The following is a 288,358-nucleotide window of genomic DNA, read 5'->3' as shown; positions in this document are numbered from 1 at the left end:
AATTGAAATAAATCAAATACCGTGACATTTGCTCTGTGTTTTGTTCCGCTTTAAGGGGGATTTTGGAGCCGAAGCGGGAGACATCGTCAGTGGTGGTAACGCCCTCTCGACTGGCCCACCTCCGCTATTAGGGGTAAAGAAGTGATTGACTTCTATTTGCATCACTGGGAATAACGTAGCTCGTAAATACTCTGTTGACAGCGGCGGAGGGACTGAGCTAAATTGAGTACAGTAGTACAAACCGTTAAACCCGTCTGAGCGCGGGCCGGGCAGCGCGTTTATGACGTAAAATACCGGACTAGTGACGTCAAATCCCGATGTGCGTCCGGGCCTCCACGTCCTCATCCAGGTCATTTATAAATATCACGAAGAGCTGGGACCCAGAACAGATTGATGAGGCACACCACTGGTCACGGACCTCCATGCAGAATATGACACGTTTGCAACCACTCTTTGCCTTCTGTGGGAAAGCTAGTTCTGAATCCACAAAACAATATCCTCTTGGATTCCATGCCTCCTTACTTTCTCAATAAGACTTGCATGGGGTACCTTATCTGATGCCTTGCTGAAATCCATTTACACTATATCTACTTCTCTACCTTCATCAATGTGTTTAGTCACATCCTCAAAAAAAAAAATCAATCAGGCCCTAAGGCACGACCTGCCTTTCACAAAACCATGCTGACTATTCCTAATCATATTATGCCTTTCCAAATGTTCTAAGTCCTACTTCTCAGGATCGGTTCCATCAACTTACCAACTACTGGAGTAAGACTCACTGGTTTGTAATTTCCTGGGCTATCTAATATTCAATGACAGGACCGGCTGGAGGGGCCGAGTGGCCTGCTCCTGTTCCTGTTATCTGTGTGTTTAAAGAAGAGGAATAACGGGCCCCTTCTTCGGCCTGCAGGATTTCCCAGCGGGTGTTGTAACCATCGGTGTTTGAGGCCAATTGTTCCCAAACGGTCATCAATTTAGCTGAGAGGGCAAATTCAACATATCCAAGTCTGTTATCGACAAATAATGTAGAATTATGTATCGTTAATGACACAAAACCGATATTTTAATATTGTTGCTGACAGAGAATTTTATAATTGATGTTCCATGTGTTATCTGAATGCACGTGTCTGTGATGCTGCTGCAAGTCAGTGTTTCTCTGTACCTGTACCTTCCCGTACTTGTGCACTTGGCAATAAATTCAACAGGACCTGAGAAAACGTGGATACATAGAAACATAGAAAAGCATACAGCACAATACAGGCCCTTCGGCCCGCAAAGCTGTGCCAATCATGTTCCTATCTTAGAAGTACCTAGACTTTACACATAGCCCTCTATTTTCCTCAGCTCCATGCAGCCATCCAGGAGTCTCTTAAAGGACCCTATCGTTTCCGCCTCCACCACCGCCGCCGGCAGCCCATTCCACACATCTCAGTGAGATCTGAGTAGTGATGATCATCTTGGGACCTCGGTAGTTTGAAAAAAATGCAAGACCCTTTGGATTGTCGATGAGCACGGGGATCTTGGAGCCCCAGTTCATTGTTCCCTGGAAGTGACTACACATATTGACTTTATTATTTACTACGCATGCTTAATTTTATTATTCGAGGCATTGAGTTCAGAAGTCAGGAAGTTGTGTTGCAAATTTATAAAATTCTAGTTAGACCACATCTGGAGTATATCATACAGTTCTGGTCGACCCATTCTGGGAAGCATTTTGAGGCTTTGGAGAGGGTGCAGAAGAGGTTTACCAGGATATTGCCTGGATTAGATGACATGTTCCTATCTCTCAACATTAGCAGAGATAGGAACAGACAAGTTAGAAAAGCGTTTAAGTGGAGTACGGGGAGTATGGGTATAGCATGAGGTGGAGGATAAATCCTGGCTGAGGGATTGGAGCAGGGGGCAGGGTTTCAGATTTCTGGATCATTGGGACCTCTTTTGGGGCAGCTGTGACCTGTACAAAAAGAATGGGTTGCACTTTAATTCCAGTGGTCCAATATCCTGGAGGGGAGGTTTGCTAAGGATACTGAGGAGAGTTTAAACTAGAATTGTTGGGGGGGGGGGCGAGACCGAACTGAAGAGACTGGGGAAGAGGCGGTTGGCTCACAAATGGAGAAAGCTTGGAGACAGTGTGTGAGGGAGGATAGGCAGGTGATAGAGAAGGGACGTGCTCAGACCGATGTTTTGAGATGTATCTATTTTAACGCAAGGAGAATTGTGAACAAAACGGATGAGCTTAGCGCGTGGATCAGTACTTGGAAATATGACGTGGTGACCATTACAGAGACTTGGATGGCTCAGGGACAGGAATGGTTACTTCAAGTGCCGGGTTTTAGATGTTTCAGAAAGGACAGGGAAGGAGGCAAAAGAGGTGGGGACGTGGGACTGTTGATTGGAGATAGTGTCACGGCTGCAGAAAAGGTGGAGAAGTTGGTAAAAGAGGGATTGTCTACGGAGTCTCTGTTGGTGGAGGTTAGGAACAGGAAGAGGTCAATAACTTGACTGGGTGTTTTTAATAAACCGCCCAATAGTAACAGGGATATCGAGGAGCAGATAGGGAAGCAGATCTTGGAAACGTGTAATAATAACAGAGTTGTCGTGATGGGAGAGTATAATTTTCCAAATACCCATTGGCATCTCCCTAGAGCAAGGGGTTTAGATGGGGTAGAGTTTGTTAGGTGTATCCAGGAAGGTTTCGTGACACAATATGTAGAAAAGCCTACAAGAGGAGAGACTGTACTTGATTTGGTATTGGGAAATGAACCTGGTCAGGTGTCAGATCTCTCAGTGGGACAGCATTTTGGAGATAGTGATCATAATTCTATCTCCTTTACAATAGCATTGGAGAGAGATAGGAACAGACAAGTTATAAAGGCGTTTAATTGGAGTAAGGAGAATTGTGAGGCTATCAGGCAGGAAATTGGAAGCTTAAATTGGGAACAGATGTTCTCAGGGAAAAGTGCTGAAGAAATGTGGCAAATGTTCAGGGGATACAGTAGTTGTGTGGAATTCTGCACAGGTACGCTCCAATGAGACAGGGAAGTTATGTTAGGGTACAGGAACCGTGGTGTACAAAGGCTGTAATAAATCTAGTCAAGAAGAAAAGAAAAGCTGACAAAAGGTTCAGAGACCTATGTACTGTTAGGGATCTAGAAGATTATAAGGCTAACAGGAAGGAGCTTAAGAAGGAAATTAGAGAGCCAGAAGGGGCCATGAGAAGGCCTTGGTGGGCAGGATTAAAGAAAACTGAAAGGCATTCTACAAGTATGTGAAGAGCAAGAGGACAAGACATGAAAGAATAGGACCTATCAACTGTGACAGTGGGAAAGTATGTATGGAACCGGAAGAAATAGCAAAGGTACTTTATGAATACCTTCAGTATTCACTATGGAAAAGGATCTTTGTGATTGTAGTGATGACTTGCAGCAGACTGAAAAACTTGAGCATGTAGATATTAAGAAGGAAGATGTGTTGGAGCTTTTGGTAAGCATCAATAGACAATAGGTGCAGGAGTAGGCCATTCGGCCCTTCGAGCCAGCACCGCTATTCATTGTGATCATGGCTGATCATCCACAATCAGTACCCAGCCCCTGCCTTCTTGCCAAATCCCTTGACTCCACTATCATTAACAGCTCCATCTAACTCTTTCTTGAAAGCATCCAGAGAATTGGCCTCCACTGCTTTCTGAGGCAGAGCATTCCACAGATCCACAGATCTCTGGGTGAAAAAAAAGTTTTCCTCAACTCCGTTCTAAATTGTCTACTCCTTATTCTCAAACTGTGCCATTTGGTTCTGGACTCCCGCAACATCGGGAACATGCTTCCTGCCTCCAGCGTGTCCAAATCCCTTAATAATCTTACATGTTTCAATCAGATCCCCTCTTATCCTTCTACATTCCAGTGTATACAAGCCCAGTCGATCCAATCTTTCAACATATGAAAGTCCCGCCATCCAGGGAATTACACTTGATAACCTACGCTGCAGTCCCTCAGTAACAAGAATGTCCTTCCACAAATTCGGAGACCGAAACTGTACACAGTACTCCAGGTGTGGTCTCACCAGGGCGCTGTACAACAACAAGAGGATCTCTTCGCTCCTACACAACTCCCCTCGTTATGAAGGCCAAGATGCCATTAGCTTTTTTCACAGTAAGCTGTATCTGCATGCTTACTTTCAGTGACTGATGAACAAGGACACTTAGATCTCGTTATGCTTCCCCTTTTTCTAACTTGACACCATTCAGATAGTAATCTGCCTTCCTGTTCTTGCCACCAAAGTGGATAACCTCACATTTATCCATATTAAACTGCATCTGCCTTACATCTGCCCACTCACTTAACCTATCATAACCTCCCCCTCACATTCCACACTGCCACCCAGATTTGTGTTACTTGCAAATTTGCTAATGTTACTTTTAATCCCTTCATCTAAATCATTAATATATATTGTAAATAGCTGCGGTCCCAGCACCAAGACTTGCAGTACCCCACTAGTCACCGCCTGCCATTCTGAAAGGGACCTGTTAATCCCTACTCTTTGTTTCCTGTTAGCCAACCAATTTTCTATCCATGTCAGTAGTCTACACCCAAAACCATGTGATCTAATTTTGCCCACTAATCCCCTATGTGGGACCTTATCAAAGGCTTTCTGAAAGTCCAGGTACTTTACGTCCACTGGCTCTCCCGTGTCCATTTTCACAGTTACATCGTCAGAAAATTCCAGAAGATTAGTGAAGCATAATTTCCCCTTCATAAATCCCTGCCGACTCGGATCGATCCTGTTACCGCTATCCAAATGTGCATAATGCAATGAGATTACACATAAATATGGAAAAGGAGAGCTCTGGACCACGGGGTGAGATTATAAATTGGAAAAAGGTCAATTTGATGGTATCGGAAAGCATCTGACAAGTGTGGATTGGGACAGGCTGTTTTCTGGCAAAGGAGTACTTGGTAAGTGGGAGGTCTTCAGAAGTGAAATTCTGAGGGTGTCAAGTTTGTATGTGCCTGCCAAAATAAAAGTTGAAAGGTAACTGGTGCAGGGAACATTGGTTTTCAAGAGATATTGAGGCCCCGGATATTTTGTTCCTCTAAATGTGTCACAGTTGGGAACAGACCCAAATGCAAGACACAGACGTTGAAGTACAAGGAACAGCACTTGACTAGAGTAGGGACGTGACAGGATACAGGCAAGGAGCAGGGACAAGAATGCAGACTTGGGTTTGGACCCCGAGCCAGAGACTGTACAAGGACCCAGAACCTGGGTCGTGCCTCGGGCTCGGGCCCCAGAACCAGGCATGGACATGACATGACTGCAGGACTGGACGCTGGGGTCTTGAAACCTGAGGCTTGAAGACAGGCTTGGGGACTTGAGGCTTGAGGCTTGGATACAGGCTTGGGGACTTGAGGCTTGAGGCTTGGAGACAGGCTTGATGTCTTGAGGCTTGAACCTGGAGACAGGCTTAGGGTCTTGTGGCTTGAGGCTGGAGTCTTGGTCTTGAGGCTTGAGGCTGGGGTCTTGCTCTTGAGGCTAGGGTACTTCGAGGCTTGGGTATCAACTCCGAGCCAGAGACCGAGCAAGGACCCAGAACCTGGGATTTGACTCAGGCTCGGACTCCAGAACTAGGCGAAGACAAGACGAGGCTACAGGACTGGACATGGCTTGGGTGAGGAACTCCTGGGTAGGGCGAGACACAAGGACAGGTAAAGGCACATGGACAGGACTCGGATAGGACTGGACTAGGCACGCACTGGACGAGGACATTCAGGAGCATGGAGCCTTGGACTAAAAGAGATGGGAGCATGGAGCCTTGGACTAGGGGAGACGAGAGCATGGAACACAGAGCCGGGATCCCTCCTTGGGAACAGGACGAAGGGCTGGGACTCATACACATAACACTGAACACTGAAACAGATTTCCACACAAATTGGCAGCAAATAGCCGGACCCACCTAGCGAAGGCGAGGACACAGAGACAGTTGTCAACACTAAGTAGCGGCAAACGACCGGACCTACCTAGCGAAGGCGTGGACACAGAGAAACATTTCCACACAACGAAATAAAGTGCCTTATCTTGACTTAACAAGGCTCTGGTCTTGTTCCGGCGGTAATACTTAAGCGATACAGGCGGGGTCTCCAGGCTTGGTGAGCAGGCAGAGAGTCAGGCGAGTTATCCAAGCAGAGAGTCAGGTGAGGTATCCAGGCAGAGAGTCAGGCGAGGAGGGAAAGTCAAGGAGGGGAACAGAACAGTCCAGCAGGGAATTCCTGTTTTGCAGAGGTATTTATGTCTCACTCCCAAAATGAGAATCATGTGCCCACAGCAGGAACTGGGGAAAACCGGAAACCCCGGAACAAGGAACCATAGACCAGACCATGAACCGGAACACGGACTTTATGGACTGGACTATGAGAAAATGCCTCAGTCTGTTGGGTGCAACCAAGACACATTAATGACTACAATATCATAATTCTAAGCTTGAGCTCATCCGACATTTTTAGTTGTCTTCCATTGGTTCCGAAAAGCTTCCAAATGTTTTTTGCTCTTTTATTTGTCCTCTCTTTAGCTTTTATGTTGGCTTTGGCTTCTCATTTTAGCCACAGCTATGTCCTCCTGCCTTTCCAAATCTTCCACCCCTTTGGGATGTATCTATCACTCACTTCCCGCATTGTTCCCAGAAACTCCAGCCATTGCTGCTCCATTGTATTCGTACAAGTTTCCCCTTCCAATCAAGTTTTGGGCAGCTTCTCTGCAATAGAAATATGGAGAAGATCATTACAGAAATATGCCCACTCTGGAAGATCAAAATGGTAATCTATACGAGGAGGCAAGAGAGATGGGAGAGATTTTAAATATTACTTTTGCACCTGTATTTACTCAGGAGACGGTTACAGAGTCTATAGAAGTGAGGCAAAGCAGCATCAACTTCATGGACCCTGTACAGATTACAGAGGTGGAGGTGTTTGCTGTCTTAAGGCAAATTAGCGTGGATAAATCCCCAGAGCCTGACAAGTTGTTCCCTGGGACCCTGCAGAAGACAAGTGCAGAAATTTATGGAGACCAAGCACAGATATTTAAATCAAACTTAGTGACAGGCGAGGGACTGGAGGATTGGAGGATAGCCAATGTTGTTCCGTTGTTCAAGAAACGTTCTAAAAATAAACTACGAAATAGTACATCGGTGAGCTTGACATCAGTAGTTGGAAAGTTATTGGAACATATGAGCAGGAACCGGATATGTAAGTATTTGGATAGATGTGGACTGATTAAGGATAGGCAACATGTCTTTGTGCATGGTAGGTCATGTCTAACCAACTTTATAGAGGTTATCGAGGAAATTATCAGGAAAGTGGATGAAGGCAAGGCAGTTGATGTTTTCTACATGGACTTTAGCAAGGCACTTGGCAAAGTCTCATATGGAAGGTGGGTCAAGAAGGTTCAGTCATTCAGCATTCAAGATGAAATATTAAATTGGGTGAGACACTGAATTTGTGAGAAGCTAGAGTGTGGTTGCAGATGGTTGCCTCTCTGACTGGAGGCCTGTGACTAGTGATGTGACATAGGGATCAGTGCTGTATCTGTTGTTGTTTGTCATCTATGTCAGTAATCTGGTTGATAACATGGTTAACTGGATCAGCAAATTTGTGGGTGAAACCAAGAATGGGGGTTTAGCGTACTGCGAGAAGACTATCTTAACTTGCAGTGCGAACTGGACCAGCTGGAAAAATGGCTTGAGAAATGGAAAATGGAATTTAATGCTTACTAGTGCGAGTTGTTGAACTTTGGTAGGACCTACTAGTGTAGGTCTTACACAGTGATTGGTAGGGCACTGAGGAGTGTTGTTGAAGGAAGAGATCTGGGAATACAGACCTGACGAAGGGTCTCGGCCTGAAACGTCGACTCTATCTCTTCCTAGAGATGCTCCCTGGCCTGCTGCGTTACCCAGTAACTTTGATGTGTGTTGCTTGAATTTCCAGCATCTGCAAAATTCCTCATGTTTACGTCTGGGAATACAGGTCTATATTTCACTCAAAGTGGTATCACAGGTAGATAGAGATGGGAAGAAAGATTTTGGCACATTGGCCTTCATAAACCAAAGTACTAAGTACAGGAGATGGATTTATGTTGATATTGTACAAAACACTGGTGAGGCCTAATTTGTAGTATTGGGTGCAGTTTTGGTCACCAACAAACAGGAAGATGTAAAAGCAGTTGAAAGAGTTCAGAGAAAATTCACAAGGATTTTGCTTTGGTGTGGATATGGAGTGATGCACCCCAGTACAAGCCAACAACACAAAATATCAAACAATGCACAATGTGCGAGTAAATGATTGGACTCTATAGTTATTTCTTAGTGGTGGGTTAGTAGAAACAGATAAAATAAAGGCACCAAATCTGTACATTTATCAGTTTTGTGCCCAAAAGATTTTAATACGGTGGAGCTCACACCACCGGTTCCATCCACAATGACCATCCGAGCCTCCGGCCACCATCTGAAACGCCGAACCCCGATAGCCGCCGTCCTGGGATGCCAGCCGCTGTGCATACATCCGTCCTCTTTGCTCGCCTCCCGAAAAGACCGCGAACTAGCTCAGCTCACACATAGAAGATAATATAACAAACACTCTATTGGTTAGTATCCCCCTTATCTGCAGTTATAACGCAAGCATTTCAGTTGCAGTGACCCATTACATCACTAGGTAACATTACAAAGAAGCTATTTCATCACAACGCTACAGAGACGCCATTTTGTCAGCCTTAATTGTTAACATTACAGTTAATAACCCTACATAAGTATTTAGATAGATGTGGACTGATTAAGTTGGCAGCATGGGCTTGTGCATGGTAGTCATGTCTAATCAAACATCGAGTCTCACGAGGATGTTATCAGGAAAGTGGAAGAAGGCAAGTCAGCGGATGTTGTCTACAAGGACTTCAGCAAGGCACTTGACAAAGTCTCATATGGGAGGTCAAGAAGGTTCAGTCACTCAGCATTCAAAATGAGATAGTAAATTGGATGAGTCAGAGGTTTTGGGAGAAGTCGATGCTTGCCTCTCTGACTGGAGACCTGTGACTAGTGGTGTACCACAGGGATCGGTGCTGGATCTGTTGCTGTTTGTCATCTATGTCAGATATCTGGATGATAACATGGTTAACTAGATCAGCACACTTGTGGATGACACCAAGATTGGGGGTGTAGTGGGCAGTGAGGATGACTATCATGGCTTGCAGTGTGATCTGGACCAGCTGGTAAAATGGCCTGAGAAATGGAAGATGGAATTTAAAGCAGACAAGTTCGAGGTTTTGCACATTGCTAGGACCTACCAGTGTAAGTCTAACTCAGTGACTGATAGGGCATGGAGGAGTGTTGTTGAAGAAAGAGATCTGGTAATACATGTCTATAATTCACTCAAAGTAGTGTCACAGTTCGATAGGGACGGCCAGAAAGATTTTGGCACATTGGCCTTCATAAACCAGAGTACTGAGTAAAGGAGATGGATGTTATGTTGACGTTGTACAAGACATTGTTGAGGCCTAATTTGGAGTATTGTGTGCAGTTTTGGTCACGAACCTACAGGAAAGATGTAAAAGAGGTTGAAAGAGTTCAGAAAGAAATTTGCAAGGATTTTGCCAGGTCTGGACTTGAGTTATAAGGAGAGATTGAACTGGACTTTATTCCTCAGACGTAAAAGATTGAGGGGAGATTTGATAGAGGTGTACCAAAATTATGAGGGTTATAGATGAGGTAAATGCAAGCTGGCTTTTACCACAGAGATTGGATGGGACTACAAACAGAGACTATGGGTTAAGAATGAAATGTGAAACGTTGAGGGGAACGTGAGGGGAAGCTTCATCACACAGACGGTCGTGCGAGTGTGGAATGAGCAGCCAGATCAAGTGGTGCATGCGAGCTCGATTTCAATGTTAAGGGTATGTATAGGTACCTGGATGGTAGGGGTCTGGGAGTGGACAGTTTAAATAGTTCAGCACAAACTAGACAGGACAAATTCTGTGACAAGAACCTGAAATAATAGAAATATTCATTCTATTTCCTTTTAACAGCTATGCGGACCAACCATTCATCTCAGCAGGAAATCTTTACATGGCTTTAATATGTGGCATTTTAAATGAACAGTATATAAAAGAAAATCGCAGCTGTAGATTAACAAAGGGTATTTGTGTGAGACTGTGTCAGTTACCGTGGGGCCAGACACCCATGCATCTTAGTGGGGACAGGGAATAATACCAATGGAGAGAGTCAAACTGAGCCAGGTCACAGATTGGAGACGGCAGAAACATAGAAAAGTATCCTACAGCACAAACAGGCCCCTCGGCCCATAAAGCTGAGCCGAACATGTTCTTACCTGAGAAATTACCTGGGGTTACCCATAGCCGTCTAATTTTCTGAGCTCCATATACCTGCCCAGGAGTCTCTTAAAATATCCGATAGCATACACCTCCACCAATATCACCGGTAGCCCATTCCACGCACTCACCACTCTGCGTTAAAAAAAAACTTACCCCTGATACCTCCTCTGCACCCATTCTCACAGAGACAGGAACAGCATCAGAGAAGTTGATGTCCATTCCAGATACCAGCACTATGTCCAGTTAGAAGATAATTTTTCTCTCCAACTTGGGTTGACCCTCGCTGTAACAGTGCGATGTCAGATCACACTTTGGCGATTAAAGTGATCGCATCTGAAATGTTATCCTTCACCCATTGACGGACTTTGTAATTTTTTTTCCAGGTTAAAAACGACAAGCAATTTGTCTACGGGAATCTCGAACACAACACACCAGTTTTGCTGTGTCTGCCCAGATATTTAAAAAGTGGAACGTTGTATTCATGCATTCGTCCTTCCTGCTCAGACTGTGAGGAGGGATTTATTTGTCGATCCTTCTTGTTTAGACTGGGAAGGGACACGCTCGGTCATCTGACCTACTGGCATACTCGTCATTTTACACAGGGTTCATCTGCTCCGACTGTGGGGACAGATTCACTTGGTCATCTCAACTGAAGGTACATCAGCGAGTTCACACTGGGACAAGGCCATTCACCTGTTCTGTGTGTGGGAAGGGATTCACTTGGTCATCCCACTTATGGACACACCAGTAAGGAGAGTCCAGTCACTCTGCTCAATTTGTGGGGCAGCTCATCTGACCTAATGGCACATCAGCGAGTTCACACTGGGGAGAGGCCACTCACCTGCTCAGACTGTGGGAAGAGATTCACTTACTCTTCCAGCCTACAGAGACACCAGTCACTTCACAATGGAATGTGGCCATTCGCCTGCTCAGGCTGTGGGAAGGGATTCACTCGATCATCTCAAATGAAGGAACATCAGAGAGTTCACACTGGGGAGAGACAGTTCACCTGCTCACACTGTGGGAAGGGATTCACTTCGTTCTTTCAGCTGAAAGCACATCAGAGACTTCACACTGGGGAGAGGGTATTCATCTGTTTGTTGTGTGGGAAGGGATTCACTCAGTTATCTAACCTAAAAGCACACAAGTCAGTTCACACCAGGGAGAGGCCTTTCACCTGTTCAGACTATGGGAAGAGATTCACTCGATCATCTCAACTGAAGGTACTTCAGAGAGTTCACACCAAGGGGAAGTTATTCACCTGCTCAGACTGTGGGAAGAGATTCACTCGATCATCTCAACTGAAGGTACATCAGAGAGTTCACACCAAGAAGTCGTTCACCTGCTCAGACTGTGGGAAGGAATTCACTCAGTCATCCCACCTACTGAAACACCAGTCAGTTCATGCTGGGGAGAAGCTGTTCACTTGTTCAGTCTGTGGGAAGAGATTCACTCACTCTTCCAGCCTACAGAGACACCAGTCAGTTCACACTGGAAAGAGGCCGTTCACCTGTTCAGACTGTGGGAAGGGATTCACTGGGTCCTTTCAGCTGAAGGCACATCAGAGAATTCACACTGGGGAGAGACCATTCATCTGTTTGTTGTGTGGGAAGGGATTCACTCGGTTATCTAACCTAAAAGCACACATGTCAGTTCACACAGGGGAGAGGCCATTTACCTGCTCAGACTGTGGGAAGGGATTCACTCGATCATCTCATCTGAAGGAACATCAGAGAATTCACACTGGGGAGAAGCCGTTCACCTGCTCAGAATGTGGGAAGGGATTTACTCAATCATCATACCTGCAGAGACACAAGCTAGTTCACAGTGGGGAGAGGCTGTTCATCTGTTCCGACTGTGGCAAAGGATTCAATCGATTATACCACTTACAGATGCACCAGCGAATTCACACAGGGGAGAGGCCGTTCAGCTGCTCAGTCTGTGGGAAGGAATTCCATCGATCATCCGACCTTCGGAGACACCAGCGAATTCACACTGGGGAGAGGCCATTCAACTGCTCAGTCTGTGGGAAAGGATTCACTTTGTCATCTCACCTACTGACACACCAGTCAGTTCACACTGGTGAGAGGCCGTTCACCTGCTCAGTCTGTGGGAAGAGATTCACTCAGTCATCCAACCTACTGAGACACCAGAGAGTTCACACTGGGGAGAAGTCATTCACTTGCTCAGACTGTGGAAAAGGTTTCATTCGGTCATCCGAACTGCTGGCACACCAGCGAGTTCACACTGGGAAGAAGCCGTTCACCTGCTCAGCCTGTGGGAAGGGATTCACTCGGTCATCCACCCTACTGGCACACCAGTCAGTTCATACTGGGGGAGGCCGATCATCTGCTCAAACCGTGGGAAGAGATTCTCAGTCAAATCAACTGAATGTGCATCAGCGAGTTGACAATGGGGGGAGGCCGTTCACCTGCTGAGAATGTGGGAAGGGATTCACTCGGACAACTAACCTACCGGGTTCACACTGGGGAGAAAATTTAAATAAGCTGCATGCTGGATATTTGTCCATCACCGTTGCTGAACGCAATTTTGAGAGTGACTGTCAGTGCTGAACTCTGCAATTATTGCTGCTGCTCACCACACCCAGTCCTGCACCCTGGTCACTGGGCATGGGAGGAGTTTCTTCTGCTGCATATTCACCTTTAATGGGACTGGAGTTTAATATTATGGATCTGAGACAAATAAATCAGTTCTATTTTAAACCATCTCAGATACTTAGTGAATTTATAACACACTTAGTGTATAGTCGACAGTCAACTCAGGCCGCCTGGACCCTGCCAGTGATTCTGTTCTACGACAGTCCTTTTAAAGCCTCCCCTGTTGTTCATCTCTCGCTCTCCCTGTGGTGATGGGTTCCAAACAGTCACTACTCTGTGGGTGAAGAGGTATCCCTCGAATTTACTGCAGACAGAAGAAGACGAGCTGACCACAGTTCTGTCTGACATGTTCTTTGCTCCTCAAATCTCTGAGCTGAGGAAGAATGACATTGGTAGTTAAACTCTTTATTCAGGGTTCATTTCCACATTATTGATCATTTCCCCTGCTTCTAAATGGCTGTAAGAAAACATCACTATCCTCTGAAGACTGAAAGCAGAATGGGAAACCATTAGTTGGATGTTCAACGGAGCTGGGTCAGAAACCACAGGCGGGTCCTCACAGGGCAGAGTTTGGGGCTCTGGACGGTGGTCAGGGTAAAAACGTATGATGAGGAGAAGGGAATCAGCGGCAGGGCGTGACAACGGATGACAGAGTAGCAACATTCGGTTGCTGATTCACAGAGAAAAGAATTCGGTTGCCTGACAGATGAGAAACAAACAATGCCTGTTGTGTTGGGAATAGGTATATCTGTTGAGGGAGCTGTTCCTGCTTGTTTATCCTGTAATATTATATCCGGATGGTTATTATGGATTGTCCTATTAGTAGTAATGTATTTTTATATAGGCATCCATTAGTCTCATGTGACTATGGATGTGCGCCTTGGAAAGTTTCCAGGACGCAGACATGGGCAAGGTTGTATGGTAGACCAGCGGTTGCCCATGGTGCAAGTCTCCTGTCTCCACGCCACCGATGTTGTTCAAAGGAGGGGCATTAGGACCCATACAGCTTGGCACCAGTGTTGTCGCAGAGCAATATGTGTTTAAGTGCCTTGCTCAAGGTCACATACGCTGCCTCAGCCAAGGATCGAGCTAGCGACCTTCAAATCACTAGACGAACGCCTTAACCATTTGGTGACGTGCCAACATATTTTTCTAATTTTTCTAATGTATTGATTATCATATAATTTGTAAGATCTTGACTAAAACTGGATCAGGCTTAAATTTATGCTGTCTTTATGAAGTTACGGTGGTCATTCATGAGTTGGTATTTTAAAACAAGATTTTGGTGTATGATATTTGCCAATTGAGTAATCCTCTTTCAAGTATCACTAGATTTGGGAATGTTTATGGTGAACTAGAAATTTGCAAATGCCACTCCATTCTTTAAGAGAGGAGAGCAGCATAAGAAAGGAAATTATAGGACAGTTAGTCTGACCTCAGTAGGTGGGAAGATGTTGGAGTCCATTAACGATGAGGTTTCAGGGTACTTGGAGTGCATGATAAAGTACGGCCAAAGTTGGCATGGTTTTCCTCAGGAGAAATCTTGCCTGACAAATCTATTGGAATTCTTTGATGAAATAACAGGCGGAATAGACAAAGGAGAGGCAGTGGATGCTGTTCGTTTGGACTTTCAGATGGTTATTAACAAGGCGCTCAAGAGCACAGCTCATGGTATTTTATGTCTCTGTGCCTGTTCCCGCTGGAGAGTAGAATGATGTGGGGGGGGGGGATGTGGTGGGGAGGGGAATTTCCGAAAACTGAAAACCAGAGACAGAGTGGATGTGGAGAGGATGTTTCCCACAGTGCAGAGCCCAGGACCGGAGGCACACCATCAGACTACAGGGAAATCAATTTAGAAGAGAGATGAGGAGGAAATCTTATGATACTATGTTTATTCAACACGTCCGTGTCTGATCTATGCTTTAGTGCCCAGCCCCTCTATCTCCACGTCAAATGTATCCATCCATCCGCCTTCACGCCCTCGGGGCAGCGAACCTAAAAACAAATGTACACTCAGTTAGACAGATAGATAAACACTTCACTGATCCTAAATTAATTTACATGGAAGATTTAGAATTCCAGAAATTTCCATACGACTCTACAGTATTTAAAATAAGTTGCCTTTTACAATCCGTGTCCGTTTCTCTCTCACTGATCGACGGAGATATCAAAGAGCCCGTCCCTTACCCTCGTTTATCTTCCCGCCAAAATCCCTGGTTTCTATCCCAGTTTACCTCCCCATATATTGTCCCTCCCCTATTCCCTCCAATCTCTCTCCTCGGTCATTCTCTCCCACGCCTCTTTCTTCCCCCTCACTCGCTCCCGTTTATTTCTCACCTAAGTCCATCTCATTTCCCGCCATTTTTTCCTCTCAAGCAACAAACATAAAAGTTGCTGATGAACGCAGCAGGTCAGGCAGCATCCACAGGAAGAGGCACAGTCGACGCTTCGGGCCGAGACCCTTCGTCAGGACCCTTTTCTCCTCTCACTGGTTGTCGCCCCCGTCTCGCTCCCCTCTGTTTCAGGCCTCCGCTGCTTACCTCCCATCTCTCCGCAGTCTGTCTCGCTAAAACTCCAACAGCCTCTTCTTGCTCTCTCTAACTCAGTTTCTCTCTCCCTCTCTTTCACTACCACCACTCAGCCTGTTCTCTCTGTCTCTTTCTCCCTCCCCTCTCCTTCCTCCCTCTCCCTCCCTCCTCCTGCCCTCTCCCACTTCTCCTTCTCTCCTGATCCATCTTCCTCTACCTCTGTCTCTTTCTCTCCCTTCTCTGCTTCATCCGACTCCAAATGCCAGTAAGATCAGATGTCCAAACAAAACAAGGCTACTTATCTTGCGGATGTCATCATCGCACATTGAAAGGGACGGGGTGCTGTCCTGGAATGAACACGGACGGAGATTCAGTGTCGGCGTGGGGGGTGTGGTTTCTAGACAGAAACAGGAGAAGGGAAGTGAGAGTGAGAGAAAGTTGGAGTGACTGGATTAAGAGAGGGAGGTGAGGTAGTGGGAAGGGATGTATTAGGATAAGAGTGGAGAGGAGGAGAGGAGGAAAGGGAGAGAAAGAGGAGGAAGAAATAGAGTGGAAATTGATGTCATGGTCCGGTCCACGAAGTCCACATTCCCATTCACAGTCTGGTCCGTCGATTCCTTATTCCGGGTTTTCCTGTTTTCCCTTGTTCCATTGGGTGCCTTAATTGAGGTAACTGATTCTCGTTTTGGAGTGGCACATGAATACCTCTCAAACCAAGGATTCCCTACTGGACTCTTCCCTTCCCCTTCTGCATGAAGCCTCGCCTGATCCCCGTCAAGTTCAGCCGCCGGAGTGAGACAGGAACCTCACCACGCCAAGATAAGGAACTATCTACCATTGAGTTTGGAACTATCTCTTTGTGTCCCCGTGTTTAGTGTCCGTGTCAAAGATTAGTCCCGGTCCTAGGTCCTGTTCCCAAGGAAGGGTCCTGACTCTATGTAATGCCCCGGACCTAAGTCCTTTTCCCAAGGAGGGGTCTTTGTTCTGTGTTCTTGTGTTCCAAGTTCCAGGCACCGCCTTCCAGTCCTGTCCAAGTCAAGGCTTCGTGTTCTCACCCAGCCCGGTGCTGGAGATTCCTCGTCTGTGCTGGATAGTCCCCATCCGAATCCTCGACAGTTTACCTCAGCAGTCATCCCGGCCCTGCGTTCTAGAAAGGGTCCTGGCCCTGCGCCCCAAGGAGGAGTCCCTGATCCGTACCCTAGATCCTAACCAAGCCGAGTCCAAGAGCCGAGCCAAGCCTAGTCCAAGAACGTCGTCCTGTCCAAGTCAAGGCTTTGTGTTCTCGTCCTGTGCAGGAGTTCCACGTTCAGTCCTGTAACCATGTCTGATCCTCGCCTAGATCTGGGTTGCAATCCCGAGTCAAGCCGCAAATTCCGGGTCACTGTCCAGTCTTTTGCTCGGAATCCTAGCCCAGGCTCTTAGTTCCAAGTTCATTGTCCAGTTCCCGCTTTCCTAGTCTTAGTCCTAGCCCAGTCTCGGTGTCCTTGTCTCATCCAGGGCCTGTGTCCATGTCCAGTGACGTATCTTCCTGACTCCCCTTGCTTTCTTGATAAACCTTGTCCTGTTCTTAGTACTTCAGTGTCTGTGTCTTGCATTTGGGTCCGTTCCCAATGCCTCCATTATGAGAGTTGAGGAGCGAGGAGGGTGAAGAGTGGGGAGAAATGGAGTGACAGATAAAGTGAGTCCACTATGGAGAGAGGAGGGAGCAAGATGTTGAGGAAGTTGCACACACTCACAGTGTTGAGGGAGGTCCATTCCCTCTGTCCCACTCACAGTAACTCTTCTAAGGATGTATTTGCATCAACGAAAACAGGATTCAACACGTTGTGACCGTATACTATTCCGAGCTGAAAAGAATGTTCAACCCAGAAAGATGAAGAAATTATCACAATAGAACAGTTATTCTCTCTAGGGGCGGTTACTTAGTCTTAGGTTCTCAGTCATACTTTATTAATCCCGGGGGAAATTGGTTTTCGTTATAATTGCTCCATAAATAATAAATAGTAATAGAACCATAAATAGTTAAATAGTAATATGTAAATTATGCCAGTAAATTATGAAATAAGTCCAGGACCAGCCTATTGGCTCAGGATGTCTGACCCTCCAAGGGAGGAGTTGTAAAGTTTGATGGCCACAGGCAGGTATGACTTCCTATGACGCTCTGTGCTGCATCTCAGAGGAATGAGTCTCTGGCTGAATGTACTCCTGTGCCCACCCAGTACATTATGTAGTGGATGGGAGACATTGTCCAAGATGGTATGCAACTTAGACAGCATCCTCTTTTGAGACACCACCGTGAGAGAGTCCAGTTCCATCCCCACACCATCACTGGCCTTACGAGTCCTAAAATGGCCTTAGGAGCAAATGACACTCACCAGGGGGCGGTCAGGATTCTTGGTGGGGCGGTAACTTGAGGCACCAGACCTGACCGACCGTTAGTAGAGCAGGCACTTCCAGAAAAGGGTGTGGCACTGAAACACAGGAAGAACCATAGCTCTGCAGGCTTTGTGCATTCGTCATCACATCGCGTCTGACACTCGGCAATCTCGTCTGACCATACCAACGTAACAGACGTTGCTGGGGATGCATAAATGAGCAACCAGGGTGCTCGGCATTTCAGCCTGACTCGCGGCTCTAAAAGGGCTAAAATAGGTTGGGAAACTCTGCTGTAGAAGAAAGAGTTAACCACTGGATCAGCATAATTGTCCATGGATGGGATCCCCAGGATCTGAACAGAGAGGTGTCAACATAAAGCGTCTGACGCCAGGCTAAAGGTTCGAAATCTCTTCCTAGATACTGAGAGGTTCTTTGTGTTAATACAGGACCAGGTGGTTGACACAAAAATAACAGAAATGCACATTAAAAGAGTAACAAATTCAATACGAAGTGTTATGCCTCTCTCAGGCTCTAAAGCAGAATATGCAATTTGAATGCTTACACAGGCGCCATCAAGTGGAAATAATCATTCACCAAAATCTTGCTTTAAGATACAATCATGAAAGATACTACAGATTACTATAAATACAAATCTGATCCAGTTTTAGAGTCGGAGTCAAACAATTATATTACGACCGATCGGTTACTAGAGATAGGACGATACAAGATTCACGTCCGGATATATTATCACAGGATAAACATGCAAATTACATTTACTGACTAGATATGGGCATTCCGACACACACAACACGCAGAAGCCAAAAAGTGAAAAACACCTGAAATATACTGACGTGGAAGAGGAAAATAAAAGTCTGCGATACATGAACAGGGTATACATTGTCCCAATTGTAATATATACGGCTGCTATCATCCCAAAGTGACTACACGATAACATTAAACAATTAAACCTGCAGGGCAATAATGAAGATCACTGCAATAGTCCAAAAAAATTCGTCGTAGTTCAGAAATCAGTTCTTTGCCCATGTCTGTTCCTCAAGTTTTACCGGTTCTACCTGAGAAAAAAGAAAGTAATATTAAACATGCGATTGTACTGCGCTGAATACAGGAGAGATTCATCGTGCAGTTTGCTCGGAAGGAAATTTTTGATAAATCAGAAAGCGAAGTGACATTTGTCCTTGAAGCAGAGTAGGAATTTTGGTGTTCCATGGAATATTGCACAATCCAGGAGTTCTCTAGTGCTAAACATTTCTCCATTACAGGTTTATCGAATACCAAGGATAAGTGCGTGGTTTACTGTGAACTCGTATAGACTGTTGACTCTCTTTTTCATTTCATTCTGATGCAAAAGATTAAAATAACAAATAAGATGCAATTTTGCTGATTAGGACTTGAATGTCCGCGGATCCTCTCCCGCTTTATCATTACCGAAAGGGTTGTGGCAGTGACAGGGGCTGGAATATGATGGGAAATAAACAGAAAATATAGGGCGAGTTTAATAATTGACAGGAGGTGGATGTCGCGGGCTGAAGGTGTGAATGTGTGTTTGCCTGTGCTGTGTTTCTCTCGGGCTCTAAACCAGTTTTATTCTCCCCGCTACCATGTTCTCCGATTACCGTCTGTCTGCAGTGTCCGGATGGAAATCACTAAAACCACCTCTGAGAAGAGGTTATATATTTTGTTTGTTAATTAGTTGAGTAATTGCCGTGAGCGGATATTTCGCTGCGCGGACGAACTGCTCTCTGAACTTGCTCTGAGTTACCCCATAAATAAACGTGTTTGTGCAGCAAATTAATATCATCAGCGTGTATCCGGTGTGTTGAAAAATGTATGCCGAATCGTTCTAATAATTCGGATCCAATCCAGAAATGGCGTCATAAAGGAATTCGGCAACACTCACCGACCACAGGAGGTTGAAGCTGCCGGAGATGGTGAGAAGTAAGATCACAGACCTCCTCCTGCTCTCCATCTCCGGGTCACTGCGGTTCTCCGCCTTGCTCTGACCCCTCAGCCCCTTACGGACACGACTAGTCACTAAAATGTGTCTGACCGTTAGGACATTGAGCAGTCGTATTAACACGAACGGGAGTAACGGCGTTAGAACGGTAGTAAAAATGTCATATCCCACCCACCCGGGATCCGTCCAGTGTCCCGGCTTTGGAATGCAATCTCAGGGTATATTGTCAACCACTTTCACAAGTTGCAATATGAAGAAGTAAGGCACATTATTTAAACAGAACACAACGCCGGTTGTTGTCAGAACCACAGACGCAGTTTTCCCGGTACAATACTTTGTTTTCCATTTCTGACAACAAATGGCGACAAACCGATCAAACGTAAAGCTGACGGTGAACCAGACAGAACAGTCTGTGACTGCTTCTCCCAGGGCAGAGATCACACTGCACACGACGGTGATGTTCAGGAAAGCCCCAGGGAAGTAATAATAACTGACCCGCCACAATATCACCGCAAACACGATGGTCAGTAGATCCGCCGTTCCCACGGCCACCAGGTAGCGAGTGGTGCGGATGGAGAGGCCGCACTTTCCCCGGGACAGGATCACCATCGACACTAAATTCACTGGGGGGGGGGGGGGGGAGGAGAGTAGAAAGATTGAATGAATTATTCTCTCACCGCTCTGTGGGTCTCTGTGCCAAGATCAGCTGTAAAGGCCGAACAATTAAACTTTGCGGGCGCTCATTACTGGAGGTTTAAAACGTGTAAATCGGGTTTCGCAGACGCCTCAAAGGCGCGCAAGCTGGGAGAAAGGTTGCATGCTCGGTACTGCACGAGGAGCGGGATTTGGGAAGGAGGCATTGTCAACTGATAGCAAAGGGCAATTTTCGGCCGATGTGTAAAGTTTGAATACCTCGGCAACTTTCACCGCGATAGTGATTCCCGCGATCCCATCACCTATCTTCTGTCTCTCTTCGCATGTCGCCCAGCCCCGCTGCCTCGGACTTTGTCCATTTCCTATGTTCAAATTTCGAAGCAGGTTACTTCCCCTGTTCGCAAGCATTCATCTCCTCCTCGACTTCCCGTTCTGACACCTCCTTATTTTCCCGAAATTATGTTCATGAATTCCCTGATGCTCACCCATTTATCTGTATATTCATTGGTCAGCTTCTCGTTCAATAATTGACTGACACCCGACAGCCAGCCATCTGCCAAATTACAAACAGGACACGCCTTTGTTTTCTTCCGCAGCAGTATCTCGTTGGAAGTTACGATGCCATTCTTCTCATTTATGCTCCGCTGCTTATACGTGGGAGGGGGTAGTTGAGGGTGGGGCTTTGGGGTTCTAACATTTAATTGTCATTCATTCTTTGGGGTACTCCTCCGTTTCCGTGGATATTTGCGAAGAATTTTAGGATGTATATTGTATAAGTTAAATGTACGTGTTGCAACCTATTGAAACTATGGCAGAGGAGAAATCCGCGGAGAGAGAAATAAGTCCGAATGTCGGTGGAATAAGAATTAAAGTGTAATAAAGCAGGGAGCTCGGCATCAATCAAATATTCGCAAATATTCGATAGTCCGAACACCAAATTTCCGTCGTTGTTTCCCTTACCTCTTCTCTATCCATCTATCTATCACTCTGTAATATCGTGGAGTCATCGTTGTAAACGCTCACATCATTGTGAATAATTTAGCTATGCAGCTAAATCGCTGCGTCAATTACAGACATTGAATTGAAACGAAGAAAGTCAACATCCTACGCCAACGCGCTTAAATTTACATCTCCACTAAATCTATTCACTTCTCATCAGATGCATCTGGCATGGAGAAATGGTATCACCACTGAACGCATGTGCGTCGCTAATAATAATTTAAATCTTCTGTGAGAAGCAACTCTTTCTCCTCCGCTTCAAGGAGATATTGAGAGATTCTGGCGCTGATACAGTATCTGAAATATTCTACTTTCCGTAACTTCCTGATAAAACCCCAGTGCATCGATTCCAATGCAATCACATCCTCTACTGGTGGGGTACTGAAAAAATAAATTGAAGTTCTTTAGTCTGACCAATATTATATACAATTTCATCTTTATTTCTGCCGTCAGTGAAGGCAGGAATTCGGACTGTACTGAACACCATATTATCAGTCTACTATCCTACCTTAATTGAATTTTCAACTTGCATTACTTTGTCCGTCTCTACTTTATCACTCTCGAGAAAATGTCACTCTATGTGAATTCCTTAGCCCTACACATCCATGAACTGTACTCAACACGACATTAATATTGACCCCTATCTGCCCTTCGAGGACGATCTGAAAAAAGGATGAATTTCTTTCCACAACTGACAATCAGTCGGCTTATTTCTACAACGAATGTCTAGAGGCAGCGAACGGCTCCTCCTGTGTTCCATTCAGTTCAGAACATTGAATGCATTAGTACATCGGGCAGCACAACGGGAGAAACAGAACAAACAATGTTGTGTCCTATTTGCAGTGAAAGTGTAGATCAAATTGTCAAGTAAGTAAGTACAACTCTCTATCTCATTGTCAACAACGCTGACACTCTGCAAAACAACTGTCATTGTTGATACAAATATAACAAATGCAGATGCTCCTTCGGTTTAAGCATTTGCACCAATTTGAGTGTCATGTGTACGGTGATTGAATTACTTTGCTTCATACTGGTGAGAACTTGATAGGAGCTGGTTTAATGTGCGAGGGATTGCAACGACATGATACATTCTGTCATAGGCTTCAGGACTTCAGCAGGTCACAGCCATCTATGAAATGAATAAACAGCCGACGTTTCGGGCAGCGATTCCTCACGTGAACGGGGATGGTGCCAGAGTAAAAAGGGTGGGTAAAGGGAATGCGGATAAGCTAGAATCTGATAGGTGCGTAGGTCGGGGGAGGGGGTGTGAAATAACTAACCAGGGAGGTGATAATTGTAAAAGGCAAAGGGCTGGAGAAAAATAACGCTGATGGGACAGGACAGTGGATCATGGAAGAAAGGGAAGGAGGTCGGGGACGAAGAAGAGGGGGTAGGTAGGTGACTGGAAGAGTGAGAGCCCAGAATGGTGAATTGAAGGTGAGGGAATGGAGAGGCATAAAGTCCGGAAGATAGAGATATCCACATTAATGCCACAATATCAGAGCTTACCTAGGCGGACTATAAGGTGCTAGTCCTCCAGTCTGAGACTGGTCTCATCGTAGGGCAAGAGGAGGCCACTGATCGGGAATTGGAAAAGGGAATTACAATGCATGGCCACTGGGAAATAAAGCTTTCTCTTGATGGAACTGAGGTGCTCGACAAAGCGTTAATCGATTTGAAGGTGTCATGGTCCGGCCCGTGAAGTCCACATTCCGATTCACGGTCCGGTCCATGGACTCAGGGCTCCGGGTCTTCCAGCTGTCCCTCATTTGATTGAGTTAAGTATGGGCATCTGATTCCCATCTTGGGGCTTTGAATATAAGTAGCCTTGGGGTTGAGTGTGGGCTGCTGGTTTGTTTTGTCATGATCCCCTAGGAGCAACCTGTTGCTGGAAGGCTAGAGCAACCAATTGCCATCTTTAGGCCGCGTTGGGGAGCCATCACCTCATGGAGCCTTGCTGTCGGTAGTTGGAGCTGTCTTTGCGGTATGGATTCGGCTGTTTCCCGGGCCAGCTGAGGTTGCTGGCCGAACTGAGACTCGAAGCTACCCCGGAGCAGAGATGGAACTGTCTGTCGTTCTTTGGTGTTGTCTCTTCTTGTCCTCCCCTCCGTGGGGTAAGTCAGGCCGTTTTGCCGTTGCCCTGCGGGGGGATCTGTCTTGTCTTGTCCTTGCCTCTGTGGGGTAAGTCAGGCCGTTCTGTTGTTGCCCTGCGGAGGGTCCTGTCTTGTCTTGTCTTGTCCTCGCCTCCGTGGGATAAGTCAGGCCGTTTTGCCGTTGCCCTGCGGGGGGATCTGTCTTGTCTTGTCCTTGCCTCTGTGGGGTAAGTCAGGCCGTTCTGTTGTTGCCCTGCGGAGGGTCCTGTCTTGTCTTGTCCTCGCCTCCGTGGGGTAAGTCAGACCGTTTTCCCGTTGCCCTGCCGGAGGTATCTGTCATGTCTTGTCCTCTCCTCTTTTGGGTAAGTCCGGACGTTCTGCCGTTACCTGACGGTGGGACCTGTCGCACGTTGGAGCGGGGATGAAGCTGAGTCCCGGCTTGTCTTAGCATAAGTCCCGGCTCTATGTCTATGTTCTGTCCTGTCTCATGTTAGTGTCATGTTAAAGATGAGTCCCGGCCTATCGAAGAATAAATCCCGGCTCTATGTTAATGTTCGGTTCCCAGTCTGTCTCTGAGCTGCAAGAACCCAAACCTCGACGATTCCGCAGCCAAGCTCCAAGAACCGAAGCCTCCATGATCCCGCCGCCAAGCTCCAAGAACCCAAGCCTCGAGGATCCCGCAGCCAAGATCCAAGAACCCAAGCCTCGAGGATCCCAAGCCAAGCTCAAGATCCAAGACCCCAGCCTGCAGCCAGGCTAAGACCTAAGACCCCAGCCTGAAGTGATTCTCAAGACCCGAGACCCCAGCCTGAAGCCATGTCATGTGCTTACCTGGTTCTGGGGTCCGAGCCCAAGTTCAGGGTCCTTGTCGAGTCACGGCCTTGGAGTCCAAGCCTTGTCTTGTCTCCAAGCTCAGGCCTCTGGACCCCAGCCACGTCCTGTCCTGAGGCCATGTCATGTCCTTGCCTGGTTCTGGGGTCCGAGCCCGAGGCAAGACCCAGGTTCTGGGTCCTTGTCCAGTCTCGGGCTCGGAGTCGTAGCCTTGTCTCCTAGTCCATGGTTCCTAGTCCTGGTCCCGCTTTCCCTAGCCCAGGTCAGCGTTCTTGTCCCTGCTCCTGGTCTGAATCCTGTCACGTCCCTACTCTAGTCAGATCCTGTTCCTTGTACTTCAGTGTCTGTGTGTTGCATTTGGGTCTGTTCCCAGCACCCCATTGTGACAGAAGAAGTGTCTTGGCCAGAAACGTCGACAGTTTACTCATTTCCATAGATGCGCCCTGATCTGCAGAGTTCCAGCAACATTGCTTTTGTCTTGCAACTAATGTGATCAACGTTTCAAATTTTTCATCTTATTACAGTAATGTTCAAACAATATTTTTGAATACTTTTATTGCAAGATCTATAACGGAGACGATCCCCTCAGTGAAATGTAGCTTTGGAGCTTTGGAAATAGTCTGTGGACTCTTTCAGTTACCGACAGCTTTGTGAAGCCGGTATATCAGTGAGTGCGGTGCAGACATGGTGGCAAACTCGGTGTTCATTCAGGAGTTCTCAGTAACAGTACAGAATGGGAATCACATGATCAGCAATAACTATCATGAAACCGAGAGTTGAGCATTCACTATTTTTAGAGTCGATATTTCCTCATCTTTGAGATTTGCAATTTTGTGTTAAGCGGACCATACCTTATCACAATTGGGATTTGAATGTCATGACGTTTAATTTTACCCCAGCTGTTGAAAGACACGTCAGCCTTGTGTAGTATTGAGTATTCAGTATGCTGAAGCGAGTATAAATGAATAACCTTGGAGATTCCTCAGCTCAGAGTTTCTTCAGCGAGATCGCGGGTAGCTGGAAGACAGGCTGAATCTCACACAGCATGCTTGAAACATTTTACCCTGTGAGGAAGATATATTTCATGAGCATTGGTGTTGTCGCTGTTCCTGGTCAGAACATGAACAGACTAACATTTGCGGTTCTATGTGTGCGGTCTTTGGACTCGTTCAGTTGCCGACAGCGTTGTGATGTCGCTGTATCAGTGAGTGCGGTGCAGACATTGTGGTAAAACCCTGTGTTCATTCAGAAGTTCCCTTGCAGATTAATCCGCGACCTCGGCTAAAAATAAATCAGTAGTTGAAACAGACGTACAGTGGAAGATCGGAGAAATTGATTTATTTTGAGGATTAATGGCAGGAGGTTTTGATTTAACAATGTAAAGCCGCTATCGTCGTTAATCCTTGATGATCGGTCGTCTCCTGTACGTGGTGTTATTCCGTATCGATAGAGCAACATGCTTTACATTTAAATTGAAATTTATGTCAAACAATAGAAAATCAGACGCTGAAAACCGAGCAACACACACAAAATGCTGGAAGAACTCAGCAGGACAGATAGAACATATATAAGAGTCAAGGTTTCAGGCCGAAGCGTCGACTGTACTTATCTCCATAGACGCGGCCGGGCCTGCTGAATTCCTCTAGCATTTTGTGCGCCTTGATAGGTATGGCGCCGTGGTTTAAGAAATGTCTGCATTTGGATAGACTGGGGCAAGCCGATCGCCGGTGGTTTGAAGGGAGAGTATCACTTAAGAGTTAGACTCTGCACCGTCAGCCTATTTCTTCCCTGCGTCACAGGGAGCGTCGAGACAGTGACTAACAGTATTTTTGCTGTTCTCCCAGTGAATTTAGTGGCGATTGTGATCCTGTACTGGGGCAAATGCGGCCCCTCTGCCTGCTCAACTCGCTACCTGGTGGCTACGGCAGTGGCGGATCTACTGACCATCGTGTTTGCGGTGATATTGCGGCGGGTCGGTTATTATTACTTCCCCGGGACTTTCCTGGACATCACCCCCGTGTGCAGTGTGATCGCTGTCCTGGGCGAGGCAGCAACAGACTGTTCTGTCTGGTTCACCGTCACTTTTACATTTGATCGGTTTGTCGCCATTTGTTGCCAGAAGTGGAAAATAAAATATTGCGCCGGGAAAACTGCGGCTGTAGTTCTAACAACAACTGGCGTTCTGCTCTGTTTTATTAACATGCCATACTTATTCATATACCATCCACTGAAAGTGGTTGACAATATACCCTGGGACTGTGTTCGAAAACCAGGTACTTATACCGATCCCGGGTGGGTGGGATACGATCGGCTTTCTACCGTTCTAACGCCATCACTCCCGTTCGTGTTAATACTCCTGTTCAACGCTCTGACAGTCAGACACATTTTAGTGACTAGTCGCGTCCGTAAGGGGCTGAGGGGTCAGAGCAAGGCGGAGAACCGCAGTGACCCGGAGATGGAGAGCAGGAGGAGGTCTGTGATCTTACTTCTCACCATCTCCGGAAGCTTCATCATCCTGTGGTCGGTGAGTGTTGCCCAACTCCTTTATAACACCATTGCTGGACTGGATCAAAATACTTACAATGATTCAGAATACATCTTTCAACACACCGGAGACATGCTGATGATATTAAGTTGCTGCACAAACACGTTTATTTTGGGGGTAACTCAGTCTAAGTTCAGACAGCAGTTCATCAGCGCAGCGAAATATCCGCTCACGTCAATTATTCAGCTAATTAATAAACAAAATACCTAAGCTCTTCTCTGAGTTGTTTACAGTGTTTTCCATCTTGACACTACAGATCTGGAAACTTCGAAGAACATGGCAGCGGCGAGAATCAAACTGGTTTAGTGCCGGAGGGAGATACGGCACGGGACCGGACACTTCGGCAACCACAGCCCGCGACCTCCTGCTGCTACCAATTATTAAACTCACCCTACCTTTCGTTTTTATTTTTTGTCACTATATTCCCGCTCGCGTCACGTGAGCTTCCCTTTCCACGATGATAGAGTGGGTCAGCATCTGAGGACATTCAAGTCAAAATCGGCAGAAATGCATCTCATTCCTTGCATAAGAATGAAATGCAAAAAAAAAAGAACGTCAGTAGCCTACACGATCCTTCATGTCCTTTGCTTTAGATAAACACGTTATGGAAAAATGTGAACAGTACGTTGTATCTCTCAAATAATAACCACTCGTTTATGTAATCGGAATATATTTACAGAAGAGCAGAAAGGTCACCTTAAGGGTATGAGCGTTGTTGTGTATTTAATATTTTCGGAATCTTTGAGTGAACTTGGTTTTATAGTGTTTGATTACGCATTCTATAAGACCATCAGACCATTAGATATAGGAGCAGAAGTAGGCCATTCGGTCCGTCGAGTCTGCTCCACCATTCATTCCTGTTGAGTAAAATGAATGATTCCGTGTTATATTGGCTGATTGTTAGGAGGCTGCGATTATGAAAAAAGTGATCCTTTTCTGGTTAGCTGCTAGTCACTACTGGTGTTCTGCAGGGTTGGTGTTTGGAACCGCTTCTTTTTATGCTCTATATGCAGAACTTTGCTGATGGAAAAGATGTTTTTTATTCCTTTGTTTGTTTTTTGTAAGGTTTGCAGACGATACCGAGATAGGTGGAGGGGCAGGTAGTATTGAGGAAACAGGCAGGGTGCAGAAGGACTTAGAAAGATTAGGAGAATAGGCAAGGGAGAGGCAAATGACGTACGCTATTAAAAAATACATAGTTATGCACTTTGGTAGTAGAAATAAAAGTGCAGATTTTTTTTTGAACAGGAGAAAATCCAAAAATCTGAAATGCAAAGGGACTTGGTGATCCTTGTGCAGAACACCCTAAATGTTAACGTGCAGGTAGAGTCGCTGGTGGGGAAGGCAAATGCAATGTTAACATTCAAAGATTCAAGATTCAAAAAAAAACGTAATTGTCATTCTAACCGCACATCAGCTCTGCAGGGCAGAATGAGACAGCGTTTCTCAGGGGCAGTGCAATCATAAGGAACTGAGCGAAATACATGTTAGTAAGGAAGTGGTGTTAGGTAAATTGAAGGGATTGAAGGCAGATAAATCCCCAGGGCCAGATGGTCTGCATCCCAGGGTGCTTAAGGAAGTAGCCCAAGAAATAGTGGATGCATTAGTGATAATTTTTCAAAACTCGTTAGATTCTGGACTAGTTCCTGAGGATTGGAGGGTGGCTAATGTAACTCCACTTTTTAAAAAAAGGAGGGAGAGAGAAACCGGGGAATTATAGACCGGTTAGCCTAACGTCGGTGGTGGGGAAACTGCTGGAGTCAGTTATCAAGGATGTGATAACAGCACAGATGGAAAGCGGTGAAATGATCGGACAAAGTCAGCATGGATTTGTGAAAGGAAAATCATGTCTGACGAATCTCATAGAATTTTTTGAGGATGTAACTAGTAGAGTGGATAGGGGAGAACCAGTGGATGTGGTATATTTGGATTTTCAGAAGGCTTTTGACAAGGTCCCACACAGGAGATTAGTGTGCAAACTTAAAGCACACGGTATTGGGGGTAAGGTATTGGTGTGGGTGGAGAGTTGGTTAGCAGACAGGAAGCAAAGAGTGGGAATAAACGGGACCTTTTCAGAATGGCAGGCGGTGACTAGTGGGGTACCGCAAGGCTCAGTGCTGGGACCCCAGTTGTTTACAATATATATTAATGACTTGGATGAGGGAATTAAATGCAGCATCTCCAAGTTTGCGGATGACACGAAGCTGGGTGGCAGTGTTAGCTGTGAGGAGGATGCTAAGAGGATGCAGGTTGACTTGGATAGGTTGGGTGAGTGGGCAAATTCATGGCAGATGCAATTTAATGTGGATAAATGTGAAGTTATCCACTTTGGTGGCAAAAATAGGAAAACAGGTTATTATCTGAATGGTGGCCGATTGGGAAAAGGGGAGGTGCAACGAGACCTGGGTGTCATTATACACCAGTCATTGAAAGTGGGCATGCAGGTACAGCAGGCGGTGAAAAAGGCGAATGGTATGCTGCCATTTATAGCGAGAGGATTCGAGTACAGGAGCAGGGAGGTACTACTGCAGTTGTACAAGGCCTTGGTGAGACCACACCTGGAGTATTGTGTGCAGTTTTGGTCCCCTAATCTGAGGAAAGACATCCTTGCCATAGAGGGAGTACAGAGAAGGTTCACCAGATTGATTCCTGGGATGGCAGGACTTTCATATGAAGAAAGACTGGATGAACTGGGCTTGTACTCGTTGGAATTTAGAAGATTGAGGGGGGATCTGATTGAAACGTATAAGATCCTAAAGGGATTGGACAGGCTAGATGCAGGAAGATTGTTTCCGATGTTGGGGAAGTCCAGAACGAGGGGTCACAGTTTGAGGATAGAGGGGAAGCCTTTTAGGACCGAGATTAGGAAAAACTTCTTCACACAGAGAGTGGTGAATCTGTGGAATTCTCTGCCACTGGAAACAGTTGAGGCCAGTTCATTGGCTATATTTAAGAGGGAGTTAGATATGGCCCTTGTGGCTACGGGGGTCAGGGGGTATGGAGGGAAGGGTGGGGCGGTGTTCTGAGTTGGATGATCAGCCATGATCATAATAAATGGCGGTGCAGGCTCGAAGGGCCGAATGGCCTACTCCTGCACCTATTTTCTATGTTTTCTATAACAAATGCAACACTAAATAATAAACATAACAATAAATAGTAAAACACAACAGCCACATATCAGTTATAAGTGTCCAGTGCACGTTAAAAGTGTTCAAAGTAGAGTCAGGTAGAGCAGCTATTTAGCAGTCTGACTGTCTGTGGGAGGAAGCTGTTTAGTAGCCTTGTGGTTTTAGTTTTGATGCTCCTGTAACGTTTGCCTGATGGCAGAAGAACAAACAGTTCATGGAGAGGGTGTGAGGGGTCTTTAATGATGTATCGTGTCTTCTGGAGGCATCGACTCTGAAAGAGGTCTTGGACAGAAGGTAGGGAGACCCCAATAACCTTCTCTGCACCCCTAACCACCCTCTGCAAGGCTCTTTTGTCGACAGCAGTGCAGCTGGAGTACCAGGTTGTGATGCAAAAGGTCAGCACACTCTCAACCACGCCTCTGTAGAATGTAGTTAAGATGTTAGTGGGGAGTGATGCTTGTTTAAGCTTCCTCAGAAACTGCAATCTCTGCTGGGCCCGTTTCACAATCCCAGTGGTGTTTCTGGACCAGGTGAGATTGTCCGAGATCTGCACCCCAAGGAACTTGATGTTTTCCAGTCTCTCCACTGTAGAGCCGCTGATGCTGAGGGGTGTGTGCTCAGACTGAGACCGTCTGAAATCGACGATTATCTCCTTGGTTTTGGTGACATTAAGCATCAAGTTGTTATCCCTACACCAGCTCTCTAGGTGTTTGACCTCCTCCGTGTACATAGATTCATCATTTTTTCTGATGAACCTCACCACTGTGGTATTATCTGCAAATTTAATGATCAGGTTCTCCTTGTATCTGACTGCACAGTCATGTGTTAGCAGTGTAAATAGCAATGGGCTAAGCACACAGCCTTGTGGGGATCCAGTGCTCAGTGTCATGGAGTCAGAGATGTTCCTGCCAACACGGACTGACTGTGGTCTTCCTGTCAAGAAATCGAGAATCCAGCGACACATGGCAGTGCATTTCAAAAGGACAAGAATATAAAAATAGTGATGTGGTGCTGAGGTTTTATTGCCTTATCTTGAGTATTGTGAGCAGTTTCGGGATCCTTATCTAAGAAAATGCGCGATGGCATTGTAGTAGGTTCAGCGGAGGTTAACCAGGCTGAATCCAGGAATAAAATGGATATCATACGAACAATGTTTAATAGCTCTGCGTTTGTACTCGCTCGCATTAAGAAAGATGAGGGGGTATCTCACTGAAGCCTTTTCGATGTTGAAAGGCCTAGACAGAGTAGATGGAACCTAAGGCAAGACGGCAGAACCTCAGGATAGAGGACCGTCCAGTTAAAGCCGAGATGCAGATACGTTTCTGCTGAACTTGTGGAATTTGTTATCACGGGCAGGTGTAGAGGCCAGGTCGTTGGGTGCATTTAAGGCAGAGCTTGTTAGGTTCTTGATTGGACACGATATCAAAGGATATGGGGAGAAGCCGAGGAGTGGGGCTGAGTTGGGAAAGAAAGGATAATCCTTGAGTGAATGACCGAGCAGACTCGAAGGGCCAATGGGCCTAACTCTGCTCCACTCCTATGTCTTATGGTTATGGTCTCTGAATCAGATACAGTATGTCTAACATTGAGGAACACGTGTGGAGGCAGATTAAGGGAAGGTGTACAATTACAGGGTTGTCATCAGAGTCCTTAACTTACTTCATATGAAGGGAAACCTCCTTAGTGCAAGTAGTTTATTTCAGGCAGAATTTGTTACGGCAGAATATGACTATATAGAGGAGGAGTTGGACTCCACTGGTGCAGGTGACTGAATATTCAATGAGTGAACAGTTAGGGAAGAGTGAACTCAACTCCTTCAGTATAACGTTAGATACGGATAAGGATGGACATTGCAGGGGAGCTTAAAGAGGAACAGGGCAAATTACCAGAAGCAGGCAGCAGTAACTCGGGAGAATCAACTGTGGAGGGTGTGAAAGGACCAACAGCGCAGCCTACAGCACAGTTATGTTCCAGTCTGATGGAAGGACAAGAATAACAAGAGAACCGCGAAAATCAAAAAGTCATGAATCCAGTGAAAGAGTAAAAGAAAAATATATGTAAAGTTTAGGAAGGTAGATTCAGACGGAGCTCTGGATGAGTAAAAAGAAGCCAAAGAAGAACTTAAAAAGGGAATTAGGAAAGTCAGGAATGTCTATGAAAAGTCCCTGGCCAGTAGAATTAAAGAGAATTCCAAGGCCTTCTGTAAATAAACAGGATCAAGAAAATAACTAGGTAGAGTGTGGGATACTCAAGGATAAAGGGCCGAACATTTGTTTGGATGCAAAGGATACCGGTGAGGTCCTGAGTGACTACCGTACATCAGCATTTGCCAAGGGGAAGGACGTGGAGAATGGGGAGATGAGTGCCGAATGTGTTAATTTACAAGGGCATTTCTAAGTAAAGGAAGAGGTAATGGTGGGTCTCTTAAAGGTTATTGAGGTGGATAGGCCCACAGAGCCTGATGTGGTATATTCTGCGTTACTGAGAGAGGCAAGGGAAGAGATGGCTGGGACTTTGACCAATAATCTTGCGTCCTCCCTATCCACAGGTAAGGTCATGGGGGACTGGTGAGCAGCCAATGTTGATCCGTTATCCAAGAAGAAAACCAGGGGTAATCTTGGAGACTATTAATTGATGACTCTCATATCAGTGACAGGGAAGTTCAACAGAGAAACATAGAAAACCTACAGCACAATACAGGCCTTTCGGCCCACAGTGTTATGCCGAACATGTCCTTACTTTAGAAATCACTGCCATTACCCAAAACCCTCTATTGTTCTAAGCTCCATGTACCTATCCAGGAGTCTCTTAAAAACCCTATCGTATCCGCCTCCACCACCATTGGCGGCAGCCCATTCCATGCACTCACCGCTCTTTGCCTAAGAAAAAAGAATTACACCAAGTCATCTCCTCTGTACCTATGTCCAAGCTCCTTAAAACTATGCCCTCTCGAGCTAGCCATTTCAACCCTGGGAGAAAGCCTCTGGCTATCCACACGATCAAGGCCTCTCATCATCTTGTACACCTGTATCAGCTTATCTCTCATCCTCCATCGCTCCAAGGAGAAAAAGTCAAGTTCTCTCCATCTATTCTCATATTCCCCAACCTAGGCAAAGTTCTTGTAAATCTCCTCTACAGCCTTTCTCTAGTTTCCACGTCTTTCTTGCAGTAGGGTGACCACAACTGATCACAGTAAATGGGCTTGAGCAGGGTCCTATATAGCTGTAACATTAAATCCCTGCTCCTGAACGCAATCCCACTGTTGATGAAGGCCAAAGCACTGTATGCCTTCTTAACCACATAGTCATTCTGTGCAGCAGCTTTGAGTGTCCTATGGACTCGGACCCCAAGATCCCTCTGATCCTCCACACTACCAAGAGTCTTACCATTAATACTATATTCCGTCGTCATATTTGATCTACCAAATTGAATCACCTCTCACTTATTTGGGTTGAACTCCATCTGCCACTTCTCAGCCCAGTCTTGCATCCTATCTATGTCCCGTTGTAACTTCTGACAGTCCTCTCCACTATCCTCAACACACCCAACCTTTGTGTCATCAGCAAACTTACTAAACCATACTTCTACTTCCTCATCCAGGTCGTTTATAAAAATCACGAAGAGTAAGAGTCCCAGAACAGATCCCAGATGCATACCACTGGTCAACGAACTCCATGCAGAATATGACCTGTCGAGAACCACTCCTTGCCTTCTGTGGGCAAGCCAATCCTGGATCCACAAAGCAAGGTCCCCTTGGATCGCTATAAGCCTTGCATCGTGTACCTTATCAAATGCCTTGCAGAAATCCATATACACTACATCTACTGCTCTACCTTCATCAATGTGTCTGTGTGTTTAGTTTCATCCTCAAAAAATTCAGTCGGGCTCATAAGGCTCGACCTTCCTTTGACAAAGCCATGCTGACTGTTTCTAATCGTATTATGCATCTCCAAATGTTCATAAACCCTGCCTCTCAGGATTTTCTCCATCAACTTACGAACCACTGAAGTAAGACTCGCTGATATATAATTTCCAGGGCTATCTCTACTCCTTTTCTTGCATAAGGAAACAACATCTGGTACCCTCCAATCATCCGGAACCTCTCCCATCCCCATTGATGATGCAAATATCATTCCAGAGGCTCAGAAATCTCCTCCGTTGCCTCCCATAGTAACCTGGGGTGTATCCCGTCCGTCCACGTGACTTATCTATCTTGATGTTTTCCAAAAGCTCCAGCACATCCTCTTTCTTAATGTCTATATGCTCAAGCTTTTCAGTCCGCTGTAAGTCACTCAAACAATTGCTAAGGTCCTTTTCCGAAGTGAATACTGAAGCAAAGGATTCATTAAGTGAACACACACAGATCCGTAAAACAGCACAATCTCAAAGACAATATTGAACTGGTAGAAACTCTGGAAATACTGCTGTGACAAGTGTACGTATGCAAACACCATAGCGCTCCCAGGTTCTGTCCTTAATTCATGATGAGCTCCCGATTCTGTTCCTAGCGAATCGGAGCGCCTGAATTTTTTGGGTCCAAACGGATCATTGCACCCTGAGCAAAGTGCAGTTGATAACCCGCTCGTAAACCTGGACTTCGCCTTAATCAGCAGGCAACTCCACACCCTGCTCCCCGGCGCTTGCATTGAACCACACAAATACCAATTCAATCAAATAGTGCCTAAAGCCTTGCTGATCTTTATTGTTCAGTGTGTCCTACCTGTTAGAGCGGCTACGGATTCTGTTACCACCCCGAACAATGTGACACTGCTCCATGGGCTTTGCAGGCAAGTAAACACTCTCTCTGGTTAAAAATCAGCTCTTGGTGACAATCATTAACTAAATACACAGATTTATCAGCGCGTCTCTCCGTGGTAAGCCACACGTGTCGTGCTTTGTAAACAGAACAGTTGGGACAGGTTACCTCTGTTCATTCTGTGCCAGTGTAAACGAAAATTCTACCATTAACCCTGGGAGCTGCACTTCAGAACAATCACTGTGATTTACCGCTAGTTGCATGATCAAGACGTCGGTTCAGTTACACGTGCCATTACACTTGTCAGAATAGACAATGTTGGTCTGCCCGGTGATTGATTGGGAATCTGCCCAGCAATAGACTGGCTGTCTATGCAGTGATCGACAGACAGTCCGCTCAATGTCTGTCAGAGGTACTTCCTATGAATGACAGATAATCCGCACGGTGATTGACAGGCTGCCCGCCCAGTGATTGACAGGGAATCTGCCCAGTGATTGACAGGGAATGTGAACAACGATTCACAGAGATTCCGCTCAATGATAGACACGATGGCTGCACAGTCATTAAATGAAGACTTGCATAGTGACTGCTAGCAAGTAACACACACAATGCAAACGGACCCCCCCCCCCCCCCCGCGGATCAGGAAATATCTTTACAGGCTGACAAAAGTGATATGTTGGCGATAGTTTTTCAGGGACTTCATCAAGCCTGCCAAGGTAACCTCACCACAGTGACAGGGACGGCATCAATCTGGTTAGCAGCTCCGGTGCCTGCCTAACGCTCACCCGAATTCGACTGTATACCAGTACTAGCCTGATAGAGGGAAACTCCCTAGACTGATAAAACTCACTGCATTTCACCACTGGATGCTCTGCGTCAGGTGAACAGGACAGAGACACCACCGATACGTCTGTGCACAACAGTCATAAGGGTATTCCACCGCCTTTGTCTTTAAAAGACTAAACTGCCCTGTCTTTGCAGATTAAGGTCTAGCCATCAAGCTGTAGTGCTGCGTCCAAAATAGCGGAGGTGAGCCAAGTTATCATGAAGTACACAGCGGTCTCTGATGTCCGTCCAAAACGACCATCTTGTTCTATAGTCTTCAGATATATTTTCTAGAGACCGTACACCCGAAAGCAGAAGATTGAGAGTGGGTCCAGGCCTCTGAGCTTCAATCATATCCGCAGACCAGGTCCGCACCCGCGCTTCCAGTTGTTTACAGCGAATCTGCAGTCGCAACAATGTCTGCAGTGTGGGATTCGCCGATATCGCTATGTTTTATTATCGATAGATTATTTTAAAGTTATACAATGATGTCCTTGCAGCACCTGATTACCTTGTGATCTCTGTCTCGGAACTAAACGTCAGAACATCTTCAAGAGGGTCAGACCCTGATGGCTTACCTGTTTGGGTATTTGAAAGCAGTGCCAACCAACGGGCGGAAGTGCTCAGGGACATTTTCCATCTCTCACTGCTGTAGTCGGAGGCTCTCAGCTGCTTCAATCGAGCGACATCATGCCAATGTCCAAGAAGAGCATGGTGAGCTGCCTTAACAACTGTCATTCAGTTCAACTCAGATACTATGATGGAATGCTTTGAGAAGTCGGTCATGGCGAAAATCAACTCCTGCCTGAGCAAGGACATGGTCCCGCTGTGATCTGCCTACTGCCCTGACAGGTCGGCAGAGGATGCAGTCTTAATGGCTATTCTCTCTCCCTAGAATCACATGGACAAGATCAATACCTACATCATGTTGTTTTTTTATTAATTTCTTTTTATGAACGTTGGATATAATCATACCATCGAGTCAAATAACAAAGTCCAAAACCTGGCTTTCTGTACCTCGCTCAGCAAATGAATCCTTGAGTTACTCACCGGGAGACCACAGACAGTCCGGATCGGAAATAACAAATTCTTTTCGCTGACGATCAACACTGGTGCAGCTCAGGGATGCATCCATAGTCCACGGATCTACTCTCTCTACACCCATGAGCACCAAATATACATTTGCCGATGACACAAATATACTTGACAGATTTTCAGGTGGTGACGAGCAGGTCAGCGAGATAGGTTTAGCTGGCTGAATGATATCGTGACCTTGCGGGCAACGTCAGTAAGACCCAGGGATTCGTAGTGGACTTCACGAAGAAGAAGTCGAGGAAACGTACATCAGTACTTATCTAGGGGTCAGCAATGGAATGGGTGAGCAGTTTCAAGTTCCCGGGTATCAACACCTCTGAAGATCTCTCCTGGCCCCAACATATTCGTGCAATTACAAAGAAGTTTGTGGAAACTTGGTAAGTCACTAAAGACACTCGCTGTTTTCTACAGATGTCCGGTGGAGAGCAATCTAACTGGTTGCATCCACATCTGCTACGGAGGCGAAACTCTACAGGATCGGAACGGTTGCAGACACAGCCACATCGATCATGGGCACTGGCCTTCCCGGCATCGATGGCACTTTCAGAAGGCGATGTCTCCAAAAGCAGATGTCGAGCATTAAGGAACCCTACCTTTCACTCATTGCTCCCATTAGAAGGAGGGACAGGAGGCTGAAGACAAACACACAACTTTTCAGGAACATATTCTTCCCCTCCTCCATCAAATTTCCGAATGAACATTGAACCTACGAATACTATCTTTTTTTTTTGTTTTCTTTTTGCTTTCTTTTTGTACGATGTAGTTAGTTTTATATACATTTCCTACTGTAAGTTATGGTTTATTTTTCAATACTATGCATTGCAATGTACTGCTGCCGCAAGGTCACACATTTAACGACATACGCCAGTGATATTGAACTGGATTCTGATTCTGTCAGGCACGTTCGTGTCTATCACCCTGTGACCGCACCACCGCCAACCCCCATACAGTTCAGCAAGTGCGTCTCCCCCACCACAACTCCACAGAGGTTCGGTTCCCACGCCTGATTGAGAAATATTTCACACCATATGGAAATATCAATATTTTTCCAATAATGTAGCATTATTCATTTTCTGCTCAATTATTTAAAACTTCATTATAAACAAATGTGAAGGCAAATAATAACTAAATTCAATTGTCAGTACCAATGGAAATCCTTAGAGCACAGAAAAGTACACCACACGAAAATACCTTTCGTCCTACCCTGTCTGTGCTGAACGATGCCAATCCAAGTATTTCATGTGAACATACGAATATAGATATAGGAACACGCAGCAGCATCTATTCAATCAGGACATGGTTGATTTGACCATTACCTCCATTCCCCATTCCCCCACCTCACCATCACCGGCGCCATAGCTCTTCACTCCATATCAAATCAAGAATTCGCAAGCTCCGACATAGCCAGAACTCCACTGGCCTTTGAGGAAGAGAGTTCCAGTTCGAGTTCCGTCTATTGTCATTCAACTGTTCTCATGTATACTAGCAACGGAATCAACACTCCTCCAGAGCAATACAGTCCCAAAAACTCACACACATATCCCATCAAGTAATATTACAACAGATAAGTTAACAGATATTAATATATGCAATGCAAGTTAAAAAGAGAAAAGTATAACACTACTGGCGATTCATATGTGACGAGAACTGCGTGGTGATAGGTGTTTCAATAATTCTACTGTCTGGGGAAGAAGCTGTTGCCTATCCTAACAATCTTGCCTTAATGACACAGTTTCTCCTTCCTGATGGTAGGAGGCCAAGGAATTTGTGGGATAGATGGGAAGGATCATTGTGAATGCTGATGGACCCGCGGACGCAGCGCTCCTGATAAATATCTCTGATGGGTAGAAGAGAGAATCCGATGATTCTCCCAGCAGTCAGCACGATCTTTTGCAGGGACTTGTGGCCAGAAGCCTTTCAATTCCCGTACCAGAAGGCGACGCAGCTGGTCAGGGCGCTCTCGATGTTGCTGTTTTGAACCCTCTACAGTTTCAGCACATCTTTTCTAAGATGAGGGGCCCAACATCGCTCACAACCCTCCAAGTGAGGCCTCGGCAGTGCTTTATAAAGTTTTAACAGAGCATCCTTGTTTTTCTTTTTATTCTACTCATCTAACATTGCACTTGCTTCCTCACCACACACTCAACCTGCAAATCAACATGTAAGAAATTCTGCACAAAGACTCCCAAGGTCCTTTGCACCTCAGATTTTTACCATTCTTCTAATCTGTCTATGTCCCTCTGTAGCCTCTCCTTTCCACCTATGTTCATATTGTCTGCAAAATTAGTTACAAAGCCATCCAAATCATTGACAAAACTCTAAAAGGAATCAGCATCAACACAGACCCTTGTGGAACACCACTAGTCGCCGGCAACCAACCAGAAAAGGCTCCTTTTATTCCCACTCTCATGCCAATGCATGCTAGAATGTTTCCTATAATGCTCGGAGCTTGTTAAGCAGCCTCTGTGGCCTTCTGAAAATCCAAGTACATAACATCATCCGATTCTCCTTTGTCTCTCCTGCCGACTATGTATTTAAAGAATTCCAACAGATTTGTCAGGTAAGATTTTCCTTTGAGGAAACCATGCTGAATACGGCCTATTTTATCACGTGTCTTAAGTACCCTGAGAACTCATTCTTGATAATCGACTCCGACATCTTCCCGACCACTGAGGTCAAATTAACTGGACGGTAGTTTTCTTTCTTCTACCTCTCTCCCTTGTTGAAGAGTAGAGTGACATTTGCAGTTTCCCAGTCTTCTGAAACCATTCCAGAATCTAGTGATCCTTCAAAGATTATTACGAATGCCTCATGATCTCTTCAGCCAACCTTTTTAGAACGCTGGGTTGTCCACGTTACTAACCTACCTTCAGACCTTTCTGTTTCCCAAGAAATGTCATTTCACATTTCATGGCCCCAGAAACTTGGAACTTCCACAATACTGCCAGTGGCTTCCACAGTGAAGACTGATTGAAAATACTTAATGAGTTTGTCCGCTATTTGGATGATGTCCACTTTCGCCTCTCTTTTACGCTTTCTGCATTTGAAGAAACTTTTGGTATCATCTTTAATATTATTGTCTAGGCTTAGTTACTTATTCCATCTTCACCTTCTTAATGACTTTATTGACATGAACAGACTGTGGCCTTTGCATTATGAAGCCCGGGGTATAGTTACGGTGAATGAACGAGAACAGTTTACCCACCAGCTTCTGTGAGATAAAAGCCAAGGTGGAGATGATGAGCAGTGTCCTGGCGTATGTGTTACTAATTCCTGGTGGGACGTGAAGGAGTGGAGGTGCAGAAGCATCAACACCATCGATTTGAGTGATAGGTGACCTAGAAATGTTTCAATAAAGATCGGATTGAATGCCATCCATAATGGGCAGCTAAAAGCAATTCATTTCTTTTTTTCAGAGGTCAGCATCTCTGGACTGCAGTCATTGAGACGTCTTTCCATCGACCTTTTTGGAACCGCAATGATGGTGGCCGCCTAGAAGCCCGAGGGGACAGTGAACTGTTCCAGAGAGATGATGAAGATAGCTCTTAGAACCTGCCAACCGGGCTGCACAGTCCCACAGAATCCTTCCACGTAAGTTATCAGGATCCGCAGCTATACATGGGTTGACCTTGGCTTGGGGGTCTTCCTCACATCAGCTGCGGCCAGACAGAGTGTCTGTTCCTTGTGGGTTTTGGGGTGGGGAGGGGTGAGTCATCGTTCCCGACATGTCGTTCCGTGTATCAAACTGAGCATAAAAGACCTGAGAACTGTCTTATTCCGCCAATATGACGGCAGAATCCCAATCTCTCACCGTCAGCCATGATTTGTCTTCACGTTGATATGTTTAATAACGGTGACTTCGTCAATGCCCTTCAGAGATCTGGCATATTCATCGATGTTAATGTGACGGTCGTAGGTAGCCGCCTCTCTGAACGTGATCCAGCCCGTGTTTTCAAAACAGCTCCACAATGCTGAGGTTTCTCCCTCTGGTCAGGTCTGTATCTCCCTCTGAACTCGTTTGACTAGTTTTGTCAGTGGCTGATATGCAGGAATCTCCACAACAGCTAAGATGTCAGAGAGGCAGACTCAGTGCAGAGACCCTCCTCATCTCCAACCTAAATCTTCTCCCCGAATCTTGAGGCAATGTCCCCTAGTTCAAGGGTCCCCACCCTTTTTCGCACTGCGGACCGGTTTCATATTGACAATATTCTTGTGGACCGGCCGACCGGTGGGGCGGGGGGGTCGGGGGTGGTAGGGTTGCCAACGGACTAGAGCAGCAGTGCAGTCAAATACGCTGGGTTTACCCCGAGAAAGACTACAATTACCATGAAGCCGTGCGTGGGCACCAGTGTGCATGCGTGTACGATTTCCACCCCCCCCCCATCGTTTTTGGCGATTTTCTTCGGAGGAGGGGGGTGGGGGGTGTTAATCACTACCAGAATATTGGTGATAAGTGGCTAATGCACTCAATTTCCTTTCTAAAAGGGTTTATCTAACGAATTTAATATTAAGCACACAGCGCTTATTTTCCTCGCATGAAAATAGTGATAAGTCAATTATCAGGGGAGCTTGAAGTAAGTGTTGAATGAACTTCCGGTAGAAGTGATAGAGGCAGGTTCGATACTATCATTTAAAGAAAAATTGGATAGGTATATGGACAGGAAAGGAATGGAGGGTTATGGGCTGAGTGCAGGTCGGTGGGACTAGGTGAGAGTAGCGTTTGGCACGGACTAGAAGGGGTGAGATCGCCTGTTTCCGTGCTGTAATTGTTATATGGTTATATAAGTCAATAGCATCATAACATTTTAAGTAACGTTTGGATATTAAACACACAGCACATATTTTCCCCGTATGAACATATAAAATCATTGCAACACACCAATATCACTGAATCAGTGGGAGCCCTGGGCTTGTTTTCCTGCAACAAGACGGTCCTATCGAGGGGTGACGGGAGACAGCGATACTCGAAGGAGGTTCCTTATGTCCAGTCTGTTCCGCAATTTAGTTTTTGTTGCATTCATTGCAGAGATTTGATGGAAATGGAAGCAACGTTTTCAGTGCTTCCGTGACTATCTCAGGATTTTTAGCCTTGACTTTGATCCAGAATGCCGGCAGAGATGTTATATCAAGCATACTTTTCAGCCCGTCGTCATTTGCAAGCTGGAGGAGTTGATCTCCTTCCCGCGCTGACATGGATGACGCGCTGTTAATGACCTCGCGTGCGTAATGGCTCCACAGTGGGCGTGACGGGGAACGAGGAAAGGTGCAGCTGACTCATATCGCCAAATCATATCGTTTCCTCGCGGCCCGGTGGCTGGGGACGGCTGCCCCAGTTCTATCTCACCTACCAATGGAAACAAATTTCCTACTTCTATCTTATGTCAGAGAGACAGACTCAGTGCCAGAGACCCGGCCACTGTGACTTTTCTCTATTAGGTCACCGCCTCACAACAGTATCCAAAGTGGTGAGGAGGCTGGCCACAGGGATACTCTGCACTGGCTCCCGAAACCCCTTTTTCTCTTCCTGGTTGTCACCCAGTTTCCCGTGCCCTGTACCTTGGGTGTAACTACCTCTCTATTTGTCTAATCCGCCACCCCTCAGCGTCTCGAATGATCCGGAGTTCACCCAGTTCCAGCCCCAACTCGTTTAACACGGCTTGTAAGAAGCTGCAGCCTCTCGCAGTTGTAGTTGTCAGGGACACTGGAGGTCCCGCTGCCTATCCACATCCCTGAAGAGGAGCATTCAACGATCCTGCCTGGAATCTCTGCTGTCCTAACTGAGCAGATGTAGTTTACCAGGAGATGTTACTTTATTTCTTTTTCTTTCTCTGACTGAAGTCTCTCTTGCTGAAGCCTCGAAGAGCCTCAAGATCACCACTCTCACTCCGTCCACTTAGACTATGGCCACTGCGACAATACACAGTTACTGAATTGATTGTACACACTACTATAGAGTTTTATCAGGTAGCAACGTAGCTTCCTGGCTTTTTCACTCAGTGCCTTGACTAATAAAGGCAACCATGCCATTTGCCTTCTTAAACACCCTTTCAATCTCTGCAGCCACAGTCAGGGAGCTGTGGACTTGGATTCCAATATCCCTCTGTTCATCAACACCATTCAGGGTCTTGCATTTAACAGTGTACTGCCTTTTTACATTTGACCCAGTGAGGTGCCAAGGAGAGGGTCTGATTCCAGGAATGAAAGGGTTATCATACGATGAACGTTTGATGGTTTTGGGTTTGTACTCGCTGCAATTCAGAAGGCTGAGGAGGATCTCACTAAAACCATTCAAATGCTGAAAGGCCTGGACAGAGTAGATGTGGAAAGGACGTTTCCCATGGTGGGAGAGACTAGGATAAAAGTGCACAGACTCAGGATAGAGGGCTGCCCTTTCAAAACAGGGATGCGGATAAATTTCTTCAGCCAAAGGGTGGTGCATTTGTGGAATTTCTTCCACGTGCAGCTGTGGAGGCCATGTCACTGGTGTATTTAAGGCAGAGATTGATAGGTTCTTGCTTGGACATGACAACAAACGTTATGGGGAAAATGCTGGGAACTGGGGGTGAGGAGGAGATAAAAAGGGTTAGCCATAATTGAACGGTGGAGCAGACTCAACCGGCCTCGTGGCCTAATTCTGCTCCGAAGTCTTATAGTCATATGGTCTTATGATCATCACTGCTCAAATCTCATTGTTTTCTCTCAGGTCCTGTTGAATTTATTGCCAAGTGCACAAATATGGGAAGGTACAGGTACAGAGAAACACTGACTTGTAGAAGCGTTATTGGCAAGTACATTCAGATAACACACGGAAAATCAATTATACAAAACTCTGCCAGTAACAATACAGAAATATACATTTTGTGTCATTATCAAGGTATAAATTTTGTGTCACGATCAATATATAACTGTACATTTTGTGTCATTAACAAGGTATAAATATAAATTTTGTGTCATGACCAATATATAATTATACATTTTATATTATTGAGAACATATAAATATTCATTTTGAATCAATAACAGACTCGGAAATGTTGAATTTGGTCCCTCAACCAAATTGTTGACACAGTTTGGGAACAACTGGGCTCCAACAACTGGTCCCTACAACACCGACTGGATCAGCCTGCAGGCCCAACAAGGGTCTGATTATTCCATTTCTTTAAACACACAGACAACAGGAACAGGAGCAGGCCACAGGAGATGGGATGGTGTGGTGGGAGGTTATCTCAATGACTGACCCTGTGTGTGTGTGTGATGTGACGCTGTGGAGGGATCTTCACTATGCCTGACACAAGAAATTTGTAATCGGATAGCCCAAAGTGAGACTTTCTCAAGGTCTGACCATGGAGATGTATCGTGGGATGGTGTGGAGGGAATTCACTGTCTCTCACCCTGTGACTATGTGATGTAACGGTGTGGAGGGAGCATCACTCTGTGTCTGACACAGGACTTTTGTCATGGTATGGCCCGGTGTAAGCTTTTCCCAATGTCTGACCCTGGGAGTGTATCATGGAATGACGTGGAGGGAATTCTCTGTGTCTGATCCTGTAAGTGTGATGATACTATGTGGAAGGAGATTCATTTTGTGCCTAATCCAGGGATTCTGAGCTGGGATGGTGTGGAGGGAGCATCACTCTGTGTCTGATCCAGGGAGTGTTAACTAATATGTTGTGGTGGGAGATTCACTCAATGTCTGAGCATGTGAGTGGTGATGTAACAATGTGGAGGGAGCTTCACTCTGCGTCTGACACAGGGATATTGTAATTCAACGTCCTGGAGTGAGACTGATGGGACGATACAGACGGAGCTTCACTCTGTCCGACACCCCATGCTGTTTGCTTCTGTTCCATTCTCTTGTTCGCGACCTTTGTGGACGCAGGTCAGATATGACACAGTATATGACCTTCCTATCTCTTTTGTCGTTTTTGTCTGTGAGAGTAAGAGAGCATGGGGGTCAGAATAGTGCTCATATCTGGGGGTGCGAGGAAGCGGTAATCAGCCTGGATGGGGATGAGGAGTGAAGAGATCCTGGGGACCAGACACTATCAGACTGACATCCCTCAGCCTGGAGCTGAGAAGCTGCTGTACCAGTGTGAGGAGCTCAGACCCATTATTGCAGTTCACTGGGTGTGTGGGGGCAGCAGTATCCTCAGGTCACTGTTTCTCCTCGAATGAGACTCGAGTCTGACTCCAAGACAGGAAGTTACAGCGGTTTATTGATTTCATCAGGACAAATGTAAATTAAACAATGTGTGAGCTGCTGACGTGCAGGAATAAATAAGCTGTTCCCGACTCACTGACAGTCACACTGACCCGGGTGACAGATTGAATAATCAGCTACGTTTCTCACTGTCACTCTGCATCGGGGAACTGATGATTATAAAATCACACTTCAGGGCCGTGTCCGGGATCGCTGCAGATCCAGGGTCACTGCCGAGGTATTGGTCAATTTAACATCATTATATTGGCCAGACTGCCGAATGCACCGTCCTCAGCAAAGGGAGCAAAAGGATTCTGTCAAACATGAGGAAATCTGCAGATGCTGGAATTTCAAGCAACACACATCAAAGTTGCTGCTGAACGCAGCAGGCCAGGCAGCATCTCTAGGAAGAGGTACAGTCGACGTTTCAGGCCGAGACCCTTCGTCAGGACTAACTGAAGGAAGAGTGAGTAAGAGATTTGAAAGTTGGAGGGGGAGGGGGAGATCCGAAATGATAGGAGAAGACAGGAGGAGCAGGGATGGAGCCAAGAGCTGGACAGGTGATTGGCAAAGGGGATATGAGAGGATCATGGGACAGGAGGTCCGGGAAGAAAGAAAAGGGGGGAAGGGAACCTAGAGGATGGGCAAGGGGTATAGTCAGAAGGACAGAGAGAGAAAAAGGAGAGAGAGAAAAAGAATGTATGTATATAAATAAATAAATAAATAAATAAATAACTAGATAAATAACAGATGGGGTACGAGGGGGAGGTGGGGCCTTAGCAGAAGTTAGAGAAGTCGATGTTCATGCCATCAGGTTGGAGGCTACCCAGACGGAATATAAGGTGTTGTTCCTCCAACCTGAGTGTGGTTTCTCTTTACAGTAGAGGAGGCCGTGGATTGACATATCAGAATGGGAATGGGATGTGGAATTAAAATGTGTGGCCACTGGGAGATCCTGCTTTCTCTGGCGGACAGAGCGTAGGTGTTCAGCAAAACGATCTCCCAGTCTGCGTCGGGTGTCGCCAATATATAGAAGGCCACATCCGGAGCACCGGACGCAGTATATCACCCCAGCCGACTCACAGGTGAAGAAGTGTTGCCTCACCTGGAAGGACTGTCTGGGGCCCTGAATGGTGGTAAGGGAGGAAGTGTAAGGGCATGTGTAGCACTTGTTCCGCTTACAAGGATAAGTGCCGAGGGGGATTGGTGGGGACGAATGGACAAGGGAGTCGCATAGGGAGCGATCCCTGCGGAAAGCTGGGGGCAGGGAAAGGTGTGCTTAGTGGTGGGATCTCATTGGAGGTTTTGGAAGTTATGGAGAGTTATAAGTTGGACCCGGAGGCTGGTGGGGTGGTAGGTGAGGGCCAGGTTAACTCTAACTGGTGGGGTGGTGGGAGGATGGAGTGAGAGCAGATGTACGTGAAATGGGGGAGATGTGTTTGAGAGCAGAGTTGATAGTGGAGGAAGGGAAGCCTTTTCCTTTAAAAAAGGAGGACATCTCCCTCCTCCTGGAATGAAAAGCCTCATCCTGAGAGCAGATGTGGCGGAGACGGAGGAATTGCGAGAAGGGGATGGCATTTTTGCAAGAGATGGTGAGAAGAGGAATAGTCCAGATAGCTGTGAGAGTCAGTAGGCTTATAGTAGACATCAGTGGACAAGCTGGCTCCAGAGACAGAGACAGAAAGATCTAGAAAGGAGAGGGATGTGTCGGAAATGGACCAGGTAAACTTGAGGGCAGGATGAAAGTTGGAGGCAAAGTTAATAAAGTCAACGAGTTCTGCATGCGTGCAGGAAGCAGCGCCAATGCAGTCATCAATGTAGCGAAGGAAAAGTGGGGGACAGATACCAGAATAGGTTTGAAACATAAATTGTTCCACAAAGCCAACAAAAAGGCAGGCATAGCTAGGACCCATACGGGTGCCGATAGCTACACCTCTAGTTTGGAGGAAGTGGGAGGTGCCAAAGGAGAAATTATTAAGAGTAAGGACTAATTCTGCTAGATGGAGCAATGTGGTGGTAGAGGGGAACTGGTTAGGTCTGTCCCGGGATAATCCCACCCCGGGACACTGGTGTCCCAGACTGAAACCCGCCATCCTCAGGATCTTCCTGTCTGAGTTATTCCCCGGGGTTTCACGTGGGGGAATCTCGAACCTGCACATCTGGCGGAAGCTGCATCAGCGGACAACAGGTGGAAATAAGACACTGCAGGATCGCTTCCGGTGTCACAGAGCACGAGGCTGGTGTCAGTTCCATTAGACCCGTTGGGAATTACATCAGGCGCGTGGCCATTAAAGGGGAGGGCAGGGAATCGGCCAAAATATCCCCATCCCGCGGGCGGGGAGGTTCACACATTCAGATGTTCACAGGATCACTGTCAGTCCGGGTCTGGGTTCTTGCAGAGATCTCAGCTCCTTCTTCCCGGTCTCACTGAACTGATTCTTCACAAGCCTGAAACAGATCGAAGAATAAAGATGAAATAAACAGATTACACAACAGTGTCAGAAACAGGGGACTGGGGTTAATGTTTCAACAACAATCACAGACAAATATCACTAGAAAACCCGAGGATCCGCTGATATTTTATCACATTGAACATTAACACAAACACTCACTGAATCCGCTTCAGACTCGGTTGGTTCAGTATGAGGCAGCGGAGATCGGGGACAGATCGGTCTGTCAGCAAGTTCCATCCCAGCCTCAACTCCGTCAGCGACAGGTTTGTTCTGAGAGTAGAGACGAGATCCTCAGCACCAGAATCTGTGAGACTGACACTGTCCAACCTGGAGATAAGAGAGAGTGAGGGCGAAGGACACAGAGAGACAGGAGACGGTACAAATCCCCAGTGTTTATCAGTAACACACTTACTGATCACATTTATGTTCAATGTCAGACACCCAGTGACTGTAAACACAAACTCCCACAGTCTGGTACTTGCCACAGTTTCTGTATTTTACACTCCGAGTTCCTCAGAGCCGCAGACAAAAGTTTCACTCCTGAATCTCCCAGTTCATTATCACTCAGGTTCAGCTCCGTCAGTGATGGGTTTGTACTGATAGAGAAGACGAGATCCTCGGCACCAGAATCTGTGAGACCGACTCTCTCCAGCCTGGAAATGAGAGAGAGTGAGGGTGAAGGACACAGAGAGACAGGATTCAGTACAAATCCCCAGTGTTTGTCAGTAACACAATTACTGATCATATTAACGTTCAGTGTCAGACACCCAGTGACTGTAAACACAATCTCCCACAGTCTGGTACTTACCGCAGTTTCTCTATTTTACACACCGGGTTCCTCAGAGCCGCAGAGACCAGTTTCACTCCTGAATCTCTCAGGTCATTCTCCCCAAGTCTAAACACAAACAGACAAATTGATGAACAAAGTAATTCAACCAGAGAGTCTGAGGGAATTTCTCTCACATGGATATTTCAGGAAACATTAAGCTCTTCAGTAAGTCACTGATCGGAGTTCCCATCAGTGTCAATGTCCCTCACTGCCCAGCTCCAGGATGTTCACTGAATGTCAGTAATTTAGTCTGTTGGTGTGACCCTGTAAACTCCACATATTCTGTCTCATTCCCTGATGGTTAGAAAAGTGTTCCTGACTTGAGAGCATCGGAAGGGGCAGGGCCACAGTGAGGAAGATTTATTTATGGGAGATAGTGGACAAGACCCCACCTGAGGAAAGGGATAGGAAGAATGGGGAAGAGAGATCACACAGGAGGACGGGGGATGAGGGAGAGGTCCCAAAGGAGGATACCAATGGGAAAAGATAATCCAATAAGATGAACCCTCCCGTCCTTGGGAATTACTGACCGATCCTCTGGTCATTTGTCCCAATTCTTCACAATCTGATTTACTACAGTTTCACCCAAATTCTTTTACGTTGAAACAACACAATGGAACGGTTTCAGAGTTCAGAGTGAGAGATAAATAAAGTTACCTCAACTCCTGGCACTTGTGCAGCCCAGGTCCCAGCCGCTGAATTCCTTCACATTGAATGTGGCAGTTGTTCAGTTCAAGTTGTTTTATTGTGTCACAGAGTCCGATGGCATGAGACAGAACCGCGCAGTCAATCGGGGTCAGTGTCATTCCATCGAATGAAAGTGTTTCCACAGATCCCAGTGCGGCCTGAGCCAGCCCACGATTCTGAGACTCAAACAGGTAGTGCAATGTGTTCAGGAGGCTCCTTTTACCGGCTTCACTCCACGTGTTTCCACTCTGGCGTTTAACCTCCTCCTTCACCCAGTCAATCACCCGGCAGGTTGTTTGATGAGGAAATGGACCCAGAAACTCCACAAGGCCCCGAGCTGTCATTGGGGAGGAGAGGCCAGCAACAAAACGGAGAAATATCTCAAATCGCCCATCTGTCGTGTTGTGGGCTTTAGTGAGGAATTTGAGGATATTCCCAGGATGTGGATTCAGGAATTGTGCGACTGCAGCTACAAACTCTTGGATGGTGAGGTGTGGGAATGTGTACACCACACACCGGGCAGAATCCTCTCTCTCCAAAAGCTCCATCAGGAACCCGGACAGGAACTGGGAAGGCTGCAGACTGTAGTTGATCAAATCGCCATCTGTAAACACAACCTTCCTCTCGGACACTCCTCTGTAGGCCATCTCACCAACCCTGAGTAACACATCACGGGGGTTCTCAATCTCACGGCCATGGTTTTTCAGGATGTTGTAAATATAGTAGGAATAGAGTTGGGTTATGGTCTTGGGAACTCGCTGCGGGTCCCTGACTCTTTGTGTGAAGAAGGGGCCCAGTGCCAGAGCGAGGATCCAGCAGTAGGAGGGGTTGTAGCTCATGGTGTACAGGATCTCGTTCTCCTCCACGTGTTTGAAAACAGCTACTGCCACCGTCTGATCTTCAAAATGCCTGATGAAATATTCCTTCCGTTCCTCACCAACAAATCCCAGGATTTCAGCCCAGACACTGATCTCAGCCTTTTCCAGTAAATGTAACGCAGTGGGGCGGGTGGTCACCAGCACCGAACACCCTGGGAGCAGCTTGTGCTGGATTAAACTGTACACAATGTCGGACACCTTGCACTTGAATTCAGGATCTGAGCACTGGTGCTTGGGTTCTGTATCTCTCCGACCGTCAGCAAAATTGATTCTGTGCTTGAATTCATCCAAACCATCGAATATAAACAGCAATCCCTCTGGGTTCTTCCAGACCTCTCTCAGGAAATTCCCAAAGTAAGGATATTCATCCACAATCAGTTTCCTCAGATTTATTCTACAATTAATGGTGTTTAAATCTCGGAATTTGAAACTGAAGACAAACTGGAATTGTTGGTATATTGTCCCTGTGGCCCAGTCATAAACAATCTTTTGTACCATTGTTGTTTTCCCGATCCCCGCGACTCCGGCCACTGCCGCCGAACTCCCAGATTTGGATTTACTCCGGGAAAAGCTGCTCTGGAATAACTGATCAGTCCGGATTTTTTCCAGCTCTCCGCGGAGATGTTTCTCTCTCCACTCCTCGTGGTCTCTGCCTCTTGCCAGCAGCTCATGTTCCACCAGTGTCCGATCTCGAACAGTAGAAATGACCGTGAGCTCAGCGTATCGATCAACCAGCTGGAAAACCTTCACCTTCTCCGTCATCAGGATAGTGTTCACTCTCAGTGTCTCAGTTTGTGCCCGCAGAGTCTCCTTGTGTTTCTGTTGAACATCTTCCATGGGAACAAAGAACATTGTCAAAGTGTTAAATGGCTCATCTGACAAAGAATTTTATAAATTCAACATTCAGTGCTTGAGATTACATGAAGTAATTGAATGCTTCCATGGATATTGGGATAGAAAGTAAAACTCTGTTCACGGACACTGGAACTTACAGCGATGGATATCCCAGAAAATGCCCAACCCTCATATTCTGGTACTACTGACTTGTGAAGCTGAGCATCCCCCTGATATCCTATTGCACTTCTATTACAACAACATTTCACTACATTTAAAGCGTTGTTTGTAACATTAACAGACGATGTTAATGTTGATCTGGTGTGGAAATATGGAGAGCAGGACACTGTGCGTTTTGGCAAATCTGTACACTGGGGAGTCACAGGTGTCCACTGCTCTTGTATCTAAACAGGAGCAGAATATGCGGGAAATACTCAAGTCGGGCAGCATCTGTGGAGAGAATGACAGTGAGGTTTCGGATCGACAGCTCATCGGAAAGACAAGAAAGAAAATTGTTTGCTTTCGATTTCAAAGATGGAGGAGCGGTGGACAGATGGAGTCTCTGTGAATGGAAGAGACAACAAATGTGTCAGTGATGTACGTCGTGTTTCTGGGAGAGGGCGGTGAAGTCTTGGCAACTGCTACTGATCAGTCTGGCAGTGGGGTGTGTGGAACTGTCTTATGAGGTCTCCGCCTGTCAGGGTCGACCATGGATGTTACCTCCCAGCTGACTCGATACGGGAGCCAGGACACTGCGATATGGAGAGCCAGCTGTTGCCCATGTAGCGTTCTCCCCTCTTCCATGCATCTGATGAAGACAAAGGAACGGCAGAGACTGATACAGCTTGGGACCAGAAGCATCGCAGGAGTAGCCAGTTTGCGCTGATCACAACATAAGTCTGCCTTAGGAGCTCCAGCTCTAGGTTTTTGCCTGTGGGTTTACTCCCATGAGGGATAGAGTTGCAAGGCAGTGGAGGATTGAGATCAGAGTTTTCCTTCCCCTGGATGAGATGCCAATCGTGTCTGACGAAACCCAGCTGCCCGAAGCGACTAGTTGTAAGGCCCAGTAACCCGCCTTTGCCCTGTCTGCTCTCGGATGAAATGCTTCCACCGGGCTTAGTAGCTAAGCCACACATGAAGGCCAGGAGCTGGACTTGGTTGACAGAGGGTATTTGATTCGGACGCTATTGGGAGAATTTAATAGGTCATGGGGGCTTATCCCCATCACCACCCCACGGTATAACAATCTGAAGCAATCAAGGGTCACTGCATAATTGACAACAATAAATCGGTAAATTGATTTATTATTGTCAAATGTACCAAGGTACAATGGTAACTTTTCTGCATGCGATCCAAATAGATCATTTCATCACATCAGTGCATAGAGGTTGCACAAGGCAAAACAGAACAGGATAGTTCAGGGAAACAGTATTGCAGTTGCCGAGGAAATGCAGTGCAGGCAGACAATAAGGCCAAAGGATCTTCAGGGAAGGGTTCAAGAGCCTAATCCGGAAGTGTATCGAGGGTGTTGTTCCCCAGATATCAGTCACGGTCCACCCAAACCAGAAACCCTGGATTAACAGTTCCGTGCGAACAGCACTTAACACGCGGCAGACAGCTTACATTGCCGGTAATTAGAAGGAGCTCAAGAAATGCAGCAAAATCATCAAAATGCAGCAGGGAGCCCTTGGAGTGAGCTGTACTTTGGCATTGCTCCATACCCTTTACTTTTTTACATGTAACCACTTCAACTATTCCCACACTAGACGATTTATGTCACATTTATGTCATTGAACTGTGACTTTCACTTACTGAAAATGAATACCAGAGCACGAGAAGTTAAAGAAGGGAAAGGTCCCGGCAGGAACGGGAAGAAAAATGGTGATCCTGGAACATCGAAGGAAGTTCCGATAACTACGGAAGTAATGAAGAAACTTCCAGATGAAACAGCTAATCAAAGACTCACCGTAATTGAAGGAGTGTTGAAGTTGATGCAGGAAGATTCCAGATTACTCAGACGTGAAATCGATCAACAACAAGTTAGAATCTCGGAACTAGATGAAGATGGCTGCAAAAGGGATCGAAAAATTGAAGCTCTTGAAAAATGGTTAACTTCGGTAACTCAGCAGCTGGAACGTTATCAAGCTAAGACTATTGATCTTGAAAATTGCTCCCGACGACAGAGTTTGCGAATAATCGGTTTTCCTGAAGATTTTGAGTCGGGAGATCCTACCAAAGATTTTTCTAAGTTGCTAATGGAAGTGTTCGGTTCCGATATATTGGAGGAGCCCCCACTACTAGATCGCGTGCATCGTACTTTTCATTTTAATCCGGAGAATTTGGCCAGACCGAGACCAATCATCATTCGGTTTCAATATGTTCATGACAAGGAATGAATTATTCGAGCTGCTCGAAAGAAAGGTATGATCCAATTTCAAGAATTCAAGTTCAGGATTGTCGATTACAGCCAAGATGTACTGAAAAAACGGATGGCTTTTAAACCACAGATGGCAGAACTTTATCGTCGGGTCTATAAAATAGCGCTACTGTTTCCAGCCCGTTTGAGAGTGGTTATGCTAGAGAACTCGCACCGCCTGTTTAAAAATCCGATGGAAGCCCAAAGTTTTCTCAACAATCTGCCGCCCTCTGCGGAGGATTAATTAATGTATCATTTTTTTTCTCTCTCGTCTTTGATTTGTATAGTTCGAGGGTTTTCCCCCTTGATCTTGCAGTGTAGGTACACTTTATACTGTTAAATGATATTATGCTTTTCTGTTAGTAATCTTGTATATCTTACTCTATAATTTTTTGAAAGTTATTTAATTACAATTTTAATGCTTGTTTTCTTTCTGAAATGTTACTGGAGTATTATATTTTAAGATGGTGGATTGTTTTCTTCTTCTTCCCAGAATTCTTTCTGTTTCTAACGTCACTTCCAATCATTTATATATGAAAAATTAATATAGTAATATGATCTGACATTTGATGTTCTTTGAAATATGGGTAAGAAGGAACTATTCGATGCTTCTAATCGCTGTAAGCTTTTTCTTACCGTTATGGCTATTTTTTTTTAACTTTTTTTGAATATGGGTGGTATTTCTTTTGATAAACATATTTCTCTTGGGTTGCCTTCTGGAAAGATGGGGTTAGGATTAGCTTTAGATTTAGCACTGGCCACTGTCTGGCTTTTTTCTGAGTTTTTGTGGGAGGAGGGTGGTATTCCTGTTTTTATTTTTAATTCATTTTTGCTTTTTAAACAGGCTGACCTGAAACTACTAAAATGTCCAAAACGCCGTAACTTCCGGTTCCTCTTTGGACCTTTTTCCCTCTTCCGGGGTCATGAGTCTGTACTCTGGTCAACCCTTTACATACCTTGTGCTCGAGCTCGTTACGATGGATAAGATTATTAATTTGGTTTCTTGGAACACAAGTGGTTTAAACCACCCGATTAAACGGAAGAAAATGTTTTAAGTATTCCATAGGATGAATGCTCATATTATTTTTGTACAAGAAACTCATGTCCGGAAAGAGGATAATCAGCGTTTTTTCAGATTCTGGAAGGACCAACAGTATTAATCGAATTCACAGGCTAAAGTAAAAGGCATTTCTATTTTTATAGATCCGTCAATTTCATTTCTGCACTATGAGACGATTTCAGATCCGAATGGCAGATTTTTGTTAATTACTGGTTTGTTATTTAACAAAACAGTTGTTATGCTTAATGTTTATGCCCCAAATGTTGACTTTCCTGATTTTTTAAGAATCTCTTCACATCTCTTCCTAATTTAAATGACAATATGCTGATTATGGGTGGAGATTTCAATTGTTGTTTAAATCCTTTGATGGATAGATCCAAGTCCAATCAAGTACTTCCGAACAAATCGGCTACCCTTATTAACTCTTTTATGACCGACTCTGGTATCTCAGAAATTTGGAGATTCTTACATCCAAATGAGAAAGAGTTCTCATATTTTTTCACATGTATATCAGCATTATTCAAGAATTGACTATTTTTTTTAAAATCGACTCTCGACTAATTCCTCGTTACTGGTTGCGAATATGATTCTATTGCTGTTTCTGACCATGCACCGTTGAAATTATTTATTAACTTAAGGGATACATTTACTAATTCTAGATAATTGCGATTTAATACCACTTTACTTCAAGACTCGGATTTTGTCAAGTTTATTGAGGAACAGATTATTTTTTTCTTTACAATGAATTCTACGGAGGATATTTCCAGTGGGACATTATGGGATACTTTTAAAGCATATATTTGTGGACAAATCATTTCATATACTGCTGGATTAAAAAGGTGAACTAATAATGAAATACTTAAACTGGTTGACAAGATTAAAGAAATTGACAAGAAATATTCTATAGCCCCTAATCAGGAACTTTATAAACAGAGAGCTGAACTTCAAATGGAACATAATCTCTTATCATCATCTTTAATTAAAAGTCAATTAATCAAAACTAAGAGTCAATTCTATATACATGGTGATAAAACTGGGAAACTATTGGCTAATCAATTGAAATCAGTCTCGGTTAAATGACAGATTCTTAAGATTTATAAACAAGATGGCACTTTGACAATTGACCATGACTAGATTAATAAATCCTTTCAAGAATTTTATACCTCCTTATATCAATCAGAATTTCCTGATGACTCTACTATAATGCATGGATTTTTTAAGAAATTGAATATTCCAAAATTATCATCTAATGAACGGTCAAAACTAGATGTACCTATTACAGTAGAGGAAATAAAGAACACTATTTTTTTGATGAACTCAGGTAAAGCACCTGACCCAGATGGATATACAGTAGAATTTTAAAAAAATTTCTCTACTATACTGACTCCTTGTCTATGTAGAGTTTTTAGGGATGCATTATCTATAGGTAAATTACCACAATCTTTTTATCGAGCTTCTATTTCCCTAATTCTTAAAAAAGATAAGGATCCTACTGAATGTGCATCTTATAGGCCTATATCCTTGCTGAATGTGGATTCTAAGATTTTTTCCTAAAATATTGGCAATGAGATTGGAGAATGTATTACCTCAAATTATTTCTGCTGATCAGACTGCATTTATTTAAAATCCTTACTCTTCTTTTAATATTAGGAGATTAATGAATATTGTTTATACGCCTTCACCCAGAATTCCAGAATGTGTTATCTGATTGGATGCTGAGAAAGCTTTTGACAGAGTTGAATGGAGATATTTATTTAACACCCTTGAGAATTTTAATATTAGTTCTATATTTATATCTTGAATTAAACTGATATATTTCACCCCTTTGGCTTCAGTATTTACTAATAATCAAAGATTCACTCTTTTTCATCTATTCCATGGTACTAGGCAGGGTTGCCCTCTTAGTCCACTACTATTTGATATCGCTTTGGAACCGCTAGCTATTGCTATTCGTGACTCCCCTAATATATTTGGCATTACCCGTGGAAATGAGACTCATAAATTATCACTATATGCAGATGATCTACCGTAATATATTTCTAACCCAGGAAAATCTATTCCGGCAGTATTAACTTTACTTGCTCAGTTTAGTAGTTTTTCTGGTTAGAAACTGAACCTGGGTGAGAGTGAACTTTTCCATTAAACATGCAGGTTCCCATTTACAGAAATTCTCCATTTAGAGTGACTACTGACTATTTTACTTATCCAGGAGTTAAAATTACTAAGAGACATAAGGATCTATTCCATTTCAACCTTTCACCGTTAATTAATCAGGTTAAACAACTGATCACTAAGTGGTCCCCATTGTCTCTATCATTGATTGGCTGAATCAATGCTATTAAAATGATTATTTTACCTAAGTTTTTATATTTATTTCAAACGATACCAATTTTTATTCCTAAATCCTTTTTTGATACTATTGATTCTAAAATTTCCTCTTACATATGGCAAAACAAAAGTCCCAGATTACGTAAAAAATACTTCCAGAAATCCAAGAAAGAGGGTGGTTTGGCATTGTCCAACCTAAGATTTTATTATTGGGCAATTAATATTCGATATTTAATATTTTGGACGCAAGATTGGAATACAACTCCAAGCCCACATTGGGTAAACCTTGAAGGCCACTCTGTACAAGGGTTCTCTTTAGCTTCCATTTTAGGAACTTCACTTCCTTTTCTACCATCTAAATTGAATAAACAAATGTTTAACCCTATAATTAAACATACATTGAGAATATGGTTTCAATTTCATAAATTTTTTGGCCTGAATGAATTTATGTTATCAAGTCCTATTGTATCTAATTTCTTTTTTCAACCCTCAGTTTTGGACCAAGCCTTTTTGATATGGAAAACGAAAGGTATAATATGCTTTTGTGACTTATTTCTGGATAGCTGTTTTATATCTTTTGAGCAGTTATCTAAGAAATTTGATTTGCTTAGATTCCATTTTCTTAGATACTTACAAATAAGAAATGTTTTAAATACTACGTTGCCTACCTTTCCGACTTCAAATCCTACTGATATTATTGATAAAATTTTAGGTTTAAATCCTTTTCAGAAGGGATTAGTAGCTATTATCTATGATATAGTTATGAAATTACAGCCAGGTATATCTGATAAAATTAAAAATGAATGGGAAAGATAACTTCAACTTTGTCTACCTATAGAGAAAACGGATAAAATTTTTCAATTAGTTAGCACTTCTTCTATACATAATACATAAACATACATTAACACAATTTAAAGTAGTACATAGAGCCCATATGTCCAAAGATAAATTAGCCCATTTTCATTCCCATATAAACCCTACTTGTGATAGATGTCACTCTGAGATGGCTTCTTTAATTCATATGTTTTGGTCCTGTCGTCTTTTGGAAAAATATTGGAAAGATATTTTTGATATTATTTCTACAGTTCTATGTTTTGATTTAAAACCCCATCCTATTACGGCAATTTTTGGATTGCCAATGTTAGAACATAGATGTTTGTCTTCTTCAGCCTGTCGGGTGATAGCATTTGTTACGTTAATGGCCAGATGGTCTATTTTGTTGAACTGGAAGGAAACCAATGCTCCTACTACATTCCAATGGTTCACTCAAACTATATTAAGTTTAAATTTAGAAAAAATTAGAAGTGATATTTTTGATCCTTCGGTTAAATTTGAAGAAACTTGGAAACCTTATATGCAACATTTTCATATGATGTAATTTGACCTTTCCGAATTTTTTTTTATTAACTTAAATTATATGAATAGAGGAGCGGAGTTGATGATATTACTGAACGTGTCTGATTTAAGATACAGGTGTCCCCCGCTTTTCGAACGTTTGCTTTACGAAACCTCACTGTTACGAAAGACCTACATTAGTACCCTATTTTTGCTTTCAGAAGGTGTTTTCACTGTTACGAAAAAAAATTCAGCGCGCCAAAAAAATCAGTGCGCGATAAAAGGCAGCGCGCCCCGAGCAGCTGCTCTCCCCTGGATTCTCGCCGGCATTGCTTAAACACGAGCCTGTGAGCAGCTGTTTGCAAGATGAGTTCTATGGTATCGGAAAAGCCTGAAAGAACTCGTAAGGGTGTTACACTTACGGTAAAACTAGACATAATTAAGCGTTTTGATCGTGGTGAATGAAATAAGGACAACGTGAGTTTGGCTTGTGGAAGTTGACAAAGATGATGTTGAAGACGTTTTGGCATCCCATCACCAAGAACTGACAAATGAAGAGCTGATACAATTGGAAGAAAAAAGGATAACAGTTGAAACCGAATGAGTAATGATAAAGTACGACTTTAATTTTGAAAGGGTACGTCGGTTTAGGGGATATTTGCAGGATGGTTTGAGTCCTTATTAAAGAACTGTGTGATAGAAAAATACGCAAGGCTCAGCAGTCAAGCAAGCCTCCACATCAGCCACAGCAGACGACGAACCTTGATCTTCGACATCGAGGCAGGCAGTCATAGGAGAAGATGTGCTGCCTGCTCTAATGGAAACAGGCAACGAGATGACACCCCAGTGTCCCACCACCCCAACCCCCAGGCCACCGACAGATACCGACTCATGGAAAATGCAACGGTAGCCGGGAGGCACACAGCACATCTTTAAGAAAAAAGCCGAAATAAACATGCTAATTAATTAGGTGCCAACGACACGTAATTGTCGGCCCAGATCAGAGACGACGCAATCGGAAATCGGCACTGATCTGGGCCGACAATTACGGATGGCACCTAATTAATTAGCAAGTTTGTTTTGGCTTTTTTCTTAAAGATATGCTGTGTACCTCCTGGCTACCGCTGGACCCCTGCGTTCTTCGCGGCAATGTATCGCTCAGCGGCCTGGAGGGTGGGGGGGGGGGGCCACTGCACCACCCAAACTCCAACGACTCAGTCTAACACCATCATCAGTCTGCTCGGCGCTGAACCAATTCTGGTAAGTGATACTACACTGTACATACATTATTTCTACTTTATATAGGCTGTGTATTTATCATATCATTCCTGCTTTTACTATATGTTACTATTATTTTAGGTTTTATGTGTTATATGGCATGATTTGGTAGGTTATTTTTGGGTCTGCGAACGCTCACAAAATTTTCCCATATAAATAAACGGTAATTGCTTCTTCGCTTTACAACATTTCGGCTTGTGAACCATTTCATAGGAACGCTCTACCTTCGGATGGTGGGGCAAACCTGTACTGGTCTAGCTCTGTTCCTTTTTGTTTTTTTTCTTTTCCTTTTGGGTTTTTTTTCTTTGTTTTTTTTCTTTTTTTTCTTTATGACTAATTTCATTATGAGTTTGGAAGTCTATTATACCTATGTTACTTAAATCCTTTTTGTATATGCTTATTAAGATTATTCCAATCTCTTTGTATCAACTTTGTTGCTGTGTTTATAATTTTGAAAATTAATAAAAAGATTTAAAAAGAAAAGAAAATCATCGAGGCAGCGAAACGACAATACAGGCACAACTCTCCAGCAAGAACACACGCCGGAAGGTCTGTACACCACTGCAGACTTAAAAGCTAAGCGCAGTGGTGTTGCCAACATTGCTGCATCTCTCCCAGAGCAGCTAAATCTTTTTTACGCTCGGTTTGATATCGCCAACACTGAACCTCCGAGGAGAGCCTCCAAAGCGACCTGCACCTTGGTTATCTCTGAGGCTGAAGTTCACAGGTGTTTCCAATGAGTGGACAGTTGCAAGACTGCGGGACCAGACGGCATCCCGGGGCAGGTACTCAGGATGTGCACGGCAGAACTGGCAGGTGTGTTTACAGATATTTTTTATCTCTCCCTCTCCCAGTGTAGAATGTCCTCCTGCTTCAAATCATCCCCCATTGTCCCTACCTAAAAGACCAAGGTAACATGTCTACTGACGTCCGGTGGCACTCACCTCAATAATAAGCAAATGCTTTGAGAGCCCGGTCAAGGACTACATCTGAAGCTTGCTACTACCCACACTGGACCCTCCACAATTCATCTACCGACACAACCGATCAAAAGATGATGCAATAACCACAGCTCTACACACCGTCCTTACACATCTGGAGAAGAATGATGCTTATGTCCTTGAACCTCAGTTCAGCATTCAACACCATCATTCCCTCCAGGCTTGACAAGAAGCTCAGAGTCCTTACCTTGTGCAGCTGGATCGTGAACTTCCCGTCAGATTGCCGGCAGGTGGTAAGAGTGGGCTCCCTCACCTCTGCTGCTCTGACCCTAAACACAGATGCCCCTCAGGGCTGTGTCCTAATCCCCCTCCTTTACTGTCTGTATACCCATGACTGTGCTGCCACCCACAGCTGCAATCTTTTGGTGACACTACATTGATTAGTCTAAACTCAAATAATAACAAGGCAGCCTATAGAGAAGTCATCACCCTGACCTGGTTGTGGACGACAGGAGGAATGGAGACAGGCTGACCCCTATTGACATCAATGGATCTGGGGTTGAGAGAGTGAACAGATTTAAGTTCCTCAGCACACACATCACCGAGAATCTCACGTGGTCTGTACTTACCGACTGTGTGGTGAAAAAGGCACAACAGAACCCCTTTCACCTCAGATGATTGAGGAAGTTCGGGAGGGGTCTCCAAATCCTAAGGACTTTCTGCAGGGGCACAATTGAGAGTATTCTGACTGTCTGCATCACTGCCTGGTATGGGAACTGTACTTCCCTCAATTGTAGGACCCTGCAGAGAGTGGTGTGGACCGCCCAGTGGATTTGAAGTTGTGAACTTCCCAGTATTCAGGTCATTTACAGAGACAGGAGTGTAAAAAGGGCCCAAAGGATCATTGGGGACACAAGTCACTCCAACCACAAACTGTTCCAGGTGCAACCAGCCGGGAAGCGGTACCGCAGCATAAAAGTCAGGACCAACAGGCTCCATGACAGCTTCTTCCACCAGGCCATCAGACTGATTAATTCTCTTTCTACAATTGTATACATATATACACGCTCACCACACACACCATACTGTAATTGTGCAGACAATTTTCCCAATATTTGTCAGTGATATTAAAACCTGATTCTGAGAACTTTTATCTGACTGTTCTGTAATTTTTTTTTAGATCTCTTATTCTTCTTCCTCATAGTGTCCTAGTTTGGGTTAATCTAAGTGCACTCGAGTGCACATGGTATTTTCTAAAAATTGCTATTTAAGTTCTTATTTTTTTTTCCCCATATTTTCCAGATCTGTTTCAGACCAGGATATTATACCAAAAGACTTTATCAATATGGGCATAGGGAGTGTTTAGTACCTTTGTTATAGTTTTACTGTTCAGCTCTGTTTGGCAGATTTTCTTGAGCCTTGAAGTAAATTGTGTTGAAAGATTTTCTTTTATCACACGATGATCTCTTTTCTTTGCTTGTAGATATCCTAAATATATGTTTCACATTCATCCTTCGGTTGTATTGCATCCTGATGCTCTGTTTTATATTCTACTGGTTCTATTGCATATTCCTTTATGTTATTTTTCTGTACTTTTCAAGTCTACAGTTCATGTTTTTTTCTTGGGAAGTTAGTGCCATTATTTGAATTGATTGTTTTAGCTTTACTGATGCAAGAGTAACTAATTTCAAATCATTCCTGTATAGCTGTGACAAGGTATAATTAGTTTTTTTTGTTCTGATTTGATACCCGATTGTTGTCCACTTCACTAAATTACAGTGGGTTTAAAGCCAGACTCTGGAAAATGGCTCCATTTATTTTGATAATGGTGTTTGCTCCTTTGTGGTTGTTAATGGGGAGATTATTGTACGTCACTGTCTCATTAGATGTTGCAGAGATTGCATGCATCTTGTATGTATTAGGAACTTCTCTTAACCTTGCAAGAGATAGAATGAAATGGTTTTTGATAGGCAATATAACATTGAAAGATTTCTGCTTTCCCCAGGGCTTGCTATAGAATTACGTAATCTATTATCAGTTGTTCCTTAAATCCGTTCATACCCTAACGGTATCTTTCCACTCTTCTGTCAGCATATTGTGGTTATCTAAGTGAGTGGTCATTAGCTATGAGATGCACGATGCTACAATTTTATATATAAGGTTGCAGAGTGGTGGTGGGGGAAGGGGAGACGGGAGTCGACTCCAGCCCTGAACTCCAGGCCGGGTCTTTATGTGCTGCTGTTGTGACTCCCGTCTCCCCTTCTCCCACCACCACTCCGCAGCCCCGTCTTCCTCAGATCCCACCGTCAACTCCTGGGCCCTCGGAGGCTCCATCTTCCTCTCACCCCAACCCTCCCCTCTCCATTGACACCCCCAGCCTCCCCCCTCCCCCCTCTGATCCCAGCTCTCATCCGTGCCGGGTCTTTACCATCCCCTCCGACCTTCAACTGTCGGAGGCAGAACGCTCTGTTCTCAGTAAGGGCCTCACCTTTGTCCCCCTTCGCCCACACCTCAGCGAGTTCCGTGTTCGCCACGATGCGGAACTTTTCTTCCGCCGTCTCCGTCTCCGAGCCTACTTCTTCAGCAAGACTCTTCCACTCCCACCGATGACCCCTTCTCCCGTCTTCAAACCTCCTCCTCTTCATGGACACCCCGCTCTGGTCTTCTGCCTGCTCTGGATCTCTTTATTGCTAACTGCCGATGGGACATCAACCGTCTCGACTTCACCGCACCTTGTCCCCATTCCAACCTCACTCCTTCCGAACGCTCTGCTGTCCACTCCCTCCGCACTAATCCTAACCTTATTATTAAACCCGCCGATAAGGGGGGTGCTGTTGTAGTCTGGCGTACTGACCTCTACCTTGCCGAGGCACAGCGACAACTCGCAGATACCTCCTCTTATTTACCCCTCAATCGTGACCCCACTAAAGAGCACCAGGCCATTGTCTCCCACACCATCACCAACTTTATCAGCTCAGGGGATCTCCCACCCACTGCTACCAACCTTATAGTTCCCACACCCCGCACTTCCCGTTTCTACCTCCTACCCAAGATCCACAAACCTGCCTGTCCTGGCCGACCTATTGTCTCAGCTTGCTCCTGCCCCACCGAACTCATTTCTGCATACCTCGACACTGTTTTATCACCCCTTGTTCAATCCCTTCCGATCTATGTTCGTGACACTTCTCACGCTCTTAAACCTTTCGATGATTTTAAGTTCCCTGGCCCCCACCACTTCATTTTCACCATGGATGTCCAGTCTCTATATACTTCCATCCCCCATCAGGCAGGTCTCAATGCTCTCCGCTTCTTCTTGGATTCCAGACCTAATCAGTTCCCCTCTACCACCACTCTGCTCCGTCTAGCGGAATTAGTCCTTACTCTTAATAATTTCTCCTTTGGCTCCTCCCACTTCCTCCAAACTAAAGGTGTAGCTATCGGCACTCGTATGGGTCCTAGCTATGCCTGCCTTTTTGTTGGGTTTGTGGAACAATCTATGTTCCGTGACTATTCTGGTATCTGTCCTCCACTTTTCCTTCGCTACATCGACGACTGCATTGGCGCTGCTTCCTGCACGCATGCTGAGCTCGTTGACTTCATTAACTTTGCCTCCAACTTTCACCCTGCCCTCAAGTTTACCTGGTCCATTTCCGACACCTCCCTCCCCTTTCTAGATCTCTCTGTCTCTACCTCTGGAGACAGCTTATCCACTGATGTCTGCTATAAGCCTACTGACTCTCACAGCTATCTGGACTATTCCTCTTCTCACCCTGTCTCTTGCAAAAATGCCATCCCCTTTTCGCAATTCCTCCGTCTCCGCTGCATCTCCTGTCAGGATGAGGCTTTTCATTCTGAGACCAGGGAGATGTCCTCCTTTTTTAAAGAAAGGGGCTTCCCTTCCTCCACCATCAACTCTGCTCTCAAACGCATCTCCCCTATTTCACGCACATCTGCTCTCACTCCATCCTTCTGCCACCCCACTAGGAATAGGGTTCCCCTGGTCCTCACCTACCACCCCACCAGCCTCTGGGCCCAACATATTATTCTCCGTAACTTCCGCCACCTCCAACGGGATCCCACCACTAAGCACATCTTTCCCTCCCCGCCCTCTCTGCTTTCCGCAGGGATCACTCCCTACGCAACTCCCTTGTCCATTCGTCCCCCCCATCCCTCCCCACTGATCTCCCTACTGGCACTTATCCTTCTAAGTGGAACAAGTGCTACACATGCCCTTACACTTCCTCCCTCTCTACCATTCAGGGCCCCAGACAGTCCTTCCAGGTGAGGCGACACTTCACCTGTGAGTCGGCTGGGGTGATATACTGCGTCCGGTGCTCCCGATGTGGCCTTCTATATATTGGCGAGACCCGACACAGACTAGGAGACCGCTTTGCTGAACACCTACGCTCTGTTCGCCAGAGAAAGCAGGATCTCCCAGTGGCCACACATTTTAATTCTACATCCCATTCCCATTCTGACATGTCTATCCACGGCCTCCTCTACTGTAAAGATGAAGCCACACTCAGGTTGGAGGAACAACACCTTATATTCCGTCTGGGTAGCCTCCAACCTGATGGCATGAACATTGATTTCTCAAACTTCTGCTAATGCCCCACCTCCCCCTCGTACCCCATCCATTATTTATTTATATACACACATTCTTTCTCTCACTCTCCTTTTTCTCCCTCTGTCCCTCTGAATATACCCCTTGCCCATCCTCTGGGTTTTCCCCCCTCCCCCTTTTCCTTCTCCCTGGGCCTCCTGTCCCATGATTCTCTCATATCCCTTTTGCCAATCACCTGTCCAGCTCTTCGCTCCATCCCTCCCGCTCCTGTCTTCTCCTATCATTTTGGATCTCCCCCTGCCCCTCCCACTTCCAAATCTCTTACTAACTTTTCCTTCAGTTCATCCTGACGAAGGGTCTCGGCTCGAAACATCGACTGTACCTCTTCCTAGAGATGCTGCCTGGCCTGCTGCGTTCGCCAGCAACTTTGATGTGTGTTTCTTGCTAACTTGATTGAGTTCTTCCAGGTGTGATAGATGAAATTACACATTGATATTGTCTACTTGGATATTAGTCAGGTGTTGACAACGTCCCACATGGGAGGCTTATACAGAAAATTAACATGCTTGGGAACTGTGGTGAATTGTCCTGGCTGGCGGGGACTCACACTGGGAGAAATTTCTTCCACTGGCGGGTGGTGAATCTGTGAAATTATTGTCATAGACAGCTGATGAAGACAAGTCATTGGGTATATTTAAAATGTTCCTGATTAGGAAAATGGTCAACGTTTACTGGGAGAAGGCTGCATAATGGGGTTGAGAGGAATTGTGGAGCAAATTCACTGAGTCGAATGGTTTAATTCTGTTCCTAAGTCTTAGGGTGCATCAGGAGTATTGTATTCACTTCTGATTGTCCAGCTCTAGCAATGATTGGAGAGGGTGCAGAACAGTTTCATCAAGACGTTGCCTGGATTCGGTGGCATGTGAGACAAGTGAAGTTTGATAGACTTAGTTTCTTTACTCTGGGGTTAGAATAGAGATCTGACAGAGGTGTACAAGTTTGAGAGATAAGAGTTTGGGTAGATGGCCTGTATTTTGTTTTTTTTCCCACATATGACTGGTGTCTAATACCAGAGGGCATTTGGTTAAGGTGAGATGGGGTAAATTTACAGCACTTGTGGGTAGCTTTTCACAGAGTGGTGCGTGCCTGGAATTCACTGCCTGGGTCGTGTCGGAGGCAACTATGATATATATTGTCCTGGATATAAATGAATGTCCAAGAAATGGAAGGATATGGTCAATAATACAGGAGAGGATAACAATTTTTTTTTTCCCCAGATATATAAAGAGTAAGGAAAATGGAAAGTGTTGATATCGGACCACTGAAAAATGATGTCTATGCAGTAATGGGTGAAACGGAAATGCCAGGCAATCTCTATGGAAGTCACTAGCGGAATTACAAAATGAAAAGAGCATCCGTGAACAGAATTGAATGGACTGCAAGTACGAAGGAGGTGCTTCAGGATCTGAAAGGTCTGAAGATAGAAAAGTCACCTGGACTGAATGATACAGTGTATCAGGAGCCTGCCTGGGGTGTGTGGGGATTCCCAGAGCAGCAGGGCCTGGAGTGAAGGCTTCAGCAAAATCAACAGCTGGATTAGTGGGAAAAGTTTATTCTCTGAATTGTAACCTAAATCCATAGACCAGCAAGTGATTTATGGTAAATGTTCATTACCAGGTTCTGCCAAGTCAGTGTAACATTTGAGATGTGGTTTGAACTTAGCATTTCATCACTCACCTATCAGATGAGTGGGTAACTCAGATAAGCCTTGGGCGATGTTCATGTATTCCCATGGACCAGGACCTGTTTAAATCAAAAATACGTCAATGAAAACAGAGCTAAAGTAATTTAAACTGTTTATTTCAATATGGCTTTGTGTTCACTGCGTGTTTTTTAACGTACCGAGCTCCTGTATTTCCTTCAATATTCTGTCCAACTTTGGTAACTCAGTCCTCCACGTCACAAAGGATTCCCACATCGCCCTCCGGGCCCTGGAGCCTTTGCCCATCACCAAACGGAGGAAGAGTGTGGAACTCTCTGTCCGGTTTCCCTTCTCTGTCAGTTCAGTGACTTTCTATAAAAGGAAACAATGAATTTATTGTGGAGCAGACAGACAGACATGGAGAATGTGGAGGAAAATATCTGTTCATGGCCCCAGTAGCTTCAGAACTGATGCAGTCACTGGGCTGCTGCCTCATCCTCCCTGTGTTCAGTCATTAACAGAGAAACAGTAACTGAAGGAAATTTTAAATGAATAGTGTGAAAGAATAAAGATTTACTGACACCCTGCAGTCGATGCAACGTGCTTAATTTCCTCAATCCGTCAATGTGCAACATTACATCAAAAAGATGTAACAAAAAGAATGGAAAGATTGAGATTGAGAGAGTGAAAAATGGATGGTGGGCATCACTGAATCGTGACTGAAAGAAGATCCTAGTTGGGTGTTTACATCCAAGGATAAATATTTAATCGAAAGGATAGGCAGGTAGGTGAAGGATTGCATTGACTCTGTTGTCATAAAAGGAAAAGTACTTAGAAAGAGGTAATATCGGATTGGATGATGTAGATGTTAAGAAAACGCATAGGTAAAATGAACCTGATGGAAATTATGTACAGGCCTCTTAACAGTAGCTAGGATGTGGGCTACTAATTCCAATGGGAGAGAGAAGAGGCATGTAAAAAGGTCAATGTTAAAACAGTCATGGGGAATCTCAATATGCAGGTAGATTTTGGAAAATCAGGTCAGTGCTGAATCCCAAGTGAAGGAATGTATAGAATGCCTATGAGATGGCTTTTTGAGAGAAGGTTATGGTTGAGCCCACTATAGGAAAGGTGGATCTGGATTCTGTGTTGTGTATTAAACCAGATTTGATTAGGGAACTTAAGATAAATAAACCCTTAAGAGGCAGTGATCATAAAATAATAGAACTCACGCTACGGTTTGAAAGGGAGAAGGGAAAGTTAGATGTGTCAATGTTACAATGGAATAAAGGAATTACAGAGGCATGAGAGATGAGCTGGGCAAAAATAAACTTGAAAATGGCACTAGCAAGGACAATGGCAGAGTAGGAATGGCTGCAGTTTCTGGAGAAATTTGGAAGGCACCGGATAGATAATCCCAAAGATGAAAAATTATTCCAAAGGATGGTGGACAGTGTCTGACGAGGAAGTCATTGCAGCACAAAAGCAAAGGAGAGGGCATAGAGTATAGCAAAATATCATGGAAAGCTGGAGGACTGGGAAGCTTTTACTAACCAACAGAAGGCAACTAAAAAAACCACAAGTAGAGAAGATATGAAATATGAAGGTAATCTAGCTAATAATGTAAAAGAGCTCACCAAAAGGTTCGCCTGATATATATGCTCTTTTAGGACAACCTATTGATTTTTGAGGTCATGAGATAACAGCTTTGTGCGTGGTAGTTCATGTCTAACCAATCTTAAAGCTTTTCCAGGAAGATACCAGGGAACTTGATGAATGGATGGAAGTGGGTGTTGTCTACATGAACCTCAGCACGGCATTTGACAAGGCACCACAAAGGAGGCTGGGCAAGAAAGTTCAGCTGCTCAGCAGTCAAGGTAAACTGGTAAATTGGAAAATTGGATTGGACAATGGCTTTCTGGAAGACGACAGAGAGTGGTTATAGACCATTACATCTCTGACTGGGAGTTTATAACTCGTGGGGTGCCACAGGGATCGGTGCTGGGTCCATTGTTGATTGTCATCTATATCGATGATCTGGATGAAAATGTGGTTATCTCGATCAGCAAATTTGCGGATGACGTCAAGAGTGAGGACGTGTAGCGGACAGTGAGGAAGACTACCAAAGGTTGCAGTGGTGTCTAAAGCAGCTGAGAAATGCGCTGAAAAATGGCAGATGCAATTTAATGCAGGCAAGTGCAACGTGTTGCACTTTGGAAGGGTCAATCTTATACAGTGACCGATAGGGCACTGAGGAGTGTGGTAGAACAAAGTGATCTGGGAATACAGATCCATAATCCATTAAAAGTGGCAGCAAAGGTAGACAGATCAGAAAGAAAGTATTTGTCACACAAGCCATAAATGAAAATATTGAGTACAGGAGGTGAGTTATGATGTTGAACGTGTATAAGACGTTGGTGAGGCTTAATTTTGAGTACTGTGTGCAGTTCCAGTCACCTACTAATAGTACAGATGTAAAGAAGGTTGAAAAAATACAGAGAAAATTTACAAGGATTTTTCCAGCACTGGAAGATCTGAGTTAGAAGAAAGAATTGAACAGGTTAGGTCTTCATGCCTTCAAACAGGGAAGACTGAGGGGATTTGATAGAGATATACAAATTACGAGAGGGAAAGATAGGGTAAATGCAGGCAGGCATTTTGCACTGAGGTTCAGGGGTACAACAACAAGAGGTCAGTAAAGGATGCAAGGTGAAAAGTTCAAGGGCACGTGAGGGGAAACTTCACTCAGAGGGTGGTGAGTGTGTGGAACAAGCAAGTGGTACAAGCGGTTAACAGAAGTCTGGATAGATACATGAATGATAAGGGTATAGAGCACCATGACCCAGTGCAGGTCAATGGGAATAGACGTTTTAAATAATCCGGCATGGAATAGATGGGCCAGAGGGCCTGTTTCTGTGCTGTACTTTTCTATGACTCTGACAAGTCAGCTACTCATTGTTCAGGAACTCAGATGGAGACCAGACCAGCTGTGGTTGGCAGGTTTCCCTCCTGCAAGTACCGCAGTGAAGCCAGATAGCCCAATTTTAATATTCATCCTGGATTAGTGAGCTGAGGTGAATTTGACCGACGATCCCGATAAGATGTGAAATTAGTTTTAGGCTGAATGTCTGTTCAACAGCCCAGATATGCGGCCACTGCTCGTATATCACACTGATAAATACAGCAGGCGTGAGAGGAAAAGGTGACACTGAACCTATCGTTCCCAGTGCTCCCCACCTTAACAGCTGAAACCAGATCTGCGAGAGACAAGCTTGAGCTAAAAGTCTCCACTGTCATGTACAACTCCTAGAACGTGCAGCAGATTAATATTGATCACTATTCCCTCTGATACCAGCAGTTTGGTGACAATACACTAAATACACTCACCTCATTTTCTTCTCTACTGAAGTGTCCCTCCTTTGTCAACATCCAACCGAGTCTTTCAACCTTTTCTTCAATCGCTTGTTCCAGTCTGTCCCTGTAGAACTTTGTCAGCTGGTACAGTCGATATTCACCCCCCTGCGCCAGGAGGTCAGAGATCGTAAACGCTGGCGCTGTGAATATAAAAAGAGAATGTAGACACAAACTCAAATATCGCTTGTCTCCACCGCTCTCACCCAACTTAAACCAATCATGTCTTGAACCTCAGTATTCACCTGCCTTCAGCTGGAAACAGAGATTTTATCCTAATCTCTGACACTGGCCTTAAAACCGACCCAACACCGCTCTGGGCATTATGTTACCAGAAGGACCACATTTACGAGAAACCTGTCTCTCCCACCATCCCACCCACTCACCTATTTCAGTTTAAGATGGGCAATAAATGTTCGGACTGTCAATAATTGTCACTTCCCAGAGATACTCCCTACATCCTGGTGAATACATTTCCCGTCATTCACCTCCTGGAAATATTCCCTTATCTGGAACACTGCATTTCCTCCAATACACAGCCTGGAAAACAGAGCAGGTAGTACATGCCTAGTAGTGGGTTAACAGGTGCCTCAGTAAGCCAGTTGTACCACACCCATACAGTTCCCCTCTCTAGTAACCCTCCAACAAGGCCTCACATTTACCCGCCTCCCTGCCGCATTCTGTGAACACATCATGCTCATATTTCACTCACCTGCTCCTGGTTGGGGACTTGACAATTCCGTGTTTAATGAGTCTCCGAGCTGACAGACAGTCGCCTCACTTGTACCGGTTCCAGGGTCCCGATCAGTGTTCCTGACGTCACTGTCTCTGGGCTGACAGACAGTCGCCTCACTTGTACCGGTTCCAGGGTCCGGATCGGTGTCTCTGACGTCACTGTCTCTGGGCTGACTTTGCTCTCCCTCCTCTGCGGCCGGACCACATTCTATTGGGACATTGCTCTCAATCTGACCCTGCTTTGGTACCTTGCTCCCCGTGTCCCGATCATCTTTCCTTGGTGAGCTGCCTGGTAAAAACCTCTTGAGTACTTTCCGTACATGATTTAATTTCCCACCTGAAATATGTGATGAATTGCAGGTTATACTAGAGTGATTTAGAACTGAGAAGAACTGATTGACAATGGGTGTCTGCAATGGAGCCGAGACTCTGGCTGACCTGATTTGGACTGGGACTGTGCTGGTGAATGTGAACCACACTTCTTGCTAGCTGACCCTCCCGATAAGCTGCTGACCAGACACATCCACTCCCAGAAAACAAACGGGGTAGACACAGTAATACTGATCTCCAATACACAGTAGTTGAACGCACTGATGACCAGGACATCTTAGTGGAACCAGGAGATATCACTGCAATTATCTTCCACAAGCTAAAATCTCCTAGGGCCACTTACTGTCCAGACATCTGTGTCACACACAGACCAGCAACGGGATTACACATGGTCCGATCTGCTGGATCACACTTTCTCCAATCGCCTTGTCACATGATGTCCAGTCCCCTTGGTCACTGACTGACCATTGGCTTAAGATGCACATTGTCAGGTCTCCTGGGTCACAGACTGACCATTACCTTGAGATCTATGCTGTCCAATGCCCTGGTTCCCTTTCTATCCCCTGCAGGATGATCGTCATGTAACAATTTTGCAGGTCATTGGCAAAGTCTCCCTTAGAGAGCTCTGTGTGTAGTATCAGTTGCTAATCTATAGGATGGAAATGATTATGCTGGAAAGAGTGTAGTGGAGAATGACCAGTATGGTACTGGACTAGGGTGTTGGGTTTTCTGTTATGTGGATCGGCTGGGACAGTTTGCCCTGGAGCACAGGAGCTTGAAGGGTGACTTCACTCAATTACATAAAATAATCAAGGGTGCAGATACAGTTGATGGTCACAGTCTATTTCCCAGGGTAGGGGAGTCTCGGACTCGAGGGAAGAGATTTGAAAGGGACCAAAGGGGCATTTCTGTATGTGCAGGGTGATGGGTATAAATTACGTGCAGCCAGATGAGCCTGCTAACACTAATAAAATTACATTTTTAAGAAGATGTTGCTGGAAAAAGGATAGAAGTCAACTCCGAGGATAATTTGAGGAAAAACTGCATGAAATGGGGCAAGCTCGAACATTTAGATCAGCATGAATTAGTTGGGCCAAAGGACCCGTTTCCAGGCTATAATCTCTGTTTTATTCCAGCTGGAATCACAGAATTGAGCACAATCACAATGCCTACGGGAGACAAAGACAGTTGGTTATTGGTTATACTGGGTTTCCCATCAGAGATCCTGGGAATTTAAATCCAGGTAGCAGATCATCTCCATAGGGAAATATTCAGAAATCATGTTCGCTATTTGTCCACAGCCCAGGCATTCATTGGGGTATTAAAAATCTGAAGCAGACCACATGTTTATCGACAGTGAGCTGAGCATCTGAAGCTCAGCTTTTCCCAACACCGACAATGTTCTCGGCTCAGCTACAGAAAACAGATTTTGGAAACTCCCCTCCTCACCATTGCGCAGCAGACAAGGAAACCAGGGGATTGATACCTGTTCTTCCAAAATCTGAAATGTTGTGTTATCACACAATCTCTCATATCCTGGAAATGCTCCAATCATCAGGCATTGAGCTTTTAGAATAAAAGCTGGAGATGTCTTACACATCAGGGCCTGTCTGGATGTGAAACAGACCCTGATCCTGGACATTTACATAACCCACAAGACTGCTGTGACATTCCTGTCTGTGTTTCACTCACAACCAGCTGATTCAGGACCTCCTGGTCCTTTCACTTAACTTAAGCTTTGCAAGGTGAGTGGAATGAGTGATTTGACCATTATCGGTGTCAGGTCCCTGCACTGGAACTGTTAGATTATCAATTACTCAAGGCCGCTTTACCAGTGGGATCAATGACCCTGACGAAACTTCTCTGTGCCCTGTTAGCACCTGTGTAAGTTTCTTCATCTGATCTACTGTGGACAAACACAACAGAAGTTTAATTATAAATATCCCAGTGAACATACCTGTAGCCATTCTGATTCTGACTAACAATTGTTGATTGTCGTCTTCTTGCTTACATTTTGGTCCCGGTGCAGAAAAGCTCCGCCTGCTGGTGATGCCCTGAATTACACACAACAAGCAGACAGTGAGTCAGGGAGAGTAAAATTACCTTGCAAATGTGACAGTATCGCCATCTGCTGTATCAGAGCAACATTCCAAACATTCCTCGTTGCCATCAACTTAAACACTATGTCTGTATGTCTATCCAGTGATACCTAACACATCCTACTGATAGAGACACAGAGCAATACAGCAGATACAGACGCTCAGTCCGACAAGAAAATGCTGACGATATTGCCCACAGAGATGGTCCTAATTTCCTGTGTTCCATTTCCTTCTTGGCATTTTCATTCCATCTACACATCACAACTGCTTCTGGAATTATACAATTGTGCCTGCCTCGTCCACTTCCTCTGGCAGTTGTATCAACATCATCACCAACCTCTGCATGAAACCATTGCTGATTGTGTCGGTTTTGCAATCTATTTACTACTCCTCTGCACATTTAGATCCCCTATAAGCTATGATAATCTTCATCATTAGCACCATCTACTAATTTTGTGTCATCTGCAAGCTTACTAGTCAAGTCTTGTGCATTCGCATCCAGATCATTGCTATCAAATAGGAAGAAACCTTCAGCCACCACTCTTCGCTTGCTGCTTTCAAGGTAATGTTTGAATCCATCTAACTTTCTCTCTCTGTACCGCATGGGGCCTTATCTTCCAGACCAAGCTGTCATGTGGCATCTTGTCAAAGGCTTTACTGTAGTCCAATGTACAACATCCACTCACCCACCCTCATTGACAACCATCTTCAAACATCTTAAAAATGTATTGTTGAACACAACTTTCCATGCACAATGCCATGGTCACTCCTGATCAGACTCAGCAGATCCAAATGTTGGTAGATATTCTGTGTGTGACTGGTCCACATTGTGGAAAATTTTCTCTGTCATCTCCCCTTCCATTCTCTCTACTCATCAACAAATAGCCAAAGTGGCAACCTATAGTAAGATATTGTTTCTCCAAATGCTCAAAATTTCCTTTCCAAGCGTTTTCCGATGACTGATGTAACACTCACTGGATTTTCCCTTTTCCCTTTATAGAATGATGGAACAAAAGATGCCATCCTCCAATCCTGTGTTACTGCTTCTCTGGCCGGAGAGGACACAAAGATCATTGTCAATACCTCTGAAAACTCCTTACTTCCTGTCGTAATGTGCTGTACATTGGGAGCTTCATCAACACCTCTTTCTTAACATTGCTGTGCTCCTATGCTAACGTCACAATCACAGTCTATCTCATTGGTAACTTTGAAGCAAAGCATTCATTAAGCACCTCACCTATCACCTCATTCCATCTTTGCTCATGAGCAGTCCTACCCTCAATCCTTCTGTACTTCACCCATGTGGTGAAACGCCATGGGGCCTTCCTTAATCCTACTCACCAAGAATGTCAAGTCCCCTTTGAACTCTCAATCCCTTCTTAATCTCCTTGCTGGCTACATTATAATTCTCCAGAGCCTTGCTTGAATGTTGCTTCCTAAAACTGAATAATACTTCATTTTTCCTAAAGGTCCGCATCTCTTGTGAACCATGGTTCGTTTATATGAACATTCTTTCCCTGTCTGTGGGACGAATCTATCCAGAACCCCATATCAGTGTTCCAGAAACAACTTCCCAGTTCCATTGTGCAATGCCCTGACAAAATGTTTTTTCCAGTTTATCCTCCCAAGTTGCTATGACTACCATTGTAATTATCCATCATTAAATACTGTCCCATATCATCTGCTACCATCCTTGTCCATGATCATTATAAAAGTTGGGGTGTTGTGGTCACCCATCTGACCAGCATCATTGCCTAGTACTAAACACAGTATGGCATCTTCTCCAGTTGGCCCATCCACAGACTATGACAGGAATCATTCCTGGACACACAACACAATCTGCCCCATTGACACACTTTGAAATGACAATTCTGTTGGAATACTTTATCCTGCTTGGTTATTTCTTCAAAGGAGAATTGGTTGATATTGTGCACCCGGATTTTCAGAAGGTGTTTGACAAGGTGCCACACATGAGGCTCCTTAACAAGCTATGAGCCCATGGTGTTGCAGGAAAGATCCAAATATGGATAAGGCAGTGGCTGATTGGCAGGAGGAAAAAAAGGAGATACGGGCAGCCTTCACTGACTGACCCCCGGTTGCTAGTGGTGCTGGGACCGATTTGTATATGCCAATGATTTGGATGATGGAAATGAAGGCTTTGAATGAAGAAAGGCCTTGATCGAGTGGATGTGGAAAGGATGTTTCCTATATTGGAAGAGTTTATAGACTGGCCTCAGAAGAGGGGCATCCTCTTAGAAAGGAGATGAGGGGTTTTTTTTTGGCCGGAGAGTGGTGAATCTGAGGAATTCTTTGCCACAGGCAGCCGTGGATATTTAAGGCAGAGGTTGCTAGATCCTTGACTGGTCAGGGCATGAAGGGATACAGGGAGAAGGAAGGAGACTGGGACTGAGAAAATTGGAACAGCCATGATAAAATTGAAGAGCAGATGTGTTGGGCCCAATGCTGCTCCAATAACTTATGGATTTAGGTGGGGCGCCAGAGTGATGTCACATGTGGGTGAGAGCTGTTTAATGGATGTTTTAAATTTCAGCAGGACAACGAAGGAAACAACGGGTTTCATCACTGAATCCAATGTTTTGTGATTTAAAGTCCCCTGCCAGGTGCCCTGCTCTACCATGTTGTCCGTAGAGTGGGCAGTGTGACCTATCTCTCGAGCTGGGTCACAAAGCCCCAATGTTTCTGAGGAGGACTTTCCAGAGTGATCTGGTCTGGGGTGGTTCAGTCAGTGCAGTGTCTCGTTGTTTAGTATTTTCAGAAACAACAGTTTTACTAATATACACCGGAATTGCCAGCAGGGTAAAGACATGTTCATATCAGTTAACTGAAGACCTCTCGTCCCTGTGGTCCTTGTCTCCCGGCAATCTAAACACCCCAACAGTGTAGGTACCCCTTCATCTAAAAATGAGTGAATCATTCAGTTAGCTGATCCCTGAGAGGAATTATATTTGTTGGTGGTTAAAGTTGGTCCAGATTTGGCTGGATGGAGTTAATGCAGAGTTCGGGGGTGTCACAGTGAAAGAACCGAACAGCCAGATCCTCTACGTTGTCCCTCCAACCTCCGGCCACTGGTGGCGCCGTGGGGACCTCCTGCAAATCACAGCACAGGGCCAACCCCAGCTGTTGCTGGCGGATCTCCTGGTTGGGCAGCGATGAGGAAGGGAATGATCTCGGGTTTGTGTAAATCGAGGGGCGGATGCAGTGGGAAAGGGCCAGGACGGAGCCAGCCAGCTGGACAGTCTGGGCCGGGGATGTAGGATCAGTTCGTTCTGGCTCCCCAAGCTGTAAGAGTGGATTTGTTTATGTGTATGGGTGTGGGATAAATGGTGGGAAAGTTGTGGGGCTACTGGCAAGGTGGAGGGAGGTTGGGGATGTGGGTTATCGGACACAGTGTGACCCGGGAGGATGGGTCCTTGGCCAGATTAAGTTGTAAACAAGGGAGGATCTGGTCCATTGTGTCAGGCAGCTTTCTGGAAGCAACAAATCTCCCTTTATATCACTGTCTAATCTTGCTGCTAACATTGTGTTTGTCACAGAGCCCAGAGTCTGGGAACAGCAAGATGGTAGGAAGCAGATGGTGATGATGGGAGGCTGTTTATTGGAGTCAAGGCCCGTGCCTCGTGGAGTTCCCCAGGGTTACACCCATTGCTACTTGTCATCTATGTCAATAATCTGGTTGATAATGTACAGGGTATGGATCGTGAGTGTGCAACAAGTAATTTCAAACAATTACTTCTTTTTGAAAGATGGTAAATATAAACAGCCCTCTTTCCCTCTCCACACTCAGAACCGACCAAAAGCTACTTCAGAAGATGCAAGTTCTTCAAATGAGCAAACACTGAGGGAACGTGTGTGAGTTTAAAGAGCTGGGATACTGACAGTACATTACCAGACCTGGAGTGATTGCAACTGGGTCTGACAGATGCATAACTTGTATTTCTGGGCACATTCAGTCTCACCACAACTATTCCCTGCCTTACTCTGTACAGTTATGTAATGTCTAAAGGACCAGTGTTTGAGTAAATGAGACTCACCAAACTTTCTCCTGATGAATCACTGGATTCTCCGAGTCAGATGGGTTCTCTCCAGTTGATGCTCTCAATCCTCAGGCTGGTTCACTTGTTGCTGTTCCCTCGTCTTCAGTCGTGGTTTGCTTCCAGTTGGGGTTTTTCTTCCAATAAATCTCTCAACGCAGGTCTAACTTTAACATGAAAGATAATGAAGTACGTTAACAATACAAAGGAGAACAAATATTTCTGCTCACTGAAATCTAAACATTGAAGACAAATATAATGATCTCAGTGAACAAATCTGTAATTGTCCCTGACACCTCACAAAACCTGATAAGGAATAGGAAGGAGTCATCATTCAGTCATGGTAAGACATGAGATGTAGGAACAGAATAAGGTGATTCGATCCATCGAGTCTGCTCCACCACTCAACCATGGCGGAGATTTATTCCAACACCGTATTCTTGCCTTCCTCCTGTAACCCTGAAGCTACTTAGCAATCACAAATATATTAATCTCTGTCATAAATATACCCAACTAACAGTCTCAACCAACCTCTGTGGCAACAAATTCCACAGATCAGCCATCTTTTGGCTGAAGAAATTTTTCTCATCTCAGTTTTAAAGGGAAGCATCTTTATTCTGAGTGTGTTGTCAGATCACAGACTCTCCGTCGAATGGAAACATCTTCTCCATGTCCACTGTATCCAGGCTTTTCAGCATTCAGTAGGTTTACTTAACCACCTCCCCTTTCACCACCCCGCCTGACCTCCATTGAGCACAGCCCCATAACCATCAAATGCTCCTCATTCATAAAGCCGATCATTCCTGAGATTATTCATGTGAATCTTGTTAGCAACAACTACACTGAACACATTCCCAAGTATAACAGACAATCAGGAAATGTAAACCATTCCAGTGTGAATGTAATAAAAATAAACTGGAATCACCAGAATCACTCAACAGGTAAGGAACTGCTGTGGGCAGAGCAACAAATTTAACGATTCAGGTTCACAATCTTTTGTCAGAATGGATTCACAATTTCCCATTTTTAGTGCAGATCTCCAGCAACTTGAATTTCTGTTTGATTTCCACTGCCTGACAGACAGGTGACAGCAAGGAGGAATTTCCAAACACAGTTCAAACACTGAACCCCCAGGTCTATTTTGACTGGTGCTGTGACGCCAAACCAAGTTATCAGATGATTGAAGCTAATGAGAGAGATAAGGGAGACAATGAAGAAACGTTCAAAATGTTAATGAGAGAGGAGAGAGACATTAACAGAAAAGAGACACAATTCAGAATATTGACAGACCGGTTGCTATGAACCTGAACTGTTTGAAGTTTGATGGACAGGCGATACCTCTGCAGGGGTATAAAAAGAACAGGTTCGCTAAGGCACAGGACACACCACGAGATCATGAGATAACGAGACCCTGGAAGAGCGGTGTGCCCCCATAAGTTGGTGGGAGATTTGGAGGTCTGATCGCGGGAACCGACCATAGACTCACAGGGTGTAAATGTACGATCGGTGGGAGCCTGGTGTGAATGTCCGCACTTGCCTGGGTGCCGGGATCACCACGGAAGAACGGTCGTATCCGGAACGGAGCGGTCACAGTCGGTGACCACAGCGGGATAGAAGACATAAAAGGGTCTGCTCGAAACCAACTGCGAAGAACATCAAAGGTCTGCCTGAATCAAATTTGCATCCCCCCCCTTCTCTCTCTCTCTCCAACGGCACAACAGCGATTACTGCGAACTGCACTAAGCTCAACTGAACTCTGCGCCACTTAAGACTGATCATTTTACCCCTAGACTGCGATAGAGCTTGGTTTGATTCCTATTACCCTAATTCTGTGTACATGTGTGTATTATCATTGCTAACCTGTTGCATTTATGTCCTTACGATTAGAGTACTGTGTTACTTATTTCTTTAAAACTTTATTAGTTCCTAGTAACCCAGACTCCAATGAGTGGTCCAATTCTGCTGGTTTGGCAACCCAGTTACAGGGTACGTAACGGTACAAACACAGAACAGCCCATTTAATCACAGCCTCTCCTCGTGAGGGATGGAATACAAACTCATTCTCTCCTCAGATTAACAGCCATTGCTTCCAAAGGAACTCCAGAGACAAACATCTGATCCCAGGCCAGGAATATTCACTCAACACCTCATAAACCCTGGCAGCTTGATCCCCAGGTCCATTTTACTTTGATCTAAAACTGTGATATCCCAGGACCCAACCTCACAGAGTCACACAGCTGAATCTGCCACTTACCCACCCTGAGAGTCTCACACATCGTTCCCGCATCTCACACTGGGTGGTGCAATCCGGGATTTCCCCACAACCAATGTCCAGCTGCTCGAAATTTCTGCTTCATTGCAGCAGGATGAACATCCAGCCCCACCTGTAGAAGCACTAACCAAAGTCAAAGCCAAAACACCAACAGTTCCATATCACAGGATTATTGTCCAAGCACCAACTCTCCCAGTGCTGTTTGCTGCCAGTAAAAATGCTGCAGTGTGTCAGCCAGTCACAATTCAATAACTAGCATCTCCACACCAATACACAACAGAACTGGTAACTGATGACCCTCTGGCATTCCAGCTAACAAAAACTGATTCTGGAAATAACTCAGCGAGGCCAAAGGTGTAAATGAACACTTCACAATGAAGACAAGGTTAGAAGAAAGATTGCTGATATATAATACTGAGGTGGTAGGATACAGGGTGGACTGAGGTTAACCCAGATGGCTGATGTATATTGCTGAACCAGGGGAGGTGGGGTTAGGAGACTGGACAGAGGTTGAACAAGATGGGCAGGGATGAGCAGATGGAATCAGGTGGGAGAAGGGATCAAGGACAATCACTGATGGTCCTCCAGCAATACACAGATACTGAATGAATAGTACACACTACTGTATAAAAGATAGCAAAATAACAAAGTTAGAACAAACAACAAGAACTTAGTCATATATACTTTGACCCTCACCAAATTTTTATCAACACACCATAGAAAATTTCCCATCCGGACACTTATCATTTTTGCATGGTAACTACTCTGCCCGTGTCTGTGAGGAACTGCACAGACCTTTGGATACAGATCTTGTCTTGTGCATACTGCACCAACCACCGTCGCTGGGCCCTTAACGTGCAGGAGCAATGTGTGGTTAAGTGCCTTGCTCACGGACACAACACTCTGCTTGGACTGAGGCTCGAACTCACGACCTTCAGATTGCTAGTTCAACAGGTTAACCACTTGGCCGTGTGCACATCACAGAAACCATTCTCCCCTCTAGAGTTCCCAGTCTGTCAGTGAAATCAAAGATCCCCACAATTTGGGATGTTCTCCTTTTTCACCCACCCCAAACAGGTAGAAGACACGACAGCCATGAAGCTCAATGACAAATGCGAGGAGCCTCAGGAAGCGAGGCGAGTTGGGGGAAGTTAATGGGACTCAGTGGCCAACATCAGATTTTACAACACAACATGGAGAAATATCATCACCCATCCGGGGATTCGGAGCACACACCACGTGATATTGCGTCACAAAGCGGAAGGCGGGCAGAACTGCGGCACACAGCCTCACGTGACCTGTTGGCGGGACTTCCATTCAATTCTGCGGAAATAGACAGCCTGGGATCCTGGTTTGGATCGTTCAATGCAGATTAAGTGAAGTCTGCACATTTCTGACGAGCCCATCTAACTGGAAAATAAATGAGTAATTGGCCCTCAGTTTGGGGCTCATGGCCAACATCGGATCTCCCCGCTCAGGATCGGTCTCAATACTCACCGTTGGGAAAGTGATATCTTCGGCCCGCAGACAGTGATCCCGACCCAAGAGGCGAGGAGCCTTTGCCGATCGCGTAGACGATTCGTTTCAGCACTGAGCAGAAAAAAAACCGACCACCCGGACACAGTGAGCATGCGCGAAGTGATTGTTGCATCATCCAGAGGGCGGGGCCTCGGCTGCCCATCTGCGGTTAAACAGGTGGGACAAACGGGATCACGTGACTGGTGGGTGTCTCCCACCCCAGGCAGAGACTCCAGCTACCCACCACTCCGCAGAAAGAAACAAACTTGCCGCTCACATCTCCTCTCACCTTAAATGTATTAGACATTTCAACCCCCAGGAAAAATATATCTTCTGTCCACTCTGTCTCTACCTCTCATCATCTTACAAACGTCTATCCAGTCTCACACCAGCCTGCGCCGCTCTGGAGAAAATAACCCCCGGTTTGTGAAACCTCTCGTTATAACTCATGCCCTCTAAAACAGGCAGTATCCTGGTAAACCTCTTCTGCGCCCTCTCCAAAGCCCCGACATCCTTCCGAGAATGGGGGCGACAAGAACTGTACGAGACACTCCAGATGTGGTCTAACTAGTTTTATAAAGCTGTGTTACGAACTGTAACGTTTTAGAAACGATCCAGCAGCAACAGAGTTCACACTGGAATCTGGTTTTGATGTTAAAACCACTATCTTTATTAGTATCTACTAAAAATATAGTAACAACGAAATAAAGAAAAGTTAACAGTATTGTGTAAATATTGCTCCCAAACTATCGAGCCCGAGGGAGCAAAGTTTAGAGTCTTGAGAAGGTAAAGTAGGAAAATTCAGTAATCCATGGAATAAATGATGGGAGAGAGATATTTGTAATCCAGGGTGAAACGTAGAGAAAAGGCCGTTACATCAAAATAACCGTCGTCGAAGTTCTTATCCGTTGAATCCGTCCACATACGAGTTATCAGCGAAAGTGACCTGTCACAGGAATACCGTCTTCCAGGGGTTACCACACAAGCGGTCCCCCAAGATATTCCAAAATCCACTCCTATGGATTATACGAAGTGATAGCCACACACATTCGTTGTGGTTCCCTGTACCGATGATCAAGAGCATAGGAGATTTCCGAGCCTCAGCTGCGACAAACTGAAGCTATCAGCTTTTCCAGTCTCTCTCTCTGTTTAGACTGGCCGACTGCCTGTCTGCAGATCGCTCTCTCTCTTATGGTTAAATCCACAGTTAGCGGCGTCAGCCTGTGACTGACGTCATAGTCCCGCCTCCTCACTCCGGCGCTCTTAAAGACACAGTCACAGTCCGACCGCAGGCTCGCAACAGCCGCAACACAACTTCCCGACTTTTCAACTCAGTGCTTCAACTAATAAAGACAACCACGCCATTTGCCTTCTTAACCACCCGATCAATCTGTGCAGTCTCTTTCAGGGAGGGATGAACCTGGAGTCTAAGATCCCTCTGATCATCAACACCGTTCAGGGTTTTGCATTTAACAGTGTACCGTCTCATACATTCGACCTACCGAGCTGCCAAGATGATCATCACTAATCAAATCTCACTGAGATTTCTCAGGTCCCGTTGAATTTATTGCCAAGTTCACAAGTACGGGAAGGTACAGGTACAGAGAAACACTGACTTGTGGCAGCATCACAGGCGAGTACATTCAGATAACACACGGAACACAAATTATACGATCTCTGTCAGTAACAATCTATAAATATGTTTTATGTCATTAACAATGTATAAAATACATTGTGTCGTGATCAATATTAAAATGTGCATTTCGTGTCAATAACAGACTTGGAAATGTTGAATTTTGGTCCCTGTCTCCATTCCTCCTGCAGTCCACAACCAGCTCCTTTGTTTTTGTCACCATGAGGGAGAAGTTGTTTTCTTAACGCCACCGTGTCGGGGTGATGACTTCTTCTCTGTAGGCTGCCTCGTTATTATTTGAGATTAGGCCAATCAATGTCGTGTGGTCAGCGAATTTAATTAGCAGATTGGAGCTGTGGGTGACGACACAAGTCATGGGTGCACAGAGAGTAAAGTAGGGGGCCAAGGAGACAACCCTGTGGGGTATGTGTGCTGAGAGTCAGAGAGACAGAGGTGAGGGAGCCCACTCTTACCACCTGCCGGCGATCTGACATGAAGTCCAGGATCCAGCTACACAAGGCAGGGTGAAGGCCGAGGTCTCTGAGCTTCTTGTCGATACTTCACGCCTTCGTATGGCTACTGCTCTGCCCATGACTGCAAGGAACTGCAGAGAACTTTGGAGAGCAGAGAACATCAGAGAAACAGGCCTCCCCTCCATGGACTCTTCCTGCACTTCCCCTGCATCGGAAAAGCAGGTCGTGTACTCAAAGATCCTCACAACCTGGACATTCTTGCTGCAAACCCACTCCCCTATCGGGGAAGAGATACAAAAGCCTTAAAGCGCGTACCACCAGGCTCAAGGACGGCTTCCTGTCTGCGGTTATAAGCCAAATGAATGATAAAATGGACTCGACCCTACAATGTAAATCAACGTGACCCTGTACCATATGTCTATCTGCACTGCACTTTCTCTGCAGTCATAATGCTTTGTTACAGTTATTGTTTTGTCGCTATTCAGGTCACTGTACTGTTGCAATGTATAGATCTGGTGACTGAAGGCAGATGCAGGTTCATGAGGGACTGTTACTGTCAGATTCTGCAGTTCTTGCAGTTGCTCATCGCACCCAGGACTGACCCCTGGTCACTGAGCATTGGAGGAGTCTGTTCTGCTGATGTTAGCCTTAAACTAGACTGGTGTTTAATATTGTGGATCTGTGAAAGATAAATCAGTTCTGTATCAAATCCCGTGTCTCAGGTACATACTGTCTTTACTACACTCACAATGTACACTAGAGAGGCCACTCGGCCCATCTGGTCCTCGCCCATATTTCCGTTCCATATCAGTATATCAAAATCTATCCCTGCTGCTCCGCTGTCACTGTCCCTGTGATGACAGGTTGCAACTCCGTGGGATAGGAGATTTCCCTTGAATTTCATAGAATCATAGAAATCTACAGCACATTACAGACCCTTTGGCCCACAATGTTGTGACAACCATGTAACTTACTCTTGAAACTGCCTAGAATTACCCTACCTATTTTCCTAATCTCCATGTATCTATCTAAGAGTCTCTTAAAAGACCCGATTGCATCCGCCTCTATCACCGTTGCTGGCAGTGCATTCCACACACACACCACTCTTTGTGTAAAAACTTAGCTCTGACATCTCCTCTGTACCGACTACCAAGGAGCTTCAATCTATGCACCCTCGTGTTAGGCATTTCAGCCCTGGGAAAAAGCCTCTCCACACGACCAATGCCTCTCATCATCCTGTACACCTGCATGAATTTCCTGCAGGCGAGGACCGCCCCGTCTGCAAATGAAGCAGCAGTAATTTTGTGCTGCTCTTAGTTTTCTTTCTCTTCGCCTAGTTTAAACTTTGAATTTAAAATTTTTATTTGCTGATTCTTGAGGGGGAAACAATATGTCTATGTCTACAAAAAGTGGGAAGAATTTACCTGAACCTAGTGATAAAGGTAATGGGAAAGGAAAGGTGCAAAAGCAAAGATCTGATGAAATGCCATCGTGGGCTGAAGATATCGTTCGGACACTGAATTCAATTAAGAATCAGAATGGATGATTTAAAGATCCACTGGAAAAGAATAGTAATGAAATGAAGTCATTTCTGGGAAAACATAAAGACCTGGAAACTCAAGTTATTACACATGAAGAGGAATTGAAGATAACTAAGCAGAAGTTGCCTGAAGCTACAACTCATTTGCAAAGATAACAAAATAAGATTATAGACCTGGAAACTAGGGCTCGCCGAAAGAATATACGAACTGTTGGGCTGCAGGAAGGAGCTGAAGATGGAGATTTAACTGCTTACTTTGGTAAGCTTTTCCACACTTTATTTCCTACCATTCTATCAAAGCCGCCTGCTATAGAAAGGGCACACAAGGCATTTACTTCGAAATTGAAGGATTCTCATAAACCAAGATCTGTTCTGGTTTGCTTTCATCACTTTAAAATTAAAGATCAAATAATGCGACAAGCAAGAAAACAGAGAGTTTTTAGATTTATGGAAACTGATCTCCGCTTTTACGAAGATTACCCAAGAGAGATAATGGAGCAAAGATCAAAATCTCACCTGGAAGGATGTTTGGACAACGGAGAGAGTTCGGCCGTCCGGCCCTTTCACTGTGACCCCCGAACTCCACATCAAATCCGTCCAAACGAATCTGGGTGAACTTTAATGACCAATAAATATAATTCCTCTCTTTGATCAGCTGTCTGAATGATTCCCTGACTCTGAGAGGAAGGGGTATCTATGATCCACATTGTCAGGGTGTTGAGTTTACCAGGAGACAGAGACTGCAGGGACGGGAGGTTTTCTGGTTACTAATACACTGTGTGTGGACCCCGCTGGCAATTCTGGTGTTGTGACCCGAATCGAGACAAACACCACGCTGCCCACTCCACCAACAACACGGCACAGCCGGGCACATAACAGGGACTTTACATCTCACAACACTGGATTCAGTGATGAAACCCGTGATTAATGTTGTTGTCCCACTGAAATCATAAGAAATGTCCATTCAGGTGTTTTTAAATACCAGCGCTCCACCACCCGCCTGACGTCACACATGGTTCCCCTCGCGCGTATCGACGTCACACACGCGCTGCTGCGCTCGTGCTGAGGCAGTTTAACGGCTGAGCTACCGACCACGAGACCCCTCCACCCCTCACCTCCGCTGCGCTGTAGTGATTGGCCCGAAGCGATGTCAATCACTGATTACGCCCAATAGCGGAGGCGGACCAGCCGAGAGGGCGTTACCCCGCTGACATCTCTTCTCAAAGAGGAACAAACCCCAAAGTAAATGTCCGCTTTCTGATTTATTTCCATTTCCCTCCGAGGGAAGTTGGGGCGTTTGTGAAGCGTCTCCTGCGGCCGGAGTCTGATGTATCGCTGAGAGGTAGGAGGAGACCGCTCGGCCCGTCGGTTTGATGCCGGTTCCCCGGGGAGGGAGAGGATGAAGACGGTGAGAGAGGGGGCGGACAGGATGTTTGTCCCGGTGGGGACAGGAGGGGCTCATCTGTGGAAATGTCTGAGCCCACGGTGGTGGCGATTCACCACATTGGGGGGCAAACACCGGCAGACTGTTGCCCTGCAAGCGGGGACAGGACTGGAGTTGGGAGGGTGGGTGAGGAGAAGAGATTTCGGATAGTGGGGGTAAGATCTCGAAAGATGATTGCTAATGCCTCCACATCCCTTCAGCCACTTCTTTCAGATCTCTGGTGTGTTCACCATCTGGTCCAGGTGATCTATTTACCTTCAGACCATCTCTGTTTCCCAAGAAACTTCTCCCGAGTAACGTAACTTTACACATTCTGACCACTGACATCTGGGACTTTCATATTCCTGCCAGTGTCTCCGACAGATAAGAGTGATGTACAATACTTATTCAGTTCATCAGTTCACCTTGCACCCCCACCCCATTAATACCTCTCCAGCATCATTTCCCAGTGGTTTGATATCCACTTCCACCTCTCTTGTCCACTGTATGTACCTGAAGAAAAATTTGGTATCCTCTTTAATACTACTGGCTAGCTCACCTATGTATTCCATCTTTTCCTTAATTATTTTAGTTGCATTCTGTTGGTTTTTAAAAGCTTCCCAATCCTCTAACTTCCCAGTAATTTTTGCTCCATGCCCTCTCTTTGGTTTTTATGTTGTTTTTTGGTTTCTCATATCAGTCACAGTTTTGTTACCTTACCTTCAGAATATTACTTCCTCTCTGTGATGTGTCTATCCTGTGCTTTCCGAATTGCTTCCAGAAATTCCAGCCATTGCTGCTCTGTTTCATCCCTGCCCGTATTCTTCTCAAACCAGTTTGACCAATTCTGCTGTCATGCCTCTCTAATTCTCTTTATTCCACACCTGACTTTAGCTTCTCCTTCTCTAATGTCAGGGTGAATTTGATCATATTAAGATCACTTGCCCCTAAGGGTTCTTTGAACTTAAGAGACCTAATTAATTCTGGTTCATTACAACACCCAATCCAGAATAGCTGATCCCCAAGTGGGCTCAATCACGAGCTGCTCTAAAAAAGCATCTTGTAGGCATTCTAGGAATTCCTCCTCTTGAGATCAGCACTATCCTAACTTTCCTAATCACCTGCATGACAATCCCCCATGACTATTGTAACATTGCCCTTTTGGCACACATTTTCTATCTCCCATTGTAACTTGTGGACCACATACTCACTACTGTTTGGGAGTCTCTATACAATTCCCATCAGGGATTTTTTTTACATTTGCTGTTCCTTAATTCTACCCACAGGTTCTACACCTTCCAACCCTATGCCACCTCTTTCTAATGATGTTATTTAATATTTTACAAACAGACCCACACAACCCCAATACCAGCTTGTTCTTTCAAGAAACGTATCTGGGAAACAAGTGGATCTGCAGATGCTAGAAATCTAGAGAACTACACACAAAGTGCTGGAGGAGCTCAGCATGTCAGGCAGCATCTATGGATGGGAATCATCATTTCGGGCCAAGACCCTTCATCTGGAATCTTGATACCCACATATCTGGAATATCAACAAGGAAAATAGAAAGTAGTGCAAAATAGGGAAAACCTTTGACAAAATTTAGTTCAAAGCTTAAAAAAACCTGCCAACCAGAGCTCAATTGTTAACAAATACAACAAAGGCAATAAATACTTTCATCAAAACCGACATTAACTTTTTTTAATATAAAAATACCTTGGTCCCATTTCAATCAGTAAAATTTACAAAGATAAATAACAACTTTAGAAAAGACTATTTACACTCAAACCCATTTAGATTACCACTACCTTGGACAGAAGGAGGAAGAGAAATAACACACATGAAAAAAAACACAACAGTCAGATAAAACTTCTATGTATATATTTTCATCAAAAATGAAGAGGATTCAGCACTCCATGTGTGTTTCTGCAATCATGATAAGAAGTACAGGCCAGAAAACTTCAATGAGAGGCCAACTCAGAGAAATGAATCATCACTATGGAAGAAAACATTAACCAGTGGAATGAGTATGACCCTTCATGGGAGAGATCCCAATGATCTGAGCAGACGAGATGGTGACAAGGAAGCATCGAGCACCTGACTGAGAGTTGGAGACCTCTTCCCAGAAACAGAGGGGTTCCTTGCAGAAATACAGGACAAGGTGTTTAAACAAAGGAAAAAAAAAATCAAAAATACATACAATACAAACAAACAAGGCAATAAATCCAGCAAATGCCGAGAAACCAGACACAATCCAACACATTCCAGGATCCAGCAGTTTGAATCAATCTGATTACTTATGAAGGCACAATGAAATGGCAAATATCAGTCACCAAAATCTTGCTTTAAAATACAAACTCATGAATGACCACCATAACTTCATTAAGGCACCATAAATTCAAACCTGATCCAGTTCGGGACAGAATCTCACATTTCATATGATAATCAATAAATTATTACAGACAGGACAATCTCAAATAACCATCTGGATATAATATCACAGGATAAACAAGCAGGAACAACTCCCTCAATAGATAAAACTATTCCCAACACACACATGTTCCTCGAAGTGGAGCACCTCACCACGGGCATTGCTTGTGTCATCAGTCAGACAACCGAATTATATTCCCTGTCAATCAGCTTCCAAATGTTGCTACTCTGTCATTCGTTGCCACGCCCCGCTGCTGATTCCCTTCTCCTCATCATACATTCTTACCCCGACCATCGTCCAGAGCCCCAAACTCTGCCCTGTGCAGACCCGCCTCTGGTTTCCGACTCTGCTCCGTTGAACATCCAACTGATAGTTTCCCATTCTGCTTTCAGTCTTTAGAGGACAGTGGTGTTTTCTAACAACCCTATACAAGCAGGGAAAGTGACCCACAATGTGGAAATGAGCCCTGAATAAGGAGGTTAACTACCAATGTCATTCTTCCTCAGCCCAGAGATTAGAGGGGCAAAGAACATCTCAGACAGAACTGCAGTCAGCTCGACGACTTCAGTCTGCAGAGAATTCAAGCAAAACCTCTTCACCCACAGAGTGGTGACTGTTTGGAACCCATCACCACAGGGAGAGTGAGAGATGAACAACAGGGCAGGATTTCAAAGGACTGTTGTGGAACTGAATCACTGGCAGGGTCCAGCTGGCCTGAGTTGACTCTCTACTGTACACTAGGTGTGTTATAAATTCACTAAGTACTGGAGACAGAGTTTAAAATAGAACTGATTTATTTGTCTCAGATCCAGAATATTAAACTCCAGCCCCATTAAAGGTGAATATGCAGCAGAAGAAACTCCTCCCGTGCCCAGTGACCAGGGTGCAGAACTGGGTGTGGTGAGCACCAGCAATAATTGCAGAGTTCAGCACCGACAGTCACTCTCGAAATTGCATTCAGCAACGGGGATGGACAAATATCCAGCAAGCAGCTTAATCAAACTTTCTCCCCAGTGTGAACACGGTAGTGTGTCACAAGTGTAACACGCTGTCAGGTTTCACTGCTAATGTAACGGCCTCTGTGCAGTGTTTCACTGCTGAGGTAATGGTTTCTCTGTAGCAGCAATGTTTAGGTTATGACTGGAGATAACAGGGTTTTGGAGTGCGGGGTCATCCAGTGAGAGAAATGTTCTTTCTTGTGAGTCTGGAAGAGGGATTTTCGTGTTCTTTTGTTGGGGAGAAATGAGAAGATGCGAATGGAGAGAGTGGGCCCTTTTTTTTTTGTTTACTTCACTAACCATATAGAACCATAGAACACTACCACACAGAATGCCCTTCTTGGCTCTGCTGAACCATTTTTCTGCCTAGTCCCACTAACCTGCACCCGGACCAATTTACCACATTATCATCCAGATCATTGATATAGATGACAAATAACAATGGACCCAGCACTGATCCCTGTGGCACACCACTAGTCACAGGCCACCACTCAGAGAAGCAATCCTCTACTACCACACTCTGGCTTCTTCCATTGAGCCAATGTTTAATCTAATTTACCACCTGTCCATGTATACCTAGCGACTGAATTTTCCTAACTAACCTCCCATGTGGGACCTCGTCAAAGGCCTTACTGAAGTCCATGTAGACAATATCCACTGCCTTCCCTTCATCCACTTTCCTGGTAACCTCCTCGAAAAACAGATTGGTTAAACATGACCTACCATGCACAAAGCCATGTTGACTCTCCATATTATGTCCCTGTGTATCCAAATACTTGTAGATCCTATCTTTTAGTACTCCTTCCAATAACTTACCTACTACCGACGTCAAACTTACCGGCCTATAACTTTCCAGATTACTTTTAGATCCTTTTTTAAACAACGGAACAACATGAGCCATCCTCCAATCCTCCAGCACCTCACCCGTAGATACCGACATTTTAAATATATCTGGCAGGGCCCCTGTAATTTCAACACTAGTCTCCTTCAAGATCCGAGGGAATACCCTGTCAGGTTCTGGGGATTTATCCACTCTAATTTGCCTCAAGATAGCAAGCACCCCCTCCTTTTCAATCTGTACAGTTTCCATGATCTCACTACCTGGTTCCCTTAATTCCATAGACTTCATGCCAGTTTCCTTAGTAAATACAGACGCAAAAAACCCATTTAAGATCTCCCCCATTTCTTTTGGCTTCACACATAGCCGACCACTCTGATCTTCAAGAGGACCAATTTTATCCCTTACAATCCTTTCACTCTTAATATACCTGTAAAAGCTCTTTGGATTATCCTTCACCTTGACTGCCAAAACAACCTCATGTCTTCTTTTAGCCCTCCTGATTTCTTTCTTAAGATTTTTTTCGCACTTTTTATACCCCTCTAGCACCTTATTTGCTCCCTGTTTCCTATACATGTCATACAACTCTCTCTTCTTCTTTATCAGAGCTCCAATATCCCTTGAGAACCAAGGTTCCTTATTCCTATTCACTTTGCCTTTAATCCTGACAGGATCATACAAACTCTGCACTCTCAAAACTTTCTCCTTTGAAAGCTTCCCACTTACCAATCACACCCTTGCCAGAGAACAAACTGTCCCAATCCATGCTTTTTGGATCCTTTCTCATTTCTTCAAATTTCGCCTTTTTCCAGTTTAGAATCTCAAACCGAGTACCAGATCTATCGTTATTCATGATCAAGTTGAAACTACTGGCGTTACGATCACTGGAACCAAGGTGCTCCCCTACACACACTTCCGTCGCCAGTCCTAACTCATTTCCGAATGGGAGATCTAATATTGCATCCTCTCTAGTTGGTACCTCCATATATTGATTTAGAAAACTTTCCAGAACACATATTACAAGCTCTAACCTGTCTAGACCTTTAACAGTATGGGAGACCCAATCAGTATGTGGAAAATTAAAATCCCCTACTATCACTAATTTTTGCTTCCTGCAGTTGTCTATCTCTCTGCAGATATGCTCCTCCAATTCTCGTTGACTATTGGGTGGTCTATAATACAACCCCATTTATGTGGCCATACCTTTCTTGTTTCCCAGCTCCACCCATATGGCCTCAATAGACAAGCCCTCTAATCTGTCCTGCCTGAGCACTGCTGTAACATTTTCCTGACTAGCAATGCTACCACCTGCACCCCCCACCACCTTTCATTCCTCTGCCTCTATCACGTCTGAAACATCGGAACCCTGGAACATTAAGCTGCCAGTCCTATCCCTCTTGCAGCCAAGTTTCACTACTTGCTATAATGTCGTCATTCCATGTGTCAATCCATGCCCTCAGCTCGTCTGCCTTCCCCACAATACTCCTTGCATTGAAATAGACACACCTCAGAAGATTGTTTCCACCATTCACAACCCTTCTAATTGTGGCTTTGCATGAGCTTTTAACATCATTTATTTTCACCCCCGCTCCACTATCTGCTCTGGCACTCTGGTTCCCATCCCCCTGCAAATCGAGCTTAAACCCTCCCCAATAGCACTAACAAACCTCCCCGCAAGGATACCGGTCCCCTTGTAGTTCAGGTGTAACCCGTCTCTCTTGTACAGGTCCCACCTGCCCCAGAAGAGATCCCAATGATCCTGCAATCTGAAACCCTGCCCCCTACACCAGTTCCTCAGCCACTTGTTCCTCCTCCAGAGCATCCTATTCCTACCCTCACTGGCACCTGGCACAGGTAGCAATCCTGAGATTACCACCCTTGAGGTCCTGCTTTTCAACTTCCTACCAAGCTCTCTATACTCACTCTCCAGGACCTCCTCACTCTTTCTTGCTATGTCATTGGTACCGATGTGCATCACGACATCTGGCTGATCACCCTCCCACTTCAGAATGTCATGCAATCAATCAGAGACATCCTTGACCCTGGCACCTGGGAGGCAACAAACCATCCTGGATTCTCTGTCACGACCACAGAACCTTCTATCTGCACCTCTAACTATCGAGTCCCCTATCACTATCGCTCTCCTCTTTTTCCACCCTCCCTTCTGCACTGCAGAGCCAGACTCAGTGCTAGACATCCGGCTACTGCAGCTAGTCCCAAGTAAGTCATTTCCCCCCCAGCCCAACAGTATCCTTGTTTACTTGTTGTTCAGGGGAATGGCCACAAGGGAACCCTGCTCTGTAGACAAGCCCTCTAATCTGTCCTGCCTGAGCACTGCTGTAATATTTTCCCTAACAAGCAATGCTACTCTCCCACCTTTCATTCCTCTGCCTCGATCACATCTGAAACATTGGAACCCTGGAATATTAAGCTGCCAGTCCTGCCCCTCCTGTAGCCAAGTTTCACTAATTGCTATAACATCGTAATTCCATGTGTCAATCCACGTCCTCAACTCATCCGCCTTCCCCGCAATACTCCTAGCATTGAAATATATACACCTCAGAAGATTTTTACCACCACTCACAACCTTTCTATCAGCGGATTTGATTGAACTCTTAACATAATTTATTTTCACCCCAGCCACACTGTCAGCTCCGGCACTCTGGTTCCCATCCCCCTGCAAATCTAGTTTAAAGCCTCCCCAATAGTACTAACAAACCTCCCTGAAACGATATTGGTCCCCTTGTAGTTCAGGTATAACCCATCTCTCTTGTACAGGTCCCACCTGCCCCAGAAGAGATCCCAATGATCCTGAAATCTGAAACCCTGCCCCCTACACCAGTTCCTCAGCCTCAGTCAAAGTAAGAATTATAAAGCTCAATCGTTTAATCATATATTGTGTACTGTTTATTATTTCCGGGTACTGATTTGTAACAGGGGACACATCACGCAGCATCCACCCAAACGAGATTTCTTAAGTTTGGCCGGGCAGGGGGGCTATCACCCCCTATATTAATCTGCTAGCTGAAGCGAGAGTTACATAAGGTTAGATGACTGAGTGAATCGCTTCCCACATTCACAGCAGGTGAACGGCCTCTCCCCAGTGTGAACTCAGTGATGCACATTTGGTTGATTTGGCTGAGAGATTCTCTTCCCAATGTCTGAACAGGTGAATGGCCTCTCCCCAGTGTGAAGTCGCTGGTGTCTCAGTAGGTGGAATGACCGAGTGAATCCCTTCCCACATTCTGAGCAGGTGAACGGCCTCTCCCCAGTGTGAACTGACTGGTGTCCCTTCAGTTGAGATGACTGAGTGAATCCCTTCCCACACACTGAGCAGGTGAACGGCCTCTCCCCAGTGTGAACTGACTTGTGTACAAGTAGGTGGGATGACCGACTGAATCCCTTCCCACAGTCTGAGCAGGTGAACGGCCTCTCCCCAGTGTGAACTTGCTGATGTCCCTTCAGATGAAATGAGTAAGTGAATCCCTTCCCACAGTCCAAGCAGGTGAACGGCAGCTCCCCTGTGTGAACTCGCTGGTGTGCCTTTAGGTTGGATGACCAAGTGAACCCCTTCCCACACACTGAGCAGGTGAATGGCCTCTCCCCAGTGTGAACTCTCTGATGTACCTTCAGTTTAGATGACTGAGTGAATCCCTTCCCACAGTCTGAGCATTTGAACGGCCTCTCCCCAGTATGAACTGACGTGTGTACCAGTAGGTCGGATGACCGAGTGAATCCCTTCCCACAGTCTGAGCAGGTGAACGGCTTCTCACCGGTGTGAAATCGCTGATGTCCCTTCAGTTCAGATGACGAAGTGAATCCCTTCCCACAGTCCGAGCAGGTGAACGGCCGCTCCCCAGTGTGAAATCGCTGATGTATCTTCAGTTGAGATGACGAACTGAATCCCTTCCCACAGTCTGAGCAAGTGAATGGCCTCTCTCCAGTGTGAACTCTCTGATGTAGCTTCAGTTTAGATGAGCAAGTAAATCCCTTCCCACAGTCCGGGCAGGTGAACGGCCGCTCCCCGGTGTGAACTGACTGGTGTCTCAGTAGGGCGGATGACCGAGTGAATCCCTTCCCACAGTCTGAGCAGGTGAACAGCTGCTCTCCAGTGTGAACTCGCTGGTGAGCCATTAGGTCAGATGACCTAGTGAATCCTTCCCCACAAATTCAGCAGATTACCAACATCTGCCCAGTGTGAACTGACTGGTGTGTCCACAGGTGGGAAGACCGACTAAATCCCTTCTCACACACAGAACAAGTGAAGGGCCTCGTCCCAGTGTGAACTTGCTGATGTACCTTCAGTTGAGATGACCGACTGAATCCATTCCCACAGTCTGAGCAGATGAATGGCCTCTCCCCTGTGTAAAATGACAGGCGTGCCAGTCAGTCAGATGATCGAGTGAACCCCTCCCCACAGTCTGAGCAGGAAGGATGATAGAGTGAATCCCTTGCTCCTCTTCTTAAGTATCTGGACAGAGACAGCAAAACTGGCGTGTTGTGCTCAAGATTGCTGTAGACAAATTCCTTGTCGTGTTTAACCTGTAAAAATATTTACAAAATCCATCAATGGATGTACGACAACGTTTCAGAAGAGATGAATTGAGTTGTCAAGGTGTGATCTGGCATCACACTGTTACTGTGAAGTTCAACCCAAGCTGGAGAGAGAAATCATCTTCTCACTGGGCACAGTGCTGGTATCTGTAATGACCATCAAATTCTCTGATGCTCTTCCTATCTCTGTAAGAATGGGGAATTTCTGCCATCTCCAATCTGTGACCTGCTCAGTCTGACTCTCTCCATTGGTATTATTCCCTCTTCCCACTGAGCTGCATGGGTGCCTGGCCCCACAGTAACTGAAACACTCTCACACAAATACCTGGCAGTGCATTCCACGCACCCACCACTCGCTGTGTAAAAAACTTACCCCTGACATCCCCTCGGTATCTATTTCCAAATACCTTAAAACTCTGCCCCCTTGTGTTAGCCATTTCAGCCCTGGCAGAAAACCTCTGGCTATCCACACAATCAATGCCCCTCATCATCCTATACCCCTAAAAAAGGCTCTAAACATAAACAAGGAAATTATATATTGAAGATTTGTTCGAAGTATACAAAATTATAAGGGTATAGATAGGGTAAATGCAAGCAGCTCTTTCCACTGAGGTTGGGTGGGATGACAACTGGAGGCCATGGGTGAAAATTTAACGGGAACATTTGGAAAATCTCTTTACTGAAATGGTCGTGAGCGTGTTTTTTTGGCATTGAATAGATGGGCCAAATAGCCTGTTTCAGAACTGAACTTCTCCATGTTTCCATGACGGAGAAGCTGGCCAAACTTGTTTGGAAAGGAAAAGGTCGGAGTGACAACTGAGCAGCAATGGCTGGAGTTTCTGGGAGCAATTCAGGAGCTAAGTGATCGATACATTCCAAAGAAATGGAAGCATTGGGAAGGCAGGAGGACACAACCGTGGCTGAAATGAGAAGCCAAAGCCAACATGAAAGCCAAAGAGAGGGCAAACAAAAGAGCAAACACTAACAGGGAATGGAGTTGCACAGTGTGAACTTGCTGATGTACCTTCAGTTGAGATTACTGACTGAATCCATTCCCACTGTCTGAGCAGGTGAATGGGTTCCTCCCTGTGTAAAATGACGAGCATGCCAGTCAGTCAGATGATCGAGTGAATCCCTTGCTCCACTTCTTAAATATCTGGACAGAGACAGCAAAACTAGCGTGTTGTGTTCAAGATTCCCGTAGACAAATTCCCTGTCATTTTTAACCTGTAAAAAGATTTACAAAATCCATCAATGGGTGCAGGACAACATTTCAGATGAGATCACTTGAGCTGTCAAGGTGTGATCTGGCATCACGCTGTTACAGTGAAGTTCAACCCAAGTTAGAGCAAGAAATCATCTTCTAACTGCGCACAGTGATGGTATCTGGAATGACCATCAAATTCTCTCATGTTCTTCCTGTCTCTATGAGAATGGGTTCAGAGGAGATGTGAGGGGTAAGTTTTATTACGCAGAGAGTGCTGAGTGTGTGGAATGGGCTGCTGGCAACGGTGGCAGAGGTGGATACAATAGGGCCTTTTAAGAGACCCCTGGACAGGTATATGGAGCTCAGAAAATTAGAGGTAATTTCTCAGGTATGGACATATTCGGCACAGCTTTGTGGGCCAGAGAGCCCGTGTTGTGGGGTAGTGTTTTTTTCTATGTTTCTACCATCCCCAATCTGTGACCTGGCTCAGTTTGACTCTCTCCATTGGTATTATTCCCTCTTCCCACTGAGCTGCATGGGTGCCTGGCCCCACAGTAACTGAAACACTCCCACACGAATAGCCTTTGTTAACGTGCAGCTGGAATTTTCTTTTATGTATTATTAACTTTTCTTTTATGTATTATTAACTGCCACAGTTTTAACACCATATAAACAATTCCTGCTGAGATGAATGGTTGGTCCGCACAGCTAGTAAAAGGAATTAAAGTAAGTTTTTGTAGTATTTCAGGTTCTTGTCACAGTCATAGAATAATACAATACAGAAACAGGCCCTTTGGCCCATCTGGTTGGTGCCGAGCTACTTAAACTTTCTACTGCCATACCCCTACCATCCAGGTACCTGTACAAACCTCTGAAATGTTCAACTTGAGCTTGCAGGCACCGGGCGTGCTGGCTGCTCATTCCACACCTGGATGACGGTCTGTGTGAAGACGTTTCTCCTCATGTTCCCCTACCCTTTCACCTTTCACCCTTGACCCATGGCCTCTGGTTGTAGCCCACCCAATCCCAGGGGAGAAAGCCAGCTTGCATTTACCCTATCTATGCACCTCTGTCACAATCAAATCTCCCCTCAATCTTCCACATTCCAAGCAATAAAGTCCTGATCTGTTCAATCTTTCCCAATAACCCAAGTCCTCCAGACCTGGCAACATCCTTGTGAATTTTTTCTGAACTCTTTCAACCTCTTTTACATCTTTCCTGTAGGTAGGTGACCACAACTGCACACAAGACTCCAAATTAGGCCTCACCAATGTCTTCTACAAGTCAACATAACATCCATAAGACCGAAAGGAGCTGCAGAAGATCGTGAACACGGCGCAGCGCATCACACAAACCAATCTTCCGTCCTTGGACTCACTTTACACCGCACACTGTCGGAGCAGTGCTGCCAGGATAATCAAGGACACGACCCACCCAGCCAACACACTTTTCGTCCCTCTTCCCTCCAGGAGAAGGTTCAGGAGCTTGAAGACTCGTACGGCCAGATTTGGGAACAGTTTCTTTCCAACTGTGTTTAACCAACACCCCCGACTCCCCACTCTCGCACAAGCCAAACTTACCAATAGAATATTAGACCTCTGCTAGTTTAAATTCCTGAACTAACAAATCCCTTGTCACCGCTTTGACTTTCCTCTGCCAGGTAATTTCCCGACCCCGAGCAGTTTCTAAAGTGGTCTACCTGTTGTTGTGCGGGATAGCATCAAGAGTACTCTGCGATGGCTATTTAACCTCATTCCCCTTCCTGACTCTCACCCAGTTTCCTGTGTCCTGCACCTTGGGTGTAACTCACCTCTCTTCATGTCATATCTATCACCCCCTCCAACTCCTGGATGATCCAGAATTCATCCATCTCAAGTTCCATCTCCTTAAAGTGCAGGGTTACAAGCTGCAGCTGGATGCACATCTTGTAGGTCAGTGGTCCCGAGCCACCGGGCCATGGACCGGTACCGGGCCGCGAGGCAACGATATGATTTGGCGATATGAGTCAGCTGAACGCTTCCTCATTCTCTATCATGCCCACTGCTCTGCTGAACTTGAACGCATGAGAGGTCAAACCGCACACGTCATCCATGTCAGCACGGGAAGAAGATCGACTCCTCGAGCTTGCAAATGACGGTGGGCTGAAAAGTACGTTTGACATAACATCTCTGCCGGCATTCCGGATCAAAGTCAAGGCTGAATATCTTGGGATAGCCACGAAAGCACGAAAAACGTTGATTCCATTTCCAACATATCTCTGCAAAGCGGGGTTTTCTGCAATGAATGCAATTTAAACTAAATTGTGGAATAGACTGGACATAAGGAACCCCCTTCGAATATCGCTGTCTCCCATCACCCCTCGATGGCACCGTCTTGTTGCAGGGAAACAAGCCCAGGGCTCCCATTGATTCAGCGATATTGGTGTGTTGCAATGATTTTATATGTTCATACGGGGAAAATATGTGCTGTGTGTTTAATATCCAAACGTTACTTAAAATGTTATGATGACTTACAAGTGACTTATAATTGACTTATCACTATATAACAGTAATATAAAGTAAAAGCTGGAATGATACGATAAATACCCAGCCTATGTAAAGTAGAAATAATGTATGTACAGTGTAGTTTCACTGAACAGAATCGCCAAAAACAATTTGTAGAAAAAAAATCGGTACGTACACGCATGCACACACAAGTGCCCGTGCAAGGCTTCATGGTCATTGTAGTCTTTCTCAGAGTAAACACAACTTATTTGACTGCTATCCTTGTCCCTTGGTAACTCCACCCCACCCCACCCCCAGTCGGCCGGTCCACAAGAGTATTGTCAATAATAAACCAGTCTGCGGTGCAAAAAAGGTTGGGAACCCCTGTTGCAGGTGAGGGCATCAGGGACACTGGAGGTCTCCCCACCTTCCCACCAATGTCCCTTCTAATTGGTAATGACCAGTGTGCACAAAAATCTTGTACTGTGCATTTTTTCCACCCAGTGACAAAATGTGCACAGTGAATTTTATATAGAGAGGTATTCATTCTTACAGCTAGCAAATCACTGGCACTAAGAACTTTGATCTCCTTTGGGTTCGATTGGGTTCATCTGCACTCTCACACAACCTATCTCGTAGGCCTGTTAACGGGTAATGAAGGATTTTCTCACAAGAGCCTTTGCACACTGTCCAAGTGCACCCAGTGCTCCTGAACCCCAATCCTCCCAGTGCTCAGATACGGCGGCTGCTCGGGTAAAAGAGATCCACACAGGGAATACTGAGGATTATTCCGAGACAGGGAGGGAAGAATCCAATAAAACCCCAGAGTTAATGGCTCCACAAAGACAATTGCCCACCCAAATGCTGCCCAATCCACGAGCAGGAGGAGGGACAGCCCTCAGTGATTCCTCTGTATGCACCCTGGAAGCCTTAAGAAATGATAATGATCATGAATCAGGCCCCAGATAGAAAAGAAAAACCAGCACAGTTTGTTCAGTATGTCTGCAGTACTCTACAAATGTATAAAGTGACACCGCAAGATTTATTCTGTCTCTGCTGCACGATTCTCTGAGCTGAGGAGGGGGAAATGAAAGGCAGAATTGAGATACCAAACCTATCAGGAGTTACCAGTGGGAAACCATAATGAGAATGAACAGACAGACCGGATTATTCAAGCCTTGGAAACGGCTCTCTGGCAACCTGTAAACATCACTAAAGTACTTGAATGCAAACCTAAGCCTGGGGAATCGGGACCAGACTATTGGGAGCGATTTGTGGCCTGCTACGGCACTTTCACAGGAGACCAGGCCTTTAATGATGGGAATCCGTCTGCCCAGTTTGATGTCTTACTGCTCCAATGCTTACCAACTAAGTTAGCCAACATGATTAAAACAAATAATATGGATTGGCCTGACAGTGAACAAAATCGAATGCGACGAGCTTTGACATACTATTGCGAGCCGACTTTCGAATCCTGATCAACCCCGAAGGGCACTAATATTAAAGGTGAATATGTTCAGCAGGGTGAAGGACGCAAGCAAGCTATATCTGGGGATCAGAAATGGGAACAAAAACCTACCAAGGGACAGGTGGGGACAACAATCCATATAGAAATTGACAAGCAAGGATGCTTCCTACCATGAGTACCACCCCTCGGGAAGAGCCCAATGTAATATTGCAAGTTGCTGGAATTCCAATTCTGTTTATGATTGATATGGGGGCAACCACAACCACTCTCAACCAGGTATCGGAAAATAGTATTGGAAAAGGGATTCCAGCTATCAGATTCTACAATCACTCTGTCTGGGTTTGAAGGCACAGAACGTACGTATTCACGTACCCAGCCACTGAAGGTGGAATTCCAGGGGGACCCAGTGTGTGGTTTCATTTACAGTCACCACCAGTCTGAGGTGTAATCTAGCAGGGAGAGACTTGCTCTAACCATTGTAAGTCAAGATTCTCTGCACAGACAAGGATAGCACTCTGGGACCTCTCCGAGGGAAGAACCTGGAGTTCCTTGCCTACACCCTGACAAAACAAGTCCCCAGCACCAAGGGAGACTGGCAAGACTCTGCCGCGGGCCAACTCCGATACTGGAAGGAGTCTGAGGTGAAGACGGGACATCTGGTAAGGCACACTTTTAATATTGACTGAACCCAAGATGTTGTACCCCATCTCTGGGCAATTTCAGGCCATGAAGTCGGCCACACCAACTGCTCCCTATCCGGATCACCGTGAGAGAAGGACAGACTCTCCCACCCATTTCGCAACATCCCCTCAATCCCGAGGCAATATTTTATGAGGATGGAAGCTCTTTGTGAATCCAGCACGATATTCTGGCTATGCGATAGTGACGGACAGTGAAATAGTTGAGCAAGCCTCTTTTGAGGCAGCTGTCTCCACCCAGAAGGCTGAGCTGCTTGCTCCGACTCGTGCCTATATCCTAGCAACAGACAAAAGTGCGAACGTTTACACAGATTCCCGTTATGCATTTGGAGTTGTACATAAATAATCTTCCGGAAATTGTACATGACTACGGGCCAACTAACCAAAATTCTCCAAGCATTACATTCGCAGGTATGGCAGGCTTACAAGGAAGAGAACTACCCCACAGAGAGGAGTGACTATCCCACCACAGAACTTGGGAATTTTGTCCTGATCAAGAACTGGGATCGAGGGAAACTCGGACCTCGGTGGAGAGGACCACATCAGGAGTTACTGACCACTCCCACAGCTGTGAAACTGAAGGGGCAATCTCGGTGGATACATCGAACAGACAACAAACGTGTTACTGAAGGAACTGAGTAGAAGGACTCTCTTGGACTAAAGGAAAATGTATTGGTTGATAGTGGTGTTCGTGTTTACATCTTTGAGAGGGCTCACCCCAGAATCCGGGGGCCCCCATGTTAACACCTTTCTGTCACACCTATGCCAAACAGGTAGAAGTAGGGGCCTGCTGGGTTTGTGGTGAAATTCCCCAGCATGGTAAAACTATGATTCCAATGTCAGTAATCCCGCTCAACCAGACTGAGGAACTCTCAGACTGGGCTTTCTCAAATATCACCCGGGGAAGTGAGGTGAGGAACTGTGGTTCAGTCAGAGATGACTGTGGCTGTCAGTGTCTTGAGGGATGGTATCTCGGGCCCCCACCAAACAGAACTTCCTATACTGGGAAACATGCATCCTGGCCATACTTGCAGGTGCCCAACAGCGGAGAGGAATAACTGAGACTGAGCGATTTTGGATGATCGCTTTTCTCTCCTATGGAGTAGCCAGGAATTCATGAGAGAGAATCAATTTGGCTACAGCACTTGAGGAGCTGGCCACAATACTGCAGGGGCCCTGACAGAAACACAGGCCCAAGTAACAGAAATATCCACTGAAATGACTGCAATCTGGCAAACAGTCGTACAGAATCGTATGGCTTTAGGTTTTATCCTGGCTGAGAAAGGGGGAACCTGTGCTATTATTTACACAGAATGCTGCACCTATATCCCTCATGAATCTACTAACATTACATCCCTCTCCGAGCACACTGCCAAGGAGATTGACAGCATCAAGGAAGTAGGGCAGGATTTACACGGGTTCACCGAAGGGTCGAAATGGTGGTCTTCGAAGGTCTGTTCGGTAATATGTGGGGCGAGATATTGCATTATGGCCGAATAGTTGTACATATGATTGTTATAATTACTGATGTCTGCTGTTTTTACCCACTGATAAGTCAATGCTGTACTCGGTTACTTTCTCTGTAAAAAAAATACTGCTTTGTTGATGATGTAATGATGAAAAGGAGGGAATGATAAAGTATGTAAAAGGGTTAACACTTCGTTAAACAATAGCAGCTTGTTTTCTGAAAGAAACTGCTGATGATCAACAGATGTGCTGAGCCATGCTGAGCCATATTTCTTCTTGAGGGTAGCTAGCTGGGGTTTCAGGATGCTTATCTCCCTGTGCACTCATGTGTAGATATAGGACAGCTTCAGTCTGTTCTGTGTGTGTAAGCCATTATGACTATTTTGTAATTTGTCTTTAGGGGCTGTCATGTAGTAAATAACTTTGGCTCCAGCCTGTCTTGTGTGGGGGGTATCTGGACAGATATACCTGTGGTGTAAGGGGAATTGTTAGTCAGTTACTGGATAGGGCAGGTACAGTCATAGACTGTTCCTGTTTGAGCGACGAACTGAGTAAGCCCCAGGTGCTTGGAAAAATGAGTTTGTACTTATACAGTCTCTGAGTGACTTTATCCGGATTCAACTTCCACAGAATGTGAGTGGTTTTAAAGGGCTGGGCTGCTGGAAACACATTACCAGACCTGGAGTGATTGTAACTGGGTCTGACAGAGGCATAACTGGTACTTCTGGGCACATTCAGTCTCACTCCAACTATTTCCTACCTTCCTTTGTACAGGTATGTAATGCCTAAAGGACCAGTGTTTGAGTAAATGAGACTCACCAAACTTTCTCCTGATGAATCACTGGATCCTCCAAATCAGATGGGTTCTCTCCAGTTAATGCTCAAAATCCTCGGGCTGGTTCAGATGTTGTTGTTCCCTCATTTGAGTCGTGGTTTGCTTCCAGTTGGGGTTTTCTTCCAATGAATCTCTCACCGCAGGTCTAACTGTAACACGAAAGGTAATGAAGCACATTAACAATAAAAAGGAGAACCAAACATTTCTGCTTAATGTTACTAAGAACAAAACTCAGAAAGCTAAACATTGAAGGCAGGTATAATGATCTCAGTGAACAATCTTTTATTGTCCCTCACACGTCACAAAACGATATGGCATAAGACATGGTGAGACATAAGAGACAGGAACAGAATTAGGTGATTCAATCCATCTTGTCTGCCCCACCACTCAACCATGGCTGAGTTTTATTCCAACCCCATATTCCTGCCTTCCTCCTGTAACCCTGAAGCTACTTAGCAATCATGAATATATTAATCTCTGTTATAAAATTACTCAAATGGCAGCCTCAACCAACCTCTGCGGCAACAAATTCCACAGATCAGATATCTTTAGGCCAAAAAATTTTCCTCATCTCAGTTTTAAAGGGAAACATTTTTATTCTGAGACTGTGCTGTCAGATCAGACTCTCTGTCTAATGGGGACATCCTCTCCATATCCACTGTGTCCAGGCTTTTCAGCATTCGGTAGGTTTACTTAACCATACATCCCTCCTCCAGCTGCTCGAAATTTCTGCTTCATTGCAGAAGGACGACCATCCATCCCCATCTGTAGAAGCACTAACCAAAGTCAAAGCCAAAACACCAACAGTTCCATATGCCTGGAATGTAGATCACAGGATTATAGCCGAAGCACCAACTCTCCCAGTACTCTTTGCTGCCAGTAAAATGCTGCAGTGTGTCAGCCAGTCACAGTTCAATAACTAGCATCTCCACACCAATGCACAACAGAACTGGTACCTGATGACCCTCTGGCATTCCAGCTAACAAAACCGATTCTGGAAATAACTCAGCAAGGCCAAATGTGCAAAAGAACACTTCACAATGAAGACAAAGGGTAAAAGAAAGATTGCTGATATATAACATTGAGGTGGTGGGATACAGGGTGGACCGAGGTTGACCCAGATGGTTGATGCATACCACTGAAGCGGGCGGCAGGAGACTAAACAGAGGTTGAACAAGATGGGCAGGGATGAGCACAAGGAACCAGGTGGGAGAAGGGATCAAGGACGATCACTGATACACAGATACTGAATTAATCGCACATAATAAAAGCTCATAAAATGACATAGTTAGAACAAACAATAAGAATTTTGGCATATGCCCTTTGACCCTCACCAAATTTTTATCAACACACCATAGAAAGTTTCCCACCCGGACTCTTCACACTTTGTATGGTAACTACTCTGCCTGTGACTGCGAGGAACAGCAGAGAACTTTGGATACAGATCAGCACATCACAGAAACCATTCTCTCCCCCTAGACTTCCCAGTCCCTCGGTAAAGTAGGCAGTGAAATCAAAGATCCCCAAAACCTGGGACGTTCTCCTTTCTCACACACTCTAGTCGGGGAGAAGACACAAGATCCATAAAGCTTCAGGACAAATGCGAGGAGCCTCAGGAAATGAGGCGAGTTGGGGGAAGTTAACAGGACTCGGTGGCCAACATCAGATTTCCCCAACGCAACATGGAGGAAGCATCACCACCCATCCGGTGACTGAAGGACACACCATATGAATTTGCGTCACAAAGCGGAGGGTGGGGCAGATCTGCGGCACACAGCCTCACTGAAGCTGTTGGCGGGAATTCTGCGGAAATAGGCAGCCTGGGCTCCTGGTTTGGATCGTTCAATGCAGATTAAGTGAAGTCGACACATTTTTTGAAGAGCCCAGATAACTGGGTACTAAATGAGTAATTGGCTTTCGGTTCAGGGCTCACCGCCAACATCAGATCTCCCCGCTCGGGATCGGTCTCAATACACACCGATGGGAAAGTGATATCTTTGGCCCACAGACAGTGATCCCAACCCCTGGCACCCCGACCCAGGAGGCAAAGACACTTTCCCAATCCTGCAGATGATCCAGTCCAGTCCAGCACTGAGCGGAAAGGAAAACACGGCTCACCCGGAGACTGTGAGCATGCACAACGGGCTTGTTACATCTGTGGTTAAATGCGACGGGCAAATGGGATCACGTGACTGGTGGGGGTCTCCCATCAACCCAAGCAGAGCATTCCAGCTACTCACTACTCTGTGGAAAGAAACAAACTTGCCGCTCACATCTCCTCTCACCTTAAATGTGTTAGACATTTCAACCTCCAGGAAAAATATATTGTCTGTCCACTCTATCTATTCCTCTCGTAATCTTATAAACGTTCATCCAGTCTCAGCCCAGCCTGCGCCGCTCTGGAGAAAACAACACAAGTTTGTCCAACCTCTCGTTATAGCTGATGCCCTCTAATCTAGACAATATCCTGGTAAACCTCTTTTACACCCTCTACTATTATTCTGATATTTCACATTCTTAAAATAAAGTACTGATCCTAACTGACCGAAGACAGGGAATGTTTTCTTGGAATAAATGTCAGGAATTGTGTAAAACTGAGTATTTGGCTATGGTGTATGTAAACTTCTGACGTCAACAGCAGCCATTAATATAAAAAAGAAAATTTGCTAGCATATCAAACAGAAAAAATGGCAAATTTTCTGTTCTCATTGATGAATCAAAAAGCCTGAGCATTAAGACCGCACAAATAGTTAATTTGAAACGTGATAAGGAAGGGGATCCCCATTTTATGTTTTTAGATCTAATTGAACTGCCTGATCAGAAAGCTGCAACTATTGTTAAGCATCTTCTGAATTGTCTCAAGAACCATGGGTTTGATGACTCTTACTTGAAACAGAACCTTGTAGCATTTGCTAGTGATCAGGTGAACATAATGCCTGCTGTCAAATCTGGTGTTGCTACAATTCTCAAGGAACATAACCCTGATGTGACAAATTGGCGTAGTCTTAATAACATATTAGAACTTGCAGTAGGTGATTCAGTGAGAGAAGTTCATAGAATAAATCATTTTCAATCATTTATCAACAAATTCTACTCTGTTTACAGCAGATCACCTCTAAATCAAAAGGAACTGTCTGAATGTGCCTCTCAACTAGAACAACAAATTTGCGAAATAGGCCGTGTTCTGGGCACCAGGTGTGTGGCTAGCTCATTTCGAACAGTTTCAGCAGTGTGACAAAATTATGAAGCACTGTGTTTTCACTTTGAAAAAGCAATGAAGAATGAAACAGGATCTGTGAGTGAGAGAAAAACCTATGAAGGTCTGTTGAAAAGATTCTTCAGAACAGTTTCTATTGGACTGAGCTCTAACGTATGACACGTTGCATGAACTTGGTTTACTGTCAGAGTGTTTACAGAAACACACTACTACGACTGTTTATGCAGACAAACTGACCCAATGGATCAGAAGATCACTGCATGGACTGAAAGACCAACCTGGTACAAAAACTCTAGAAGCTCAAGAGGCAGTTGAAAAGGGGAAGTTTGGAGAAATTACCTTAACAAGCAACAACAAAATTGTCTCCATTAATTATCGACAGTTTCCTACTCGTCTTATAAACAATCTGCAGCACCTTATGTTCACGGCAACATCCTTGAAAGGTTCTCAAACTTCCAAACCTCAAAGTATGTATTAATTCCCTGTTAAATGAAATGTGTGTCCTTGATAAAAGATAACTGGCCAGCTGAAATACCGCTTAATTTTTTTTTCAAGCTAAGTTGTATTTTATCATCATTTCGACCATAAACTGCTGGTACAGTACACAGTAAAAACGAGACAATGTTTCTCCAGGACCCTGGTGCTACATAAAACAACACAAAACTACACTAGACTATGTGAGACTGCACAAGGCTACCCTAGACTACATAAAAACAACATTAAAAAACTGCACTAGACTACAGCCCTGCACAGGACAACATAAAGTGTGCAAAAACAGTGCAGGGCAGTACAATAATTTATAAACAAGACAATAGGCACAGTAGCGGACAAATAACAATATAATAATAAATGATGTGAATGTCAGTCTAGACTCTGGGTATTGAGGAGTCTGATGGCTTGGGGGAAGAAGCTGTTACGCAGTCTTGTCGTGTGAGCCCGGATGCTTCGGTACCTTCTGCCTGATGGAGAATGATGGAGAAGCTGCAATATCATCTCTCTGTAAGAGGTTTAAGCTTTCTTCTTCCTCTGTAATAAATGCCTTCAGAGATTATGTGGAGGATCGTGGACGCCGCATCCCCCAAGATTTACGCCCATTACTGAGCTGTTCACAAGTTATTCCTATTAGTACTGCTGAGTATGAGAGAGGATTCAGTCACATCAACTTGATAATAACAACAACACACTCAAGGACTCTCATAGATCATGTATCAGCACTTATGTTTGTTAAACGACACAGACCTCCTCTAGTTCAGTGGAATCTGAGCCGTATGTCACAACATGGCTGCAGTACCACAGATCAGCAGATGATACCAGGACAAGAGTTGCTTCAGACCCCCGAATACATATTACGCCTGACCCTTTAAGGAAATTATTTTGAAACTTCTCATTGGTGGCATTTGGTAAGTAGGTAATTACTTTTAAATTGGTAAAACACATGATTGGTGTCTTTTTCTTCACTTGCTTGATAATTATATTTTATGATAATTAGTGAGTGCAACTGAGTAATACTTTGTCATATTATTAAGTATTATATGTTTTATTGTACCAGTTATACACTGAAATGTACTGATAGGCTATACTATTGTTAATGTTTTAACTATCACTATATTTCTGTGGAGCTCTAGAATTGATATATTTCTTTCATCTCGGTTTACCATTATACCAGCGCCAAAGAAGAAGAATGGTGGGCTGCCTTGAGGACTATTGCCCGGTAGCACTTACATCGACAGTGATGAAATGCTTTGGGAGGTTGGTTATGACTGAAATAAACTCCCGCCTCAGCAAGGACCTGAACCCACTGCAATTTGCCTGTCGTCACAATAGGTCAACGGCAGATGCAATCCCCACGGCTCTTCACACGGTTTTAGACCACCTGGACAACACAAGCATCTACGTCAGGCTGCTGTTCATCGACTACAGCTCTGCATTTAATACCATCATTCCCACAATCCTAATTGAGAAGTTGCAGAACCTGGGCCTCTGTAATTGTATTCTCATCTTCCTAACCAGAAGAACACAGTCTGTGCAGATTGGTAATAACATATCCTCTTCGCTGACGATCAACACTGGCGCACCTCAGGGGTGTGTGCTTAGCCCACTGCTCTGCTCCCTGTATGCACATGACTGTGTGGCTAGACACAGCTCAAATACCATTGAGAAATTTACTGACAATACAACCATTGTTGGTCGATTCTCAGGTGGTGATGAGGAGGCGTACAGGAGTGAGATATGCCAGCTAGTGGAATGGTGCCACAGCAACAACCTGGCACTCAATGTCAGTAAGACGAAAGCGCTGATTGTGGACTTCAGGAAGAGTAAGATGAGGGAACACGTACCAATCATCATAAGAGTGATCATAAGTGGAGAGAGTGAGTAGCTTTAAATTACTGGGCATCAAGATCCCTGAGGATCTAGCCTGGTCCCAGCATATTGACGTAGTCATAAAGAAGGTAAGACAGCAGCTATACTTTATTAGGAGTTTGAAGCAATTTGACATGACAGCAAACAAGCTCAAAATCCTCTATGGCTGCACTGTGGGGAGCATTTGGACAGGCTGCATCACTGTCTGGTATGGAGGGGCTACTGCACAGGACCGTGAGAAGCTGCAGAAGGTTGTAAATCCAGTCAGCTCCATCTTGGGTACTAACCTACAAAGTGTCCAGGGCATCTTTAGGAAACAGTGTCTCATAAAGGCAGCATCCATTATAAAGGACCTTCAGCACCCAGGGTATGCCCTTTTCTCACTGTTACCATCAGGTAGGAGACACAGAAGCCTGAAGGCACACACTCAGCAATTCAGGAACAGCTTCTTCCCCTCTGCCATCCGACTCCTGAATGGACTTTGAAAGCTTTGGACACTACCTCACTTTTTAATATACATCATTTCTGTTTTTACACATTTTTAACAATCTATTCATTATGCATAATGATTTACTTTTTTATTTCTTATGTTTTAATTTATTTATTATCTATGCCAGAATATGTATTTATGTATTGCATTGAACTGCTGTTGCTGAGTCAAACAAATTTCATGTCAATTGCCTGTGATAATAAACCTGATTTTGACATAACAATATAGAGAGAGAGAGAGAGAGATAGATAGATAGATAGATAGAGAGATAGAGATTGATTGATTGATTGAGATTGATTGATTTTGTCAGCTCCAGCACCTAAAACAATTAGCACTGCACCCCTGCTGAAAGGACATCCCACTTTCTAACAACCGCCCCCTTTCAGGCCTAGGGTCCCACATCTTTCCGACCACTCACCCCACACCCACAGTCCACCCGTAACCTCTACCCACACACAGACAGATCCCCTTCACCCCAAACCCCTTCCCAGCCTGGGAACCACAACTGACTGATCCCACAGCCCGGGCTCGGGCGCAAAGCTAAAACCGGGGCTGCGGGACCGGAGAGCCCGGAGTCTGCAGCCGTCCGGCAGAACTCGGTCCCGGCCCTTTCCAACTGCAGCAAACCCCCAATTTACACAAACTCCATTACTCACCTCCTCGGTAGCAGAACCGCCGGCGACAACTGTGCTGGGCACCGGGCCGACGTTCAGCAGGATATTCGCCGCAGCACCACCCGTGGACGGAGGTCAATGCAGCGCCGCCGGTGGACGGAGGTCCACGCAGCGCCACCGGTGGCCGGAGGTCCGTGCAGCGCCATCAGTGGCCGGAGGTCCGTGCAGCGCCTCCAGTGGCCGGAGGTCCATGCAGCGCCACCAGTGGCCGGAGGCGGGAGGGACAACGGAGAGGTAAATCACAAACACGACAAAGTCTGCTGAGGCTGGAAATCCAGAGCAACACCAACAAAATGCTGGCGGAACTCAGCAGGCCGGGCAGCAACTATCGAAAAGAGTTAACAGTCGACGTTTCCAGTTGAACTGAGGACTGAGATGGAATGAAGGAAATATCTGAATAAAATCGGGGCGGGCGAGGAAATGCCGAGCTGGAAGGTGATAGGTGAAACCAGGTTGGTGGGAAAGCTCAAGAGCAGAAGAAAATAGAATCTGATAGGAGAGGAGAGTGGAGAATAGGAGAAAGGGATGGAGCAGTGGACCCAGAGAGAAGTGTTCAGCAGGTGAGAGGACGTGAAAAGTCAGAGAGGAAGAGAGGGAGTGGGAGGGAGAGGTGAGTGGGAGATTTGTTCGGCGGAAGGAGAAATCGATATTCATGCCATCAGGTTGGAGGGTACCCAGACGGAATATGAGGCGCTGATCCTGGACCCTGAGGGTGGCCTCATCTTGGCAGAAGAGGAGGCGATGGGTTGACACGTCGCAACGGGAATGGGAATCGGAGTGAAAATGTTTGGACACCGGGAAATCCCGCTCGGAGCAGATAGTTCAAAGGTTAATTAATTATCAAAGCAGATATCCATAAACAACTCTGACTTTTTTTTCTTCTCCAGTGAGCCACGGAACAAAGAACATGAAAGTCGTTCAGAGAGAAACATCAAACTCCCACCCAACCCCCGCATAAAAAGGAACGGCATCCCGATCATCAACCCCCAAAACCCACCCCTCCCGCAAAAGGGAAAAATAACATCGATCCCCCCAAAAAAACAACCCGACCCCGCACAACTGCGGAGGAGCCGGTGTCACCGGTGTAGAGGAGACGCATCGGGAGCAGCGGACACAACGGGCGACCCCGGGAGATTCACAGGTGAAGGGTCGCCTCACCTGGAAGGATGTTTGGACAACGGGGAGAGTTCGGCCGTCCGGCCCTTTCACTGTGACCCCCGAACTCCACATCAAATCCGTCCAAACGAATCTGGGTGAACTTTAATGACCAATAAATATAATTCCTCTCTTTGATCAGCTGTCTGAATGATTCCCGGACTCTGAGAGGAAGGGGTATCTATGATCCACATTGTCAGGGTGTTGAGTTTACCAGGAGACAGAGACTGCAGGGACGGGAGGTTTTCTGGTCACTAATACACTGTGTGTGGACCCCGCTGGCAATTCTGGTGTTGTGACCCGAATCGAGACAAACACCACGCTGCCCACTCCACCAACAACACGGCACAGCCGGACACATAACAGGAACTTTACATCTCACAACACTGGATTCAGTGATGAAACCCGTGATTAATGTTGTTGTCCAGCTGAAATGTTAAGAAATGTCCATTCAGGTGTTTTTAAATACGAGCGCTCTCCCACAGGTGACGTCACACAGGCGCGCCCACGCGCCTGACGTCACACATGGGCATCCCACTCCGGGATCTGCCCTCACGTGCGCTGTGTCTCACGTCACCCACGCGCTGCTGTGCTCGAGCTTTATCGGTTTAACGGCTGGGCTACTAATCACGTGACCATCCCCTCCCCCCACCGCTGTCAACGGAGGAGTCAGGCACTGCGCTATTCCCATTGGTGCGAAGGGATGTCAATCATTGGTTACAACCAATCGCGGAGGCGGACCGACAGAGAGGGCGTTACCCCCGCTGATTCCGTTGCCCGCTAAACAGGCAAACTCCTCATCAGAGCGGAACAAATCCCAAAGTGAATGTCCGCTTTCTGATTTATTTCCATTTCTCTCCGAGGGAAGTTGGGGCGTTTGTGAAGCGTCTCCTGCGGCCAGAGTCTGATGTGTCGCTGAGAGGTAGGAGGAGACCGCTCGGCCCGTCGGTTTGATGCCGGTTCCCCGGGGAGGGAGAGGATGAAGACGGTGAGAGAGGGGGCGGACAGGATGTTTGTCCCGGTGGGGACAGGAGGGGCTCATCTGTGGAAATGTCTGAGCCCACGGTGGTGGCGATTCACCACATTGGGGGCAAACACCGGCAGACTGTTGCCCTGCAAGCGGGGACAGGACTGGAGTTGGGAGGGTGGGTGAGGAGAGGAGATTTCGGATAGTGGGGGTAAGATCTCGAAAGATCATTGCTAATGCCTCCACATCCCTTCAGCCACCTCTTTCAGATCTCTGGGGTGAACACCATCTGGTCCAGGTGATCTATTTACCTTCAGACCATCTCTGTTTCCCAAGAAACTTCTCCTGAGTAACGTAACTTTACACATTCTGACCACTGACATCTGGGACTTTCATATTCCTGCCAGTGTCTCCGACAGATAAGAGTGATGTACAATACTTATTCAGTTCATCTGCCATCACCTTGCACCCCCACCCCATTACTACCTCTCCAGCATCATTTCCCAGTGGTTTCCACCTCTCTTTTACACCATATGTACCTGAAGAAAAAATTGGCATCCTCTTTAATATTACTGGCTCGCTCACCTATGTATTTCATCTTTTCCTTCTTAATTACTTCAGTTGCATTCTGTTGGTTTTTAAAAGCTTCCCAATCCTCTAACTTCCCAGTAATTTTTGCTCCATGCTCTCTCTTTGGTTTTTATGTTGTTTTTTGGTTTTCTCTTATCAGCCACGGTTTTGTCACCTTACCTTTGGAATACTACTTCCTCTCTGTGATGTGTCTATCCTGTGCTTTCCGAATTGCTTCCAGAAATTCCAACCATTGCTGCTCTGTTTCATCCCTGCCCGTATTCTTCTCAAACCAGTTTGACCAATTCTGCTGTCATGCCTCTCTAGTTCACTTTATTTCACATCGGACTTTACCTTCTCCTTCTCTAATGTCAGGGTGAATTTGATCGTATTAAGATCACTTGCCCCTAAGGGTTCTTTAAACTTAAGAGACCTAATTAATTCGGGTTCATTACAACACCCAATCCAGAATAGCTGATCCCCAAGCGGGCTCAACCATGAACTGCTCTAAAAAAGCATCTTGTAGGCATTCTAGGAATTCCTCCTCTTGAGACCAACACCATCCTAATTTTCCTAATCACCTGCATGACAATCCCCCATGACTATTGTAACATTGCCCTTTTGGCTCGCACTTTCTATCTCCCATTGTAATTTGTGGCCCACATACTTACTACTGTTTGGAGGTCTCTGTACAATTCCCATCAGGGATTTTATTTTTACATTTGCTGTTCCTTAATTCTACCCACAGATTCTACACCTTCCAACCCTATGCCAGCTCTTTCTAATGATGTTATTTAATATTTTACAAACAGACCCACACAACCCCAATACCAGCTTGTTCTTTCAAGAAGCATGAAAGTATCTGGGAAACAAGAGGACCTGCAGATGCTAGAAATCTAGAGAACCACACACAAAGTGCTGGAGGAGCTCAGCATGTCAGGCAGCATCTATGGATGGGAATCATCATTTCAGGCCAAGACCCTTCATCGGGACTCTTGATACCCACGTATCTGGAATATCAACAAGGAAAATAGAAAGTAGTGCAAAATAGGGAAAACCTTTGACAAAATTTAGTTCAAAGCTTAAAAAAACCTGCCAACCAGAGCTCAATTGTTAACAAATACAACAAAGGCAATAAATACTTTCATCAAAACCAACATTGACTTTTTTAAATATAAAAATACCTTGGTCCCATTTCAATCAGTAAAATTTACAAAGATAAATAACAACCTTAGAAAAGCCTATTTACACTCAAACCCATTTAGATTAACACTACCTTGGACAGAAGGAGGAAGAGAAATAACACACATGAAAAAAAACACAACAGTCAGATAAAACTTCTATGTATATATTTTCATCAAAAATGAACAGGATTCAGCACTCCAGGTGTGTATATGCAATCGTGATAAGAAATACAGACCGGAAAACTTAAATGAGAGACCAGCTCAGAAAAATGAATCATCACTATGGAAGAAAAGATTAACCAGTGGAATGAGTATGACCCTCCATGGGAGACATCCCAACGATCTGAGCAGACGGGATGGTGACAAGGAAGCATCGAGCACCTGACTGAGAGTTGGAGACCTCTTCCCAGAAACAGAGGGAGTCCTTCCAGAAATACAGGACAAGCTGGTTAACAAAAGGGGGAAAAAAAATCAAAAATACAGGAAATACAAACAAACAAGGCAGCAAGTGTAGAAAATGCCAAGAGAAACGAGACACAATCCAACACATTCCAGGATCCTGCAGCAGTTTAACTCAATCTGATTAATTACAAAGGTACAATCAAGTGGTAAATACCATTCACCAAAATCTTGCTGTAAAATACAAACTCATGAATGCCCTTCATCACTTCATAAAGGCACCATAAATTCAAGCCTGATCCAGTTTTAGAGTCCAAATCTTACAAATTATATGATAATCAATACATTATTACAGATAAGACAACCCATAATAACCATCCGGATATAATATTACAGGATAAACAAGCAGGAACAACTTCCTCAATAGATAAAACCATTCCCAACACACACATGTTCCTCGACCAGTGGAGCACCTCACCACAGGCATTGTTTGTGTCACCAGTCAGACAAACAAATTATTTTCTCTGTCAATCAGCTTCCAAGTGTTGTTGCTCTGTCATTCGTTGCCACACCCCGCTGCTGATTCCCTTCTCCTCATCATACGTTCTTACCCCGACCATCGTCCAGAGCCCCAAACTCTGCCCTGTGCAGACCCGCCTCTGGTTTCTGACCCTGTTCTGTTGAGCATCCAACTGATGGTTTCCCATTCTGATTTCAGTCTTTAGAGGACAGTGGTATTTCCTTACAACCCTTCAGAAGCAGAGAAAATGACCCATAATGTGGGAATGAACCCTGAATAAAGAGGTTAACTCCTAATGACATTCTTCCTCAGCCCAGAGATTTGAGGGGCAAAGAACATCTCAGACAGAACTGCAGTCAGCTCGACTTGTTCAGTCTGCAGAAAATTCAAGCAAAACTTCTTCACCCACAGAGTGGTGACTGTTTGGAACCCATCCCACAGGGAGAGCGAGAGATGAACAACAGGGGTGGATTTAAAAGGACTGTCGTGGAACAGAATCACTGGCAGGGTCCAGCCGGCCTGAGTTGACTCCCTACTGTACACTAGGTGTGTCATAAATTCACTAAGTACCAGAGACAGAGTTTAAAATAGAACTGATTTATATGTCTCAGATCCAGAATATTAAACTCCAGTCCCATTAAAGTTGAATATGCAGCAGAAGAAAGTCCCCCCGTACCCAGTGACCAGGGTGCAGAACTGGGTGTGGTGACCAGCAGCAATAATTACAGAGTTCAGCACCAACAGTCACCCTCGAAATTGCATTCAGCAATGGTGATGGACAAATATCCAGCATGTAGCAGATTGAAACTTTCTCCCCAGTGTGAACCCGGCAGTGTGTCACAAGTGTAATATGCTGAATAAGCTGTAAGTTTCACTGCTAATGTAATGGACTCTCTGTAATGTTTCACTGCTGAGGTAATGGTTTCTCTGTAGCAGCAATGTTTAGGTTATGACTACAGATAACAGGATTTTGGAATGCGGGGTTATCCAGTGAGAGAAATGTTGTTCTTTCATGTGAGTCTGGAAGAGAGATTTTCCCAGTCTTTTGCCGGGGAGAAATGAGAAGACACGAATGGAGAGAGTGGGCCCTTTTTCTTTTTTTGGTTTTCTTTCCTGACCCTATAGTCAAAGTAAGAATTATAAAGCTCAATCGTATAATCACATACTCTGTACTGTTTTTGTTATTTCGGGGTACTGATTTGTAACAGGGGACACATCACGCAGCATTCAACCAAATGAGATTTCTTAAGTTTTCCCAGGCTGGGGGGCTATCACCCCCTATATTAAGCTGCTAGCCAAAACGGGATTTACACAAGGATAGATGACTGAGTGAATCCCTTCCCGCATTCACAGCAGGTGAACGGCCTCTCCCCAGTGTGAACTCAATGATGCACATTTGGTTGATTTGGCTGAGAGAATCTCTTATCAAAGTCTGAGCAGGTGAAAGGCCTCTCCCCAGTGTGAACTCTCTGATGTACCTTCACTTTAGATGACGATGTGAATCCCTTCTCACAGTCTGAGCATAAAAATGCCTCTCCCCAGTGTGAACTCGCTGGTGTACCTTCAGTTTAGATGACGAAGTGAATCCCTTCCCACAGTCTGAGCAGGCGAATGGCCACTCTCTAGTGTGAACTGACTGGTGTCTCAGTAGATCAGTTGACAAAGTGAATCTCTTCCCACACACTGAGCAGGTGAATGGCCTCTCGCCAGTGTGAAGTCGCTGATGTACCTTCAGTGGAGATGACGAAGCAAATCCCTTCCCACAGTCTGAGCAGGTGAATGGCCTCTCTCCAGTATGAACTCGCTGATGTTCCTTCAGATGAGATGACAGAGTGAATCCCTTCCCACAGTCTGAGCAGGCGAATGGCCTCTCGCCAGTGTGAAGTCGCTGATGTACCTTCAGTTGAGATGACCAAGTGAATCCCTTCCCACAATCCGAGCAGGAGAACGGCCACTCTCCAGTGTGAATTCGCTGGTGTACTATTAGGTAAGATGACCGAGTGAATCCCTTCCCACAGTCTGAGCAGGTGAATGGCCTCTCTCTGGTGTGAACTGACTGGTGTTTTAGTAGATCAGATGACATAGTGAATCTCTTCCCGCGGTCTGAGCAGGTGAATGGCCGCTCCCCGGTGTGAACTCGCTGATGTACTTTCAGGTGAGATGAGCAAGTGAATCCCTTCCCACAGTCCGAGCAGGTGAATGGCCTCTCCCCGGTGTGAACTCGCTGGTGAGCCATTAGGTCAGATGACTGAGTGAATCCCTTCCCACAGGCTGAGCAGGTGAATGGCCTCTCTCCAGTGTGACCTCGCTGATGTACCTTCAGTTGAGATGACGAAGTGAATCCCTTCCCACAGTCTGAGCAGGTGAACGGCCTCTCGCCAGTGTGAAGTCGCTGATGTACCTTCAGTTGAGATGACCAAGTGAATCCCTTCCCACAATCTGAGCAGGAGAACGGCCACTCTCCAGTGTGAATTCGCTGGTGTACCATTAGGTAAGATGACCGAGAGAATCCCTTCCCACAGTCTGAGCAGGTGAACGGCCGCTCCCCGGTGTGAATTCGCTGGTGAGCCATTAGGTCAGATGACCAAGTGAATCCTACCCCACAAATTCAGCAGATGACCAGCCTCTGGTGTCCACGGGTGGGAAGACTGACTGAATCCCTTCTCACACACAGAATAGACGAATGGCCTTTCCCAGTGTGAACTTGCTGATGTACCTTCAGTTGAAATGACCGACTGAATCCATTCCCACTGTCTGAGCAGGAAGGATGATCGAGTGAATCCCTTGCTCCACTTCTTAAATATCTGGACAGAGACAGCAAAACTGGCGTGTTGTGTTCGAGATTCCCGCAGACAAATTCCTTGTCATTTTTAACCTGTAAAAAGATTTACAAAATCCATCAATGGGTGTAGGACAACATTTCAGATGAGATCACTTGATTTGTCAAGGTGTGATCTGCCATCACACTGTTACAGTGAAGTTCAACCCAAGTTGGAGAGAGAAATCATCTTCTAACTGGGCACTGTGCTGGTATCTGGAATGACCATCAAATTCTGATGCTCTTCCTGTCTGTATAAGAATGGGGCACTTCTGCCAATCTGTGACCTGGCTCAGTTTGACTCTCTCCATTGGTATTATTCCCTGTTCCCATTGAGCTGCATGGGTGCCTGGCCCCACAGTAACTGAAACACTCTCACACAAATAGCTGGCAGTGCATTCCACGCACCCAGCACTCTCTGTGTAAAAAACTTACCCCTGACTTCCCCTCAGTATCTATTTCCAAGCTCCTTAAAACTCTGCCCCCTTGTGTTAGCCACTTCAGCCCTGGGAAGAAACCTCTGGCTATCCACACGATCAATACCCCTCATCATCTTATACACCTAAAAATGGCTTTAAACATAAACAAGGAAATTATACATTGCATTGAGGATTTGTGAGAAGTATACAAAATTATAAGGGTATAGATAGGGTAAATGCAAGCAGCTTTTTCCACTGAGGTTGGGTGGGATGACAACCAGAGGTCATGGATAAGTGGGGAAGTGAAAATTTAACGGGAACATTTGGAAAAGCTCTTTACTGATGTTTTTAAGAAGATCCAACACTCCCTCTTCCTTAAACTCCACATTGTCCAGCACACAGGCCTGTTCTAACTTGACCTCACCCTGATCAAGATCCTTTTCAATTGTAAATACTGAAGCAAAGTATTCATTTAGGACCTCCCCAACCTCCCCCACCTCCAGGCACATGTTGTCTTCTTCATCCTTGAGCAGCCCCACCTTCATTCTTGCCATCCTTCTGTTCTTCACATTCGCATAGAACGCCTTGGGGTTCTCCTTAATCCTACATGCCAAGGCCTTCTCATCATGCCCCCTTCGAGCTCTCCTAAGTCCTTAAGCTCCTTCCTGGCTACCCTATATTTCTCATAAGCCCCTCCTGCTTCCTGCTTCTTATATCTAACATATGCTTCCTTCTTCCTCTTGACGAGTTGCCTCACGTGTTTCGTCAGCCACGATTCCCTTTTCCTACCATTTTTTCCTTGTCTCAGAGGGACAAAACCTATCCTGAACCCAGCACAAGTGGTCCCTAAATTTCCTCCACATTACTTCTGTGCTTTCACCCTTGAACATCTGTTTCCAATTTACTCTCACTAGTTCCTGCCTCATCCCTTCATAGTTAGCCCTTCCCCAGTTAAGCACTTGCCCATTTTGTCTGTTTTTATCCTTTTCCATAGCTATGCTGAAGCTAAGGGAGTTGTGGTCACTCTCACCAAAATGCTCCCCCACCAAGAGGTCTACCACCTGAACAGGTTCATTACCCAGAACTAGATCCAGTATGGCCTCTCCTCTCATCAGCCAGTCCACGTACTGTGTCAGGAATCCTTCTTGAATGCACCTGACAAATTCAGCCCCACCTCTCCCCCTTGCAGTCAAGAGGTGCCAGTCAATACGAGGAAAGTTGAAATCACCCATAACTACAAATGTGCACCATTCTAAACTCTGTCTGCTTATCTGCTCCTCGGTGTCCTGAGGGCTATTTGGGGGCCATAGACTACTCCCAGCACAGTGATTGATCCCTTCCTATTTCTGACTTCCACCCACGCCGACTCAGTGGACACTCCCTCTGCAGCATCCTCCCTTTCTATAGCTGTGATACTATCCCTGACCAGTAATGCTACTCCCCCCCTTTTCTACCTCCCATCCTATTCCTTATAAAACACCTGCATCAGCCAATCCTGCCCTTCCTCCAGCCAAGTTTCAGTAACGGCCACAACGTCATCGTTCCATGTACTGATCCATGCTCCAAGTTCATCCCCTTTATTCCTAACACGCCTACTGTTGAAATAGACACACTTCAACCCCTTTAACTGGCTACATTTATGTTTTGTCCCCTGCCTGTCCTTCCTCACCAACTCATGCCATAGCATCAAATCCCCTATCACTACTGCTCTCTTCTTTTCACTCCTTCCTTTCTGAGGTAAGGGTCCGGTCTCAGTGCCAGAGACGCGACCACTACAACTTGTCCCTGGCAGGTCATCCCCATCAACAGTACCCAAACTTGGAGAAGTTCAGTACAGAAACAGGGGCCCACCTAGTCAATGGTGAAAAAACATTCAGGCTGTCTAATGTAACTACCTGCACTGGGACCTCCTTCCTGCCTTTTCTGGCATTCTGACTCCAATCCCCCCTGCAACCTGAGCTTAACCTCCCCACCCACCCCAGCACACACCAGCACCAGCAAGCCTTACCACTAGGATATTAGACCTCTGCTAGTTTTAATTCCCTAACTAACAAATCCCCTATCAACCCTTTGACATTCCTCTGCTAGGTAATCCTCCATAACTGTGTCTAAATTGGTCTACCTGTTGTTGTGTGGGATGGCCACAGGAGTACTCTGCAATGGCTATTTAACCTCATTCCCCTACCTGACTGTCACCCAGTTTCTTATGTCCTGCATTTTGGTTTAAATCACCTCTCTTCGTGACATATCTATCACCCATCCAACTCCTGGGTGATATGGAATTTATCTGCTCCTCGATGTCCCAAGGGCTATTTGGGGGCCTATAGACTACTCCCAGCACAGTGATTGATCCCTTCCTATTCCTGACTTCCAGCCACACCGACTCAGTGGACACTCCCTCTGCAGTGTCCTCCCTTTCTACAGCCGTGATACTATCCCTGACCAGTAATGCTATTTTCTACCTCCCATCCTATTCCTTATAAAACACCAGATCCAATGCCTGAAAGTGCAGGGTTTTTTTTATGTTTCAAAATATACTATATTCAAAAATAAATATATACAATAAACTATTCAATAACTTCCCATCCTTTACATACGTTTCCATTATAGTCTGTACATATCCATATTTATGGCCACCCACGTGGCACTCCAGTTCTTCACCTTACCACATCACTGTTGAGGGGTATACTCCCCGCCACCCGGCCCCTCCCACTCCCACGGGAGAAGAACTCTATACTGTGGTCCTTCCCCACCGGGCCCTTGCGGTGGCTGCACCGAGTTTCAGTGCGTCCCTCAGCACGTACTCCTGCAGCCGAGAGTGTGCCAGTCGGCAGCATTCTCCCACGGACATCTCCATGTGCTGGTAGATCATCAAGTTTCGGGCCGACCAAAGAGCGTCTTTCACCGAGTTGATGATCTGCCAGCAGCACCGGATGTTGGTCTCCGTGTGCGTCCCCGGGAACAGCCCGTAGATCAGAGAGTCCTCTGTTACGCAGCTGCTGGGGATGAAACGTGACACTAGCCCGTCCATCCTCCTCCACACCCTCTCTGCGAACTGTCACAGACTCCTCCTCACTGCAGTCCTCCCGTGGGCAGTGCGGTGCGGAGACGACGTTCCGGGCATATAGGAGGGCTCTGACTGGGAGGGTCCCTCTCACCGCCAGCCAGGCGAGGTCTTGGTGCCTGTTGGTGAGATCTGGCGATGAGGCATTTTGCCAGATGAACTGGACGGTCTGCTTAGGGAACCACACCACTGTGTCCATCACGTCCTTCTCCTGCAGTGCCTGCAGGACATTACGTGCCGACCACTGCCTGATGGCCCCGTGGTCAAAGGCGTTCTCCTGGAAGAACTTTGCTACGTAGGACAGGTATGCCAGCAACGACCAGCTGACTGGGGCATTGCGCGGGAGGGGGGCCAGACCCATCCTTCATAGCCAGGGCAACAGGTAGAGCCTGGGCACATAGTGGTACTTGGTGCCCACATACCTGGGTTCTACACACAACCTGATGCAGCCACATACGAAGCTGGCCATTAGGGTGAGGGCGACATTGGGGACGTTCTTGCCCCCATTGTCCAGGGACTTGTGCATGACAGTCCGTCTCACCTGCTCCATCTTGGATCCCCAGACGAATCTGAAGACAGCTCATGTGATTTCCGAGCTGTTGGAGCGGGGGACAGGCCACACCTGCGCCCAGTGCAGCAGCCCTGAGAGCACCTCACACCTGATGACCCGGTTCTTGCCCGTTATTGACAGGGGGCACCCTCCCCACTGTCCCAGTTTCTGTTTCACCTTGGCAGTCCGCTCCTGCCAGTTCTTGTTGCACGCCTCAGCCCCTCCGAACCAGATCCCCAACCCCTTCACGTGGTCGGACCTGATGGTGAAGGGGACGCTGGATCGGTTGGGCCAGTTGCCGAAGAGCATGGCTTTGCTCTTCGTGCAGTTGACCCTGGCCCCCGACGCTAGCTCGAACTGTTCGCAGGTGCCAATCAACCTGTGAACTGACCTCGGATCAGAGCAGAAGACGGTGACATCGTCCATGCACAGGGAGGTTCTCACTTGGGTCCCTCCACTGCCTCGCAGCGTCACCCCTCTTATGCCCCCATCCCTTCTGATGGCTTCCGCAAAGGGTTCTATGCAGCAGACAAACAAGACAGGGGAAAGGGGACAGCCCTGCCTGACTCCCGACCTGATGGGGAAGCTGTTTGTTTCCCACCCATTGACCTGGACTGCACTACGGATGTCTGTGCAGAGCAGTCTAATCCAATTCCGGATTCCCTCCCCAAATCCCATTTTGGAAAGCACGTCCGCCATGTATGTGTGTGATATCCTGTTGAAGGCTTTCTCCTGGTCCAAGTTGACCAGGCAGGTGTCCACCCCCCTGTCCTGCACGTAGGCGATGGTGTCCCTCAGCAGTGCGAGGCTGTCTGAGATCTTCCTGCCCAGTACAGCACAGGTTTGGTCCGGGTGAATCACCTGTCCTAGAGCAGACTCGACCCTGTTGGCAATAGCCTTGGACAGGATCTTGTAGCCCACATTCAGGAGAGAGATGGGTCTCCAATTTCTAATGTCCTCCCTTTCCCCGTTCTGCTTGCAGATGAGGGTGATGATGCCCTTCCTCATGGACTCAGACATACTGCCGGCCAGAAGCATAGCGTTGTACACTTCCAGCAGGTCTGGGCCCATCCAGTTCCACAGAGCCGAGTACAACTCAGCCGGTAAGCCGTCGCTTCCGGGAGTCTTACCCGACCCGAAGGAACGGATGGAGCCTGTCAGCTCGTCCAGGGTCAGTGGCCGATCCAGACTCTCCTGCTTGCCGTCGTCTAAGACCTGCGTGATAGACGACAGGAAGTTACGGGAGGCTGTGGATTCTGTGGGGTGGGTATGTCGAAGCTGCAGCTGGATGCACATCTTGCAGGTGAGGGCATCAGGGACACTGGAGGTCTCCCCACCTTCCCACCAATGTCCTCTCTAATTTGTAATGACCAGTGTGCCAAAAAATCTTGTGCTGTGCAATTTTTACCCAGTGACAACAACATGTGCACACTGAACTTTAAATAGAGAGGGATTTATTTTAACAGCTAGCAAATCACTATTAATAAGAACTTTGATATCCTCTGGGTTTCATCAAGTTAATCTGCATTCTCACACAATCTGTGTTGCAGACCTGTAGAGGGTTATGAAGGATTTTCTCACTCCAGCTTTTGCACACTGTCCATATCTGATTTGCTTGCTAAATGACACTTTAAAAAGTCAGATTTCCAAATATCACTCCACTTCTTCCCACTTGTAAATTCTCCAGCAACTTTTGCATCGTCACAATACACACAGGTAACACCAGTTTCTGTATTGTACATAAATATTTCCCCTGAACCCTCCCCCAGGTGACTGACGGCCAATGAATATGAAGGGAAGGGCAGTGGTCTGTCTCATTGCAGTCTGGCACTTGTTGCCCAGGACAAAAGTGTTTGATATCATTATGTACCCAGAGGGAATGGGTCAAAACATGTCCCCACGGGTAGAAAGGTCCAGAACAAGAGGGAGTAGAACAAGCAACACACACAAAATGCTGGAGGAACTCAGCAGGCCAGACAGCATTATGGAAAAGAGTACTAATGCTGAGTTCCTCCAGCATTTTGTGTGTGTTGCTTGGATTTTCAACATCTGCAGGTTATCTCTTGTTTGTGATTGGAGGTAGAAACATAGAAAATAGGTGCAGGAGTAGGCCATTCGGCCCTTCGAGCCTGCACCGCCATTCAGTATGATCATGGCTGATCATCCAACTCAGAACCCCTCCCCAGCCTTCCCTCCATACCCCCTGACCCCCGTAGCCACAAGGGCCATATCTAACTCCCTCTTAAATACAGCCAATGAACTGGCCTCAACTGTTTCCTGTGGCAGAGAATTTCACAGAACAAAGGTGATTTTCTCAGCTGGTGATGTAAAAGATTTTGTTCCCTTTCTCCGAGTTCCCAATCCTTGCATTTAGATAGCTGGAGCTCAGCTCTGTCTGAGAGATCCATCGGTTCCCATTCCCTCATCAGCCGGAAGCTCCCCTGGGTCCGTGCACGGATCGTGGGGCTGAGAGAGAGGGAAGAGAGCAGGACTGTCCCGGGATTACGGGTCACGGTGTCCGGAGCTCACAGCAATTGTCCCGAATTCGGTGTTGAAAATTCCTACCCGCAGCCGGGGAATATCTCTTACCTGGAGCTGATTTCGCGAGAGGCCTTTTATGTACTGCGCGCATGCGCGATATTCGGGAACAGCCGCAACCCTGACGCCTGCGCATTCGATCGGTGCTTCAGCGAACATTGCTGCGCAGAGCTTTCCGGGTAATCACGGAGCCATTAAAAGTTTCTGCAAGCACCGGTTCCATGTCCATACCTCAGGTTTTCTTTTGTGTAGAAAACTCAGCAGCTCCCATAAACGATGCACTTAATATCAGCAAACTTTCCGCGTGTCTAATGCCAAAGTAGAACTATCATGTTTGCTGTTGTGTGCTGGGGCAGTAGGGTGAGCGTAGCAGACACCAACAGAATCAACAAACTCATCCGAAAGGCCAGTGATGTTGTGGGGATGGAACTGGACTCTCTCACGGTGGTGTCTGAAAAGAGGATGCTGTCTGAGTTGCATGCCATCTTGGACAATGTCTCCCATCCACTACATAATGTACTGGGTCGGCACAGGAGTAGATTCAGCCAGAGACTCATTCCACCGAGATGCAGCACAGAGTGTCATAGGAAGTTATTCCTGCCTGTGGCCATCAAACTTTACAACTCCTCCCTTGGAGGGTCAGACACCCTGAGCCAATAGGCTGGTCCTGGACTAATTTCATAATTTACTGGCATAATTTACATATTACTATCTAACTATTTATGGTTCTATTACTATTTATTATTTATGGTGCAACTGTAAGGAAAACCAGTTTCCCCCAGGATCAATAAAGTATGACTATGAACCTTGTTACAATTGTAGATATATAGCACAAGAGATTCTGCAGTTTCTGGAAATGTAGACACATGCACACAAAATGCTGGAAGAACTCTGCAGTTCAAGCAGCAAATAAGCAGAGGAGTACACCGTCTAGGCATGCTGGAGGGGCTCGGCCTAAACATTGTCTATTTATTCCTCTCCACAATTGCAGCCTGATCTGTTGATTTCCTCCAGTATTTTGCAGAAATTACGCACTTTTTTTTTCAATCAAACAGTTACAGAATGTTTCTGATCTTTCATTTTAGCCACATCCTGCTGGTCTGATTCCTTTTCCTCCTCCTCCTTGTAAACTCTAGTTCCCATCCCTTTCTGGAGCCCCAAAGCCCCGATTCAAGCTGGTAACTCTTTGGTTTCTGACTCTACAGCATTGAAGATTCACTTGCTCGTCTGCTGTCAGACTTTAGAGACGCATTGCAGCTGTCTGAGGCACAGTCCTTTGAATGAGTGAAAATGACACAAAACGTTGAAAAGGGCAGGAAAGAAGGAGCTTAACCACCTTAGACCAGAGCCCTGAAGAATGTTAAAACCACAGTGAACTCATCGCTTTATTCAACCTGGAGAGATGCCTGCAAGAAATTCTTTCTTTTCAAATCTTTTTATTGTTATATTATGCAAAAGAAATAACATGAGCACATTGAAGTAACAACACTTACAATGCCTCAAAAAAGACATTATCTTATAGATTGAAAAAAATTGTGATAAACAAAAAAAACCTTCTAAGCAGAAGAATTGAGAAAAAATAAGAACCCATTAGGTGTACAACCCCGGAGTCATGTGTCATACAAAAAGCTCCAAAAAATAAACATCAAACCACCAGCAAGAAAAGAAAATATACTAAAAAATTTACAATTAGATCGTGGAAAAAAATCTATCAATTAGCTCAAATGATAATAACAAGCAAACGAGCCCCACCTTTTCTCAAAATCAAATAAAGGTTCAAAGGTTCGACTTCTAATTTTCTCCAAACTAAGACATAGCATCACTTGAGAGAACCATTGTGACAAAGTGGGAGCTGATGTATCCTTCCACTTCAACAAAATGACCCTCCAAGCTATCAATGTAACAAATGCAATAACATGATGGTCAGACATAGAGATATCACGGATATTTTGAGGAATTATTCCAGAAAGCACAGTTAATTTATTAGGCTGTAGATTGATTTTAAGTGCTTTAGAAGTTGTTGAAAAAAACGATTTCCAGAACTGTTCCAACATAGAACAAGACCAAAACATATGTGCCAGTGTAGCTATCTCAGTTTTACATCTATTTCAATGACTATCAACATTAGAAAATATTTTAGAAAGTCTCTCCTTCGTCAAATGATAACGATGTACAATTTTAAATTGAATCAATGAATGGCTAGCACAAATTGAAGAAGTGTTAACCAACTTCAAAATCCGCATCCAATCCTCCGTCGTAAAAGCCAAATTGAGTTTCTTTTCCCAATCCTGTTTAATATTAGATAAAGGACGCTTATCCCATTGTAATAATAAATTATAGAACTCTTGATCGAAGGATTCATACTCATAATAGTACCTAACAGGTCAGCCTCCAATATTTAAGGAAAATTACTTAAATATTTTTGTAAAAAATGTCTAACTTGAAGGTATTGCAGAAAGTGTGAGTATAAAAGAGTATATTTATCAATTAATTGTTCAAAAGACATCAATATATCTTCTTTAAATCCAAAAAAGAATTAATACCTTTATTTTCCCAAAGTAAAAAAAAAATGGATCACTCAAAGAAGGCTTAAAAAAGTAATTTCGATAAATTAAATTACAAAGTTTATTTTTTTTTTAAGATTAAAAAAATTGCAGAACTGGAGCCAGATTCATAAAGGATACTTAATCACAGGATATAGTTTTAAATGAACAACTTTAGCTAATTGCATAGGTAAAGCAGCTCCCAATAACGAGGTTAAATAAAACTGTTTTACAACTTTCATTTCCAGGTCTACCTCTTATCAACCCAATATAACCAAAAAGACATGTATCGCACATTAACAGCCCAATAATACATTCTTAGATTAGGCAAAGCAAGACCTCCATCCTTTTTCAATTTCTGTAAGTGACACTTACTAATTCTTGTTCTTTTATTATTCCAAATAAAAGATAAAATAATAAAGTTAATCTGATCAAAAAACTTCCTAGTCAAAAAAAGGAATATTCTGAAATAAATATAAAATTTTTTGTAAAATCTTCATTTTAACTATATGAATATGACAAACAAGTGAAAATGTAAGTGGACTCCATCTACTAAATAAATACTTCATAGAATCTACTAAAGGAACAAAATTGGCTTTATAAAGATCCTTATATTTTTTAATAATTATAATACCTAAATATCTAAAAGAATCTGTGATTTTAAACGGAGTATTATCATACATAGAGACAGAATCATTTAAAGGAAACAATTCACTTTTACTAAAATTTATTTTATATCCTCAAAAACCTCCAAATTCATTAAATAATTTTAGCAAGGCAGGAATAGATTCATTAGGATTAGATATATAAACCTGTAAAGCATCAACGTAAAGAGAGACCTTATGCATGGTCTCATTCACAAAAAAATCCATGGATATTTTTAGCCTCACGAAGAGCAATAGCAAGGGGTTCTAATATTAAATTAAACAACAAAGGACTTAATGAACAGTCCTGCCTTGTCCCCCGTGAAAGCTGAAAAAAAGGAGACCTACAATTGTTAGTGACAACAATAGCAATAGGGGCTTTATATATCATATAATCTAATTATTAAAATTAGCACCAAAACTAAATTTCTCTAAAACATTGAATAAATATATCCATTCGACTCGGTCGAACGCTTTTTCAGCATCCAAAAATACAACGCACTGTGGAGTTTTAAAAGAGGATGAATATATAATGTTAATTAGTCTCCGAACATTTGAAAAAGAATAGCGATCCTTTATAAAGCCTATTTGATCTTTAAAAATAATTTTACTCAAAATATTCTCCAACCGATTGGCCATTGTCTTTGACAGAATCTTAGCGTCGACACTTAGTAACGAAATAGGTCTATATGAAGCACAGTCAGTGGGATCTTTATCTTTTTGAAGAATTAAAGAAATAGAAGCCTCATAAAAAGTAGAGGGTAAGTCACCTTTCACAAAAGAATCCTTAAACATTTCCAACATATAGGGAGAAAGCAACTTTCCCAATGTTTTATAAAGTTCTACAGGATAGCCATCAAGTCCTGGGGACTTACCAGACTGCATTGAAAAAATAGCTTTATGAATTCCGGCTTCAGTGATTTGAGCATCAAGAATTTTTTGATCCTCAGCCGAGAATTTAGGAAAAAACAATCTTTCGTAAAAAAAACATTCATTTCAGAGGTATCTACCGGACATTGACATTTATAAAGTTCAGCATAAAAATCTTGAAAAATCTTATTAATTTCTTCATATTTCTGAGCCAAGGTACCATCTTTCCTACGAATTTTCATGATTTGCCTTTTGGCTGCAGCCATTTTTAATTGAGATGCAAGCAGTTTATTATTTTTATCTCCAAACATATCAAATTGGCTCTTTAACTTAAGCAAATATCCTTCAATGGGATGAGTTAATAACAGGTTATATTGTGATTGAAGTTCCAACCTTTGTTTAAATAAATCAGTATTGGGGGAAATTGCTTAGATATTATTTAAATCTTTAATTTGTTTTGAAATTCTATCTAATTCTGTTTTCATCTGTTTTTTTTATGTTTAGCTGAATAAGAAATGATCTGACCACGTAAAAATGCTTTAAATGTATCCCATATAATTAATTTAGACATACCCCCATATCATTAAAAAGAAAAAAAAATATTTTATCTGGGTTTCAATGAAACTGACAAAGTCGGAGTTTTGCAATAATGTCTGAGACGTGCGCCAGGGTGGGCGGGCAAGAGTGACATCATCAAATTCAAAAGACAAACTCAGAGGCGCATGATCAGATATAGCAATAGCGTCATATTCGCAAGTTTTAACACTCGGCAAGAAGATATTGTTTATTTTTTATAAACAATTGAGAAGAAAGAATATTTTCTGTTATCGGAATGGAGATACCTCCGCAATGCAATCAACCCAAAATCAATCAAAAAGAAATTAATAAATGAAGCGGATAGATTTGGAAGTTGCTGATGTTTTAGCTCTTATCAATCATAGGATTTAAGCAGCAGTTAAAATCTCCACCCATTATTAGCATATATTCATTTGAATCAGGCAGTAAAGCTAATACCTTTTTAAAAAAAGGATCATCTAAGTTAAGACCATACAAATTAACCAAAACAACTTTTCTGTTACAGATCGTTCCTTTAACAATTAAAAATCTACCATTAGAATCTGATTCAACATCCTCTTGAATAAATACATTAGGTTTAATGAAAATAGACACGCCTTTTGTTTTTCTCTGAGAAGTAGAGTGGAATTGCAAACCATTCCACCATCCAAAAAATCTATTTTGAAATCCCGCCCTGATATGTGTCTCTTGAGCAAAAATTTTATCAGGTTGGAATCGGTTAGTAATTTTAACTGTCTTTTTTCGTTTAATAGGATGATTCCAACCACGTACATTCCAACTTAATATATTAATCCGTTTAAATACCATGCTATAATTTTATTCTACTTTGTACATGCGCAGAGCACACACCAATAATGGATGATCAAAAATGGCGGTGATGAAAAATACAACCACATAAAAAACACGCATGCTCTGGAACCGCCCAATGGGAAAAAACTACTAACTCTAAACCCACCCACTCACACCCAGAAGCCCGAAAAAGGCAAGCGATCTGCATTACCGTTCAAAGCTACTGACCACTCTGTCTGTGTTTTCTTTCCCTCCCCCCAGTTAGTAAAAAAGTAGAGTGACTTTGTAAAAAAAACAATAAAGTCTCAGCAAAGAAAGGTTTTTACATTCCATCAACTAATAAACAAGAAAGAACCAAAATAATGTTATCTCTTAGCGAGAAAAAACAGCACCATCTTTAAGTTTAATATTAATTCCCTAAAAAAGCTTTCAATTCAATTGTAAAATGTTATAATAAAGCAGAAGGAAAATTAATAGTGTATTTTACCCAGCTGAATTTTTAAAAAAAGACTGATTAATAATATCATAAGTAATTAAACCCTCCCAAATATATATAAAGCCTTATTAGTAGGAAATAAAACTACCGATTAGCTGATTAAAAAAAGAAACAAACCAAATATTACATTAAAGGAAAAAATCCCCTTATCTTCTTCTCACAGTCAAATGCTCAGATGATCATTTAGACAGTCATACTTGAGCCGTAAATCTTCTTTCCAAAGGAAAACCAACAATATGCAATAATGAACAACTCTCCTTGTCTTCTTTAATTTGTCTCGCAACAAAATATACAAATGAACTTCATAAATCTTCTTTCCAAAATGCGAATAATATACAGATAGCCAAACAGCTTTTCAGATAGTTCATTCAGCAGCGGCGTCAGTAACTGCGGCGGGTATAGCCTGAACAAAGTCCCGTGCAGCTTTTGGATTAAAAAAAGTACGAGGAGGAGAATTAGCAGGAAAAACTTTAATTCTTGTCTGATACCTCAGAGAGGGAAAGAGTTTTTTTTATCATATGTCTGCTTCATTACCAGTGCAAATTTTGATCTTTGCTCCATTATCTCTCTTGGGTAATCTTCGTAAAAGCGGAGATCAGTTTCCATAAATCTAAAAACTCTCTGTTTTCTTGCCTATCGCATTATTTGATCTTTAATTTTAAAGTGATGAAAGCAAACCAGAACAGATCTTGGTTTATGAGAATCCTTCAATTTCGAAGTAAATGCCTTGTGTGCCCTTTCTATAGCAGGCGGCTTTGTTAGAATGGTAGGAAATAAAGTGTGGAAAAGCTTACCAAAGTAAGTCGTAAATCTCCATCTTCAGCTCCTTCCTGCAGCCCAACAGTTCGTATATTCTTTCGGCGAGCCCTAGTTTCCAGGTCTATAATCTTATTTTGATATCTTTCCAAACGAGTTGTAGCTTCAGGCAACTTTTGCTTAGTTATCTTCAATTCCTCTTCATGTGTAATAACTTGAGTTTCCAGGTCTTTAAGATTTCCCAGAAATGGCTTCATTTCATTACTATTCTTTTCCAGCTGGTCTTTAAATGATCCATTCTGATTCTTAATTGAATTCAGTGTCCGAACGATATCTTCAGCCCACGATGGCATTTCATCAGATCTTTGCTTTTGCACCTTTCCTTTCCCATTACCTTTATCACTAGGTTCAGGTAAATTCTTCCCACTTCTTGTAGACATAGACATATTGTTTCCCCCTCAAGAATCAGCAAATAAAAAATTTTAAATTCAAAGTTTAAACTAGGGAGAGAGAAAGAAAACTAAGAGCAGCACAAAATTACTGCTGCTCCATTTGCAGACAGGGGCGGTCATCACCTGCAGGAAATTCATGCAGGTGTACAGGATGATGAGAAGCATTGCTCGTGTGGAGAGGCTTTTCCCCAGGGCTGAAACGCCTAACACGAGGGTGCATAGGTTGAAGCTCCTTGGTAGTCGGTACAGAGGAGATGTCAGAGCTAAGTTTTTACACAAAGAGTGGTGTGTGTGTGGAAAGCACAGCCAGCGATGGTGGTAGAGGTGGATACAATAGGGTCTTTTAAGAGACTCTTAGATAGATACATGGAGGTTAGGAAAATAGAGGGTTATGCGGTAGGGTAATTCTAGAGTCTTTTAAGAGGCTCTTAGATAGGTACATAGAGATTAGGAAAATAGAGGGTTATGCGGTAGGGTAATTCTAGACAGTTTCTAGAGCAAGTTACATGGTCGTCACAACACTGTGGGCCGAAGGGCCTGTAACGTGCTGTAGATTTCTGTGATTCTATGAAATTCAAGGGAAATCTCCTGTCCCACGGAGTGGTGACTAGCTGCAACCTGTCATCACAGGAAGAGTGAGAGGGGAGCGGCAGGGATAGATTTTGATATACTGATATGGAACAGAAATATGGGCAGGGACCAGATGGGCCGAGTGGCCTCTCTAGTGTACATTGTGAATGTGGTAAAGACAGTAAGTACCTGAGACACGGGATTTGATACAGAACTGATTTATCTTTCACAGATCTACAATATTAAACGCCAGTGTAGTTTAAGGCTAACATCAGCAGAACAGACTCCTCCAATGCTCAGTGACCAGGGTCCAGTCCTGGGTGCGATGAGCAGCCGCAAGAACTGCAGAATCTGACAGTAACAGTCCCTCATGAACCTGCAGCTGCCTTCAGTCACCAGATCTATACGTTGCAACAGTACAGTGACCTGATATGCGACAAAACAATAACTGTAACAAAGCATTATGGCTGCAGAGAAAGTGCAGTGCAGATAGACATATGGTGTAGGGTCACGTCGAGTAACATTGTACGGTCGAGTCCATTTTATCATTCATTCGGCTTATAACCGCAGACAGGAGGCCGTCCTTAAGCCTGGTGATACGCGCTTTAAGGCTTTTGTATCCCTTCCCCGATGGGGGAGCGGGTTTGCAGCAAGAATGTCCGGGTTGTGAGGATCTTTGTGTACACGACCTGCTTTTCCGATGCAGGGGAAGTGCAGGAAGAGTCCATGGAGGGGAGGCCTGTTTCTCTGATGTTCTCTGCTCTCCAAAGTTCTCTGCAGTTCCTTGCAGTCATGGGCAGAGCAGTAGCCATACGAAGGCGTGAAGTATCGACAAGAAGCTCAGAGACCTCGGTCTTCACCCTGCCTCGTGTAGCTGGATCCTGGACTTCCTGTCAGATCACCGGCAGGTGGTAAGAGTGGGCTCCCTCACCTCTGTCTCTCTGACCCCCAGCACTCATACCCCACAGGGTTGTCTCCTTGGCTCCCTCCTTTACTCTCTGTGCACCCATGACTTGTGTCCCCACCCACAGCTCCAATCTGCTAATTACATTTGCTGATGACACTACACTGATTGGCCTAATCTCAAATAATAACGAGGCAGCCTACAGAGAAGAAATCATCACCCCGACTCAGTGGTGTCAAGAAAACAACCTCTCCCTCGTGGTGACAAAAACAAAGGAGCTGGTTGTGGACTGGAGATAGGGACCAAAATTCAACATTTCGAAGTCTGTTATTGACACAAAATGCACATTTTAATATTGATTGTAACACATTGTATTTTATATATTGTTAATAACATTAAACATATTTATAGATTGTTCCTGGCAGACAACCGTATAATTTGTGTTCCGTGTGTTATCTGAATGTACTTGCCTGCGATGCTGCCACAAGTCAGTGTTTCTCTGTACCTGTACCTTCCCGTACTTGTGCACTTGGCAATAAATTCAACAGGACCTGAGAAATCTCAGTGAGATTTGATTAGTGATGATCATCTTGGCAGCTCGGTAGGTCGAATGTATGAGACGGTACACTGTTAAATGCAAAACCCTGAACAGTGTTGATGATCAGAGGGATCTTAGACTCCAATTTCAATGCTCCCTGAAAGAGACTGCACAGATTGATCGGGTGGTTATGAAGGCAAATGGCGTGGTTGTCTTTATTAGTTGAAGCACTGAGTTGAAAAGTCGGGAAGTTGTGTTGCGGATGTTGCGAGCCTGCGGTCGGACTGTGACTGTGTCTTTAAGAGCGCCGGAGTGAGGAGGCGGGACTATGACGTCAGTCACAGGCTGACGGCGCTAACTGTGGATTTAACCATGAGCGAGTGAGTGAGTGAGAGAGAGAGAGAGAGAGAGAGAGAGAGATAGATAGAGATAGAGAGAGAGAGAGAGAGAGAGAGAGAGAGAGAGAGAGAGAGAGAGAGAGAGAGACAGAGACAGAGACAGACACTGGAAAAGCTGATAGCTTCAGTTTGTCACAGCTGAGGCTTGGAACTCTCCTATGCCCACAAGAGTGGGTTGATCATCGGTAAACGGAACCACAACGAATGTGTGTGGCTGTCACTTCATAATATCCATTGGAGTGGATTTTAGAATATCTTGAGGGACCGCTTGTGTTAACCCGTGCCTGGGTATGTTGTGTGGTAACCGCTGGAAAACGGTATTCCTGTGACAGGTCACTTTCGCTGATAACTTGTATATGTACGGATTCAACGGATAAGAACTTCGACGACGGTTATTTTGATGTAATGGTCTTTTCTCTACGTTTCACCCTGGATTACAAATATCTCTCTCCCATCATTTATTCCGTGGATTACTGAACTTTCCTACTTTACCGTCTCAAGACTCAAAGGTTTGTTCCCTCAGGCTCGATAGTTTGGGAGTTATATTTACACATATATACACATAACACTGTTAACTTTCATTTATTTCGTTAAGTTACTACATTATAAGTAGATACTAGTAAGGATAGTGGTTTTAAGATCAAAACCAGACTCCAGTGTGAACTCTATTGCTGCTGGTTCATTGCTAAAACGTTACAGTTCGTAACACAGCTCTATAAAAGTAGTTAGACCACATCTGTAGTGTTTCATACAGTTCTGGTCATCCCCATTCTCGGAAGGATGTCGGGGCTTTGGAGAAGGCGCGGAAGAGGTTTGCCAGGATACTGCCTGGATTAGAGAGCATAAACTATAACGGGAGGTTGGACAAACTTGGGTTGTTTTTTCCAGAGCGGCGCAGGCTGGGGTGAGACTTGATGGACGTTTATAAGATTACGAGAGGACTGGTAGAGTTGACAGATGATATATTTTCTCGGGGGTTAAAGTGTCGAATACATTTAAGGATTTAAGGTGAGTAGTTGGTAGCTGGAGTCCCGGTCTGGGGTGGTAGACCGAACAAGTCACATGATCCCGTTTACACCCCCCCCCCGTTTAACCGCAGATGGGCAACATCTGCGCGACTGTTTCCGAGGCCTCGCCCTCCAGATGATATAATACTCACTTCGCGCAAGCTCACAGTGGCCGGGTGGGCTTCCTTTCCGTTCAGTGGTGAAGCCGCTCATTGGCGGGTTCTGGAGAGGGATCCTCGCCTCCTGGGTCGGAATCACTGTCCGCGGGCCGAACATATCACTTTCCCATCGGTGAGTATTGAGACCGATCCCGAGCGGGGAGATCTGATGTTGTCCGTTAGCCCCGAACTGAGCACCAATTAGTACGCATGCAGCCTGGTACAGCCGCTCTGAAGTATTCTTTTTCTTTCTTCTTCTTACTTTTTAATTTACGTTATTTTTGTATTTTTTTCTCACGGTAACATGTCGAAGCTGCACCCTCTCTAACATGCTGGTAGAGAGAGTTTTATTTGGGTTTTCTTTAGCGCTGGAAATGGTTACATCCCGACACGCGGGACAGAAGCAAAGTCGCATTGTGTATTCCACGGACCAGCAAACCCCGGCCGGCTGAGCGAACAGAGCGGCGGTCACCCCTGCTGAAATCCGGAGGAAAACACACAGAGGATGCAGAGGGGGATCACAAAGCCGAGGAAAGAGGACCGGGTCGAGACAACAGAGACTTTTGGAGTCGAGGATTTCGGTGGGTAATACCGTTCCGGTTGACTGGAAGTGCACTGAGAGCGGTAAGCGTGAAGGAGTTGGGTGTTTACTGTTGTGGCTAACAACGGATGGTGCAATCCGGGGCATAGTACGATTGAGGAACGTGTTTGCAGACTGGATATTGGACTTTTTACTGTTGAACTTCGGCCACATTCCACCGTGATACAGCACTTGGCGGCACGGGAGGTCGTTCCTGCCTGGGGCCATCGAACATGCAGCTCCTCCCGTAGAGGGTCAGACACCCTGAGCCAAATAGACTGGTCCTGGACTTATTTTCCATCTGGCATAGTTTGCATTTTGTTGTTTGATTGTTAGGTTTTATGTATTGCTATATTTACGCTCTATTCTTGGTTGGTGCGGCTGTAACGAAACCAAATTTCCCTCGGGATTAATAAAGTATATCTATCTATCAATTACTCACTTAGTACCCAGTTATCTGGGCTTGTCAATAATGTGTCGACTTCACTGAATCTGCATTGAACGATCCAAACCAGGAGCCCAGGCTGTCTATTTCTGAAGAATTGAAATGGAACTCCCGCCAACAGATCACGTGAGGTTGTTTACGGCAGCTCTGCCCCGCCCTCTGCATTGTGACGCAAGATCACGTGGTGTGTGGTTGGTGGTGATGCTTCCTCCATGTTTTGGGGAATCAGAAGTTGGCCACTGAGTCCCGTTAACTTCCTCCAACTTGCCTCGCTTCCTGAGGCTCCTCGCATTTGTCCTCTGAGTTTATGGCTGTTGTGTTTTCTCCCTGATTTGGGTGAATGAAAAAGCAGAACATCCCAGGTTGTGGGGATCTTTGATTTCACTGCCTGCTTTACCAAGGGTCTGGGAAGTCTTGGGGGGGGGGGGTGCGGGGAATGGTTTCTGTGATGTGCGGATCTGTGTCCAATAGACAATAGGTGCAGGAGTAGGCCATTCAGCCTTTCGAGCCAGCACCGCCATTCACTGTGATCATGGCTGATCATCCACAATCAGTATCCAGTTCCTGCCTTATCCCCACAACCTTTGATTCCAGTATCTTTAAGAGCTCAATCCATCTCTTTCTTGAAAGCATCCAGAGACTTGGCCTCCACAGCCTTCTGGAGCAGAGCATTCCATATATCCACCACTCTCTGGGTGAAAATGTTTTTCCTCAACTCTGTTCTAAATGGCCTACCCCTTATCCAAATTTCTCTGCCATTTCTCGCAGTCACGGGCAGAGTAGTTACCATGCAAAGCGTGAAGTGTCTGGATGGGAAACTTTCTGTGTTGTGTTGATAAAAATTTGGTGAGGGTCAAAGGGCATATGCCAAAGTTCTTGTCGTTTGTTCTAACTTAGTTATTTTAGGATATTTTACGCAGTGGTATGTGCTATTCATTCAGTATCTCTGTATTGCTGGAGGACCATCAGTGATTGTCCTTGATCCCTTCTCCCAGCTGGTTCCATCTGCTCATCTCTGCCCATCTTGTTCACCCTCTGTCCAGTCTCCAAACCCCCCACCCCCCACTCCTGCTTCAATGGTGTATATCAACAACCTGGGTCAACCTCAGTCCATCCTGTATCCCACCACCTCAATGTTATATATCACCAATCTTTCTTCTAATCTTTCTGTTCATTGTGAAGTGTTCTTTTGCACCTTCGGCCTCACTGAGTTATTTCCAGAATTGTTTTTTTGTTAGCTGGAATGCCAGAGAGTCATCAGGTACCGGTTCTGTTGTGCATCGGTGTGGGAGTGCTAGTTTTTGAATTGTGACTGGCTGACACACTGCAGCATTTTATTGGCAGCAAAGAGTACTGGGAGAGTTGGTGCTTGGACTATAATCCTGTGATCAGCTTTCCAGGGATATGGAACTGTTGGTGTTTTGGTTTTGACTTTGGTTAGTACTCCTGCAGATGGGGCTGGATGGTCGTCCTTCTGCAATGAAGCAGAAGTTTCGAGCAGCTGGACATTGGTTGTGGGGAAATCCCGGATTGCACTACCCAGTGTGAGATGTGGGAACGATGTGTGAGTATGTCAGGATCAGTGAGTGGCAGGTTCAGCTGTGTGACTCTGTGAGTGGGGTCCTGGGATATCACAGTTTTTGACCCGGGTAAATTGGACCTGGGGATCGAGATGGCCAGGTTTATGAGGTGTTGAGCGAGTATTTCTGGTCTGGGATCAGATGTTTGTTTCTGGAGTTCCTTTGGAAGCAATGACTGCTAATCTGAGTAAAGGATGAGTAACTTCATTGTTACAGGAGGGAGGCAGGAATATGGTGTTGGAATGACACTACTCAACCATGGTTGAGTGTCGGGGCAGACCAGATGGATCGAATCACCTAATTCTGTTCCTGTATCTTATGTCTTACCATGACAGAATGATGGCTCGTTCTTATCCCACAGCGTTTTGTGACGTGTGAGAGACAATAAAAGATTGCTCACTGAGATCATTATATTTACTTTCAATGTTTAAATTTCAGCGAGTTTTGTTCTTAGAAACATGAAGCAGAAATGTTTGGTTCTCAATTTTATTGTTAATGTGCTTCATTATCTTTCATGTTAAAGTCAGATCTGCAGTGAGAGATTTATTGGAAGAAAAACCCCAACTGGAAGCAAACCGCTTGTGAAGACGAGGAAACAGCAACAAGTGAACCAGCTCGAGGATTGAGAGCATCAACTGGAGAGAACCCATCTGACTCGGAGATTCCAGTGATTCAGTCAGGAGAAAGTTTGGTGAGTCTCATTTACTCAAACACTGGTCCTTTAGACATTACATAACCGTACAAAGGAAGATAGGAAACAGTTGGAGTGAGACTGAATGTGCCCAGAAGAAGTTATGCCTCTGTCAGACCCTGTTACAATCATTCCAGGTCTGATAATGTGTTTCCAGCAGCCCAGCCCAGCCCTTTAAAACCACTCCAATTCTGTGGAAGTTGAATCCTGATAAAGTCACTCAAAGACCGTATAAGTACAAACTCTTTATTCCAAGTACCCAGGGCTTACTCAGTTAGTCACTCAAACAGCAACAGTCTATGACTGTCCTGCCCTATCCATTAACTGACTAACAATTCCCCTTACACCACAGGTATATCCGTCCAGATACCCCCCACATGAGACAGGCTGGAGCCAAAGTTATTTACTACATGACAGCCCCTAAAGACAAATTACAAAATAGTCATAATGGCTTACACACACAGAACAGACTGAAGCTGTCCTATCTCTATGCATGAGTGCAGAAGGAGATAAGCATCCTGAAACCACAGCTAGCGACCCTCAGGAAGAAATATGGCTCAGCATGGCTCAGCACATCTGTTGATCATCAGCAGTTTCTTTCTTAACAAAGTGTTAACCCTTTTACATACTTTATCACTCCCTCCATTTGATCATTACATGATAAACAAAATAGTAATTCTTTACAGAGAACACAACTGAGTACAGCACAGACTTATCAGTGGGTAAAAGCAGTGTACATCAGTAACTATAACAATGATATGTACAACTATTAGGCCATAATGCAATATCATGCCCCACATATTACCGAACAGGCCTTCAAAGACCACCATTTCGACCCTTCGGTGAACCCGTGTAAATCCTGCCCTACTCTCTTGGTGCTGTCAGTTTCCTTGGCAGTGTGCTCGGAGAGGGATGTAATTTTAGACTTTTCAGGGATATAGGTGCAGCATTCTGTTTCAATAATAGCACAGGTTCTGTGAATATAATGTAATTTAATATACTGTGAATGTAATGCTTGGAGAATTTTGGCCAGTTGGCCCGTAGTTATGTACAATTCCAAATGCATAATGGGAGTCTGTGTGAACGTTTGAACATTAGTCTGTTGCTGGGATACAGGCACGAGTCAGAGTCAGAGCAATGAGCTCAGCCTTCTGGGCAGAGGCAGCTGCTTCAAAAGAGGCCTGCACAACCATCTCACCGTCCGTCACTATCACATTGTGCTCTTCCAGAGGGGTGGTACTCACGGTTGGAAGCATCCTTGCTTGTCAATTTCTAAATGGGTTGTTGTCCCCACCTGTCCCTTGGTAGGTTTTTGTTCCCATTTCTGATCTCCAGATAAAGACCACTCGCGTCCTGCTTCCCACTGAACGTAATCACCCTTAATATTAGTTCCCTTCGGGGTTGATCGGGTTCGGAAGCCGGGTCCCAATAATATGTCAAAGCTCGTTGCATTCGATTTTGGTCATTGTCAGGCCAATCCATATTATTGGTTTTAATCATGTTGGCTGACTTAGTTGGTAAGCATTGGAGCAGTAAGGCGTTAAACTGGGCGGACGGATTCCCACATTAAAAGCTTGGTCTCCTGTGAAAGTGCCTTAGCAGGCCACAAATCGCTCCCAATAGTCTGGTCCCGATTCCCCAGGCTGAGGTTCCCATTCTTGTACTTTAGTGATGTTTACGAGTTGCTGGAGAGCCCTTTCCAAAGCTTGAATAATCTGGTCTGTCTGTTCATTCTCATTATGGTTTCCTGCCTGAAACTCCTGATAGGTTTGGTATCTCAATTCTGCCTTCCATTTCCACCCCTCATCAGCTGACAGAATCATGCAGCAGAGACCGAATAAATCTTGCGGGGTCGCATTAAACACCTGTAGAGTACTGCGGACATACTGAGCAAACTGTGCTGGTCTTTCTTTCCTATGTGGGGCCTGATTCATGATCATTATCATTTCTTAAAGCTTCCAGGGTGCGTACACAGGAATCACTGAATCACTCCTGCTCGTGGATTGGGCAGCATTTGGGTGGGAAATTGTCTTTGTGGAGCCATTAACTCTGGGGTTTTATTGGATTCTTCCCTCCCTGTCTTGGAATAATCCTTTGTATTCCCTTTCTGGATCTCAGGCTATAGAGACCTCCCCTCCCCTGTCGCCGCTGTCTTACCCGAGTGGCCACTGTATCTGAGTACCCCGAGGATTGGGGTTCAGGGGCACTGGGTGCACTTGGCCCCTGGTAAGGTGGGGGTGTATGATGGGTGCCCACTCCTCATCACGGTCACTGTCCTCAAATCGGGTCGGAATGCCAGACATGGGTCCGGGATCCCTTGTTTCCCTGTCAGTTCGAACTTTAGACTGACGTTCCTGCCCTTCTCTCCTATGTAGGCCAGCCTTGGTTTGCTTACGTTGTTTTTCCTGCTCTCGTTTTCAGCGCCCATCCACCATTCACACTCCGGTTTTAGCGTCTCCCAACCTTTGGCGTTCCTTCTGCAGTACATATCTCTATCCTTTTCTCACATGCATTATTCCTCCAACTTGCTAATAATAAACTGTTCCTCTTTACATCTGCCTTTTCCTTCCATTCCCTTTTCAACAATTTCCACTTCTTTCCACAGTTCTTTTTCCATATCAAATTTACTGCTTGTTCTCGTGAGGTAATATCCCACCACAGTCTGCTTGGCAGTACCTATACTGGGATCCTATTTGTGACGCCAAATGTTGAAGTTAAATCTGAGTAAAACTTGAGAGACCAGCTTCTTATCGTCACCACAGTTTATTGTGCATTCTCCTGCAGGAGTTTGAGACCCAGTTGTCAAAGGGAAGGCACGTAAGCACTGCCACCATCTGACAAGAGGAATGAGTTAGTCAGGTTACAGCCATGTATTTATACATAGTAAGCCCCATACATTACTGTTGGTAGATGTTATTTGAACTGGTACAGCCACCATGTCTGTTGGTGCAAAACTTAACTAATTAGATAAGAGAGTTCATTAAATCAAGGTTTTAGTTACAGATGGATGTACCATCCAGTCCTTATCCGTTGTTCCCTTTGCAAGGCTCTGACTTAGTTACAGACAGATGTTCATTCCTGTCCTTATCAGTGAGCCCTCCTCCCTTTACTCAAACGAGGGTACAATGTATAATGTTATCAACTAATGAGAGTACAATGTATAATGTTATCATCTCTCAGTCTGTCTCTCTGCAAGCTGCAGAGAACTGGTAATGAGCCTGTCTTAGCTAACTGCTGATGACAGAGTTTACTTCAGTTCAACATTCCTGTTCAGTCCCAATTATTCTTTTAGCCAGAGGTTACCTAGGTTCAAAATGATTTTTTAGTATATCCTCAATTCCCCAGGAGGATTCAGGGAAAATATTTATGTCCAATACAGAAACTAGTGTTACCTGTGTGTATTGTGGTGATACAAAAGTTGCTGGAGAATTCGCAAGTGGGAAGAAGTGGAATGATATTTGGAAATCTGACTTTTTTAAAGTGTAATTTAGCAAGAAAACCACAGATGGACAATGTGCAAAAGCTCTGGTGAGAAAATCCTTCATTACAGGTTACAAGCCTGCTACATAGGATGTGTGAGAGTGCAGATGAACTCGATGGAACCCAGACGAGATCAAAGTTCCTATCGACAGTGATTTGCTAGCTGTTAAAATGAATGTCTCTCTATATAAAATTCACTGTGCACATGTCACTGGTTAAAAAAAATGCATAGTACAAGATTTATGTGCACACTGGTCATTACAAATTAAAGGGGACATTGCTGAGAAGGTGGGGAGACCTCCAGTGTCCCTGATGCCCTCACCTACAAGATGTGCATCTGAGAGGAGGCGAGAGCGGACCATGGGAGAAAAGGATGGAAAGGAGGAATCATAGGGAGATGATCGGCAGTGGGCAAGAGAGGAAGTAAGAGGGGAGACAGAACCGAGAGGGCAGGGTGTGGGTGGAAGTAAAAGTGGAGGTAGAAGTTAAAGATATCGATGTTCATGCCGTCAGCTTGGAAGCTACACAGATGTATTATGAGGTGCTGCTCCTCCAACCTGGGAATGCTATCATCGCGTCAGTCCAACAATGATCTGGCATGTTGGAATGGGAAGGGAGAGTGGACTAACCACCGGGAAATACGTTTTATTGTGGACGGAATGAATGTGCTTGACAAGGAGGTTTTCCACTGAGGTACAGAAGGCTGCACTGGGAGTGCTGGATACAGTAGATGAACCTGGCAGACCCACAGGCGAAGTGTTCCTCACCTGGACAGACTGTTGGTGATCCTGAATGGTGCTGAAGGAAGAGGTAACTAGGAACGTGTAGCACTTCCCTCGCTTTGCAAGCATACATTCCAGGAAATAGATTAGTGGGGGGAGACGAATGGACAAGGAAGGCAGAGAGTTGTGGCGGGGTGTAGGAAAAGATGTGTTTGATGATTGAAGATAAGAAAAATTGTGGAGGTGACTGGAATATGGAGTGAAGGCGGATTTTCAGGAAATAGAGCAATTGGGTGTGAGATCGGCATCAATGGTGGTGGAAGGGAAACTGTATTCTTTGAAGAAGGAGGACATCTCTGACGACCTGGAAAGGAAAACCTCATCCTGTCAACAAATGTGGCGGAGACGAAGGAACTGAGGAAAAGAAATAGCTTTTTTACAGGTGTCAAGGTGGAAGGAGGTTTAGTCAAGATATCCGTGCAAATCGGTAGGTTTATAAACAAAAAACGTGAGGGTGTTTTATGAGCCCTGCCATCCGCCGCGGGCAGTGTCTTTCTCGGGTCAGCTGTCGCCTGAATGCACCCGGGTGGATGGTGGAGGGTTTTGCAGAGATGGTGAGTGCTGTAGAGGTCGGGGGGTTTACAGAAATGGGGTGCGGTAACTAACTTCCCACTATTGCTTGGTCTGTTATATGCCTTCTTTTTGGCTCTTATGTTAGCTTTGCCTTCTCTTTGGCCACAATTGTATCATTTTGTCTTTAGAATACTTCTTCCTCTTTGGTACATATGGTTTATCCTGTGCCTTCCGGATTGCTTCCAGAAATTCCAGCCATTCTGTCATCATCCCTGCCAGTGTTCTTTTCTAAAAAAAAAAAGGACAATTCTTCTCTCTGTAATTCTCTTTATTCTACGGTTATTCTGACACATCTCACTTTAGCTTCTCCTTCTCACATTTCAGGATGAATTCCCATATTTTAGGATCACTTGCCCCTGTGGTTCTTCACCTTAAGTGTGCTAATTAATTCTCGTTCATTGCACAACACCCATTTGAGAATAGCTGATCCCCAGCTGGGCTCAACCAGGAGCTGCTCTAAAAAGCCATCTTGTGGGCATTCTAGGAAACCCCCTCTTGGGATCCTGCGCCGACCTGATTTTCCCAATATATCTGCATGACTATCCCCATGACTCTTATAACGTTGCTTTTTTGGCATGCACTTTCTTTCTCCCGTTCTAAGTTGCAGACAATATACTTACTACTGTTTGGGGGTCTCCAAAAAAATCAAGATCTTTTCACTCTTGCTGTTCCTTAGTTCTATCCACGTTGACTCAACACATTCCAACACCATGTCAACTTTCTGATGATTTGATTTAACTTTTTTACCAACAGAGCCACAGCACCCTCTCTGCCTACCTGCATGTCCTTTTTGGAAACATACAAGAATATGGGACACAAGAGATACTGCAGATGCTGGAAGTCTTAAGCCATACTCACAATGTGCTGGAGGAGCTCAGCAGGTCAGGCAGCATCTATCGATGGGAATCACCGTTTTGGCCCAGGTATCTGTAATATAAACAGGCAAAGAAAACAGAAAATAGCGTGAAAACGAAAAAAAGACAAAATTAACTTCAGGGCTTAATAAGATTTCCCAAGCTGATCTCCATGGCATAGCAAATATAACAAAGGCAATATACACCATTGTTATACCCATTATTAGCGTTTTCTTTCAGCAAAATATCTTGGTCCCATTCCAATCTGGAAACTTCACAAATAAAAATAAGAACTTAAATGACAAATTTAGAAAAGACTATTCACACTGTTACGTACCCCGTAACTGGGTTGCCAAACCAGCAGAAATGGATCACTCAGTTGGAGTCTGGATTACTAGAACTAAGAAAGTTTTATTAAAGAAACAAGCAACACAGTAACCGAAAGGATAATAAATGCAACAGTTCAGCAATGATAAACACACATGTGCACAGAATTAAGATAACAGGATCAATCAAGCTCTATCGTTGTCTAGGGGTAAATGACCGATTTCAAAGTGACACAAAGTTCAGTTCAATTTAGTTCAGTTCGCAGTAATCGTTGCCATGGCGATGGACAACGTGGGGGGAAGGAGAGAGAGAAAACGAGAATGACTGATCATTCAGAAACGGCTTCCACTCACAGACCGGCGATATTGCACACAAGCAGCTTTCGGGCGGGTCCTTTGTGATGTCACCTGAGGTCACCGACTGTGACCCCTCCTGCAGATGCTGTCGATCCTCTGTAGTGAACCCGGCACCCAAGCGAGGGCGGACACACACCGGGTTCCCGCTGATCGTACCTTTCCACCCTGTGCGTTTAAGGCTGATCCCCCGATCAGCCATCCAAGAGCTTCCCACTGACTTAGAAACATAGAAACATAGAAAATAGGTGCAGGAGTAGGCCATTCGGCCCTTCGAGCCTGCACCGCCATTTATTATGATCATGGCTGATCATCCGACTCAGAACCCCGCCCCACCCTTCCCTCCATACCCCCTGACCCCCGTAGCCACAAGGGCCATATCTAACTCCCTCTTAAATATAGCCAATGAACTGGCCTCAGCTGTTTCCTGTGGCAGAGAATTCCACAGATTCACCACTCTCTGTGTGAAGAAGTTTTTCCTAATCTCAGTCCTAAAAGGCTTCCCCTCTATCGTCAAACTGTGACCCCTCGTTCTGGACTTCCCCAACATCGGGAACAATCTTCCTGCATCTAGCCTGTCCAATCCCTTTAGGATCTTATATGTTTCAATCAGATCCCCCCCTCAATCTTCTAAATTCCAATGAGTACAAGCCCAGTTCATCCATTCTTTCTTCATATGAAAGTCCTGCCATCCCAGGAATCAATCTGGTGAACCTTCTCTGTACTCCCTCTATGGCAAGGATGTCTTTCCTCAGATTAGGGGACCAAAACTGCACACAATACTCCAGGTGTGGTCTCACCAAGGCCTTGTACAACTGCAGTAGTAACTCCCTGCTCCTGTACTCAAATCCTCTCGCTATAAATGCCAGCATACCATTCGCCTTTTTCACCGCCTGCTGTACCTGCATGCCCACTTTCAATGACTGGTGTATAATGACACCCAGGTCACATTGCACCTCCCCTTTTCCTAATCGGCCACCATTCAGATAATAATCTGTTTTCCTATTTTTGCCACCAAGGTGGATAACTTCACATTTATCCACATTAAATTGCATCTGCCATGAATTTGCCCACTCACCCAACCTATCCAAGTCACCCTGCATCCTCCTAGCATCCTCCTCACAGCTAACACTGCCACCCAGCTTCGTGTCATCTGCAAACTTGGAGATGCTGCATTTAATTCCCTCATCCAAGTCATTAATATATATTGTAAACAACTGGGGTCCCAGCACTGAGCCTTGCGGTACCCCACTAGTCACCGCCTGCCATTCTGAAAAGGTCCCGTTTATTCCCACTCTTTGCTTCCTGTCTGCTAACCAACTCTCCACCCACATCTATACCTTACCCCCAATACAGTGTGCTTTAAGTTTGCACACTAATCTCCTGTGTGGGACCTTGTCAAAAGCCTTCTGAAAATCCAAATATACCACATCCACTGGTTCTCCCCTATCCACTCTACTAGTTACATTCTCAAAAAATTCTATGAGATTCATCAGACATGATTTTCCTTTCACAAATCCATGCTGACTTTGTCCGATCATTTCACCACTTTCCAAATGTGCTGTTATCACATCCTTGATAACTGACTCCAGCAGTTTCCCCACCACCGACGTTAGGCTAACCGGTCTATAATTCCCCGGTTTCTCTCTCCCTCCTTTTTTAAAAAGTGGAGTTACATTAGCCACTCTCCAATCCTCAGGAACTAGTCCAGAATCTAACGAGTTTTGAAAAATTATCACTAATGCATCCACTATTTCTTGGGCTACTTCCTTAAGCACCCTGGGATGCAGACCATCTGGCCCTGGGGATTTATCTGCCTTCAATCCCTTCAATTTACCTAACACCACTTCCCTACTAAAATGTATTTCGCTCAGTTCCTCCATCTCACTGGACCCTCTGTCCCCTACTATTTCTGGATGATTATTTATGTCCTCCTTAGTGAAGACAGAACCAAAGTAATTATTCAATTGGTCTGCCATGTCCTTGCTCCCCATAATCAATTCACCTGTTTCTGTCTGCAGGGGATCTACATTTGTCTTTACCAGTCTTTTCCTTTTTACATTTCTATAAAAGCTTTTACAGTCCGTTTTTATGTTGCCTGCCAGTTTTCTCTCATAATCTTTTTTTCCCCTTTCTAATTAAGCCCTTTGTCCTCCTCTGCTGAACTCTGAATTTCTCCCAGTCCTCAGGTGAGCCACTTTCTCTGGCTAATTTGTATGCTGCTTCTTTGGAATTGATACTATCCCTAATTTCTCTTGTCAGCCACGGGTGCACTACCTTCCTTGATTTATTCTTTTGCCAAACAAGGATGAACATTTGTTGCAGTTCATCCATGCAACCTTTAAATGCTTGCCATTGCATATCCACCGTCAATCCTTTAAATGTCATTTGCCAGTCTATCTTAGCTAATTCACGTCTCATACCTTCAAAGTTACCCCTCTTTAAGTTCAGAACCTTTGTTTCTGAATTAACTATGTCACTCTCCATCTTAATGAAGAATTCCACCATATTATGGTCACTCTTACCCAAGGGGCCTCTCATGACAAGATTGCTAATTAACCCTTCCTCATTGCTCAAAACCCAGTCCAGAATAGCCTGCTCTCTAGTCGGTTCCTCGACATGTTGGTTCAAAAAACCATCCCACATACATTCCAAGAAATCCTCTTCCTCAGCACCTTTACCAATTTGGTTCACCCAATCTACATGTAGATTGAAGTCACCCATTATAACTGCTGTGAGAGGCGCACCGCTTCCAGGGTCTCCTTACTTCAAGTGTTGTGTGTGTCCTGCCTTAGCGAACCTGTCCCTTTTTATCCCCCTGCTGGGGTATCGCCTGTCCATCACTTCAAACAGTTCAGGGTTCAAAGGGAGAGCCGCTCCAGACAGCTCTCTCTCCCGTCCCTTCATTAACATCTCCAGATGCTGCTTCATTGTTCCTTATCTCTCCTTCCCCTGAGGACAGGTGGCAGACCAACTGCTGATGCCATTGATGCTAGCCCAGGCCAGCAAACATCTTAATTTATGTGTATTCTTGTCACAACACTCAAACACATTTAGATTAATACCACTGAGATCATAGTCATAGTCATAGTCATACTTTATTGATCCCGAGGGAAATTGATTTTCGTTACAGTTGCCCAACCAAGAATAGAGTATAAATATAGCAATATAAAACCGTAAATAATTAAATAGTAATATTTAAATTATGCCAGGAAATAAGTCCAGGACCAGCCTATTGGCTTAGGAAGTCTGACACTCCAAGGGAGGAGTTGTAAAGTTTGATGAACACAGGCAGGAATGACTTCCTATGGAGCTCTGTGCTGCATCTCGGTGGAATGAGTCTCTGGCTGAATGTACTCCTGTGACCACCCAGTACATTATGTAGTGGATGGGAGACATTGACCAAGATGAAGTGCAACTTGCACAGCATCCTCCTTTCAGACACCACCGTGAGGGAGTCCAGTTCCATCCCCACAACTTCACTGGCCTTACGAATGAGTTTGTTGATTCTGTTGGTGTCTGCTACCGTCAGCCTGCTGCCCCAGCTCACAACAGCAACCATGATAGCACTGGCCACCACAGACTCATAGAACATCCTCAGCATCGTCCGACAGATATTAAAGGACCTCAATCTCCTCAGGAAATAGAGACGGCTCTGACCCTTCTTGTAGACAGCCTCAGTGTTCTTTGACCAGTCCAGTTTATTATCAATTCATATCCCCAGGTATTTGTAATCTTCCACCACGTCCACACTGACCCCCTGGATGGAAACAGGGGTCACCAGTACCTTAGCTCTCCTCAGGGCTACCACCAGCTCCTTAGTGTTCTTCACATTAAGCTGCAGATAATTCTGCTCACACCATGTGACAAAGCTTTCTACCATAGCCCTGTACTCAGTCTCATCTCCCTTGCTGTTGCATCCAACTATGGCAGAGTCATCAGAAAACTTCTGAAGGTGGCAAGACTCTGTACAGTAGTAGATCAGAAGGACGAAGAGTTATAACAGACATTTAAAAAAATCAACCAACTACCTGATAATATTTCTAAAGTATATATATTTTCATACAAAATAAAAAGGATTCAGCACTCCATGCAGGTATATGCAATTCTGAGAAGAAATACAGACCAGAAAACTTAAATGAGAGGCCAACTCAGAAAAATGAATCATCACTATGGAAGAGCACGTTAACCGGTGGAACGAGTATGACCATCCATGGGAAAATCCCAATGATCTGAGCAGACTAGATGGTGACAGGGAAACATTGAGAGCCTGACTCAGAGTTGGAGACCTCTTCCCAGAAACAGGGTTTCCTTGGGGAAATACAGAACAAGATGGTTAACATTTTAAAATATAAAAAATTTCTTCAGCTGTTCATCGATTTTCGATGATGACAGCCGTATGGGCAAGGTTGTATGGTAGACCGGCAGTTGCCCATGCTGCAAGTCTCCCCTCTGCATGCCACCGATGTTGTCCAAGGGAAGGGCACTAGGACCCATACAGCTTGGCACCAGTGTCGTCACAGAGCAATGTGTGATTAAGTGACTTGCTCAAAGACACAACACGCTGCCCAGATGAGGTTCAAACCAGCAACCTTCAGATCACTAGACCGACGCCTTAACCACTTGGCCACGTGCCATACATATATCAAAAATACATAAGAGACAAACAGACCAGGCAATAAATGCAGAAAATGCCAAGAGAAACCAGACACAATCCAAGACATTCCAGGATCCTGCAGCAGCTTAACTCAATCTGATTACTTACAAAGGTACAATCAAGTGGCAAACATCATTCAGCAAAGTCTTGCTTTAAAATACAAACTCAAGAATGACCACCTTAACTTCATTAAGGTACCATAAATTCAAGCCTGGTCCAGCTTTAGAGTCAAAATCTTACAAATTTTATGATAATAAATACATTGTTACATATAGGACAATCCATAATAACCATCCGGATATAATATTACAGGATAAACAAGCAGGAACAACTCCCTCAATAGATATAACCATCCCAACTCACACATGTTCCTCGAACAAAGGAGCACCTCACAACAGGCATTGCTTGTGTCATCAGTCAGACAACCGAATTGTTTTCTCTGTCAATCAGCTTCCAAATGTTGCTACGCTCTCATTCGTTGCCACCCCCCGCTGCTGATTCCCTTCTCCTCATCATACGTTCTTACCCCGACCATCGTCTAGAGCCCCAAACTCTGCCCTGTACAGACCCGCCTCTGGTTTCTGACCCTGCTCCACTGAACATCCAACTAATGGTTTCCCATTCTGCTTTCAGACTTTAGAGGACAGTGGTGTTTTCTAACAACCCTTTAGAAGCAGGGAAAATGACCCATGATGTGGAAATGAGCCGTGATTAAGGAGGTTAACTACCAATGTTATTCTTCCTCAGCAGAGAGATTAGAGGGACGAACAACATCTCAGACAGAACTGCAGTCAGATCGACTTCTTCAGACTGCAGAAAATTCAAGGGAAACCTCTTCACCCACAGAGTGGTGACTGTTTGGAGCCCATCACCACAGGAAGAGTGAGAGGGGAACAACTAGGGAGGATTTAAAAGGACCGTTGTGGAACAGAATCACTGGCAGGGTCCAGCCGTCCTGAATTGACTCCCTATTGTACACTAGGTGTGTTATAAATTCACTAGTACCAAAGACAGTGTTTGAAATAGAACTGATTTGTTTGTCTGAGATCCAGAATATTAGACTCTAGTCTCATTAAAGGTGAATATGCGCAGAAGAAACTCCTCCCATGCCCAGTGACCAGGGTGCAGAACTGGGTGTGGGGAGCAGCAGCAATAATTGCAGAGTTCAGCACCGACAGTCACTCTCGAAATTGCATTCAGCAACGGTGATGGACAAATATCCAGCATGCAGCTTATTGAAACTTTCTCCCCAGTGTGAACCCGGTAGTGTGTCACAAGTGTAACACGCTGTAGGGTTTCACTGCTAAAGTAACGGCCTCTCAGCAATGTTTCACTGCTGAGGTAATGGTTTCTCTGTAGCAGCAATGCTTAGGTTATGACTGGAGATAACAGGGTTTTGGAGTGCGGTCTTTTGCCAGGGGTAGATAAAAAAGATGCGAACAGAGAGAATGGACCCGTTTGCTTTTTTTTTGTTTTATTTTCTTTAATAACCCTATAGTCAAAGTAAGAATTATAAGGCTCAATCGTTTAATCACATATTGTGTACTGTTTGTTATTTCGGGGTACTGATTTGTAACAGGGGACACATCGCACAGCATACACCCAAACGAGATTTCTTAAGTTTGGCTGGGCTGGGGGGCAATTACCCCCTATATTAACCTGCTAGCCAACCGATAGATAACTGAATGAATCCCTTCCCACATTCACAGCAGGTGAACGGCCTCTCCTCATTGTGAACTTAATGATGCACATTTGGTTGATTTGGTTGAGAGAATCTCTTCCCAATGTCTGAGCAGGTGATCGGCCTCTCTCCAGTGTGAATTCTCTGGTGTCTCAGTAGATGAGATGACTGAGTGAATGCTTTCCCGCAGACTGAGCAGGTGAAAGGCTTTTCACCAGTGTGAACTCGATGATGTAGCTTCAGATTAAATGACCTAATGAATCCCTTCCCACAGAATGAGCAGGCGAACGGCCTCTCCCCTGTGTGAACTCGCTGATGTACCGTCAGTTGAGATGACTGAGTGAATCCCTTACCACAGTCTGGGCAGGTGAATGGCCTCTCTCCAGTGTGAACTCGTTGATGCAGCTTCAGATTAAATGACCTAATAAATCCCTTCCTACAGACTGAGCAGGTGAACGGCCTCTCCCCTGTGTGAACTCGCTGATGTACCTTCAGTTGAGATGATGAAGTGAATCCCTTCCCACAGTCGGAGCAGGTGAAAGGCTTTTCTCCAGTGTGAACTCGTTGATGTACCTTCAGTTGAGATGACCAAGTGAATCCTTTCGCACAGTCTGAGCAGATGAACGGCCTCTCCCCAGTGTGAACTGACTGGTGTGCTTGTAGGCCAGATAACTGTGCAAATCCCTTCCCACAGTCTGGGCAGGAGAATGGCCTCTCTCCAGTGTGAACTCGCTGATGTACCTTCAGTTGAGATGACAGAATGAATCCCTTCCCACAGTCTGAGCAGGTGAATGGCCTCTCCCCTGTGTGAACTCGCTGATGTACCTTCAGTTGAGATGACCGAGTGAATCCCTTCCCACAGTCTGAGCAGGTGAACGGCCTGTCCCCAGTGTGAACTGACTGGTGTCTCAGTAACTGAGATGACAAAGTGAATCCCTTCCCACAGTCTGAGCAGGTGAACGGCCTGTCCCCAGTGTGAACTGACTGGTGTGCTTGTAGGCTAGCTAACTGTGTGAATCCCTTCCCACACAATGAGCAGGAGAATGGCCTCTCTCCAGTGTGAATTCGCTGATGTAACTTCAGTTTGGTTGAGCAAGTGAATCCCTTCCCACAGTCTGAGCAGGTGAATGGCCTCTCTCCGGTGTGAACTGACTGGTGTCTCAGTAACTGAGATGACTGAGTGAATCCCTTCCCACAGTCTGAGCAGGTGAATGGCCTCTCTCCGGTGTGAACTGACTGGTGTCTCAGTAACTGAGGTGACGAAGTGAATCCCTTCCCACAGTCTGAGCAGGTGAATGCCCTCTGTCCAGTGTGAACTCGCTGGTGAGCCATTAGGTCAGATGACCAAGTGAATCCTTCACCACAAATTCAGCAGACAACCAGCCTCTACCCACCGTGAACTGACTGGTGTGTCCACAGGTGGGAAGACTGACTGAATCCCTTCTCACACACAGAACAGGTGAATGGCCTTGTCCCAGAGTGAACTTGCTGATTGAATCTATTCCCAATGTCTGAACAGATGAATGAGTCCCCCGCTGTGTCAAATGACAGGCATGCCAGTCGGTCAGATGATTGAGTAATCCCTCCGCACAGTCTGAGCAGGAAGGATGATCGAGTGAATCCCTTGCTCCACTTCTTAAATATCTGGACAGAAACAGCAAAACTGGTGTGTTTTGTTCGAGGTTCCCGTAGATAAATTCCTTGTCATTTTTAACCTGTAAAAAGATTTACAAAATCCATCAATGGTTGTAGGACAATATTTCAGATGCGATCACTTGAGTTGCCAAGGTCTGATCTGGCATCACATTGTTACAGTGAAGTTTAACCCAAGTTGGAGAGAGATATCATCTTCTAACTGGGCACAGTGCTGGTTTCTGGAATGGCCATCAAACTCTCTGATGCTCTTCCTGTCTCTATGAGAATGGAGCATTTCTGCCATCTTCAATCTGTGACCTGGCTCAGTTTGACTCTCTCCATTGGTATTATTCCCTGTTCCCACTGAGCTGCATGGGTGCCTGGCCCCACAGTAACTGAAACACTCTCACACGAACAGCCAGCAGTGAATTCCACACACCCACCAATCTCTGTCTAAAAAAGTTACCCCTGACATCCCCTCAGTATCTATTTCCAAGCACCTAAAAATTATGACCCTCGTGTTAGCCATTTCAGCCCTGTGAAAAAAAAAAACTTCTGGCTATCCTCACGATCAATGCCCCTCAACATCTTATACACCAAAAAAAGGCTCTAAACATAAATGAGGAAATTATACATAGCTTTGAGGATTTGTTAGAAGTATACAAAATTATGCGGGTATAGATAGGGTAAATGCAAGCAGCTTTTTCCACTGCGGTTGGGTGGGATGACAACCCGATTCATGGGTAAGTGGGGAAGTTGAAAATTTAACGGGAACATTTGGAAAAGCTCTTTACTGAAATGGTCATGAGAGCGTGGAATGAAATGCCAGCACAAGTGGTGAATGTGAGCTCAGTTGAAAAATTTAAAAGAAGGTTGGATGGGATCCTGGATGGTGGGGGTACGGAGGGCAATGGTCCCGGTGCAGGTCGTTGCATTAAACAGCTTAAATGCTTTTTCGGCATTGACTAGATGGGCCAAATGGCCTGTTTCCATACTGATCTTCTCCATGTTTCTATGACAGAGAAGCTAGCCAAACTTGTTTGGAAGAGATACGGTAGGAGTGACAATGGAGCAGCAACGGCTGGTGTTTCTGGGAGCAATTCAGAAGCTGAGTGATTGATACATCCCAAAGAAGTGGAAGCATTGGATAGGCAGGAGGACACAACCGTGGCTGAAATGAGAAGCCAAATCCAATATAAAAGCCAAAGAGAGGGAAAATAATGAGCAAAAACTATTGGGAAGCTGTTAGAAACCAACAGAAGACGACTAAAACAAAGTCAGTTGAGCTCAGGGGGTGGAATTATGATATTGTAGTCATTAATGAGTCTTGGTAGCACTCAAAATTCTAGGTATTTAGAGGAACAAAGTACCCAGGTCCTCAATATTTCTGGAAAACCAAGGTTCCCTGCACCAGTTACCTTTCCACTTTTATTTTGACAGGCACATACAAACTCTACGCCCTCGAAACTTCACTTCTGAAGGCCTCCCACTTACCAAGTACTCCTTTGCCAGAAAACAGCCTGTCCCAAACCACATTTGTCAGATCCTTTCTAATACCATCAAAATTGACCTTTCTCCAATTTAGAATCTCAACCCGTGGTCCAGACCTCTCTTTTTCCAAATTTACTTTGAATTTCATGGCATTATGATCACTAATTTCTGTCACCAGACCTGGATCATTTCCTAACAGATTATTGGACACTTTTACGTCAGGACTTCTACGTACTGTTTAAGGGCACATTTGACAAACTCTACCCCATCTAGTCCTTTTACAGTATGGAGTCCCAGTCAATATATGGAAAGTCAAAATCAGTTACTGAATCAGGCTTTGCTTCTTGGCATGGTCTGCAATCTCTCTACAAATTTGTTCCTCTAAATCTCTCAGACTGTTGGGTGCAACCAAGTCCCAATAATGGCTACAATATCATAATTCCATGCCCTGGGCTCATCTGGCTTTCCTACGATGCTTCTTGCATTGTGATATACTCAGCTCAGCACATTCATCGCACCATGCTCAGCCATTCGATTGCTGACTCTGTCTGAGGTCTGAACAACATCTGACTGGTGTCAAGAAACCAACCCCTCCCTCATTGTCACAAAAACAAAGGAGCTGATTGTGGACGACAGGAGGAATGGAGACAGTCTAACCCCTATTGGCATCAAGGAATCTGAGGTTGAGAGGGTGAACAGCTTTAAGTTCCTCGGCATAAACATCACCAAGGATCTCACATGGTCTGTGCATACCGTCTGTGCTGTGAAAGGAGCACAGCAGCACCTCTTTCACCTCAGATGGTTGAAGAAGTTTGGTATGGGGTCCCAAATCCTAAGAACTTCCTACAGGGACACAATTGAGAGCATCCTGACTGACTGCATTACTGCCTGGTATGGAAACTGTACTTCCCATAATCACAGGAACCTGCAGAGAGTGGTGCAGACAGCCCAGCGCATCTGCAGATATGAACATCCCACTATTCAGGACATTTTCAGAGACAGGTATGTAAATACGTGCCGGAGGGATCATTGGAGACCTGAATCACCACAACCACAAACTGTTCCTACTGCTACCATCCGGGAAACGGTACCACAGCAAAAGGACAAACAGGCTCCGGGACATCATCTTCCACCAGGACATCAGACTGTTTAATTGATTTCTATGTTATATTCACTGCTCTTTGTACAAACTATCTATTATAAATTACTGTAAGTTCCACATTGCTCATTTAGATGGAGTCGTAACGTGAAGATTTCTACTCCTCGTGTATATGAAGGATGTCTGTAATAAAGTCAATTCAATTCACCCTGTCCATTATCTGTTCTGTCATTATGGCTCCCATTCCCCAAAGAACTTATTTTAACCACATCACCACCCCTCCCCCCACACTAGCGCCAGCAAACCTTACCACTGGGATATTAGTCTCCTCTTGTTCTGTTCCGCTAACTAACAAATCCCATTTCACCCCTTTGACTTTCCTCTGTCAGTAATCCCCTCCAACAGTTTCTAAAGTGTTTCACCTGATGTTTTGCGGGATAGCAACAAGAGTACTCTGCGATGGCTGTTTAAACTCATTCCCCTTCCTGACTCTCACCTAGTTTCCTGTGTCCTGCACCTTGGGTGTAATTCACCTCTCTTCATGTCATATCTATCACCCCCTCCAACTCCTGGATGATCCGGAATTCATCCATTTCAAGTTCTAACTCCTTAAAGTGCAGGGTTACAAGCTGCAGCTGGATGCATATCTTGTAGGTGAGGGCATCAGGGACACTGGAGCCTCCCCACATTCCCACCAATGTCCCCTTTAATTTGTAATGACCAGTGTGGACATATATCTTGTACTGTGTATTTTTTACGCCGTGACATAATGTGCACAGTGAATTTTATATAGGGTGGTATTCATTTTAACAGCTGGCAAATAACTGTCGAAAAGAACTTTGATCTCCTCTGGGTTCGATGGAGTTAATCTGCACTCTCACACAAACTATGTAGCAGGCCTGTAACGGGTAATGAATGATCTTCTCACCAGAGCTTTTGCACACTGTCCGTATGAAGTTTGCCTGCTAAGTTAAGCTTCAAATAGTCAGATTTCCAAATATCACTCCACTTCTTCCCACTTGTAGATTCTCCAGAAACTTTTGCATCGCCACAATACACACAGGTAACAGCAGTTTCTATATTGGACATAAATATTTCCCCTGAATCCTCCAGAGGAATTGAGGATATATATAAAAAAATCATTTTGAATCTATGTAACCTCTGGGTAAAAGAATATTAGGGACTGAATTGGAATGTTTGAACTGAAGTAAACTCTGTCTTCAGTGGTTAGCTAAGACAGGCTCATTACCAGTTCTCTGCGGCTTGCAGAGAGACAGACTGAGAGCTGATAACATTATACATTGTACTCTCATTAGATGATAGCATTATGTATTTTACGCTCGTTTGAGTAAAGGGAGGAGGACTCGCCGATAAAAACAGGAATGAACATTTGTCTGTAAGTAAATCAGGGCCTTGCAAAGGGAATGACTGATACAGACTGGACAGTACATCTATCTGTAATTAAAACCTTGATTTAGCGAACGCTCTTATCTAGTTAATTAAGTTTTGCACCAACAGACTTTGTGGGCGTACCAGTTTAAATAACATCTTCGAATAGTAATGTATGGGGCTACTATGTATAAATACATGGCTGTAACCTGACTAAGTCATTCCACTTGTCAGTTGGTGACAGAGCTTACGTGCCTTCCCTTTGACAACTGGGTCTCAAACTCCTGCAGGAGAACGTGCAATAAACTGTGGTGATGATCTGGTCTCCCGAGTTTTATTCAGATTCAACTTTAACATTTGGAGTCAAGAACAGGATCCCAATATCAGGAGTGCCAAGCAGACTGTGGTGGGATATTACCTCCTGAGATCAATCAGGAAATTTGATATGGAAAAAGAACTGTGAAAAGAAGTGGAAATTGTTGAAAAGGGAATGGAAGGAAAAGGCAGATGTAAAGTGGAGCAGTATATTATTAGCAAGTTGGAGGAATAATGCATGTGACAAAGGGATCGAGGTATGTACTGCAGAAGGAACGCCAAAGGCTGGGAGGCGCTAAAAGCGGAGTGTAAATGGGTGGATGGGCACCGGAAACGAGAGCAGGAAAAACAATGTAAGCAAACCAAGGCTGGTCATGATAGGAGAGAAGGGCAGGAACGTCAGTCTAAAGTTCGAACTGATAGGGAAACAAGGGATCCCGAACCCATGTCTGGCATACTGACCCTGTTTGAGGGCAGTCACTGTGATGAGGAGTGGGCACCCATCATACACCCCCACCTTACCAGGGGCCAAGTGCACCCAGTGCCCGTGAACCCCAATCCTCGGGGTACTCAGATACAGTGGCCGCTCGGGTAGACAGCGGCGACAGGGGAGGGGAGGTCTCTATACCCTGAGATCCAGAAAGGGAATACCGAGGATTATTCCGAGTCAGGGAGGGAAGAATCCAATAAAACCACAGAGTTAATGGCTCCACAAAGACTATTGCCCACCCGAATGCTGCCCAATCCACGAGCAGGAGGAGGGACCTCAGTGATTCCTGTGTACGCACCCTGGAAGCCTCAGGAAATGATAATGATCATGAATCAGGCCCCAGATACAACAGAAAAACCAGCACTCTAACAGTGGAGACTGGACTCACTTGGTTGAAGGCCCCACTAGTCCTATTCCACATGAGGGTTACCCCACCGGGGAAAACAGGGTTGTCACCAGCTGAAATCTTTCATGGACGGCCCATGAGGACACTCTGAGGACCAAGACCTTGTGTACCCTTGTTCCCGGAAAGTCTACCAGCAGAATTGGATATACATACACTAGGGGAAGAGATGGGGAAATATATATGCCAACTAACCAAAATACTCCAAGCATTACATTCACAGCTACGACAGGCTTACAAGGAAAAGAACTACCCCGCAGAGAGGGGTGACTATCCCACCATAGAATCTGAGAATTTTGTCCTGATCAAGAACTGGGATCGAGGGAAACTCGGACCTCGGTGGAGCGGACCATATCAGGTGTTACTGACCACTCCCACGGCTGTGAAACTGAAGGGGGAATCTCGGTGAATACATCAAACAGACAACAAACGTGTTACTGAAGGAACATTGTGGATGGACTCTCTCGAAATAAAGGAAAATGTATTGGTGTACGTGTTTATGTCTTTGAGACGGCTCACCCCAGCATCCGGGGGCCCCCATGTTAACACCTTTCTGTCTCTCTGTCACACCTATGCCAAACAGATAGAACTGGGGGCCTGCTGGGTTTGTACCGAAATTCCCCAGCATGGTAAAACTATGATTCCAATGTCAGTAATCCCACTCAACCAGAGTGAGGAACTCTCAGCCTGGGCTTTCTCAAATATCACCCAGGGAAGTGAGGTGACGAACTGTGGTCCAGTCAGAGATGACTGTGGATGTCAGTGTTTTGAGGGATGGTATCTCAGGTCCCAACCAAACGGAACTTCCTGTACTGGGAATCATGCATCCTGGCCATACTTGCAGGTGCCCAGCAGCGGAGAAGCTGAGACTGAGCGATTTTGGATGATCACTTTTCTCTCCTATGGAGTAGACAGGAATTTACGAGAGATAATCAATTTGGCTACAGCACTTGAGGAGCTGGCCACAATACTGCAGGGGCCCTGACAGAAACATAGGCCCAAGTAACAGAAATATCCACTGCAATGATTGCAATCCGGCAAACATTCCTACAGAATTGTATGGCTTTAGATCTTATCCTGGCTGATAAAGGGGGAACCTGTGCTATTATTGACACAGAATGCTGCACCTATATCCCTGATGACTCTACTAACATTACATCCCTCTCCGAGCACACTGTCAAGGAGATTGACAGTATCAAGAGAGTAGGGCAGGATTTACACGGGTTCACCAAAGGGTCAAAATGGTGGTCTTCGAAGGCCTGTTCGGTAATATGTGGGGCATGATATTGCATTATGGCCGAATAGTTGTTGATATCATTGTTAACATTACGTTTGTACGCTGTTTTTACCCACTGATAAGTCAATGCTGTACTCGGTTGCTTTTTCTGTAAATAAATTACTGCTTTGTTGATCATGTAATGATCAAAAGGAGGGAATGATAAAGTATGTAAAAGAGTTAACACTTCATTAAACAATAGCAGCCTGTTCTTCTGAAAGAAACTGCTGAGGATCAATAGATGTGCTGAGCCATGCTGAGCCATATTTCTTCTTGAGGGTCGCTAGCTAGGGTTTCAGGATGCTTATCTCCATGTGCACTCCTGAGTAGAGATAGGACAGCTTCAGTCTGTTCTCTGTGTTTAAGCCATGATGAATATTTTGTAATTTGTCTTTAGGGTCTGTCATGTAGTAAATTACTTTGGCTCCAGCCTGTCTTGTTGTGGCGGGGTGTGGGGGGTGTTATCTGGACAGATATATCTGAGGTGTAAGGGGAATTGTTCGTCATTTAGTGGATTGGGCGGGAACAATCATAGACTGTTCCTGTTTGAGTGACTAACTGAGTAAGTCTTGGGTGCTTCGAATAAAGAATTTGTACTTATACGGTCTCTGAGTGACATTATCTGGATTCGACTTCCACAGAATGGGAATGGTTTTAAAAGGCTGTGCTGCTGGAAGCACATTACCAGACCTGGAGTGATTGCATCTGGATCTGCCAGAGGCATAGCTGGTTCTTCTGGGGACATTCTTACCTTCCTTTGTACAGGTATGTAATGTCTAAAGGACCAGTGTTTGAGTAAATGAGACTCACCAAACTTTCTCCTGTCTGAATCACTGGAATTTCCAAGTCAGATGGGTTCTCGCTAGTTGAGGCTCTCAATCCTCGGGCTGGTTCACTTGTTGCTGTTCTCTCGTCTTCAGTTGTGCTTTGCTTCCAGTTGGGGTTTTTCTTCCAATAAATCTCTCACCGCAGGTCTAACTTTAACATGAAAGATAATTAAGCACATTAACAATAGAAAGGAGAACCAAACATTTCTGCTTAATGTTGCTAAGAACAAAACTCACTGAAATTTAAATGTTGAAGGCAAGTATAATTATCTCAGTGAGCAATCTTTTATTGTCCCTCACACGTCACAAAACGATATGGGATAAGAAGGAGCCATCATTCAGACATGGTAAGACATAAGATGCAGGAACAGAATTAGGTGTTTCGATCCATCTGGTCTGCCCCACCACTCAACCATGGCTGAGTTTTATTCCAACACCATATTCCTGCCTTCCTCCTGTAACCCTAAAGCTACTTAGCAATCATGAATATATTAATCTCTGTCACAAATATACCCAAATGGCAACAAATTCCACAGATCAGACATCTTTTAGCCAAAAATTTTCTTATCTCAGTTTTAAAGGGAAGCATCTTTATTCTGAGACTGTGCTGTCAGATCACAGGCTCTCCGTCTAATGGAAACATCCTCTCCATGTCCACTGTGTCCAGGCTTTTCAGTTTTCAGTAGGTTTTCTTAATCATACATCCCTCCACCACCCCACCGTCCCTCCGAATTCCATCGAGCACAGGTCCAGAACCATCAAATGCTCCTCATACATAATGCCGATCATTCCTGAGATTATCCTTGTAAACCTTGTTAGCAACAGTTCCAGGAATAACAAATTGGTACCAAGATAATTTATAGGGAAAATTTGTGCTTTCTTTACTGTTCGACTATCACAGAACAAGCTATTTCCATTTCCAGGTTAAATGAGGTCCATTTCAGGAAATATAAACCATTGCAGGGTGAATGTAATAAAAAGAAGCTGGAATTTCCAGAAACTCTCAGCAGGTAAGGAACAGCTGTGGGGAAAGGAATAAACTTTACAATTCAGGTTAATAACGTTTTGCCATAATGACTTTTTACGTACCCCGTAATGAGTTTAAGGAGCCAGCAGGAATGGAACACAGTTGGAGACTGGTTCTGCTGTGAAAACACTCTAATTTTTATTAGTAACTACGCAATATAGTGATTTAAAAACGAGATAAAGCCAACAGGTTAGCACAGTTTCTGCATATATACAGGTGTGTAAATATAAAACCCAAACTTCTTCAAACTTAGGTGGTAAAAGGTACAGTCTTACGATGGAAGGTAAGACAGTTCAGTTCAATGCTCAGGTTAATTAATGAGAGATATTTGTGACCCAAAAGGCGAATGTTGTGAGAAGGCAATTACATCGACATTCCACAGATCCCACAATAACAATACAAGATAACAACAGCAGAGTAGGTTTTATCTCCGAAGTTGTTCCACCCCACACACGAAGTATCACCGACAGTGATCTTCAACGAATATCCTTTCAACACAAGTGGTACCACACCAGAATTCAGCTATGGGTCATCCCAAAGTGGTGGTCACAGGATACTCAAACAGAATCCACGTATGGATTATCACCAGTAGTAGCTTATCACAAAGGGAACTCTGTTCTAGGGAACCACCACCCAGGCAAGGGTTGACACACCGGTAGATTCCACAAGGTTACCCACAACGTGATAGCCACTTATCCATTTCCGTAAATTACGAAATACCTCCAACAGTGATTTTCCACAGGGGTGCCTTTCTTCAGTGAACTACCACAGCTAGACAAGGGTAACACACACGTGGCAGGTTTCCCCTCACCAGAGAACCCACTCCTGTGGATTAACTACGTGACAGTCACACCTTCACATTCGAATTGAACTCAGACTCACCCCTTACGAGCTACTTGGAGAGAGAGTCCAAACAGTGACGTCTTTGTCACTCGGTTTCTTCTGTTTCAAACGTTCCTCTCCTCTCTATTCTGCAAACTTCCATTTGCAGCACTTGTGAGAGTCAATTATCAATACTCCAGATCGATTTCAACTCACCCCTTTGGGCTACTGAAAGTTTAAACCAGGACCTCACTCACTGATGTCTTTCATTGACCGAATCCAACTTGACTCTGAGCATCTGTCTCTCCGTGTCTGTAAGTGCCCTTGAAAAAAACAAACACGCTGCAGAGAAACCATAACATGAGCTGCTCTCCATAGCAACCGAGCAATTCTGCAGACAGTAGAAATCCAAAAGTGTCCCAAAAGTCAGACCATTTCTCTCGGCATCTTAAAGTGACAGTCCACCTCCTAGGAGTACATAACAGACCTCAAACATGTTCACTTTTTCGTGCAGATCTCCATAAGCTTGAGATTCTGCTTGATTTCTACGGAGTGACAGGCATGCGACAGTGAAGGGGGTGGATTTCCAAACACAGTTTGAACGCCAAACTAAAGGGTCTATAGAACAGCCTATTTACTCATAGCCTCTCCCTGTGAGGATGGATTAGCAGCTCATCCTCTCCTCAGATTAGCAGTCATTGCTTCCAAAGGAACTCCAGAAACAAACATCTGATCCCAGACCAGAAATACTCGCTCAACACCTCATGAGCCCAAGCAGCTCGATCCCTGGGTCCATTTGACCTGGATCAAAAACAGTGATATCCCAGGACCCAAGCTCACAGAGTCACGCAGCTGAATCTGCCACTCACCGACCCTGAGAGTCTCACACATTGTCCCCACGTCTCACACTGGGTAGTGCAATCGGGCCTCTAGTGGGGCAGGAGACATGTTGGTATAACTTTGGCAGCGCCTTTCTGAGGTTGGCCTGGTTAAAGTCGCCGGCTGTAATGAGCAAGGCCTCCGGATACCTGGACTCAAGTTCACTGATGTTGGCATACAGTATGTTCAGAGCACACTCCACGTCCGCCTGGGGGAAACGTAGACCACTGTCAGTATGACCGAAGTGAATTCCCGTGGCAGATAGTAGGGACGACACTTCACCGACAGGTGTTCCAGGTCCGGGCTTCAGGAGCTTGTCAGTGCCACTGTGTCCGAGCACCACACAGTGTTGATCAGTAGGCAGACACCACCTCCCCTCGTCTTGCCCAAAGACGCCGCGTGGTCCATCTGATGGATCGAAAATCCCTCCGGTCGGATGGCACAGTCGGGGGTGGCAGGGGAGAGCCAGGTGTCGGTGAAACAGAATACACAGCAGTTCTGCATCTCCCTGCAGTAGGTGAGTCTCCCTTTAAGATCATCCACCTTGTCCTTTCCTGTAATACCATGGCGCCTTAACTTGGTAAGCAGCCTCATGTGTGGCACCTTGTCAAAGGCCCTCTGAATGTCTAACTATAGACGTCCATGTCCCCTTTAGTATCGAATGTTGAATTTCCACAAGAAGTTCCAACAGGTTCCTCAGACAGGATTTTCCCTTTAGGAAACCATGCCGACTTTGTCCTGTCTTGTACTCAACTGTGTGTCCAAATACTTCACAACCTCTTCGTTGACAATTGACTCCAAAACCTTGGCGATCACTATTGTCAGGCTAATTGATCTATAATTTCTTTTCTGCTGCCTTCCTGCTTTCTTAAAGAGCAGAGAGACATTTGCAATTTTCAGTCCTCTGCCTGATTAATTTTTGAAAGATCATTACTAATGCCTACACAATCTTGAGCGCTACTTGCTTCAGAACCTTAGCGTGACTCTGACATTAATTGCTATGAAGTGCATCGAGCGATTGGTTTTGGCACAGATCAACCACAGCCTACCAGTCAACCACGACGCTTTGCAATTCGCCTAATGGAGCAGCAGGTCAACGGCAGATGCCATCTCTCCGGCTCTACATTCCTCTTTAGAATAAAGACGCGTATGTAAGGCGCCTTATCATTGACCACAGCTCTGCCTTTAATCCAATCATTCCAAATTATCTGATTCCTAAGCTCCGGAACCAGGGCCTTAGCACTCAGATCTGCAGCTGGATGTTCAACTTCTTCACAGACAGAACCCAGGCGGTAAATCTCGGGCACAAGCTCTCCTCTACAATCACTCCGAGCACCGGTGCCCCACAAGGCTGTGTACTCAGACCCCTGCTGTACTCACTGTACACCCATGATTATGTCGCCAGGTTTCCATCGAACTCAATATATAAGTTTGCTGCTCAGAAAACAATTATAGGCCGTATCTCGGGTAATGATGAGTTTGAGTACAGAGAGGAAATAAAGAATCTGGTGGCATGGTGCGAAGACAATAACCTATCCCTCAACGTCAGAAAGACGAAGGAATTGGTTGTTGACTTCAGAAAGAGCAGTGGACAACACGACCCCATTTACATCGGTGGTGCGCAAGTGGAACAGGTCAAAAGCTTTAAGTTCCTTGGGGTCAGTATCACAAGTGACCTGACTTGGTCCAACCAAGCAGAGTCCACTGGCAAGAAGTCCCACCAGCGCCATTACTTCCTGAAACAAAAACTAAAGAAATTTGGCCTGTCCCCTAAAATCTTCACTATTTTTTTTGATGACCGCAGAAAGTATTCTTCTAGGGTGCATCACAACCTGGTATGGAAGTTGTCCTGTCCAAGACCGAAAGAAGCTGCAGAAGATCGTGAACACAGCGCAGCACATCACTCAAACCAAACTTCCGTCCGTGGACTCACTTTACACCGCGCGTTGTCGGAGCAGTGCTGCCAGGATAATCAAGGACACGACCCACCCAGTCAACACACTTTTCGTCCCTCTTCCCTCCGGGAGAAGGCTCAGGAGCTTGAAGACTCGTCCGGCCCGATTTGGGAACAGCTTCTTTTCAACTGTGATAAGACTGCTGAACGGTTCCTGACCCGGATCCGGGCCGGACGCTCCAAATATCCGGACCTGCCTCTTGTTTGGTTGTTTGTTTTTTTTTTTTTTTTTTTTTTTTGCACTACCTTACTTTCCATTTTCTATTTTCTATTTATGGTTTATAATTTAAATTTTTAATATTTACTATCGATTTGTACTCCAGGGAGCGGGAAGCGCAGAATCAAATGTCGCTGTGATGATTGTATGTTCCGGTATCATTAGTTTGGCGACAAAACGTATAAAGTATAAAGTATCTGATCCGGCTGACATATGCACCCTCAGGTCTTTGAGCTTTTACTGCACACTCTCCTTGTTATAGTCTCTGCACTCACGTCTGTCCCCTCACAGCCTTTAACATCCGGCTTTCCACAGTGAAGTCTTGGGCAAAATATTCACTTGGTTCATCTGCCATCTCCGTGCCCCTCGTTATTTTTTCTCTTTCCTCATTTCCAGTTCTGCAGCATCACACTGATACGTCACTCTCCCCATTGCCCAGGTGTGTGACATTTTTGCCTTTTAAATAAAGGGTTTCAGTTCAAGACTCAGGAAGCAATGCTGCAGCGTTATAAAACATTGGTCAGGTTACATCTGTAATATTGCATTTAGTTTCGGTCGCCCCGTTATAGGAAGGATGCCGAATCTTTGGGAAGGAGGAGTTGCACAATTTTGTATTGTTCTTCGCAGAGTGCCAGAAGAGAAATGGAGACAGAAATGTTTATACCATTCGTAAATAGAGTAGGAAGCTGGTATCATTCTCACAGCATCATAATACCGAATACCAGGAGGCATGCAGTTCGGTGAGAGGGGAAAACGTTCAAAGCACACGTCGTTAAAAGAAAGCAAACAAAGAGTTGTGGGTGTCTGTAATGCATTTCTGGGGTGGTGCTGGAGGTAGGTGAAACAGTGGCGTTCATGAGGCTCTTAGACCGGCAAAGAAACACACAGGGAACGAAGGGATATAGACAACATGCAGGTGGATGGATTAGTTTGTGGGGATGTGGGATCTGGTTCAGTCTCTCCACCTGTACGACACAGTGATACAGAATGCAATTAAGATAACGAACGTGGGTGGTTCAGTGTAACAGTGGAATGTGTAATTGGCTTATGCTCAGTGTGAAACTGAATGCCTTCTGTCCGAGACAGTGGAACTGATGAGCTGTCGGTATCCCTGTGTGTGTGTGTGTGTGTGTGTGTGTGTGTCCCTGTGTGTGTGTGCGTGTGTCTGTGTGTGTGTGTGTGTGTGTGTGTGTGTATGTATGGGTGTGTGTGTGTGTGTGTGTGTGTGTGTGTGTCTGTGTGTGTGTGTCTGTGTATGTATGGGTGTGTGTGTGTGTGTGTGTGTGTGTGTGTGTGTGTGTGTGTGTGTGTGTGTGTGTATGTGTGTGTGGGGGAGGTAGGGGCAGGAGGGAATTGAAGCACAATAGGACAGTTGAAAATGGGAAACCGAAGGGACAGAAGCACGGTGTCGGTGAAATCTGTTTGCTGATGAACAATTAGCCAACAAAAGCATGAACGCTGTAAATTGGCTGCTCCGAGAGAAAACTCAGACATCGACATTATTTCCACCAAATGAGTCACAGCTGACGTAACACCCAAGAATTTTGATATATTTCTCTTCAAACTGCCCAATATTTACATCAGAGTCAATGGTGTTGATTTAAAGTGTTTGTTCAAGTAATTTTAACTAATGAAATTAGTCAGAGGTATCTCTGGAGACTGATCCTTTGTATAAATCAGGAACGTCTTGAATACATCAGCGCAGAGTTTCTGCCGGAGCTGTGAATTCAGGAGCGACAGGTCAGGTTCTCAGTGAAATGGGGTATCCAGTCATCTTGAGAATAGGGGAAGTTTACTATCCTTTTATTTCAGCCGTTGGAATTCCCGGTAAGCCGCCGTTTCAGCCTCTGTAGGTGGGAACTGAAGTTGGATTCCAATGTTGTGATTGTTTCTGTCGCTGGATTCCACTGCTACATGTCTTTTCCCAGTCTTCCACATTTCAGGAATGTAATGAACACCGGGAATGTGTATTTAGGGGTCCAGATCTAAAAACAAACCGATGCTGGAATTCAGCGATACTGGAATTCATGGATCAGACAGAGTTCTCTCAGCTGCTTCGGTTCAACAGTGTGATGTTCGGGTTTCTCTGCTTTTGGTCCGGTAGTGGCTGCACTGAAATCACAAATATTGTGTTTACACTGCATCCGGTGTTTATGCGATTGATTGTCTGCATTTGTGTGTCAGCGGTCGTGTGAGGTGCAACAATCAAAGCTTCGACTGGTAGTAACACTTCTGTAAATGTGAGGAGTTCCACGTTGTAGCTTGAAACTTGTGGATTTTTAATAAATGTGTGCGCTGTGACTGACTGTGAAGCAGTTGATGGACAACTCAGCGAAGTCGTTGCTAAGCCAACTATCATAACCGAACCGCCGTGTGGCTTCATTGTTATCAATGCTCTAAAATGTATTATATATTATCTACATCTCACACCGATACCGTTATCTAAAAGCGACACGGAGTTGGCTACTGGACGATGAATTCCTCTCCCCTGCTTCCCTGTGAAGGTTTCAATGGGAGGTGTCCTATCTCTCTCTCACGTTGTGTCAGATTGCGTTGTAATTGTGGTAATAGTCAATATGCTGTTGTAAAGTCACTGAGGTGGCAAATACTGGATTAAGAAAGAGACTGGGAAACACTTTAAACACTAAACCCTAATCTGCTTGAATGGAAAGAGAAATTTTAAGCGGTTTTTCAGGGTCCCCTCTGAGAACATTTATGAGAAGATACAATTTAACAGTTTATCCCACATATTCTGTTTTGTCTGGTTGCGTGTTTCCGTATTTCCCGTTTCTTTTTTTCTGTACCGTCCTTCGGTTGTCCTGACAGGGAGAGCCATGGAAGTTGATGATTGTCTCACGGAAGTATCCCGCAGTCAGGGTGCGGATTATTCAGTTTATGACACGAAACGCGGAGGCGCCGTTAGAAAATGTTCCATCCAGTACGGACTCTGAGGAGGTAATAACCCAGTTTTCACTTTCCGCTGCCACTTCACATTTCGGTCATCAGTAATGAATCCGTATACAAATTATACTGATTTTATTTTACAGTGTAAAATCCTTCTCTCTCTCGTCCAGATCTGCGCCCTCTTTGGACCCTTCCACGACTAAGCGCAACAATATCACGGAGTTATTAGAGCATCCCCTCACACTGCTGCATTGGCCTCGGTCAGTGTTTTTTCAACTTGCTGTTCCCTGTCTCTCTTCCAGCGAACCTGCTGGCCATTGTGATTGTGTCCCGGGGAAAGTGCGGTCTGTCCAAATGTGTCAATCGTTACCTGATGGGAATGGCCGCGGCCGATCTCTTGATGGTTATCTCAAATCCACTGCTGACCTGGACTGCTTGGATTTATTTTCGCCGATCATTCCTTTTCATCACTCCTGTGTGCAGATTCGGTGCATGGTTAATTTTTTCGAGCACCGCGGCCTCTGTTTGGCTGACTGTTGTTTTCACCGTCGATCGATTTGTGGCTATTTGCTGTGAGAAGCTGAAAACAAAATATTGCACCGAGAGAACGGCGGCGGTGGTTATCGGGACAGTGAGTGCGCTGGCCTGTTTGGAGTGTGGTCCCCTGGGGCTTTGTACACGATCCTTTGGTAGTAATTGATGGTGTTCCCTGGTATTGTGTTTATACATCGAACTACAAAAGTTCTCCCTCATGGGCGGCATTTTCAATGTTTCACCGCATTTTAACCCCTTGTGTCCCATTCTTTCTGATTTTGCTGCTCAATATTCGAACTGTTAGGAAGATTCTAGCAGCCAGCCGTTCCCGCCGGGGCTTCCGGGGACGAAGGAATGGAGAGAATGACAAGGACCGGGAGATGGAGAACCGACGCAAATCCATCGTTTTGCTCTTCAGCATAACCGTTAGTTTCATACTGTGCTGGGTAACACGGCAGGCATTTTATATCTATCAACGGATTTCAATGAGTTTTGTTTATTATTCTGTAACAGATCCCCACTACCTCACTGAAGAAATATCGGGAATGCTGCAGATTCTCGGTTCCTGCACCAACACTTTTATTTACGCCCTGACCCAGAGCAAATTCGGAGAAGAAATTAAGAATATATTGAAATACCCATTGAATCGGATTTTGAAACTCATTAAAAGTTAGAAATGATTACTGTAAATTATTGCCATCAAGCTGCCTTCATGATCCCTACTCTGTAAACCCACTTGTGTATAAATGGAAACTATGTGATGAACAGAGTTATAGAACTAAACCGAGAGAATATCTGCAGATGCTGGAAATAGAAAACAACACACACTATCAGAATTTACTCTTTTCTATATTTGCTGTCTGGTCTGCTGAGTTCCATCACATTTTATGTGCGATACCTCAGAGTAATAAACCAGTTGTTTACAGTTGTTTCCGACGGCATCACTGGCATCAGCGACCGAGCGAATTCCACTTTGCAACTTAGCTCACGCCCGGATGTGGGGTGCTGTAATTGTACTGGGTCACGGAGGAACATAAGGAACCTACCAGCAAGTTTGATTGTAAATAGTGAGAAGATATTACTAGAGTCAGGAGGATTAACGGGAATCCAAAGGCATTTTATGTATATACTGTAAACAACATTGTGAACACTGTGAACACACTGCTATTAAATTGAAGCTTGTGGTGAATTTGTCACCCCTCCTTCCCGGTTCTGACAAAAAAAAAATCTGATCTTGGAGGATAATACCCGCCATATTGACTGGGACTTTTAGTGTAGACGCTCAGAGGAGAAGAATTTGCTCGCCGTTATCCTGGAAAGACTTAGCGATATTTACCCTCTATACTACGTCAGTTTGTGTAGATTTAGCATGTCAACTGTAATTAGGCCAACTTCTAGACCAGTATAGTGGAGATTACCCTGTCTGGTTGCTTTATTGTCTGGTATGAAACACCAAGTTCCTTGAATAGAATAAACAATGGAAAGTTGTGGATGCAGCCAGTCCATCAGATGTGTATCCCCCCCACCGCTGAAAACATCGACAAGGAGTGAAATCACCGGAAAGCAGCATTCATCACCAGGGACGCCCGTCACCCAGGTGATGCTCACTTCTCCATGCTGCTGTCCGGAAGGAGTGACAGGAGCGTCAGGTCCCATAGCAACAGGTCCAGCAATACTTCTACTCGTAAATGATCAGGCTCCTCCAGTAGAGGGGATAATTTAACTTACCCCAACAATGAACTCACATGAGAGGACTCCGCAAATCATGTTCTTGATATGTCCTCAATTAATAATTAATTAAAAGTAATATTTTAGTGCGCTTAGTCCATTGATGGATTAACTTCTTTGCCTCCTCCACAACTGGTGTCCAGTCTGCAATCAAAAGTGTAATCGGTGGCAGCTCAGTAAGAATCTGGTCCCAGAAATATCGGCTGTATTAGTGTATTAGTGCGTTGGAACTTGAGGTTTCCCTTCATTACTCTGCTTCCTGCTGGATGAGGCAAATTTGTCCTCCTATATCCAATTCTGAACTCATGCTCCCAATTACAATATTGTAACTTTAGAAAGGACACTCTTTCTACCCCTTGGTATAACTCGTTTTTTTTTTCTTTGTGGCTATAATCTGCCTGTTCCCCCAAAGCGCATTGTAAGAAGAACTCATTAGTTAGAGGCAGAATAGACAATGACTCATGATATTTTCCCGCAATGCAAACTCTTCTCAAATTGTAGGCTCAATTATTTCCATGTCAGGGAAAATGAAATAACATACCGACATAAAATATTCCTTTACTATCATCACACGTAGCCAGTAATCTATTGGTTAGTGCACGACTTCTAATATTACACAAGACTTCTTTACCCCACACCCTTGTTTCTTAATCTGATGCCCACACTGGCACTTGGTGTGCATCAAGTTGTAATAACATTGTGCCAGTCATGGCGTCCAACCATCTGGTATATGCAGCAGAGATCTCAGTTTTATTGTGTTCCCTCAGATATAGTTAATGCTGTCAATAATCAAATTCGTGGAATTTACAATGGGCTTCACGAATTTAATTGAATTCATAGATGAGTTCCGACCAATTGTGTTAGTCTGTATCTGATTCCGATATTTTTTTCTTCTGCAGAGGACTGTATCTGGTTTCCTAACTCTGCTATTTCTAATGTGTTGAACATTGCAAACCTTGATAAGTAACATGCTTTCAATATTTCCACATTTCTTTCTCTTTATTCGCTTTTTGACCGACACGAACTCCTCCCTCCTTAGTTATCTCCAAAAAAAATTATAATTATATAACCGTCCGGTTCCATACAAGTACCATTCGACTTCCCATTTCTGGCATCTTCTCTCCCCAAGCAAAAGAACTGGAACCTTCACTCGGACACAGAAGAAAGACAAGAAAAGCACATCTCCCCTAATTGGCCAGCGCACATTCCAAAGCCCCGTAATCTCTAGTTATAACCCAAACACTGCGCACAGAGAAACCATTACATTAGCAGAGAAACCTCTCCAGGATCGTTACACTCTACTCCCACCTCCCACCAAATTTAGTTATGTCCTCATGACTTTCAGATAATTTGCCAACCCTTCCTGCAACAAAGTCCAACTCAGGTGTAAAAGCCAGTGGCATAGCTACCCAAAGTGGTAGGGGCCTTACGGTGTTCTTGTGGTGCTACATAGGCCAGCTTACCCGGTAGTCTCCTAATTCTCTGACACCTCCGTTCCCGCTCACCTAGCTCTTCAGCTTCCGACACTACTGGGTATGCTTCAGGTCTACCTGCCAGGGCTTCCCCGGCCTATCATACGTGCCCACCTACAACTCAGACTCCTATGTCCCTTAGTTAAGCCCCGCTTCAACCCAGGCTGTCCACAGATAGCCCCCCAATTCCACCTGATTCAGCGCGAGAAGGGAGAGGAGACGAGACCCTTGCTCGGTCAATGGGGATTAGCAAAAAGCAGCATATATTATACGTCCAAGTCCACATCCTCCGAATCAGAATCCTTCTCAGGTCTGGGGACCAGCTTAACCTCTCTTGCTGCTGGCCCTGTAGTCTCCGCGCGTCTCCGCAGAGTCCTCTTACCGGGTGTAGGCTCCAGGTCCGGCTCTGGGTCAGCTTGCACCCCTTGGCCCAGATACAGAAGGTGCTTCCGATGGAGAATAGTGACAGGCCCATTTCCAGCCCTTAGTTTCACACGGAAAACTGATGCGTTTGACATCTGACTCTCCACCGCGTGACCTCGCCGTCTGAACATAACTCCTCTCATTTCCTTGGCTCTGCTTGGCGGTGACGACTGCAGCTCACTCCGAAGCCCGCTTCTCATATCAGGAACATAGTTCCGATACGTCTTCGCTTTACGTCCCGAGCATGTCCAGCAAGGTCGGATTAAACCTCCCTGGCTGGGGATCATCCTCTGGATGATAGGGAGTGGTCCTCGACATCTCGGCTGTAAGCATATTCAGTAACACTTGGGTGAATTTGCTCTCGAAATCTCGTCCCTGATCACGATGTATCCACCTGTGGAGATCATAGTAAATGAACTACTTCTCCCATAACACTTCGGTTACCTCGGACGCACTCTGGTCCTTGGTATGGAAAACCTGTGCATATCTAGTGTAGTGGGCCGTGATGACTAAGACATTCGCCGTGTTGCAGGTATCGGGTTCTATAGACCGGAGGTCCATACACACCAGGACCAAGGGTGCCACACTCGGCAAATGGGACAAGGGAGCTGTCCGCGTAGACAGCGCCTTCCGCCATACGCATCGAATGCCAGACTTGCAGTATTTCTCAGCCTCCGGCACCATTCGTGGCCAGTAAAACGGATCATCATGAACGCTTTCGGGGTTCTTTTGAAGACCCGGACTTGGAATTACACTCTGACTACGTGTTTTTTTTTTTTGTTTTTTTTTTGGGCGGGAATAGGACCCGCTCTCGGGGTTTCACAGCGGGCAGTTGTTCCGCACGCCAAGGGCTCCGCTTCAGAGATCGGCTCGCCTTTGAAGTCGTAGGTTCTCGGGGGTCTGGAGATGGGGGTTTGCAAGGTCGGTGTCACTTCAGGAGCTCCGAGGGTGTCGGGGGATTCGGAAGATCTACGGCGGTGCGCCGGAGACCGGATATCTTTGGGCAGAGAGCTCGAAATAAGTGACGGAACAGATTTTTAACATCGTAAGCCAGTGAGTTGTCTGTTATGTCTCCCTTCTCAACGTGAAACGTAACACATCTTTCTGCCTTATTAGGGAGCGAGAGAACCTGTGGATTGCCGAATGCCGGGTGAACAATGTAGACTTTGGGGCACCGCAAGTCTTTGTCTTTACTGTTGGCTTGCTGACGCTTTTGGGTGGTGGGCGCCGATATTGTTTTTCCTGGTAGGGGAGGGGCCATTGTTGCTTGCTGCCGCTTACGCGCGGGAGGGAGGGGAGCTGAAGAGCTTTGGGGTTCTAATATTTAACCGTCGTTCATTCCTTGGGTACTTTTCGTGGGTGGTTGAGAAGAAAAACGATGTATATTGTATACATTTCTCTGACATTAAATGTACCTTTGGGCCTTTGAACCTTTGAACCTTAGAAGTGACTTCAACGCAGTCCTCCGATACTTCTCTGGCAGAACCATTTGGGAACGCCGAGGTCGATTCGGAGGTGCCGTGATTTGGTCTAGGTTCTGGTTTCCGCAACTGCAACCGGGGCCATTCTCGTAGCAATGGGGGCACCGAGACGTGTTTCATCTTCTCCTCCTGAGCCATATTGCATTTCCCGACCGCTGACCAAATGCCTGGTCATCTCTCCGAGCAGCTGCCACTTGCCCAGAACTGAATTCCGGCAAATAATTTGCCTTCAGAACGTCAGGTTACAGCAAGCTGGTGGAATCGCGTCATCTCAAGTTCCCAATTGATATACCGCTTGATCCTTCTCCGGATTTCCTTTTGACTGCACTGTGAGGGCAAACTGACAGATGGCTTGACCCTCGGGGCAGGACCGCTCTACCACTCTTCGTCCCTATTCGGCCCCTAATGCACACGTCGGGACAGAGCATCCGCGCAATGTTCCTACTTTCCTGCCGGTTCTACAGGGCGAAATCATCTGTAGACAACTCCGCCAAACACCGATGGCTTGTGGCATCCAATTTCGCCGAGATCAGGATATAAGTTATGGGTTGTTATCCGTCCGACTGAATGACCACACTGAGCTGCAAGCAATTTAGCTGCCTCTCTAGCCGAACGATGTAAGCAGAAAGCTTCGCCCCCTTCTCCTGACGCATGTTCTGAAATCCCGCCATGATCTCCATTGGACTTCCTGACGTGCCAAAAGCATTTTTCAGTGCTCCCTTGTAATCAGACGTATTTACTAGCGGGTACCGGGACCTGACGGCTCTCACAACGTCAGCAGCCCGCCCACTCAAACTCTCAACCAGTCTCTGTCGTTTTACTTCCTCAGACCAGTGTCACTCATGTAACAATGGAGGGCTCTGCTCCGCCCAAGTCCCACACTCCTCTTCCCCTTTATGGGCGGGCTTTATTCCAGAGAACAGGGCCAGCCTACCACAGCTGGGATTTTGGACCTCGGTATTCTTCCATTTATTCGCCAGAGAGGTGAGGGCGGATACTAACTCAGAATTCTCACTCTTGCCTGCGAGACGGGGACCAAGTGAAAATTACAAATCCCAGCACTCCTTCCCTCACTCGTCAAAAACGACAGAACCCTGCCTTTGAAGTCTCCGTCTCCAGTTACCGGAAACTCGACGTGATTCAGCCCGCTCGGCTGCAGTTACGTCAGCGCTAGTCTGCAGTAAAACGGGGGATGCGCCCACTATTTTATCAACCTCCGCACCGCAATTGTAACTTTGCCAACAACTTTAACAATACTTAACGGGTGAATTAACAATTCATCCGGAGTACGACTATCTACACCACTCAACAAGAACGCTGGTAAATCCCGTGGATGAACACCACCGCTCCACCCCGGCATTCATGTACTAGCACAGACTCAAAGCACACAAGCCACTGGTTCAATACTTAGGGCAATCACACAGCATCCAACGAAATCAATCCCGAGCGATACCCCACAATAGTAATCCCCACGTTCAGCCAGTTGTGTTTATCTCGGCGGAGACAGCCTCCGGCCCGGCCAAACTTGAGAAATCTTGTTCGGATGAATGCTGCCTGATGTGTTCCCGGGTTATAATTCATTACCATGAAATAACAAACAGTACACAATATGTAATTTAATGATTGAACTATATAGTTCTTAAATTGACCATAGGGTTAATAAAGAAAATAAGAAGAAAATTCGCCCATTCTGGTGACTATGAGCACGTTGGAGCTCACTGTTTTCCCGTCTGCTCGTTGTCCATCGATTTCCTCCGGGCGCCGTCGACTCCCGACCTCATCCCAGGTCCACTCCGCCCTGTAGTCTACTCCCGCTCCGTTATGGCATCTTCTCTGTCCATCTTCTGCCAAGCAACAACCTGCAGGTCCCTCGCTGTCGGGCACACAAGGAGGAAAACCACTCCCCTCATTGTCCGCCGCACATTGCAAAGCCCCCGTTATCTCGAGTCATAACTCAAACACACTGCAGCCACAGAGAAACCATTGCATTGGCAGTGAAACTTTTCCCCAGGGCGTTACACCAAAAAACAAGGAAAAATAAAGGTGTGAGTTCGTGTTCATGCGTTCAATGTCCTTTTGGAAATCGGATGGCAGAGGGGAATGTCAACGTTCAGCGACCGAAACGGAAGTCAGCATAGAAGGTCCACTCCTTTCTTAATGCTAACAACCCTTACACCAATACTTTCTCGGGGTATGGGACCAGCTTGCACCTGCAACTTCACTTTCCCACACGAACATTTTCTCTCCTAGAATTGGAATGGCACTTTTATACTTTCTCAGAACATTCCCACATTTCAGAGTAACGGTACTCTCTCTTGCTCCACCATGACATGTTACCCATTTATTGCAAACATTGTGGGGGAGATAAGTATGCCTTCTGATAATTTGTCCTATTTCCTTACATGGGTTCAATGTGCAAAAATCCATTTATGTAACCAATCTGCATTATGATCAGCTAACTCTACCGAACTGCTCGGAAATGATTACTTCTATTAAGTTTATTTACTTCTATTACATTTTCCCTGTTATTTGTAAAACGAACACTCCTTCTGAAGATGTTGATCAGCTTCATGCAAACAAAGAGTTAAAGTTGCGTGTCGCTTCATTGAACATAATTAGCGCCGGATCCCCGGAGCCTGTTGCCGTCCCCGGAGTGTTTCTCTCTGCTATTCATAAGCTTCCCCTTCAGCCATTTCTCCCACTGCTAGCGAAAGCAGCCATCCAGTCATCGACCGCAATCAGCAGATTCGCAGAGATGGTGGACTCTGTGAAAACGAGATTGACTGGTTCCATCATTGATCAGTCTCTGGAAACCGCAGTGTGGAATATAACAGTAATTAGGAGTAATGTCTTCTGGCCGGTTCAATTTATTTTCGCAGATTATGAGTGGTTGACCTTAGATCTTCGAATCACGAACGCACTAAAGACCATACAAGTGGTTTACTACCCCGCCCTGGCTATTATTGCTCTTCCACGTGAGTCTCTCTGCAGAACTTAATTACGAAAGTGTCTTCAATTGTATTTAATCGATTTTGATGTGTACCTTTAACTCAAATTTCATGCTGTTGCCGCACACACAAGGAATTAATTCGTTAGCGCTTTTATATCAGCATTTGTGAATGCACTGTCAAAGCGCTGACGTTCACAGTGTATCTGGTAATTCTGGAAATGCAATAGTTCCTTCTCCATTCAGACTGATAGTTCATGTTTTCCCGCTCTTGGAAATATTTGCTGCCGTAAAATGTTGCTTCAACATCTTGTGTTTCCATACAAGTTCAATCTGAATTCTAACCCACAATATTCCCTTGGACAGCCGGTCTGATTGTCATATATACGCCCGGGCCTCTGCCTACCAGCCACTGGCTCTGGGCTTGCAAATCCTTGTCCGTATCAGCCATATTATCGATGAGAACATTCCGCCACACCGCGCCTCTCAGAACCATCTGCATATTCATACAATCTCAGACCTCCTGAGATACGCTGTCCCTTCCTCATGTCATTCCAGCAGCATCCGCCAATTGCAGCTTCATGTTCATTGCAGCACAAAAGTGTGAACACACATCTGAATCTTCACACGTTCCCTTTCACTGTCCTGTCTCCTCCTACGTGAAGATCATATTTTTTCTTAATTCCATTTCGAACTGTTATTCTGAGGCAGACGTAAAACCTTGCTATAATGAAATGCAAAGCGAGAAAACTCATACCCTGTCTTCTCCACATAAAGTCAACCTATTGTGAATATTTCTGGCTCTAGCTATTTTCTCGGTCCAAATACTAACTGCATTCAATTGGGCAATGTCATCGCAGGTAGGGATTATTAATGAGATTCAAGTTAAATTATGTTCAAGAAAAAACAAATGAAATCACAATATCAACGATCGCTCCGTTGAACTAATCTCCATACCACCGGCCATCCTCCTCCCCACAATGTCTGTATATGATTCCGTCCTCTAATTGGGATGATATGATACTATTAATAAAACGCCAATGCCATTATAATTTCATTTTATTTAATTTCCGATGGGGCATATCAGTGTGAACTCAGTTACTTAGTTGTTGTTCAAATTACCTAAAAACAGAAATCTGAAAACTGGAATGGTAACCAAAAGGCTATGAAGCAGTTGTTTGGAGATAAAACAGGGCCATCGCTCTAGATTATTCAGCTTTCAACCAGAAAGAATAAAATGCGCAGCAAACAAACAGAGCAGCAGGAGTAGTGAAAGGGAATCAAGAGGTAGGATAAAAAAAACTTGAAAGGAATAAACTCTCAGTGTGAGCGAGTGTGATGTAGAGTGGCTGACATAAGTCTGACTGGTGCCATGGTGTTGAGCTAGAGGTAGCTGGGGTAAATTTATTCACATATTTTCAACTGTCACTAGCATTCCGTTCAAGTCCAGCTACACCATGGTGTTGAGCTAGTGGTAGCTGGGGTAAATCTATTCACATATTTCCAAATGTCACTAGCATTCCGTTCAAGTCCAGCTACACCATGGTGTTGAGCTAGAGGTAGATGGGGTAAATCTATTCACATATTTTCAACTGTCACTAGCATTCCGTTCAAGTCCAGCTACACCATGGCTAATGGGACACATCGAGCCCTTAATTCCTCAGGCAGCCAAGGAAATTCAACATTCGCCAGTTACTTTCGCCAATTTCCAGAGACCCATCACAGAAAGAGTCCTGGTTGCATAATACAGGGCTTGGTATGGGAATAGTTTTCTGAAAATTGGAAGGAATTGTAGAATTATGAACGCAATTCATTCCATCGGAAAACAAACTAATTTCTTGTCCATTGATCTTCCCTGCAATTTCTTCAGCCTTGGAAATGCAACGAGCACAAGCAAAGACTTCGCCCCACCTAGCCTACCCTTATCATCGTCTCATACATCTAACTGCAATGCTATATTCTACATTCAATCTCATTCAATTGAATCACATTCAGTTAAGGACTGGGATAAACAACCATGAGGGAATAAACTCAATGTTCAACATCAATGTATTTAAAATGCAGTGAAAGCACTGGATGGTTGTGCACGTGCATACGTACTCCATGTGTACAAACCGTTTGAGAAGTTAGAGTATCATGCACTCCATTAACTGGAAGCAAACTCTCAGTAATAATCTGTCCAGTTAACAAGCGATTCGTGTCCTCAGCATGCGACGTATTAAAATCAGATCTCAAACTTAACATGTCCCAGAGTACCGATTATTTTCTCCAAACTTCAGGTCAGTTGCTTCGAAGAAATTGTTGGGTCGTCGGAAAATTGGCTAAATAGGGCAGCTCTGAATCAATCACCTGTTCTACGAATTGAACTCAGCTGCACGGAAACATTTCCTGACAGCAAGTCAACAGCAACATTCCCAACAGCAAGTCAGAACTTGGATTGTATTGGACAATGGTAAACATTCAGGGGCGGGAGTCCGCCCTTTATCTAAACCCAGTCAATGTCAGGAAAGCTCAGGTAGTGGAATTTGATTTTCTGCACTTTTATTGTTCGATAGGGAATTCACATCTTTCCCCCCAAAACGTATGACATTGTCAAATCATCAGCGGCCATTATCCATGGTTTTCAAACGGATTTGTTGGGTGATGTTCTTTTCCAAATATTGCGGTTCATCTTTCACTAGTTTACCTTACTCGTTGATAGTAATAATTGATTTTCTGTACCAATACATTCTTATAATTTTCTAGGAATGTATTCTTATAGAATTTTCTAGCAATGTATTCTTATATGATTTTCTAGGAATATATTCCTATATAATTCTTCTAGGAATATATTATTTTCTCTGCTAAAATAATTTCCTAATATGCCTGCCCAGATAAGAATGGTATAAATTATATGTAAACAATCCTGATAGTATTCCCTGCTTGATTCCTGTCCTCGCAGTGAATCTGGTGACGATATCAATCCTGTCCCAGGGACAGTGAGGGCTCTCCCGGGTTGTCACTCGCTATCTGGTTGCCATGACTTGGCGGATGTGCTCGTCGTTTTCTTGGACCTGGTATTGAATAGGATTCCGAATATTTTCGTCCCATGGGAAGTCCTCTTCTGGTCAATGGATACGCCGGTTTGTAATATCCACGCCGTCCTGATTTACGCCGCCATCCATTCTTCAGTCTGGTTTACCTTCACTTTCACCTTTGATCGATTTGTAGTCATTTGCTGCCGGAAGCCGAAAACAAAATATTGCACTGGAAAAAAAAAACTGCAGCTGTTGTTCTGGGCACAGTGATTGCGATCAGCTGCTTAAGGAACATTTACCGGAATTTTCAGCTCGCACGGACATATTCAGCAATAATTGCTCCATTTATATGTTCAAAAAGTGTGTTGTATGTGTCCTTATCTATCTCGAGGCCAATCGACCTCCTCCATTATCTTATCACCCCGGTAGTTCCCTTTGTGCTGGTTCTTTTGACGAATGGTTTAGCCGCCAGACACGACTTTGTCAACAGCAGATCCCGTAGGAGACTCCGGAGTTCCAGCAACGGGCAGAGCGCCAGAGACCCGGAGATGGAAAGCCGGAGAAAGTCCCTAGCTTTACTCCTGGTCATCTCGGGTAATTTCGCTCTGCTGTGGGCACCGTTCACTGTGTATTCTGCGTGGAATCTGCTGTGCTTTTCCAACTCTTCGACGCTTCCACCCGATTGCCTGCGGGAGCTGGGCGTCATGCTGCAGCTTCTGAGCTTCTCCACAAACACGGCTCTTTACGCCCTGACACAGACCAGGTTCAGGGAGCCGCTGAAAGAGAAGATGAAATCCCTGCTCGCTCGCACTGTCCGTCTCTGGGCCTGACCCCAGGTATTATCAATGCTTCACTGTAACCCTCTGCTTTTGATGGCATCTGGCGCCTTACTTGTTCGACTCATTCCTCACCGGCTGTACAATTACGCATAATGCATAAATCTATCTTAATGATGTTCCAAGCAGTCATGGTCTCCTGTAGTCTGCGGACGATCTATCACACTCTTCCATAAAAGGGCGTCATGCAGTTCCTATTGCAGATCAGTGCGGTCATTGTGCACACGTTGTTTCCCACTGCCCGCCGGGATTTTTTCTCTGGAAACACTGGGAATACAGAGACAAAGGGACAGAAGCCCGAAAGCACATGCTACCAGTCTCAAAGACTGTTCAATCCAGCCCGTCTACGATTATTGAGTGCTTCCTTGACGCTTAATATGGATTCTTCACTTTGCAGTCTATTTTGTTGAGATTCTCCACCTTACTGTTTACTTGTTCTGCAGGTTACATGCAATTAAATGTTATACTGCATGTTTATTGTTTTATCTTGATATACAGTATTGAGGCCAAATTTGGTGATAAATTAATGATGAATATCGCTTTTCATGACTCACATAGCAAACCGCTTGGCGGCCCTGTGATAAAATTTGAAAGATTGGATGTTTTAAAGTGACAGCGTGACAGTTTAAGATGTGGTCCCCCGGATTAACATGTCGGGACGAGGATGGGATTCGAGCCCACTCGTGCAGAGCACAATGGATTAGCTGTCCATCGCCCTAACCTCTCGGCCACCTCGTCTGCTCTTCTCTCTCTTCTGTTCCGAACTTCTGATTTTTTTTTTCTTTTTTTGTTCATAACATTTAAAACTTCTGTTTTAGGTCCACCCATGTGTGTTCAGATTCTATGCCGAATTACTTTGCTCGCCGTGCTTACCAGAATTCACCGAGGTGGATAAGGACAGTTTAGACAAATATATGCCAACCACAGGAAACATGGGAATAAGTATTTATGCACTTTGGACCTTATGGACGTGCTGTGGCATAACTACCGAATCCGTGCTCTGTAACTCGGAGAAACTATGAATGTGTTGAGTTGTAAAATGAGATAAATTTATGTTCAATTAAATAATATTTCAATAGTTTTGTTATCATATTGCTTGATTTCAGTAAACAGATGTTATGAGGATTTGCCATCTGGTTCGAGAATGACGATTTTCCGTATTTTGGGCAAATGCAATAACCCAATAGCTACCACATTATGACGCGCTGACGGCACGCCCGGCTGTGCGCAGACGCAGATCCAAACAACCTAACGCTTAGCCGACACTAACACATGGTTGCTCGGTTCTGGAATACCAGACCAACGGCTGAAATACCTAAAAAGAGATCGAAATCACTCTATCAGTAATGTACTGCATTGAATGTGGTGGACATTTTTCACTGATTCCAATCCCAGAATATAACGCCGGGGCAAAGTATAGTGGCATGTGCCTTTGAGAATTCCTTTCTGTGTGACACAATCTGAATATTGAACAGCCCAAAGCAGGAATGCCTGGGGAGATATTGACAACAATAGTCGAATGTTCACCTGGCATGAAATTACCGCTTACGAGTACTTTTAGCTCGGTCAGGAAGTCATTTTACAGGTGGAAACTTCTTGCAGCATTCAGCATATTCCCTTTGGCCTTTCTCACAAAATACGGCCGTGTGGCCTAATGGATAAGGCGTCTGACTTCGGTGCTTGACATGGTGGAAGTCATCAGAAGATTGCAGGTTCGAGTCCTGCCACGGTCGTTTTGAAAAACTGGCGGATTCGGTTCACTCCCTGCAGCCAATTGGTTGTCTCAATTCCGCGTGGGGATTAACCGGAGTACTGCACCATCGGTGAAAACGTAATGTCTCGTCTTCGCAACATATAATATTATGTGGTGTTTCTGCAGACACTTTCATAAACAATTGGTTGGAGTTTCTCAGACGTTCAGAGGAGCTGCTGGGAAGGTGAAGTTTACTTCCCATTGAGCTCCGTCTCCGAGCACACCTTATCCGTGAGAATTCACCACCCAGCACTGACGGTACATTCTCCTGTCTCAAACACTCCTCCTCTTCTTGGACTCAGCGCGCTGGTTCTCTGCCTGCTCTGGGATATCTTCATCACTAATTGCCAACTAGACATCAACCGCCTCAGCATCAGGAATCCTCACTTCTCCTTGTACCTTACCCCTCTGAATACACTGCCCTCCCAAATCTCAACCCCCATCCCCAAATTTACCTTCGATCACGCAGACAAAGTGCTGTTGTTGTAGAGTGGCGGACTGACCTCTACCTTGCTGAGACAAGGCGAGAACTCTCAGACACGTCTTCATCCCTACACCTTGAATAATCCCGACTACGGACGATCACAGAACTGTCTCCGACAGTATCACTGACGTTATCAACTCTGGAGAACCTCCATTCACTGTAGAAAACTCATGGTTCTATTGCCCTGAACTGCTAGCTCTACCTCCGATTTGATTCACAAGTCTGATTGTCCAGGTAGGTTCATTGTCTCAGCCTAATCCTGCCCCACTGATCCTGCGTTCTCATAGCTCCAGTCCATCCTATGCCCCATACTCAGTCCCTTCCCACCTGCATTCGCAAACCTTCCCGAGCTCTTGATCGACTCACTAGATTTCAGTTCCCTGGCTATGACCGTCTCATTTTCTCTATGGATGTCCAGTCTCTCTGTTAAAAGGGCCTTAATACTCTCCACATTTCTCAGGGAAAGAACCAAGCAGTTCCCCTCTATCATCACCATCCTCTGCCTGGCAGAGCCGGTCCTCACATCAGCAGTTTCTCCTTCGGCTGCTTCCACTTACTCCAGATTCAATGGGTAGCCATGGACACCCGCATGAGTCCAGATATGTCTCCCTTTTCGTTGGCTATGTAAAACAGTCCATGTACCTGTCATGGTCCGGTCCGTGAAATCCGCATTCCCGTTCACAGTCCGGTTCATCGATCCTTATTCCGGGTTTTTCTGTTTTCCCTTGTTCCATTGACTGCCTTAATTGAGGCACCTGATTCTCGTTTTGGGCTGGCACATAAATACCTCTGGAAACCAAAGATTGGCTGCTGGGTTGTTCCCTTCCCCTCCCCATCTGAAACTCTCACAGTTACCTCGGCGGTTTCCTCGGCAGTTATCCCGGCACTGCGTCCAAGAAAAGGTCCCGGCCTTGCGCACTGGAAAAGTCCCTGCCCTGCGTCCTAGAAGGGTCTCGGCCCTGCGCTCCAAGGAGGGTCCCGGCTTCGTCCGTAAGAGCCTAATCAAGCCGAGTCCAAGAACCGAGCCAAACCTACTCCAAGAGCCAGGTCCTGGGCTGGAGCTTCTCGTCCTGTGCCGGATTTCCTCGTCCTGCGCTGCAGCTCCTCGCCCAGCCCAGGAGTCGCCGCCATTCCAGGAAAGCCTACCATTCCATCGCCAGACCACATTTCGGGCATTCTGAAAGTCTGTTTCTCTTTCTCCTACCTCCATCCAGGCGGAGGGATGTTTACAAAACGCGATGGCCATTTGCGTAGGTTACGGCGTCGATTTGACGTAGAGTATAAATCAGCCTTTAGGACGGAGGCGCCAGATATGTCGGCAACAATGATGTGGTCACGGGATCGTAGGGCCAACTACTGAATTGCTTCGAGGCGATAGACAAAAATAAAGAAAATGACCCAGGGCTCATAAGAGAAACTGAATGTCACAATCTTTATAAAGACACGGAGAACGAGCGTTTACCACAGAGTCATTCAGAGTCTAGAGTGTTTCTTAACCAGAAGCACTGGGTGAACAAAGGATCTGCAAAATGCTGAGCGGTGGATTCGTGGCAATGTTGATCACATTTACTCATTATTATTATTTATCTATAGGTTTTGTTTTATATTGACCCGCATCTGGGCCGTACCCTCCAAATATCCGGACCTGCCTCTCGGATTTTTTGCACTACCTTACTTTCCATGTTTCTATTTTTCTATTTATGATATATAATTTAATTTTTTTAAATATTTACTATCGATTTGTAATCCAGGGAGCGGGAAGTGCAGAATCAAACATCGCTGTGATGATTGTACGCTCTAGTATCAATTGTTTGACGACAATAAAGTATAAAGTATTTTGCTCATTTGATAGTTGTCCATTGCTGTGTGCTGCGTTTTATCAGCTTCCCTGATGGTCCAGTGGTTAGGATTCGGCGCTCTCACCGCCGCGGCCCGGGTTCGATTCCCGGTCAGGGAATTAAAATATTGTCTGCTGTAATTTAATGTGCTAATTTTAAATTATGGTGTGGATTAGTTTGCTTCCACTACAACCCCATTCCTGTCTATGCTTAATCTGCACTGGGCTGACTCAGCACCATAAAACCACAAAAAAAATATAGGAGTAGAATTAGGGCGTTTGTCACATCGGGTTTGCTTCGACATTTCATCTCAGCCCCATTCTCCTGCTTTTGTATCATTTCATGCCCTGATCAATCAAACGAGGAAATCTATCGATCTCTGATAATTATACAAAAAAAGACTTGGACTCCACGGGGGCCTGTGGCAATGAATTCGACAGATTCACCGCTCTATGGCTAAAGAACTCACTCCTCATCTCTGTTCTAAAAGGACGCTCCTCTATCTCGAGGCTGCGTCCTTTGGTCTTATTTTCTCCTACCATAGGAAACATCCTCTCAGCATCCGCTCTATCAAGGCCTTTCACCATTCGATAGGTTTCAATGAGGTCACCGCGCAACCTACTGAATTCCAGCGAATGCAGGCCCGGCGCCAGCAAACGCTCTTCATATCACTAGCCAATCCATCCTAGCATCATTTCTCTGAATCTCCTTTGAACCTTCCCCAGCTTCAGCAATACTTTCTCAGGTAAGGGAACGAAAACTGCTTACAATACTCCAAGCGAGGCCTCACCAGTTCTTTGTAAAGTATCTGAATCACATCCTTGCTTTATATTCTAGTCCTCTTGAAATGAAAGCAAACATCGCATGTGCCTTCATCACCACAGATTCAACCTACAAATTAACCTTTGGGACATTATGGGCAGTTGTGTACGTCGCAATGAGAGGCCTGTACAAGGACTCCCAAGTCTCTTAGCGCCTCAGTTTTATTGCATGCATTTTCCCTCCTTTGCGAAAGTGTGCACTTTCATGTCTTATATGAAAGTGTATGACCATATATCTCCCTGCACTGCATCCCATCTGCTACTTCTTTGTCCATTCTCCGAACCTAAGTTCTTCTGTAGCCTCTCTACCTCCGAAAAAGACCTCCTGCTCGTTTCGCTGTGAAGAATCTGTACATGGGTGATTGGAGTGTTTCGACTATTCCAGGTTCCAGGTGCCTATACTGTAGCTGTTGGAATGTTTCATTAATTTCATCTGCTTTACCGGTGAGATCAAAGACCGTTTCATAACAATACTCTGTGCCCATTTAGCCCTCGTGTAAGCTACTTCATCTAATCTATTCGCCATCTGTCTACCTGTGCACCAGCAGGACACGTTTAATTAGAAAGAGGACAGTCAACATACCAGTGTCTACTCTGATTCTGACTATTGGTGGTTGATCAAAGTCTTTTTGTTTACACATTCGTCCCGGCGGTGAACGCATCACGGGATGACATTGTTCCGCATTGCCCGTAAGAAGTGAAAAGTGAGTCAGAGACAGTGTGATTGCTCAGCAATGTGACTGTATCTCCATCGCCTGATCACAGCGGTAGTCGGTTTAGTAACCAAGCATTCGTCTTTGCCATTGCCTTCCATATCATGTCTGTCCAGTGATATCTGACATAACCCACTGATACGAGTCGTGAAGAATTTATGAATTGATACAGGCTCTTCGACTCAAAGAACCATTCCGACCACCTTCCCACCAGAGTAAGTACCAGTTTCCAGCGTGCAGGCCATATTCCTCCAAGGCCCGCCCTTTCGTGAAACTATTCGACCTGCCTGATCTACTTCCTCTGGCAGCTCATTCCACATATTCACTGAACTCTTCGTGAAAACGTTGCTGCCCATGTTCCTTCCGAATATTCCAATTTCAAATAAGACTGTTAACATTCATTTTATCTCTGGTTTAAATCTCATTCTCCTCGTCTTGGAATGAGAAAATGACAAGCTTGGACAAACTCATTATATAACACAGTTCTTCTTGTCCTGAAAACGTCATTATATAACTTACTGCACTGTTTCCAGTTTAACGGCGATTATATTTTCTATAATAGAGCGTCCGGAACTGTACATGACACTCTATTCACAACCTCAACAACGACCTATCATAAGGTCTTACTTTTCGTTCCTTCCTGTTGCTCTGAATGAGGCAGGGCAGAATGAGAAAAGGGTTTTCACTAGACTTCCCAAATCAGCGAGCAGTGAGCTTGTGCCTCTGGGTCCCTCGTGTTAACTGTACTCCGTAATGCCCTGTCATTTAGAGCGCAATTGCTTTGCAAGTTTTATTTCCAAAATGCACGACATTATACTTACCTGTATTGGAATCTACTTACCACACATCCGCCACTTCTATAATTGAACCAGGTACGCTTGTACTCAACAGTTATCTCCCCCAGTATCAACAGCACTGCCTAATTTTGTCGCATGCAGAAACTTCCTGATCACGACGAGATTTTGCATCAACATTGCCAACATAACTAACGATTAACGAACAACAGCGACCACTCTGTCATACCACACATCCTCACTTGCACCCTTCAGTTCATTCGCAACTCTTACCCCATTCTTAGCTCCCCTGAGGGAGAGAGAGAGAGAGAGAGAGAGAGAGAGAGAGAGAATGTGTGTGTGTGTGTGTGTGTGTGTGTGTGTGTGTGTGTGTGTGTGTGTGTGTGCGTGCGTGTGTGTGAGTTTGTGTATGTTACAGAGGCGGATAGAGAAAGAGCGAGACATGGAAGTGAAGCAGGGGAGAGAGTCACATCGTGGACAGGGCAAGACAGATAAACGGGGGAGTTTGAAAGGCAGTGGAAGAGAGAGAGTTACACTGCAATTTACCAATTTCGTGTTCACTTTGGGCCATCGTTTTCCTCATAGTGTTTTCTTGACCATCAGAGTATTTCACTCCAGCGAGAAAACAAAAGGGCTCTTTCGGTCCCTTCATTTAAAGTCGGAAGCTGGAGGGCTCTTAAGTATTGTCACTGTTCAGACGGAGGAGGGAAATAGTTCATGCGTTTACACCTGAGCGTCCAACAGAGAGAGCAAGAGAGGGCGCTACGTTATACTTATTGATGCTACTTCTCCCAGTTACTTCAATCATAAATAAAGACAATTAGCATTAAATTGGTGCCATTAACTCTTATAATTCCAAAGTTACTGCGGATTTGGATGCAGGATTTCTGCTCAGTGCAATAAATCGTCCACAGTGTTGCTGAAGGAAGTACGTTGGTGAACGAAGGGAGGCGTTTTATGTCCATACAGCTGTAGAACCCACTGATATGAATCGCTCTATTTCTACTCGAAATCTATTGTTATATATTCGGTTGCAAAGTAACAATATCGTCGCTAAGTAGACTCCACAAGAAAGGGTTGTTTAAGCTGCCTCACGGAGATTGATCAGAGTCGGAGTAGAATTGAACTCTGGACACTGAGTAGAAATGCAAGAGTATTGAAGAGTGTTAAAATCTGCCGCCTGGATTTGGCAGAGAATGTAGCTTTCAGACAGCAGCCAGGGAGTTATTGACAGGCAGTTGGAGTTCTGGTCCCTCGTGCCTGTAGAGGGCTCGAACCTGCGTGGGGAATCCCCATTGGATTTCAAGTCCAACGCCTTAACCACTCGGCCATCGCAGCTCCATCTATGTTAATCACCCACCGTAGCACTACAAGAGAAGTGATTTATTGTCAGTGATGGAAATGATAAATCATCATTCCAATACAAATAGTATGATTGGACAATGTGGGAATTTGTTTCAGGACAGGTAGGTCAGAACGTGAGTGTAGAGGGATAACACTGGCGTCAGTATCGTCAATGAAGGAGATTTCCACTGCTGGGGATAAAGGTCAGGATTAGAATCAGGGTTAAAATGACGGATATATGTCCTTTCTTTGTTTTCTGGCAGCTATACCGTGTAACACAGGTAGAATAATACTATAAGATCATAGGTCCTTATGACAAAGAAACAGGAACAGGTCATTCGTCCCACCGAGTCTGTTCCGCCATTGTAGCAGAGCTGATTTATGATCCCCCTCAACACCAGTCTACCGGGCATGGACATTGACGTCCTTAATAATCAAGAAATTATCAACTTCTGCTTCAAATACACCAAATGACTTGGCTTCCATAGCTGTCTGTGACAACTAATCCCTCAGATGCACCACCTTTGGATAAAGATATCCCTGTTCTAAACTATCATCGTTCTATTCTGAGGCCCTGCTCTCTAATCCTAGACTGCCCCACTATAAGAAAACGCCCTCCGTACTTCTACTCTAAGTAGACATTTCAATATTCCATAGATTTCAATGAGATGCCCCTGCAGTGAGCACAGAGAAAGAGCTATCAAACTCTCCTCGTTTGAACACGATAACCCCTGTGTTCCCGGTGTCATCCTCGTGAACCTCCTCTGGACCCTCCGACCAATGTCTTATATCTGTCAACATTGCATTGTTGCTTTTATATTCCACTCTTGAACTGGATCTTAAAATTGCTTGTTAAAATTCCTTTAACTCTGACTCAGCCTAGAGGTAGGCATGCGGGGAATACTGCAGCCTAGAGGTAGGCATGCAGGGAATCTGCTTTCTGAAAATTAGCCTCATTTAGAGACGTTTGTTATCCTTTCTTCCAAGGTGCATTACCGTACTACACGATTATCTATTTGACAGAACTTCGCCCGTTCTCCTCAACAGTGCCTTGAATCTTTTGAATCTTGGAACAGGTTGAAGTGCGGCTACGTGGCATTTAATTGACTTTCTTTTGTTTACCTCCCTTCTTTCACAGTGAAGTGACAATTGCAATTTTCCAGTCATCAGGAACAATTGCAGAATGTAATGATACTTGAAGGGGTACTACTAATGCCTCTAGAATCTCTTCAGCTACCTCTTTCAGGACGCTGGGGTGTAGACCGTCTGGTCCAGTTGACATCTATCTTCAGACCTATTCGCTTCACGAGTACCTTCTCCGTTATTTTAACATCTACTCTCACTTATGCTCTCTCACGCACGTTTATTGGTGCCATTGTGCTGTTGTCGTCCACAGTGCAAACCGACACAAAATATTCACTCAGTGATTCCGTCTTTTATTTTTCGCCCATGACCACTTCTCCCGCGCCATTTGCAGCTTTCTGATATCCTCCCTCGCCTCCCTTTTATTCATATGTCTGAAAAATTGGTATTTTCATCTCTACTATTTTCCATTTCATCTTTCCTCTCATCAATTTTAATAGTCTTCTTTTGGTTTATGAAAGCGTCTCAAACCTCCAGCTTCCAACTAATGCTTGCTATATTATAAGCCCTCACTTTTGTCTTTATGCTGTCTTTACTTTCTATTTTCGGCCACGGTTGCCTCATCCTCCCTTTCGAATATTTATTCTTATTTGTGATGCACCTATCCTGCGCGTTCCCATTTGCCCCCAGGAACCCTGGCCTCTGTGGATCTGCCGTCATCCCTGCTAGTGCCTGTCTCCAATCCTCTTGGCCAGCTCCAGACTTTGGTCGCTGTTCTTTGCTGCGAGTGACGACGTCGAGGACTGTTATCGTCCCTGATTTTATTTCTGCGACTGACGGGCTCAAGGACTGTTACGAAACGTCGACAGTACTTCTTCCTATGGATGCTGCCTGGCCTGCTGCGTTCCGCCAGCATTTTCTGTGTGTTTCTGTTTTGATCCCTGATTTTTTTTCTGCGAGTAACTTGGTCGCGGACTGTTACTGTTGTTGTTTTCCTGTCCTCGACGGGGTCCAGGATTGTTATCGTCCCTGATTGATTTTGTCTGTGAGTGACGTGGTCGGGGCTGTTGTTGTCGGTATGTATTTTTTGGCTGCAGTGGAGGAGGCATTTTGGGGTTTGCGAGATTTAACACAATTATCCTTAGCTTGCAAGACGCAGAAAATTCTGGAGGAACTCAGGAAGAAAAGAGTAAACATTCCACTTTTCGGACTGAGACCTTTCATCATGACTGGAAAGAAAGATGAGAAATCAGATAAAGAAGGGGGGATGGGAGGTGATGCAGAAGTACACTGAAGTAGCTGATAATTGATAATTAGCTTGCATCTGTTTATCAAGATCCCCCTCCCCCCCCAAAGATCTCAAAAGATTTAGTCTTTTTTTACGGATGTATTATCAAATATTCTCTCCCCACGAATTGCATCAGTGGAAGGCATGAGCGCCAGTGCAAACTTTCTTAAATACCGCTAATATATTTGCCTCTGCCACCGTCCTTACCATAAAATACCACACTTTTACTGTTTTTAAACACGTACCAAAGGTAAACTCTATACTTCTCTTTCATGACCTTGAAATTATGCCCCTTGTTTTAGCCATTTCTACACTGGGGATAAAAAACATATCTGCCTGCCCACTCGATGTAGGTCTCCTGTAATCGTGCATCTCTTTTTCAATTCACCTCTCATCACGCTTCTCTCCAAAGAGAAAGGCGCGATCCTGCTCAACCTATCCTCATCAGACTTGCTTTCGGAAATTCAATGTAGAAAGCAAATTCATTGTTAAAGTACATATGTCTCACCAGTTACTACCCTGAGATTCTGTTTCTTGCGGGCATACGCAGTAAATATAAAGAAACTGAATGGAATTACGGAACAAATGCACATAAGGAAGACGGAGAGGCTGCAATTTTCACAAGACAACAAAGACATCAAATAGCGCAAATAAAAAAAAAAGAGAAAGAAGAAAAATGAATTAAGAAACAAGAACATGAGGTTTGGCTTCATTGAATGTGAGTTCATGCTTGGGATCAGTGAAATTATCACCTCTTATACAAGAGCCGATTATTTAGGGGGCATAGCCGTTCCTGAACTTTGTGCCATGGACCTGAGGCTCCTGTAACTTCTGCTTGATGGCATCATCGAGAAGCGAGCATCACCTGGATGATGGGGTGTTGATGCTCTTCACCCTTGATGATGAGCGCCGTCTTCCTGTGACAGCGCTCCTTGTTGATGTGCTCAATGGCGGGGAATGTCTTACCAGTCAGGGACTGGCTGCATCCACAACTTTTCATTGGAAATTCCATGCAATGACATTTGTGCTTCTGTAGCAGACCATGATGCAACCAGTGAGTATATTCTCCACTGCACGTCTTCATACGCGTTTCAAAGTTGTTTTTTTAGATGACAGGCTATCTCTGCACAAATCTACGTAGTATAGGCTGCAAATACTGGAAAATCTCTCCAGGATGCCAGCAAATTCTGCTCCTCGAAGCATCCACAGTTGGAGAATCCCAGACAATGTGTCTCTAAGCTGTAAACAACCGTTTTGTAACTCTTAAGCAACACACAGAAAACGCTGGGAGAACTCAACAAGCCAACCATAAACCGTGGAAAAATGTTTCGGGCAGAGTCATTTCAATAGGATTCTGATATTGTCTGTGTGTTATTTTCCGTTTTGAGGATCTCCAGAATGTTGCGCGTTGCTTTTGTGACTGTGGTCATCACGTTGTTTCCATTCACCCACAAGTTGGGATCAGAAAACTGGGTGTACACAATAAGAGCATACAGGTAGCTGAATTGTAATACGTGATAACATTTATTTCTCACGTTTCATGGGTTTCACAATCCGATTCAGTGGATATTTCACGGCATTTTGGAGTTCCTCTCGGAATTCTTTCTGAGTCAGGGCTTAAATACAGGTGTTGGTGCATTCCCGCTGTTTTTATTGTGATGTAACGGGGATCCGTGCCAGAATAATCAAAACTCATTGAAATCCGTTTATAGATGTAAAATCCCACCTGCGTTACCCACAACAGTATGAAACTACCGGATATGCTGAAGAGCAAAACGATGGATTTGCGTCGGTTCTCCATCTCCCGGTCCTTGTCATTCTCTCCACTCTTTTGTCCCCGGAACCCCCGGCGGGCTCGACTGGCCACTAGAATCTTCCTAACAGTTCGAATATTGAGCAGCAAAATCAGAAAAAATGGGACACAAGGGGTTAAAATGCGGTGAAACATTGAAAATGCCGCCCATGACGGAGAACTTTTGAAGCTGGATGTATAAACACAATACCAGGGAACACCATCAATTACTGCCAAAGGATCGTGTACAAATCCCCAGGGGACACACTCCAAACAGGCGAGCACACTCACGGTCCCGATAACCACAGCCGCCGTTCTTTCGGTGCAATATTTTGTTTTCAGCTTCTCACAGCAAATGGCCACAAACCGATCGACGGTGAAAGCGATAGTCAGCCAGACTGAGGTCGCAGTGCTCGCAAAAGCCAACCATTGACCGAGTCTGCACACAGCAGTGATGAACCGGAATGATCGCGGAAAATAACACCGAGCAATCGACCTCAGCAGCGGCTCGGAAATGACGACCAGGAGATCGGCCGCGGCCATTCCCACCAGGGAGCGAGTGACACATTTGGAGAGACCGCACTTTCCCCGGGACAGGATCACAATCGCCACCAGGTTCGCTGGAAGACAGAGAGGGAACAGGAATTTGAGAAATTCCTGAGCAAAAACCATTGCAAAGGTTTGACGAGGTCCTGTAATATTTCCACTACATTGTTGCATTTAGCTGGGGAAAGGTTGAGACGGCGTGCACACGCAGCGTAGAAAACTGAGTTCGCACGGTAAACTAAAGTCAATATGATCTGAATCCCTATTCTTTACTGATTACCAGAACATAAAGTGAGAGCGGAAAGCTCTAACTGGGTAAACCCTCCTCGGAATCAATAGTGAATGGAATATTTTCTACCGATGCCTTCGCCGTCTCATCTAGTTGTAATGAATAAATCTGGACAGTGATGGAGGGATTCTTCCATTAGACAATCATAAACTTCCATGGTTCTCCCTGTCAGCCACAGGATGCCGACGGACGGAACTGAAACATGGAATACTGTAAACTCCCATCGAGGCAAAACAGAATATATGGAAAACCAGTTAAAGTGTTTCTTCTCAGAATTGTTGGCGACAGAAATAATAACAACATTGGAATTGAAGTTCAGTTCTGTCCAACGGCAGCTGCCTCTGTGGCTTACCGGGAATTCTAAAGACTGAAATTAAAGGTCAGTAAACTTCATCTATTCGGAAGATGCCAGTATTCACCATTTCAGTGAGAACCTGTGACGTATGTTACTCCCGAATTCACAACTCTGGCAGAAACTCTGAGCTGATACATTCTTAACAGCCCTGATTTATACTTTGGATCGATCTCCAGAGATACGAATATACCCCTGACTAACTTGAACAAACACTTTAATTCAACACCATTGTCTGTGATGTAAGTATTCGGCCGATTCAAGACAAACATTTCAAAATTCCTGAGCATTACCTCAGCAATGACTCGTCTGGTGAAATCATGCCTAAATTCTAATGACAAAGACTGAGCTTTGTCACGGAGTAGCTGCATTTACAGATTTCACGTTTTTTTTGGCGAACGATCAAACTCAAACTTCTACTCTGCGGTTTCCCATTTAGAACTTCAATTTCCTATTGCTCCAACATCCCCCCTCCACACACACACACACACACACACACACACACAGACACACACAGACACACACACACACACACACACACACACACACACACACACACACACACAGACAGATATATCCACGCAAATGCACATAGATACACACATACACACACACACACAGACACAAAGACTGTTTGTCACAGACCGGCCACACTTACTGAACTCCTCCAGCATTTTGTGATGCTACTGATGTAATAGTCTACTGTGAGCGTCTGAAATCAGACAGAAGCCAAACGAAAATTGAAGGAATAATGTCTCATCTGCAAAGGAATGGGCAGACCGCTTAAATAATACAAACAGTCCTCTCAATTGCGAGATGAACAGATGCAGCATGGCTGAAAGTGAATGAGAAGCGTCAGATACAATTTTATGTGTGTGTGTGTGAGTGTGTGTGTGTGTGTGTGTGTGTGAGTGAGTGAGAGAGAGTGAGAGAGAGAGAGAGAGAGAGAGAGGGAGAGAGAGAGAGAGAGAGAGAGAGAGTCAGGCAGAGAGACAGACAGACAGATTGGTACTGGCACTGGTTTCACACAACCGTCTGACATTTACCTCTCCCCCACTGACCCAGCTTCCTCCTCCTACACACAGATAAAGATTTTCTTCAACTCCGATATTCCCTCCTGTGAGAACCAAGGGACAAAGTAGCCACTTCTCTCACACACAGGGTGTGATACAGAGCACAATGATACCGACAGGTCACCATTTCCGCAGACTCAGACAGCAGAGACGTTCAGTCCCATGCTGAGCCCAAGACCCAGACATACAGTTCCAATGACCTTTGTCACGCACCAGCCACGTTTACAGATTTCAGGTTTTTGTTGGCTAATTATACTTTATACTTTATACTTGATACTTTATTGTCGCCAAACAATCGACACTAGAACGTACAATCATCAAAGCGATATTTGATTCTGCGCTTCCCGCTCACTGGATTACAAATATTAAATATCAAAAATAGTAAAATTTAGTAAATATTAAAAATTTAAATTATAAATCACAAATAGAAAATAGAAAAATGGAAGTAAGGTAGTGCCAAAAAACCGAGAGGCAGGTCCGGATATTTGGATGATATACAGAGATCACCAACACCGTCCGACCGACACCCAACATCTGCCCTGCGGTTTCCCATGATGCACTGTCCTTCATTGCTTAACTCCTTCACGGCCACACACACACACACACACACACACACACACACACACACACACACACACACACACATACACACACACACACACACACACGCACCCACACACACACACACACACACACACACACACACACACACACACACAGCACGGAAACACAGCTACGGACAGAAATACATCGGACAGAACAAGGACGTGTTAGCAACGATATAAACCTGTTGCTGGTGTACAGACACTAAAAATGTGCAGACACTGGAATTGCAAGGCGACACACAAAATGTGCTGAAAATCTCTTCTGAGATCCTGCAGCAGTTTCTGATGTTGCTGATGTCATAGAATGTGATGAACATCCCAAATCTGCCAGAGTTCAAACGAAAATAGAGATGAAATGCTTCAGTATGCAATGGAATGGACAGACGAAGGGTCTCGGCCTGAAACGCCGACTGTACCTCTTCCTAGAGATGCTGCCTGGCCTGCTACGTTCACCAGCAACTATGATGTGTGTTGTTAAATGATAAAACAATCTCCTCTAACTTGGAATATAAATAAATACAGGACGGCTGGAAGTAAATGACAACGTTACATCTGTGTGTGTGTGTGTGTGTGTGTGTGTGTTGTGTTATGTGTTTGACAGAGAGAACAAGCGAGAGATAGAGGGACAGAGACAGCGAGCGGCAGAGAGACAGCGAGGGGAGAGATAGAGATAGAGATAGATAGAAAAAGAGAGATTGATACTAGCACTGGCTACACCGGCCCTTTCACACGGCCGTCTGACGTTTACCTGTCCTTCACTGACCCTGTTTCCTCTCCTACCCACAGGGAAAGGCTTCATTCAAATCCGATATTCACTCCTGTCGAGGGACAAGGTACAGAACACACAAGGTGCGTTACAGAGCACCAGGAGACCAGCCGCTCTTTAGTTCCACCTTCTCAGACAGCAGAGACATTCAGTCCCACACTAAGCCCTGGATGCAGATACATATTTCCAATACAATTGTTACACTGAACCACAGTCAATCTTCCCATTGTATTCTGTACACAGGGTCCTACAGGCAGACACACAGACCCAGACACAACATCATCCACCCACGGGGCTGCATGGACAGCAACAACGGCATTGACAGAGTCAGCGTGGGTTCGGAAATGGATAAACAGATGGAAAATTGGGAACTGATGAAGGTGGTGTAGGTGGAATGCAAAAAAAAAAATAATTCTGATAAGCACATTAGATTGCGGGTAATCTACCTTTATGGACTCAAAATAAATCAGCAGGTTAAGGGCAGAGAGACAGAATAAATGGGCCGTTTTCGATGTCGGAAGGCATAACCAGTGGGGTTACAGAGGGAATGGATCGAGACCCCAGCAGTTCTCCCTACTTTTCTTCGGCAGTTTGAACGGGGCACGACTGCGCAAGCGCATGAAGGTCGGCCTCTGCGAACAGCCGGAGAGTTTAAAAAGCGAGCAGATTAACGGAGCGGGCGTCGCAGGAGTGGGCGACGGTGTAGTAGGAGACAGAGTAGGAAGGTTTTGGTTCAAGAGACTTCGGCGAGCAGAGGCTGAGAACGAGCTTGCTCCCAATGAGGTAAGGCCGGGTAAGTTCCTTTAATTACTCTAATTAGCACAGGAGTAGGTAATGGAAGCAGTATTTAGGGCAGTCGAGTCCTCTGTTTGCAGAATGTGGGAAGTCAGTGCGAACACAATTGTCCCTGATGACTACACCTGTAAAAAGTGTATCCAGCTGCAGCTCCTGACAGACCGAATAAGGGAACTGGAGCTGGAGCTGAATGAACTTCGGATCATGCGTGAGGCAGAGGCAGACATAGACAGGAGTTACAGGGAGTGATCACCCCTAAAAGTCAGGAGGCAGGTAGCTGGGTGACTGTCAGGAGAGGGAAGGGGAATAGACAGAAAGAGCAGAACACGTCTGTTTCTGTTCGCATCAATAATAAGTATACCATTTTGGATACTGTTGGTGGGGACGACCTACCAGGGACAAGTTGCAGTGGTCGCGTCTCTGGTAGCGAGACTGGACCCTCAGCTCAGAAGGGAAGGAGGGAAAAGAGGAGAACAGTTGTGATAGGGGATTCGATAGTTGGGGGACAGATAGGAGTTTCTGTGGGAGAGGGCTAGAATCTCGGATGGTCTGTTGTCTCCCTGGTGCCAGGGTCCGCGATATCTCGGATCGAGTTCTCGGTATTCTCAGGAGGGAGGGTGTGCAGCCAGATGTCGCGGTCCATGTAGGGACCAATGACGTGTCTTGGAAGAAGGAGGGGGTCCTGCAAAGAGAGTTTAGGGAGTTAGGTGCAAAGTTGAAGGACGGGACATCCAGGGTTGCAATCTCAGAATTGCTACCCGTGCCACCTGCTAGTCATGGTAGAAATAAGATGGTAATGCAGCTAGATATGTGACCTCGGAGTTGGTGCAGGAGGGAGAGCTTCATGTTTCTGGACAATTGGGCCTTGTTCCAGGGAAGGTAGGACCTGTTCCAACGGGACGCGTTGCACCTGAACTGGAGGGGCACCACCATCCCTGCGGGAAGTTTTGCTAGTCACTGCTCCGGGGAGGTTTAAACTAGATTTGCAGGGGGACGGGAACTAGAGCTTTAGAGCAGATAGTGAGGTGGAGGTGGATAAGGGTCATGCGAGAACTGCAAGTACAGTGCATGGAGTAAAGCCAGCTCTAACGTATAAATAACACACATAAGAGTTGCTGGTGAACGCAGCAGGCTAGGCAGCATCTCTAGGAAGAGGTACAGTCGACGTTTCAGGCCGAGACCCTTCGTCAGGACTAACTGAAGGAAGAGTGAGTAAGGGATTTGAAAGTTGGAGGGGGAGGGGGAGATCCAAAGTGATAGGAGAAGACAGGAGGGGGAGGGATGGAGCCAAGAGCTGGACAGGTGATAGGCAAAAGGGATATGAGAGGATCATGGGACAGGAGGTCCGGGAAGAAAGACGGGGGTGGGGACCCAAAGGATGGGCAAGGGGTATATTCAGAGGGACAGAGGGAGAAAAAAGAGAGTGAGAGAAAGAATGTGTGTATAAAAAGAAATAACAGATGGGGAACGAGGGGGAGGCCATCCCTGATTCCCATTTTGTGGCTTGGAATATACCTAGCCTTGGAGCTGAGGGTGGGCTGCTGGTTTGTCTTGTCAAGATCCCCTGGGAGCAACCTGCTGGTGGAAGGCTGAAGCGAACGGCCACTTACCATCTTTAGGCCGCGTTGGGGAACCATCGCCTCATGGAGCCATACTGTCGGTAGTCGGAGCTGTCTTTTCGGTATGCATTTTGCCGCTTCCCGGGCCAGCTGAGAGGCCGTCAGCCGCTCCGAGCTCGGTAGGGATCCGGCTGTTTCCGTAACCAGCCGAGGTCGCTGGCCGTAACTGCGACTCGGAGCAACCTCGATGCAGAGATAGAACTGTCTGTCGTTCTTCGGTGTTTATCTCTTGTTGTCCTCGCCTCCGTGGGGTAAGTCATGCTGCTCTGCCGTTGCACTGCGGAGGGATCTGTATTGCCTTGTCCTCGCCTCCGTGTGGAAATCCAGGCCGTTCTGCCGTTACCCGACAGATGGACCTGTCTCACCTTGCTGTGGAGATAAAGCTGAGTCCATGCTTGTCTAAGGATGAGCCGCGGTTCTACGTCTATGTACTGTTCAGTCTCATGTTAGTGTCGTGTTAAAGATGAGTCCCGGCTTTTCGAAGCATTATTCCCGACTGTATTTGATGTACAGTTCCCAGTCTGTCTCTGAGCTCCAGCCTCCGAAGATTCAAGCCTCAAGACCCCAGTCTGTCTCAAACTCAAGCCTCAAGTCCCCAGCCTGTCTCCAAACTCAAGCCTCAAAACCCCAGCCTGTCTCCAAGCTCAAGCCTCAAGACCCCAGCTTGTCTCCAAACTCAAGCCTCAAGACCCCAGTCTGTCTCCAACTCAAGCCTCAAGACCCCAGCCTGTCTCCAAACTCAAGCCTCAAGACCCCAGCCTGTCTCCCAGCTCAAGCCTCAAGACCCCAGTCTGTCTCAAACTCAAGCCTCAAGACCCCAGTCTGTCTCCAAACTCAAGCCTCAAGACCCCAGTCTGTCTCCAACTCAAGCCTCAAGACCCCAGCCTGCCTCCAAACTCAAGCCTCAAGACCCCAGCCTGTCTCCCAGCTCAAGCCTCAAGACCCCAGTCTATCTCAAACTCAAGCCTCAAGACCCCAGTCTGTCTCCAACTCAATCCTCAAGACCCCAGTCTGTCTCCAAACTCAAGCCTCAAGACCCCAGTCTGTCTCCCAGCTCAAGCCTCAAGACCCCAGTCTGTCTCCAAACTCAAGCCTCAAGACCCCAGTCTGTCTCAAACTCAAGCCTCAAGACCCCAGTCTGTCTCCAAGCTTAAACCTCAGGACCCCAGTCTGCCTCCAAACTCAAGCCTCAAGTCCCCAGTCTGTCTCAAACTCAAGCCTCAAGACCCCAGTCTGTCTCCCAGCTCAAGCCTCAAGACCCCAGTCTGTCTCAAACTCAAGGCTCAAGACCCCAGTCTGTCTCCCAGCTCAAGCCTCAAGACCCCAGCCTGTCTCCCAGCTCAAGCCTCAAGACCCCAGCCTGTCTCCCAGCTCAATACACAAGACCCCAGTCTGTCTCCAAGCTCAAACCTCAAGACCCCAGTCTGTCTCAAACTCAAGCCTCAAGACCCCAGACTGTCTCCAAACTCAAGCCTCAAGACCCCAGTCTGTCTCCAAGCTCAGGCCTCAAGACCCCAGTCTGTCTCCAAGCTGAAGCCTCAAGACCCCAGTCTGTCTCCCAGCTCAAGCCTCAAGACCCCAGTCTGTCTCCAACTCAAGCCTCAAGACCCCAGTCTGTCTCAAACTCAAGCCTCAAGACCCCAGTCTGTCTCAAACTCAATCCTCAAGACCCCAGTCTGTCTCCAAACTCAAGCCTCAAGACCCCAGTCTGTCTCCCAGCTCAAGCCTCAAGACCCCAGTCTGTCTCCAAACTCAAGCCTCAAGACCCCAGTCTGTCTCAAACTCAAGCCTCAAGACCCCAGTCTGTCTCCAAGCTTAAACCTCAAGACCCCAGTCTGTCTCCAAACTCAAGCCTCAAGTCCCCAGTCTGTCTCAAACTCAAGCCTCAAGACCCCAGTCTGTCTCCCAGCTCAAGCCTCAAGACCCCAGTCTGTCTCAAACTCAAGGCTCAAGACCCCAGTCTGTCTCCCAGCTCAAGCCTCAAGACCCCAGCCTGTCTCCCAGCTCAAGCCTCAAGACCCCAGCCTGTCTCCCAGCTCAATACACAAGACCCCAGTCTGTCTCCAAGCTCAAACCTCAAGACCCCAGTCTGTCTCAAACTCAAGCCTCAAGACCCCAGTCTGTCTCCAAGCTCAGGCCTCAAGACCCCAGTCTGTCTCCCAGCTCAAGCCTCAAGACCCCAGTCTGTCTCCCAGCTCAAGCCTCAAGACCCCAGCCTGTCTCCAAACTCAAGCCTCAAGACCCCAGTCTGTCTCAAACTCAAGCCTCAAGACCCCAGTCTGCCTCCAAGCATAAACCTCAAGACCCCAGTCTGTCTCAAACTCAAGCCTCAAGACCCCAGTCTGTCTCAAACTCAAGCCTCAAGTCCCCAGTCTGTCTCCCAGCTCAAGCCTCAAGACCCCAGCCTGTCTCCCAGCTCAATACACAAGACCCCAGTCTGTCTCCAAGCTCAAACCTCAAGACCCCAGTCTGTCTCAAACTCAAGCCTCAAGACCCCAGTCTGTCTCCAAGCTCAGGCCTCAAGACCCCAGTCTGTCTCCCAGCTCAAGCCTCAAGACCCCAGTCTGTCTCCCAGCTCAAGCCTCAAGACCCCAGCCTGTCTCCAAACTCAAGCCTCAAGACCCCAGTCTGTCTCAAACTCAAGCCTCAAGACCCCAGTCTGCCTCCAAGCATAAACCTCAAGACCCCAGTCTGTCTCAAACTCAAGCCTCAAGACCCCAGTCTGTCTCAAACTCAAGCCTCAAGTCCCCAGTCTGTCTCCCAGATCAACCCTCAAGAGCCCAGCCTGTCTCAAACTCAAGCCTCAAGACCCCAGTCTGTCTCCAAACTCAAGCCTCAAGACCGCAGCCTCAAGCCTCAAGACTGGGAACCGAGAAAGGGTCGCGGCGGCGAGAGCGCCGGATCACCACCAGGGAAGTTGCTGAAATACTGCACTCAACGATAAACAACTAAACAGAGCAAAAATACAACCTAAAGAAAATATATAAATAATTATAATAAATAAGTGAACTGTATCGCCATTGAAAATTTGTCAATGGGTTGTGGGATCAATTCTGTGATGGACTAAGCGAAGTTGTCCAGTCTGGATCATTTCCAGTGATGGTTGAGAAGGAATCAGTGTCGGTGCCCAAGAGAAGCGTCATTTTAGGCATATGCTCACCCCAGCCAGTGTTCAAATGGAGCATAGTAAAGTTCCGGCAATTACAGAGAGACCCAAACCATATACAGTCAAACAGGTACGGTGCTTCATGGGGTTTGAGAACATCCACAATTTCGGCTCCATCGCGGCTCCGATAACTGCACTTACCAGGAAGAACTCGGCAGGATTCCGTAGGACGGACGATGCCGACCAACCATTTTTAGAGCTAATGCGACGTTTCACCACTTAGCCACTGGGGCAAAACCCAGACACATCACAAACATTCATATTCTAGTCGGATGCATCCGATGTCGGCATCGATGTCCTCTCTCAGCGCTCGTCTGAGGAGAGCCGGGTGCACCCTCCTGCCGTTCCTTTCCGTTTCCTGAGTCCGGCCGAGAGGAATTACCGAGAGAAATACAGGGATCTTCTGGCTTTCAGGTAGACCATGGAGAAATGACGACACTGGCTGGAGGAGGCAGAGAAAACGTTCTTTCTCTGGACAGATCACAAGAACCATTCCTAAATTCTTGATGCAACGAGACTCAACTCTCGTCAAGCCTTGTGGTCTCTCTTCTTCTCGCGGTTCAATTTCATCCTTACCTGTCATCTCGGCAAAATACTACCAAGGCCGACGCTTTCACTTGGCAGTTCGACTGATCCAAGGACTGCCTGTTCTTCTTAGCTTGTGTATTGCTTCACGGGTGATTTGGGGAGGCAGAGGTGAGGGCTGCATAACAGTGGCACCCAAGCCGGGGTGGGGGGCGGGGGGACCTCCCAACCGGATGTTTGTTCCTACTGCGGTGCCTTCCAAAGTGTTGGAATGGTGTCAGTCCTCCCTTCTGGCTGGATATCCGGGAATTCAACCGACCCTGGAGTTTATACAGAGACATTTTTTTGTGGCCATCTGTGTCCCAGGATCTCCAGGACTTTGTATCTGCGTGTCCCACCTACGCTCGGAACAAGACCACGCCAGCGTCCTGCGGCCCTGTTATGTCCAATGTCGGTACCGCTCCGCCCCGTCCCCACCCCTATGTAGAGTGCATCACTGGGACGACACCGTTCAATGTAAGCACGACCATTTTGGCTGCTGTGTATCGATGTTCCAAAGCTGTCCACTTCATCGCCATCCCCAAGCTCCCTTCGGATCGTGACAATGCCACGTTAATTGTTCAACTGTGTGTTAAGTCGCCACGGCTTTCCTCAGGACGTAACGTCTGATCATGGACCACACCTCACTTCCCAGTTTTGGAAGGCGCTCTGCTCTCTTTTAAAAGCCACAGCCAAAATCTCAATCTGCTTTCCACCCCCAATGCCAGACTGAGAGAGTGAACCAGGAGTTGGAGACAACCCTGCGCTGCCTTGCTTCTTCCCAACTCCAGTCCTGGAGCTCCCAATTGGTTTGGGAAGAGATCACCCACAATAACCTCCGGTCTTCCTCCGCGGGTATTTCTCCTTTTGAATGGCAGGATGGATTGTAGCACCCGTATTTCCCTGATCGGGAGATTGCAGTAGGAGTCTCTGCCGCTGAACAGCTCATCCAGCGCTACAAGCACACATGGAGGCGAGCCAGGGCTTCTTTGCTGTGTGATCAGAAATAACATCCCCGGCAGGCTGATCGGCTCCGTCGACAGGTACGGCCATTCAAGCCAGTGGAGGAATTCTTGTTGTCATCTAGCGATTTTCCACTGAAAGTCGACAGCGGCAAATTGGCAGCACGTTAAGTTGGACAGTTTGTAGTAGACAACACTGTCAACAATGTGTCGCATAGATTGATTCTACCACCATCACTGAAGATCTACACAGCATTTCATGTTTCCCAGCTCGTTGGTTACTACCTCACCTCCCCCACCTCCTCGTCTTGTATATTGTTCCGTTGCCTATACGGTGCAGCCTCTCCTGGCATCTCGCTGAGTATGTGGTAGGGTCCAGCACCTTGTGGATTGGGAAGGGAATAGAACATAGAACATAGAATAGTACAGCACAGTACAGGCTCTTCGGCCCACAAAGTTGTGCCGACCTTCAAACCCTGCCTCTCATGAAACTCCCCCACCTTAAATCCCTCCATATACCTGTCTAGTAGTCTCTTAAACTTCACTAGTGTATCTGCCTCCACCACTGACTCAGGCAGTGTATTCCACGCACCAACCACTCTCTGAGTAAAAAACCTTCCTTTAATATCCCCTTTGAACTTCCCACACCTTACCTTAAAGCCATGTCCTCTTGTATTGAGCAGTGGTGCCCTGGGGAAGAGGCGCTGGCTATCCACTCTATCTATTCCTCTTAATATCTTGTACACCTCTATCATGTCTCCTCTCATCCTCTTTCTCTCCAAAGAGTAAAGCCCTAACTCCCTTAATCTCTGACCATAATCCATACTCTCTAAACCAGGCGGCATCCTGGTAAATCTCCTCTGTATCCTTTCCAATGCTTCCACATCCTTCCTATAGTGAGACGACCATAACTGGACACAGTACTGCAAGTGTGGCCTAACCAGAGTTTTATAAAACTGCATCATTACATCGCGACTCTTAAACTCTTTCCCTGGACTTATAATAGCTAAAACCCCATAAGCTTTCTTAACTAACCTATGTACCTGTGAGGCAACTTTCAGGAATCTGTTGACATGTACCCCCAGATCCCTCTGCTCCTCCACACTACCAAGTATCCTGCCATTTACTTTGTACTCTGCCTTGGAGTTTGTCTTTCCAAAGTGTACCACCTCACCCTTCTCCGGGTTGAACTCCATCTGCCACTTCTCAGCCCACTTCTGCATCCTATCAATGTCTCTCTGCAACCTTCGACAATCCTCTACACTATCTACAACACCAAAAACCTTAGTGTCGTCTGCAAACTAGCCAACCCACCCTTCTACCCCTATATCCAGGTCGCTAATTAAAATCACGAAAAGTAGAGGTTCCAGAGCAGATCCTTATGGGACACCACTAGTCATAATCCTCCAATCTGAATTTACTCGCTCCACCACGACCCTCTACCTTCTGCAGGCAAGCTAATTCTGAATCCACCTGGTCAAACTGACCTGGATCCTATGCCTTCTGACTTTCTGAATAAGCCTACCGCGTGGAACTTTGTCAAATGCCCAGTATGGCCCAGAAGAACGTACTTAGATCCCAGCGAGGGACATCTTGAACAAGACACTCATTCGGGACATCCAGCGGACATAGATCAGCTGCGCCTCAGGGGCTGCGCCTTGAGAAGGTGGGGCGGGGGTGTGCAGGGCTTTCACAACCATGGAATCGGTCGCGCAGCAGATACGGCAATTGTGCTCGTGAATATGCAAGTGTTAGCAATTTTTTTTTTCATTGTGATAGTATTTAACTCAATTATTTCTTTCGTAGTGTTGCCGAGACTGGAGCTCACCACAGCAAAGCTTCGCTCCCTGCTTGCATTCAGCCTTGCCTGAGAAATCGGACCGTGGAGTCAACTTACTGTGAAGACTAGCGGAATTAGTTTTATATTTAATTGTTTTCTTCAGCCGCAGTGTAGGCTTCATTATCGATCTGAGTGTTTTAGTTAACGGCTCTGTTTGGCCTAGCGTTTATTGCTTTCCTTTCACCCTATCACTGTTCGCATAAACGTCTGTGAATTCTCGACCCGTTGCAGTGTCTCTCACTCTGCAATTGGGCCATATCAGTACTCCGGTGTCACAGACACCGGGATGTGAGATGAAACAGTGCACAGGGAACTTTACTGTGTGTCACACCTGGGCCTTTTGATGAGAATATGCGGAGGGAGTTTCACTCTGTGTCTGACCCTAGTCCTGTGTCATGAGACGATGTGGAAGAAGCTTCTCAGTGTGTCGGTCCCCGGGAGTATGTGATGGGACGATGCGGAGAGAGCTTCACTCGGTGTCTGACCCCAGCACTCTGTAATGGGACGGTGTAGAGGGAGCTTCACTCTGTGTCCAACCCCGGGAGTCTGCGATTGGACAGTGTGGAAGGAGCTTCGCTCTGTGTCTGATGCTGAGAGTGTGTGATGGGACGGTGCAGAGGGAGCTTCACTCTGTGTCTGATCCCTTTGGTTTTTTACTAAATTTCCTTTATTACAAATTCTGTGCTATACAGTATATACAACACAGTGACTAACACAATTACTCCACTACAAACAGACAATACACATTAAACCAAAATATTCGCATCTCTATCAATGATAGCAATTACACCCCTCGGAGCCCAACAGTCCCGGAATGCCTCTAAGGACGCCGTGGATTGTGCGTGCTCCTTTTCAATATTTGCCCGCGCACGAACATACCCATTAAACATTGCACGGCAGTTTGCCCGGGCAGATCCTCCTGCCACCCGTGTACAAGACCCACGGATAGCTGTTTTCACCAGCTCCAGGAGCAAGTTGGCAAGGACATGCTCATCTGTCTATGGCTCCATCCTCACTGGATGACCTTATTTGAATAAGGTGGGGCTAAAATGCAACAAGAATGAGAGAAACAGCCCATGCAAATACGCAAAAAGGGGCTGCAGCCTCACGCACTTCATGTACATGTGGTACACGGTCTCCTCCATCCCGCAGCAGTGACACTCGGCTGGGAGATCCGTGCACAGAGAATTTATTACAAGGCACCACTCTATGCAGCAGCCTCCAACCCAGATCCCCAAGTTGCATGCGAAGAACGCCCTCGTAAATGTTCTTCCATTGGGTACCCCCCTCATCTCCAGGTGAAAAGACCAACCGCCATACTGTGTCGGAACGCTGGACAAGGGTTAGGAAGTAGAGGGTGTGGAGTAGCAGCCCATAAAGGTAGTCCTGCTTGCATTCCTGAATGGGATTGTGGGTATCGAGGAGAGACGGCTCAAGTTGTGTGGACTCGGCTCTCGGATAAGCTTGCGGTGCCTGGGACCGATAAGCAGCTCAGCCTGAGTCGATCCACACACCTGAGCCGCACCGACATCCGTTGAGGTAGCGCAAGGGCCGGCCAGGACTCCGCTCTCAGCCGGAGGAGGGGATTCTCGGCCTGAGGCAACCATGTTTCAGACTCCCAGTAGGTCCTGATAGAAGCCGGGCAGACTCTGCAAAGCAGCATGGCTGACGCCCACCGGTGGTAGCCGTACACTTCGTGAAGACAGCAGCCCCTCCGGAGGAAGAATGTCGTCAACACGTACCATCTGGGAGGGTGCTCGGCGTACAGGGATCTCCGCAGAGTGCTGAGCCGGAGAGGCGCCAGTCGCGTACGAACACACACCAGTAACTGCCCGCACTCTCCCACTGGGAGACTCAAGACCGCTGCGAAGACCCGGTGTTTCCTGTTACCCCAGAAGAGGTCCACCAGCATCCTCTGCATTATCGTGACGTGAGGGGCCAAGGTGATCATCCGGTGAAACAACATGGAGGTCACCAGCTGCTTTATGACCAACACCCTGCCTCGACAGGAAAGCACCCTGAGAAGGTCTGACCAACGCCCCAGCCGAGCCATGACTTTCGTCTCCCCATCCTGCCAGTTCGCAGGCTAGGTCTCCCCAGAAGGACTCAAGTAGACTCCCAGATAGAGTAGACGTCACGTGCTCCACACAAAAGCTCTCATCTCCTCCGGCAGGGAGTCCACCTGCCACTGACCCATTAAGAGTCCGGAACATTTCGCCCGGTTGATCCTAGCGGAAGAATCTGCTGAGAAGACTTCCTGGTACTCGCTCGTCCTCCGCAGGACAGTGGGATCTGTCACCATGAGGAGTTCATCGTCGGCGTAGGCCGAGAGGACGAACTTCATGTCCGGTTCACGCAGAACCAGACCCGTCAGCCTTCGGCGAAGAAGGCTGAGGACTGGCTCGACACAGATCGCATGCAATTGACCAGACATGGGGCACCCTTGACGTACTCCTCTTCTGAAGTGCATGAGCGCTGTCAATGATCGGTTGATCTTAACAAGACATTCTGTGGCAGAGTGTAAAAGCCGAATTCGGGCCACAAAGTGTGGTCCCAGCCCAAAAGCCTGCAGAGTGCCCACTAGGAGACTGTGGTTTACCCGGTCAAACGCCTTCTCCTGGTCAAGAGAAAGAAACGCTGTAGGGGACCCAGTCTCCTGGAGCAAGTGAATCAGGTACCGTACTAATTGGACATTGTCCTGGATGGAGCGGCCTGGGACTGTGTAAGATTGGTCAGGATGGATCACCGAACCAAGACGGTTGGCAATTGCCCTGGCGAAGATCTTGTGGTCTGCGTACAGCAAGGAGACGGGACTTCAGTTCTTTAGGAGGCGGAGGTCTCCCTTCCTGGGCAGTAGGATCACGACAGCTCTCTACCATGAGGGAGGCATTTCCCTGGCGGCTAGGCTCTCCCCAAGGACAAGGCTGTAGTCATCTCCCAGGACATCCCAGAAAACTGGACACTCATTCCATCTAAGCCAGGGGACCTACCCCACCCGATTTGCTGAAGGGCAGTAGACAGCCCCTTCCGAGACAGGGCAGAGAAGTTGGGGGTCGCTCAGTGTCGTTTACAAACTCAGTTTACAGATGAATAATTAGCCAACAAACACGTGAGATCTGTCAATGTGGCTGCCCCGTGACAAAGATCAGTCTATGTCATTACATCTCTGGCATGACGGCTATGTCATTACGGTTCCACCATATACGTCACAGCTGAGGTAAAGTCCAAGGCTTTGAATACACATGTGATCAATCGGACCAATGTTTGCGCAGGCGTGTTGAAGCAAAGTGTTTGTTCAAGTAACTGTAACTAAAAGGTTAGTCAGGGGTATAACGGTATCTCCGGAGACTGATCTTCTGTATAAATCAGGGCCACTTTTAAAGCATGAAATCAGAGGGTCTGCCGGTGCTGTGAATTCGGGAGCAACAGCAGTCACACATTCTCACTGAAATGGATTATCCAGTCATCAGGCGGATACAAGAAGTTTACTATCCTTTAATTTCAGTCTTTGGAATTCCCGGTAAGCCGCAGTGTCAGCTGCCGTTGGTGCGAATAACAGTTTAGTCAATGGTTTCCACGGCCACATGCCCAGCCCCAGTATTCAGCATTTCAGGAATTGAATTGAGGATTCTGGGATCTGGAACTAAAAACAAACCGCTGCAGGAATTCAGCCTATCCGCCAACATATGCGGCATTCAACGTGTCAGGCAGTATTCTTCCAGCAGTTTGTGTTCATTAATGTGATGTTCGGGTGTCTGTGCTTTTGGTTTTGCAAATACTGTGTTGAAACAGCACGCGAAGATTCTTCCAGTTGATTCTCTGCATTTGAATGTGAGAGGTTGTCTGAGTTAGGTGTGACAATCAAACTATCGACTTCGGCAAATGCGACCATTTCCATGTTGGGGCATGAAATTGAGGATTTTCTTTTTCAGTAAATGTGTGCGCTATGACTGAATGTGAGGCAGTTCATGGACAAGGCAATGAATTGTTTGCTGACCCAATTAACACAACCGACGCGTTGCTTTATGGTTATCGATCCTATTTAATGTAATCTATTATATCTACATTTCACACTTTGACAGACATCCGACTACGGCACTGAGCTTGCTGCTGGCCGTTGAAATCCTCTCCCCGGATTCCCTGTGATGGATTCATTGGGAAGCGGCATGTCTGACTGTGAGGTTGTGTCAGGCTGCGCTGTATCTGCTCGGCTCGGCCAATTTCCTGTCGCAGAGTCAGTGAGGTGTCAAATGCTGGATAGGACACAAACCCGGGGAATGCTCCAATCACTCAGCCCCGACTAGCTGTCTGGAAAGAGAAACCAATTAACATTTGTATCAGGATCCTCTCTGAAAACAGTTCTGGGGAAAGACGAGTTAACAGTGTGTGCTATATTCCGCACGAGAGATTCCAGCATTTCCTGTTTTTGTTCCGTCCATCGGCTGTTCTGTTGCTGACAGAAAGCGCCATGGAAGTTAATGATTGTGCAATGGATAAACACGCCATCAGCGTCCGGATTTATTCATTTCATCCTGACTACACGCGGAAGGCGCCGGTAGAAAACATTCCATTCAGTGTTGAATTTGTGGAGCTGGTGGCCAGTATTGCATTTCCTCTGTCACTGCAGAGTTCGATCGTCCTTTAGGCATCTGTATTCAGATCACATTCACTGTATGTTACTCCGCCTAAGTCTCCCACTGCTCTGCGCACCCTATTGCCTCTTCCAACGCTGAATGCAACAGAAAAGTGGAAATATTACAGGATCCCCTCAAACTGCCGCATTAGCTTCTGCTCAGTATTTTGTCAACTTGCTTTTCCCTCTCTCTTTTCCAGCGAACTTGGTGGCGATTGTGATCCTGTCCCGGGGCAAGTGCGGTCTCTCCAAATGTGTCACTCGCTACCTGGTGGGAATGGCCGCGGCCGATCTCCTGGTCGTTATCTCGGATCCGCTGCTGAGGGGGACTGCTTGGAGTTATTTTCTCCGATCATTCCTGTTCATCACTACTGTGTGCAGACTCCGTCTATGGCTTATTTTTGCGAGCACTGCGGCCTCTGTCTGGCTGACTGTCGCTTTCACCGTCGATCGATTTGTGGCTATTTGCTGTGAGAAGCTGAAAACAAAGTATTGCAGCGAGAGAACGGCGGCTGTGGTTATCGGGACAGTGAGTGTGCTGGCCTGTTTGGAGAATGTCCCCTGGGGCTTTATATACGGGCCCTTAGTAATAATTGATGGCGTTCCCTGGTATTATGTTATTACACCGAGCTACACAAGTTCTCCCTCATGGGCGGCATTTACGCTGATCCACCGCATTTTAACACCTTGTGTCCCATTTTTTCTGATTTTGCTATTCAATATTCAGACTGTCAGGCGGATTATATCGGCCAGTAGAGCTCGCAGGGGGCTCCGGGGACAAAAGAGTGGAGAGAATGACAAGGACCGGGAGATAGAGAACAGACGCAAATCGATCGTTTTGCTCTTCAGCGTAACCGGTAGCTTCATATTGTTGTGGGTAACACAGCTGGTATTTTATATCTACCAACGGATTTTAAAGAGTGTCGCTGTCTATTCTGTCACAGATTCCCGTTACATCGTAAAACAGACAGCAGGAATGCTGCAGGTTCTCAGTTCCTGCACCAACACGTGTATTTACGCCCTGACCCAGAGCAAATTCCGGGAGGAACTAAAGAATGCGGTGAAATTTCCACTGAACCAGATTTTGAAAACCATAAAAAGTAAGAAATAAATGTTCTAATAGATCATAATTCAGCTGCCTTCATGCTCCCTGTTCTGCACATCCACTAACATGTAAATGTAAACAAGGTGATGCAGAGAGTTAAAAAAACAGACACGAGATGATCTGCAGATGCCGGAAATTCAAAACAACACACACAAAATCAGAGCCGTGCTGAAAGGTGTCGGCCAGAAACGTCGGCTGCTTACCCTTGTCCATAGAAATCTCCTTTGCACCTAACCTCCTGGCACTTTTAAATAGAACTTCCAAGCACACCTGTTACTCCTGCTTCCCTGTTTTGACAAAGCCGCCTGATCCTGCTGTATATTTTCGTCAGTATCAGTTGCTCCTGCCGCCGTCATTATCCTTCGTTTTCTCCTCTTTCTCTTCCTGTAGGTTCTCCAACGCTCTGGCGCTTCCAATTGTGATCCAGCTGGAGAATATGAGCTGTTTTACAGAGTATGACAAAAGACAATTGCCTTTACTGGTAGCAGTAAGAGACAAAACGAAAGATATATACAGTATATATACCCATGCATATATTACAATATTTATACTGTATATATATATATATGTGTGTGTGTATATGTATATTTAGAAGGGGGGGGAGAGTGAGAGAGAGAGGGAGGGAGAGAGAGAGAGAAAGAGAGAGAGAGAGAGAGAAAAGGAGAGGGAAAAAGAATGATTGGAAGACAGAACAAGGGAAGGAGAGACAGAGACAGAGAGAGCCAATGAATAATCGGAGGGTGAGTGCGAGGGAGAGCGACAGAGGGACAGATAGACAGGATGAGATCAGTAAGCGGGTATGCTTACACTCTGTGCCGTACTGAAACAAAGGAGGATCTGGTGTTGGATCAAATAGCACTAAGTTGGGGAAATCCTTTGGTGGATTGAATACATAGGAAGAGACAGACCACATGCAGTTTAAATGGTCACATTGTCAGCACACACACAGTGAGCTGAGTGAACTGTCCCTGTGCTGTACTGTAAGCTATTTGTTGGTCAATGGCTGGAGGCTCAGTGGGGACAGCATCCTCGGGGCATGTGAAGACATTTTGTATATCTACACTGACTGTGATTCTCATCTGGGGCACTGCCTGCAGAGATGGCGGGAACAACCAATCGGAGTGTCCAAAGCGGAAGTGGACAGGTCCTCCAGAAGATTTAACCTGCCGAGTTTTAGGAAAAGAGTGGAGAACGGGACAGTGAGAACGTTTTACAAGATCAGTTTGTGTAATAAGAACACACTTCTCAAAAAGCACTTGCACTGCATTACAAGTACACAGAGCTGCCAGAGCACAATTCTGTCTGGTGTTTGCACAGGCCAGTACAATACTCTTAATACAAGGACAGAGGTTTATCAAAACCTAGTACTGATGACACTGAGCTGAACAATCCCAGTTTTGTTCTGTAATTCTGACATACAGACATCGCCAGCACCGTACTGTAAGGGCACAGACCTTTACAGCAGCTGTCACCAGACTAAGGACAGAGCTCTTTGCAGTAGTCAGCACTATACTGTAAGGACATAGAATTTACAACAACTGGCCACATAGTGCAAAGCCACAGTTCTTCAGAACAGCTGGCACCAGACTGTGCAGCCGGTGTGATACTGCAAGGGCACAGATACTGACAACAGATAACACCACACTGAAGGGGCACAGACCTTTACAAATGCTGGCAGAATGCTGTAAGGAGGCAGGCTTTTACACCAGGTAGATTGGAACGACCTGTATCACCATGAAACAGTACTGGAAGGGCAGCGATTCTTGCAATAAAGCGACACATACCTGGCGCCCTGTGTGATCAAAGATCTGCAAAATCCCTGCAATGAACAAAAACTTAACAATAATACAGATCTCACTCTGTTCTGCACTCTGTGACAAACCCACTGGGCTGACTTAACATAACATTAAATGGCGGAACACAGATCCCAACAAACGCAACACTGCTCCGTCACAGCACATATTTCCAGCACAATTCACTTGTTGTAAAGTTAAACTCCTGAACAACTTCACATTTTACTGTGAGTTCACAGCAGACCATACGCAGCCCGCTGAATACACTAGCAACCTGTAACACTGTAAGCTGACAGACCAGCTGAATACACCAGCAACCTGTAACACTGTAAGCTGACAGACCCACTGAGTACACCAGCAACCTGTAACACTGTAAGCTGACAGACCAGCTGAACACACCAGCAACCTGTAACACTGTAAGCTGACAGACCCACTGAATACACCAGCAACCTGTAACACTGTAAGCTGACAGACCCGCTGAGTACACCAGCAACCTGTAACACTGTAAGCTGACACACCCACTGAGTACACCAGCAACCTGTAACACTGTAAGCTGACAGACCCGCTGAATACACCAGCAACCTGTAACTCTGTAAGCTGACAGACCCGCTGAGTACACCAGCAACCTGTAACACTGTAAGCTGACAGACCCGCTGAGTACACCAGCAACCTGTAATAATGTAAACTGACAGACCCGCTGAGTACACCAGCAACCTATAACACTGTAAGCTGACAGACCCGCTGAGTACACCAGCATCCTGTAACACTGTAAGCTGACAGACCCGCTGAATACACCAGCAACCTGTAACACTGTAAGCTGACAGACCCGCTGAAGACACCAGCAACCTGTAACACTGTAAGCCGACAGACCCGCTGAAGACACCAGCAACCTGTAACAGTGCAAGCTGACCGACCCGCTGAATGCACCAGCAACCTGCAACACTGTAAGCTGACAGACCCGCTGAGTACACCAGCAACCTGTAACACTGTAAGCTGACAGACCCACTGAGTACACCAGCAACCTGTAACACTGTAAGCTGACAGACCCGCTGAGTACACCAGCAACCTGTAACACTGTAAGCTGACAGACCCACTGAGTACACTAGCAACCTGTAACACTGTAAGCTGACAGACCCGCTGAGTACACCAGCAACCTGTAACACTGTAAGCTGACAGACCCGCTGAGTACACCAGCAACCTGTAATAATGTAAACTGACAGACCCGCTGAGTACACCAGCAACCTATAACACTGAAAGCTGACAGACCCGCTGAGTACACCAGCATCCTGTAACACTGCAAGCTGACGGACCCGCTGAATACACCAGCAACCTGTAACACTGTAAGCTGACAGACCCGCTCAATACACCAGCAACCTGCAACACTGTAAGCCGACAGACCCACTGAGTACACCAGCAACCTGTAACACTGTAAGCTGACAGACCCGCTGAGTACACCAGCAACCTGTAACACTGCAAGCTGACAGACCCACTGAGTACACCAGCAACCTGTAACACTGTAAGCTGACAGACCCGCTGAGTACACCAGCAACCTGTAACACTGTAAGCTGACAGACCCACTGAGTATACTAGCAACCTGTAACACTGTAAACTGACAGACCCACTGAGTACACCAGCAACCTATAACACTGTAAGCTGACAGACCCGCTGAAGACACCAGCAACCTGTAACAGTGTAAGCTGACCGACACATTGAATACACCAGCAACCTGCAATACTGTAAGCTGACAGACCCACTGAGTACACCAGCAACCTGTAACACTGTAAGCTGACAGACCCGCTAAGTACACTAGCAACCTGTAATACTGTAAACTGACAGACCCACTGAGTACACCAGCAACCTGTAACACTGTAAGCTGACAGACCGGCTGAGTACACCAGCAACCTGTAACACTGTAAGCTGACAGACCCGCTGAATACACCAGCAACCTGTAACACTGTAAGCTGACAGACCCGCTGAATACACCAGCAACCTGTAACAGTGTAAGCTGACAGACCGGCTGAATACACCAGCAACCTGTAACACTGTAAGCTGACAGACCCACTCAATACACCAGCAACCTGTAACACTGTAAGCTGACAGACCCGCTGAATACACCAGAAACCTGTAACACTGTAAGTTGACAGACCCGCTGAGTACACCAGCAACCTGTAACACTGTAAGCTGACAGACCCACTGAGTACACCAGCAACCTGTAACACTGTAAGCTGACAGACCCGCTGAATACACCAGCAACCTGTAACACTGTAAGCTGACAGACCCGCTGAGTACACCAGCAACCTGTAACACTGTAAGCTGACAGACCCACTGAATACACCAGCAACCTGTAACACTGTAAGCTGACAGACCCGCTGAGTACACCAGCAACCTGTAACACTGTAAGCTGACACACCCACTGAGTACACCAGCAACCTGTAACACTGTAAGCTGACAGACCCGCTGAGTACACCAGCAACCTGTAACACTGTAAGCTGACAGACCCGCGCAAACCAGCTCTGTACTGCATGGCCACTGACCAGTACAACTCCAGCACTTCGCAGCAGAGCGGTGGAGAAGTAGAAAGCAAAACCTGTTGCAACGCAGCATGTTAAGGAAGAGTAAGGTGTAACCGTGGTATAAACATGTCCTGCATACGAGCTTGTACAAGAACAGTCGACGACGCGGTATTGAACTTTGCAATATCTAGACATTCACTAACAGGACACAGACCTATGCAACTTAGAACATTGTGCAGTGAGCACATAGACCTTTGCACACCCAGCACTGTATACTACCTTTAAGGGAATGGGCGATGAAAAGCTTTGGATGCAGCCAGTCCATCACAGGTAAAGCCTTCCCCACGACTGAGCACACTGACACGGAGAGATGTCACAGGAAAGCAACATTCATCATCAAGGCCCATCATTCATGCAAGTGATTCTCGCTTCTCGATGCTGCCATGAAGAAGGAGTTATAGGAATGCCCGGCTTCATAGCAGCACCTTCAAGAATAGATTTTACTTGTATTGATCAGGCACTTGAAGTGTAGGGGATAATTTCACTCACCCGAGCAAGGGACGCACATTCAAGGACTCCACAACAGCTGTCCTCGGTATTTACTTCACACTTATAGATCATTTTTCCCCCAGATTTGATGTCTTTGTTGTCCTCTACACATTGGCCTTTTGTCTGTCACTGCTGTGTGGAGTTTTTTCATTGATTGCTTTGCGTTTCTTTGAATGTCCAGTGCATACACGCAAGAAAATGAATCTCAGGCTTGTCAATGGTGACAAGTATGTACTTTGACGATAAATGTACTTTAGACAGTGAACGACCTAGAGCATTTCCTGTTAGGAAAGTATGAGTAAGATAGAACTTCTCTCTTTGGAGGGAAGGAGGATAAGGTGTGACGTAAATGAGGCATACGAGATTATAGAGGACATAAATCGAGTGAACAGCCAGACAATTTCCAGGAAGGGCGGGGTGTGATGCTAATGTTGAAAATAGGAAGGCATGATGTTAAAGTAAACAGAGAAAAATAGACAGATGGAAAACCTACAGCACAATCCGGGCTCTTCGGCCCACAAAGCTGTGCCGAACATGCCCTAGGGTTACCTATAGCATTCTATCCCTTAAAGCTCCATGTACCTATCCAAGAGTCTCTTATAAACCCTATCATATCCACCTCCAGCACCGTCGCCGGCAACCCATTCCACGCACTCCCCACTTTCTGCGTAAAAAAATTGCCCCTGACATCTCCTCTGTACCTACTTCCAAACACCTTAAGCCTGTGCCCTCTCGTGCTAACCATTGCAGCCCTGGGAAAAAGCTCTGACTATCCACACGGTCAATGATTCTCATTTTCTTATGCAGTACACTTCTACCAGGTCACCTCACGTCGTCCTTTGGCCCAAGGAGAAACGGCCGAGTTCACTCAACCTATTCTTATAAGACATGCTCCACAATCCAGGCAACATCCTCAAAAATCTCCCCTGCACCCTCCCTATAGTTTCCACGTCTTCCCTGCAGTAAGCCGACTGAACTCTCGGAGATGCCTGGCACAGTAGGAGAATCGCTACTCCCCATGTCGTGTTAGACATGCATTGCTATATTTCAATGGCAATATCCACTTCAACGATACACCCGATACCGCCCATTTTGTTAAGGAATATCACAGATTCCGTATCGCAGTTACATTTCCCAACTGTCGTCACTCGGTAGCTTTCATTCAACAAGAATGTTGGCTGTCGTCACTTTGCCTTTGCCCCTTTAGAACGCGAGCAATGATGGGAAAATGTGGAGAGAGAGAAAGAGAGAGAGGGGTGGAGAGAGAGGGGTTCGGAGCGTGCGAGAGGGACTGAGAGAAAGAGAAACAGAAAGAGATTAGAAAAGACAAAGAGAGAGGAGAAAGGGGAAGACAGCGACAAAGAAAGAGGGGGAGAGAAGAAAGAGAGAGAGAGAGAGAGAGAGAGAGAGAGAGAGAGAGAGAGAGATGCACAGCATACAAGATTCAAAATGGCACATTCTTTCTCCACATAAACTAGACTGACATGATAGTTTCATCCCTTCACTTGAACCTGAAAGCGGAATTATTTCTGGCTGTTTAACTGTTTGCTCGCTTCATAATTATATTTTATGATAATTAGTGAATGCAACCGTGCGATACTTTGTCATGTTATTAAGTGAAGTATTATATGTTTTATTGTACCAGTTATAGACTGAAATGTAGTGATAGGCTACATCTTGTTCATGTCATAACTATCACTATATTTAATGTCTTAACTATCACTGCACCCCTGCTAAGGGAATACAAGGTATGAGCACTGTAGAGTTTATAGATACACGAAAACAATCATTGGGTGCATCCGAAGCCCGACTAAATAGATACATGAAACACACCAAGTGAAGAAAACAGAATTATCAGGTCAGAAATAATTTAAAAATGGTTTATATAAACCACTGAAACTAAGTTCTATGCAACAAGGTGACACGAATCCCAGCACATATTTATCCAGAAACACAGAGATAATGAACTTTTGCTCTAATAGATAGTTAAACAGGGTTATGCACAATCAAGAAATAAGCTGCATTCGAGAGGGAAAAGATGGCACACGTACGACTGAAGAAATGCAAATACCTGAAGTTAGAATGTAAATGCTTACAGAGGTTATAAAAATCTCCACAACTTGAAAAGTACTGGAAATGATAATATTCATAATTATTGTTGTAAAAATTAGCTTGCCTTCATCCTTGCCTATCAATGGATGTCAACAATTTTCTCAAAAATCGTGAAAACGTAGGTGAATTGTTGACAGAAGGTAAAAGATATTTGTTCCCCAAAGAAGAAATCACAAAAAGATCCATCAACGTATAGTCCTATTACTTGTGTACAAACTATATGTAAAATTGTGACATCATGCATCTCGCAACTAATTACTACTCATGTCGATATCCACAATATATTTACACGAGTACAGAAACGATACCGTAAGGCTATGACAGGATGTAAAGAACAACTGATAATAGATTCCGTAAATATAAATCAAGCCCGGTAGAAAATCAGAATTCTTTCATGTTGCTCTATGGACTGCAGAAAGACATGTGTCCTATCTCTTACCTTGAACAGTAACCGAAACAAGCAGCTTACACAGAGAACAGAAAAGTGTAAAAGAGAAAAAAAATATGAACCATGCGAACCAGGGCATTACAATTATATTATTTATTTTTGGCATAATATCTTGGTCTGAAACTGATCTGGAAATTTTAATAAGAATTGGAACGACACATTTCAGAAACCATTATGTACATTGGAATGCGATTAGATTAACACTATCTGGGACAGAAGGGTGAAGAGGAATAATAGACGTTAAAAAAGCTACACAGAAGTCAGATGAATCTTCAAAGGACGAAAATATGAATCAGAGCTCCACGCAAACACAGGCAATTCCAATTGTACGTGTACTAAAATGAGACCACAACCCAGAAAAAAAGTGAAGACATTATCAGTACTGAGGAAAATGTTAACCAGTGGAAAACACCACCACGATCTGCGCAGAATAAATGCAACAAGGATGCGTAGACCGCCTGGCTCAGAGCTCTGTGAAGGATTCCTTTGGCAATACAGCTGCAGGTGGTTAACACACAAAATAAGATCAAAAATACATAATAAAAGACCGACATATTCGAGAAGATAAATGTAGAGATTGCTGGGGGGGGGGGGGAGGGGGGCGGAGGCAGTCCAACGTATTACAGGATCTTGTTGCAGATTAACAGAATCTGATTACTTACACAGGCACACTCTGTGGCAAACATCATTCGTCATGAAAACACACATAAATAAAATTACACTAATTAATATACTCACACCTTATTATAAATGCAAGCTTGATCCAGCTTTTGAGTTAGAATACCACGAATTATACTATGACCGATTATTTATTACGGGTAGGGCAATTCATAATAATCGTTCAGATATAATAATGCAGGATAAAGAAACAAGAGCATCTTTTTTTTAATAGATATAGCCATTACAAACAGCGTTACCTACAGACAATCAACGAGTTTAAAACACAATAAATATGCTGAATTAAAAGAGGAATTTGAATGTCTTTGGGACATGACCAGGGTATACATTATCCCGCTGATAATATCTGCAACAGGAATCACTATACAGAATAGTATTCAAAAATAGGTCTACACTGTAATATCTATGTAAATCTTCAGAAAGCCACAATGCTAAGTACCACTGGAAAAGCCTCATAGGTTGCTCATGTGTTAACCCTCTCATTCCCGGAATCATTGTAGTGAATCTTCTCTGTACTCTCTCCAACGTCAGCACATCCTTTCTTAAATAGGGAGACCAAAACTGCCCACAATACTCCAAGTAAGGTCTCACCAGCGCCTTATGGAGCCGCAACATCACATCCCTGCTCTTATACTCTATTCCTCTAGAAATGAGTGACAACATTGCATTCGTCTTCTTCATCACCGACTCGACCTGGAGACAGACATGAGATTAATGAGGAACATCTGGAAAACTTCTGAAATGCCCGCTTCGCTGCCGCTGCTACTGTGTGGTAACCAGAATCTCCGGAGCAGAAGGTCCCGAAATTCTCGGCTTTGCGTGTTTCTGCGGCGGGAGCGAGGCCGCAGGCGCTCAGGAGACTGTTTCGGACGGTTGGTCGGAGGTTCGAAGTTATCGGACGGACGCACTTAGTGTCGGCTGTGGTCGGCTGCTTCCAAGGCATAGGCAAGTTGACGGTGCTTGGAGGTTTACGGCAAGGAGTTTCTCCCTTTTCCCGCCTGCTATCGGGGACTGGTGACTTTGAGACTATTTTTACCCAGCCCATGGGTTGTTCTTCATCAAATTATGGTATTGTTTTGCACTGCTGTAACTATATGTTATAATCATGTGGTTCTGTCAGTGTTAGTCTTTGGTTTGTCCTGTTTCCTGTGATATCATTCCGGAGAAACATTGTATCATTTTTAATGCATGTATGCATTTCTAAATGACAATAGAAGAGGACTGAGTGTTCTCATAATCTAACCTTAAGGGTATCCTGCACGACGACTCCCAAGTCCCGTTGCATCTCAGAACTTTTAATACTCCTCATTTAAATAATAGTTTATTTCTTCTGCCAAAGTGCATAACCATACACTTTCCAACATTGTATTCATTTGCCATATCTTTGCCCATTCTTCCAATCTATAGTAACACACTCACGCGCAAACGCAAACACATAGAGTGGACACACATGCAGCACACACACAGACACAAACACACTCAGACACGTACGAACACAGATTTAAGTATGCCGACACAGACAGACACACACACATACACACACTGGCGCACACAATTACTGAAACAAGCAAACAAGCTCACGTAGACACAGATCGACACACACGCAAATGCACACACACACCAACACGCAGAGCCGCACACTATCACACTATTATCTTCACACAAACACGGATGCAGACACCGAAACACATTAACGCGCAGAGACAGACACAAAGAAATAGAGAAACACAAACCCAAACACAAGAGCATACAAACACATAAAGTCACAAACATGCACAGCAGCATTTAGACACACCCACCCACATAGAAACACTGATAGAAACACACCCACACAAAGACAACTACAGTTTCTCATCTCCATCTCCAGCTCTCCGCTGTGCTCTGTGTTCTTTCAGTATTCGTCAGATTTCGAAGTGATTTCCTCCTACTTTTTCTGAACTCAGCGAGTACGGTCCCAGAGCCATCACGCGGTACTCATACATTAACTCTCACCTTCCCTAAAATGTATTGAGTAGAGACTGTCCGAGCTCTACCCACTTCAGATATAAGCCCATAATTTTCCTGTTTCCCTTACGAACAATGTCATGCTTTTTAGCTCCCCGAACCAGTATATACATATCCCTCTGGAGGACTGAATACTTTCTTCCACATGAGCCCAAGTGTTCTCTGTATCCACGCTGTACCGACACAGACTGAGTGTTGTGTGCTTGCTGATCTCTTACAGAAACACATAAAGACAGAGACAGACACACACAACACACACATCACACACGGGCACGTACAGGTATGTAAACAAACAAACACACACACACACACACACACACACAGACACACACACACACACACACACACACACACACACACACACACACACACACACACACTCAGCTACAGGAACACTCAGCCACTACAGACATACACACAGAAAAGCACGCACTCACTCAACAATAGACGTTGTGACCAAGTCACTGAAGAAATTGGAGATTGGTGGATATGAAAGTGTTTATTCATCAACATAAATAAACCTTTTCCTGACCCACTCCCCGCAGAGGCTCTCAAACTGAAACTACGTTGAGTTTATACTCTGGCAGACAATGTTAACAGTAGCCGATTTAATACAAGTTCACAAGCAATTCTGGCACAATTTACTTCAATATTTTGTGTCTGATATCACGTACTCCGTGACGAGTTAAAGAACCAGCAGACATAGAAATCACTTTGGAGTCTTGTATTGCTATTAACTAATACTATTTATTACTAACAATGTAATGCAGTAATAAAAATCAGATACATCGAACAGGATAGCAAAGATTATATGTATATAATTGTGGAAATAGAAAAGAACAAATTTCATCAAGCCTCGGGGTAAATAGTGATGAGTAAAGTTCAGTTCAGTTCAGTTGGTGGTATTGAGTTGAGTAGTGATGGAGAGAGAGAGGTGTTGTTGTTCGAGTAATCGGATGTTGTCGATTCTTCCCGTTGTGCTCCGAAATCCTTTTGAATTCACTGAATGTGAGCACAAAAAGGGGACGCTTTCTGTGGTGGAGTTATCAACCCAGGCGAGGAGTGGCCCCACTAATAACTTCCCAGCGGTCACACCTTTTCCACACTGCAAGAGACACTGATCGATTCTCCTTATCGATCCTCTAAAAAAAAAAAACACTTTTCTGTGGGCACAACAAAGCTCATCCAGTCTCCAAAATCATGTGTCTGTCTGTCTACCAGCCTCTCTCTCTTAATAACAAGGTGTTTGTCTTGTACACCCCGCTCTCTCTCTCTCAGTTCATAAGGATAATTCAGGTTCCCGTCGCACTGACAAAATGGTCCTTTGACGTACATATTTCCAGTAGAAGCACCTTGTAAGTTATAAGACACTTTGAAGGTTCAGACACTTTTGTTGGATCCAAGTAAATCACACATATGGTTAAAAACCTTCCGAGAACAGAAAACCCAGAAGCCCAAGACACCTGCTGTGAAGTTTGACAGGTAGAGAATGTAGGGAGACGATCACGGGATCCGATTAACATGACGTCACGGTTGGCACAGGTTCTGCGTGCCGAAGGGTCGGTTTCTGTGCTTGACCTTTCTCTGTCCTATGTAGGAGTAAGACAACAGACGACCCCAACGTTTATTTTCAGAGTGCGCTTTTCTCACAGTGGTGACAAACATGTTTCTGAACCAGGACAAAGTTTGGTACCCTTCACACCAACAAGCTGAGGATGTTTGCTGGTAATCGGGAGTGGGAGATAAGGTTACAGTGGGATGAGCCGTGATTACAATTGGTGGAAAATCAGAGTGGGACGGCCGCATTACTCTCAGCGGGTCTCCTTATGCGATGGACAAAATGAGCACTGACACATCATGAGGAGCAGAGTTCTGTCTGATGGTGTTTAAAAATACCCCCTTTGCTGGATGAATGACAATCGCAACCCCTTAACACCCTCACAATTTCCATTGTTTACAGTTTCACAATTAATTCGCTAAATTAACCAGAATAGTGCGCCTCTGGGATTGCTCTTGTCTGATGTAATCACATTGTAATTGATCTGAAAATATTTTTAAGTAGGTTGAAATCTGCCCCTGCGGAGCGCTGAAATGTATTAAAACACAAAGCATGTGCTGCCTCAACATTTCATTGGGAGGGATCGCCTGCAGCATACGGAAACAAATCACCGGACGGAGAATATGTTGTCAATGTTGGAAAGCTACTAGGGTGTGGAGAGAATATTGTACGTGTGCATTGCCGTCATTGGAGTTCCCGGTGAGTGAGCAGAACAACTCATGTTTGGTATCTCTGCGTGTTAAACGGTGTGAATCTGTTTATGATCATTTGACAAGCTTCCAACTTGATGATCATTCCACAAATATCCATCAGTGATATTGATCCTGTCAATTGAATATTATAATTGTGCATTTTAATGACAACCCTCTGTCTCTCCTCTGATACACAGGATAGTCTCGAACGTTGTTTTTGCCTTTAATGTCACCTTGTCCAGAGTGTACTAGTGTTGGCGACAGGTAGCTCTCTGAAAGGTGTGACTGGAGAATTATACATTGTAGTGTTGACTCTTTCTGAGGTACTGGTCTGAGCGAATTTCTGATCCTTTAATGGTACCTTGTCCAGAGCGGTACCAGTGCCGAGGATAGGCATCTCTCCGGGAATGTGTGACTGGGAGGGTATTAATGACAGAGTTGTGCGGAGTTGTTCCAGGGCTGGGGACAGAACGCTTTCCGAGAAGCTGTAATTTGGACGTTTTAATGTGCCCTTCTCCAGAGGTGACCCAATGCTATGGACAGTGAAGGGCGACTCTGAGGGTAATACATTGTGAAGTTCACTGTTCCTGAGTTCTGGTTCAGAGTGAACCTCTGGTCGTACGTGTCGCGTCTCCCTGTGGAGTCTGTCACAGTCGGATTCTACTGCCCGTCGTTTAATTAATTGTGTCTGATCGCCTGAAGCAGTGTCCACGGATTGTGTGTTGTTGAAATGAACTCCCCTGAGGAATTAACCAGCTCAGCCTTTGCTTATTGAATTGTCCCCGCTTTCCCTTTGAGATCCGTCGTAAAATGGGACACAGCTCCGACCTGGAGAACGATCTCAGTCCAAAACGTTCTGTTAATCTGTATGGATGCTGCCTGATCTGCCCAGTTGTTCCAGCTTCCCTCTGGATCTGGATCACTCCTCGGCCCCATCACATGCTGAGTTTCCAGAGGCCTGGTCAGTCACGGTTAAATCAGTGAAACCGGTTCCACCAGTGACTGGAATCGGGATTAGCACAGATTATTGTTGTTCATGCAGATTATTTTTATTCCCGATCATCCTCCACACATCAGTTTATCCCCACACTGAAAAAGACAGGTCAGTGACAGTGTGACCCGTGTCCGATGCTGCATTAGCAGCCGTTCAACAACACACAGCACTGCTGATCTTTAGCTGAAACCCGGTGAACGGTTAATTCGCTGAAGGTACGTTCAGTAATGGCCAGTGTCTGTTCTGCTCTCTCTATTTCTCTCCAGTGAATTTACTGGCGATTGTGATCCTGTCCCGGGGGAAGTGCGGCCTCTCTACCTGCACCACTAGCTACCTGGTAGCCATGGCAGCGGCGGATCTACTGACCATTGTCACCGAGCTGATCTTTGTTGCAATTAAATTCTATTACTTTCTCTGGAGCTTTGTGAGTGTTACCCCCGCATGTAAGGCTATCGAGGTTCTGAGGTACACAGCCACAGACTGTTCTGTCTGGTTCACCGTCACTTTCACCTTCGATCCGTTTTTCTTCCATTTGCTGCCAGAAGCTGAAAACGAAATATTGCACCGGGGAAACTGCGGCTGTGGTTCTGACAACAACCTGTGTACTCTCGTGTCTGAAAAACATTGCCCGCTACTTCACACAAGAACCCTTAGTGATCATCGACAATGTACCGTGGCTCTGTAAACCTATAGACAATTATTTCACTGACCCCGGGTGGGTAGGATATGACTGGCTCGATACCATTTTAACTCCGTTCCTCCCTTTCGCTGGGATCCTGCTGCTCAACGCTCTGACAGTCAGGCACATTTTAGTGGCCAGTCGGGACCGTAAGGGGCTGCGGGGTCAGAACAAGTCGGAGAACCGCAGTGACCCGGAGATGGAGAGCAGGGGGAGGTCTGTGGTTTTACTCTTCACCCTCTCCGGCAGCTTCATCCTCCTGTGGATAACACTGGTTGTGAATGTCATATATTATCAGGTCACAGGAGGAGTATACGATTTCAATGATTCAGAATGGATCTTTCACTACGTCGGATAACTGCACGAAGACATTTATATACTCAGTGACTCAGTCGGAATTCAGGGAGCAGGTGGTCAGCGTGATGAAATATCCGGTGACCTCGGTGTTTCAGTTCATTAATAAAGCCGCGACCTGAGCACAAACCGGAAGCGGCCATAGTGTCGTCATTCTGGGCTCCAGCTGCCTCCATTCACCGCCGGATCTCCCGGGTGTTATTCCCTGGTCGATTGTCCTATGGACCGGCATCTCCGGGACTTTAGAAACAACAGGGACGTGGACAGCAAGACGGTAGACGATGGAGGATAGAGGATGGAGTGTATGCATGTGTGTTTGCGTGTGTGTGTGTGTGTGTATGTGTGTGTGTGTGTGTGTGTGTGTGTCTGTGTGTGTGTGTGAGTGAGAGAGAGAGAGAGATACAGAGAGAGAGAAAGGTGGAGATAGAGATAGATAGACAGAAGAGAGAGAGAGAGAGAGAGAGAGAGAGAGAGAGAGAGAGAGAGAGAGATGTGGTTACAAACTGGAGAGTGTGTGGAAAGCGTTTGCGGCCGGGACTAGGGGGCCTGAGCTATGGAAGAGTTTGGCCAGGATGGGCATTTATTGCTCAGAACTTAGGGAAGTGAGAGAAAACCAAACGTTAACGATTAAAATTGGCAGAGTTTCAGATCAGCCGGCCGGCGACAGTACAAAATCCCGCTGACGAATGGGTCTATAATACAGCCCCACTAGAGAGACACATCTTGCTTTTAGTTCGACCCACAGTCAGTGTTGGGCTGGCGTTGTAGAAGGGGAGGGAATTCACATGCAGTTTTGCGGTCAGTCCGCAGTGCACTACGGGGCTGTAGTGATTGGGTCCCATTTCTGGGATCAGTGCACAGTCACAGTGAGCTGGAAGGATTGTGTGAATAAAACACGTCCGAGTTGTTTTATGGCTTAACAGAACTTGCAGACATTTACGTCCATCGTGAACAAACCAAAAGCAGTCGCGGTCCACAGACGTCATTACGTCAAGCTCCATCTCTTAAAGTGAATAAACGAACTCAATGACAGTGTTCGTCAATTAGTCAAACAGTTAACCTTATCAGCAGATGGTGTTATTTTCCACACTTGATATTACCCTGCAGTGGCATCGTGACAGTGGGGCCTGTGGTGACGGAGGGGAGAATCAGTGTTGCGTCACCCTCAGTTTTGGGATCAGAGCACACTCTAAATCCAGTCTCCTTCTGACTCGAGTCGTCCAGTCTCGGCAGCAAAAGTCGTGAATCCTTACCGCGCCCTTCTAGGATAATTACGTACTTTCTGAGGCGGCCTACCGCAGATACACACACTACTCCAGCTGTGGTCTCACCAACGCGGAAGAGTACAGCACGGGAGATGGCCAGTCTACTCACCATGTTGTACCGAATCAACTGAACTTCTCGACATGCCTTACTAGTCCAATCCCTGCCGCATACACAGGGTTCACATCCCTCCATTGTCCACACATTCATGGAGTATCTCATAGTCCCGTTCGCATCTGCCTCCACCAGTACCCCGGCATTCATTCCAGCCACCTACCACTATCAGTGTGAACAAAATCTTGAAACGCATAACTCCTTCAAGCATTCTGAGTCAGGTTTAACATGATTGTCTTAGATAAGATGATTACTTTTAAATAAGTGTTTGGAAACGATAGTCCCTCTTTGCACCATTTATTTAAGTTGTAATCTGGAGTAGCGTTCACCATATCACCATAAGCGCTTGCCCTCTGGATTTAGACATTCCCTCCTTATGGGAAATCCCGGCTCTCCGCTCCGTGCCGACCTCTCATATTCCTATAGACTTGTATCAGGCCTCGCGCGGCCTCTGCTGCTGCAGAGAAAATATCCCTTGATTGTCCACACTCCTTATCCAGGCAGCATCCTGTTAAACCTCTGTTCCGGTGTGAGATGGCGAGCTGCCTTTCGGTGCAAATGGAGAACGGTAGCCTGTAACTGTGCCAGATGGCCCAGAGTGCTTTGCTGCCGGGCTACCTCCAGCTCCGCCCCACGTAAAACAGCCTCAGGTGTTAATAGGGCCGACTGTCCGGAATCCTCCCACTCATGTCTGGCAAATTATTTTCCGAAAGATGAGAATATCACACCGAAGATTTATTTGAAGTTACGACCAACCAATGAGCAATGTTGGCGGAAGATGGGCTGCGTTTACGAGTGTCTGTATTTGGGGAAGATAGCGCTCTCAGTGTTACATGGCCATGACTCGGAACAGGACCTCTCGCACTCAATTGCCTACTCCCACCGACCTGCATCGTGACCAAAATCCTCCATAACTTCGTCAACTATGTACTTATCCAACCTCATTGAAAACGAGTGCAAATGCAATACTTTTGCTGACAGCTCGGCCGCACTCTTACGACCCTCCGAGTGAAGAGGTTTTCCCCGATGTTCCCCTGAAACTTTCACCCTTAACCCATGACCTCTGGTTGTAGTCCCACCAAACCTCAGCGGAAAACGCCAGCTTGAATTCACCCTATCTAGACGCCTCATAGTCAAGTATGGCTCCACCAAATCTCCGCTCAATCTTGTACACTCGAAGCACGACAGTCCTAACCTATTCAATCTTTCCTTGTTACTCGGGCCTCCGGAGCCTGTATTATCCTTCTAATTTGTTCTGTCCTTTTTCAAACATAATATCCGATCTCTTGCACTCAGTATTTTGAATGAGGGAGGAAAATGTTCCAAAAATTGGTATTTTTGACTCCATTTACCTGTGACAAACTTTGATGAATTATGCACCTGTATCCCCAGATCTCTTTGTTCTACCAAACTTCTCAGCACCCGACTGCGGACTGTGTAAGATCTAGTCTACTTGCTCCTACCGAGGTGAAACGCGTCGCTTTCGTCTGCATTAAATTCCGTCTTCTCCTTTTCAACCCATTTTCCAATTGACCCAGATCCCCCTGAAAGCCAGGATGTCCTTCCTCGTTGTTCGCTGCACCATTACTGCTTGCATCACTTGGAAATCTGCTGATCCATTTAACCACACAACCATCCAGCCTTCATTCATTCGCATTTAAACCACGTGATATCAAAAACTGAGTCTGGACACTAGCAGAATAAAGTTAATGGTAACGAAACGTAAAGCGGGTGTGGACAATAAGTTCTTCCATCCAACCTATCCCAACCCAGTCACAGTTTCTTGTCAATAATATACAAATTGCCCAAGTGGAACGAACATGAGCAAAATAATTTGACTGATGAAAAACAAAGAATCGCCGATTTGAATGGGCAGCGACAGGTTTGCGGCATCTTCAGCTGTGTTATCAGCAACAGAGGAAGGCAAACTTCCCATGTGTGGATAAAACCGGGACCACTCGGCTTCAGACCTCATCACAGCGATGCTCTGAACATGGTTGAAATCCCCATGTGTAGAGATAGTCACTGGCTCTGATAACAGGGTTGCAAACATCCCAGCGAGTGTAACGTTGATCAGCACATTCCACCGGCTGCCTTTGTACAGGGGCGCTTCCGTCTGCTTCCCCACAGTCTTTGAAAGTTAGAATCTGAGCTCTGAAAGTGAATGACAGCACACTCGGCAATGACAACCAAAATCTTCATAAAATGTTCCTTCAGCTTCTCTTCCCCTACACAGGCCAGATTCTAATCAACTGGAGCGTGGCAAAGGTGCAGCGCGGAAGAAGGCCATTCGGCCCCTCCACCGTTCTGCTGCATAGCAGTTTTATATAAGATAAGTTATATGCTCGAATCATTGTGAGCTATTCTCGGGCTCTTATATGAGAAATGATCTGCTGGCATTGGGTGAGGTTTGAAGGAACTGTACCAGGAGTGATCCTGGGAGTAAATAGGTTACCATACGAGGAGCGTTTTATGGCTCTAGGACTGTACTCGTTTGAGTTTAATACAGTATACTGAGGGGGGGAGAGTAATCTCAATGAAACATATCGGCTATTGAAAGGCCTACATGGAATGGACGTGGAGCACGTTTCTATAGTTGCCCTCGAGGACCAGAGGGCGCAGGCTCAGAGTTCAAGGACGTTCTTTAGGAAAGAAATGAGGAAGAGTGTTATTAGAATTTGTGAAATCCATTGCCAGAGACGGCTGTGGGACCCAAGTCTTTGGGTACATTGAAAGCGGTGGTTGACATGTGCGGGATTAGTGATTGGGTTAATGGTTACAGGGGTAAGACATGTAAATGAGATGGAGACGCATATTTAGATCAGCCATGATTGAGGGGAAGTCCGCCATAGAAACATAGAAAAACTACAGCACAATACAGGCCCTTCGGCCCATAAAGTTATGTCGAACATATCCTTACCTAGAAATTACTAGGCTTACCCATAGCCCTCTATTTTTCTAAGCTGCATGTGCCTATCCAAAAGTCTCTGAAAAGACCCTATCGTATCCGCCTCCACCACCATTGCCGGCAGCCCATTCCACGCGATCACCACTCTCTGAGTAAAAAACTTACCCCTGACATCTCTCTGTACCTACTCCCCCCTTAAACCTGTGTCCTCTTGTGCAAACATTTCAGCCCTGGGAAAAAAGCCCCTCTCTATCCACACAATGCCTATCATCGTCTTATACGCCTCTATCAGGTCAACTCCCATCCTCCGTCGCTCCAAGGAGAAAAGGCCGTGTTGACTCAACCTGTTTTCGTAAGGCATGCTCCCCAATCCAGGCAACATTCTTGTAAATCTCCTCAACACCCCTTCACAGGAGAGTTGCACAGGAGGGTTGGGTACGAAGACATCAACGCCATCCCGTTTGAAACAGAGCCAATGAAACGCCAAAGGAAATCTCTAAGCTGTTCTTCACTGGGAAAGGAAGAATCAGTGAAGATGGGTTGCAGATGGGTACAATTTGAAAGGAGGAAGAGGAAGAAGAAAGTTGGAGGGCGAAGGAACGATTCTGTAGGCCGAATGGACTCATTCTTCTCATGGTATCGTCTTACAGTCTATAAGGGTCTGCACTGTGCTGTCATCTTCTAAGTGGAGGTCTGAGATTAGTGGTATTCCACAGGGATCTCTACTGGAGTCTCCGCAGTTTGTCTTATATATAAATGACGCAGTGAAGATGAACCTGGTTGGATTAATATTGGTGGAGAGTACAAAACCGACGACTGGCAACGAATACAGTGTGATATCCTGTCAATCATTTGCAGATGAGGGCAGAGAAATGGCAGATGGAGTTTAACGCTGCCAAATGTGAGGTGTGGCAACTTGGTGGGTCAAATGTAGAGAGACAGTACACTGCTAAATGCAAAACACTGAACAGTGTTAATGAGCATAAAGATCTTAGGGTCGAAGTTCATAGCTCCCTGAAGGTGGTTCTGCGGGATTATTAGGTGGTTCAGATGGCAAATGGCACATTTGGTCTTATTAGTTGAAGCACTGAATCCAAAAGTCAGGAGGTTATGTTGCAGCTTCATAAAACACCAGTGAGGCCACATCTGGAGAATGATATACGGTTGTGTTAACCAATTATAGATGGACGGTAAGGATTTGGAGAGGGTGCAGAAGAGGATCACAAGGACATCGCCTGGATTAGAGGGCACGTGCTATAATGAGAGGTTGGCCAAGCTTGTTATTTACTTTGCAGCGGCGGAGGCAGAGGGTAGATCTGATAGAGGTTTATGAGATTATGAGAGGCACGGATAGATTGGGCACACCGTATTTTTTTTCCTAGTGTTGAAATACTGTATCTAATACCAGAGGCCATACATTTACTGTGAGAGGGGATCAGCTCAAAGGAGATTTGCGAGGCAAATTCGTTCACACAGTGTGTTGGGTGGCTGCGGTGGTGGTGGAGACAGATACATCAGAGATTTTTAAGAAAAGCTTAGATAGACAATTGAATGTGAAGAGACTCGAGGGATATGGATATTATGTAGGCACAGGGATCAGTTTAGTAGCCATTTGGATACTAATCTATTTGGTTCAGCAGAACATTTTGGGCCGGAGAGTCTGTTCCTGTGCTGTACTGTTCTATGCTCTATGTCTATGCTCTATAACATTGTTAAGTCGACAATGTTTCAATGTGATTTTCAATTTAGTGTGTTATTTTACCATAACGAGCTCCAAAACTTCTTTCAGCATTTTGTCCAACTTTGCCAACCCATTCCTCATTTCCGCAAGAGATTCCCACATCATTCCCTGAGACTGGGAGCCTTTCCCCATCACCAGGCTGAAGAAGAGCGGTGAATCCTCTGTCGGGCTTCGCTTCTCTGTGAGTTATGTGATTTTCTTTAAACAATGAACTTGGTGAGTGACAGACTGAGTGAGAGAGAATGGAGAAGACAATATCTGCTCAGTGATGGGAAGTCCCAGTGACATTGAACACAGGAACTGTCACTGGACAGCCTCTTCACCCACTCTGTAAATTTCTGGGTTCGGTGATTAGCAGAAAGGTACTGATTGTGGAAATTACAAATCAGAATATTATGAATTAATTATTAATTTTATAACTTGGTCAGTTCTGCTAAACAAATGGCAATTGATGAAGGTCCTTTTGTATTATTTAATTAATATTACTTCCTTACGCCAAAACTAACCCTCACTGTGTCAGAATCAGTGATTAAATCCATCCCCAAACACTGTGCTTTCATCTCTGCACATTGCAACTTGAACCATCTCACTGAGGGTCTGATGGAGACACAACCCCTGCCCTCTGCACATGTGATCACATCTCCCCTGATTCTGACATTTCAAATACCCTCAGAATAGTTTTCTGATTCAGTCTGAAGATTATGGTACATTCAGCTCATCTTCAGACCTGACAAACTATGTCTTCCCACAGCTGGTTCCACCTGTTGGTGTGTCCTCTTTCCTCCACCTCCAGGGAAGCTGCATCTGCACACAAACCCCTCACCTGCAAAGATCGCCTATACTCCTGACACAGGAAACCACATCACTGCCACTTTCCCGATACTTTGTCTGAGTTGCTAATCCCCGGGTATACTCCCGGCTCACTCTCCTCCTCAGCAAGCCTCTTTCCTCAGTCACCATCTGTGAGATCATAACAGAACAACCAAACGATCCATTAGACAGTCCCTGTACCCCCCCACTGCTGACCAGTAAAAACTCTGTCTGCTCAGCCCCTTCTTTGAATATACAACCAGATCCGCATCCATTGTAAGGACAATTATATTTCTAAAGAGACTATGCAAACTCGTGTCCTTCTCTGATGCAGAGGTCACTGACACCCCACACCACTTCCCAATCTGCACTTGCAGCCCATGACGGTGACAGATATCCCAGACTCTGGGGCTTTCTAAGAAACACAGTGTTAACAGCAAAATTAGACAATAATTGATTTGAAGAGAGAATTGTTTCTTCCTGAAAGGACACCCGAGCTGTCTGACACAATGGACCAGATCCTCCCTTGTTTACCCCGTGTCCCGTATCCATAATCCCCGGGTGGCGGAATGTTCAATCATCCCACTTTCTCCCAACAACATCCCCCCACGCCAACACATCTTTCGCATCACTTACATGTCCACCATAACCTCTCCCAGCACAGACAGAGAGATTCCCTTCACCCCAGACCCCCTCCCAGTTTTGGGAACCTCAATTTAACGATGCCACAGAGAAGGCACGGGCGGAAAGCTCAAACCAGAGCAGCGGGATCGGAGAGCCCTGAGACTCCGACCATCCGGCAGTGCTCGGTCCCGGCCCTTTCCCACTGCAGCCGGTCCCCGACTTACACAAACCCGGAGTCATTCTGTTCCTCACCGCCGCCCGAAAAGGAGAACCAGCGGCAAATCCGGGGATCGGCACTGCGCCAGCAGTGGCCGAAGTTTCCCGCAGCGCTCCTACTTTTCGCCGGAGGTTACCACAGCGCCACAAGCGGCCGGAGGATCCCTCAGTCCCCATGCGTGTCGCCGGAGGTTACTACAGCGCCACCGGTGGCTGGAGGCGGACAACGCGGGGTGTTCAGCTGTTCGGCCTTTCACTGGGAGACGCTCGCCATCCACATCAGCTCCAACCAGCCAACTGTGTGCGAACTTTGATGGCAAACAAACATAATTCCTCTCAGCGATCAGCTTTCTGAATGATTCACTGTCTTTTAGAGGAAGGGGCATCTATGGTCTACATTGTCAGAGCGTTTTAGTTTTCCAGTGGACGAAGATTGCATGGACGAGAGGTCTTCTGTTGACTAATACGACGTGTATCTGGGCCGTGGACGTTTCTGGATCACTTTAGTAAACCAGTTGTTTATCAAAATACGAGAAGTAACCGATGTCACTCACTAATTAGGCCGAATAGCGGAGGCGGATCAGTCGAGAGGACATTACCACTGCTGATCCACCACCAGCTCCCGCTTAGAACTCGCCATCAAAGCGGAGCAAACCTTAAAGTAAATGTCGCTTTTTAAATTTTATTTCGATTTCCCTCCGAGGGTAGATAGGGGCAATTATATATCATCTCCTGCTGCCAAAGTCTGAAGTTTCGCTGAGAGGTAGGAGGAGACGCTCGGGGCATCGGCTTGATGACGGTTCCCTGGGAGGGAGAGATCCCGACACGAGAAGCGGGGTGGTGGGGGGGGATGAATATGGTGTGACAGCGGGTGGACAGGATGTTTGTCAGGAAGGGTTCATCTGTGGAAATGTCTGAGCGGTGGTGGCGAGCAGAGGGATTCACCGCATTGGGGGGCAAACACCGGCACACTGTTGACTTGCAAGTGGGGCCAAAGATCTGGGCAAAGTGGGAATAGGAGTGGTGTTGGAGGACACGGATGGATCTGCCTGGGGTTTTATTGAATGACAGGACGGACTGGAGTGGCCGAGTGGCCTGCTCCTGTTCCTTCTGTCTGTGTGTTTAAATGAAAGGATTAACCAGACCCTTCTTGAGCCTACAGGATGTCCCAGTCGGTGTTGTAAGGACCGATGCTTGGAGACCAGGTGTTCCCAAACTGTGTCAGCAATTTGGCTGAGGGACAAATTTCAACATTTCCAAGTCCGTTGTTGACACAAAATGTATATTTATATATTAATCATGACATAAAATGTGTATTTATACACTGCTAATGACATAAAAATTATATTTATTTATTCTCAATGACATAAAACCTATATTTCTATATTATTAATGACAGAAAATTGTATAATTGATGTTCCGTGTGTTATCTGAATATACTGCCCTGTGACGCTGCTGCAAGTGAGTGTTTCTCTGTACTTGTATCTTCCCGAACTTGTGTACTTGGCAATAAACTCAACAGCACTTGAGAAAGCTCAGAGAGATTTGATTAGTGATGATCGTCTTGGCAGCTCAGCAGGTCGAAATTAAAGAGACGGGACACTGTTCCATGCAGAGCCTGGATAATGTCGATGAGCAGGAGCATCTTGGAATCCAAGTTCATCGCTCCCTGACAGTGGCCACACAGATTGATAGAGTGGCTAAGAAGGCAAATTGTATGCTTACCTTTATTAGTCAAAGCATTGAGTTCCAAAGTCAGGAAGTTATGTTGCAGCTTTATAAAACAGCTATTAGGCCTCAACTGGAGTATTTCATGCATTTCTGGTCGCCTCATTCTAGGAAGGATGTCCGGGCTTAGAAAAGGGTACAGAAGAGTTTTGCCAGGACATTATCTGGATTAGAGGGCATGAGCTATAGCGAGATTTTGACAAACCTGGGTTGTTTTCTCTGGAGTCCCGCCGGCTGCTGCGATACTTGCAGAAGGATTATAGGATTACGATACTCGTAGATAGAGTAGACAGACGATGTCTTTTTCCCAGGTTTGAAATGTCTTATACAAAAGACCATGCATTTGAGGTGGAAAGGGTAATTTTAAAAGCGATGTGAGGGGCAAGCTCTTCCACACAGAGAATGGTGGATAGCTGGAAAGTGCTGACTGGGTGATGGCGGATGCAGATACATCAGGGGCCTTTAAGAGCCATTTACATTGGCAGGTTGATGGGAAGTAAATGGAAGAACATAAACACTGTGTAGGCAAAAAAGATTAGTTCAGTTGCATGTTTGATTAGTATTTTTTTTAAAGCAACACACACAGCGTGTTGGAGAAACTGAGCAGGTCAGGCGGCATCTCTGGGCAAGAGTAAACCGTTGACGTTTCAGGCCCAGGCCATTCTTCAGGACTACAATGGAAGGAGAGAAGTCAGAATACCAAATGGTGGGGGTGTGGAGGAAGCAGCCCAAGGACGCAGGCGATTTCTGGAGTAAAGATCTGGAAAGTTGATTGGTGAACGAGATAAAGGTCTGGGGAATGGGGAACCTGATATGAGACGGTAGAAACCATGGATAAAAACTAATGGGCAGGAGCACCAGGGGGAAGTTATGGGCAGGTAAGCAGATAACTGGGAAAGGTGAGAGAGGGGGTGGGAAATTACCGGAAATTCGAGAAACTCATGTTCATGGCGACAGCTTGAAGGCTGCTCAAACGGAATATAAGGTGTTGTTCCTCCAACCTGAGTCTACCCATGTCGCGGCAGTAGAGAAGGGCATGGACTGATATATCGGAATAGGCATGGGGAGTGGAATTAAAATGGGCATGATCCCTCTTTTTCTGGCGAAGTTGTCTCCAGTCTACGTCGGGTTTCACTGATACAAAGGAGGCCACACCGGAAACACCGGGTGCAGTAGATGACCCCAACAGGAGAAATGCCGATTTCTCCTTCCGGTGATCAAAATTTGCAGCTCTCCCCCTTTCCCTATTCCACACTCTGACCTTTTACTTCTTCTCACCTCTTATTACTACCCCCTGGGCCCCTGCTCTGTCACTTTCTCCAATTGTCCATTCTCCTCTCCTATAAGAATATTTCTTCTCCAGCACTGTCCCACCCACCTGGCTTCCCTTATCCCCTTCCAGAAGGCCTCTGCCCTCCCACTCCCTGGTCGGATCATCATGTGAAGAAATATCAAGCGCGATAAGCTTTTAATTTAGAGAAACGAGGACGAAGAAGTGAATACATTGAAATACACAACGTCATTAGCGGTTGAACCAATGAAAAATGGTGTGGATTCCTGGGGACTGATAGGAGTGGAAATGTCTCCGAGGGTGGTGAAAGTTTGCAAATCCCCACCACAGAAGGGAGTAAAGAGTCATGATTGTCCACGCATAAAACAGAGTTCGGCAGATGTGTGGAGACCGAAGGGATCGAGGAAATAATGATCAGGGAGAAACATGTGGCTGAGATGCGAGCGCAGACGTCATCTTGTTGATCGTTCGATGGGCTGAATGGCCACCTCCTGCTGTTTCTCACTTGGTGATGTTATTTTTTCACTCTCCAGTGAGGGTGGGGAAATGCGAATAGAAGTTAGTGTTTGTAAACATAGAACCGATCTGAATGGAGCCTGCACATTTCCGTTCTGAGTGTAAACTATATGGCGGACTGGTATGGGGACCGAACCCGTAAATCGTTGACCCAACGGAGGAGAAAGGGAAAATATACGGAGGAATAATTAAAAATGTAGCTGGTGTAAATATGAAATAATGTGGAAAATGCGGCAGGTGGGTCATGCAGCGTGTGAGGGGCGAAGAGTAGAGTCACCAGTTTAGGAGGGAGGCCTTCAGCCCGTCACTTGATCCCGCTCTATTTTCCTATTTTACCGCAGATCTGCAGCATCTGTGGGTTTGTTTCTCGTGGTTGTGCAGTTTAATCTTTCTTCCGTTCAGACAAGGGAGTGAGATCCAGATCTGTCACGTCCTCTCATTGTGGGTGGGCATTTATTTTTCTTGACTCATTTCACTGCTACGAGCTGCGGTGCATCTAATGTTTCCCCATGTACGACAGTATTTATGAGAGAATTAAGCCTTTTCCATTTATCAGTGTGTCTCGAAAATGTATACACTTCAGTTAAACCCCCTTCCAGAAGATTCAAAGCAGCAAACAAGGTTGTCTAATATTTTCATAAAATTAAAATGGAGAATCGGTTTATTATTACTTATATTATTATTATTACTATTATTTTTAAATTTTGAACAACTTTATGCTCTATGGTCTATCGTTCCTTTCTAACCTCTTTGCTCTGCCTCCAAAACCCCCGCCCCGGCTCTGAAGATTTGAAACTCAAATTGTGCATGCTCAGCCTCCGATGTTCATTGGTTTTCTTTCCGTTCTGTGTTGAAGCGGATCGTCGCGGGGAGACGGGGGAAGGATTACTGTCTGCGAGGCAAATACATCAAGTTCCCATCGGTGAGTATTTGAGGCCGTTCCGAGCGGGCATGTTTGAATCCCGTTAACTCACCCGAACTGGCGGGTCGGTCCGGGCTGATGGAGCGAAGCTGCCGGGGTCGATCCGGGTTGTGGGGCCTTCACACCGAACCTCCTGCGATGAGCCGCCGCTCAGCCCCTGTTGCTTTAGTCCTAGGAATAGGTGAGGTGGTGATGCCTGGACTGCACTCATCCGTTGAGTTGTACCTGGGAAAAATTGCCTCCATCACCTCGCGCGGTATCGGATCCAAACTTCACCTGGTTAGATGCCTGGGTCCGATAACTGTTTTAGGTAATACCAGGACACGGGAAGCGGCTATTTGGCCTGTTGTGTTCTTGCAGCCTGTAGTTAAACGAATCAATCGCATCTGCGGGACGCTGTTCCACGTGTATGAGCAGTTTCATCGTTCGTCAGTTCAGACAAAGCAGTGAGATCCAGATTTGTGACGCCCCCTCTTTTTTGTGTGGGCAAAAAGTATATTAGGTAAAACAGTATATTAGATAAAACATTAACAGAGTGTAACAAAGGCTTATGGTTACAGAGAAATTTCAATGCAGGTAGACATGATGCAAAGTCACATCCAATTACATTGTGAGGTCAGGAGTCCATTGTATCATGATGAGGAATTTTCAGTTTGCTTATAACAGTAGAATGGGAGCCGTCTTTGAGCCTAGTGGTATGTTTACTGTTGTTGTTTTTTTTTATCTTCAACCCGTTGGGTGGTTGAGAATTGAGAATGTCCAGGGTTCTGGGAATCTTCGATTATATTTCCTGATTCACTGAGGCAGCGGGAAGCATATAGACAGTGGAGTTTCTATAATGTGCTCAGCTGTGTCCATAGATCTATGCTATTTCCTGCAGTCAAACGAAGAATAATAGCCGTAGGAAGTTGTAAAGTATCCGGATGGGATGCTTTCTATGGTACGTTCAGGGGCTAAGGTTACATTCAAACGTTCTTATTGTTTGTTGTAGCTTTGACATTTCAGGTTCACATATATACTGCATATAGTAGTATGTACTATTAATTCAGTATCTGTGTAATGCTGAAGAGCCATCAGTGATTGTTCTCGATCCCTTCTCCCAACTGGTTCTATCTGATCATTCCGTGCCATCTTGTTAAACCTCCTTCCAGCCTGTATCTCACCACGTCAATGATGTATATCTACCATCTTTCTTCTAACCTTTGCCTCATTCTGAAGTATTGTACTGCACTTTTACATCACTGAGCCTTCCAGGAGCTGTGTTTTTTTTTTTTTGTTCGATTAATTGATGTTTACTTGAATACAGCACAAGGCAGGATAAATGCAGCAGCCATTAAACCATTACATTTTAATTTCACCGTTACAAAATGGCTGCAGTGCTTTTTTTTTGTCATTATGAAACACGTAGCATATTATATTGAGTTTGTTATTTCCTTTCGCAATTATTTGCGGTGAGCTACTTCCTCCGTTTCCAGGGCAACAGCCCCCCGGAGCTGCAAGAAGTGTTGCACATGTTTCTCGCTCTGTGATCACCGTTACTTAGCGTAGAGACGGTGACCTCAGGAGCAACTGCAACAGAGTGATAGATGGACGAAAGGATGCTGTGAGTATTGACGGTATGGAATATATTACACCAGGGTCGGAGTGAACTGAAAACTAATAAATTGGTGTGGTGCAGCTGGCATTACACAAACCTGTTAAACAGCTTTGGCCGCCCCAAATATTTTGCAGTCAGATATCATCTGTGCAGTAAAACAAAGAGAGAAAAAAGACAATGTATTTTTGCAGGAATTCTACATTAAGATGGATAGACGATCGTTAGGTTCGTTTCTCCTCAGTTTGTGAATCGGAAATGCTAGGAACACCACGGCAATCGCTGATGCCAAAGTGTCACAGGGCAGTCATTGTGTAGGTTGTAATATTCGGATGGAGTCTTGGAGAATATGGAACGGGCAGTATATCGGTAATTCTATAGCTGGGATTAAAATGTTCACAGTCTGCAGTGATGCTGAAGATCGTGGCGATTGTCTGTCAAACAATTTGTAGTTTTACCAGAACATAACTATTTTGACCGAACTCAATGACAGCAAGCGAAGGGTGATGATTGAAGATGGATTTAGTAAATAGAGGCCTGTGACGAGTGTGATGTGTGTGTCAGTAATGATAGTGGGAGGAAAGAACGCTGTGAGCATTGACGGTATGGAAAGTATTACACCACCTTCTTCTTCTTCTTCTTCTTCTTCTTCTTCTTATTATTATTATTATTATTATTATTATTATTATTCTCCTTCTCCTTCTTCTTCTTCTCCTTCTCCTTCTTCTTCTTCTTCTTCTTCTTCTCCTTCTTCTTCTTCTTATTCTCCTTCTTCTTCTTCTTCTCCTTCTTCTTCTTCTCCTTCTTCTTCTTCTTATTCTCCTTCTTCTTCTTCTTCTTCTTCTTCTTCTTCTTCTTCTTCTTCTTCTTCTTCTTCTTCTTCTTCTTCTTCTTCTTCTTCTTCTTCTTCTTCTTCGGATATCCATCCCATAGGATGATGATGGTTCCTTTTAGTCAGTTAGTGGCGTTTATATTCCACTCCTCAGAAAGGAATAGCGTCTGCGTGAATGAGTTTTAGGTCAGTAGAGGGTTGCACAGGTCCAGACCCACCCTGTCGACATCCCCTCCCGGATCCTGCGGCACAGTGGGGTCCAAGACGCCTGGGGGAAGTTCTGTTGCAGTGAATGGCCAGACCAAACTTGGTCTGTATTACACCAGGGTCGGAATGAACTGTTAACCAGCAAATTGGTAGGGGTGGTGATTGCATCTCCACAGATATGTTGAACAGCTTTTGGGTGTCCCAAAATTTTGCAATTTTAATATCTCTGCATTAAAATAGACAAAAAAAAACCACTGTTGCCGGAAATGTAAAGCAAGAAGAAGAAAATGCTGGAATCGCTCAGCAGATCTGCAGCATCTTGGACAGCCCCATATCTGAAACTGGGTGTTCCACCATTTCTCTTTTCACAGATGTAGACTGAATTACTGAGCTCCCAATATCTTATACAGTATTTTACAATTTTACATTAAAAGCATTTCGTCCCAGCCACCCTGAGGAAAAAATGGCAGCCAACAGTGCTGAGCAAATTCTCGCTGACCAATAAGATAGTGAAGAAATGAGATCCGTTTAGCTGCTGGAGACAAGCAGGTTTATCTGCATCCTCTCACAATCTACAGACCGGTGAGCCAGCCTGAGCCCCGACCCAGGCAGAGCTTTGTTAGCTTCCAGTTCCACCTTAGTTTGAGAATCAGAAATGGCAGGAAAACCACGGCAAATCGCCGGCTGCAAAACGTCCCTATGATAAGGAGGGCGCTGGGGGCCGACCCAAATGCAAGACACAGACAATGAAGGACTAGGAACAGGACTTGACTAGAGAGCTGGGGAAGAACACAGACTTGGGCTGGGACATTGGCTGGGCAAGCGGGACTAGGACAAGGAAATGGGAACTAGGAGCCTGGGCTTGGACTCAATGCCGGAGAGTGGACAAGGACACAGAACCTGCTCTTGACTCGGGTTCGGACTCCGTAACTAGGCGAGGACATGACGTGGCTACAGGAATGGACATGGCTTGGCTTCTTCATGGCTTGGCTTCTTCGAGGCGAGGACATGACGAGGCTTCGGCTCGGACTCCGAGCCAGGGACTGGGCAAGGACCAAGAACCTATGCCTTGACTTGGGCTCGGACTCTGGAACTAAGCGAGGCTACAGGACGGAACGAGAGACTCCTTTCAAGACGAGGGAACTCCAGTACAGGACGAGGAGACTCCAGCACAGGACGAGGAACATGGGGAGGACGGGGCACATGGACAAGACGAGAACACGAAGCCTTGACTTGGTACTCAGGAACAGCCGAGCCTTGGACCTGGGACAACAGGAACCTCTGAACCCTGGACTTGGGACGACAGAAACGCAAAACATAGAGCACGGGAAGACGGATGATTTTCATTCCAGGACGAGGGAGATGTCCTCCTTTTTTAAACAAAGGGGCTTCCCTTCCTCCACCATCAACTCTGCTCTCAAGCACATCTCTCCCATTTCATTCACATCTACTCGCGCCCCATCCTCCCGCCACCCCACTAGGAATAGGGTTCCCCTAGTCCTCACCTACCACCCCACCAACCTCCGGGTCCAGCATATTATTCTCCGTAACTTCCGCCACCTTCAACGGGAACCCACCACTAAGCACATCTTTCCCTCCACCCACCCTTTCTGCTTTCCGCAGGGATCGCTCCCTAGGCGACTCCCTTGGCCAATCGTCCCTCCCCTCCCTCCCCACCGATCTCCTTCTTGGCACTTATCCTTGTAAGCGGAACAAGTGCCCTTACACTTCCTCCCTTACCACCATTCAGGGCTCCAGGCAGTCCTTCCAGGTGAGGCGACACTTCAGCTGTGAGTCGGCTGGGGTGATATACTGCGCCCGGTTCTCCCGATGCGACGTTCCATATATTGGCGAGATAAGGCGCAGACTGGGAGACCGTTTCGCTGAACACCTACGCTCTGTCCGCCAGAGAAAGCAGGATCTCCCAGTGGACATACATTTTAATTCCACGTCCCATTCCCATTCTCATATGTCTATGCACGGCCTCCTGTACTGTAAAGATGAAGCCACACTCAGGTTGGAGAAACAACTCCTTATATCCGTCTGGGTAACCTCCAACCTGATGGCATGAACATTGACTTCTCAAACTTCCGTTAAGGTCCCTCCTCCCCCTCGTACCCCATTCGTTGTTTATTTATTCATTATTATATAGTTATATTCTTTTTCTCTCTCTCCTTTTTCTCCCTCTGTCCCTCTCACTATACTCCTTGCCCAACCCCTGGGCTTCACCCCTCCCCCTTTCTTTCTCCCTTGGTCTCCCGTCCCATGATCCTCTCATATCCCTTTTTCCAATCAACTGTCCAGCTCTTGGCTCCATCCCTCCCCCTCCTGTCTTCTCCTGTCATTTTAGATGTCCCCCTCCCCCTCCAACTTTCAAATCCCTTACTCACTCTTCCTTCAGTTAGTCCTGACGAAGGGTCTGGGCCTGAAACGTCGACTGTACCTCTTCCTAGAGATGCTGCCTGGCCTGCTGCGTTCACCAGCAACTTTTAAGTGTGTTATATTGGTGATGACTTTGATTTGTATATTAATGTACATAGCCTGGTTAGCAAGTTGTGAGGCTAAACGAGGGAGTCTTGTGGATATTGCAATATGTTGGAATGTATTTGAAAGAGATGTTTGTCAGTTATGGAGATAGAACCGAGAGAAAGTAAATGGTTTGCAACTTGGACAAGTGAAAGATGGTGCATTTTGGACAGTAAACATGGTGGGCCTGATATGCTGAATGGCGGATCACCAAGTGTGGTGGCACAGAGCGAACTGGGATTACAAGGGTAAAGTTCGCTGAAAGCAGATCTACAGATATAGAGGGTGGAAAAGCAGGCTTTAATCATGCTGGCCTTCATCAGTCAGGCATTGAGTTTTGGATTACAGACATTACATTGTAGTTATACAAATAGCTGGTGAGGCTACAACGAGTATTCTGTACAGTTGTGATCACCCTATTGTATGAAAGATATTATCGAGCTGGAGAGGGCGCAGAAGAGATTGATGACGATGCTGCCTGGACTAGAGGGCCGTGTCATAGGGAGAGGTTGGCCGAGCTGGATCTTTATTCCAGAGAAGCAGAGGAGAATTTGGGTGACACTATAGGTTTATAAAATCAAGAAGGAGAAAGAAGTCGATAACCATCCCCTTTGTCTTGTTGACATTGGGAAAGTGGTTATTTGACTGGCTCCAGGCCTTAAGCTGTTTTCTCTGCCTGACATATCATTATTGTCACTGATGTGCCGCACCACAATCTGCCTTCGGGGAAAGTTTTCAATGTGGTTATTGTGTGTTTGGCCATTCAGACGTGTGTGAGCAGAGTGTACAACACGCAGCCGAGTTCACGGTAATGGGAATGGACGAGCGGTGCAACCTGACTGGCTGCGGTCTGTTGTCCAGGAAGCCCAAGGTGTGTTTAGATGGCTGACAAGGGATTTGTTCACCAATGTCTGTGGGACAATAGTGTTACCTGCCGAACTGAAGCTCAGAAACAACGTTCTGACACAAGTGTCCCTATTTTCTATGTGTGTCAGGCCAAGGGGAATGACAGATGCTGCGGCATCTGCCCTGCAGTGATTCGGTAGGTCAACTTATTGGTGAGCGCCCAGTGAGCAAGGATTGGAGTTTCTGATGTGTGCCGTTATCAGCCGTTCAAAGCACGCCATGCAGGTCCACCGGGCAGGAGTCGTTTTGTTCTGAATGTGTAGAGTTCGTTGGTACAGGGAGGATGGCGGCTGATTTGAAGCATGTGGGAACAGCAGCCTGGACGAGTGAATTGTTGACGATGAAGACATGAATGCGCTGATGTGCACACTGTATGCGAGCTCAGCCTGGATGGTTTCTGTCCCAACACCTCTGCAGATTCCTTATTTACGTCTGGTGTTACAGACATTGATTGCTCAGCTGTCGGGGGTGGGGGGGGTGTGCGGGGGGAGTTAGTTTTTTGTGGCTGGCTTGTATTGCATGTCTCGAAGCAGTGTTCAGAGCGCCAGGGAGGACAACGTCACTGGTACAGTCAAGTCTATTTTTTCCCTCACGTAGTCTGTCAAGTCCTTGATGCCCAGCCTCATACACCAGGCTGGACGGCGGAGAATCCACTAAGGCGTTCCCAGTCACCAGTGTCGTCAAACAGGGCTGTGTGCTCGCACCCACACTGTTCAGCATGATGTTTACTGCTATGCTGAATGATGTCTTCCAGGACAGTGATGCTGGAATCAGCCTCAAGTACAGAGTGGATGGGAAGCTCTTCAACCTGAGGAGACTTCAAGCTATTATCAAAGTGAAGTAGACTGTTCTGAGAGACTTCCTCTTTGTCAATGACTGCGCCCTGTATGCCGGCTCGGAGCCAGAGATGCAAGTCAATATGTACAAATTCTCCACGGCTTGTGACAACTTTGGACTCACCATCAATATCAAAAAGGCCGAAATCATGCACCAGCCTGCCCCTCATGCACAGTGCACAGAACCGAAAATCATAGTCAAAGGACAGAAACTACAGGCAGTGCACCAGTTTACTGACCTTGGCAGCACCCTGTCGCGACCAGTGACTATTGATACAGAAGTTAACTGCAGAATAGCGAAGGCAAGTTCTGCTTTCGGTAGACTGCGCTCCACTCTATGGGGACGTCGAGTAATCAGTCCAGCAACAAAACTGAAGGTCTACAGAGCAGTGGTACTCACTACCCTCCTGTATACCCGTGAAACATGGACTGTGTATCGAAGGAACGCAAGACAGCTCATCCATTTCCACATGACCTGTCTTTGCAGAATATTACGCATTAGATGGCAAGACAATGTACCAGACACTGAAGTTCTCTTTAGTGCAAGTCTACCATCAGTGTAAACACTGCTGATGAGAGTATAGACCCGGTGGGCAGGTTATTCATCCGTAAGCCGGACGAGCCGGACGAGCTCCTTTTGGGAACTCGCTGCTGGATGACGCTCTCATGGAGGGCAGAAGAAACGTTACAAAGACACACTAAAGGCCTCCTTGAAGTGGCTTGACATAGACACGACCTCCTGGGAAACGCTGGCACAAAACCGCCCGACCTAGCGCGGCCGCGTCAACAAGGGCTGTCAAGCTTACGAAGCAAGGCGCATTGCTGAAGGACAACATAAGCGGGAGCTGCGCAAGTCCAGAGCTACTAGCGAAACTACATGTGCCAGGACATTCCGTTCCCGACTTGGCCTGATCAGTCACCTTCAGACACACGGAATCCAGTCTCAAAATGACTAATGATGTCGAGGTCTTCATCGACGACGATGGACCAAATACATACACCAGGGCTCGTTTCCCAGGGTTGTGGAGTCCGATGAAGGCACCTGAGAGATGAAGGTTCAATGTAGTATCTAAGAGATGTTTGAGCAGGTAGATAGGTGAGGGAGGTATAGAGGGCTATGGTCCGGATGCAGGAGGATGGGACGAGACCGAACATGGCACGGACTGGATGGGCTAATAGGAATATGTAACTGGCAGTGATTGTGCTTCGGTCTACGTTGGTGCCTTCACTGATGCTGCGGGATGTTCCTCCTTCAGCAAAGAAGCAGACGTCTCCGGGGGCTGGATATTGGTAGCGTGAATCTCTCGGTGTGAGATGTGGGAACACCCAGCGTCAGATGTGGAAGAGATGTGCGAGGCTCTCGGTGTGGGCTGTGACCCTCCGAGGTTGGATTCGGGAATAGAAACATAGAAACATAGAAAATAGGTGCAGGAGTAGGCCATTCGGCCCTTCGAGCCTGCACCGCCATTTATTATGATCATGGCTGATCATCCAACTCAGAACACCGCCCCAGCCTTCCCTCCATAGCCCCTGATCCCCGTAGCCACAAGGGCCATATCTAACTCCCTCTTAAATATAGCCAATGAACTGGCCTCAACTGTTTCCTGTGGCAGAGAATTCCACAGATTCACCACTCTCTGTGTGAAGAAGTTTTTCCTAATCTCGGTCCTAAAAGGCTTCCCCTCTATCCTCAAACTGTGACCCCTCGTTCTGGACTTCCCCAACATCGGGAACAATCTTCCTGCATCTAGCCTGTCCAATCCCTTTAGGATCTTACACGTTTCAATCAGATCCCCTCTCAATCTTCTAAATTCCAACGAGTACAAGCCCAGTTCATCCAGTCTTTCTTCATATGAAAGTCCTGCCATCCCAGGAATCAATCTGGTGAACCTTCTCTGTTCTCCCTCTATGGCAAGGATGTCTTTCCTCAGATTAGGGGACCAAAACTGCACACAATACTCCAGGTGTGGTCTCACCAAGGCCTTGTACAACTGCAGTAGTACCTCCCTGCTCCTGTACTCAAATCCTCTCGCTATAAATGCCAGCATGCCATTCGCCTTTTTCACCGCCTGCTGTACCTGCATGCCCACTTTCAATGACTGGTGTATAATGACACCCAGGTCTCGTTGCACCTCCCATTTTCCCAATCGGCCACCATTCAGATAATAATCTGTTTTCCTATTTTTGCCACCGAAGTGGATAACTTCACATTTATCCACATTAAATTGCATCTGCCATGAATTTGCCCACTCACCCAACATATCCAAGTCACCCTGCATCCTCTTAGCATCCTCCTCACAGCTAACACTGCCGCCCAGCTTCGTGTCATCCGAAAACTTGGAGATGCTGAATTTAATTCCCTCATCCAAGTCATTAATATATATTGTAAACAACTGGGGTCCCAGCTCTGAGCCTTGCGGTACCCCACTAGTCACCGCCTGCCATTCTGAAAAGGTCCCGTTTATTCCCACTCTTTGCTTCCTGTCTGCTAACCAACTCTCCACCCACACCAATACCTTACCCCCAATACCGTGTGCCTTAAGTTTGCACACTAATCTCCTGTGTGGGACCTTGTCAAAAGCCTTCTGAAAATCCAAATATACCACATCCACTGGTTCTCCCCTATCCACTCTACTAGTTACTTCCTCAAAAAATTCTATGAGATTCGTCAGACATGATTTTCCTTTCACAAATCCATGCTGACTTTGTCCGATCATTTCACCGCTTTCCAAATGTGCTGTTATCACATCCTTGATAACTGACTCCAGCAGTTTCCCCACCACCGACGTTAGGCTAACCAATCTATAATTCCCCGGTTTCTCTCTCTCTCCTTTTTTAAAAAAGTGGAGTTACATTAGCCACCCTCCAATCCTCAGGAACTAGTCCAGAATCTAACGAGTTTTGAAAAATTATCACTAATGCATCCACTATTTCTTGGGCTACTTCCTTAAGCACCCAGGGATGCAGACCATCTGGCCCTGGGGATTTATCTGCCTTCAATCCCTTCAATTTACCTAAAACCACTTCCCTACTAACATGTATTTCGCTCAGTTCCTCCATCTCACTGGACCCTCTGTCCCCTACTATTTCTGGAAGATTATTTATGTCCTCCTTAGTGAAGACAGAACCAAAGTAATTATTCCATTGGTCTGCCATGTCCTTGCTCCCCATAATCAATTCACCTGTTTCTGTCTGCAGGGGACCTACATTTGTCTTTACCAGTCTTTTCCTTTTTACATATCTATAAAAGCTTTTACAGTCCGTTTTTATGTTGCCTGCCAGTTTTCTCTCATAATCATTTTTCCCCTTCCTAATTAAGCCCTTTGTCCTCCTCTGCTGAACTCTGAATTTCTCCCAGTCCTCAGGTGAGCCACTTTCTCTGGCTAATTTGTATGCTTCTTCTTTGGAATTGATACTATCCCTAATTTCTCTTGTCAGCCACGGGTGCACTACCTTCCTTGATTTATTCTTTTGCCAAACTGGAATGAACATTTGTTGCAGTTCATCCATGCAACCTTTAAATGCTTGCCATTGCATATCCATCGTCAATCCTTTAAGTGTCATTTTCCAGTCTATCTTAGCTAATTCACTTCTCATACCTTCAAAGTTACCCCTCTTTAAATTCAGAACCTTTGTTTCTGAATTAACTATGTCACTCTCCATCTTAATGAAGAATTCCACCATATTATGGTCACTCTTACCCAAGGGGCCTCTCACAACAAGATCGCTAATTAACCCTTCCTCATTGCTCAAAACCCAGTCCAGAATAGCCTGCTCTCTAGTCGGTTCCTCGACATGTTGGTTCAAAAAACCATCCCGCATACATTCCAAGAAATCCTCTTCCTCAGCATCTTTACCAATTTGGTTCACCCAATCTACATGTAGATTGAAATCACCCATTATAACTGCTGTTCCTTTATTGCACACATTTCTAATTTCCTGTTTAATACCATCTCCAACCTCACTACTACTGTTAGGTGGCCTGTACACAACTCCCACCAGCGTCTTCTGCCCCTTAGTGTTACGCAGCTCCACCCATACCGATTCCACATCTTCCCGGCTTATGTCCTATTGTGTTAATCTCTTCTTTGACCAGCAACGCCACCCCATCTCCCCTTCCTTCATGTCTATCCCTCCTGAATATCGAATATCCCTGAACGTTGAGCTCCCATCCCTGGTCACCCTGGAGCCATGTCTCTGTGATCCCAACTATATCATAATCATTAATAACAATCAGCACTTTCAATTCATCCACCTTATACGAATGCTCCTTGCATTGACACACAAAGCCTTCAGGCGCTCTTTTACAACTCTCTTAGCCCTTATACAATTATACTGAAAAGTGGCCCTTTTTAATGCTTGCCCTTGATTTGTCGGCCTGCCACTTTTACTTTTCTCCATAGTACTTTTTGTTTCTACCCTCACTTTACACCCCTCTGCCTCTCTGCACTGGTTCCCATCCCCCTGTAGTGAACTAACCTCCTCACGCCTAGCCTCTTTAATTTGATTCCCACCCCCCAACCATTCTAGTTTAAAGTCACCTCAGCAGCCCCCGCTAATCTCCCTGCCAGGATATTGGTCCCCCTAGGATTCAAGTGCAACCCGTCCTTTTTGTACAGGTCACGCCTGCGCCAAAAGAGGTCCCAATGATCCAAAAACTTGAATCCCTGCCCCCTGCTCCAATCCCTCAGCCACGCATTTATCCTCCACCTCATCGCATTCCTACTCTCACTGTCGCGTGGCACAGGCAGTAATCCCGAGATTACTACCTTTGCGGTCCTTTTTCTCAACTCCCTTCCTAGCTCCCTATATTCTCCTTTCAGGACCTCATCCCTTTTCCTACCTATGTCATTGGTACCTATATGTACCACGACCTCTGGCTCCTCACCCTCCAACTTCAGGATATCTTGGACACGATCAGAAATATCCCGGACCCTGGCACCAGGGAGGCAAACTACCATCCGGGTCTCTGGACTGCGTCCACAGAATCGCCTATCTGACCCTCTTACTATCGAGTCCCCTATCACAACTGCCCTCCTCTTCCTTGCCCTACCCTTCTGAGCTACAGGGCCAGACTCGCATGTTTTGACCCAGATAAAATGCATCAGGGGATCAAGTTGTCTGGGTTTATGAGATGTTCAGCGAGTATTTCTGTTCTGGGTTCAGATATTTGGTTCTGCACTTCCTTTGGAAGCAAAGCAGGGAATGAATTCCCATTCCATCCCTCACAAGGAGAGGCTGTGATTAAATGCGCTGTTTTGTGTTTGCACCAGTAGAAATAGACCGGGGTTTCAGAATTCAATTCACGTTTGGAAATTCCCCTCACTGCCACCTGTCTATCTGCCAGTGGAAGTCAAAGAGAAACTCCAGATGCTGGAGAGAGAACAGAATATAGCACAGTGCATCACAGGAACAGACGCTTTGGCCACAATGGTGTGCCAAACCAGCTGAAAAGTAAATAAACCCCACTCCCCGCCCAAAAAAAAGAGCTAATGATTCCTACCTACACAATGTCCATATCCTCTCAATCTTCCTCACACCCATGGGGCTATCGAAACATCTCTTAAAACCCTCCAGTGTATTTGCTTCCATCACCATAACAGACAGAGCATTCCAGGCATCCACACCTCTCTGATGTAAAACAACTTACCCTTACATTTCCTTCGCACCTACTCCCTCACACCTTCATTGCATGTCCTCTGGTATTAGACATTTCTACACAAAAAAATGATGCTCCCTGTCTACTCTATCTATGTCTTTCATAATCTTATAAACCTCTATCAGATCTTCCCTCAGTCCACACCGCTACATGGAGAACAACCCATGACTTTCCACTAAAAACTGTATGATGTTTGATCCGTTCTGACGAAAGATTAGGAAACCGAATCGCTAGTATTTTTCCTCTCCCACACAGCTGTTCCTTACCAGCTGAGCGTTTCTAGTGATTCCAGTTACTCTTTATTACATTCACCCTGGAACATTATAAATCTCCTGCGAGTGGACCAGTGCACCTGCGCTCGTTTTGTGAGAGTTGATAGAAGAGGAAGGAAACCAGAGCTTTTCCCAGTACATTATCCTGGTACATATCGTCCTGTTTTCCCTGGAAATGTATTCAGTACAGTTGTTGCTAACAAGCTTCACAAAAATAATGTGAGGAATGATAAGCATTATGCATGAGGAGCATTTGATGGCCCTGGGCCTGTGTTCAGAGGCGCTTAGAGGGATGGCGATTGAGTGTTGTTGGGGGGAGGTGAAGTTAAGACAGGAGTGATTATTTACACCAACTGAATAACAGCAAGTATGGATGCAGTGGGAATGGAGAAAACGTCTTGATTAGACGGAGAGTTTGGGATCTGAGTGTGCTGCCTCAGAATATGAAGCTTCACTTTAAAACTGAGATGACAGCAATTATTTAGCCAAATGTTGGTTGATCTGTGGAATTTGATGTCATAAAATGTAGTGGAGGCTACCGTTGGGTATATTCATGTTCTGGATTGCTAGATAGGTGAGAGTTATAGCAGGGAAGCAAGAATACGGTGTTGGAAGAAAAAAATCCTCCATGATTGATTATGGAGCAGAATAGAATGACCGTATCCCCTAAATCTACTCCTACGTATTATGACACATATTATACCATGACTGAACGATGACTTATTTGTATCCTATCACAAACAACAGAAAGTCTGCAGATTCTGGAGATCCAAACAACAGACACAAAATGCTGGAGGAACTCAGCAGGCCAGGCAGCGGCTATGGAAGAGAGAAAAGTCGACTTACAGAAGCTGACTGGCCTGATGAGTTCCTCCAGCATTTTGGTTTATAAAATGTGACGGACAGTTACAGATTTCTTCACTCGGATAATTATGTATGAGTTCAAGATTTAAATTTCAATGAGTTTAATGGTTTATTCTCCTTTGTATTAGTAATATGCTTCATTATCTCTCTGTTTAAAGTTAGATCTGGGCTGAGAGAGATATTGGAAGAAACGCCCACGACTGGAAGAAAACCTCAGCTGAAGATGAGGGAACAGCAGCAAGTGAACCAGCTCGATGACTGAGAGCACCAACTGAAGAGAACCATTCTGACTCAGGGTTTCCATTGATTCACTCAGGGGAAAGTTTGGTGAGTCTTATTTACTCAAACTCTAGTCCCTTAGACATTACATTTCTGTACCAAGGCTGGTAGGAAATAGACAATAGACAATAGGTGCAGGGGTAGCCCATTCGGCCCTTCGAGCCAGCAACGCCATTCCCTGTGATCATGGCTGATCATCCACAATCAGTATCCAGTTCCTGCCTTATCCCCACAACCTTTGATTCCACTATCTTTAAGAGCTCTATCCATCTCTTTCTTGGAAGCATCCAGAGACTTGGCCTCCACGGCCTTTTGGGGCAGAGCATTCCATATATCCACCACTCTCTGGGTGAAAAAGTTTTTCCTCAACTCCGTTCTAAATGGCCTACCCCTTATTCTTAAACTGTGGCCTCTGGTTGTGGGCTCACCCATCGGTGGGAACATGCTTCCTGCCTCCAGCGTGTCCAATCCCTTAATAATCTTATATGTTTCAATAAGATCCCCTCTCAGCCTTCTAAATTCCAGAGTATACAAGCCCAGTCTCTCCAATCTTTCGACATATGACAGTTCTGCCATCCTGGGAATTAACCTTGTGAACCTACGCTGCACTCCCTCAATAGCATGAATGTCCTTCCTCAAATTTGGAGATCAAAACTGCACACAGTACTCCAGCTGTAGTCTCACCAGGGCTCTGTACAGCTGCAGAAGGGCCTCTTTGCTCTTATACTCAATTCCCCTTGTTATGAAGGCCAGCATGCCGTTAGCTTTCTTCACTGCCTGCTGTACTTGCATGCTTGCTTTCAATGACTGATGTACAAGAACACCTAGATCTCATTGTACTTCCCCTTTTCCTAACTGGACTCTATTTAGATAATAATCTGCCTCCCTGTTCTTACCACCAAAGTGGATAACCTCACATTTATCCACATTAAACTGCATCTGCCATGCATCTTCCCACTCACCCAGCCTGTCCAAGTCACCCTGCATTCTCATAACAGCATCCTCACGTTTCACACTGCCACCCAGCTTTGTGTCATCGGCAAATTTGCTAATGTTACTTTTAATTCCCTCATCTAAATCATTAATATATATTGTAAACAGCTGCGGTCCAAGCACTGAACCCTGTGGTACCCCACTGGTCACCGCCTGCCATTCCGAATGGGACCCATTAAATGCTACGCTTTGTTTTCTGTCAGCCAGCCAATTTTCAATCCATGTCACTACTCTGCCCCCAATACCATGTGCCCTAATTTTGCCCGCTAATCTCCTATGTGGGACTTTATCAAAGGCTTTCTGAAAGTCCAGGTACATTACATCCACTGGCTCTCCCTTGTCCATTTTCATAGTTACATCCTCAAAAAATTCCAGAAGATTAGCAAGCACGATTTCCCCTTCGTAAATCCATGCTGACTCGGACCGATCCTGTTACTGCTATCCAGATGTGTCGTATTTTCATCTTTTATAATTGACTCCAGCATCTTTCCCACCATCGACGTCAGGCTAACCGGTGGATAATTCCCTGTTTTCTCTCTTCCTCCCTTCCTGAAGAGAGGGACAACATTAGCCTCCCTCCAATCCACGGAACTGATCTTGAATCTATAGAACATTGGAAAATGATTACCAATGCTTCCACGATTTCTAAACCCACCTCCTTAAGTACCCTGGGATGCAGGCCATCAGGTCCTCGGGACTTACCAGCCTTCAGACCCAACAGTTTATCCAACACCATTTCCTGCTCAATATAAATTTCCTTCAGTTCATCCATTACCCTAGGTCTTTTGTCCACTATTATATCTGGGAGATTGTTTGTGTCTTCCCTAGTGAAGTCAGATCCAAAATACTTGTTCAATTTGTCTGCCATTTCCTTGTTCCTTGTGAATAGCTGGAGTGAGACTGAATAATCCTAGAAATAACATGTATGCCTCTATCAGACCTAGCTGCAATCACTCCAGATCTACTAATGTGCTGTCAGTATCAGCTCTGCGAAACCACGCCCATTCCCTCATATTGTTTGCTCATTTCAAACTCTCATCAGTTCTGTTTCCTTGCTATTCTGTGTTAGATCAAAATTATCTCAAAACGCGTTGAGAATTTTTGCCTTTATAAGACACCACAGTTGTTTCCTGCTGTAGTGATTGCACAAATGTGGAATTACCGTGAACTACAGCAGCATGTCATTGATTCCTCTGGCTATTGCAAGCTGCAATGATATACTTGCCCTCCAGTATATCGTCACGCAAGCCTTTGCTAAGGGCAAACACTCTTGAAGCCAAATGTCCCAGCATCGCATTTCACTCAGTAATTTGCATTTACATACGCTGTCATCATCAAACGCTTTTCTACTAATAAATTGTACGTACCTGTGACTAAGCAGAATAACTTCCAATGAAGTTATGTTCCCATTTGACCCTGTACCAAATGCATGGGTTATATCTGTAGTTGAGATGAGCAAATGTTCTTGGAGGCTGGTCAGCTGGAGCTGCGGGGGTCGGCTTAAACTCAGTAGTTGTGGGATGGAAACCAGAGTGTTTGGTCAGATGACAGAACAGTTGAAATAAAGGCAGATGCAATGTTGAGAGAGACTGTGGATGGATCGGTTGTGGGCAGGGCATAATGTAGTCGGTTGGAAATGTGTTTACTTCAATAAAATAAGTATTAAAAATAAGAGTAACTTAGAGCATGGTTCAGTACATGGATGGTACATGTTATAACCATTTCACAGACCTGACTGTTACAAGGGCAGAATTGAAGTTTGATGTTTCAGGTTTTATTTGGGGGGGGGAGTGAAATGGGGAGAATTGTCTTTACTAATTAGGGATGGTATCACAGGTACATAAAGAGAGGACATCCATGTGGGTGAAAGTCCGAAACGGGAAGGGGGATATCATTCTGAAATTATTCTATAGGCCTTCCCCAAAGCCACCGGTATAACGAGAGCAGATAACTTGGCAGTTTTGGGAAAGCTGCAGAAGCAACAAGGTTGTTATCATTGTTGACCTCCACTTTCCTGATGTTGATTCCACTTCCTTGTTCCAAAATGTGTCAATGGGGCAGAGTGCGTTGTGTGTCCAGGAAGGATTCTTGACATAGTTTGTGGATGGGCTAACTGGAGGAGTTGCCGTACTGCATCTAGTATGAGGCAATGATGCTGGTGTGGTGACAGATGTCACGATGGGTGACCTTCTTGAGATAGTGACCACAACATCCCAACTTTTATTATGATCGTGGACAAGGATAGTAGCAGACGATATGAGGCAGTATTTAATTAGTGAGTGGATAATTACAATGGTATTCGGAGCAGTTTAGGAGTGTAAATAGGGAGAACATTTTCAAAGGGAAATGCACAATGAAACTGTGAAGGTTGTTTCAGGAACACTTGTATGCGGTTCGGGGTCGATTTGTTCCACACACAGTTAAAGAATGTTTATATAAACGAACCGTGGTTCACAAGTGATGGGAACATTTGAGCAAGAGGGAAAAGGAAGCATTCTTTAGATTTAGGAAGCAACATTCAATCAAGGCTCTAGAGAATTATAAGGAAGCCTAGAAGGAGCTTAAGAAGTGACTTAGAGGTCAAAGGGAACTTGAGAAGTCGCTGGGAAGTAGGATGAAAGGAAGCCTAAGGCGTTCTACATGTGGGTGAAGAAGAGGAGGGTGAATAGATTGAGGGCAGGATTACACAGGAGCAAAGGTGGAAACGTGCCTGGAGGATGCGGTGATAGGCGAGGTGTTTAATGAATGTTTTGCTTCAGAGTTACCAATGAGATGGAAAGTGATTGCGACGTTAACATAGCAGCATGGCAATATTGAGAAAGAGATGTTGTTCAATCTACCAATATACACCACGTTACTACAGGAAGTGAGGGGGGAAGGTTACGGGGCACTGACAATGATCATTGAATCCACTATGGCCACAGGCATAGTAACACATGATTGGAGACTGTCAAATTATGTTCTGTAATTCAATAAAGCAAATGGGTTTAATCCTGGGGATTATAGACCAGTGAGTGTTACATCGGGGGTAGGCCAACCCTTGGAAGGGATACTTGGGGGCAGCATTTGGAGAAGCATAATTTTACTACGGGTTGCCATTTTGGCTTTTGGAGGGTAAGTGGAAAAAATGGAAGGAGAGGTGCCGGAGCTATTTTTCCACAACATGGCCCAGTCACACACAGAATATAAACCAACATTTGGTTTGACAGATGTGATCAGGAGTTATGGCATTGTGCATGGAAAGTTGTGTTCAACAATACTTTTTAAAGATTTTTGAAGATGATTGTCCATGAGGGTGGGGGAGTGGATGTTGTACATTGAACTCCAGTAAAGCCTTTGGCAAGATACCTCATGACGGCTTGGTCTGGAAGATAAGGTCACATGCAGTACAGAGAGGGAAGGTTAGATGGATTCAAAAATTGCATAGAAGATATCAAGAAAAGAGTGGTGGTTGGAGGTTTCTCCTCCAAATGGAGGCGGGTAACTAGTTGTGTGCCGCAAATCCACAAGTTGGGACATGTGATATTCGCTATTTGATAGCAGTGATTTGAATGCAAGTGCACAAGGCTTGACCAGTAAGTCCGCGGATGACACAAATTTAGTAGATGGTATTCAATGTGAAGCTTATCGTAGTTTATAGGGGATCTGAATGGGCAGAGGAGTGGTAAATAGATTGTAAAACCAACACGAGCAGCAACGGTTTCATGCAGAGGTTGGTGATGATGTCGAGGGACCTGCCAGAGGAATGAGGCAGGCACAATTGTATAATTCTAGAAGCAAATGGGATGTGAAGATGGAATTAAGAGGCCAGGAGGAAAATGGGTCCAATTTAGGAAATTAAGACCATCTCTGTGGGCACTTTGGTCAGCATTGTCTCGATGGGCTGAAGGGTATGTATCTGTGCTCTGTTGCTCTGTGACTCTATCAGTAGGATGCGCCAAATATTACTGAACAGACATACAGACATGGTGTGAGAGTTGATGTTAATAGTGAATGTTTCGCCCCTAAGCGAACTGCTGCTCTGGTACAGAGGATGGCGATACTGTCACATTTGCAAAGCAGTTCTACTCTCTCTGACTCACTGCCCGCTTGTTGTGTGTAATTCAGGGCATCACCAGCAGGTGGAGCTGTTCTGCACCGCGACAAACGTGTAAACAAGACGACGACAATCAACAATCGTCAGTCAGAATCAGAATGGCTACAGGTACGTTCACTGGGATATTTTTCATTAAACTTCTTCCCTGTTGGTGCACAATAGCTCAGATGAAGAAACTTACTCAGGCGCTAACAGGGCAGAGAAAATTTTCATCGAGCAGTGTCATTGATCTCACGGGTAAAGCGGCTTTGTGTAATCGATCTATCCAACAGTTCCAGCGCAGGGACCTGACACTAGTAATGGTCGAATGACTCCACTCACCATGCAAAGCTTCGCCTGAGTGAAAGGAGCCGGAGAACCTGAATCAACAGGTTGAGAGTTAAACACAAACAGGAATGTGACAACTGTTTTTTGTTACGTGAAAGTCCAGGTTCACGGTTTGTTGCTCATCAGAGCCTGTTCAGAGGTAAAAGACATCGCCAACTTTCATTTATAAAATTCAGAGGCAGGTTGTAAGAACACTTCCGGGACTTCAGAGATTGTGTGATAATACAGCATTTCAGGTTTTGTCGGGGAAGCTATCAACTTCCTCCTCGCTGCGCAAAGTAGATGAGGGGAATTTTTAAACTCTGTTTTCTGTAGCCGAGCCGAGAGCATTGCCAGCCTTGGAAATGGCTGAGGATCATGTGACACTTCATTTTAGATAATCCTGGGGTCTCTTCAGTGCATCACTGTCTGGTATGGAGGGGCTACTGCACAGGATCGAAAGAAGCTGCAGAAGGTTGTAAATCTCGTCAGCCCCATCTTGGGTACTAGCCTACCAATTACCCAGGACATCTTCAGGGAGAGGTGCATCAGAAAGGCAGCGTCCATTATTAAGGACCTCCAGCATCCAGGGCATGTCCTTTTCTCACTGTTACCATCAGAAAGCACGTACAGAAGCCTGAAGGCACATACTCAGAGATTCAGGAACTGCTTTTTTCCCTCTGCCATCCGATTCCTAAATGGACGTTGAACCTTTGGACACTACCTTACTTTATTTTTTAATATATAGTCTTTCTGTTTTTGCACGTTTTTTAAAAAAAAAATCTGTTCAGTATACGTAATTTGTTTACTTGTTTGTTTATTATTATTATATTTTCCCCTGCTAGATTGTGTATTTCATTGAACTGCTGCTGCTTCCGTAGGAGGTGTCCTGATACTGTGTAGTGCCCCGGCACTAAGCCTTGATCCCAAACGTGGTACTGGCTCTGTATTCCGTGTACGGGTCCCGGCCCTACGTCCTGTTCCCAAGGAGGTGTCCTGGCTCTGTGTTCCGTGTTCCTGTACTCACGTCCAAGGCTCTGTGTTCCCATACTCAAGTCCGAGGCTCCGTGCTGCTGCACTCAAGTTGAAGTCCAGGCGCCCTGTTCCAGCCCTGCCCAAGTCTGAGATACATGTCCTCATCCAGTCCATGTGCCTCGCCCAGGCCAGCAGTTCCTCGCCCAGCCCGGTGCTGGAGATTCCTCGTCCCGTACTGGAGTACCTCATCCTGTCCTTGCCAAGATCCTAGTCCCGAGTCCTTGCCAAGGTCCTAGTCCCGGGTCCTTGCCAAGATCCTACTCCCGAGTCCTTGTCAAGATCCTAGTGCCGAGTCCTTGCCAAGATCCTAGTCCCGAGTCCTTGCCAAGATCCTAGTCCCGAGTCCTTACCAAGATCCTAGTCCCGATTCCTTGCCAAGATCCTAGTCCCGAGTCCTGGCCAAGATCCTAGTCCCGAGTCCTTGCCAAAATCCTAGTCCCGAGTCCTGGCCACGATCCTAGTCCCGAGTCCCGGCCAAGATCCTAGTCCCGAGTCCTTGCCAAAATCCTAGTCCCGAGTCCTTGCCAAAATCCTTGTCCCGAGTCCTTACCAAGATCCTAGTCCCGGGTCCTTGACACAATCCTAGTCCCGAGTCCTTGCCAAGATCCTAGTCCCGAGTCCTTGTCAAGATCCTAGTCCCGGGTCCTTGCCAAGATCCTAGTCCGGAGTCCTTGCCAAGATCCCAGTCCCGAGTCCTTGCCAAGATCCTAGTCCCGAGTCCTTGCCAAGATCCTAGTCCCGAGTCCTAGCCAAGATCCTAGTCCCGAGTCCTTGCCAAGATCCTAGTCCGGAGTCCTTGCCAAGATCCTAGTCCGGAGTCCTTGCCAAAATCCTAGTGCCGAGTCCTTGCCAAGATCCTAGTCCTGAGTCCTTGCCAAAATCCTAGTCCCGAGTCCTTGCCAAGATCCTAGTCCTGAGTCCTAGCCTAGACCCGGGTTCCGGTTCCGAGTCAAGACCCAGGTTCGAGTCCCAACCAAGACCCAGGTTCCGGGTCCTTGTCCAGACTCTGGTTCCGGAGTTCTGAGTTCCTAGTCCAGTCTCCTTGTTCCTAGTTCCACGTCCGGGTCCCGTGTTTCTAGCCTAGGCCCTGAATCCTAGTCTCGTTCAGGGCCTGTGTCCATCTCCAGCGTCCTTTCTTCCCGATTTCCCTTGCTTTCTGGATAATCTTCGTCCTGCTCCTTGTACTTCAGTGGCTGTTTCTTGCTTTTTTGGCCGCTACCATCACCCTCCTGACTTCAGATTCTGTTTTAATACCCCAGTCCATGTCTGGTCTGTGGCCAAATGGTGAACGTGAATTCTCAATACTTCCCTCTTCAGATGATATGCTACTTGAATTTAAATTACCTGTATCTCTGATGCGAAATCCGCTTTAACCAATGACCAACTGTCTCTGTCTCTGGTAGGCATTGTCATTGTGCTCAACTCTGTATTCCAGGTGGAGTAAAACAGATATTACAGTGTGGAAACGGGTCCTTTGGCTCAACTAATTCATGCTGTTCTAAATGTCTCTGAGCTTGCCCGATTTCCCAGCAGCTTTTCCCAAATTTCCCTTGCAGACTTCTTCTATCCTTTTTCCCGCCCACATCTTCACAACTTTGTAATTTTGTTTGTGTTTAAAGCCTCCTCTGGCTGCATGTAATTTATACCCATCAGCCGCCACGTGAAAAAAATAAATGTCCTTTCGGTCTTTTTTAAATTTCTGCCCTCGAGTCTCAGACTCCCCTAACCTAGGAAACAGACTATGACCATCTACCTTATCTGCATTCCTGATTATTTTATGTAGGTGTGTAAGGTTACCCTTCAAGCTCACATGATCCAGGACAAATTTTACCCGAACCATGTAACACAAAAAACAAACAGCCCCATCCAGTAACGTACTTGTCAATCTCCTCTACACTCTTCCCAGCTGAATCACATCCATTTTGTAGATTAGCAACTGTAAGTGCACATAAAGCTCTCTAAGGGAGACTTTACGTTTAGCTACTAGAACTGCATGCAAGACTCTCCTTTTGCCAATGACTTGTATAGTTGTTACCTGACGATTATCATCCGGGAGACGGGATGGACCCAGGGAACTAGGCATCAATGGCTTCAAGGTTATGGTCAGTCTGTACCCCAGGGGACTGGACATTTTTCGTCTCAAGTCAATGGTCAGTCTGTGACCCAGGGGACAAGACAGTGTGTGACAAAACAAACGCAGATCGTGTGATCTGGAGGATCGGACCATGAGTAATCCAGTGGCTTGTCTGTGAGTGACACAGGTGACTGGACAGTTTATGATCCAGGGAAATTTATGTTTGTGCAAATAATCCCAGTGATAATTCCCGGTATCACCTGAGGCCGTTCCATTAATAACAGCTGGGTATCAGTGTGTTCAGCTAACGCGTAGTCGGGGATTATTATTACTGTGGCTTATCGGGATGGTCCCCTAGCAGGACGTGTGATTCACATTCACCAGCACAGTCTCACTCCAAATCTGGTGAGATAGAGTCTCGGCTCCATTGCGGACACCCATTGTGAATCCTTCTTCGAGTACAAATCACTCTAAACCTGCTATTCATCATTTATTTCAGGTGGGAGGTTAAATCGGGTTCGGACAGTACTCAAGAGGTTCCTACCATTGAAGTTATTGGGGGAAGATGATCGGGACACGGGAAGCAAGGTACCAAAGCAGGGTCGGATTGAGAGCAATGTCCCAATAGAATGTGGTCCGGCCGCAGCGGAAGTGGAGCAAATTCAGCCCAGAGACAGTGACGTCAGGAACACTGATCGGGACCCTGGAACCGGTACAAGTGAGGCGACTGCCTGTCAGCTCGGAGGCTCATTGAACACGGAATTGTCAAGTCCCCAACAAGGGGCAGGTGAGTGAAATATAACCATGATGTGTTCACAAAATGTGACAGGGAGGAGGGAAAATGTGAGGCCTTGTTGGAGGGTTGGTCAGAGAAGAGGGGGAATGTGTGGGTTTGTGTCAAGTGGTTTAGTGAGACACGGGTTAACCCACTGCAGGAAATGTAATACCTACTCTGAGGATTTTCTGGATGTATATTGGAGGAAATGCGGCTGTCCGGGGTATGAATTAAATGACTTGCATTCGCCAAGATGGAGACAGCATCTCTGGGAAAAGAGCATCATTGACAGCCTCAGCAGGTATCGCCCAGCCTAATTTTAAATAACTGGATTGTGTTGGCTGGAGGTGGGTCAGTTTTCCAGCAAAGTTGCCCTTCTGGTGATGTGATGCCCAAAACATTGTTGGATAGGTTTTAAGGTCAGTGTTGGAAATTGGTACAAAATCCGTGTTTGTTGCTGAAGACGGCTGAATATTGAGTTTCAAGACATTATTGATTTGCTGAGTGCTGTGAGAGCCGAGGAGATAAGGAATATTTGAGTTCATGTCTACGTTCTCATTTTATAGTCACAGAGCCAGAGTTTGCAATCTCTGACCTCCTGGCGCAGGGGGGTGAATATCAACTGTACCAACTGACAAAGTTCTACAGGGACAGACTGGAACAAGCGATTGAAGAAAAGGTTGAAAGGCTCGGTTGGATGTTGACAAAGGAGGGACATTTCAGTCGAGAAGAAAATGAGGTGAGTGTATTTCTTGTATTGTCACCGAACTGCTGGTATCTGAGAGAAAAGTGATCAATATTAATCTCCTGCACATTCTAGGAATTCTACGTGACAACAGAGACTTTGATCTCTGACTGTCTCCAGCAGATCTGGTTTCAGCTGTTAAGGCGGGGAGCACTGGGAAGTGCAGAATCAGCGTCACCTTTTCCTCTCACACCTGCTGTATTTATCAGTGTGTTAGAAGTGCAGTAGTTCATATCTGGACTGTTGAAAAGGCATTCAGTCCAAACTTAATTTTGCATCTTATCAGGACCGTCGGTCAAGTTCACCTCAGATCATTAATTCAGTGTGAAAATTAAACTGTCAGATTGTAAATTGGGCCAACTGGCTTCGCTGCGGTACTTGAGGGAGGGAAAACTGCTAACCACAGCTGGTCTGGTCTCCAGCTGAGATCCCGAAAAATGACTGGCTGAGGTCATAGTCATAAAAAGTTAGAGCACATAAACAGGCCCTTTGGCCCATCTATTCCTTGCCGGACTACTGAAACTGCCTATTCCCATTGACCTGCACCGGGCCATGACGCTTTATCATTCATCTATCTATCCAGTCTTCTCTGAACTGCTTGTACAACTTGCGCTGTAAATTCGTTCCACACTCTCGCCACCCTCTGAGTGAAGAAGTTTCCCCTCATGTGCCCCTTGAACTTTTCACCTTTCATCTTTTACTGCTGACCTCTTGTTGTAGTGAGGCATAAAGTCCTAACCTGTTCAATCTTTTCTTATAACTCCGGTCCTTCAGTCCCGGCAAAATCGCTGTAAATTTTCTCGGTACTCTTTCAAACTTCTTTACATCTATCATATAAGTAGGTGATCAGAACTGCACACAATACTCACAATTAGGCCTCAGAAATGTCCTATGCACGTTCAACATCATATCTCACCTTCTGTAGTCGAGATTTTCATTAATGAAGGCTAGTGTGCCAAATACTTTCTTTCCGATTATCTACCTTTGCTGCCATTTTAAAAGAATTATGGACCTGTATTCCCAGATCGTTTTTTTTTTCTACTACACTCCTCTGTGTCCTACTAGTTACTGTATAAGATCGACCCTTCCAAATTGCAACACGTCACACTTGTCTGCATTAAATTGCATCGATCATTTTCAGCCCATTTCTCAGCTGGTTTAGACACCACTGCAAGCTTTGGTAGTCTTCCTCACTCTCCACTACACTAACCCACTCTGGGTGTCATCCGCAAATTTGCTGATCCAATTAACCACACTTTCATTCAAATCATTGATAACGATGACAAACAACAACATAACCAGCACCGATCCCTGTGGCACCGCACGAGTTACAAATTCCCAGTCAGGGATTCAACAGTCTATATCCACTCTGTCTTCTTCCAAAAAGCCAATGTCAAATCCAATTTACCATTTTAAGTTGAATGCTGAACAACTGAACTTTATTGACCACCCTCCTTGGCGGTACCTTGCCAAATGTTGTGCTAAAGTCCATAGAGACAACACCCACTCCTTCGATTCATCAACTTTACCTTCCTGTAAAAACTTTAAGATTGGTTAGACATGAACTATCACGCACAAAGCTGATACCTTATGACCCCAAAAATCAATAGGTGTCCTGAAAGAGCATACATATATATATCAGACGAACGTTTTGGTAAGCTATTTTACACTATTAGCTAGTCTACCTTCATATTTCATGTTTCCTCTACTTAGGGATTTTTAGTTGCTTTATGCTGGTTAGTAAAAGCTTCCCAGGCCTCCAGCTTTCCACGATATTTTGCTATATTCTATGCCCTTTCCTTTGCTGTTGTGCTGGCATTGACTTCCTCATCAGCCACGGTTGATCATCTTCCCTTTGGTATAAATTTCCATCTTTGGGATTATCTACCTCTACCTGCACCTTCCGAATCTCTCCCAGAATCTTCATCCATTTCTGCTTTGCTGTTGCCTCTGCTAGTGTCCTCTTCCAATTTATTTTTGCCCAGCTCCTCTCTCATGCCTCTGTAGTTCCTTTATTCCACAATAATACGGATACAGCTACCTTTCACCTTCTCCCTCTCAAACTGCAGTGTGGGTTCTGCTGTTTTCTGATCACTGCCTCGTAAGCGTTTATTTACCTTAAGTTCCCCAATCAAATCTGGTGCAATACACAACAACGAATCCAGATACGCCTTTCCTATAGTGGGCTGAAACATAAGCTTCTGTCAAAAGCCATCTCTTAGGTACTCTATAAATTCCCTCACTTGGGATTCAGCACTGACCTGATTTTGCAAAGCTTCCTATATATTGAAATTTCCCATGACTATTTTAATATTGAGCACTTTACATGCCTCTTCTCTCTCCCACTGGAATTTGTAGCCCACATCCTGGTGACTGTTCCATCAGGGTCATTTTTCCTATGCAGTTTCTTAACATCTGCATCGTTCAATCAGATGTCACCTCTTTATAAGGACTTTTTATTTTTCTATGACAACAGAGTCAACCCAACCCTTTCACCCACCTGCCTATCCTTTCGATTAAATATTTATCCTTGGATGTAAGCACCCAAATATGATCTTCTTTCAGCCACGATTCAGTGATGACCACCATCATTTTTTTTTCGCTCTCTCGCTCTCCCCTCTCTTCCTTTCTTGTTGTCACATCTTTTTGATGTAATGTTGCTCATTAGAAATATAGAAAACCTACAGCTCGATGCAGGCCCTCCGGCCGACAGGTTGTGCCGAACATGTCCCTACCTTAGAAGTTACTAGCCTTACCCATAGCCCTCTATATTTCCAAGCTCCATGTACCTATCCAAAAGTCTCTTAAAAGACCCTATCGTATCCGCCTTTACCACCGTTGCCGGCAGCCCATTCCACGCTCACTCATCCCTCTGAGTAAAAACCTTACCCCTGATATCTCATCTGTACCTCTCCCCAGCACCTTAAACCTGTGTCCTCCTGTGGTAACCATTTCTCCCCTGGGAAAAGCCTCTGACTATCCACACGATCAATGCCTCTCATCGTCTTATACACCTGTATCAGGTCACCTCTCATCCTCAGTCGCTCCAAGGAGAAAAGCCCGCGTTCCATCAATCTATTCTCATAAGGCATGCTCGCCAATTCAGGCTACATCCTTGCAAATTTCCTCTGCACCCTTTCTATAACTTCCACATCGTTCCTGTAGTGAGGCGACCAGGAATGAGCACAGTACTGCAAGTGGGGTCTGACCAGGGTCGTATATAGCTGCAACATTACCTCTCGGTTCCTAAAATCAATTCCAGGATTAATGAAGGCCTATAGACCGAATATCTTCTTAACCACAGCGTCAACCTGCGCAGCTGTCTTTGAGCGTCCAGTGGATTCGGACCCCCAGATCCCTCTGATCTTGCACACTGCCAAAAGTCTTACCATTAATACTATATTCTGCCATCATATTTGACCTATCAAAATTAAACACTTCACACTTACCTGGGTTGAACTCCAACTGCCACTACTCAGCCCAGTTTTGCATCCTATCAATGTCTGGCTGTAACCCCTGACAGCCCTCCACAGTATCCACAGCTCCAATCTTTCTGTCATCAGCAAACTTAATAACCCATCCCTCCACTTCCTCATCCAGGTCATTTATAAAAATCATGAAGAGTAAGGGTCCCAGAAGAGATCCCTGAGGCACTCCGCTGGTCGCAGACCAGCATGAAGAATATGCCCCATTTACAACCACTCTTTGCCTTCTGTGGGCAAGCCAGTTCTGGATCCACAAAGCAATGTCCTCTTGGATCCCATGCCTCCTTCCTTGCTCAAAAAGCCTTGCATGGGGTACCTTATAAATGCCTTGCTGAAAGCCATACACACTACATCTACTGCTCTTCCTTCAACAATGTGTTTAGACACATCCTTCATAAATTCAATCAGGCTCGAAAGGCACGACCTGCCCTTGACAAAGCCTTGCTGACAATTCCTAAACATATTGTACCTCTTCAAATGTTCATAAATCCTCCCTCTCGGGATCTTCGCCATCAACATACCAACCATTGAAGTAAGACTCACTGGACTGTAATTTCCTGGGCTACCTCTTCTCCCTTTCTTGAATAAAGGAACAACATCCGCAGCCCTCCAATCCGCCGGAAACTCTCCCGTCCCCATTGCCGATTCAAATATCATCGCCAGAGGCTCATAAATCTCCTCCCTCTCCTCCCACAGTAGCCTACGGTACATCTCATCCGGTTCCAGCGACTTATCCAACTTGATGCTTTCCAAAAGCTCCAGAACATCCTCTTTCTTAATATCTACTTGCTCAAGCTTTTTAGTCTGCTGCAAGTCATCACGACAATCACCAAGATCTTTTTCCATCGTGAATACTGAAGTAAAGTATTCATTAAATACATCTGCTATTTCCTCCGGTTCCATACATACTTTCCTACTGTTACACTTGGTAGGTCCTATTCTTTCACGTCTTATCCTCTTGTTCTTCACATACTTGTAGAATACCTTGGGGGTTTCCTTAATCCTGCCCGCCAAAGCCTTCTCGTAGCCCCTTCTGGATCTCCTAATTTCCCTTATAAGCTCCTTCCAGGTAGCCTTATAATCTTCTAGATCCCTAACATTACTTAACTCTCTGGACCTTTTGTAAACTTTTCTTTTCTTTTTGACTAGATTTATTACAGCCTTTGTACCCTTCCATAAGTTCCCTGTCTCATTAGAACGTAACTATGCAGAACTCCACACAAATATCCCCTGAATATTTGACACATTCTTCCATACCTTTCCTTGAGAACATCTGTTCCGAATTTAAGCTACCAATTTCTTGCCTGATAGCCTCATAATTCACCTAAATCCGATTAAACGCTTTTCTAACCTATCTGTTTCTATCTCTTGTCAATGCTATGTTAAAGGTGATAAAATTATGATCACTATCTCCAAAATTCTCTCCCACTGTGAGATCTGACACCTGACCAGGTTTATTTCCCAATACCAAATTAAGTACAGCCTCTCCTCTTGTAGAGTTATCTACATATTGTGACGAGAACCTTTCCTGAATACACCTAACAAACACCACCCCATCTAAATCCCTTGTTCCAGGGAGATGCCAATCGATATTTGGGAAATTAAAATTTCCCATCACGACAACTCTGTTATTATTGCAAGTTTCCAGGATCTGTTTCCCTATCTGCTCCTCGATATCCCTGTTACTATTGGGCGGCCTATAAAAAATACCCAGTAGAGTTATTGACCCCTTCCTGGTCCTAACCTCCACCCGCTGAGACTCCGTAGACAATCCCTCCATGACGTCCACCTTTTCTGAAGCCGTGACACTATCTCTGATTAACAGTGCCACGCCCCACCTCTTTTGCCTCCTTCCCTGTCCTTTCTGAAACATCTAAAACCCGGCACTTGAAGCAACCATTCCTGTCTCTGAGCTATCCAAGTCTCTGTAATGGACACCATATCATATCCCCAAGTACTGATCCACGCTTTACGCTCATCCGCTTTGTTCATAATACTCCTTGCGTTAAAATAGACACATCTCAAACCGTCCATCTGAGCGCGTCTCTTCTCTATCACCTGCCTATCCTCCTTCACACACTGTCTTCAAGCTTTCTCTATTTGTCAGCAAACCGTTTATTCCCCAGTCTCTTCAGTTCTGTTCCCACCCCCCAACAATTCTAGTTTCAACTCTCCTCAGTAACCTTAACAACCTCTCCGCAAGGATATTAGTCCCCCTGTGATTCAAGTGCAACCCGTTCTTTTTGTGCAGGTCACACCTGCCCCAAAAGATGTCCCAATGATCCAGAAATCTGAATCCTTACCATCTGCTCCAATCTCTCAGCCACGCATTTATCCTCTACCTCATTCTCTTCTTGTATTCACTGTCACGTGGCACAGGCAGTAATCCCCAGATCACTACGGTTGAGGTCCTGCTTCTCAACTTCCTTCCTAACTCCTTATAATCTGTTTTCAGGACCTCTTCCCTTTTCCTACCTATGCCATTGGTACCAATATGTACCACGGCTTCTGGCTGTTCGCCCTCCCACTGCAGGATATCTTGGACGCGATCTGAAACATCCAGGACACTGGCACCTAGGGGGCAGACTACCATCCCAGTTTGTTTCCTGAGTCCAGAGAGTCGCCTGTCTGACCCCCAAACTATAGAGTTCCCTATCACTACTGCGTTCCTTTTCCTTTCCCTACCCTGCTGAGCCACTGGGCCAGACTCTGTGCCAGAGGCACGGCCACTGTTGCTTCTCCCAGGTAGGCTGTTCTCAAACAGGAGAACTTATTATCAGGGGGTACAGCCACAGGGGTACTATCTGGTACCTGACTCTTTCCCTTCCTTCGCCTGACTGTGCCCCACTTCCCTGTCCCCCGTGTGAACACCTGCCTATAACCCCGTTCTATCACCTCCTCGCTTTCCCTGACCAGACGAAGATCATCGAGCTGCATCTCCAGTTCCCTAACTCGGTCCCTTAGGAGCTGCAGCTCGACACACCGGGTGCAGATATGGCCGTCCGGGAGGCTGGGAGACACCAGAACCTCCCACATATGTCCCCTTCCCGCAATTAACCAAGTAGACCTACCTCTGTTCGTTACCTCCTCAGCCCGTTTGAGCCAAAGCACTATCACTCTGCCACCTCTCACTCCGCTGTCCGCTGGATATGGCGGTCTTCTTTTTAATTTTTTTTTCACTCTACGTGCTGACGTCAGGCGCCTGCGCAGTCTTGCCACTCTTTTACTCCGAGTAGTAAAACTGCCTCGCTCCGGAAATCCTTAGCCTTTCACCCTTAGCCTTCTTGCTCCCAATTGATGGAGAAGTAAATTAATCACGTTGAATATACTGTAGGGTATCACTAAATCCTTATTCTTTCACAATTTTGATGAAGAATTTCCTTCAGTTACTGTTTCTCTGTTAATGGCTGAACCCGGGGAGTATGAGGCAGCGGCCCAGTAAGTGCATCTGTTCAGAAGCTACTGGGGCCATGAACAGATATTTTCCTGCACATTCTCCATGTCTGTCTGTCTGCTCTACAATAAATTCACTGTTTTTTTCTTTTATAGAAAGTCACTGAACTGACAGAGAAGGGACACCGCACAGAGAGTTCCAGACTATTCCTCAGTCTGGTGATGGGCAAAGGCTCCCAGGCCCGGCGGGCGATGTGGGAATCCTTTGTGACCTGGAGGACTGAGTTACCAAAGTTGGACAGAATACTGAGGGAAACACAGGAGCTCGGTACGTAAAAAACACGCACTGAACACAAAGGCATATTGAAATAAATTGTTCTAATTATTTTAGCTCTGTTTTCATGGACTTTTGTTTTATTTAAACAGGTCCTGATAGAGAGAAGTACATGAACATTGCCCAAGGGTTATCTGAGTTACCCACTCAATTGATAGGTGAGTGCTGAATGCACAGTTCAAACTACATCTCAAATGTCAGGCTGTGACTTGACAGAATCTCGGAATTAAAATTCACCATTAATCTTTTGGTGATCTCTGCAATTCCAGTAACAATTCAGAGAATCTCTCGTTGCAGCCTGAATATTCTAAAATGTATTTTTTCTATTAATCCAGCTGTTGGTTCTGCAGAAGCCTTCACTCCAGGTCCAAATGCTCTGGGAATGCCCACACAACCCAAGGAGTCTCCTGATACTCTGTATCGTGCAGTGCAGGCGACTTCTCTATTTTCAGACCTTTCAGATACCGAAGCATCTTCTCCTTCGCAATGGCACTAGAAACTCAAATCTGTCCGGTGATGCTCTTTACATTTTGTAATATTCTCGCGACTTCCACATTTTTTTTTTCCTGACATTTTCCTTTTCACCCGTTACTGCATCTACATCATTTTTCAGCGGTCCGGTATCGACCCTCTCAATTGCTTTTACTCTTTATATATCTGGAACAGAAGGGAAAAAAAACGCTTCAGTATCCTCTTTCTATATTATTCTTGCATTTCCTGCATAGCCACGTGTGTCTAGGAGCATCTATGACATCGTTGCCTCCGACATGACCTAGACGGTAAATTTCAGGCACTACCCTGTGGAAAAAAAAAAACAAACAAACTACCCATAAGTGCTGTAAATGCACCCCATCTCATCTTAACCAAATTTCCTCTGGTACAAGACATGGGTCCTGTGTGGGAAAACAAACAAACAAACAAACAAAATACAGGCTGTCTACCCAATCCCTTATCTCTCAAACTTTTACACCTCTGTCCGATCTCTGTTCTAACGCTAGAGTAAACAAACTAGGTTTATCAAACCTCTACTTGTCTCACATGCCACGAAATCCAGGCAACATCCTGATGAACCTGTTCAGCAGTTCCTCTCTACACCATTACCCTGCCTTCTTCCAGCAAACGGTGATGCTCTTCCTAATCAGGAACGTATTAACCTCCATTTTCATTATACCCAACGACTTGTCCTCCTCAGCCGTCTCTGAAAATAATTTCACAGATTCACCATACGTCAGCGAAAGAAATTTCTCCCAATGTGTGGGTCCCCGCCAGCCAGGACAATTCACCACGGTTCCCAAACATGTTAATTTTCTGTATAAGCCTCTCGTGTTGGGCGTTGTCAAACATCCTGCTGATATCCAAGTAGACAATATCCATGTGTAACTTCATCCATCACTTTTGTCACCTCCTGGAAGATCTCAATCAAGTTAGCAAAACTCGACTTCCCCCAGCCAAAGCCTTGCTCTTGAACCGTAACCCACCTCAAACATTCTTTCTTTCATACTCCTGTGGAGCAGTAGATAAAAAAGGCTGAATGTTTGTAAGACCAGCCTCAAGGGCAGCTTTAATTCTGCATTTATAAGGTTGCTGAATGGTCACCTACTATGTTATTATTCGCTCTTAATAATAATATGACATCTTTATATATAAAATTGTAACACTGTGTATCTCGTAACTAATAACCACTCACTTAGATAACCGCAATATACTTACAGAAGAGCAGAAAGATACTGTTTGGGTATGAACGGATTTAAGGAACAACTGATAATAGATTGTGTAATTCTATATCAAGCACTGGGGAACGCAGTGCTCTTTCAGCGTTATATTGTCTATTAAAAATCATTTGATTTTCTCCCTTGCATGGTTAAGAGAAATTCGTAATATCTATAAAATGCATCGAATACTTGTGAAATTTCCACAAGATTTGATAAAGCATTTGTGTACAATAATCGCCCTATTAACAACCACAGCGGAACAACCACCGTTATCAAAATAAATGTGGGGATTTTCTAGAGCGACTCACTAAGCTCACTATGGTTTTATCTAGCTTTAAACCCGCTCTCTATTTTTTCAGAAAAACAAATTTAAAAAAAACAAACAAACATGCGAGTTATACCTTGAGACAGCTATACAGGGATGATTTGAAATTAGTTGCTCTTGCATGAATAAATCTAAAACAAATAATGCAAATAATGGAACTAATTTCCAAAGAGTTGCACATGAAACTTAGACCAGAAAAGTACAGAACATTGAACATAAAGAAAGGTGCAGTAGAGTTAGTAGAATATAAAGCGGAGCATGAGGTTACAGTACAACCGATAGGTGAATATGAAACATATAAGAAAATGGATGAGTGTGTGATAAAGGAAAATCTTCCAACAAAAGTTAATTCAAGGTTGAAGAAAATCTGAATTAACCTCAAACCTAAAGAAATACTAAATTTACATCAAGGTGTAAGAATATCTGCCAAACAGAGCTGAGAAGTAAAAATAGAATAGACACTGAGCACTCACTATGTACATATTGACGTACTCTTTTTGGTGTAGTATCTTGGTCTGAAACGGATCTGAAAGATTTGTAAAGAAAAATGAGAACTCAAATTAAAAAAAAAATAGAAAGCACTATGTTTACTCGAGCACACTTAGATTAACATGGACTAGGACAGTATGAGGAAGAGGAACAGCAGATATAAAAATGTACAGAACAGTCAGATAAACTTCTCAGAATCAGGTTTAATATCACCAACATATATTATGAAATTAGTTGCAATGCGGCAGCACCACAATGCAATAAACATAATAGAGACCAAAAAAAAAAAAAGAATTATAGTAAAGTGTGTGTGGTGCCTATCTCTGGGTGTATGTGTATGGATGGCTGGTTCTTTACTTGTGAAGAGTAAGAGGTAACAAGATGGCACATCATTAAAATTAGTTCAACAATGTCCTGCGGCCTCTGTCACAAGCCGGCTGCTGACATTCGTTGACTTTGATATTTTCCTGCTGCTTAAAATGGTCTTTGTATCTCTTGCCAAGAGAGAGTTCTCCGTAGAGTACTGATTTCAGTAACCTGGAGTTGTCCCTGCCCGACACTTGTTGAATGCCTTGGGATTTTCCTTAATCCTTTCCACCAAGGCCTTCTCATGGCCCCTTGTGGCAGTCCTAATTTCATTTTTAAACTCCTTCCTGCAAGCCTTGTAATCTTCTAGATTCCTATCATTTCCTAGATTTTTTTTGATCCTTTCGTAGGCTCGTCTTTTCTTCTTGACTAGATTTACAACAGCCTTTGTATACCTTGTACATCTTGTACCTTATCATCTTTTCCATGTTTCATTGGAACATACCTACTCAGAACTCCACGCAAGTATCCCCTGAACATTTGCCACATTTCTTCCGTACGTTTCCCTGGCAACATCTGTTTCCAGTTTATGCTTCCAAGTTCCTGCCTGATAGCCCCGTATTTCCTCTTATTCCATTTAAACGTTTCCTTAACTTGTCTGTTTCTATCGCTCTCCAATACTATGGTGCAGAAGATAGAATTCTGCTCACTGGGAGATCTGACACCTGACCAGGTTCACGTCCCAATACCAGATCAAGTACAGCCTCTCCTCTTGTAGTCTGATCTACGTATTGTGTCAAGAAACCTTCCTGAACACACCTACCAAACTCTACACCATCTAAACCCCTCACTCTAAGGAGATGCCAATCAATATTTGAGAAATTAAAATCTCTCACCACAACAACCCTGTCACTATTACTCCTTTCCAGAATCTGTCTCCCTCTCTGCTCCTTGATGTTCCTGTTACTATTGGGTTGTCTATATATATATAAAAACACAGCCGGTAGAGTTGTTGACCCCTTCCTATTCTTAACTTACACTCACAAAGACTCGATAGACAACCTCTCCATGACTTCCTCCTTTTCTGTAGCCATGACACTATCTTTTATCAACAGCGCCACCTCCCCCGCCCCCTCCCCCCCCCCCACTCCCTGACCTTTCAGAAACATCTAAAGCCTGGCACTTTAAGTAGCCATTCCTACCCCTACACCATCCAAGTCTCTGTAATGGCCACAACATCAAAACCCCAAGTGCTGATCCACGCTCTAAGCTCATTCGCTTTATTCATGATACTCCTCGCATTAAAATAGACAGATCTCAATCCATAGGACTGAGCGCGTCCCTTCCCTATCACCTGCCTATCCTCCCTTTCGCACTGTCTCCAAGCTTTCTCTATTTGTGAGCCAGCCTCCCTTTCCTCCCTCACTTCAGTTCGATTCCCACCCCCGCCCCCCAGCAACATTCACAAAAATCTTGCTTAAACTACAACTGATGAAAGACACCATACCTTACCATAAATACAAGCCTGCTCCACTTTTAGTATTAGAGTCCTACACATCCAACTGTGGCCAATCCACTGTTACAGGTAGGACAATACACAATAACTCTCTGGCTGTAATTTTACAGAATAAACAAGCAAAAACAACGTTTTAAAATAGCTATAGCCATTCCAAACACACATAACTGACAGAGATCAATTCATGAAAAACATCAGAAATATGCCGAATTTAAGGGAAATTGAAAGAATGTGGAACGTGAACAAAATGTACATTGTCCCGATAGTAATATCCACAACTGGTCTCATCCCAAAACCACTGTACATTAGTACAATTAGCTCCACCCATGTAAATCTTCCGAAAGTCACAATAGTATACACCACGACAGGAGTCTGAAGTTGCCTATCAATTGAGAAATGTTTGTGCTTGGATATGGCCGTACCTCAGGATTTAACAGTTTGAACTGTGAAAGGATAGAAATAATAAGTTCTTTATAAAGCACCTAATTCGGACGATGTTGTTCAATCTGGGATACAGTGGAAATTAGAAAATAAAAGATAAAATAATGGCAGTGTTAAGAAAGGTTCAATTAATTAAAAAAAGTTTTGCGCGTGTGTTTAAAAGTAACAACTGGAGTCTGCATCCCTTACAGTCTCAGTCTCCCTAGTTATAACTGTGTCGAAGACTTTTCACCAGTACTGTAGTGTTAGGTGCTGAACTCCACAGTTTAGGGCAACAGTTCAAAAAAAAAACCTAACCTGCCAATGATTTCGGCAACTGCAACACTGTTTCCCTCTAATATGCTGTTCTCTTTTACCTTGTACGACTTCATTGTACCGGTGTGATTAAATTATCCGTTTGGATCGCATGCAGAAAGGTTTTCCATTGTACCGCGGTACGCGTGACAATAATAAACCAATTTACCGATTTATCGTTGTCAATAATACAGAGCCCCTTGGTTGCTAAGATTTTATACTGGCGTTGGTCGTGGGGATACGTTGGTGGAAGCATCTCTTCCGACAGGAGAAGGGCACAGGCGAGTGATTGGCGACTTAAAACCGGTCGCTTCGGGCAGATGGGACTCGACTCGTCGGCCATGACCGGCCGCTCATCCAAAAGAAGGAAAATTCTGATCTCAACCCTCCGCTGCTTTGCAACTTTACCCTCATTGGGAAGACTTTGGGAGTAAACCCTGTCACGTACACAGTGATGGGTTAAAGAGCCAGCAGAAATACAAAACACTTTGGAGTCCAGTATTGCTATTAACCAATAATATTTGTTAGTAACTACGCAATACAGTAATATAAATGCAGATAAATCAAACAGGTTTGCAATGATTATATACATGTGGAAATATAAGAAAACCATGCTTCTTTAAGTCTAGGGGTAAATAGATAGTCTTACGATAATGAGTAAAATTCAGTTCAGTTCGTGGTAGTGAGTTGAGTAGTGCTGGAGAGAGAGAGAGGGAGAGATTTGAATCTTCAGGTGAGCTGACGCCGTCGATCTTCCCGTTGTCCTCCGAAATCCTTTAAAAGTCACCGACTGTGACAACAACAAAGGGGACCGCTGTTCTCTGGTGGAGCTATCAACCCATGCGAGGGTTGGACACACAAATAACTCCCCTCCGGTCACACCTTCTCTGCACTACGAGAACCACTCATCGATCCGCCTGATCAATACCCCAAAACCCACTTTTTCGGTGGGCACAACAAAGCTCATTGTGTCCAAAATCATGTGTTTCAGGCCTATCATCTGACCTTCTATTTATCTCACCGTACTGAGTACCAACTGTCTCTCAAATAACTCCTCCCTTCTCTCGTCAAACAGGCACTGTCCTTGGAGAAAGTATAAATTACCTGTGAGCAGTCTTCATCTCCCTCTCCCTCTCCCTCTCTCTCTCTCTCCCTCCCTCTCTCTTGCAAACAAGGTGTTTAAGGTGTTTGTGTTAAATAACTCTCTCTGTCTTTTTTCAAAAGCACAGTTCGTAGGGGTAATCGAGCACAGTTTATAAGGGTAATTCAGGACCCCGTCACAACCCAATGGGAAAAGCCTGGAGCTGGAGCAACGCAGACTGGCAACGCCAGCGCTTCTGGTTCCAAACCGTATCGGTCTCTGCCGTTTCTTTGGGTTCATCAGATGCATGGAGAGATGGAGCTAGCTACATGGGCAGCAGTTTTCTCTCCATATCGTAGTGTCCTGGCTTGCGTATCTAGTCAGCGGGACCCAACATCCATGGTCAACTCTGACAGACATAAGACCCATAATACAGCGCCCCACACCCGCACTGCCAGACTGATCAGTAGCATTTGCCAAGACTGCACCCCCTCTCCCAGAAACATGACTTAAATCACTCAGACGCTTGTGGTCCCTCTCACTCACAGAGATACCGTCTTTCACCGCTCCTCCATCTCTAAAACTGAAAACTACCCATTTTCGTTCTTATCATTCCAATGCGTTATCGATACAAAACTTCACGCATATTCCCCTCCTATTTTCATGCAAGAGCAGTGGACACCTGTAACTACCCAGCGTGCAGATTTGCCAAAATGCACAGTGTCCTGCTCTCCATATTTCCACACCAGATGAATATTAACAACGCCTGTTAATGATACAAGTAGTGTTCTAAATATAGTGAAATGTTGTTTTGATGGAAGTGCAGTCAGGATTGCAATAGTATACCAGGGGAATGCTCACCTTCACAAGTAATCAGTACCAGATTATGAGGATTGGACATTTTCTGGGACATTCATCGCTGTAAATTCAGGTGCCTGTGAACAAAATGTTACTTTCTGTCCTAATATCCAGGGAGTCTTGAATTAATTCATGTAATCTTAAACACTGAATGTTGAAATGCATTTATACAGTTCCTTGTCAGATGAGCCATTTAACATTTTGACAATGTTCTCTGTTCCCATGGAAGATGTTCAGCAGAAACACAAGGAGACTCTGCGGACACAAAATGAAACATTGAGAGTGAACACGATCCTGATGACTGAGAAGGTGAAGGTTTTCCAGCTGGTTGATCGATACGCTGAGCTCACGGTCATTTCTACTCTTCGAGATCGGAGACTGGTGGAGCATGAGCTGCTAGCAAGAGGCAGAGACCACGAGGAGTGGAGAGAGAAACATCTCCGCGGAGAGCTGGAGAAAATCCGCATTGATCATCTGTTTCAGAGCAGTTACTCATATAGTTCCTGGGAAAGAATCAAAAGGTTCTTCACACGATCATCTTCGGGAAGTTCGGCTGTCGTGGCCGGAGTCCCGGGGATCGGGAAAACAACAATGGTACAAAAGTTTGTTTATGACTGGGCCACGGGGAAAATATACCAACAATTCCAGTTTGTCTTCAGTTTCAAATTCCGGGATTTAAACTCCATTAACTGTAGAATAAACCTGAGGGAACTGATTCTGGATCAATATCCTTACTTTGGGAATTTCCTGAGAGAGGTCTGGAAGAACCCAGAGGGATTGTTGTTTATATTCGATGGTTTGGATGAATTCAAGCACAGAATCGATTTTGCTGACGGTCGGAGAGACACAGAACTAAAGCACCAGTGCCCAGATCCCAAGTGGTGGTGTGAAGTGTCTGACATAGTGTACAGTTTAATCCAGCACAAGCTGCTCTCAGGGTGTTCAGTGCTGGTGACCACCCGACCCACTGCCTTAGATTTATTGGAAAAGGCGGAGATCAGTGTCTGTGCTGAAATCCTGGGATTTGTTGGTGAGGAACGGAAGGATTATTTCTATAGGCATTTTGAAGATCAGACGGTGGCAGCAGCTGTTTTCAAACACGTGAAGGAGAACGAGATCCTGTACACCATGAGCTACAACCCCTCCTACTGCTGGATCCTCGCTCTGGCACTGGGCCCCTTCTTCACACAAAGAGACAGGGACCCCCAGCGAGTTCCCAAAACTATAACCCAATTATATTCCTACTATACTTACAACATCTTAAAAAACCACGGCCGTGATATTGAGAATCTCCGTGATGTGTTACTCAGGGTTGGTCAGATGGCCTTCACAGGGCTGTCCCAGAAAAAGATCGTCTTTACAGATGGCGATTTGATCAGCTACAATCTGCAGCCTTCGCAGTTCCTGTCCGGGCTCCTGATGGAGCTTTTGGAGAGAGAGAATTCTGCCCGGTGTGTGGTGTACACATTCCCACACCTCACCATCCAAGAGTTTGTAGCTGCAGTCGCACAATTCCTGACTATACATCCCAGGAAAATCCGGAACTTCCTCACTGAGGCCCACAACACGACAGATGGGCGATTTGAAGTATTTCTCCGTTTTGTTGCTGGTCTCTCCTCCCCAATGACAGCTCGGGGCCTGGAGGAGTTTCTGGGTCCATTTGCTAATGAAAGAACCTGCCGGGTGATTGACTGGGTGAAGGAGGAGATTGAACGTCAGATTAGAAACACAGAGACTGAAATTGGTAAAAAGAGCCTCCTGAACACATTGCACTACCTGTTTGAGTCTCAGAATCGTGGACTGGCTCGGACTGCACTGGGATCTGTGGAGACACTTTCATTCCGCGGGATGACGTTGACCCCGATTGACTGCGCGGTCCTGTCTCATGCTATCGGACTCTGTGATACAATAAAACAGCTCAAACTGGAGTACTGCCATATTCAGTGTGAAGGAATCCAGCGGCTGGGACCCGGGCTACACAAGTGCCAAGATTTGAGGTATTTTTTTTTTGTTGTTTTTTTTAACTTTTACTCTGAACAGCGAAACTGTTCCATTGTCTTGTTTCAATGTAAGGGAATTTGTGTAAAACTCTGGTAAATCAGATTGTGAAGAATTGTGAAAAATGCTCAGGAGATTGGTCGGTATTCCTCAAGGACGAGAGGGTTCTGGGATTCCTTGTAAAGGGACGTTGGAGACGTCATCAGATCAGTGAACAATGGCCACTGGTTTAATAGCAGTGAATCACAGGAATGGTCGTGATTCTCGCTGCCAGTGGCACGTCCATTGACAATGTTCCTTCTCACTGTCTCTGACACCCAGACCGACACTGACTGCAGCAGGTGGGTCAGAGATTCACACCCCCTTACCGGTGAGGGACAAGAGACCGTCAGCAGACTGTCCGAGTCAGTGGGAGAGCATTTCTTCTGTGAGATTCCCTCTCCCTTCCCTTCGCTGTGCCTTGCGATTTCCATCAGTCCACCTGTGTGACTGTGCTCACTACCAGATACCCACACCTCATGGGCGCATCTCTTTTCTCCGGTTTGTGGGCCTCTAATTAGACACACCCGTCCGTGCAATCTATTTCTGCCTCCTGGTCTTGTGGGTTCACCTTTTCCATTGGCTATCCTCATCATGGATCTCTCTTCCTCCTGATTGCATCGCTTCACCTTATTCTACTTCCTCCTATGGAATCTCTTTCCATTCCCCTACATCCTTTGGGACCTCCCTTCCACATACACCTTCGTACTGTGGGATCTCCCTTCCACATCCCCTTTCCTCTTGTCTGATCTCTCTTCCCCATCCCCCTGTCTCCTGTTGGATCTCTCTTCCTCATCCCACTCCCCGCTTTGAGGATCCCTTCCACCATTTCAATCGACATTTTCTCCTTCCTGCCGAACTTTCTCCCGCCCTTCTGACCCTCTCAAGTCACCAACACTTTTCTAACCATCGTGGAATGAGACAGAATTTGGTGATTTTTCTGTGTCACACCTATGGACTACATTACTGACGTTCGGTGAATACTCTGGAGCAGGGCAGTGAGGGACCTTGATAGTGATGGGAACTCCGACCAGTGATTTACTGAAGGGTTTAATGTTTCCTGAAATATCCGAGTGAAAGAAATTTCATGAGACCCACGATTTGAATCGCATTGTTCATCAATTTGTCTGTTTGCGTTTAGACTTGGGGATAATAAACTGGGAGATTCAGGAGTGCAAGTGGTGGCTGCGGCTCTCAGAAACCAGGAGTGTAAAGTACTGACACTGTGGTAAGTACCAGGCTGTGGGAGATTGTCTTTACAGTCACTGGGTGTCTGACACTGAACAATAATGTGATCATTAATTGTGCTACTGATAAACACTGGGGATTTTTATCTCCTGTTTCTATATCCTTCGCCCCACTCTCTCACATCTCCAGGCTGGACTACGTTGGTCTCACAGATTCTGGTGCCGAACATCTCGCCTCCGCTCTCAGTACAAACCAATCACTGGTGGAGCTGAACCTGAGTGGTAATGAACTGGGAGATTCTGGAGTGAAACCGGTGTCCGTGGCTCTGAGGAACCCGGAGTGTGAAATACAGAAACTGTGGTAAGTACCAGACTGAGAGATTGTGTTTACAGTCATTGGGTGTCTGAGACCAAATATTAATGTGATCAGTAATTGTATTACTGATAAACTCTGGGGATTTGTACCGTCTCCTGTCTCTCTGCGTCCTTTACTCTTACTCTTTCTCTCGTTCATCTCCAGGCTCTACAGTGTCGGGCTCACAGATTCTGGTGCCGAGGATCTCGCGTCCGATCTCAGTACAAAACGATCAATGGAGGTGCTGAGCTTGGCATCAAACTCGCTCACAGACCTATTTGTCCCCGCTCTCCGTCGCCTCGTACTGAACCTCCCGCATCTGGAATGGATCCGGTGAGTGTTTGTGTTAATGTTCAATGTGATAAAATATCAGCGGACTCACGGGTTTTCTGGTGATATTTATCTGTGTGTGTTGTTGAAAATTAACCCTAGTTCCCTGTTACGACACTATAGTGTAATCCATTTATTTCAGTTTTTTCCTCCATCTGTTTCAGCCTAGCGGGGAATCAGTTTAGTGAGACAGGGAAAATGGAACTGGAGTCTCTGACGGAACTCCGACCCGGACTGAAAGTGGAGCTGTGAACGTCTGCATGTGTGAACATCCCCGCCCGCGGGATAGGGGTATTTTGACCAATTTCCTTCCCTCCTTCAATGCGCGCCCTCCTCTTTAATTTCCAACGGATCTAATGGACCCTGGTCCTGGGCGAGCCCTCTGTGTCGTCAGAGTTGGCCCCGCAGTGACGTATTCCGCCTTACGTCAAGTGTCGCTGCCTTCCAGCGTTCGTCCGTGTTGAGAGCTCCGCCAAGTGTGACCCCGGGAAATTACACAGACAGGAAGACTCCGTGGGTGGGGCTCAGTTCCCAGGGTGGGGTTATCCCGGGAGAGGATGCTTTTGTTCACTTTGAGTTGAGGACGGTGCATTCGGCAGTCTGGCCGATATAATGATGTTAAATTGACAAATCCCTCGGCAGTGACACTGGTCTGCAGCGATCTCGGACACTACCCTGAGATGTGATTTTATAAACATAGGCTCTACGATGCAGAGTGTCGCTGAGAAACGGGACTGATTATTCAACCTGTCACTCGTTGTCTGCGGTCAGTTAATTGTGTGTGACTGTGGTAGAGGTTGCAGCCCCTGTCTAAGTATCTGACGAGGCTGCTGCTCAGGTTCGGGCTGCATTTCAGCCCCGCGCTTCTCATATACGGGCACCCAATACAGAACAGGGCGGGTCGCAAGGAGGATCTCCTGGTAGGATTGTTCCTGGGCCGGGCCAAAATGGTTATTCACGGATCCAGACGGCGGTACGTGGAGGGCTGTGCCCGTCCGAATGGTTGTCCCCCTTCCGAGGATGCGTTCGTGCCCAGCTGTCCTCGGAGAGGGAGCATGCGTCGCAATAGGTACATTGGGGGATTTCCGGGAGCGCTGGGCCCCACAGGGAATCGACTGTTTAATAGACGCTAGTAGCCATTTTTTTTTTAAACTGAGTGTACTCACAGTATTGTAAAATATGAGTGGTTGTACCTTGTGTATTTGTTGTGCAAATAAACTTTTATAGTTTTGTAAATAAAACGGTGAGCAGTTTACTAATTCCCGAATGCCACGCACTGTTTAATTTACATTTGTCATGATGAACTGTATAGACCGCTGTAACGCCTCGTCCATGCAGACAAAATCGAATGAAGAGATTAGAAGCACCGATAAAATATCTGGCGCTAGTCCACTGAAGTCCCGAAGAGGGAGGAATGCGAGTGGAACACCGACATTAAACACGTGGTGAATCACTATCACGTCGCACACTCCCAGCGTCAGATACGGACTGAAGCTCCCTCCGTACCGTCCCATCACACATTACCAGGGTCAGACACAGCGAATCCCCTACACACCGTCCAATCAAAAAAAAAAAAAAAAAATCTCGGGTCAGACACAGTGTTAGTACACAATCCGAATCAACTCACCAGTTATCAGACACAGAGCGAACCTCCCTCGGCACCGTCCCATCACAAAACTTTGTGATCAGACACAAAGTGCAGCTCCCTACGCACCGTCCTTACACACAAAACCAGGGTCACGGTTTCATCACAGACTACCACAGTCAAATTCAGAGAGAAGCTCCCTCCGACAAAGCAAGTCCGTCAGTGACTTCTCCGGATAAAAGTGGGTGATAGCATATCAACCAGCTGAAATCGGTGGGGCAGAAACAGGAATGTTATCACCATCGGCACATAACAATTGATGTACATGGCAGACCTGACTTGGGAGACCTCAGAATGGAACAACTGTCCCAAGAAGATGGGAAGATGAGGATAAAGGGGAAGCCTGTTAGGACCGAGATTAGGAAAAACTTCTTCACACAGAGAGCGGTGAATCTGTGGAACTCTCTGCCACAGGAAACAGTTGAGGCCAGTTCATTGGCTATATTTAAGAGGGAGTTAGATATGGCCCTTGTGGCTAAAGGGATCGGGGGTATGGAGAGAAGGCAGGTACAGGGTTCTGAGTTGGATGATCAGCCATGATAACACTGAATGGCTGTACAGGCTCGAAGGGCCGAATAGCCTACTCCTGCACCTATTTTCTATGTTTCTATGTTTCTATCGAACAGGCACTATCAAGGGGATAATTTTCAGTCCTCTCATCCTGAAAATCAGGACAGTTTTGTCAAAAGTAAGATATCCTGAATCGAAAATGGGTAAGTAAAGACGGGCGGCTTGAGTCCAACGACAATTGGGAGCCTAGATTGGATGGATTCGAAGAATAGATACAAAATATGGACATGAAATAATTTAATATTTAAACCGGAATTAAGAGCAGATATTACACTTGTGCGTTACAGGTTTAATTCAACATGAAGGGAATAAGGTATTGTACTGCGATGGCATCAACCATGACTGGGGCCAAGTTCCGTCTTGTTCCAGAGACAGTAGAGCGGACAAATGTGTTAACAGTGATCTCGTTGCTTGGTAAACACACAGTGAACAGAAACGAATCATTTCAACGGGCACGGGTAATACGGTCTAACAAAGGATAAACTGAGGACCCAAACTTGTATTATACATACCTGGACAAAAGGTATAGTCCCTATGCTATAAAACTCTAGATGTGAGATTATTCAGTATCCCAGATGATATCTATATGAGTCAGTATCCAGGTCCAATTATTCAGCAGCCTTCAGGTAATGATGGCCATGGTAAGATCACAGTTATGTGAGATCGCACTCTTGTGTATATTGAGTGGGGCAGTCATCTACACAAGAGGTATATCGACTGGGGTGGTTTCTCAAAGGTTGCTTTTATCATTATAAACTGTCAACAGTGGAATGTAGTTCACGGTGAGAGTAGAATGGGGCAGGTTCTAAAGGACCCGGAGAAGAGTTTCTTTGTCAGGGGCCAAACCCTTTCTAGGATTTCAATACTGTTAGACAAATCAGTACCCCATACCCACAAGAAACGGAAGCTACACTGGAGCCTATATGTAGTGAGACCCAGCGTAATACAAACGGGTTAGGATTAGTGTTAGAGGATACAGGGGAATTTGTCACTTTGGTACCAGCGTACCAGCAGGTGCAGGTAATCTTTAATCTAACTGAAATAACGGTGCCTGAATGGCGCTCACATACAACAAAACCATGAAGTACTCACCTTCTTGGGAGACAATAAAGCAGGAGTAAGTTTAAGCCAGTCAAAGATAGAACGTAAAGAGAACTATTGGAGTGAGTGGGAGCAGGTTATGCATCGGGGTAGCAACGATCAATACCCTAAATATAGCAGAACGAGAAAGCCAGGTACAGTCCCTCCATCAGAAAATAAAGAGTATTACTGGAGAGAATTACCAAGAGCAGGTACAAACTGATTGGTCGAGATGCATCTCAGGTAACTCTGGATACTTTTAAATTTCTGAAGCCCCTTCAAGGTACAACAGATCTGATTATTGGCCACATAGACCTCATGTCTAAGGAAATGCTTAAAACTGAGATATGTGCTACATATGCTAGTTGGTTGCTTACCATGATCGGCACTAATTTATTACAACTTGGTGCACATGAATTGCCAAATTTGGTCTCAGATGAGCAACTAAATGAATGGGTCAGAGAAAGGGTGCCATTGTGTCATATTAGAAGCCTTATAATAACCGACAGAGTACGGGGTACCTGTGATAGTCATAGTAGTCAAAGTCACACTTTATTGATCCTGGGGGAAATTGGTTTTCGTTACAGTTGCACCATAAATAGTTAAATAGTAATATGTAAATTATGCCAGGACATAAGTCCAGGATCAGCCTATTGGCTCAGGGTGTCTGACCCTCCAAGGGAAGAGTTGTAAAGTTTGATGGCCACAGGCAGGAATGACTTCCTATGACGCTCTGTGTTGCATCTCGGTAGAATGAGTCTCTGGCTGAATGTACTCCTGTGCCCACCCAGTACATTATGTAGTGGATGGGAGACATTGTCCAAGATGGCATGCAACTTGGACAGCATCCTCTTTTCAGACACCACCGTCGGAGAGTCCAGTTCCATCCCCACAACATCACTGGCCTTACGAATGAGTTTGTTGATTCTGTTGGTGTCTGCTACCGTCAGCCTGCTGCCCCAGCACACAACAGCAAACACAATCGCACTGGCCACCACGGTCTGGTAGAACATCCTCAGTATCGATGATGGAAAAGGAAGGTTTTATGCTGGAGCAGTAGTCCACATCCCCCAACATTGAAATAAGTCAACCTACCTTTTCAAAAGGGTTCACAATGTTGGGAAATATCATGACAATACATAGATATCTTTAAGTAACTCAGCAGTACATGCTATTGTTATGAATTGTACTGAGAAAGGGAATAGATTTATCAAGATTCTGTCAAGGGGGAGACCACTGGTCTTGTCCAGAAGAAATGACAAAGCAGAAGCTTAGAAATTGTGGTTTCACTACTTATCACAATTGTTCTTTTTCTATTTTCCCTGTAAATGATCAGTCCTTCTGACAATATACATTGGTGGAACAGACATATTATATCGCAACAGGAGCCACAAGTTATATCAAGGGATGGAAACAATGCCCTTTGGAAAGTCACAACGTCGCCATTGGGACTGTGGCTTTAGATAAGACCATTGGAGGATGAACCTTGCATCAGTCAGCAGGAGGCAGAGTAATAAAGGAGAACTTCAAGATCCAACACACTGATACAGATGAATATCTGCGGGGCTATGTTATTACTGAATTGCCACCAATTCCTCACTTGACTGCAGACTGGATAAATGTTGCTGAGGAGGCAAGGGAGATAATGCATCAATAGACTAAACACACCAAGCTTATTAAACACACGCTGGTAAGGCAAATGAACTATTGAGTTACCCAGGCTTTTGGAATTGGGGGACAAATGTTTAAATACATCCATGGGTAAGAATAGTATCACATGTTGCTGTAATACTAATTTTATGTACCCTGATAATTGTATTACTCAATGTATGTCAACTGAAAAGCCGGAAGGCTGAAATAATGCGAAAAATTGAGGGCAACGCTTTTTTGAAACAGCAGGGGCCATTGTCACTATACGGTGTGTGAACTTAGTTGGTAAATGTCAATACTTTTATAGAATATAAGTGTTGCACACCGACTGGGGATCCATAGCAGTCTTATGGCCAGTCAACTGAAATGAGAGGGGGATAATGATCCGAAGATAAATATATTTGGATCAAGAGGAGGGAAATGTTGGCCAGAGGAAACTGCAGTCTGATCAAGGACAGGGGAAGCAGGCAAGTCAGTTGCCTTTGTTCACCCCATCCCCCATTTTGTGGACTGAACAGTTTCTTGCTCTTGGATAATCCAATCAGAGCAACTGAATGTGGACATTGGAAGCTTCAGGTAATGATCTGCTAAACCTGAGACCATTCTCAAACAAGTAGCCATTTGTTATGTAAAGGGCGTGGACTCAGAACTGACGCCTGACTCAGGGAGAATCTAATCAGAGCAATAAACCTGAGACCATTCTCAGAGGAGTTGATACTTGTTATGTAAAATGCCAGACCTTCAATCGGTAACCTCATTAGACTCTGTCTGGGTTGCCTCATTTAACTGGTTTGGGCCAGTCAGAGTGTGAGAACACACATGCACAAGGCTGGGGTGGGCAGAGCCATGAAACAATGTCGGCTGTAGCCCTGTACAATGAGCAGTAAGAGGGCGACCCAGGTACGTCAGGTGACCTTGAGCCAACGGGATGGGAATCCAACAGTTCAAGTTGTGAGGGTCAGTATGAGACTCAGGAGTCCAGATAGACAGGGGCGATAACGCTCCAGCAGCCAGAGACCAACCATCGCGACTCGGGAGGACCGCACGGACACTTGGAGACCGGGATCACGTAGATCGTGCACTCCTTTTCCGGGTAATACCTTTTCTCTTCACTGACTGTTCATGGAGTGTCAGGGGTTCAAATAGGGTGCAGACCTGTAGATAAGAGTGTCAATCCACCTGTTTTTTTTAGTTAAAATAATAAAGGTTACTTCTCGGTATATACATATTCTCTATGCCTCACTGATCATTTTTACAAGGGGTGATTCTTGTAACAAGTTAATCCCGTGATTGTACACTTTCCCTCTTGATGGAAAATTAATAATTTAATATGCAGACTAGGGGCCGGGCATTTAGAACTAAATATAATATTAACGTGCTAATCGTGTTCGGATGTTCAGTCACAGCCCGTGGTCAATGATGACGGGTATTATTACTGACAGCAAACTTGAGTTAATTGACGAGTTTAGATATCAACGTCACTGCTGTCTCCGAGTTGGGACAGAAAATGTAATAACAGTGTTAGTTTAGTGAGGGAAGTTCTGAATAAGCAATGAGATGATCTATGCGGATATTCATGGACCCGATAAAAAACATTTCTCACATGACTGCCGATATTGAGGGAGTGACCTTGTCTGTGTGGCCAATGACCGGTCTGACTACGCAATGAAAACACCAGTGATGCGTCATCAGCGACGTGATCGTTCTGTTTACTAAGAACTAGTCCCAGAATCGTTCTCGGAGTAAGAACGATCTTATCCCACGGCGTTGTCTGATAAGTTGGTTGGAAATTTCTAAAGACACGGACAAATACAGTACGGAAACAGGCCGTTCGGCCCGTGTAGTCGTGCTAAACTATTCTCCTAAGTCCCATCGGCGAAGATAAGGCAAAAAAAAACTAGAGCAATTCCGCCACCCGCCCACAGTGCGGATTGGCATTCGAATTTCCTCAACACTAACATCGGTTTTTCAAACTGTCCTTAACATTGTGACTGCAAGATGTTTCTGGAATCCTATAATTTATCAGAGCGATACCCGGGACAAGAGCTAATTTCCAGTATCGACCTGCGAACTGGGTGAACTGGATCTTTCGCAGTCACTGTTAAACGTGAGAAGTTTCGCGAACACAGGAGAGGTTTCACGCTGGAGCGGAGCAGGGCGGCTGGAACAGGCGAACAGTGGGACTTTGACGGCAGAGCTGTGGGTCACAAGGAGGGCGCTGATCTGAACTAACAAATGTAGGTCTTTTCACTGGGAAGGGAGGGGGATAGCAACCTGCGAATGCAGGAAAAAAAGATTAAAATAATCGTCAATGAGCCGGAGTGAGAAATCATTCGCGATGATAAAGCGGTGAGTAATGAGACAAACAAGGACAACGCCGGGCTCAGTTGGTGCAGAGTTTGCCTGCAATGGGTGGTGAATTAATTGGGCCAGGCAGGGAAACATCACTAATTCATGACATCCTTTCAGTAATGAGAGCCAGGGGATGTTTTATCGCGTCCTTCAGTTGCTCCCTGAACTTGGTCTGGGTGACGGCGTAAAGAGCCGTGTTTGTGCAGCAGCTCAGAAGCTGCAACATTGAGCCTAGTCCTCGCAGAGAATCAGCAGGAAGCGTCACGGCAGACAAAGCAGACAGTCGGTTCCAAGCAGAATACACAGTGAACGGTGCCCACAGCAGGACGAAATTGCCAGAGATGATCGCAGTAAAACGAGGGATTTCCTGCGACTCTCCATCTGCGGGTCTCTGGCACTCTGTCCCTTGTCAGCACGCCGGAGTCTCCTGCGCCCTCTGCTGGTGACTATAACATGCCGGACAGTTAATCCATTCGTCAGCAGGACCAGCAGGAATGGGATTACAGGAGTGAGAAGGTAATTAAATAAATCCATTGGTATTGCGACAGATGAAGGCACATAATATGCGGTGTCCCTACAAATAAATGGAGCAATTATTAGTGCATAACGCCCTGACAGCCGAAAATACCAGTAAGTCTTTATTAAACAGCTGATTACATCCACTGTCCCCAGAATCACAGCCGCAGTTTTCCCAGTACAATATTTTGTTTTCAACTTCTGGCAACAAATGGCCACAAACCGGTCAAATGTGAAAATGACGCTGAACCAGACCGAACAATCGGTGGCGGCGTAAAGCAGGAAGCTATGGATTCTACACACTGGTGTATCCCTAGCCCCGAGAAAAAACTCCATACGCAAATAATTAAACGGAATCTTGTTCAATATCAGGTCCAGGATAACGACCATAAGATCTGCAGCTGCCATGGCAACCAGGTAGCGAGTGACAACTCTGGAGAGACCGCACGTTCCTCTGGACAAGATTAAAATCGTCACCAGGTTCACTGCGAGAAGCATAAAAAAAAAATCAGTGGACACACATCAGGGAGCGTTCTCTGTGAAGTGGACATACAATTTATCGGATTTGTTGTCTGTCATGTTAGTAAATCATTGGTCATCTGTAAGTCTAGTCATAGTCATAGTCATACTTTACTGATCCCGGGGGAAATTAGATTTTCGTTACAGTTGTTCCAAAAATAATGAATAGTAATAAAACCATAAATAGTTAAATAGTAATATGTAAATTATGTCAGGAAATAAGTCCAGGACCAGCCTATTGGCTCAGGGTGTCTACCCTCCAAGTGAGGAGTTGTAAAGTTTGATGGCCACAGGCAGGAATGACTTCCTATGACGCTCTGTGTTGTATCTCGGTGGAATGAGTCTCTGGCTGAATGTACTCCTGTGCCCAACCAGTACATTATGTAGTGGATGGGAAACATTGTCCAAGATGGCATGCAACTTGGATAGCATCCTCTTTTCAGAGACACCACCGTCAGAGAGTCCAGTTCCATCCCCACAACATCACAGGCCTTACGAATGAGTTTGTTGATTCTGTTGGTGTCTGCTACCCTCAGCCTGCTGCCCCAGCACACAACAGCAAACATGATAGCGCTGGCCACAACAGACTCGTAGAACATCCTCAGCATCGAGGGAATCAATTATTACATTCAAATCGTAAGTGAAATCAGAGAAAAAAAATCTAACGCAATATTTCCGAACTGATATTACTCAAAAGCAACAGCGAAAAGCACAGATAACGATCACTGATAATTGGCAACTTCGGGCGTTTTTGGGGAGAAGATGCAAATGGAACATCAAACACAAACTCTACAGAAACTTAAATAACTTTCCGCAACAATGACTCTTTAGATCAACAGCAGGCTCCCCCTCCTGATCATTATACCCCACCATGCAAAAGTCTTTTACACACACACACACACACACATACACACACACACACACACACACACACACACACACACACACACACATACACACACACACACACACACACACACACACACATACACACACACATATATATATATATATATAGAGAGAGAGAGAGAGTGAGGGAGAGAGAGAGAGAGAGAGAGAGAGAGAGAGAGAGAGAGTTAGGGAGCCTAAGAATATTATACAGTATCGTATTGTCAACGTGGAGTGGAGAACCAGCTTGCAAATCTGGCAGGAGAAAACTATTTTGCGAATTATTGACAATTACAGAATGTCTCCTCGGTGTTTCACGCTCCCTCCCACTTTTCCCAACTATGATCCCCTCTGCCTGACCTCTTCCATTTCTCAGTCCACAACAGAGACCCATATGAGAAACAGGTTTATCATCAACATCTTATGACAGGAAATTAGTTATTCTTGCGACAGCAGTACAGTGGAATGCACACAATTACTACGGTACTGTGCAAAGGTCTCAGGCATCCTCGCTATACATAAAGTACTGTCAATGATCATCCTGTCTGCAGTAGCTCCGGTGAATTCGCTCAACGTGCGAGTGATTCAGAGCAGCGGAATCTGTCCAAGTTTCGCACAACCCTGTAACCGATTCGAAGCTGCTGACATAAAACTCGGATAAGCTGGTCGACTCTCTGGGACACTTTGAGCGGGAGATGTGATTTTGCTGC

The 288,358-nt window shown here is 45.4% G+C and overlaps 4 protein-coding genes, 1 long non-coding RNA gene and 2 other non-coding genes across 9 annotated transcripts in view; 5 read left to right on the top strand and 2 right to left on the bottom strand.

Moving 5' to 3' along the window:
- LOC140207595 (uncharacterized) overlaps positions 1 to 13,631 on the top strand; it is an 18,751-nt gene extending 5,120 nt beyond the window's left edge. For both annotated transcript variants that reach the window (XM_072276141.1, XM_072276140.1), the window contains exon 3: positions 10,749 to 13,631. In XM_072276141.1, the coding sequence (XP_072132242.1) occupies positions 11,166 to 12,803 (1,638 nt within the window). In that variant the 5' untranslated portion in view covers positions 10,749 to 11,165 and the 3' untranslated portion in view covers positions 12,804 to 13,631. The remainder of the gene's footprint in view (positions 1 to 10,748) is intronic.
- Positions 13,632 to 47,774: 34,143 nt separating this feature from the next.
- Positions 47,775 to 80,834, bottom strand: LOC140206806 (NACHT, LRR and PYD domains-containing protein 3-like). Of its 2 annotated transcripts, none has more exons than XM_072275039.1 (10): positions 80,690 to 80,834; positions 76,921 to 77,087; positions 72,727 to 72,823; positions 70,417 to 70,776; positions 69,681 to 69,847; positions 66,494 to 66,665; positions 66,329 to 66,394; positions 48,928 to 50,665; positions 48,250 to 48,336; positions 47,775 to 48,094 (listed from the first exon to the last, which is right to left on the bottom strand). In XM_072275039.1, exons 3-10 carry the CDS (start codon positions 72,734 to 72,736, stop codon positions 47,875 to 47,877), a joined length of 2,820 nt encoding a protein of 939 aa, XP_072131140.1. In that variant the 5' UTR covers positions 72,737 to 72,823; positions 76,921 to 77,087; positions 80,690 to 80,834; the 3' UTR covers positions 47,775 to 47,874. The 2 variants fall into 2 exon arrangements, with proteins under 2 accessions (XP_072131140.1, XP_072131141.1); XM_072275040.1 differs by having other exon boundaries at positions 76,921 to 77,083.
- A 7,814-nt stretch (positions 80,835 to 88,648) lies between these two features.
- LOC140207930 (uncharacterized) lies at positions 88,649 to 171,560 on the bottom strand. Its single transcript, XM_072276468.1, has 4 exons — positions 171,123 to 171,560; positions 151,185 to 151,639; positions 116,041 to 116,583; positions 88,649 to 94,193 (listed from the first exon to the last, which is right to left on the bottom strand). Exons 1-4 carry the CDS (start codon positions 171,558 to 171,560, stop codon positions 93,158 to 93,160), a joined length of 2,472 nt encoding a protein of 823 aa, XP_072132569.1. The 3' UTR covers positions 88,649 to 93,157.
- On the top strand, positions 134,414 to 143,415 carry LOC140206808 (uncharacterized). The gene is made up of 3 exons (XR_011888391.1): positions 134,414 to 134,518; positions 137,514 to 137,681; positions 143,270 to 143,415. It is a non-coding gene; the product is annotated as an uncharacterized lncRNA (long non-coding RNA).
- Positions 171,561 to 181,194: 9,634 nt separating the features above from the next.
- trnar-ucg (transfer RNA arginine (anticodon UCG)) lies at positions 181,195 to 181,287 on the top strand. The gene is made up of 2 exons: positions 181,195 to 181,231; positions 181,252 to 181,287. It is a non-coding gene; the product is annotated as a tRNA-Arg (tRNA).
- A 2,389-nt stretch (positions 181,288 to 183,676) lies between these two features.
- On the top strand, positions 183,677 to 183,748 carry trnae-cuc (transfer RNA glutamic acid (anticodon CUC)). The gene has a single exon. It is a non-coding gene; the product is annotated as a tRNA-Glu (tRNA).
- A 54,059-nt stretch (positions 183,749 to 237,807) lies between these two features.
- Positions 237,808 to 279,662, top strand: LOC140206805 (NACHT, LRR and PYD domains-containing protein 3-like). Its single transcript, XM_072275038.1, has 12 exons — positions 237,808 to 237,889; positions 250,141 to 250,309; positions 255,362 to 255,458; positions 259,265 to 259,552; positions 260,107 to 260,279; positions 267,320 to 267,491; positions 267,590 to 267,655; positions 274,749 to 276,516; positions 277,698 to 277,784; positions 277,934 to 278,104; positions 278,264 to 278,431; positions 278,593 to 279,662. Exons 3-12 carry the CDS (start codon positions 255,449 to 255,451, stop codon positions 278,678 to 278,680), a joined length of 2,991 nt encoding a protein of 996 aa, XP_072131139.1. The 5' UTR covers positions 237,808 to 237,889; positions 250,141 to 250,309; positions 255,362 to 255,448; the 3' UTR covers positions 278,681 to 279,662.
- The last annotated feature ends 8,696 nt before the right edge of the window (positions 279,663 to 288,358 follow it).

The sequence above is a fragment of the Mobula birostris genome, chromosome 13 (genome assembly GCF_030028105.1).
Source record: "Mobula birostris isolate sMobBir1 chromosome 13, sMobBir1.hap1, whole genome shotgun sequence".
In the NCBI taxonomy this organism is placed as follows: domain Eukaryota; kingdom Metazoa; phylum Chordata; class Chondrichthyes; order Myliobatiformes; family Myliobatidae; genus Mobula; species Mobula birostris.
Note: the sequence above shows the minus strand (reverse complement) of the source record. Positions and strands in the feature narration are given on the sequence as shown.

What these genes read in the sequence shown, in the direction of transcription:
- LOC140206806 (XM_072275039.1), bottom strand. An exon ending in TCAGTAGAGAAGAAAATGAG is followed by an intron (nt 66,666 to 69,680) that starts GTGAGTGTATTT and finishes TTCCTTTTATAG; the next exon opens with AAAGTCACTGAACTGACAGA. An exon ending in GTTACCCACTCATCTGATAG is followed by an intron (nt 50,666 to 66,328) that starts GTGAGTGATGAA and finishes TTCCCATGGAAG; the next exon opens with ATGTTCAACAGAAACACAAG.
- LOC140207930 (XM_072276468.1), bottom strand. Translation starts at nt 171,560, where the DNA reads ATGATCCCCAGCCAGGGAGGTTTAATCCGACCTTGCTGGACATGCTCG. An exon ending in CGGAGGATGTGGACTTGGAC is followed by an intron (nt 151,640 to 171,122) that starts GTATAATATATG and finishes TCGTCACCTCAG; the next exon opens with TTACTGAGACACCAGTCAGT. An exon ending in CGAGTTCACACAGGGGAGAG is followed by an intron (nt 116,584 to 151,184) that starts GCCATTCACCTG and finishes CACTGGAGAGAG; the next exon opens with GCCATTCACCTGCTCAGCCT.
- LOC140206805 (XM_072275038.1), top strand. An exon ending in TGTAAAGTACTGACACTGTG is followed by an intron (nt 277,785 to 277,933) that starts GTAAGTACCAGG and finishes TCACATCTCCAG; the next exon opens with GCTGGACTACGTTGGTCTCA. An exon ending in TGTGAAATACAGAAACTGTG is followed by an intron (nt 278,105 to 278,263) that starts GTAAGTACCAGA and finishes GTTCATCTCCAG; the next exon opens with GCTCTACAGTGTCGGGCTCA.